The sequence below is a fragment of the Delphinapterus leucas genome, chromosome 13, assembly GCF_059928025.1.
Source record: "Delphinapterus leucas isolate spDelLeu-1000000601 "Yukka" chromosome 13, BTC_Dleu_Yukka2, whole genome shotgun sequence".
NCBI lineage: Eukaryota > Metazoa > Chordata > Mammalia > Artiodactyla > Monodontidae > Delphinapterus > Delphinapterus leucas.
This window is the reverse complement of record NC_143141.1, coordinates 45,903,435-46,191,792: the sequence shown is the minus strand read 5'-3', so window position 1 is coordinate 46,191,792 and position 288,358 is coordinate 45,903,435. Positions and strand designations below refer to the sequence as shown.

Below are 288,358 nucleotides of genomic sequence, written 5' to 3'. Positions count from 1 at the left end.
AACACCAGTATACAAAATGATACAAGGAAAAGTTACCACAGTAAAGAATTTCAGGTTTTTAAAGTAAGTTTTTCAGATATTTAGCATGTATCACTATCTTTCTAAAACTAGTTACTGCGTCACTGCCAGAAGACTGGCACTTATTAAATAAACAAGAACAGATGGCCACAATATATAAATAACTATCACCCAAGTCAAAGATGTCATGATTTTCTGAGGAACCAGGCAGAAGTGGGTCAAGAAATCTCAAAAACATAAATGGAATGATTCGCTTGCAAAACACATTAATGGTTATGTGATATGCTGTCAAAGGACATCAAAGTTTTTAAAAATTTTATACATATATATGTATAATGATTATTGTTACAATATTGATTATATATATATAATCAATAACGTATGTACCCTAGGACATGTCTCATGGAATCATCTCAACCACACAAGTTTATGAGTGATGTCCTACACTGATCTTTACAACTGCCCAGCTTAACACATGGTAGATCACTTAGAGGGGAAAATGCTTTTATTTATTAATTACACATATCCTGGGTTATAGACCCAGTCAAAGTGTATTAAGAATAATTTTGGTGTTCTTCCTACAAATAAATTATTTAGTAACTTGTAGTTCAACACAGATCCTACCAGAGCAGGCAACAAATATATCTCAATATACAAATGCATCTGTCACATGAGTTGTGTTCCTGTTCCATAATTCACACTCTTGTTCTGTACAGTCCTATATTGATGACATGATACAATTTTTCACTAGCATTGACAATCAAGTCAGAACCTGCTAGAATTTCAATAATGTAGGTCCCAAATGATACCATTCTCCTGACATTCTTGTATACTTTTTCTTCCTCTTCAGAGGTTTCTCTACATCTAGCATATTTTCTTATTCTATTAAGCTAGATCCTGTATAAGTGATCTAGTCACTTATAAGATCTAGATCTAATATAAGATCTAGATCTTATATTAGTGAACCTCCTGTTACTCTCTTCTGAAGGATATACTCTGACCCATCACAAACAAATAATCCCAGTGCCCAAGGGCATATTCAAATAAAGTCATAGGTGTTAAGTTCCCAGAACTAGATTTAAAATACTGTCATTTATATAAGGATATTCCATATTCAAAGTCTTATACTCAAACTATTTTAATTCACCAAGTTGACTTTAACTAACTTAATCTTGTTAGCACTTGGTCAAATCTCTGATGCCAAAATATCATGTAATTGGAGAGCTGGAACTAGGAAAATCTCCTTTTCACTACATAGTACTTTCCATCAATGTTTTCTTTCTGTTTTCATTAACTGATGCCATGTTTATTTAGTCGAACACTGCAGTGCATACTGTGTGCAGAACCTTTTTTGTTGTTTTTAGTTATCTGATTTTAAAGTTGAGGTATTACTTGCAGTATGGTACACATATCTTTAGTACATAGTTTGATGACTTTTTATACTTGTATACATATACTTGTGTAACCATCACCTGGATCAAGGTATAGAACATTTCCAGCGTCCCAGAAGGCTGTGTCCCTTCCCAGGCAATATTCCCACTGTTCTACCTAGTATCACCATTGTTTGTTTTACCTGTTCTTGAATTATTCTAATTTGTTGGATTTTACATGCTAGTAAGATTTTTTTTAACATCTTTATTGGAGTATAATTACTTTGCAATGGTGTGTTAGTTTCTGCTTCATGCTAGTAAGATTTTTAAGTGACACACTGATCAGAATAGGAAACATTCTTAGAAGGAAGGGAGGTTTGGATAGCATCAGTATGTGTACTGGTAATAATGAAGACCATATCAGTCTTTTTGCGTGAGGTGAGAGTCAGACCAAAATAGGAGAAAACCCAGTTGAGCCCGAAGGGATAGCTGTTAATGGGAAAAGAGGGTAGGTAGAACCTGAGCAAGAGACACAAAATAAGTACTCTGAAAGGTATGAGGAGAAAGAAATTACGATGTCATCGAATTTAACTTAAGAAAGAGCAACAAGCAGAAGGGGAGGTTGTTGAAATAAAACACAATAGAAAGAGCCAGTAGAATGAGGCTGGAAAGGGGGGCTGTGAATTTGTCCAGAAAGAATTCACTGGTGGCCTTACTGAGGACAGTCGTGGTAGAGTGTAATGACGGAAGTGAAATTGCAAAGTGCTAAGAAGGAGTTAGTGGAGAAGACATAGAAGTATTTGTTTTAAATGACACAAATCAAATCAACAAGTTGAGCTTTCTTAGGGAGGAAAAAAGATTAAATGATAGCTGGAAGCATTGTGGTGAACGGTTTCCTACAGAAATAGAAAAGCTGTGCTAAAACTTAAACAGCTAGAGAGAGAGAAATATAAAGGGACGGAGAAATTGCTGAATGGCAGAAAGGGAAGGGAAAAGCTTTGGCTCCCCACTCAGAAGGGAGGAAAAGAGGAGAACAAAAGTGACAGTTTTCAGCATTCTAGTGACAGCAATAGAGATGAAGGAAGTGAAAGAAAGGAGATGGCAACAGTGAAAGAGGAAATGTGCATTTTGATATAGTTTAAATTATTTATTATTATGTTAAACTATGATTTTTCAAAGTTAAGTTTCATTCTGATTCAACAAACATTCAACAAATATTTCACAAACACCAAGTGCCAGGCATTTTGCTACATTCATGTCCTCACCTGGGAGAAACATTGTTTACAAAGCAACACACACACACACACACACAGAAATTAACATAACTTTTATGTGAGTATTCCATGTATATGACTTCATTTGCATCTCAAAATAACCTTAAGAGATAGGGTAGATGTTAATCTATTCTACAGATGAGGAAATTGAAAATCAAAGAAATATGTGACTGTTTAATATTACAGAGTTAATTAAGACCCAGACCTAAGACTTCCGGGTGGGAGCTAGGGCCATCTCCCCTGAAACGTAAAAAGCCTGCAGTGGATTTGTCTGTGGATGTGTTTTTCTCACTTGTTCTCTGACCACTTGGACCTTGACTTAGAATTTAACAATACCTTCACCGACTTCCTTTTCTGAACTTCTTATCAGATGTGGTTGGATGCTGCGCTGCGGTCTGTTACCTTCCCGACAGAGGGATGTGTGACCATGACAGCTTCATGCAAATTATATTCAAGCTCCTCAGACTTTAGAAACCTCTTTGTTTTTTTTGTCTGCTTTGGGTCTTTGTTGCTGTGCGTGGGCTTTCTCTAGTTGCAGGGAGCGGGGGCTACTCTTCGTTGCGGTGCGCGGGCTTCTCATTGCAGTGGCTTCTCTTGTTGCAGAGCACAGGCTCTAGGCATGCGGGCTCAGTAGTTGTGGCACGTGGGCTGTAGAGCACAGGCTCAGTAGTTGTGGCGCACAGGCTTAGTTGCTCCGCAGCATGTGGGATCTCCCCAGACCAGGGCTTGAACCCATGTCCCCTACAATGGCAGGTGGATTCTTAACCACTGCATCACCAGGGAAGCCCAGACTTTAGAAACCTTAGGTTCAAAAAGTATGGGGAAGGAGTGAGCACAATATATATATTTTTAATTTATGAAGAGGATGATCCAGAAACTGAGAGTATTGCATATTTACTTCACCACCTCTATTGCCAGTTTTGCCCTGTTTATAAGGAAGAAAAGAGAATTTGCTTTATCTCTTATGTGATTTGTTGAACTTGGTGTTGCTTACTTTTGTCTTGGTTGTAAATAACTATTTACATATAGGCTCATTTTAAGAGTTTGTCACAACATTCTTTATGATGGATTTGCCTCCCCTTTGCCCATTGTCCCATGCCTACATATGAACTCCAACAATTGATGAGACATTTTCTTTTTGATTCATTAGTCCAGGAATGAACTGGATAGTTCTAGTAATGAAGAAAGGGAAATTGTTTTGAATCTATCCCAAGAAATATGGCAATGATTATCACATTTGAAGGAAATATTAGAATTGCTGTTATATATTAAAAAATATTGTCTTGCGTCTTAAGGAAGTTACTGTAGTTCCTGTAGTTCATCTTTCATACATAGTCATTTGTTTATTTTCACACTGTTTGTGTGATGTAGGAAGGTTGAATGTGATCCTCATTTATAGGTAAAGAAAATGGTATATGAGGAGTGACTTGTTGACAGCCACACTAACAGATGAAGACATTTCCAAGAGACCCAGAGTGAGCAGAAGGAGAAAAAAAAGTAGAGGAAAAAATGTCTTCTGAATGTAAATTCTATTATTTGTGCATTACAAAAAAAAGTACAGTGGACTAGTATCACTGCCATAATCTGAATTTGTTTATAAGTAAAAGGATTCTTCAGAGAGACTGGATGGAAATCTATGATCATGAGGACAATAATAGAAGATAACACTACATAAGATAATGTGAATTCAGGTCTTTCCTTGCAGGACCTTTCATTTTATATTCTCACATACTTCCCCCATCCTATCTTCATGCCATTCCATCACTCCAACGCTTGTTTCAGTGTTCAGAACACAGTGGTTCCTCAGTGAAATTCACCTGTCTGACTATATTTGTATTCCTGCCATATTCTTTTTACTCCTTACTAATATAAGAGCTTCAGGTCATGGACTTCCATTCTCTTGGCCAGACATTATTGGGATTTTCAACACTAGAGTGGAAATAATTATGCAATACATATTTTTACCCAAAGCTACTAGAAATCTTGAACCATTGAAGAAAGTAACTAATAAGATGTCTTTAGTCATTCACTATATTCCCAATGAGCTCTAAATAGTAAAGAGAGTCTTTAGCATGGATAGAAAGGTAAATGTAACTTAATCCAACCCCTTCAGTTTAAAGATGAAGGAATGAAACTCTAGATAGGTTAAATGACCTAGTCAAGGCTATTCAATTTTTAATGGAATTTCTTTTAATGATATCAGTGTATATCATTTTTTAAAGATGTAATTGACATATAATACTGTGTAAGTTTAAGGTGTACAATATATTGATTTGATATATGTATATATTACAATATGATTACCACCATAGCTTTAGCTAGCATCTTCATTATGTCACAGAATAATCATTTCTTTTTTGTGGTGAGATTTATGATCTAGTCTTTTAGAAATTTTGAAGCATATGACACAGTATTGTTAACTATAATCACAATGCTTAGATTGTGATCTAAATGCCTTAGATCTCCAGAGCTTATTCATCTTCCAACTGCAGGTTTATATCCTATGACCAACATCTCCCCAGTTCCCCCAACCACCAGCCCCTGGCACCCACAATTCTACTCTCTGTTTCTACAAGTTCAGCTTTTTTTTTACAGTCCACATATAAGTGATATCATACAGTATCTTTATCTTTCTCTGTCTGACTTATCTCACTTAGCATAATGCCCTCGAAGTCCATTCATGTTATTGCAAATGGCAGGATCTCCTTCTTTCTCATCAAAGTCATTCAATTAGTAACAGAATTAATTCAAGAAATTGTTTCTTGACTTCTACCAGTCTAGTGTTTTTTTTTCATTCTATTAAACAGAATCTTTAATATGTCATAATTCTTTTTTCTTGAGCTAAGTTACATTTTTGAGGAAAGTTTTTTAAACTTTCAAAAGTAAACACATTAAATGTATGAGGTCTATCTCTCGTCTTCTCGGTAGTGCTATTGAATTCAGAATAACAATACGATGACGATGATGATTATAGGTTCAATTTCCTGGTCACAGTCTGAGTATCTCTAGGCCAACTTATGCATATTAAAATCATGGACTTGATGGAACTTGACATGTGATTCTCAAGGTATAAGTGTGAGCTCATCATCACTAGTGGGGAAGAAAAGACAAGACACTGCCTGCTGAAAGTGTCATTAATTTTCGGCACAAAGTTCAGCATATGTAAAGACTGAATCTCACAGAGAAAAGAAATCACGCATTGTCTGTGTTTAGAACTTACATAGATTATTGGAAATGTTAAATTAACCTGATCCTTCCCCCCACCTAATTATAAAGCATGGAGAGGGCAGACTATCAAAAATGTGTTTTAGAACATATCTACCAAGACTCGGTCCTGGGGTAAGGAATATAGTCTATAAGGATTGAAGAAGAACATCTCATGGTCTAAAATGGGACAGCAAATATTAGGAGTAAAAATGAAAATTCTTGTCTCAACTCTGTCCCCTGCACAGAGTAAACTTCACTAATATTAACTGAAGAAGATTATATCTCAGAACCATCTTGTAGCATTAAGTACCCCATAATATAATTTTTGACAGCATGTGTAAAAATGAGGCATATTATAAGAGGCCTGTATATCCAAATAATTTTAGAATATGAAGATATTATAAATACGAAGTTTCTACATTGGGTCAAAATACCTGAAGATATATGAATTCATCACTACCAACTCCCAGTAGTGATTGAAATGATAGCAAAATGTAAAAATAGGAATGAATCAGTAATCCATTCAAGACAACTTGATAGAAAAAAATACTATCATCATATTTGATGAACTTCTGGAAGATATAATGTAGATGGAATCTAATTGATAGTGAACACTAACAGTGCTGAAAAAGAAGAGATACACATAGAATAAAAAGTTAATTTTCCCACATAACTCAAGACTCCAAACCATAAAGGAATATCTCCTCTGCTAAAAGAAAAAATTTAAAGGTTACTATGAGAAAGAAGCAATCAGAATTCTTGGACATTAGAAATATTAGTATCATTTTTTTAAAATACATGTTAGAGAAGATGGTGATGTGGGAATACGCTGAGTTAGCATCTCCCCACAGCTAGGGCACCTGCTGGCTGCTGGTGGGGGACCCTGATGCCCAAGAACATGAGAGAAATCCCCAAGTGAACCGGTAGGACGTGGAGGGACTGAGACGGGAGGAGAAGTGGAGGTCAGAAAGGATCAGTGCTCCTGAGGCTGGGGAGATCAGGAGAGGCAGGTGGGAAGGGCCTTCTGGGAGGAGCAGGAGAGGGGTGGAGGGTGATTGCCCCACCCACTCGAGCCCAGGAAGCCTGCTGGACTCCCAGGTAAGGTCCCCTGACCTCTGAGACCAGGGGTGGGGGACAGGCCTGGGCCTCTTCTGTTCCTTGAGCCTAAGCCCCACCTCCCACAGCCCCCATGGCCTTTTCCAGCCCTGTAGGTTCTGAGCATTGGCCCCACCCACTGCCCAAACCTCATTCTTGCTTAGGCCCCGCCCTCCACAGCCAAGGCCTCCCCCCCCCTTTTTTTTTTTCTTTTTCCTCCTCTTTCTTACTACTGTGGTACTGTTATACCTTCCGGTTGTTGTTTCATCTATATTTTTATTTTTATATTCTATCTAACATGTCTGTTAGTTTCCTAGTCTAATTTTATTTTTTACTTTGTTATTGTTCTTTTTTTTTTTTTCAACTCCATGCGGCTTGCAGGATCTTGGTTCATGAGCCAGGGGTCAGGCCGAAGCTCCTGTGGTGGGAGCTCTGAGTCCGAACCATTGGACTAACAGAGGAACTCAGACCCCAGGGAATATTCATTGGAGTGAGGTCTCACGGACGTCCTCATCTCAGCGCTAAGACCTAGCTCTACCCAACAGTCTACAAGCTCCAGTGTTGGAAGCCTCAGGCCAAACAACCAATAAGACAGGAACACAATCCACCTCATAAAAAAAAAAAAATGAGATGGCAAAAAAATATGTCATAGATGAAGGAGCAAGGTAAAAACCTACAAGACCAAATAAATGAAGAGGATATAGGCAGTCTACCTGAAAAAGAATTCAGAGTAATGATAGTAAAGATGATCCAGAATCTGGGAAATAGAATGGAGGCACGGATTGAGAAAATACAAGAAATGTTTAACAAAGGTCTAGAAGAACTAAAGAACAAACAAACAGAGACGAACAACACAATAATTGAAATGAAAAATACACTAGAAGGAATCAATAACAGAATAATGGAGGCAGAAGAACGAATAAGTGAGCTGGAAGACAAAATGGTGGAAATAACTGCTGAGGATCAGAATAAAGAAAAAAGAATGAATAGAATTGAAGACAATCTCAGAAACCTCTGGGACAACACTAAATGCACCAACATTCGAATTATAGGGGTCCCAGAAGAAGAAGAGAAAAAGAAAGGGTCTGAGAAAATATTTGAAGAGATTATAGTGGAAAACCTCCCTAACATGGGAAAGGAAATAGTCACCCAAGTCCAGGAAGCATAGAGAGTCCCATACAGGATAAACCCTAGGAAAAACACACCAAGACACATATTAATCAAACTAACAAAAATTAAATTCAAAGAAAAAATATTAAAAACAGCAAGGGAAAAGCAAAAAATAACATACAAAGGAATCCCCATAAGGTTATCAGTTGATTTTTCAGCAGAAACTCTGCAGGCCAGAAGGGAGTGGCAGTATATACTTATAGTGATGAAAGAGAAAAACCTGCAACTAAGATTACTCTACCCAGCAAGGATCTCATTCAGATTTGACAGAGAAATCAAAAGCTTTTCAGACAAGCAAAAGCTAAGAGAATTCAGCACCACCAAACCAGCTTTACAACAAATGCTAAAGAAACTTCTCTAGGCGGGAAACACAAGAGAAGAAAAAAACCCACAAATACAAACCCAAAACAATTAAGAAAATGGTAATAGGAACATACATATTGATAATAATCTTGAATGTAAATTGCTTTAATGCCTCAACCAAAGGACACACAGTGTCCAGGATACAAAAACAAGACCCATATATATGCTGTCTACAAGAGAACCACTTCAGACCTAGGGACACATACAGACTGAAAGTGAAGGGATGGAAAAAGATATTCCATGCAAATGGAAATCTAAAGAAAGCTGCAGTAGCAATACTCATATCAGATAAAATAGACTTTAAAATAAAGACTGTTACAAGAGATAAGGAGGGACACTACATAATGATCAAGGGATCAATCCAAGACGAAGATATAACAATTATAAGTGTTTATGCACCCAACAGAGGAGCACCTCAGTACATAAGGCAAATGCTAACAACCATGAAAGGAGAAATTGACAGTACCACAATAATAGTAGGGGACTTTAACACACCACTTACACCAATGGACATATCATCCAAAGAGAAAATAAATAAGGAAACACAAGCTTTAAATGACACAATAGACCAGATAGATTTAAATGATATTTATAGAACATTCCACCCGAAAGCAAAGTAATACACTTTCTTCTCAAGTGGGCATGGAACATTCTGCGTGAAAGATCATATTTGGGTCACAAATCAAGCCTTGGAAAATTTAAGAAAATTGAAATCGTATCACGCATCTTTTCTGACCACAGTGCTATGAGACTGGAAATCAACTGCAGGAGAAAAGCAATAAAAACTACAAATACATGGAGGCTAAACAGTGCACTACTAAATAACCAAGAGATCACTGAAGAAATCAAAGAAGAAATTAAAAAATACATAGAAACAAATGACAACGAAAACACAATGACCCAAAACCTATGGGACACAGCAAAAACAGTTCTAAGACCAACGTTTATAGCAATTCAATCTCACCTCAAGAAACAAGAAAAATCTCAAATAAACAATCTAACCCTACACTTAAAACAAGCAGAGAAAGAAGAACAAAGAAAACCCAAAGTCAATAGAAGGAAAGAAATCATAAAGATCAGAGCAGAAATAAATAGAAATGAAGAAAACAATAGCAAAGATCAATAAAAGTAAAAGCTGGTTCTTTGAAAAGATAAACAAAACTGATAAACCCATAGCCAGACTCATCAAGAAAAAGAGGGAGAGGATGCAAATCAGTAAAATTAGAAATGAAAAAGGAGAAATCACAATGGACAGTGCAGAAATACAAAGGATTATAAGAGACTACTACAAACAACCATATGCCAATAAAATGGAAAACCACGAAGAAATGGATAAATTCTTAGAAAGGTCCAATTTTCCAAGACTGAACCAGGAAGAATTAGAAAATATAAACAGACCTATCACAAGTAATGAAATTGAAACTATAATTAAAAATCTTCCAACAAAAGAAAGTCCAGGACCAGATGGCTTCACAGGGGAATTCTATCAAACATTTGGAGAAGAGCTAACACCAATCCTTCTCAAACTCTTCCAAACAATTGCAGAGGGAGAAACACTCCCAAATTCGTTCTATGAAGCCACCATCACCCTGATACCAAAACCAGAAAAAGACATCCCCCAAAAACAAAAATTACAGGCCAATATCACGGATGAACATAGATGCAAAAATCTTGAATAAAATGCTAGCGAACAGAATCCAACAACACATTAAAAGGATCATACACCATGACCAAGTGAGATTTATCCTAGGGATGCAAGGATTCTTTAATACACACAAATCAATCAATGTGATACACCACATTAACAAATTAAAGAATAAAAACCATATGATCATTTCAATAGATGCAGAAAAAGTTTCTGACAAAATTCAACACCCATTTATGATAAAAACTCTCCAGAAAATGGGCACAGAGGGAACCTACCTCAACATAATAAAGACCATATATGACAAACCCACAGCAAACATCATTCTCAATGGTGAAAAACTGAAAGCATTTCCTCTAAGATCAGGAACAAGACAAGGATGTCCACTCTCACCACTATTATTCAACATAGTTTTCGAAGTCCTAGTCATGGTAATCAGAGAAGAAAAAGAAATAAAAGGAATACAAATTGGAAAAGAAGAAGTAAAACTATCACTGTTTGCAGATGACACGATAGTGTACATAGAAAATGCTAAAGATTCCACCAGAAAACTACTAGAAGTAATCAATGTATTTGGTAAAGTTGTAGGATACAAAATTAATACACAAATTTCTGGCATTTGTATACACCAACAACTAAAAATCAGAAAGAGAAATTAAGGAAACAATCCCATTTACTATTGCAACAAAAAGAATAAAATACCTAAGAATAAACCTGCCTAAGGAGGCAAAAGACTTTTACTCAGAAAACTATAAAACACTGACAAAAGAAATCAAAGATGACCTAAACAGATGGAGAAATATACCATGTTCTTGGATTGGAAGAATCAATATTGTGAAAATGACTATACTACCCAAGGCAATCTACAGATTCAATGCAATCCCTCTCAAACTACCAATGGTATTCTTCACAGAATTAGAATAAAAAATTTTACAATTCATATGGAAACACGAAAGACCCCGAAGAGCTAAAGCAATCTTGAGAAAGAAAAACGGAGTTAGAGGAATCAAGCTCCCTGACTTCAAACTATACCACAAAGCTACAGTAATGAAGACAGTATGGTACTGGCACAGAAACAGAAATATAGATCAATGGTACAGGATAGAATGCCCAGAGATAAACCCATGCACATATGGTCACCTAATTTACAACAAAGGAGGCAAGAACATACAATGTAGAAAAGACAGCCTCTTCAAATAAATGGTGCTGGGAAAACTGGACAGCTACATGTAAAAGAATGAAATTAGAACAGTCCCTAACACCATACACAAAAATATACTCAAAACGGTTTAAAGTCGTAAATGTAAGACCAGACACTATAAAACTCTTATAGGAAAAACACTCTTTGACATAAACCACAGCAAGATCTTTTTTGACCCACCTCCTAGAGTAATGGAAAGAAAAAGAAAAATAAACAAATGGGACTTAATTAAACTTAAAAGCTTTTGCACAGCAAAGGAAACCACAAACAAGAAAAAATACAACCCTCAGAGTGGGAGAAAATATTTGCTAATGAAACAACGGACAAAGGATTAATTTCCAAAATATACGAAGAGCTCATGGAGCTTAATATCAAAAAAACAAAAAATCCAATTAAAAAATGGGCAGAAGACCTACATAGACATTTCACCAAGGAAGATATACATATGGCTGAGAGGCACATGAAAAGATGCTCAACATTACCAATTATTAAAGAAATGCAAATCAAAACTACAATGAGGTATCACCTCACACTAGTCAGAATGGCCATCATCAAAAAATCTAGAAACAATAAATGCTGGAAAGCGTGTGGTGAAAAGGGAACCCTCCTGCACTCTTGGTGGGAATGTAAATTGATACAACCACTATGGAAAACAGTATGGAGGTTCCTTAAAATACTAAAAATAGAGCTACCATATGACCCAGCAATCCCACTACTGGGCATATACCCTGAGAAAACCATAATTCAAAAAGAGACATGTACCACGATGTTCATTGCGACCCTATTTACAATAGCCAGGACATGGAAGCAACCTAAGTGTCCATCGACAGATGAATGGATAAACAAGATGTGGCACATATATACAATGGAATATTACTCAGCCATAAAAGGAAATGAAATTGAGTTATTTGTAGTGAGGTGGATGGACGTAGAGTCTGTCATACAGAGTGAAGTAAGTCAGAAAGAGAAAAACAAATACCGTATGCTAATGCATATATATGGAATCTAAAAAAAAAAAAATGGTATTGAGGAACCTAGTTGCAGGGCAGGAATATAGACATAGAGAATGGACTTGAGGACATGGGGTGGGAGGGGGAAGCTGGGGCGAAGTGAGAGTAGCATCGACATATATACACTTTGTAAAATAGGTAGCTAGTGGGAAGCAGCCACATAGCACAGGGAGATCAGCTCGGTGCTTTGTGACCACCTAGAGGGGTGGGATAGGGAGGATGGGAGGGAGGCTCAAGAGGGATTGGATATGGGGACTTATATATGCATATGGCTGATTCACCTTGGTGTACAACAGAAACTAACACAGTATTGTGAAGCAAATATACTCCAATAAAGATCTATTTTAAAAAAATAGAAATATTAGTATCATGATTTATAAACAAAAAACAATAGAGGGGCTGAATTGTTTACTAGTTATGCTAAAGAAAAAGGGTCTGGAATATCAAGTTGGATATTCCCGAAATGCAGGGCAAAAAGACAAAGATAAACTTATGAGAGACGAGTAAGAGAAAATACTTATCAAAAAAAATTTTTAGAAGCAGAGACATAAAGAAGTAAAGAAATGGTCAAGGAAAAGATAGAAGCACATTTCTCTGAACTTAAAAAAGACAGTTTGTCAAATAGAAAAGAGTCTATTGATTGCTCTGGAAGAATAAAAATGGAGTCATTAAAAATCTATGAACATCATTGGTAAACAAAAAATATCACAAATTCAGTAGAAAAAAAGTTACGTGCAAAGAATTAAAAAAAAAAAAAAAAAAAACCAGACTTTCAGGTGTCTTCTCAGTTACATACGGAAAATAGCAGAGCACTTGCCCAGAACTCCTGAGGGGAAAATTGCCAAACCCAAATATCTGCATTTAAAAAAAAAAAACTGCCATTCAAATATAAGGGCAAAGAATACGTTTTAAGGATAAATAAGCTTCAGATATTTTACTGTCTGTGCACCCTCTACAGTCCTCAAGAATGTTCTCCAGCTAAGTGAAAATTAAATTCTAGGAAATAGAAATCGAAGATATAAAAACTTGTGATGAACAAAGACACTGTGAAGCTAAGTGTTGATAATATGGTGGTGAATATAATTTATTAGATAAAGATTCAGAGACCAGATTAGGTATAATATTAAGAAAAGCCACTGGGAGAAAATTCAGTCTCATTTCAACACAATTGTTTGATGACGGAAAACGTGAGAGGAAAACATTAAATTACAATAAAGGCCCTATCTGGCTGAAAGGAAAGGCTACTAATGCTGATTATTTTCTGAGCCCTTATGGAAAATATGTGTCAATGTTTGTTAACATTTTGAATGCAGTCAGTTGTATCAGTTGGGAGAGGCTAGGCAATGTAGTGGTAAAAAGCAGGCCCAAGGGACTTCCCTGGTGGCGCAGTGGTTAAGAATCCGCCTGCCAATGCAGGGGACACGGGTTCGAGCCCTGGTCCGGGAAGATCCTACATGCTGCGGAGCAACTAAGCCCGTGAGCCACAACTACTGAGCCTGCATGCCACAACTACTGAAGTCCGCACGCCTAGAGCCCGTGCTCCGCAACAAGAGAAGCCACCGCAATGAGAAACCCGCACACCGAAACAAAGAATAGCCCCCGCTCGCCGTAACTAGAGAAAACCCGCATGCAGCAACAAAGACCCAATGCAGCCAAAAATAAATAAATAAATAATAAATAAATTAAAAAAAAAAAAAAAAGCAGGCCCATATTTCAGGAGCATAAGCATAATAATAGTCACCCAGGAACCCAGGCTGACATCATCCCTGAAGCCATCACGTCAAGATGAGACATCAGGGTTCACTGCTGCAGATGGAGAGGGCATGGAAGGAAAAAGAGAGAGAAGGACACCATGGGAAACCACATACTGGCTCCCAAATACTACAGCCCCTACGTAACAAATCAAGTCACAGCATCATGCTCACCTTCAAAAGGGCAAGGGGGTATAATGTCCCCTATTTACAGGAAGGAAATGTCGGTGACCACTGCTGACGTTTCCCACAATCACAGACTAGAAATTAAAGGCAGAACATCCAAAGCTCTATAAGAAATACAGTAAGTGAAATAAAATGTGATTAATTTGGTAAAAATGTAGAAAGAAAAAGGGATACAACAACAAAAATTGGAAAATATATGGTACGTTGTCAGAAATAACACCAAACATATCAACGATTATACTAATGTGAATGAGAGATATGCCCCCAACAAAAGACAATAATACTCAAATTGGTTATTAGCTAATTAAATAAAAGTCAGTGGAATTTTCCTCATGAGAGGTCCAGGTAAAATGACACCAGAACTTGAAAATAAATTGATGTGAAAAACAATAGAAGTATGCTAAGATAGAAAGAGAAAGAGAGGAAGGAAAAGGAAGGGGAGGAGGAAAAGGAAGAAAGCAGGAGTGGTAATATTTGACATTAGACACATTCGAATGTGTAGCAGAATGAACTAAAGGGAATCAAGATGATTCACATTGATGAGGGATAAACATCTACCAAGAATCTATAAAAGTTATGATATTTAATACACCATTCAGCAAATAATCAAACTATAGGAGGCAAAACAAGTAGAATTCGACATGACTAGAATGAAACAGAAGCTGACAGCTCAAAGACACACAACGAGTAATAATACAGAGGATCTGGATGACATAATCAACATGCTTGATATGTGTGTGTCTGAGTGGATATATGTAATATATTGTAATAATACTCAGGAAAATGTATAAACTTAACAAGTTTTCTTTTAGGAAAAGCGAAATGATAAAAAAGGAAAAAAAGACACAATATTGAAGAAATTTCAGTAGCTTCCCATTCCCAAAGAAGTGGAAGCTGGCAATATTGTTCAAGGATGCATTATGCTTTTATGACATGTCTTAACTTCAGTTTGTCAGTCAAAAAGATTGACAAGAGATTGACATGCCAATTCCATATATTTGCATATTCTCATTGTAATTTTTCTATTTTGAATATTTGGGGATGACTCTAGTTTAGTCAGTATAAGGGTTTTAAAAAATTATTTATTAATGTGTTACTCTTATTTAGGGGAAATCAATTAACAAGTCCATTAGCTTTTATATGTAGATATGTTTTCATTATTTTACTAGTCAATTAGTTTTACTGTATTCAGAAAACACAGAATTCGAGGTAATTATTATCATCACATTATTTTCTAAATTATAAATTGTACTTTAAAATCTAAGTTCAACACTCAGGCTACGTCACAAATGAAATGACAAGGCCAAAAATATAAATGCCTACAGGACAAGACAGGTGAGTGATGCAGGTGGTAAGGACTCTGGAAAACTGGAGGGCAGGCGTGTCATCTTGGAGGGGAAAGGCAACCACTTCAGGGCTCCAGCCAATTGTCATCATGTAGGAATTGTCACCATGTAGGAAGTCAGACCCATGCAGCCACATTTTCTAATATACTAGGAGAAGTGGGAATAGTTGGAAACCTGGCAGTTCTGGGTCTTTAGATAGACATGTTTATCTCCAGGCAATAACAGGCATGAGTTTACAATTAGTACAGAGAATACAGGATGGAAGGGCCACTGCAATAACCCTTTAACTAGTTAACCTGCCTGACATGTCATTCCTATTCATTCTCCACAGCTTAACGGAGTGATATTTTGAAAACTCAAATTTCATGAAGTCACTAGTATTTATAACCATGCAATGGCTTCCTACTACTGTAGGAGCAAAGACCAAAACCTTAATGTACCGCATGGTTTTCATGACCTGCACTCTAACTACTGACCCAGCCTTGTCTCTGACCTCTCTCCTTCTGGTCCAGTGTGCTCAAACTTACTGGCTCCTTTCAGTTTACCAGATATTTTCTCCTTTTCACATAATATTATTCCTAGAAGGTTCTAGTTGTCACCCTGTCCCTCTAATAATCCCCCAATTAATAGCCATTCACCCTTCAGATCACAGCCCAAACATCATTTCCTTAGAGAATTCTTCCTGGATATATTCTCATACTTGGTACCCCATTACATGCTCTCACACACCTGTGTAATTTTCCTTCCTAATCACTTACTACAATTTGAGTTTAATAATCTCTCCCACTAACCTGTGAGCATAAGGAGATAATGAATGTGTCTCTTTTGTTAATCATTATCAATGCAGTGCCTAGCACAGTGCCTAGTAAATAGTAAGCCTGTACTAAATAATTGATTAATGAAAGAGCAATTGAGCTGCAATGGGAATGCTATGGTGTTTACTAGCTTTTATAGATGATTTTGGCCTCTGTGTCTATAATGAAATAATCAAAGACAGAAGAGAATATTTAGAAGGCAAAAGTTAAAACGTCATTTGGATACAAGGACAAATATCCTTTTGGCAAGTTTCTTACCTTTGAGACGTTTTTATTAGCTGTTCCAAATAAGGGTTATAAACAAGGAAAATTTTTCTACAGAGTTGAATTTGGATTGATGTAGAAGTAACCTTAAGACTAAGAGTGTCATGTTTTCGCCATTAACAATAAATATATCATTCAGCATCTAACAATAGATTTTAAAAAGAAATGAACATCCTGTAGCATTAATGGCATTATTTGTCAAGAATCGTATTCATTTATTTTGCACTAAGCCTCCTTCCAGGATGCCCTAATGGACCATGAAGCAGTAAACATTTAGACTTGAATAAGCACTCTCCCCTCTATCTGACTCTTTAATTCCTTTATCCTTTTCCATGTTTGAGTCTGACACTTTATTCACTTTCTCATTTGAACACCTCCATCTATCAAGTCTGGGAAATCCATTCTTTCTCTTCCTCGAGGCCTGGATATGAAGAATCACACTTAATTCTACTTAGAGCCACATCTCAGAGGGTAAAACGTGGACTCTTTATGCTCTGGTTGGAAAAGGAAGCAGGCACTTCATGAATATCAGCGGCAATTTTCCAATGAGAAGAATATTCTTGATACCTTAGAAATGAAGCTTTAGCAAATTCTCCAGGTTTCACCAACTTGCTACTCCTTTATAAAAACAGTTTTAAAATCTTTGCTATTGTGTTATAGATTATGAACACTGATATTTCAAACATTAAAATGTCATTTGGTATCTTCTTTGTACATTGTTATCTTCAGCATGTAGCTCTAAGGCTTGTTATGTTTTAGAAAAACAAGATCATCGTGTATTCCATTCTGCTAAATAGTTTGAAAGCTTTCAAGTTGAATCCTTAGGAAGTTATTCTCCCTCTTAATAGACGACTTAGTAAAAGGAGGTAAAAAACAGAATAGGAAAACTGTCAGCGCTATTGATGGTCTTTAATTCATATCTGCAGGTTCCAGGTTAACGTTTGATGATAGCCCCTTATAACTGAAGGAAAACTAAAGTCATATTCTATTCAGAAGGCCTATACAGTGAGAAGGGGTTTACTGAACTCTTACTATCTCTTTCAAAGAATGATTGCAAAGAAAGATTGTCATTAGAATTTTCACTGGTACTTTGAAAATTCTTTTTCTTTTGTAAAAGATATATTTGAAGAATAAATAAGGTGTAGGTACCACACATTAATAAATAAGTAATCATCATATTTCAGGATTATACTACAGACACCAGCTTTTGATTTGCTTTTCCAGTGAAAGTGAAGGATTTGCATGCCCCACCCAGTGCTTTCTCAGAGCACAACTTACAACATATGCAAATCACCTGGATAGGAAAAGGCTATGATTAGTGACCATGCAGCCAAAGAGAGAACTCTGGAGGAATTAAATAAATGGTTTTGATCTCATTTTCACAACATTTATTCCAAAACCAAAATGTTGACCTCCAATGGAATGGACCATCTGCTTGCCTCTTAGCAACTGAAATAGTGAATTTAGCTCTGAATCATGCAGGGTCATTTTTTTCCAGTTACAAAATTGTGTATGCTAGGACTCTCCAGTACCAGAAACTGTTATCAACTCCTTTCCAACATCCAAATGAAATGGTCTCAACACTACTTGATGTTAATAAAAGAGAGAGGAAAACATCTGAAGCAGCAGAAAGCCATCAATGTCAAGTTCCCAGTCCATTCTACAGACAGACCAACAAAAGATTGAGCTCTTTCATCTCCCCCTTCATGCAATTATGTCTTCAGATGGAGAAGTTGTGGCAGCATGAATGTACTTTCATGGACATTGCCTGCCTCAGTGGGACAAACATCAGGCCTGCTCAGAACCCAGAAAGTTCCCAGGCACAGAGACATTGACAAACATCTGCCCTCTACTTCCGTGTAAGCAGGCTTATAATTCCACCTACCTCAGGTCCATGTTAGGCCCCTACTTGACTCTGTGCAATTATTACTTTATTACAAATTAATAAAACCATATTTTACTAAAAGAAGCTAAGGTAAACCCAGTTGACTGATTTTTTAATTTTCTTTTTACTGTCTTTGCACTTTGGTCTCTGGTTTAGGTGCAGAGACTGATTTTACTTTAGATGACTTATTTCTAAAATATGATGAAATCTTTTTGTCAGTTTAATTTTACTGCCTTTCAGAAACAGGAATCAAATGTTTACATTATATTCATCTGAGCTGGGACCAAAGGTTTCTGTGATAAATACCTAATACCATTTTTTACATTGAACTTCTGTTCCCAGTTCATTTCATAGCTACCACACATATATACATAATTATATTATATTGAAAGAATATTGGAAGGCAGATTCTTAAAAATGTTGTGTTCATTACTAAAAGTAATAACCGATTTCCCTTTCCCCTCATTTTGTTGCTTTTTGGTACTAGAATGCATTAAATTCCATTTGCATTTAATTCTATTGGTACACTATGTTTTGAGGGCTGAGTATTGATCCTGCATGATTAAGATAGTATTCAGAGACAAAAATAAAGAAAAAAGTGTATTTAATGGACAAACCACATCCTGCAGCTAGCTCAGAAGTGAATATCACTGGTCACAAAGGAAAATGAAACAGGAAATATAAAAGTCTTAGTAATACTAATACTTATGATTGGGAAAGGAGTCTTAGGCTCAGGACATACAGATGATAGATCAGTTATACCACCTTTTTATTCAAAGGACACCACACTTTATTATTTGACAATCTGCAAAGTTTAGCTGTAGTTTTGGAATCAATCATATTAATGTTGATATATATCTGGCTATGTGTAGCATATTTCTACCTAGAAATCTCTTATTCTTACATTCTATCTGCAAGGCCAAGTTTCAGAAATAGTTACCATCCATTCTTTTCTAAAGGAGCATTTCATTATGATTAAATTTTATTGTACCATTTAGAGAAAAAGTTTCTGAAATGCAGAAAGTAGAACAAACTTGGGTTTCCTACCTTTGAGTTCATACAATTAGTCCAGAAACCAGATCTTAAATGGCACAAGGCAATTTTCATAGTTTAAAGAGAGAAGACAGTAAATCTGGTTTATCATGTTCTTCTACTTCTTTCAGAAACATGTGAGGAAATGTGAGGACCACTGTGAATCGAACAATAATCATAAAATTAGGAACAAAGGAATCAGATGGAACAAAGCCTTTTTTTTTTCTTTTTTCTCCTTTCTTTTTTAGGATTCTAAATCACATACAAAACATTTGTTCTGCTCCAGCTCTTTGTGAACTAATTGGCTCTCCTGGAGGGATAGGTAATTGTACCTGACTACACAAGCTGTCCCGAAGCTCCCTTGGAAAGCTCCAGTAAGCTTCTAGTGTTAGCAGCCATCAAGGATCTCACAGGTCAGGCATCGGATCGATACAGCTAAAAGCAGCAGGGACTGTAATGTCGACAGCAGGTTTCAGAAGGCGCTGCAAGTGCCAGTGTGTTCCTCTTCATGCAGAAGCTCAAGACAGCTTAATTAACCCTTGGAAAATACAATTTATCCAGAGGCTCGGCAGGTCCCTACCAGGCCTTATTGGTGAACTGATAGGAGAGATACTATAGCTGGCAGTGCTGAATTCCCATTTCCCCCTTTAATGCTGTTTCAGTTAGGATGCAAAGAAAACATGATTTTCGGTAGATGTGTTCATCCCATCCTGAAGAGCATGTGATAGGAGGCCGCTTTAGAGGGGGGTTTGTTAGAACTCACGTGAGACTTCAGCAGGAGTGAGGCTGGGCCTGGGCATTGATCATCTGAGTCCTGGGGTGAGGCAGTGGGGTGTGTGTGCATGTATGTGGGTGTGTGTGAGTTATATGTGTGTGTGAGAGAGAAGTAGATGTGCGTGTAAATTAGATGTGTGAGGAGTGTATGTGTGTGTGTGTGTGTGTATGATCTGTGTGTGTGGGAGCAAAAGCATTTTTCACTTTTTCACTGATATAAATGCTTCTGTGACCTTATTTAAAGATATCCTCTTGTTCATCGTCTATTTTTCATGTCTATAATATCATATAACTAAGAATAAAACAGATCTGAAAATATTTTACATCCCCCCCCAAATATTTTATTTGGGAAGACAAAACACCTGCTGGGGTAACAAGAAAAAGAAGTTAATTTATCATTTTATTATACTCAAACCCTCACCTCCAGAGTTGTCCACCGTGCCATGGGTCTTTTCTCCTAGTACAGTTCTTCCATGCTAAGGCAAGTAGCCGAGGAGACATAAATGAAGTTAGCCAGATACAGAAAATATTTAAAGTTAGTGGGGCTTGAAGAATTGTGGCCACAGGTATGGTCTGGTGCGTTCATTTAAATTGATTGTATCTACTTGTATTCACATTCACATTCACATTAGCTACATTTTAAAAATTTGTATCATTTCAATTAATTGATATAAAAGTATTTTCCTAGGTTCATATCTACAGTCATTAGTAAGAGTTCATGGCGTTCAGGTTCCAGAACAGTGAACTCCTGCAAGGATACAGCACGGGTAGATGCTGTCTCCTTTCTGCTGGCTCATTTCCATTTATGATCAGAAGCCAAGTAGATTGAAGTGGAAGAAATAAAATTAAATACAGATTAAATGTGCATAGGATGGTGGTATATTTTAGACCAGGATCCAACCATGATCTCTTTAAAATAATTTATAACAAATGTAACACAGAGTAAGAACAATCATCTTCGATGACGATGAGGGTCCTGTACTCTTCACCCATCACCAGTCTATCTCCCAGAGCTGTAGCATGTAACCATTTCTGTTACTAGCTCTTCTATCAGCACCAGCATGCATTTATTCAACAAATGCATACTGAACAGTTACTGTGTGCCAGGTACCTTTTTAGACCCAGGTGAAAAGGCAACTGAAAGAAAGAAAGACAAAAGAGAGAAAGGAAGGACGAAACAGGGACTTACGTCAAAGAGTTTACTTAGTAATGTCAGTAGACTAAAGACAACCAAACAAAAACACATATATAATATCTCAGGGAGTGACTATAAAGAAACATTGAGCAGGAATATAAGAATATAAAAAGGTGAGTTTCTATCATTATCATTCCTTCTAGCACAGTCAGGTAACTTTTCTCAAAAAGGTAACATTTGAGGAAATTTTGAAAAAAAAGAGAGTAAAGTTCCATGTAGATATCTGGAGGAAAAGTTGTCTAGGCAAAGGTAGCATGTGCAAAGGCCCTGAGGTTTGAGCATGCTTGTCCTGACCACAGATGAGCAAGGAGGGTTTTGTAGTTGAAGCAAATTGTTCATGGGAGAAAAAAGCAGGACTTAAAGTCACAGATATAGTCAGGGGCCAGATCATGTAAGGCCTGATGGGTCTTTCCAAGGGTCACATAGCTAGTAAATGCAGAGTTGGGATTTGAACACAAGAATAACTGTCTGTTTCTAACCACCATACTGTATTGATCCCCTCAAACTGGAGTTTTGTTTTACACCTGATTTGCAGTCATCTATGCTGTCTCCCTTCTGGTTAATTAAGAGTTGACTTTAATTCTAAATTAGCAGACTTATTAACAGATCAACAACAATATCTCCACCTGAAAATAAACATCAGTGCTTTCTAGTTGTATATAAGGAGCAGTTGAGAGGCTTAATCAAGAATTACATATATGTCTTCCATAAGACTTCCAAAAGGCTGAATACAGACCCAATCCTTGACTAGTGACACTGAAAAGGACCTCAGAGATTAACCAGGCAACACTTTTCATCCCATAGTCAAGGAAAGAAAAGGCCTAGAGTGGTTAATAGTTTCCTTTTCAAATTCAGAAAAGTAAACCACCAGGGAGATGATCACTGATCTAGGAACTGTGATTTTCTACCTCAGTGTCTGGCACGGCCCCTTTTCACTCTCTCCTCCCTTTCTGACTAACTCTGCCTCAATCCTCTCCTCCAACTCCCATTTCTGATATCATCTTGGTCACATTATGAATTTTTTAAATTTCTTATGGCAGGATATAAGAAAAAGAGAATAAATGAAATCCCTAAACCTCATTTTCATTTTACTGTCCTTCAAAATATTTCACTGGAGCAGCTAGAAAACAAAAGGACAGTGTACACATGTGAATTTTACTTTCTTTCTAAGCCCTTGTGCTGTGAAGTTCAATAAAATGGCTGAAAAGTGAATGGGAGGGGGGAGCTGAGGCAGTAAGGGCTGAAGGCGTAGCACAGACTCACCCATCAGGTGACCTGTTTGCCGTGTTACGTGATTTTGAGCAAGTCACTTATGGATGCTAAGCCCTAGATTCCTCTTGTGCAAATTGAGAACTTGAATAGATAATCTCAAAGTCTCTGTCAGCCTTAAAGGTTTTAAATTCATGCCATCAAAGGACTAGCACCTCACTGTCACAACTTGTCCCCAAAAGCCACATACCATTCCTCTGCTGCTGAGATTTCTGTACATTTCATACAATCACCATTCAAATTGTGGCATGCACGCCTAATTAGCACTTTATTAAAGCTCAGCTCATGTTTCTGTAGTCCGTTTTTCAAGATGACTTAAAAGAGATCAGAATTTGTGTGCTATTCAGTCCCTCTCAAAAGCATATTTCTAAGATGTATTTAGGCAAGAGTGCTTTTCCAAAGCATAATTGTATCCTAATGTAAAAACTGCAAATATATTTCTTTTTCCATGTTTGGCAAATCCTTAAATGACCTCACATTTTAGCATCATTATGTAATACACAAAGGAAGATGCATTTTATGTGAACTTATACACATAAATAGGATTTTAAAAAATTCTTGACACATTACCGTATGCTGCATGCTTTTTATGGATCATGAAAGAACAGAAGACTAATATACTAACTGAAGTTTAAGAATTTCTCAACATTATCTGAATTTCTATGGCATCTACTCCATTTCATCACACATTCAAATGTCAGTACGTTAACAGGGTCCTCAAAGTATTTATATGTTGACTGCATTTGAACAAGATTTTTTTATATTTTCTTTTTACAACCAATCAATGCTAATATGTCTGAATCACAAAGATGAGAGAATGTCAGATTTATTGACAGATGTTGCATATTCACATTACAGTTATTACAATGTTTTTATGATCAAAGTGGAAATAACAATTAGCAAATACATCTGTTTGTTTAATGACATTCCCAAGATAGCTTTTGTGCTCTAAGAACTATTTGAAGTATCATGGTACCATCTAAAATAGCCACCCATATCTTTCTTCAGTTTTTACCTGGCTTCATATTACTTCATAAGCTTATTACTATCTGAAATTATGCTATAAATATATATCCATACTGTCTCTAGAATGTCAGTTCCCTGAATGCGGAAAGCTTGACTCTCATCACTGTACCTCCAGCACCTACTAAAGTGTTGAGCACATGGAAGATACAAAGTACATATTTGTTGAATAAATAACTAAACTTTGGACCATTTATATGTGTTTGTAAACATGTATACATAACATTAAATCGATACATTAGGCATATACCCATAGTATATTTTTTAACATTAAAATATCTCTAAGGCTGATAATTATACCAATATAATAAACACATAAAGATGAGATTGGATATTTGCAAAGTCATCTTAAAGAGACCGAAGGTCTCCATAGCTAAGGGTGAGACCTGGAGATATTTATTTGCCCAGGCTCATTCCAAAAAATATTTAATGGGGAAATAGCTGAATCTTTTATAATAACACATCCAAGAAAAATGGTAGATTAAGAAAACAGGAATAGAAGGCAGTAGAAATACAGAAAAATAGGAGCCAGAAATTTTAAAGTTGGTAAATGTGCCTGTCAGGAATGCATAGGAACCAGAGCACCTGGGGCACCACAGGCATAAAACAGGGTGATTCCTCAAGCCTCACTCACTACCATACACCTTTGCCCTGATTCCAACCTTACAGAGCAGTCCTTCGATTTTAAATTGGCTTCCTGATGAGGGGGCAGGGGCCTTCGCTGTTTAGCAAATACTAGCATTACCTTCTCCAGAAAGGGGATCTCTGATAATAAATTAATGAAGCGTATCTCTGATTTAGACATGACCTTTATTATTCTAAGCTCATCTCTGAGAGACTACCCCACCCTCAGTATATGACAACATCCATTTCATGAGATTCTAAGGCTGAGATCTAGACTCTGGACTGAGGTGATTCAACATAGAGGCCTGTCAGAACTGTGACCAGCCAGCCAGCTAGCTTTCACCTGGCCACACTCCTACTAGCAGACACGAATGGATTCATTAATTTAATTAGTGTAAAGTACGTTTCAATATATGCTCAAATAGATTCAAAACTTTTATCCCTATAGAGGCCTTCTGTTTTCCACTTCTTTTTTACTATTTCCAAGTTATTTTGAGCTAAGACAATGGACATACATTCAGCAGCATTAAAATCTCTGACAGAGAACAACCCTAGCCTCACAAAAGATGGCAAGGAGTAAACCTGTTACTACTCCATAGATACCAGCAAAACTTACTACATCAGAATAAGATAGTTTAGTACTCAGCGAGCAGAGGGTGTGTCATCATGGTATCACCGGTTCCCCTTGTCTCTCAAATCCCATGGGCATCACTGGGCCATATGAATGCTCTAACACAGTGGGTTGTGTTGCAGCTGAGGAAAATAAGGTCAGGGGCTCAGCATCTTTTGTAGCAAGCAGCAAACAAGCTGATAGTCACATTGTAATCACCTTGACCAACTTAGTTACCCAACACAACCATCTGTGGGATTTGCTCAGTATCACGTGACAGAGAGAAAAAGGAAGAAAGTATTAAAATAATAAATTGTATGGAGGAGAAAGTCTCACCCCCTAAAGACTGCCTTCTGGTTTGGTTCACTTGGCATATGTCCAGTTCCAAAATGAAAATTTTCCCCTCTAGACAATATTATTCTCTATGATTCATGGTAGCAACTCCCTTGGAATTCTCTAAGTTGCTTTGTTCGTTATCAAATTGAATAACTATAGAATGTAAATGTACAAAAAATTTTCAGAGAAAATAAGGCAAAGCAATCAAGGTTGAATAATTACTCCCAAATCTCAGAGACACCAAAGCAGCCTACTTGGAACTGCCGAAAATTTGAATCATCAGAGTATAGAGCAGACAAGAAAAGTACCCTCACTATGCTGAAGAAATGGATAAGACAATGTAAATCATGAAAGAAAAAAGAATTAAGGAAAAAGAATAAATGTAAACTATAAAAAATAGAAATAGGATGGAAGAAATCCAAACAAGTTGAGTTAAGTAATAAAGGTATAGGAGAAGAAAACACTTCTCGTCTAAAAACTTTCAAATCTAGAAACTGAGGAGGCTCACCATGAATCAAGAAAAATAAATGAAAGAGATACTTACCTAGACATATTCTGGTGAAATGCTTGATTCTTAGGCATAAAGCTAGATTCACTGAAGAGGAACACAGCTAAACTGCCAGGAGAAAATAAACCTTTGTGATGTTTTGAGAGGAAACAGTTATCATTCAAGATTTTATACCCAATCAAGCTGTTGTTATCATGTGAATGTCATCTTAAGATAAGCAATGTATCAGAAGGATATACCATTTTGTACCTTTTCACCAAAGAAAAAATTAAAAATTTGCTCCAGGTTATTATTCACTTTTAAAGTTTTACCAGGTAAAAATTTTACCAGTGGTGAAAATTTTACCACTAAAATTTAAAAGTGAATAATAAGGAAGAAATGGCAAGTTTGACTGCCAGTGAGTATTGCTATTGGTTAAAAATCTAGAGATAGTCCAAAACAATATTGTCCTATTGGAAAAACACTGAATTTATGGAATGCTAAAAGTGTTCTAGACTTTAAAATGGGTTCTATAGTTGAAAATTTGGGGGAAATGTTACCTAATACAACTTCCTAGAGAAAATTCACAATGCTTATGATTAGGTTAGTCTCCCTTAAGATGCCTTTAAATAAGGATATCAGTGTAATTGTGTTTACCTCTGCATTGTCAAGCTAGCCTTACCGTGGAAGAGTCCTTTTTGCAGAATACTTATTAATGTTTTATAAAACAAAGTGTTTTGGAGCTCACAAATTGGAAAATATTATCCTAAATAATTTGATAAATGTACCTAAAGATAAAACATAAAAGCACAAAATTTACGAAGAGATGCCTACTATAAAGGAAAAGAGGGAGCAATATGACAAAAATCAGGATAACAAAGAATGGGAGGAATCATGGTTAGGAAACTAACAAAGTAGAGAGAGCAACACACAACAGTCTTCGTCTTTTATTTGATGAAATCAAATTATTTTATTTCTGAGTTACAAATAAATGTATGTTTAACAATAGTTTCGAAAATTAAACACTTGAAAATTTAAATTTGCCTAATTACAGATCAAGGAGGACATAAATTATAAGTTCAGTACTATTTCATTCACATTATTAATTTTAAAAATAATGATTTAGGAAATCATGAGACTGAATATTATTTATATATCCAAACTTTTGGGATGAAGCTAAGACTGCATCAAAAGTAAATTCACATCTTATATACAACCTTTATTAAAGAAAGAGTAGAAACTAAATAAAGATTTGAAATTGCTACTATTTCAAGCATCTTTGCATATATGTTTATATGAGATTTTCTTCATTTTCCTTTTTTTATCATGTTAACTGCTTTTAATATTAAATTTATATCTGCATTATATTTCCTATATGCTCAAAGAAAAATCTATATTAAAAGAAGAATCTGTTCCTTGAAGATTAAAGCATTAATCCATAAAGCATTTGAGCCATGGTCTTTTACAATAAACCTCCAGCGTCCTGTTTAATTAAATAATTCTTTAATATCTATGTATATATTTTCATTGTTCATTTTTGTTTTACATTGATATTTCTTTTGCAACTATGTAATGTTTTCTATTTTAACAGAGAAAATTCATTTCAAAAATTCTGATTTTAGAGAAATACACAATATAGTCATATAATCAACATATTTTGGTATAAGTGTGTATATGTATACACACATACATATAGACATATAAATATATGTGCATATGTATGTCTATATATACATTTTATGTTCTTTTATCATATGTAATTGTTCTATCTTCCCTCCCACATAAACCTAATACTCTGGGTTTCACCACAGCATGTAGACTAGGATTATATTAAAAAAAAAAAAAAAAAAGGTAAAAGGTAAGGGGAAAATTGAAACATGTTCATACCAAGGAGTCAATGAGATTCTTTTACAGTGAAGCAGAAAGACCTCAGCACATGGACAGAAAACATTTTTGAAGCTGTAAGGCGGACAATGGGGCTACCAAGCTAAAGTGAGAGTGTTATGAGTGCAGAATAAGAGGAGAGATTTCTTAAACTGCTTAAGCATAGCCCCAGCTGACCCCAACAAAAGTAATCAACTCAAGGCTTTTGTTTTTATACCTTCCTCAGTTCTCCTGTTTTACATTTCATTTATTTTGTTTTGATATATGTTATTTCCTTTCTCTTGATTTTTTTTAGGACTCCTCAAAGTGCTTTTTCTAAATTCTTGAAATATAAGTTTAAGTAATATAATATTTTACTCTGTGCTCTCTTCCACTACCATTATTGAATTACTTTAAAACCAATCCCAGGCATTGGGTTATTTCATCTCTAAATGTTTCATAAGTCTCTTTTAATTAATAGATTTTTTCTTCCTCTTTGTTTCTCTTGCAATTTATTTGTTAAAGAGACTATAGATATTTCCACATTCTGTACTCTGCTGAATGCATCCCTGTGGTATCATTTACATGTTCCTTTATTCCATGTATTTTCTGTAGACTGGTGGTAACATATAGAGTCTTTGTGTTGGGGTCTCCAAGATGACCTTCAGGTTCAATGATTCACTAGACAAATTCACAGCACTCAGCATATAGTAATACTCATGGCTATGATTTATTACAGAAAAAGGATACAAAGAAAAGTCAACAAAGGGTAAATACACATGGGAACTCCAGGTGCAAGCTTGCAAGAGCCCTCTCCCAGTGAGGTCACATAGTACTCACTTAGCAACAAGTGACAACACACATAAAATGCCATACACTAGGGAAGCTCACTAGAAACTCAGTGTTCAAGGTTTTTATTGGGTGCTGGTCATGCAGGCACCTTCTGCCTGGCACATACCACAATTTGAGACTCCCAGAAAGAAAGGGTGTTAAACGTAAACCACATTGTTCAAACAGTCAAGGCACAGTGAGACATTCTTATCAGCGAATGGTGGTAACTCTCTTGAAATCCAAGCTTCCAGATACCAGTCAAGGACCAACCTTATAAGCAGGACTTTCTGAGGATAGAAGGTTTGGGCCTCCTATGTTAACTATTATCTATGCAGTCTTGATATGATTGTATCTTTTGAGTTTTTTGTTTGTTTGCTTGCTTTATAAATAGAATCTTCCTCCAGAAAGTTCATAATTCCTGCTTCTGTTCATTTTTTATGTTAGCATCCATTTATAATCAATACTTAAATCCATTATTTCATTTGGGATTTAAAAATTATGATATTCTAATTCTATCACTTATTTTCTCATTTATTAGCTGGAACAATTATATTAAGAGAAGACTTTTCCTAAAATAAGAAAGGCAGAGAGTTTATTTCACATAGAAAAGACAAAAGAATGCTTATATTGATTCCTTAGCAATCTCAAAGGCAACCAGTGAGATTTTTTTCTTTAATTATTATGATATACTCATGTATGTAAACATATTGCATATGTTCCACCTCCTTACAGTTATTCTTATTACTGCTTAAATTGAATTGTCTTTGGTCAATAAGAGATTCTTTGGGTTGGCTCTTGAGTCCTGTAGCTTTTTTTTGTTTTTTTTTTTTTTGTTTGTTTGTTTGCAGTACGTGGGCCTCTCACTGTTGCAGCCTCTCCTGTTGTGGAGCACAGGCTCTGAACGCGCAGGCTCAGCGGCCATGGCTCATGGGCCCAGCCGCTCTGTGGCATGTGGGATCTTCCTGGACTGGGGCACGAACCCACGTCCCCTGCATCGGCAGGCAGACTATCAACCACTGCGCCACCAGGGAAGCCCATGTCCTGTAGTTTTTTAATAATTACCTTGCTTTCCGTTTGGACACAGTGTTCCAGGATTGTCTTGTATTTTTCCTGCCTCAGACTTGTATTCAGACATTTCTTCAAGGAGGCTTGGCCTGTTTACTGGGAAATGATACTTAGAGACCATACTTTGGGCATGTGGGTGCTCATTACTATTGGGTTAGTCATTGTTTCTAGGCTATTCAGTAGACAAATCTAGGAAATATGTTTGTTTGCATTTTTGTTTTGTTTTAAGATAAAATACATATGACATCATATCAATATTTCTAACTCAAATGTAGAATTTGAGCCTTTAATCCCCTTAATCTTATATCTATTTCTCTTCTCTCTTATACCAAAACTTTTAGTTCCTAGTGACATTAATGTATTTTATCCTACTACACATATGTAATAGTTATAGAATAACAACACCAAGAGTAGATTACCAAAATCAGTTTAATTTTTTTCTGTTATTTTGGTTTTCACGATGTAACCCACTAAGAAAGTTCAGTTGATTCACTATATTTCAGTCTCTTGCATTAATTCTTTTCTGGGTGGTTATGCCACCAATTTACTACAGAGTTAGATTCATTTTTTTAATTTTTGTTTTTAACTGTTTGCAGGTTTTCATTTTGATTTGATTTTTTACATTTACATAAAATATGTTCAAAATTACAAAGTCAAATCTATAAAACAAGGTATATAACTTTTTAATCTTCAATATCTACGATCTTATTCCTTTTTCCTGTACTATAGATAGGCATACACAGTTTTCTCCAACTTATTTTTCTTTTTCATTTAAAAACATACACTGGGAATTATTCCATATGTGTATATAAAAATGTTCCTCATTTCTTTTTACAGCTACATATTTCCATTGTATGAATGTACAATAGTTCATATTCAATCAAACACCAATTGATGAGTATTTGGGTTCTTTCTAATTTTTGCTGCTATAAATAACTCTAGTAAATAGCCTTATGCATATATTGTTCATATTTTTCCAGAGTATCTTTGGGATAGATTCCTAGAAATGAACTTTCTGGGTCAAAGGGTAAATGCTTGTGTAGTTTTGTTGGATCTTGCCAAATTTTATTCCATGGGGATTGTATCACTTTTTATTATCATGAGCAATATATAAGAGTGCCTATTTTCTCACAGCCTTGCCAACTGTTGTCAAACTTTTGGATTTTTGCCAACCTGATAGAGGAGAAATAGTAACTCAGTGTAATTTTAATTGGCATTTCTCTTATTATGAATAAATTTGAACATCTTTTTCATATCTTTAAGGGCTAGCAAATATAAGTCAAAAGTATATAAAATGTATGATCTATTAACAAGTAAATGTATTTTAAATAAACAAGTGTTGATAAATAAGAAATACATCAATATAATATGTAATACAAGTATATCAAATTTAAATATATTTACTCAAAATAGGCTGAAAAGCATTTGCCCATATATCATTCAATACCCGTTCCTTAAGGGGTTTTTATAGGTTTTAAAATTTGAATTTCTATATAATGAATTCTGTTCACATATTTACTTCTCTTTTTACCTCTTACTAAAATAAAAGGAAGAGAAATATGAAATAATTGTCTTGTAGCACTGTAAAACTATGAATCGGCATCAAGGAAATAATAAATTTTAGGATTTTCTGGAAGACATCATGCAGATGTGATTAAAATTGCAAAGGAGTATGTATGCTAGTCCTAAGTGCTGAAAATTAAAGATAAAGAAAGGATAACTCACAGATAGTTTCTCATTTCTTGGCAAATATATATTCCTAAAAGTCACAGAGGAACCTCTCTATGTTCAGAATAGCTGCCGTCAATAGATAGTGGAGGAAAAGAAAAAAAAAAAAGAATTTTACAGGCTTCCCTGGTGGCACAGTGGTTGAGAGTCCGCTTGCCGATGCCGGAAACACGGGTTCGTGTCCCGGTCCGGGAGGATCCCACATGCCGCGGAGCGGCTGGGCCCGTGAGCCATGGCCGCTGAGCCTGCGCATCCGGAGCCTGTGCTCCGCAATGGGAGAGGCCACAACAGTGAGGGGCCTGCATACCGGAAAAAAAAAAAGCAAAACAGAATTTTACTATGAAAACCATTCTTCTTCTTCAAGGAAGAACCCATTTTAGTTTGGGGAAGGATTTATGGTGAAGAAACATTTAAGTACCTGAAACTATAGGATGAAAGGGAGGCACAGGAGCAAAGATGCCTGAACAAGGCATATGGGTGGGAGGTGAGGAGGTAGAAGTATTTCAGAAAATCAAAGTATCATATGCAAAGGCTCTGAGGAAAGAAGTAACTAAGTGTGTTCTATAGACTAAAAGAACACTGGGTAAGGTAACAGCAACAAGTTTATTCTAAGTCTGATAAAAAGACATAGAAGGGTATTATATTTATTTAAACCATATTTTCTGCTGTGAAGAAAATGTGATCAGAGAAAGGACTGATAGAGCTTTAATCATGAAGAAATATTTTATAATACCTTTCTCTCAGAAATTATCAGATCAAATAGATATATAAATTTAATTAATCATAAATGACTACCTTGATTAATATATTGATAATTCTGTAAGCAACTAACATAGAATACACATGCTTCTCAAATTTCCATGGGATTTTTTTTTTTTTTTGCTGTACGCGGGCCTCTCACTGTTGCGGCCTCTCCCGTTGCGGAGCACAGGCTCCGGACGCACAAGCTCAGCGGCCATGGCCCAAGGGCCCAGCCGCTCCACGGTATGTGGGATCCTCCCGGACCGGGGCACAGAACCCACGTCCCCTGCATCCGCAGGCAGACTCCCAACCACTGTGCCACCAGGGAAGCCCTCCATGGGATATTTTTAATCAATTTTCTATAACTTAAGACCTATAGCAAAATCCCATTAAGTTGAAAAAGCAGGTGCGTCATATTTTCTTCCTACATTTCAAAGGACAAGGAATTTAATAAAAAATGCAAATCAAATCTCTTGGAAATAGAAAAGAATTTCTTATAAAAATCAGCTAAAAGCACAGACTCTGTAGAACTCAAGGAAAAATGAGCATATCATATTAAATTATGTGGGATAAAGGCAAAATCACCTTAGAGAAAATTCATGGCTCTATATTCTTTATTATTAAATAATAATAATGAAAGTTTTTAAGTAAACAGTCATCTGTGAAACTAGAAAACAATAACAAAATGAACTAAAAAGTAGGTAAAGGACTTAATAAAGATAAAGGCAGAAAATAATGAATTGAAATCCACTCTGAAGATATAACAGTCAACTCTTACTTGATAAACAATGGCATCAAAATATACAAAGCAAAAGGTACTACACATACATGAAGAAACTAAAAAAATAAATACTTACAGTGAAGGAATTGAACATCCATCACATTTGAGAGATTAGGACTAAGACACTGATAAAGATATCTTAAATAATGTCATTTATCAGTTATACAAAATGTCATAAATTATAGAGAATATATGTTATTTGTATATTATATTCCTCAAATTATCTGCAAACTATGCTATCATATTTTAAGCCCAAACAACCTCTAACAATTTGAAAAGTAGAATTTGTACAAGCAATATTCTCTAATCACAATAAGAAAAATACACTGCTACCAAGAAATTAATAACAAAGTTACATATTTTTAAACCAAGGCATTCTCCATAAGATCAGTAGCTGAGCTGAATCTTTGACTCATTCCCAAAATTAACCATACTCCAAACACATAAAAGTGCTAAACAAAATCAGAGTGACAGTAAACTTCTTAGGAGCAATTGTAAGTGCAGAAAGATAATGAAGTAGTGCCTTTTGTGCTAAGATTTAAAAAAAAAAAAAAGGTCAAGTTAGGTTTTTATATACTCTGTATACTAGTTTTCTATTGCTGCCATAACAAGTTGCCACAACAAGTTGCCACAAACTTTGAGTCTTAAACCAATAGAAATTTACTATTTTGGCTCATGAAGCCCTTCCTGCATCTTTAAAGCCAGCAATATTGCACCTCGTTAACCTTTCTTTCATAGTTACTTGTTCATTTAACCACATTGTAAGGACTCGTTTGATTAGATTAAGTCCACCTGGATAATCCAGGACACTTTTCCTATGTCAAGATCTTGAGCCTTAATCACATCTGCAAAGTCCATTTTTCCACATAATATATTCATAAATGTCAGGGATTGGGACATTGACATCTTTGGAAAGCCATTATGCTGACCACCACACATGTTGCCAAACTATCATATAAGTATAAAGAAAATGAAAAAAAAATAGAAGAAAACTTTTAATAACATAGGATTCTAAATTGATGGTATTTGTCTCCTTTTAATACTTTCTGTCTTGGCATTTCTTGCAGCTACTGAAAAGTTTACTGTAAAGAGGGAAGTAGAAACAAGGTCCTACCATATAGCACAGGGAACTATATTCAATATCCTGTGATAAACCATAATGGAAAAGAATATGAAAAGAATGTATATATGTATAACTGAGTCACTTTTCTGTACATCAGTAATTAACACAACATTGTAATTCAGTTATACTTTAATAAAAATTAAATTAAATAAAAAAGAGGGAAGTAGAACCTGGAGAGGAGGGTATATGCAATGCTATACAAAAACATGTTGGTCATTCAAAAAAGTCTTGACTGAAATAATTATTATGATAATAACCATCATAATGAAAATTTGGAAGCTTAAACGCAGTGACACTAACTGTGATAATAATATTAAAGAAGAAAAAATTTGTAGAAAAAGTTAGTGTTCTAAAGTTCTGGTTGTCTGGAATATGTTAAATCCTATCTTCCTCCACTAGATGGTAGTCGAGGTAATAATCATTAGCCCCTTACTTCTCTGATCATAAGGTAATACAAAATCAGCCAAGCAAAGATAAAGTCATCTAATATAACAGCATGGATGGAGCTGGATTAATTAGGAGATGGGGAACTGAGGGATGTTAAAAATAAACTGAGGTCTATTTAAAATTTTAAGAGTTTATTGGAGCAAAACTCTACTCAAATGGGGCAGCCCCAAGTGGGAAGTTGGCTTGGAGCATTCCGCTGACAGGAGCTATAGGGGAAAGAGTATGGAGAAGTGTGGAAGCAGAGGAAATTATTTGATTGGCTGCAGCTTAAAGCCTAAGTGGCTGTTTGTGATTGGTCGTCCTTAGCGTTTAGATTTCTTCTGGAACCTTGAGGCATTTACGCCTTAGATTTTGGTTTGCTTACAAAGGCCTCCATAGGATTAGAGCCACCTCAGTCTAATAGCCTCCTTGTTTAATTAATTTAACAGGGAACATCAGAAGAGATCGCTGGGGTGGCCACGGGACTCCTGCTTGGATGGTCCTCTAAGGTAGGAGCTGGCAAACTTTTTCTTTAAAGGGCCAGGTTGTAAATATTATCCACACTGTCCATACTGTCTCGGGCACAACTATTCATTCTGTTGCTGTAGCACTAAAGCAACTAGAGACCAGGTGCCAGTGTATTATCTAAATGTGTTTTTCAGACCCTAATACTGTTGCAGGAAGGGGGACCCCTTCCAGGGCCCAAAGTGGGCTCTTGTTTAAAACTCAGAAATGAATTGTCTGAGGAGACACAAGTGCTGACAAAACAAGAGACCTTACTGGGAAGGGGCACCTGGGTAGAGAGCAGGACGGTAAGGGAACCCAGAAGAACTACTCTGCCTCATGGCTCACAGTCTTAGGTTTCGTGGTAATGGGGTTAGTTTCTGGGTTTCTCTGGCCAATCATTCTGACTCAGGGTCCTTCCTGGTGGCATACGCATCGCTCAACCAAGATGGATTTCAGCAAGAATGATTCTGGGAGGTCGTTAGGACATATGGACTAGCGTCTCCTCTCTCCTTTTGACCTTTCCCAAATTCTTCCGGTTGGTGGTAGCTTGTTAGTTCTGCGTTCCTTACCAAGACCTCCTGTTGTAAGTTAACTCATGCAGGTAGTTACTATCAGGCCTGGCCAGGGTGAGAGGTTTCGGTCAGTGGTTCCCCTAGCAATGCTAAAAGTGCAAATGAACGTAATTGTTCCATATGTATAGTTGAAGACTAGGGAGGACCCTCTAGGCTACATACCTATATACATAAAAGCAAGAACAACTTGATATCACAACCCAACAAAAAGAAAATTAAACAAATCTACAGTACAGCCCTATATATCACTGTAAATGCAAAACAAAGCAAAGCTTTCCTAAATAAAAAGCTAGCAAAGTGTTTTAAGTGTGTTACGAGAAAAATACTCAGTGACCAAGTAGGCCATTTCTAGAATACAAGAGTGGGAAATATGGTAATATAATTTATCTCTGCTAAGAAGAAGAGAATCATATAATTTTGTTGTTAAGCGCTAAAAGGCATTATATTAATAGTTAACTATGCCAAGCATTTTTTAAAGTTTGGTAAAACCTTCTTACTAAACTAGAAAAGGAAGGAAAGGATCCTTGTTTAACATAATAAAACTATCTCCACCCAATATACCCCATGAGAGACACACTGAATTAAATCCCTTTAATGTCAGGGAGAAAACAGATGGCTCAAGACAATATTTAATACTGTCCTTGAAGTTACAATCAATCCAACTAGAGGAGGACAATAATGACACATACATTTTGAAAAGAAGGAAATAATTTTATTTTTTTAGTTAATATAACTACTTGTCATAAAAACCCCAAGAAAAGCAACTAAGAAGTATTAATATTATTAAAAGGGATCATTATAAAATAAACATCTAAAATTCAATAGCTTTTTTACCTATCAACAAAAGCAAGTGGGAAGATATATTTGAAAGATTGCATTTTATTAAAAAATTTATTTATTTTATTTATTTTTGGCTGTGTTGGGTCTTTGTTGCTGCACACAGGCTTTCTCTGGTGTGGTGAGCAGTGGCTACTCTTCTGTGCAGTGTGTAGGCTTTCTTTGGTTGCGGTGTGTGGGCTTCCCATTGCGGTGGCTTCTCTTGTTGCGGAGCACGGGCTCTTGGTGCCCGTGTAGTAGTTGTGGCTCCAGGGTTGTAGAGTGCAGGCTCAGTAGTTGTGGCGCACGGGTTTAGTTGCTCCGCCGCATGTGAGATCTTCCTGGACCAGGGCTCGAACCCGTGTCCCCTTCATTGGCAGGTGGATTCTTAACCACTGCGCCACCAGGGAAGCCCTGAAAGTTTGCATTTTAAAGGCAGCAAAACGACATAGCATTTAGGAACAAACATTTTTAAAAGATAAAAATATATGGAACATACATAAAGAAAACTAAAACATTAAATATTTCACAAAATTAAAGTAATCAAAAAGTAATTTTAAAAGTCATTAAAAAGTCATCAAGTCATATGTTTGTTTGTTATCTTATGTTCTAATTTTCTGTACATTTGAAGCACATCATTAAAAAATCTCTTGCTGTATAGCTAGCTAGCTAGACAAAGACTGGGCAAAACTATACCTCTATAGAACACTTAATAACATAGAAATAGTATGAAAAATAAAGTAATATCTGCTTTATTACTTATATAATCAGGAAAAAACCCCAATAAATTTTCATTAGAAAATGTGTTAATGAGAAAAAGGTGATTTAGTCAGCCAGTAGTATTGGATCAATTGCTTGACTATTTTCAAAAAGTCAATTTAAAAATTTCACTTTATATCTCACTTTAAGATAAATTGTATATTCAACAAATTTTAAAATCTAGAGAGTGAAACTATCATGAAAGTTTTGAAGATATGTAAATACTTACCAGAAAGGAAAGGACTGTATAAGTTCGAATATGACAAAATAATCACAGAAAAAAAATGAACAAATTTGTAAAATTTGTAAAATATTTTAACTATAACATAACAAAAATAAAAATGGAAAAACCATGCAGTACACATAACAAAGGATTAATAACTTTGTTATATAAAGAAATTATACAATTGTTAATTAACTGTATAATTAATTAACTGCTTAATCCTTTATTAAAGGATTAATTAATTAACTGATTAATCCTGCTTAATCCTTTATTAAAGGCAACAAGTAGAAAATTCATAAAAATTGAGTCAACTAATAAATATATGAAAATGATCAACTCATTTTCAATTAAGCAAATGAAAATTTAAGTAGTAAAAATATAGTTTATTAAATTATCAAAGATCTCAAATACTAATATACTGTGTCAGCAATTGTATAATGAAGTTAATAATATCAATCATTTGAGAAAGACACATAAATTAGATATTTTCAGTTAGAAAGCTATTTGGATGTACAAATACAGAGTTTTAAGACTATTCAAACCTTAGAGCCAATAAATCCACTTTTGAGACGTAGCTGAGGCAGTACTCCTGAATGCAGAAAACACATAAAAAACATATATGTTTATTTCAGAGTTAGTTACAAAACACTAGAAGGAATCCAAATATCAACTAAAATCACAGTACCAGACAAACTGGCAGGACTTGAAATGTAGGCCTGATTTTTAAAAAGAAAAAAAAGTTGAAATTATATATCAAAACACAGTGTTGCCTCTTATCTAAATTCCAGTGTAGTAAAGAAGCATGTATTGACAGTGATTTATGCTGCAGTGATAGCAAATAGACATAGCAAATAAAAAAGGGGGACTTAATTACTCTTGGATTCCCCATCTTAATCCTGGAAGAATTGGTGGAAAGAGAAATGTAATTGATGTGTGACAGACCCCCAAATTGTCACATTTAAGAGTTAAATTTTGATTTGTATTTAAAAAGTTGGATTTCTGCAATTCAGTTATGTAACCCAGAAGGTTTGGGGTTAATGGAATTTTTATTAAGATATCCATACATTGCAGCCAGAATTTCTTTCTTTATGACATATTTCAAATATCCAGAAAAGGAGAGAGAGTAATATTACAAACATATAAACTCAGCACCTGGAATGAATAAACATATTTTGACACATTTTCTACTTATATTTTTAAAAGGAAATATTATGGGCACAGTTGGAATCCCATAATATTCTTCAATTTCGTTCCCCCTCCCCAGAGTCAACTACTATCCTGGTGTTGTTTTCTTTCCAAACGTGTTGTGATACTTTCCTATATATCTAGTATATCATATAACCATGAACTTTCAAAAGATTTTTAGATTTGGCTAATTAAGTTCCACAAAATAGAGTTTTAGAGGTCTTATTTAAATTATGTTGAATTTAGTGCTTACTTGGAGAAAAGCTAGCATTTTTCCATTTTTAATCTTTCCATTCATGGATATGTTCTACTTATTCATTCATCTGTCTCCTTTTATGTACTTTAAAATAATTTGGTATTCTTTTATAGTTTTCACCATAATAATAATAGATATTTTTATTACATTTAGTGTTGGGTCACTTTTGGGTTTCCTCTTATTATGAAACTGCTTTTTCTTAATAACATTTTCCAGTTGCCTTGTTACTGGTTCATGGTATAATTTTAATGTTTTCATAATTGGTCTTGTAAACAGTTACCTGGCTGATCTTTCTCACTAGTTTAACTGGTTTGTCTGTAGATCCTCTTAGATTTTGTCTTACTAGAAGTTATACCACATTTCTTTTTCTTCTATTTCACTGCTCAAAACCTCCAGTAAAACAGTGAATAGAAGAGGTAAAAATAGGCACATTAGTGAGAATTTAAGTTCAACAGCTATTACAGTGATTTTTTTTTTTTAAATCAGTGGTTTGAAGAAAATAGAATACTTCTCAGGACTGGTAAAGTGACTCCATGGTGTCAGAGACCAAGGTGGCTGTATCTGGTTGCTCTGCCATTTTTAGGATGTTGTCCTCATCCACATGGTCCAAGATGATTCATAGCTGTGTGTCCAGCTGAGTAGGCAAGAAAGCCGAGGTGTTAAAAATGGGATGTGCTCCCTTCCTTTAAAGATACACCCTAAAATTTATACACATTGCTTCCAAAACACTTCCAAAATGACAAAGTTATATCCAGTTATCAGAGAGGGTGGGCCATATAGGCAGCTATGGGCCCACTTTAAAAATCAGTGTTATATTACTGCAGAAGGAGAGAACAGATATTGGAGGCATCCTTGTTCTGTGGGTTTCAAAGAGACTGCTTCTAATATTTTACCTTCTTAATTATGTTTGAAGACATTATCTCCTACAACTAGTTATTTTAGTCTTCTTATCATGAGTAAACGCTCTGCTGAATCTGTTGAGATATCACATTTTTTACAACTTGCTAATGTGGGATATTTCATTAATAAATATAATGTTAATTATTTCTTGCATTCCTATAACACACCATACTTAGCCAAAGTAAATTATTTAAAAATATTCCCCGATTTGATTTGCAAGCATTTTGTTTATGATTTAGCTTCCATTTTGTCATTAATCTTTAATTTTATTTTTGTGTATTGCCTGTATCTGGTTTTGGTGTCAAGCTTATACTGATATCAAAGTAGGTTGGATAGCTTTGTCTCTTTTAATTTGTTTTCTGAAACTCTATGAGATAAGCATTACAGGTTCCTTGAAAGTTTAGCAAAATTCATAGAACAATTTCAGCTTGGTTCCTTTGGACCTAGGTGGTAGGAGGTGAGGACTTTTTTTTACCAATACAATTTCTTGTTTTCTGTTGTTCCTTAAGAAAAATTGGAATTTGTATTTTTTTCTAAAACATTCTCTATTTTAGGTTTTAAAATTTATTGGGCGTAAACTTGTTCTAGTATTTCCGTGTGCTTTTCTTCAATTCTATAAAACCTGTTTATGCTGCTTTTTCATTCTGTGCAATTTATTTGTACCTTCTCTCTTTTTTTGATCAATTTTGTCAGTATTTTTCTATTTTATTATTGTTTTAAGAAACCAATGATTTGTTTTTATTGCTAATTTATGTTGTTTTTTGCATAATTAATTTCTGGTTTTTTCTATTATTTCCGCTTTTTATTTGGAGAGAAGGGAAATTTAATTGTAGTCTAGCTTCTTGAAATAAACACAACTGAACCTTTCAATCTTCCTTATTTTCTAAAATATCTATTTAACATGATAAATTACCCTCCAGGTACATCACGCAAGTATAATACAGGGTGATTTTATTGTTGTTTGCTTCTAAATGTATTACAAGGTAAATTATAATAAGATGTTTAGCTTATGAATTATTTAGAAGTGTATTTTTTGGTTTGTTTTCAATCATAAGCTTTTGGATATCTCTTTATATTTGACTTGTAATTACATTGTATTAAGACTAGGCCATGTGATTCATATGGTATCATGTCTGTGGAAGTTACTGAGGCTTTTTAGTAGCCTAATATATTGCCAACATTTGTACTTTTTAATGTGCATTTGAATAGAGTGTACCTTCTTTTAGGGGGCAGTATCTATATATCTACCAGCTTGAAATTTTAATATTTTAAAATTCTTCTATACTTAAATTTTGTTAGATTTCTGTTATCTAACAGTTTCTTAGGTAGGAGTGTCAAAAATATCCTCTGTAACAGTGAAAACTCTTAGCAGACTTCTCAAAGTCAACATCATTTGTGACTAAACATATCATGTATCTCCTGATATGATGCACTGAGAAGAACACAAGATCATTTCTGTGATGTTCTTGCCAAAAATGTATAACCTCAATCTAATCATGAGAAAATACCAGACAAACCCAAATTGAGAGATATTCTACATATAATTGATCAGTATTCTTCAAAAATGTCAAGCAAATGAAAGACAAATAAAGACTGAAGAACTATCTTAGACTGGAGGAGACCAAGACAGAAAACTAAACGTACCATGGGATCTTTGATTGGATCCTGGACCAGAAAATGGACATTAGTGGGATAACTGAAAAAATTTGAATAAGATCTATATATTAGTTAATAGTATTTATCATTGCTAATTACCAGTTTGATCATCGTACTATGGTTAGGTAATGTGTAAACATTTGACGAAAACAGAGTATGTGGGAACTCTGTGAAATACTTTTGCAACTTTTTTAATATCTAGAATTACTTCAACGTAAAAAGTTTACAATCTTTTCACTACAATTATGGATTTTTGCTTTTTACCTCGTGATTATTTAGGGCTTTTCTTTATGTATCTTCAGATAGTATTGTTAACTAAATACAGAATATTGAGTTATATCTTTCAGGTGGATAATCACTGCATAAGTCTCTTTATTTTTATTCTATTCTGGTCTATATAGTCAGGATTCCATCAGGAAGGAAAAATCACACTATACAGAAAATTTTTTGCACAAATGTTGGAGGGTTGAAAGAATTTGAGGTCACTCAGAGATAATAACTGTGAGAAGCAGTTACCATCTCTAGAACTGAGGATGCAAAAGGGGAGGAATAGACTTCCTAGAACCTATAAGCTCAGAGAAGCTGCCCTGTGGAAATGTTGCTCAGACTGCTAATAAAGAGGCAGGACAAGACTGGTTCTGGGTGTGCCCAAAGGAGCAAAAATGAGAGGAAAGAATAGCAAGTTCCTCATCCTTTTCACTCTCTCTAGTGCCACCTATTGACCGAACTTAATGGAAACCAACTGGAAAAACAACTGGGAAATGTAGTTTGCTGAATCCCAGACTAGCATCACAGAGCAAAGTGTACAAGAGCAGATGTGGAATTAAGAGACAATAGACAAATACAGTACTTGATAAACCCATTAATGCTTTCCTTCAAACCTGGATTTCCCAATTTAAAATTATAACAACATCTTTCTTTTAATACTTGCCAGATATACCTTTATCTTTGTTTAAGAATTTTTTTTTATACCATCCAAATATATTTCTCTTTTAATAGGGAAGTTTATTTTATTAACATTTAATGTTATTGCTGATATATGTTCAATAATTTTTAACTTTACTTTCTGTCTTTTTATTTACCATATCTTTTATTAAATCCAACTTATATTTTTCTTCCTGCCTCCTATTAGATTTATCAAATTCTATTTATTCTTTAAATTTCCCTTCCTTGTCTGAAAAGTTTACCTTCTATTTCTATTATTTTAGTGGTCATCTTCCCCTCTTCTAAAATATATACTTATTCTAAGCCTACTAGAGACCTAAGTAGTCCATAGGTCTATCCATCTCTTAAATTATGCAAGAAACTTAGACTATTTTAGCTCCGTATACTTCCTCCCATTGTCCAAGTGATTGCTATTTTCTCCTTTTAAAATAATTCCTCAAATTAATCTTTAATTATTACAAATTAATATGTTTACAAATTTCTTTGATTATAATTTCTTCATACATGACATGTTTTTGTTCTAGATACAATTTCCTTCTTGTAATTGTTTTTTCTGCAAGAACGTGTGTATTACACATATTAATTCTATGTGAAAATGTATTTCATACTTAATCCTGGTTGACAATTTATCAGAGTTACAAATTCTAAGATGAAAAAGTTGTTTTATTTTTCTTGGTACTTTGATGTGCTAACATTTTGCATTAATTGGTCTAGGTATGTATTTTGTTTTTATTTTTCCTGCTCAGGACTCATTGGGCTTCAAAGCCCCCAAAGACTCATTTTTTATCACCTCTAGAGAATTATTGAATATTAGCTATTTGGATATTGCCATTCTATCTATTCTCCTTTTTTGTAATTCTTACTAGACATATATGCAAGTTTAACATTCTGTCCGCTATGTTTCAACTTCTATTTCATACTTCCCATATTTGACTTACATTTGTTATATTCTTGGTGATTTTTCTCCTATCTCCTATCTTCTAATTCACTAAGCTTTTTTTCACCTGTATTTAACTTGCTGTCTAACCTTTTAATTTCAATAACTATATTTTTAGTTTCCAGAATTTCTACTTGGCTGATTGTTAAGATTACCTATTTCAAATAAAGGGTCATAACTACAAATATTAAAAGATAATAAGGAAATATTATGAACAACTCTTCCTATAAATTTTACAACATAGATGAAATGGACAGATTATTTTTAAGACACAAATTGCCAAAGCTCACTCAAGAAGAAATGGAAAAACCAAAGATTATTATATCTATTAAAGGTATTAAATTTATAGTTACAAATCTTCTAACCAAGAAAACTCCATGCTCAGACGCCTCCACTGACAAATTCTACCAAACAAGTAAGAAATAAATAATATCAGTTCTACACAAACTCTTCCATTATATGGAAAAGGAGAGAAGATTTACTGTGAGGCCAGCCAAGTCATATAAATAGATTACAAAAAAAAAAAAAATGCAAACTAATGTTCTTTCTGAACCTAGATACAAATATCCTCAACAAAATACTAGCAAATTGAATCTAGCAATGAACAAAAAGGACAAAATATCATGACCAAATGAGACATCCCAGGAGTGCAAATCTGGTTAAACATTGTAAATCAATCATTGTAATTCACCATATCAATAGACTACAGATTTTTAAAAGATATTAACATCTCAATAGATGCGGAAAAAGAAATCGTTAAAATTCAACCACCAAAGTGATTCAATACAACAACAACAATAAACTCTTGCCAAACTCAGAATTGAAGAGAATTTCCTTATTTCCTTAATCTGATAAAGGATATCTACAAAAAATCTACAGCAAATATCATATGTACTAGTGAAACAATGAATGATTTCCCCCTAAGATCAGAAATAAAGTGAGGATATTCTACTTTCATCCCTCCTATTCAAAACCATATAGATGATCAGAGCTGACATTACAAATTACTGATGATGATGCAGAATAAGTAGAATCCCTCTTATGTTGCTGGTGGGAATGCAAATTATTACAGCCTCTTTGGAAGATGTTTGGAAGTTTCTTATGAAGTTAAGCATACGCTTATCATATGACCCAACAGCCCAACGCCTAGGTATTTATCTACGTGAAATGGCAATTTACATTCACACCAAAACCTATACATAAATATTTATAACATCTTTGTTCATAATTGCTAGACCTGGGAACAATTCATATGTTCCTCAACTAGAGAATGTACAAAAATAATGTGGCATCTCTATAAAATGGAATAATATTTAGTAATAAAAAGGAATGAACTCCTGATATATGCAACAACATGGATGAATCTCAGATTCATCATGTTAGGTGAAAGAAGCTACATTCAAAAGGCTATACATACTGTATAACTTCACTTGAATGACATTCTGGAAAAGCCAAAGCTACTGGGACAGAAAATGGATCAGTTGTTATCAGAGCCTGGGGTTGGGAGGAAGGATTGGCTATAAACGAGGGCATGGAAAACATTTGGAGGCAAAGGAGCTGTTTTATGTCTTGTTTATAGTGGTGCTGGTTGCACAGCTGTACATGTTTGCCAAAACAAAAATGCTCACTCTTCTTTCATACTGTCTTACCCAAGCTTTATGTTTTTCTTCTTTCTGTTGTGCCTTTTACATTTTTGACATATTTATATCAAAATCTCTTCATGTTGTTTATGATTTCTACCTCGAGATATTTTATTTCAGCAATGGCTCAACATTTTTCTTAATAATTTAACCTGTGGTTCTACCTCCTAATGTAGTCAATGTGAATTTGGACTCCAGAGTTATTCAAAGCACAGATTGGGATTTTGTATTCTAGCTCTTGACTTTTCCTACCTATGGCACTAGAAAATGCTGGTTTCTTATTGCTTCCAAGCCAGCAGATAGTCTGTTCCTATTCTCAGTTTCCTGAACATAGCAACTCTCTCTAGCTCAGTTTCAGCATCCCGATTTGCACAGATTTAATTTCTTATCACATGTCCACATAGTTATTAAAACACAGGCATCAAGGTCCTGAGATTCCCCCATGAGACATTCAACTTCAGTAACAGCTCACTATGCTACCTAATTTCAGTCTTTGTTTCTGGCAGCTAAGTTTTCCATTTCTTGGATTCACATTCAAATATGCTTTTAAATTATTTTTTTCCCTAACATACTCTGTGCTTGGATCCAGAAAGTGATTGGGTGGAATTTTGCATCACTTAAGGCTGCCATCTTGACTGAAAGTCTCTCAACAATATTCCCTAATTTACAATTCTGACATCACTTATTTTATTTTTTTTATATACACAAAAAGTGAGTTGGAACATTAAGTTAATTGTACATTTTGGAAAAGAAATGTTCACCTTGATTTTAGATATTTTATATTTTAATTACCTGTTATATGACCTGAATTTTCTACTAAATATTTCATGTTTTAGTAAAAGTTTTGTTGTTGTTTACATAGTAAGCATATATTATCTTTAATATATTAGTAATTCATTTAGGTAGATTCATGATTAAACCAATTAAACGGCACTGATTTAATCAACAAACAACTCAGACTTCTTTGTAACCCAGCCTCAGAGTTCAAGAAAACCTGAAAGCTGAGATGTATGAAGTATCCACATAATGAATACATTCTTATTTCTTTCAGAGAGTTCAGATTTGTAAATAAAATTATCCAATTTTAAATAGAAAGTAGTTTAAAAGAGTAGTTTTATCCCCTGTTTGTTTTTCTGTTTTAAGAAAAATATATTTCTGAAATAATTTATAAAGCTGCCAAAGGATAGATAAGTTAATAATACTGTGTAATGGATCACTAGATTTAGAACATCTAACTGGAAAAGCTGGAAATGAGAAGTTTAAAGTTCAAGGAGGTCTGAAATCTAACAAGCTTAATCAAAGGAAAAGATGTGAAATGTTCACAAAAAGGAGTCTGCAAAGCCACACACACAGAAAGACTCTGCCAGTGTGGGAAAAGAATGGCAACTTTTTCCTATTAAGAAAAAATAAAAATAGGTCACATTGTTGACCTTGGCCATCCTCTGGCATAGTCATGTCACAGTCATAACACAGAGCATCACATAAATGGCCAAGGGGCTTGCAACATGTGAGAACAATTTCTGAAAAGGGGGTAGGGAAATCAATTCATACTAATTTTAACATCTTCTTGTTTCTGCAAAGCCTCATCTTGATTTCTTGGTGAACTTTAACACTCTCAGACTCCTTGACCCAGTTCAGTTTTCATACAGTTCCCTTTAGACTACAAAAGAGATCACTGGACCATAGACAATGCAACAGATAAACACGACCTATCTTGTACTAAAAACGAGTATGTCATACTGAGCTGAAAGAAGAGAATTAGACAGGTAAATGTGGTCCAGATGATAGGACCAGATCACAGGCAGAAGTGCATTCAGATTTACCTTTCAAAGTGCATTCAGATTTACCTTTCAAAAGATTTACCTTTCAATTTTTATATACTCATCATCAAAAACTTCATTAGAAGACAGCTCTAAGTCTAAAATTAAACTTCACTCCAATATCACTGTCCAGTGTTGCTCACGCATCAACCAACCACTCAATCAAAGAAAAACACTCATGGGCTTCCCTGGTGGTGCAGTGGTTGAGAGTCCGCCTGCCGATGCAGGGGACATGGGTTCGTGACCCGGTCCGGGAAGATCCCACATGCTGCGCCCGTGAGCCATGGCCGCTGAGCCTGCGCGTCCGGAGCCTGTTGCTCCGCAACGGGAGAGGCCACAGCAGTGAGAGGCCCGCGTGCCGCAAAAAAAAAAGAAAAATACTCATTACATATAAACTTTTATCCGTATTTTACTGAGCACTATTGTGAAGATAAGAGATGTATAAGAATAGCTTACATTTCAATACTACTTTGTTATTTATAAATTACTTTGCTGTTAGCATGGGAAAAGGGTCACAATATCTAATACATTCCTCTCATTTTCTGATTATAACAAATACACAAACACACACACACACACCACAAATTAAACAAAAGAGAAGTCGAGAACACAAACCATATGTTAAGTGTATGAAGAGGGGAGAGTTGAAAAGAGGAATTTTATGAATTTTCCTGTCCATAGGGATGGATGGAAAAAAATACATGCTTGAATATCCCTAAATCCACTCCCTTAAACAGAACGACACAGATCACTTCCAAAAAGACTTTAATCTACCCCTATTCTCAGGCTCTAACATATAGATTCAGAGTCTGTATTTACCAGTAAACTGGTGAGCATTTGTCAACTGCAAGAAGCATACCTTCTGAGTTCGACAAATTTCACCCGCGCCTCTGTTTACACACCCATTTAGGTACTGAAGTTTTAAAATATTCACCATGGTTCTGTATTTTTTTTTTTTTTTTTGCGGTACGTGGGCCTCCCACTGTTGTGGCCTCTCCCGTTGCAGAGCACAGGCTCCAGATGCGCAGGTTCAGCGGCCATGGCTCACGGGCCCAGCCGCTCAGCGGCATGTGGGATCTTCCCGGACCAGGGCACAAACCCGTGTCCCCTGCATCGGCAGGCGTACTCTCAACCACTGCGCCACCAGGGAAGCCCGATTCTGTATTTTGATTGTAGAGGTAGTTACATGACTATATGCATTTGCCAAACATAGGACTACTCTTTTTAAAAAGGGTGAATTTTAATCTATGTAAATTATATCTCAGCAAAAAAAAAAAAAAAAAAAAGTTAAAATGTGTACAATATGATACAAAGTGATGGGAAGTTGGGGCACTGTTTTGTAGAACTTGGATATACTTACCTAAGAAGAAGCATTGCAAGTAAGTGTCATGCCGGATTGAGGCTAGCAGGCCCACAAAGTCTACGGGAAGCAGACTTTATTTATTCCATAGCATTTACCAAAGTAGCGCCCAGAGATGGTGAATAGACATAAATATAACATTTTCCTTGAAAATAAGTTTAACAAATTTTTTAAAAGAATGATTAACGGGCTTCTTTTTTTAAATTGAAGTATAGTTGATTTATAATGTTGTGTTAATTTCTGCTGTACAGCAAAGTGATTCGGTTATACATACATACATTCCTTTTTTAATATTCTTTTCTATTATGGTTTATCATAGGATATTGAATATAGTACCCTGTACTATACAGTAGGACCTTGTTGTTTATCCATTCTTTATATAATAGCTTACACCTGCTAACCCCAACCTCCCACTCCATCCCTTCCCCAAACCTCTCCCCCTTGGCAACCACAAGTCTGTTCTCTATGTTTGTGAATCTGTTTCTGATTCATAGATAAGTTCATTTGTGTCATATTTTAAATTCCACACATAAGTGATATCATATGGTATTTGTCTTTCTCTTTCTGACTTACTTCATTTAATATGGTAATCTCTAGTTGCATCCATGTTGCTGCAAATGCCATTATGTCATTCTTTTTTATGGCTGAGTAGTATTCCATTGTATATATGTACCACATCTTCTTTACCTGTTCATCTGTTGATGGATGTTTAGGTTGTTTCCATGTCTTGGCTATTGTGAATAGTGTTGCTATGAACATAGGGGTGCATGTAACTTTTTGAATTATAGTTTTGTTGGATATATGCCCAGGAATGGGATTGCTGGATCATATGGTTCTATTTTTGAGTTTTCTGAGGAACCTTCATACTGTTTTCCATAGTAGCTGTATCAACTCACATTCCCACCAACAGTGTAGGAGGGTTCCCTTTTCTCCACACCCTCCCCAGCATTTGTTATTTGTAGAGTTTTTAATGATGGCCATTCTGACCGGTGTGAGGTGGTACCTCGTTGTAGTTTTTAACAAACTTCTTTGGTACGGGACTTCAGGTGCTTCATGGTGCATTTCCAAAAGTGGGAAGTAGCACATTGTATTTCCCAAATTTATTTGACCGTTGAACACTTTTCTCCTAACACATAATATGAAATTTTCTGGCAATCAGATGGCAACCAGAGATTAATCTGATCCTCCAGAATGGTTAAGTCCCCGAAATTAAAACTGCTGTGCAGCACAGCCTGGTCTAGAGACCATAAAATACTGACTTTTGAATCATGGACAGATCTAGGTGCAAATTTTCTCAGAGCTAAAATACACAGTTAAGAGGACTAAAGATATAGCTGTGTGTAGGCATGTAGCACCTGTCTAGATGTCCCTGAGTGCAAGGATAGATAAACAAATACATATATAAATACATATTACATTAAAACACATAAATATGTAATATAAATATGTAAAAAATACTGAAAGTTAAGAAAAAAACTTGGAATAAAAGCATATTGCTGAAACTGCTTCCTAAGCAAAACTTAAAAATACCATGTTAAACATTTATTTGGTGTAGCAAAAATATCTAAAAGATAAGTTCTATGAAGCAGAAGCAGGGAGTCATGAGAGGGCCGTATTATGAGAGGGAACAGGACAAAGAAATGAAGCTGCTACAAAATAGTCAAAGAAACAAGTAACTTTTAAAAGTAACAACAGAATAAAAATCAATAATTGCACCAGGAGAACCCAAAATTGTCATTAGAGAAAACCAAACCAGTAAAATGAGGACAAACTCAAAAGGTTCTCCTAGTGTTAGAAGAAATGGATAATGAGAATACAATCCTAATGCATTGGAGTAGCTTCCAAAATTCATTACCAGCTGGCCTCTGCCTGACTCTTCATTTTATCACCATCTCAACCCTTCACTTAGCACAGCCCACACTTTAGCCTTAGGTAATTACTTACAACTCCTTGAATATGATGCTACTCTTTCATTACTCTAATTTAAAAGCATCAACTATGGAGTGAAAATGCCAACTCGAATTTCAATTCTTCCAATAACTAGCCTTACAATCTTGAAAAAATTACTTTACTTTTCTATGCCTCAGGTACTCCAACTGTAAAATAGGGATCATTCCTCAGCTTTTAATGTTTTTCCTCCTCTTTTCAAAATAGCTAAATCCTACTCTCTCTTTAAATCTCAACTCAGGGTTTACTGTCATTCCCTGGTCTTCTAGTCTATATTAGACATCTTAAAAGCATCTGTTTTTTTAAAACAAGGTCTGTGTCTTTTTTATTTTACCTTCTAGCATCTATAAGAGTGTACATTAAAAAACTCCAATAAATATTGATGGAAAGTGCAAATATATGAATAAATGAGAGGGTTAATGAAAATAGCTGAACAATGCTAAATTTCATTTAAAGAATAAGATATTAGTCTAGCTTAAGACAGTAAGAATTACTAGCTAAATAGAAGTTTATGAAGAGAAGATACTGGGTGTCCTGTAAAAGCATGTTTTTAATCAAAAGCTAATGGTCTTAGAGTTGTTCAGTGATTTCTAGGTTTGGATAGAAATTGTACTAGAAATCCCCTATATTCCATTGCAACTCTTAAATTTTGGGAGCCTCTGGTTTTTAACAGATAGTTTTATGGAGAAAATGAAATTTGAAATGAGCTTTAAAGAATGCGTTGCATTTGACTGTAAAAAGAGAAAGGGCATTCCGTATTAGGGAATAACATGTACCAAGGCAGGAATATTTCAGTTGTCTTACAGTGAAAGGGAAATGAATCAGTAAAGTTAAATACAAGAAATGATGAAAATTCCATAAGCTGCTAACAGAATTCACTACTGTTTATTTTCGATCACTATATTTTGACTACCTGGAGAGGAATCATAGCATGAGAGTTAAATTCATGTTCTCTGAAGCCAGTGTCTGCCTGTTTTCTGATCTCATTTCTGACACATAAATACTCTTGGACAAAGTTTTAAGACTCTCAGTTCCTCGATTTACTCATCTATAAAAAGGCTTCCGTACAATAAAAGTACTGACCTCACAAAGTGGTTCTAGTGGTTACATAATTTAATACATGCAAGTCACTAAGTGACTAGCACATTTAAATGCTCAATAAATATTATCATTTAATTTAAGACACCAGACATTCCCATGAAGTTTAGATATACGTCTTTCAACATTTAGAATAATTAAACTCAGTCTTTTCTAACTCGGAATTATAGTGACTCACTGCCACTTTAAGACAGGTTCCAGTACTAACAACACAATCCTATTTAGGGTAGCATGGTATTTAACATCATGAAGGTCAAAGGAGGCTAATTCCTCTGAGAACACCCCATTCATTCTCACTGATGGCATTCAAAAATCCCAAATACAGTTGCATTAGAATGAGATTGTGTTAATCAATGGGTTATCCTTGAAAGCAATAAATCCCTAGAAAAAGTGAGAAGGAAGGAAGGAAGGAAGGGAGGGATGCAGGGAAGGGTGGATGAGGAAAAAGAAAACAAAAAGAAAGAAGAGGAGTTTAGACTTTGTCCCTACTCAGCCTGGAAAAAAATGTAGCAGAAACTGTTTAAACACTCTAAAAACTTCTTTCTAAATCACACTGCACATGAGCCATTGGTTTTGTTTGTTGCCCTGCACCAGACTCATTCAAAGAAGTTACTGAAATATTAATCTGATCTGTGATTTGGAAAATGTCTCTCAATAAAAATATTCAAAAGCCTGACTGCTTCTCAGCTCTCAGATGAATTAAGATTTAACTCTGACATGAATTGAACCTCTCTCTGGGGATGCTTCTCTTTACGGGGGCTGAGATCACAGAGTTCATCCTTCTGGCACTAGCAGCTCTTTGATTTTTGTCAGGGAGGCCTGCCACTAGAGCGCAATGCATAGCAACGTGAGGGTTTGTCTCCCATGTTCCCTAATGAAAAGCTAGCCTGGAGAGTGGGGGTAGGTTGGAGGGTAAATTTCAAAGAGGGGAAAGGTCAGTTCTTGGTCAAAGTATGAAGAGCTTATGGAAGAAAGAAAACTTCGAAAATAAAGCATTAACATAAATTACTGAGCACAGGCTTTCAAGTTCTATAGAAAGAGATGAAGCAATGCTACCACGGTAAAGGCTCCCCTTTTTAAAGGATGTGTCCATCTTTGACCTCTTCTTATTGCTTCAGAAAATTATCAGAAATGTCGGTAGATGATTCTATCTGAGTTTCTTAAAGAAAACTTTACAGGCATTGAAATTTAAAGAGATCCCACCTCTTTAAATCAGAAAGGTGTTAAGGTCATGGTTCACTTTCTGGGAAGAAAATAAAATCTAACTTTCCCAGGAGAACAGCCTTTATTAATTGAGGGGGAAATGGTTAAGCTGACATAACATAACATAAACTGCATCAGTTCAAAGACATAGGGACATGAGTCAGTGTCAATCATGTGGTAAATTTAATAATCTATAAGTAAACTAGGTAATTATTTTCCCAAAGTATAGATTGGAGGGGGTGGGCTGTTTGAAGCAATAAAATAACTGGCCAGTTTTCTACTACTGTCCCACTAGGATGAGTGATAGAAGGACAGCAATACTGAAAAGGATCCAGAAACAAAAACTCAGCAGAAAGACTATGGCAAATACTTCAGTTTTTTGCAGGCAAGAAGTCAGGAGTAGTGGCTTTTGGCTCAGGACCCCTTTCGAAGACCCCCCCAAAGACCATTTGTATATGGATTACATATTTCAATATTTGCTCTTTTAGAAATTAAACCTGAAAAAGGTTTATATATTCATGTAAAAATAATAACAGTAAACTTATTCTGTTAACATAAATAAAATGTATTTTTACCAAAAATCTCTATGTTTTCCCAAACAAAGACAATTATTGAGAAGAGTGACATTATCTTACACTTTTGCAAATCTTTTAATATCTGGCTTAATGAAGACAGCTGAATTTTCTCTGCTTCTGTATTCCATCTGTTGTGAAATCTTAATTTTAATTAAAAATATCAAGAAAATCTGGTCTCACACAGAAACATAGTAGGAAAAGGAAGAAACATTTTAACAGCCTTTTCAGATAAATTTGGGTACTCTTCTCTGATACTACACTAATATCTGACAGGTGATAGCTTCTCAAAAGTTAGTTGCAGTATAGAATCTGAAACCACACCAATGGTCTTTCCATACTCTGTTACAGTGAAATGCATTGGTCACTAGGATATCTTGAATTGATCTTCCATCTATGCATGATTTGTAACATTATGCATTTGTCATTTGGAAAAAATAATAGTTTGCTGAGTTACATAGATGTTCTATTACAAAATATATTTTAAAAATCACATTCGTTGGGCTTCCCTGGTGGTGCGGTGGTTGAGAATCTGCCTGCTAATGCAGGGGACACGGGTTCGAGCCCTGGTCTGGGAGGATCCCACATGCTGTGGAGCAACTAGGCCCGTGAGCCACAACTACTGAGCCTGCACATCTGGAGCCTGTGCTCCGCAACAAGAGAGGCTGCAATAGTGAGAGGCCCGCGCACCGCGATGAAGAGTGGCCCCCCCGCTTGCCACAACTAGAGAAAGCCCTCGCACAGAAATGAAGACCCAACACAGCAAAAAAAAAAAACTAATAAATTAATAAACTCCTACCCCCAACATCTTCTTTAAAAAAAAAAATCACATTCATTAATATCATCACTAATCTCAGCAAGAAAAACATTTTAACTATGTAGGGATTTTACAAAAACTTAATTTTTGCCTGAAAGCTTAAATTTTATTCTTGGTGATAAATACTGTAAGTGGTTTCCTTAAAGTGATTGTTTCACTCCATTCATTATCAAGAAAATATTAGCAAGTCTACATAATCATAGTTTTTCTGTCAGTCATCCTTTCAAATAAAAATGTTTCATGGAAAAAAAGTGTCTAGTTCAGCTTACTTCTCAGATAATCACCTAAGTTCTTTTGCCCAAGACAGTTACTGTGTTCCAGTATGCAGCAAAAATGTTTTATGCATACTTCCTGCCTTGTCACACAGTATTAAAAAGACATGTACTCAAGATTTAATACAGTTATAAGTTTTATTTTTCATCAAGAACATTCTCTGTGAAATTGGCTTTTTGAAAAAACTGTGAGTCCAGTTTGGTACTACTGACTGGATTCATGCCAAGGCACCAGCAGTTTTATCCACCACCTTTGCTTTTGCATCAACAGTGCAAATGCCAATACAGAGAAACAATGTCTTAGTGTTATCATAAAATATTTTCTTCTATTATAGAAGTTTCAGGTATAGAGCATTGTAATTTGATATCCATGTACACTACACAATGATCACCAGCACAAGTCTAGTTGCCGTCCATCACCTTACAGCTGACCCCCTTCACGAATCTGGTCCACCCCCCGACCCCCTTCCTCTCTGGCAGCCATTAAACTTGTTCTGTGTATCTATGAGTTTGTTTTTGTTTTATTTGCTTGTTTGGTTGGTTTTTTAGGTGCTACATATGGGTGAAATCATAAGATATTTGTCATTCTCTGCTGACTTATTTCACTTAGCACAATGACCATCAAGGTCCATGTATGTTGTCCCAAATGAAAGATTTCATTATTTTTTATGGCTGAGTAGTATTCGTGTGTGTGTGTGTGTGTGTGTGCATGTGAGTGTGTGTGTGTGTATAGATGGACACTTAGGTTTTTTCCATATCTTGGCTATTATCTCACAAACCACCTAAAATGTTTTGTGGACTCTCAAAGGTCTATAAATCATACTTTGAAAACTGATGAAATAGAGAAAAGTTGGCTAAAGCCCAAGGAATAAACAAGTACTATGAGAGACTGTAATAAGAGCAGAGGGAAAAGCTCCTGACTTTTTGATTTTTATACTGATCAATTAGGGAGGGAATTTGGGGGACAATAGGTGTTCGTCATATCCTGAAAGAAGGTAAACATGCACAACTAACCTTTTTCAAAACATATGTCTTGAGTGGGAAGAAGGAGAACTGGCTACAGTTGATTGGATATAACTATCCACAAGGCCTAGGAAGAATTTCAGCCCAAATTAGAATAAGAAATCTCTGAACTCTAGGAAGAATGTCTTCCAAAAAAGAGAAATGCTAAGCAACAGACAGAATGAGGAACAAGCTAGTGATATGATAAAGATGGCTAATATGTTCCCTGTCTCAATAAGAAAGATGACTCCAGGTCTAAAAGAAACCCAAAAACTATACAAGAAAGCTTGATCCAGATAAGATGCAAACAAAGTATGGTACGATTTGAGCAATCGATGGAAGGAAAGAAGAGAGAATCCATTTTATTGATGCCAGGAAATTTTTCTTTTCAGTTGCTCAGAGATTTTGACTTTGGATTTGTAGAGAAGGAAATATTTGCATAGCTTATAATAATATAAATATTATTTACTCTATATATATAACTATATACAATTTTATGTTAGCTATATATATTTCAGTTAAATATATATGTTATTTATATATATATTTAGTTATATATATAACCAAAAGACAAATTACAGATTTCAATATGGTTATAGAACATGTAAATGTTATCAGTATTATAGATGGAGGGCAGAAGAGATGTAGAGAGAATGGTAGAAGCCCTAAGAATATCCTCAGTAATGGAGAATCGAGGGATGCAATTGACAGTTGACAGAATAAGAAAGTATTATTCAACACTATAAAGTTAAAGCTAAGAGATTTAGAAAACCATACAACTATCGCAAATAGGGAAAAGTAGGGGAGATAGGTTTTGTGAATGAACTAAATTTTCTTTGACAGTGCTGACTCAAGAGATAATGTTTAACTATGATAAATCCAAAAAGTAGGATATAAATTATATTATTTAGACAGCCTTAATATTAAAAATATTTGATAACTATTATGGCACTGACACATAATGATCAGACCAGAAGTCTATATATTCAGAATGGAGGTGTCTCAGTCAACCTCTGGGAGACACTGGGACACACTGGCTATATATCAACTCTGTTTTTTTTTGTTTGTTTGTTTGTTTTTATCAACTCTGTTTTGAAAACAGAATTAGGGAGGTAACAACTACAAGAAATAAAGATAAGAGCAGGCCAAAAGGTAGTCAGGGCTGAGGTAAGAAACTATTGCTTTTTATTAAAAGCCTTTCTGTGTTATTTTAATGTTTACTATATGCATGTATTACTTTGAAGAGAAATAATATATAAAAGGGATTTTTCACCCTATTAGTTGTTAGGACTATTTAAATATTGTGCTATCATTCTCCTTAAAGTCTATAAGCAATTGATGTCCAGTAGAAATAAATGTAATAAAATATTTCTTTGGTAAACATTTCCTTGGTTTAGTAGCAGACCTTTTAATGTGTCCTCATATATATTCTCAAGGATATATAATGGAATTACTTCAAGTTTTAATTTAGGAGATAATTCATAATTTTATTTCTTTCTCATGATGATGGGGAAGCAATGGACAGTTTCCTAAAGCATATAGCTTATCTCTAGGGCACATTCCTTTAAAAGTTATCAATGCTTTTAAATAGTAGGAGATCCTCCTTACCAAAATTAAAGATGATGTTGGGGATTTTATTTTACTTTAATGAATAGGCCCCAAAGACCTGTAACTTATATCTATATGGCACAGTTAACTATCCTTTCTGTTCTTTAGATCACCACAGAGAACAGGAGGCCTACAATAATTACTAGAAGATGTATTTCGAGGACATTGCTTTACTTTAATTTATGAGTAGTACAATTAGTCACAGATATTGTTGACTACAAGAAATAAGTCCACGAAAAATAGTCTCCCAAATAACTTAGAGCCTGTGCTAAGAATTATTTGCATGTTGGACTAATTCATTCTGAATGTATATGAAGTCAGTAAAGGAAATTATGTTAGCAGCATTTATCAAAACATAAAACTTACTTGCGACTTTCACATATGTTTCAAAACCTAGAATTTTGTAAACTTTTGTATACATTTATAGATATGAAATATTGTTTCTATTGTTGGATAGTTGTTACTTTACAGAGTATAGAGGTATGGGAAGTAGCAAGTCAAGGTACCAGAAAGCTTGGGTTCATCTGGAAGAGGACTTGACACAGAACAGATCTGAAGTTGCGGTCCATTTAAACCAACACCTCCATCTTGAGTCAACTTCCTCACTGTGTTATATAACAGTTTCTTTGTGTAGTAGTTTGGCTCTCCAGGGTCAAATAAAATAGCATTTCAGGCCACGTGGCATTCTTCTTTTGTATGTTTCACCATTCAAGTTGTAGTTCCTTCTTTACTTAAGTTTATTATTTAATTTTTATAGGTTGGATGCAATATAAATATAATATTTATACATACTTTAGTAATACATATCAAAAAAGAGTGGAATTTCTACATGTAGGCACATAATATAACTATTAGAAATGGAAACGAAGTCTTATTATAGTGAGCAGTATTGAATTATTCAAATCGAATAGCTTTCTGCCTGTACACGTAAGTCTACAACAGCCTAATCAACAACAAAGTAGAAAGTTAATAATTCAAAGCTTTGGTTATCTGTAATCAAATAGATGGACTTTTGAGGCTATAGAAATCATGTATACATAAATAAATAAAGTATATAAATATATAAAAAGTCTGAAAGAATATTACTAGAGGCCTGTATGTTATTTAAAGTACTGATTAAGTCTTGTGTCATATGTTAAAACCATGAGTTCTAGCAAACATCTGTAGGAAGATACCAAAATTAGTCTTAGAGTTAGTATACGTTTATTAGCTAAAGCAACAAGCTTACATATGTTGTATGTACTAAAGCGTTTTTATCCTGTAGTATAAAGTATTTGAAGCAGAGTTCTTAAGAGTCTTAGGACATAATAAATGAACGTGTATTAAAAACTGTTTTAAAGCACATTATTTCTACCTAAGAAAGCAAATTTAATGCACTAGCTTCTTCCTCATTCATTCAATTATTTATTCATCATTCATCTCATAAATATTTATTGAGCTTCCAGCTCTTACACTACTGTAGGAAAGGCAGAGGCATAAAGCATACAGCCATAATACTGTGTGATAAGTGCACTGGGTTATATACCAAGTTAGGCCACTCATGAGAACAAATAAGTTAATTACAAAAAGTCCCTCCAAAATGTTACTTCCAAAGTAACTGGGTTTAAAAATAAAAAGTTGCCTACATTAGGCTTCATTATACTATAAAAGAACTGGCAAGTGGAAAACTCTAGAATTATTATATTTACATTAAGGAAAATTAGGCAAGATGCCTATCTTCTTAACTTTATATTCATTTAATGGACACCCATTCTTCATCTTTTCTCTTCAGTTATAGAAATACATAAAAGGCATTATAACAGGTTCATTTTAATAAGAGAGAGGACAATCATACAGAAAATGACTAAATTATTCTCAGTTTAGGGTTTCACTGTTTATTTATTTATTTTTGCCTCAGGCTTTGGGGACATTAAGGCCATGTTATAAATCCTGGTCACTGCTTTTTCTAAAGAGCAAAAATGAGAGTTTATTAGCATCTCAGTGGTTGCCTCAATAATGACAAAACAGTTGCTCATTACTGCTCATTAGTTTCATATTAGATTCATTTGCAATAGCAATACATCTTCTATTCATACTCGATTGCAAAACACCCAATATGATTTGACACCTGCTGTACAATAGAATTCATTAGATAGTAATAATACAAATAGAAACTCAGGAGCTGGACTTCTATTTGCCTCTCTGATGACTCTGTATAGGAAAAGGCCTCTGAAATCATCTAGGCTAGAAAAAGATAAATATACACAGCAGATAATCAAGGTTTTCAAATACTGAATTCTCTGTTTTTCTGTCTACAACAATATTCTATACACACAATGCAATATTTTAACGAGTGGCATAATTTCCAAAATAATAAAGCACTTCCTACTACACAGATGAAATGAAATGTTCATCTAAATAACCATATTGAATAAAAAACAAGTCTGAGGTCTTTTTTTAACCTCAAGATAGACTAAATTTGTTTTCATACATTTCATATTTTTCATACATTTATGCCTTAATCCATGGGGATGACTCAGATTTCAAAATGTACCTAATCATTTCTTCTGATATTCAGTTGTTTGTTTACTTGAACTCCTTGTGGCTATTGCTACATGTCACTGCATATAATAAAAGAAGAGACTTTCAAATGTTATTCTTTTGTTTAGATTCATGTCACCTAAATCACCTAAATGCAACACACAAATTCAAAATGAAATGACTGCTCCTTCTTACCAGAAATGTTTTAGGGAAATCTAAAGTGCTTTGCTTCAGGTAAGAAAGTCAATTGTTAACTTCTGTTATATTTCCATAGAAAATAAAGAAAAAGCTACATTAACCAATTCCTAAAATATATGAGTCACAAGAGACCTTATTCTGTTCCGTTTCACAACCAGTTTTTAGGTATTCACAGTATCCCAGGAGTTATGAGGCCATGATACTCATACTTTTTGCAACCAGTATTTAACAACGTTTTTCCATTTCCATCAGATTATAAACTCCAAAGAATCTCAACAGTGATTGAATTCCTACCACATGTTGTAAGCATAGGACATGGTGGGAACCCAATAATATTTGTTGAATGAATTAATAAATGAATACTGTGAGAAATATAACAGAGGACAACAATATCTGCCCCTTAGTTGCCTATAATTCTGGTGGAAAAGTGAGTCTTAAGAGATAATTTTAAAGTAAAATAAATCAGTAATTTATAAGGTGTGAGAATGGGTAGTGGAAACCACACCTACTTTGAGAATACAGAAAAATGAGAAATCAACATAAGTTGATATTGCAGGGGAATTTTTTTGTTAGTTGGTTATATCTTCTTCCAAGCTCTGAAGGAGGAGCTGAATTTGGATAGGTGGAAGCTGGGAAGGAAATATTTTAGGGCAGGGAAGAGAACTGGCCTAAGTTTAGAAGTAGAAATGAATATATGAAATATTGATGATGTCTTAAATAGCTATTTTACAATATATTTAAAGTTTGTAAGTAAGATATTTTCACATATACACTACCTATTTTCAGACATCAGAATACAGTTGTCCCCCTTATTCAAGGTTTTGCTTTCCACAATTTTAGTTACCTGTTGTCAACCATGGTCTGAAAATATTAAATGGAAAATTTCAAAATAAACAATTCATAAGTCTTAAATTGCATGCCATTCTGAGTAACGTGATGAAATCCCACACTGTCCCACTGCATCCAGCCCAGGCTGTGAATCATACCTTTGTCCAGCCCAGCGTATTCCACCAGTTAGTCACTTAGTAGCTGCCTGGAGTATCAGATCAACTGTCAAAGTATTGCAGTGTTTGTGTTCAAGTCACCCGTATTTTACTAAATAATGGCCACAAAGTGCAAGAGTAGTGATACTGGCAATTTGGATATGCCAAAGAGAAGCCATAAAGTGCCTCCTTTAAGTGAAAAGGTGAAGGTTCTTGACTTAGTAGGGAAAGAAGAAATTGTATGCTGAGATCGCTAAGAACTACAGTTAAAAACGAATCTTCTAGGGAGGGTGGGAGGGAGACGCAAGAGGGAGGGGACATGGGGATAAATGTATACGTATAGCTGATTCACTTTATTATACTGTAGAAACTAACACAACAATATAAAGCAATTATACTCCAATAAAGATGTTAAAAAAAACCCAAAAGAACACAAAAAAACGAATCTTCTGTCCATGAAATTGTAAGAAGGAAAAAGAAATTTGTGTTAGTTTTGCTATAGCATCTCAAAATGCAAAAGTTATAGCCACAATGTATGATAAATGTCAAAGGCATTGAATTTGTAAAAGAAGATATTTTGAGAGAGAGACCACAATTCACATAACTCTTATCACAGTATATTGTCATAATTGTTCTATTTTATTGTTAGTTATTGTGTTAATCTCTTACTGTGCCTAATTTATAAATTAAACTTTATCATAGGTATGTATGTATAGAAAAAATATAGTATATTTTGGGCTCAGTACTATCTGTGGTTTCAGGCAACCACAGGGGTTCTTGGAACATACCCCCTGTGGATAAGGGGTTCTACTGTAGTGTTGTTTCAGTTGTTGAAACATGATTTACTTTGTACCCTGAAATAAATCTAGTAGAATCACAAAATAGGTGGTTTTCAAGCAGACCTGTAGGAAGAAAGCCAAGTCTAAGATGATGCAAGTAAACTCATGCCACTTAAATACAACTGCATTAGAGATTAAGTAAATTAGAATACAGAAAATGAGTTAATAATCATGGTACTAGTGTGTACAATACAATTTAGGTAAATGAACTCAAATTCCAACAGCTATATTCTCCAAGAATAATAGTTCTTATAACATTTTTACAATTTTACATAACAAATACACGTAAAATGAATTTTACAATAATTAAAGCCGTGAGTAAATGTTACTTCCTGTAAGAGATAATATAATTGTTTTATAATAAAAAGCAGTAGATCGCAGAAAAGCTCAGTAAAAAACAAAAACTACACAGAAATTCAACTTTATGATGACAAAATACAGACTGTGTATAAATACTAGTTATAAAACCTGACTGTCTAATACTATTTATATCTTGGGTCTTAATAATTACTGATTAGAAACTATATTTCAACATTTTTTCTTATCTGGCCTTTATACCACCTGTCTAATTCTTTTTATTTTTTAAAAATTCATACATATCTTTCAATATACTCTATTATTCTTTATAATATTAGTTAATGCCTAATATAGGGTTTTGAGATTCAGCAAATAAAAATATAGGATGCCCACTTGAATTTGAATATCAGATAAACAACAAATAATTTTCAACATAACTACAATTTGGTATAAGTACAACAACAATTTTATAGTGTAAGTATGTCCCAAATATTGCATGGGACATTCTTTTGCTAAAAATTATTTGTTGTTGGTCTGAAATTCAAATTTAGCTGAATGGCGTGTATTTTACCTAGTGATCTAGTCTAAAACAGTGCATCACGGGGACTTCCCTGGCGGTTCAGTGGTTAAGACTCCGCACTCTCAATGCTGGGGGGTGGGGTGGGGAGGATGGGGGGGATGGGTTCAATCCTTGGTCAGGGAACTAAGATCCTACATGCTGCACGGCACAGCCAGAAAAACTAAAACAAACAAAAAAACCCCAGTGCATCACATTATCAAAATCTATTGTTTCAGCAACCTTTTTTTCTTCTCATCAAATGTTGTCTTGTGGCCTATGATTTCAGCTATAGTTCTAATCTAGGCTAAATCAATGCAAGCGAGATTTATACATTTTTATTTGCTCAAAGTTATGTTACATAATAAATTGTTCACTTTAACTTGTTAGATCATATTACTAAGACCTTCTTGTAGATTAGATTTTTAGAGCTACCTTTATCTTTGCCCTGTATAGACCAGATATACAACATTCCTAATTCTATACTGTCATCTTTTACTCAAGTGAAAAGACATTTTCTCTCCATATTACTTTAAAGATTAAAAACTTTTGTAACTTAGAAGTGTATGTTTAATAGTCATAGAATCAAGTCTCTCTTTTCTTCCTGTTCATTTTCAATCTCTCTTTCTTTCTCTTTGTCTTTCTCTCTCTCTTTTTCTTACACACACACACACACACACACACACACACACATCTCCTGACCCACCACATACCTATGGGATTATAATAAACTTGAAATTATTTCAACTGTGATAGTGTTTGAAACCATAGAAGTATTAAGTTACTCTGTATATTATCTGAAGATGTGATATGATTTTTATAAGTTGTATGATTTAAAATGTTTTTTATTACTTAGTGGATCAATGGAAAAACGAGTTAATCTATTTCTTTTAAGATTTGCTAATGAACCCTTTACCAAGGACTTTTTTATTTGAATGGCAATTGACTATTTTCTAACTTGCAATTATAAAGATTTTAGCCTGTGAAACAAATCTGAAATAGTGAGTGACATTTGAAATAAGGAAGCTTGAACATGAGCTTCACAAACAACCAGAGAAATATATCCTTGGATAGCCATGTGTCATTTGTTTTGGATTTTATTAATAAAAAGACATTTTATTCCTTTATTATTCCTCAATAATTGTTGATTTTCTTTACTTTTGTGTTCTATCACAAAAATCTAATATTCAAAACAAAGAATAGAATTTTTTCTAACTTTTTTATATATGTGGTTGTATTGGGTTAAATTTTAATAGGCTCCATAAATAAAGCTTCTCTTAGCTAAACATTTATCTGGGTTCTTTCACTGAATCAGACAAATAAGACAAACATTTCACTTTGTGAAATATCAAAAATTCTCAAGTTGATCAGGGATTGTTGAGACATATACTAGTTTTTCCAGTCAAGGGGAAGACTGTTTTAAAACTGAATTAAGTAATAGCCTATCAAATTCTCAGCAGTCACAGTGAATGTAGAGACTTAAAGACTAGTTAGCTAGCCGTTATTCTAATTCCAGAGACCAGTTAGTTGGCCATGTAGCCTAATTTCACAGTTGAAAGGCAAAGAAATGCAAAAATATTCAGACATTAACATTCATGCAATGAAGAAAAGATTTGCAATTTTACTGTTTGTTTTGTTTACTGATTTACTGAAAATATTCATCAAGAATTGTCTAATATATTGTATTCTGTTTGATATGTCTTTATAATTAGGCAGGGCAGTCTGTAGGAATTTAGATGCAAAAACTATTTTGCCAGGGATACAGGCTTACATAGGGATTAATTTAATAACTGAAAAAAATCTAAGAAGATAAAGGTATTAACATATTAAAAATTACCAAAATGGATTGCTTTTCTTTAAAAATATGGATTCCTTTTCTTAAAAAAGTCATATAAGCTCATCATAGAAAATTTGAAAAATATAGAAAGAGCACAGATTAAAATTAAAATAATTTCTTACTTCAATGCTTTTTAGAGAGCTCTTACTTTTTGATACATTTGTTTCTAATTTTCTAATATTAATTTTTTTTACAAAATTGGGATCATATTGGCTGTTGTTTTTCATAATAAGATAATTAAATGTAAAAAGTCAGTAAGTGAAGTAAAGAGAAATTTAGACCTAACTGAATAAAAGTTAAGATGAAAAATAAATCTGGTGAAATGATATAAAAATTTATTAAGAAGAAAAAAAAATAAGACATATAAAAGAGGAATTAAAAAACATGGAAGAACAACTGAAAATGTCAGTAACAACATTCAAAAAGATAAGAGGTAAACATTCTTCCAGAGTTGTTGAAAACGTCAAAACTCAGATTGAGAACGCCAATCAATCTTAAACAGAATTAAAATTCTTAGTCACAATTATATATATCATAGGTAAACAAAAGAACAGCATATATAAAGAGAAGATTTCAAAATTATCTAGTGATGGTATTTTAAAACTTGATTAGAGAGTTCCATTTCCAATAATTGAGAACTTGGAAATTTTGACCAGTCTTCCTCTGAGAACAACTAGGAAAGTTGAACAAAAAGAAAATTTGTTTCAAATCTTCAGAAGCTAACAGACATTGAAAATTTATGCTAGAAAACTAAAAAGAAACTCAGAGGGTGGAGCCAGGCATTTGGGGCTGCTTTCCCCTTAAAAGTTTATGCTGAGGGAGGGTGGGAGGGAGGGAGATGCAAGAGGGAAGACATATGGGAACATATGTATATGTATAACTGATTCACTTTGTTATAAAGCAGAAACTAACACACCATTGTAAAGCAATTATACCCCAATAAAGATGTTAAAAAAAAAAAAAAAAGCTTATGCTGATTCTGGAAAAACTGATCCACCTGAGAAACTGAGCAGAGATTTCGTTGGACTTGTGAAGACATAGAGAAAAATTGGTATGTGTAATCTGCAAAAGTATGGAAGCTGGGGTATCTAGGGCATGGAAACTTTATTGGGCCACAAAAAAGGAGTAAGTGTGAATCAGACAGACCTTCCTTTGTAGAGACTGAAGCTCAATTTTGAATAAACCTAATATTTGATTGATTTAGGGTAATCCAGGATTATTGCTTGTTTCTACTAGCTTCCTACCAGAAGCAAATATAAATCATCTGTGGAAGATGGCAACATCAACCTATATCTCAAGTTATCTTAATATCTGTCACTCAATCAATAAAAAGCATATATATATGGAGAAACAAGGTAAGGTGACTTAAACCAAAAGAAACAATAGGTAGTAAAAGTAGACCTACAAGGAATCAGGATAATATAACTTTCAAAATAGAAAAATAGTCATGGTTAATATGCCCAAGGAAATAAAATAGACCAAGAATACTGGGAGAGAAGTAATAACAATAGTAGAGAATCAACTGTAAATTCTAACACTAAAAAGAAGATACATACATTGATATTGAGAATGGAATGCATAGCAGGAAAAGCACGTTAGACACAGCTAAAGAGAGGATTTGAGAACTGTATTCAAGTCAGAAGAAAATACTAAGAAATAAGCACAGAGAGACAAATGATGGAAATTATTGAAAAGTACAGAGGACACACAGGAAATACAACCAAAAAGATCTAATTTAGATGTAACTGGGATTCCAGAGAGACAGAAGAAAACAAGCAGGGTAGATGTCATATGTGAAAAGAGATTGGTTGAGACTTTTTAAAAAAAATGATGTACCATCAAACCAAACATTCTACAACTACCATGAACCCCAAACAGGAGGAATACAAAAAAGAAAAAACACTGTGGGACAGCAAATTAAAACTGCTCCAAAAGAAGACAAAATTTAAAAAGCATCCAGAGAATATATATTTTAAAAATATCTATCCAAACTAAAGAGGAAGTAAAGGTATTTTTAAACAAACAAAAACTTAGAAAATTCATCATTAGCAGATCCTTGCTAAATAAATATGGGTGATCTTCATGCAGAAAACAATAATCCTGAAAGGAAACTTAGCTGTGTAGGAAGGATTGAAGAGCAATAAAACTGTAATTACATGAGCAAATGTAAACACACACTGTATAAAACAAAAATAATAACAGATTATGAGATTTAAAAATATATATGAAATTAAATACATGACAATAGTAACAAATAATTCATGAAGGGATAAATGGTGATAAACTATTTTAAGATCTTTGCTATGTATGAAAAGTGGTTGGACTTTAACAAAACAAAGACATGTGTTATAACCTGTAACATAAAATCTAGAGAAGTAGTAAAAGGATATGTAACTACTAAGAATAATAGAAAGAAAATGAAATAATAAAAAATTCTCAATCATTAAAATAGAAAGCAAGAAAGACATAGAAGGCAAGAAAAAGAGTACGTATGGACCAAATAGGAAGCAAATAATAAGAAAATAGATACAAATACAATAATTACATTAAATGCCAATGAACTAAATGATCCAAAAAAGACAAAGGCTTTTTTGACTCAATTTGAAAAAACCTATAAATTACTTATAGGAGGCATCTAAAATATAAGAATACATAAAACTTAAAGGTAAACAGATGAAAAAGTTATCCATGGTTCACAACGGAGGCTGAGAAGTCCCATTATCTGCCAAAAGTTGGTGGTGTATTTCTGAGAACCGGAGGGCTAATGGTGTAATCCCAGTCAAGGGCAGGAGAGGACACCGGTCCCAGCTTAAACAGTCAGGCAGAGCTAGTGAACTCCCCTTCTTCCACTCCTTTGTTCTATTCAGGCCCTGAGTAGAACACACTGGAAGGACAATCTGCTTTACTTGGTCCACTCATTCAAATGCTACTCATATCCAGAAAAACCCTCACAGACACACTCAGAAATAATGTTTATTCTGGGTAATCTGTGTCCCAGTCAAGTTGACACAAAAAATTAACCATCATAGGGAATACTCTTGGGAACACCACCAGTGAGGGGAGTGAAGGAAGTCCCATTGTGCAGAAAAGTGGGCTTGTACTATAGTCACAGCAAAGCTTCTAGGACTAGTATGGTCCATGGAAGTTGTCCACATTGAGGAAAAGGGACAGGCCTTTGTGTCCCCACACAAACTGGTTATGTGATGTGGGCTGTCCCAAGAAGGGAGTAAGATCTTAGGTGAGATAGCATCCTCTGACTGAAGAATTCCTGGAGAAGGCCTCAGTTGTATCCATCATCAACCAAAAGTCCCAGCAACTGGTGAATCCAGTCCCTCTGTCCTGAAGGAAAGATACAGACAGTGTACCACAGCATCCATTACACCCAGTTCCCAGATTTTTCCTCTGGTAGATCTGACCTCTGAGAATTTTAGCTTTGAAGTTTATATAAAATTGACTGCATATGATCTCTAGCTCCCAGGATGGACTGTAAACCTGTCAACAGAATCCAACAAACCTCCTTGCCACCATATTTAGTTCTAGGATGGGCACATCACCAAATAGAATTACCTGACCAAGATAACTTCTTTGAGGTGACCAAAGTCACCACAGATGGTTGAATCAGAGCAAAGACCAAAACTGTCTTTCAATCTCTTTCTCGCAACATAAGCAAGGAAATATGTAGCCCTCTGAGCTTCTGGCAGCCACTGCTTCTGACTAGGGAAACTAGGCATGGAATGGCAGGCACTAAGGTACACAAGCTTTAATTAGTTAGCAGTAGGGGAGCTGGGCTCAGGATAAAGCTGACACCTCAGAAAGAAGTAGAGTTGTGGAAACAGCTCAGGGTCTGAGATGCCATTAGACTTCTGGATAAAAACAATATGGAAGACTCTCAGCGTGAAGACTGTTTCTGCACTTACATGAGCTAAATATTTCTCATACTGTTTAAGCCAGTTTGACCTGTTCTTTGGTCACTTGCAAAGTAAAGGGTTACTGAGACACCTGAACTGGAGACATCTATTTGTGTTCATTGCTAAAGTTTCTATTAATGTGTAACTATTTCTTTCTGTAAAAATACATTTTTTCAGCTTGTTCTTATAAACTTCTATAGAATCAAATATTTCATTGTTTTCATTTGTATTGTCCTCTATACTAGTGCCTATCTACACTTCTATATTGTACCCTATCAGTAAAAAAAGAAAAAATTGAGCTAACAGCTTACTAAGTAGGTTGAACTGTCAAAGTAGACTCCGGCTAGTAATAGGTATTATCCAAGATATAAGCAAACTTTACTAATGATTCAAAGGATACAGGCAAGAACTGTAGCGTTTCTTTGTAGAAGAGGCCAAATCCTTTAGCTACAGTTTTCAAAAATATCCCTTTCTCTGGCATTAGGATAATTTGGGTGAAGATAACAAATTCTGAACAATGGATATGGAAACTTCTTTCTCAAAGAAGCCATTTCAGTTTTGTGGTTCTTAAGTTTTATACTCAGTTGCACAGATAAAATATATCTATGGGGCTCCCCTGGTGGCGTCGTGGTTGAGAGTCTGCCTGCCGATGCAGGGGACATGAGTTCGTGCCCTGGTCTGGGAAGATCCCACATGCCGCGGAGCGGCTGGGCCCGTGAGCCGTGGCCGCTGAGCCTGCGCGTCCGGAGCCTGTGCTCCGCAACGGGAGAGGCCGCAATAGTGAGAGGCCCGCGTACCGCAAAAAAAAAAAAAAAAAAATCTCTAGCTCATATTTAAGTTCAACAATTCTCTTAAGTCTTTTGTCATGAGGTCACCAGTACAAAAGCTTTTCATAGTGACTTATCTCAAGTACTGGAAAAAAATATTTTGTGATTCAGGAAAATGCAATCTCTGAATCTTTTTACCTAGGCATGTAATACATTGTATAGGTACATATACACATTGCTATGTGCAAAAACAAAACTAAAAACCAACAAAAAACCTGCCAGTCTCTCAGGCTGTACCATGGAACCTTCTCTCCTCTTTTGTCTTTATACCACTTGTATTGAATGTCATCCATGACCATGTGCTGTATTAACAAAGGGAAGCCACCAGTGTAATCTGTACAGTAAGTATTAGTAAAGGTTGATTTCTTTCTTATTTTTAGTTTAAAAATAAGATAATTAATAGATCTACTATGTCTTCTTATACCTCAATTGATCACTTTTGTTTTCACATCACCTGTGACGTTCACACCTAGAATTGTATGCACATTTTATTTAATTCCTAATTTGATTTTCTGCAGTGTCAGTTTTGATCATTACTGCTCTTTGTATGCCATCTGATATTTCAGACTACTCCATTGTCATTTTATTCCTATAGCCCCTAATTTTATTGAAATTGTAAAGAGTACAACATAGATACTTACTAACTTTTTTCTCCTAAGTTGAGTAGTATTTACATATGCTTTGCCCATTGTGTTTAGGTCCATGTTGACTTATACTATATGAGATAATATTTTCATTGATTCCTCATGATGGTTTTTCTTCTGGATTACTCATTCTTTAACGGGGAACAACCAGCATATCCAGGCCTACACGTTGTAAGTTGACAATGTGAACACAGATTCCAAACTTTCTCCTACTCAGTGTCCACCAGGATGCTGCCAAAATTCTCCTCTCATACCTGGATCTGGAGAACAATAGATGTGTACTCCCAAATTTGTGGTTTCTAGCAAATGCTTATTTGGTGCAGCTGAGGCAGGGCTATTTTATTTAACTCCACTACCTGGTTCCTTTACAATGAGAGGCAGTCTGGTATATTGTTTAAAAGCATACTATCTCAAATCATATTGCGTGGGTTCAAACCCAGCTCTACAACCTATTACAGGTGTGATCTTGGGCAAATCACTTAACTTGTCTCTACCTTAGTTAGCATATCTCTAAAATAGAGATGATAATCTTTACCTCACAGTGTTGTTATAATTCTATGGCAAATAGTGTGACTGCTTATTAACTTATGTTTGGATCTATTTTTTACTAAAAATGCCGGATGAAAATAAAAATCTCTAGACAGTACTAATTCCCTATGTTTTTCCTATTTCTACTCTCACTTACAGCTGATTTAATATCCAGGCATTATGGAGTTCACCTGTCCCTATTCACCTCTGGTTAGTTTACATACTGTGACTTTTGGACACTCAATGGATAAGGGAATTTAGTGTGTTGGTCAATTTTGCTTGCCCCAACAGGGGAATAATCACCGCTCTTTGTGGTTGAACACAGGCCTCCATTTCCGCTATAGGGATAGGGAATAGAGGTACGCAGGGACTCTCACCCATCTCCTACCTGCCTGTCCGTGCAACACTCTCAGAGGCCCAGACATGAGTGGCATCCTTTCTCAATCTGATACTTTTACAAAATTAATACTTTCAGAGTTTGGCAATTCCGTGTATCCCTCCCACTCACAGAACTCCTTACCTTCTAATGTATTATGTGTATACTGTCTGCCTCTACCCTATCTAGAATGATATCTCCAAAAAGACAGGGAATTGTCTCTGTATGTTTACCTAAAACAGTGCCTGGCCCAGAATAGGCCCTCAAATAATATTTAACACATTATTCACTTTACCTTATAGTACAATTGTAACTCTACAAGTGTTCCTGTGTTTTCAGAGGCTTTTCAGTGGGGAACTCTATCAGCAAAGCTTAGCTGACCACCATAACTTGGAAGTCAAGTGCATTATTTTAAGAGCCAATCATCTGGACTTTCTCCAATGCATATCAGTTTTTAAAAAATATATATTTAACAGCCCAGGGCATCTTTTCTTTGGTAGTGTCAAAGAAGACAATTGAAGTCACTGAATTTGCATTAAGAGTAGCAACTTTCCCTCCAACAATAGCTGCCTTAGGGCAAGGGCAAACCTTCAGCACTGTTGGCTAGACAGGGATGAAAAACAGGCACTGCTCTACATATATCATCCAATGAAATTGGTTTTGGTTAGTAATACTCATGGCATTCCTTTTTTGGGTTTCTTCCAATTCTTTTCAGTTCTGAAGTTCTGCCTCTATTTATGATGATTCCAACTGCCAGTCAAAAAAGCTTCTATCCAAAGCTGCTAGCTGAGAAGATACTTGAACTGGAATTTCTATTAATAAGTATTGTAAACACTGATTTAGTGTCCTTTATCTAATAAGTCATATTAAATCATGGAAGAGATACACAAGTTGTGTCTGGTGTGCTTTTCCTCTTGATGGATTTTTTTCTTCCAAATCATAGTCCTTAAATTGCTAAGATGGTAAGAAATGTAATCATGGCATTTAATCCTACTGACATTGCATTTTTGGGTCCTGTTAATATACTGGGAGATTAAAACCAGTTCAACAAAATGAAACTGTAATAGTTGAAATCCTGGGGTTCTCATTGTTATGCCACAGATTCAAATTCATAATGTCATTTGCTATTACATAAATGCTATTATCTGAACTAAATATCACTTACTATACGGAGAGCAGTATCTGCATAGGTCATTTTCCAACAATTCTCTAATTCTCTGATACCAGCTGGGTGTCCTACAATTCATTTATATTCTGACACTAACTACCCAGAGCTAGCATCAGACTTCATAGATTGAAGGGCTCAGTCACATAAGACTGCACTCACTTCAGACACCAGTCACAGTTCCTGGGTCCTGCACTCTGTCAGACTTGACTAAAAGTCAGGAGCTCCCACAACCCACCCTCACCCTCAGCTTCAATAATTATTAGAACGATTCATTATTAGAACTCAGGAAATCATTGTACTTGGATTACTAGTTTATTATAAAGGGTACAAATCAGCCAAATGGATAAGATGTTCAGGGCATGGTATTAGGAGGAAGGAGCAGAGCTTTCATGCCTTCTCTAGGGAGTACCACACTCCCAGCACATTGATGCGTTTACCAACACAGAGCTCCCTGAATCTTGTTTGTGAGTTTTTTAAGGTCTTATTCTTTAGACCCATATGATTAAATCATTGGTCACTGGTGATTAAACTCTATTTCCAGCCACTCTCCCCTCCAATGAGTGTGGCCGGTCTCTCCCTTCAAACTATCTAAGGGGCCACCTTGAGTCACTTCATTAGCGTAAACTCATAGTGAAAAAAAGCTCATTATTATGAATAGCAAAAGACACTCCAGTCACTCAGAAATTCCAAGGGTTTTAGGAGCTCTGTGCCAGGAACCACAAATAAAAACCAATTTTTTTTTTGTTATACAGCACTGGGTAAATCATATTTACTGACAAAGGTATTTTCCATATTATATCTAAATAATACTAAATATTTTAACTACTATTATGTAACCAGGTACTTTGAATTTTTTTGAGTGAAAAAAATAAGATTTAAATCTTCCGGTGTGTTTTAAAGTAGCAAAAACTTTGTTAAACATTCCGGTATCTGAAAATTCAAACTATGCTAGGTTTTTAAATCATTACTAGGAGGAAGTAGGCTTATGGAGAAGAATAATATTTCAAAAAAAAAAGCAAAATTTTAACTTTAAATGTATTCCATTTTCTATTTTTAAAAATAAATTATTTTAATTCCAGTTTTAGATGAATAAAATTAAACCAAAAAAAAACAAGAAGCAAAAAAATAAAATTAGAGTCTCTGTTCTTTAAATGCCAACACATTTTAATGGTGAAATATGAAAATAGACATAATATAAAAATATCTTTAAATATTATAACCAAAGTTTGATCATCACCACAAGATAACCTGTATAAGTGTACTTGCGGAAGGCATTTATGTAACTTCCAGCCACATTTACTTGTATCTGTTCTTTACACATTTACTAAGGCCATCAAAAATGCATACTGAGAGAGCAGTGGCAGAATATTTACTCTAGATAATATATTTACATATTCTGGTTGCTAATACACTATGTGATGCTGAAAGAAATAAATAAGTTAAAATGTTCTTCCAGTGGTAACCTTGTAAAGAATTTAATTTCAATTATCTAAAAACTTCTGAATATGTAATTCCCTTCCTATAGTTTTAAAATAAGTAATACTTGCTAAAGAGTTTTGTAAAAAGAGACAGGTATAGTAACTTGCTTAATACAAACTGATTAAATTTCTCATATTATTTTTATATTGAACTGCAGTATTTTCTCAATTTACTCAAATTTTGCACATTATAGGTTAACCCTTTAATAATACTTTCGGAAGAAATATCACCTAGACAATAATGATATCACAATGTTTCTACTTTCTCATAGCAGGGATTTAATAACAGCTATTAGTAGCAGAGATAATTCTTTGCTAATTGGTTCATCAGTTTTTAAATTGATACATGTACTAAAAAATTTATGCACAAACTTGGGAAGGTACTATGTTATAATTTGCTCTAGCTAGTGTCCTTTTCTATCTTCCCAAAGAGATAAACCATCAAATCTATACAATGTACACTGGACAACAGCAGTGTAAATCATCAGCACTATATGGTCAAGAATAATTCCAATTAATACAATGTCATTTCTGCTACATTTAAGTACCTATTTCAATTCCTATTATGAGGTTTTCTTCAGTTATTGGTTCTCTGTTTACTCCTTTTTCTTTTTCTAGAATCAAGTCTGTGGGCTCTTGAGTTACATTGCCTAGGTCTACCACTTAACAAATCTTCGATCTTTGTGCAAGTTACTTAAATGTTCTGTGCCTCAGTTTCCTCATCTGTAAAATGGAGAGCATATTAGTATTCACCTTGTAATGTTGTTGTTGTGAGGATAACATCTCTTATTGCATGTAAAGGATAAAAAAACTCTGGCACATAATAAGAGTTTAACAAACATTAATTATTATTGATAGTATTTTAATCATCATATTCCTATAAATCTTCTAATTTACAGATTCTCCACAAAATTAAAATTGTGTTTTAATTTTGCATAGAGTTTGCATCTAAATGCAATCTTTTTAAAACTTTTAAATTGCTGCATTTGTATAGATACCACCTTTTCTAGACTCTTGTGGGGAACATAAACTAGAGGGTTTTGAAAATTTGCTCCTGTTTCTTGGAATGAATCTGTTTTATTTCCCCCAGAGGACATTTGCTTTATCTCCTCACAATAGTTTTCCTTCCCTGAACTATTAAATTTTCCATTTGCCTGGTTATTTTTCTGTTTGTTCAGCTTTACAGAGTGAGACACTTTCTCAGTTGGGGAAGTTGTTGCCGAATCAGTCAGCAGTTACGTAGATTTCATTTCTGCTTTAGTTACAGTTAAAGGAGAAAAGGAAATATCTTCATTTTCTATAGCTTTGTTTTGCTGGATCTGAGAGTCGCAAGTGCTGGCAGTGAGCGGTGCAGGAGTTTCCAAGGGAAGGACTCACATGACAGAACGTTCTCCGCTTTGGTAAGTGGGTTTTCTTTCACAGTTGAACACCCCCAAGTTAGCTGATCTCCTGCCCCTGCCTTCTCCACCTAATGTTATTAATCTCGCTGTTGGTCTGTTGTGACACTGCTCACTCAGCCAGTAGTTCTATTGGTGCCCTCTATTTGCCCTCCATTCACTACTGGAGCGGAGTCAATCCTCAGCCTCTGCTCAGAGATTGGATTATGTACAAGAGGTGTTAGGCAATCTTGTTTTCTTATTTCACAGGTGGACTTTTTTTTTGTTGTAAGTGCCTTATCACAGTCTAATTTTTATGGCTCTCCATCTGCTCCCATCTGCAATAGTTTTTGTAGGAACAGTCCTCTAATATGGGCCCCTTAATGGGCTTTTTTCCTGTTATGCAACACTGTTAATAATTTTTTTTAAATTTCTCCCATTATTTATATTTCTTTGATCAATTTCTTGGACCAGTGCTAAATATATGTGCACACATTACTATCCTGAAATGCAAATCTCCTATTTTCTCTTTTTTGGGGGGAGATCATTACTTTTCCAAAGTACTGATATTAGTGTATAACGAACCCAGATTTCAAGTATGGGATTAAATATGTAATACAGCTCCTTGAAAAAGTCAGTTACCTTATTTCTTGCTAATTATAGTAAAGGCACTTTCTTGGATTTGTTGTTGAATTTCTGTTAAAAAAATAAATGACCACAATAATGTGAATTTTTAAACAGCTACTTGATAATTATATGAAAATATTCATAGAATATGTTGCAACATAATAGAGACAACAAATCTGTAGAAGATAATCTCCCTTGAATATTAGAAAATATATTTTTAAAAACAAAAGCTTTAAATCCATTAAATTAAGTCCAGTTCTTCAATGAGAGGAAATTTTAACTTGGTTCATCTTACCTGTTAATTTTAAAAGATCTTTATTTTATGACTCATGTACGTGAGTGTTTTCCTCCTTTCTAAAATTCATGTTCATTTGCAGCAATTATTTGTTAAAGGCTTACGTTCCTAAAATTTATGTTTCAAAAGGAATGTTTTCATTTGTAAATATAGTGCAATATTGTAATGTTGAAGTATACTTTTTCAAATTACAGTACCCCTGAAGAAATTCTGATATGCCCTCCAGGCTACTTAATTATACATCTGACTTCTCCCTAATTCCTCTGAATAAAAATACTGGTCTAAAAAAAGATACTGATCTATGTGGAGAAACCACATTGAAATCTTTGTTTGGTTTATTTATTTATGTATTTATTTATTCATTTATTTATTTTTTAACATCTTTATTGGAGTATAATTGCTTTACCATGGTGTGTTCGTTTCTTTTTTTTTTTAACTTTATTTAATTTATATTTGATACAGCAGGTCCTTATTAGTCATCAATTTTATACACATCAGTGTATACATGTCAATCCCAATCGCGCAATTCATCACACCCCCACCCCCACCCCACGCCACTTTCCCCCTTGGTGTCCATATGTTTGTTCTCTACACCTGTGTCTCCATTTCTGCCCTGCAAACCAGTTCACCTGTACCATTTTTCTAGGTTCCAATTATATGCGTTAATATACGATATTTGTTATTCTCTTTCTGACTTACTTAACTCAGTATGACAGTCTCTAGATCCATCCATGTCTCTACAAATGACCCAATTTCATTCCTTTTTATGGCTGGGTAATATTCCATTGTACATATGTACGACATCTTCTTTATCCATTCGTCTGTCGATGGGCATTTAGGTTGCTTCCATGACCTGGCTATTGTAAATAGTGCTGCAATGAACATTGGGGTGCATGTGTTTTTTGAATTAAGGTTTTCTCTGGGTATATGCCCAGTAGTGGGATTGCTGGATCATATGGTAATTCTATTTTTAGTTTTTTAAGGAACCTCCATACTGTTCTCCATAGTGGCTGTATCAATTTACATTCCCACCAACAGTGCAGGAGGGTTCCCTTTTAGCCACACCCTCTCCAGCATTTGCTGTTTGTAGATTTTCTGATGATGCCCATTCTAACTGGTGTGAGGTGCTACCTCACTGTAGTTTTGATTTGCATTCCTCTAATAGTGATGTTGAGCAGCTTTTCATGTGCTTCTTGGCCATCTGTATGTCTTCTTTGGAGAAATGTCTATTTAGGTCTTCTGCCCATTTTTGGATTGGGTTGTTTGTTTTTTTAATATTGAGCTGCATGAGCTGTTTATATAATTTGGAGATTAATCCTTTGTCCATTGATTCGTTTGCAAATATTTTCTCCCATTCTGAGGGTTCTCTTTTCATCTTGTTTATGGTTTCCTTTGCTGTGCAAAAGCTTTGAAGTTTCATTAGGTCTCATTTGTTTATTTTTGTTTTTATTTCCATTACTCTAGGAGGTGGGTCAAAAAAGATCTTGCTGTGATTTATGTCAAACAGTGTTCTTCCTATGTTTTCCTCTAAGAGTTTTATAGTGTCTGGTCTTACATTTAGGTCTCTAATCCATTTTGAATTTATTTTTGTGTATGGTGTTAGGGAGTGTTCTAATTTCATTCTTTTACATGTAGTTGTCCAATTTTTCCAGCACCACTTATTGAAGAGACTCTCTTTTCTCCTTTGTATATCCTTGCCTCCTTTGTCATAGATTAGTTGACCATAGGTGCATGGGTTTATCTCTTGGCTTACTATCTTGTTCCATTGATCTATGTTTCTGTTTTTGTGCCAGTACAATATTGTCTTGATTACTGTAGCTTTGTAGTATAGCCTGAAGTCAGGCAGCCTGATTCCTCCAGCTCCGTTTTTTTCACTCAAGACTGCTTGGGCTATTCAGGGTCTTTTGTGTCTCCATACAAATTTTAAGATTTTTTGTTCTAGTTCCATAAAACGCCATTGCTAATTAGATAGGGATTGCATTGAATCTGTAGATTGCTTTGGGTAATATAGTCAGTTTCACAATATTGATTCTTCCAATCCAAGAACATGGTATATCTCTCCATCTGTTTGTATCATCTTTAATTTCTTTCATCAGTGTCTTATAGGTAGGTTTATTTCTAGGTATTTTATTCTTCTGGTTGCAGTGGTAAATGGGAGTGTTTCCTTAATTTCTCTTTCAGATTTTTCATCATTAGTGTACAGGAATGCAAGAGATTTCTCTGCATTAATTTTGTATCCTGCTACTTTACCAAATTCACTGATTAGCTCTAGTAGTTTTCTGGTGGCATCTTTAGGATTCTCTATGTATAGTATCATGTCATCTGCAAACAGTGACAGTGTTACTTCTTCTTTTCCAATTTGTATTCCTTTTATTTCTTTTTCTTCTCTGATTGCCGTGGCTAGGACTTCCAAAACTATGTTGAATAATAGTGGTGAGAGTGGACATCCTTGTCTTGTTCCTGATCTTAGAGGAAATGCTTTCAGTTTTTCACCATTGGGAATGAAGTTTGCTGTGGGTTTGTCATATATGGCCTTTATTATGTTGAGGTAGGTTCCCTCTATGCCCACTTTCTGGAGAGTTTTTATCATAAATAGGTGTTGAATTTTGTCAGAAACTTTTTCTGCATCTATTGAAATGATCATATGGTTTTTATTCTTCAATTTGTTAGTATGGTTTATCACACTGATTGATTTACGTATATTGAAGAATCCTTGCATCCCTGGGATAAATCCCACGTGATCATGGTGTATGATCCTTTTAACGTGTTGTTGGATTCTGTTTGCTAGTATTTTGTTGAGGATTTTTGCATCTATATTCATCAGTGATATTGTCTGTAATTTTTTTTTTTTTTGTAGTATCTTTGTCTAGTTTTAGTATCAGGGTGGTGGTGGCCTCATAGAATGAGTTTGGGAGTGTTCCTTCCTCCGCAATTTTTGGGTAGAGTTTGAGAAGGATGGGTGTTAGCTCATCTCTAAATGTTTGATAGAATTCACCTGTAAAGCCATCTGGTCCTGGACTTTTGTTTGTTGGACGATTTTTAATCACAGTTTCAATTTCATTACTTGTGATTGATCTGTTCATATTTTCTATTGCTTCCTGGTTCAGTCTTGGAAGGTTATACCTTTCTAAGAATTTGTTCATTTCTTCCAGGTTGTCCATTTTTTTGGCATAGAGCTGCTTGTAGTAGTCTCTTAGGATGCTTTGTATTTCTGCGGTGTCTGTGGTTACTTCTCCTTTTTCATTTCTAATTTTAATGATTTGAGTCCTCTCTGTCTTTTTCTTGATGAGCCTGGCTAAAGGTTTATCAATTTTGTTTATCTTCTCAAAGAACCAGCCTTTAGTTTTATTGATCTTTGCTATTGTTTCTTTGTTTTTATTTCTTTTATTTCTGCTCTGATCTTTATGATTTCTTTCCTTCTGCTAACTTTGGGTTTTGTTTGTTCTTCTTTCTCTAGTTCCTTTAGGTGTAAGGTTATATTGTTTATTTGAGATTTTTCTTGTTTCTTGGGGTAGGCTTGTATAGCTATAAACTGCCCTCCTAGAACTGCTTTTGCTGCATTCCATAGGTTTTGGATCATCGTTTTTTCACTGTCATTTGTCTCTAGGTATTTTTTGATTTCCTCTTTGATTTCTTCAGTGGTCTCTTGGTTATTTGGTAGCGTATTGTTTAGCCTCCATGTGTTTGTGTTTTTTATGTTTTTTTCCCTGTAATTCATTTCTAATCTCATAGTGTTGTGGTCAGAAAAGATGCTTGCTATGATTTCAGTTTTCTTAAATTTACTGAGGCTTGATCTGTGACCAAAATGTGATCTATCCTGGAGAATGTTCCATCCGCACTTGAGAAGAAAGTGTAATCTGCTGTTTTTGGATGGAATGTCCTATAAATATCAATTAAATCTATCTGGTCTATTGTATCACTTAAAGCTTCTGTTTCCTTATTTATTTTCATTTTGGATGATCTGTCCATTGGTGTAAGTGAGGTGTTAAAGTCCCCCACTATTATTGTGTTACTGTCGATTTCCTCTTTTATAGTTGTGAGCAGTTGCCTTATGTATTGAGGTGCTCCTATGTTGGGTGCATATGTATTTATAATTGTTATATCTTCTTGGATTGATCCCTTGATCATTAGGTAGTGTCCTTCCTTGTTTCTGGTAACATTTTTTATTTTAAAGCCTATTTTATCTGATATGAGTATTGCTACTCCAGCTTTCTTTTGATTTCTTTTTGCATGGAATATCTTTTTCCATCCCCTCACTTTCAGTCTGTATGTGTCCCTAGGTCTGAAGTGGGTCTCTTGTAGATAGCATATAGATGGGTCTTGTTTTTGTATCCATTCAGCCAGCCTGTGTCTTTTGTTTGGAGCATTTAATCTATTCACGTTTAAGGTAATTATTGATATGTATGTTCCTATGACCATTTTCTTAATTGTTTTGGGTTTGTTTTTGTAGGTCCTTTTTTTCTCTTGTGTTTCCCACTTAGAGAAGTTCTTTTAGCATTTGTTGTATAGCTGGTTTGGTGGTGCTGAATTCTCTTAGCTTTTGCTTGTCTGTAAAGCTTTTGATTTCTCCATGGAATCTGAATGGGATCTTTGCCAGGTAGAGTAATCTTGGCTATAGATTATTCCCTTTCATCACTTTAAGTATATCATGCCACTCCCTTCTGGCTTGTAGAGTTTCTGCTGAGAAATCAGCTGTTAACCTTATGGGAGTTCCCTTGTATGTTATTTGTCATTTTTCCCTTGCTGCTTTCAATAATTTTTCTTTGTCTTTAATTTTTGCCAATTTGATTACTATGTGTCTCGGCCTGTTTCTCCTTGGGTTTATCCTGTATGGGACTCTCTGTGCTTCCTGGACTTGGGTGGCTATTTCCTTTCCCATGTTAGGGATGTTTTCAACTATAATCTCTTCAAATATTTTCTTGGGTCCTTTCTCTCTCTTCTCCTTCTGGGACCACTATTATGCGAATGTTGTTGCGTTTAATGTTGTCCCAGAGGTCTCTTAAGGCTGTCTTCATTTCTTTTCATTCTTTTTTCTTTATTCTGTTCCGCAGCATTGAATTCCACCATTCTGTCTTCCAGGTCACTTATCCATTCTTCTGCCTCAGTTATTCTGCTATTGATTCCTTCTAGTGTAGTTTTCATTTCTGTTATTGTGTTGTTCATCTCTGTTTGTTCTTTAATTCTTCTAGGTCTTTGTTAAACATTTCTTGCATCCTCTTGATCTTTGCCTCCATTCTTTTTCCAGAAGTCCTGGATCATCTTCATTATCGTTATTCTGAATTCTTCTGGAAGGTTGTGTATCTCCACTTCATTTAGTTGTTTTTCTGGGGTTTTATCTTGTTCCTTCATCTGGTAGATAGCCCTCTGCCTTTTCATCTTGTCTATCTTTCTGTGAATGTGGTTTTTGTTCCACAGGCTGCAGGATTGTAGTTCTTCTTGCCCCTGCTATCTGCCCTCTCGTGGATGAGGCTATCTAAGAGGCTTGTGCAGGTTTCCTGATGGGAGGGTCTGGTGGTGGGTAGAGCTGACTGTTGCTCTGAAGGGCAGAGCTCAGTAAAACTTTAATCTGCTTGACTGCTGATGGGTGGGTCTGGGTTCCCTCCCTGTTGGTTGTTTGACCTGAGGCAACCCAATACTGGAGCATACCTGGGCTCTTTGGTGGGGCTAATGGCGGACTCTGGGTGGGCTCATACCAAGGAGGACTTCTCAGAACTTCTGCTGCCAGTGTCCTTGTCCCCATGGTGAGCCACATCCACTGCCCACCTCTGCAGGAGACCCTGCAACACTAGCAGGTAGGTCTGCTTCAGTCTCCTCTGGGGTCACTGCTCCTTCCCCTGGGTCCCGATGCGCACACTACTTTGTGTGTGCCCTCCAAGAGTGGACTCTCTGTTTCCCCCAATCCTGTCGAAGTCCTGCAATCAAATCCCACTAGCCTTCAAAGCCTAATTCTCTAGGAATTCCTCCTCCTGTTGCTGGATCCCCAGGCTAGGAACCTGACGTGGGTCTCAGAACCTGTAATCCAGTGGGTGGACTTCTATGGAATAAGTGTTCTCCAGTCTATGAGTCACCCACCCAGCAGTTATGGAACTTGATTTTACTGTGATTGCACCCGTCCTGCCATCTCATTGTGGCTTCTCCTTTGTGTTTGGATGTGGGGTATCTTTTTTGGTGAGTTCCAGTGTCTTCCTGTCGATGATTGTCCTGCAGCTAGTTGTGATTCTGGTGTTCTCACAAGAGGGAGTGAGAGCACGTCCTTCTACTCCGCCATCTTGGTTCTTAATCTGGTTTATTTATTTTTATAGTAGAGGTATGGTCTGACTAAGAATCAGACTCTGATTTTTCTTTTTAACTCTCCTCTATATGATCAAGGTATAGCTGACCACTTCCAAATATGAAGGTACAAATAACAGGTTCTCTCCATTCTGCTGGTTTTATTCCATCTGCCTGAAATGCTTCTCCAGCCCCAGGGCTTCAACACTACCTAGTCTACACCCTCATCTCATCCAACCTCTGCGTAACCATGGGTTATGTGCCCCCTTCTCTGGGAGTTTTCCTGAACCACCAAGCTTGGCTTATACTACCTGCATATGCTCATCAGTATTATAGTTCTTTTCACACAGTATTGAAAATACCACTCTAAATGCCTTTCCTCCCAAATAAATAAGCTTAGCAGGCAAGAACTATGCCTTCCTCAAATTTCTATTTACGGTACCAAGCATAGCATCTGCTCTCAAAAATATTTGTGGAACTAATTGCTAAATAATGTTAACATGTTAAACATTAGAATGATAAAGAGAAAATTTGAACACTGCTCTCACAGAGCTGGCAACACTAAGAATATCAGTACTAGTACTTTAAGTGTGGGGGTCCTATATGCTTTAAGACTAATTAATAAGTATCTCTGAGTTTATTTTGTAAAAATTTGGCAGTCATCATGTAAATGACAACATTATGTAATGTTGACATGAGCTAAAGTTTAGCCATGACTCATATTCATACCAGGTTTTCATAGCAAATGTGACAGAGAGAAATGAGACAATTATCCAGGAAATTGGGGTGTGTGATGGGAGTAGAAAGCTTTGACCTAAATGACAGTGAGTGTATAATTTAATTCAGCTTTGAATTTCAGTTATGACAGAAAAAGGGGTAGCCTTCCAGTTAATTCAGGATCTTTCAGGCTTCTTAGCCTCCTGGTTCTAGTGCAGTCTTTCCTTCTAAACAAGTGCTTTTCATCAACATGACCTTGGGATTCTGTTCATAAAGCTACATATCTGAGGAGGACGAGGGCTTCTAACAACTCCTCAGAAGCATACTAATCCCCTTAATGCTTAAAGAGTAAATATATATTATTTCAAAAAGAGAAAATTGAGTGTATTATACAAAATTATAGAGAAATAACTAGAGGAACTAGAAAAACTATATGCTTCAACTTTTTAAACAATTCAAACATTTAGAAGGAAAATACAAATATACATGCAAAACAAAGAAACACAGACCACTAGGGATGGATTAAAAAGAAGTATTAAAAATAAACCAAAAAAAGATGTTTAAAAGAAAAAGAATATGAATGAAATGGTTAACACAGAATCTGGCATATAAGCTCTCAACAAATAGTAAATATTAAAAATAAATAAATAAATAAACCAAAAAAGCATAAAGCAAGGTAACATCAACAAGAGTAAACATATCAAAACATGTGGAAGATCTATACACAGAAAATATTAAACTGTACTTAGGGACATTGTCTGAAATAGTAAAATACTGAATGCTAATTAAGTAGCAATCAACAAAGATCTGGTCAAATAAAGTGGGAGTACTTACAATCAAATACTACCTAGCCACTAAAAATTAAAAATGTTCTTTTTTCTTTGTACAGATATGGAGCTATTGCCAAGATATACTGTTAAGTGACAAAGCTAAGGTATAGATTATTGTGTAAAGTATACTACTATTTGGGTAAAATGCAGACAAATTACTGTCCTATGTAAACATATGCATATACAATAGAATCCAAATATATTACATATATGCTTAAATTTGAATCAAAAGCCTCATAGGAAATATTAGTTGCTTCTGGGAAGTAGTATTCGGGGTAAGAAAGAAACTTGCTTTTCATTGTATAATTTGTTGTACAACTGAAAGATGTGCATGAATTATCTTTTAAGTTTTTTTAAATAATAGGTAAAATCTCTGAAGTAATTCGAATACTTAGAGTTAAAAGGCACTGGTCTAGTATAAACCATTTAGACCTTAATAAAGCCACCGTGTAGCAGAGGTTCATAAACTTTCCTGTGCCAAATAGACCTCTTTGACAGTCCAGGAAAGCTTTTAGACTCACTCCTCATAAATCTTTGATGTTTTTTAAGTGGATGAAATAAAATAAAATACTTAGGATCATAAAGGAAATAAAATCTATTAAACTTAGTTATCAAAATATTTTTAAAACCTAGATCTGACAGTGGGTCAGACTTTTGTAATAGTGATGAACGTAAATGATATTTTGAGCTCTATTATGATATGAAAACATCTTCAATTTCTTTTGGTGGAAAAATCATAAATAATGCTAATACTACATAGTTTGTTATATAATTACAGTATATGCTAATTTCCAGTTAAAATTAGTGAAAATAAAGTTGTGATTTTTTTTTTCCTCCCTTCCAAGTTCACAGACCACTCCTAAGGTCTATCTAGGGATTCACTGAGTGTCTATGGGCTCCAAATTAAGAACATTTTCTTTATAAGATTTCTCTGGGCTTAAATTCTTTCAGATTAAAAAAAAAACACAGATCTTTGTCATGAGTGTTTCAGATGAGTAGCTAATGTGTTAACTGTAGAATTTTTCTTAATTCCCTCTTATAAATATGCTTGGGATATTAATTTTTTCTAAGATACCACAGTCAACAACTCAGTCAAAGATATTGTGACAATTTTGAGTTCATACTAACCTATGAAATGAAAAATACATCAATCAGTTACCCAGTAACTCCTTTCTATGTAGACATCTGTTATTATTGATTCTAGCCCTTTTTTTTTTTTTTTTTTTTTGGTAATTAAACTTCCTCACTTTTCTCCAGCCCACCCTAAAGTCAGTGAATTACAGCTTTTTACATTTTCTTAACTTTTTGCACAGGACTCAGCCTGTAACAGCTCCCATACCTCTCCACACCATGACAGATTTCTGCTAAAACCTACATCTTCATTTGATTTTATATAGCATCGCATTTTTTAGCCTCGGGTATATGATTGAAAGAAATTGCTCAAATTCCAATGCCCCTGCCTTTTAAACAATGCTTGCTTCTTCTTTTGTCTCAACAGTCAAAGCTGTTAATACTTTGAACCCTCTTTAAGTTGCAGAATGGCCACTTGAAAACCTTAATCAGTCAGAAAGTTGGTAAATTATACCTTCATGCTATCCATATTGAGTACCCATTACTCCTGGACATAGCACATTAACTGACTCATTAGCTATTTGAAACCATATGGAGTTGGGTTTGGGTGGGTCATTTTGATAATATCCTGAGGTGAGTTTCCTAATTATTGCAATTATGTGATCTCAATCATGAGGCCAAGCTCACAAAATAGTGTCAGTGCCTTTAGAATGAGTGTCAATGCACCCAGACAATGACTGAGATGAGCAACATGCTCTTTTGTTGTTATAAGTCCCTTGATACCCAAACAGTAATTAGTTGAAAACTTCTGAGAAATGCCAGAAACAGTCTTGAGAATCAAGTAAGCATGGAGTGTTACAGTGCTTGACAGTCATGAATAGATGGGCCAGAGCTGAAAGTGGGAAAATTTGAATATCTTACTGTTGATGCTTTTTAGACATTATGTTTCTAATATAAATTTTGAATAGTATTTTAAGCAACAGGCAGATTTTTTTTTTAAAAAAAGGAGTGAGAAAAGAGCAAATGTAAAAATTATGTTGTCTATGAGAAATTCTGTGATGATATCACAAAACAAATGTGGGAGTTTAGAAGTTCACATATTTGGGGGGATGGGGAACAAGAGTTGTTTTTTAAATAACTGAAAGTTTCATATTGTAAAATATACATGAAAGTTATCATTTTAAAGTGTACAGCTTTGTGGCATTAAGTGCATTCACAGTGTTCTTCAACCATCACCACCATCCATCTTCAGAACTTTTCATCTTGCAAAACTGAAACTGTACCCATTAAACAAGAAGTCCCCAGTCCCTCCTTCTCCTGGCCCCTGGTAACTACCAATCTACTTTCTGTTTCTATGAATTTGACTACTCTGGGTATTTCATATAAGTTTAATCATACAATACTTATCCTTTTGTAACTGGCCTGTGTCACTTAGCATATCTTTAATAGGTTCATCTCTGTTATAGCATGTATCAGAATTTCCCTCCTTTTTTAAGGATTAATAATATTCCTGTATGTTTATATGCATACATACACATACCATGTTGTTTATCCATTCATCTGTTGATGGACACTTGAGTTACTTCCACCTTTTAGCTATTGAAAATGAAACAGAGGAATTCCCTAAAGCTTACCAGTTCCTTTCATTTTTCTGGTTTCTTTACCTAACAGCCAAAGATAAACATTAGAAATCAAAAATTTCTGTTCTTAGGGCTCTAAGATATATATGAAAGGGTTAGCACAATCAGAGCTGCTGAAGTGGGTTATCCGGGGACAACAACTAAACACTATTGCAAGATCAATATGGAAGCTTTGGAAGGGAGTGGTCATGCTCAGGTTGATGTAAACAACCAAACTGTTGACATATGGAAGTTTTCTGGAAAAAGGAAAGAAGTCTGTAATCCCACAGCTGAATGATGAACAGATAACTAGCTAGGAAGAAATGGTTTAAATATTTAAAATCTAGAGATGGGGAGACACAGGAACAGCTTCTGAAATGAACCTATATTTAGGCTGGAAGTGTGGTCAGTGTGAGTAGGTCTCAGATTTGACAAGCACCACTCATACTTGTGAATAGCTTTAGAGTTCTGGACAGATATTTCCAATTTAAAGTTGAAATAACAGGCTTAGAAGTCAGAATAAATCGGGAATTAGTAGCAGTTTGTGTGTGTGTGTGTGTTTTATTTTTTCATTCTGTTAGAAGTATTAAAACACTTGACAGTAATATCTCTTGTTAGTTGGAATATAAATTCAGTGGATGTATGATGTTCAACAGTCGGTCCATGGAGAAGACACTCCCATTGGCTTTAACAGTTCTAAGGTTATTTTTGGTCAGAAAGAGAATCATGGCCTTCTTGATATTTTATTTTGGAATTGTTTGTTCTTCTAAAATTGAACCTGTCCAAATTTATTCCTAGCTAGCCTATCCACTGATCCTGTTGAAGCAAATCTATTACCTAAATAAGGGCCAAATACCTTAAAGACATTTTATTTCAAGGTTTTCATGCTCTCATAAAGACCTGACTCATAAAGTACTAAGCTCTTAAAGTGTTATGCAATATTTGAGTAAGAGTGCATGCTGAGGGTGCGAATTTAGTTGCTTAATGTGACAGCAACTTCCTGAGAAGGATCAATAATTTTGGAAATAAGGTTATCTATAGAACTTCAAAAATAAAGGAAAAAAACCTTCTCTAGAAACTAAATGTAAATGTGGGTGATGGACCTTGTTTTATCTGCCTAAGGGTTAGTTTGTGGAATAAAGGCAGAAGGACTGAGTGGTAAGGCTTCTCTCCTGGGCAAAGGACACCTCATTTGGCCACTATTTAATGGAGTCATTCTGTCCTTAATCCCATGTTACACTGAACATTGTATGAAGTATAGCAGAGCGGTTAACAGTACAGGTTCTGCAACTAGACTGTCTGGGTTCATATTCTGTCTCTGCTTCTTCCCTGCTGTGTGATTGTAAGCAAGTAACTAAACTGCTCAGATCCTCAGGTTTATCTACTATAAAATAGGGACAATAATATACATATTTCATTTTTGTTCTTTTTTTAACTGTTAAATGAGTTAATACCTAGAAAGCAATTAGAACAGGACCTGGGACATATTAATAGTTTAATATGTGGTAAGCCATGACTGTTGCTCTCACTGTGGTTTCCTTCTTTCTTTTGACTTTCTAACAAGAATTCAAAAACCAATTCTAGAGAAAGCCCAAATTGAGGAATCAGACAAAAGGAGAAAATCATAGGCTAATTTTTAAATTAAAATGTTTGCTATATCTCAACCATTTCTAAGTCTTTTATCTACCTCTATGTTCATTGCTCAGGGCTGTTAAGTGGATTCTGCTTATGCATACGTCATGGTTTATCTTCTTACCTGTCTCAGAGCTGAGGGACAGCCAGGAATGTTGGCATGAACTATTTTTTCAGGAACGGAATGATCTCTCTAGCTGGATTATGATCTCTCTAGCTGGATTAAAGATGCCCTTCTAGTTTGGAATGCTTTAACCTGGTGTTTTTCAAGGTTGGTTCTGTTTACCAGAGAAAGGATGCCAGTTGGGTGGCTTTTCTAGAAAAGGTAAGCTTCTGTTAGAGATACTCAAAAACCTTTCACCTGACCTTTGCAGATCACTGGTTTCTGTATTAGCTTTTCCAAGTTGTGCCTCCTTTATCTAATTTTTGCTCCCGTACTTCTAGTCCCTTATCATCTAATTTATAAGGTGTACAAAGCATTCATCAGTTTGTAATGCTCCCTGGATTTCAGCATAGATGACTACTCTTCATGCATTAAACAGTGTTCTGTAAAACTGTGTGTAAATGAAATAAAATGTGACTCTGCTGGAGGACTTTAATACTTCAACTATTTCAAGTCTTCCCTCTTTCAGTGTACTCTGTCTCGCTTCTTCCATGACATCATGGAGATGTGCCTAGCACATTTTCCCTTCTGAGAGAATCAGGGAAAATCTTGCCATTGCTGAGAATTATTGGAAAGTCTATTACCTAAGAGTGGGTGTTGCCAGTGAGACCAATGGCATGTGTGTGAAAGAGAAAAGGATGGGGAGAGAGGGTGGGGGACAGTTTAATATGTAATTTATGTAATTAATTTCTGTAGCATGAAAACATTTTATATATTTAGCTAAGGGAAGTTGAAATGACTCCTGAAGACAACAGCTCCACAACACTCTTCCTATAAATATGAAACCATGAAAAGTAGGTTTTCGAATAATTTGGAGGTCATGAATTGAGCCTGTCAGTATTGACATGTGTAGCGTTTTACAAGAGTGAATATGGCTCTGCATAATTTTTAGAATATATTGACCTTAATGGACTAAAGGGCCATTTAATAATTTTTCTTATAGGCTGGTGGCAAAAGGGAAATCTTTCTTTGTTGACTGCTGAAGAAATATGAATCTGCAAACTTTATTGAGTTTTAGCTAACCTATGGCTATATAGTTTTAAACTTCTATATAAAAAAGTAGCAATAAGTTAAATAATAGTACCATTTAATGCAAATTAAGGGTGCCCTTCCCTTTTTAATCTTTTCCCTTCCTAATCTTCTAGAACCTCTATCCCATTATATTCCAAATTTAAGGACACCCAGTGAGGTAGCAGAATGAGAAAAACCTCACTGGAGGCCAGTGAGAATCCAGGGTATCATGTAAAGACAGAACACCTCTCCATCCAAATCCATGAGCACAAATAAATCCCACAGTATTCAAACTACATCCAGGGAAAGGCAACAGGAATGGGTAGTGGTGAGACAACTTTTACAGAGTGAGAACAACAGCTGTGATGGATAGTATAACCTCTAAGATCACAGAATATAAATCCAAGGGAGTTGCTTAAACAACAGGGGACATGGTTTCCCCTGCTTAACAAAATTATGATTTTTGTTTGGGTCACACGTTTGTGGTAGTGAGGGAGGGAGTGGTGGAAAGAGTCTGAAAGGGATTGGTGGATTTGGTAGCCATCTGTGTAAATGGGGGCTCAGAGTTTAAGAAAACAGTCAATTGTAGAGTTAGTCAACTGTATAAATAAAAATTACTTTTTGTATATCCAATTCAATGTATATAAATAAATACTGAGTCTAACACAGGTAGAATGATTGACAGAATATTTGTAAGTGTTTTAGACTAGAAAAATAATACTGGCTCCATCTACGAAATTTATAAAAGTGTAAATATCCAACATGGGAGGTCAGAGAGGATAATAGGAATGGTTACATAAATAAAGAGAAAAAAATGCTGCCCTCTGAACAGAAATGTGCTTGTATTTCCATGATTAAATATTTTAAAACCGAAGTCTTAAAAGAAGAATTTGATTTGGTTAAATGACATAGTTCTAGTAAAATGTGACAGCACTGCAATATTCTTCTATCTGGTGGAGGAGCGAAATACCATGGCTGGGGCTTGCTTCAAATGAAGAATTGCCTGGTAAGGAAGACAGAGACTGTCTGTTGTTAAATAGAGCTCAAACAAGCTCTTAATCTACATCTTTAATCTAGATGGAGAATGTCTGACTACTGCACCTGGACTCACCAGCTATTTTTAGGATTCAGGAAATTGTTTTCATCTTGGACTTCTATTGATCCCAATTTAGTTCTTTGTACACCCAGAGAGAGGTGACACTTTGAGTGACAACCGGTAACATCATTTCCTGGTTTCGTCCATAGTTCCTGTTTACTATAGCTCTATAACAAGGGTTAGGAATATACAAAAAAGGAAGCAGTTTTTTCCAAAAAGTAACCCAATAGAATAGTTTCTGGGTTCTTGAAACTCTTGACAGTTACATTAAAACACTTAGCAATTTGATCTCTCTTGAAAAATACCTGTAGACTTTCTGGAAGATGAAACATCTAATTGCAGTTTAGTCATCCAGTAGCTCCAAAAAAGCTAGCTGAGAAGTCTATTTATAAATTCCTTTAAAAGCCTAAAGAGCTCTATGGAAGATGATTAACTGTTTTCTATTTCTATTACAAACCAAATTGAGGGGGAAAAATAAAAGACAAACCTCCGGCATGAAGTCATCTACATAATTTGCATCCCCAATTTTCTTCCACCTTCAATATCTATTACCTGTTTGGCCAACTTCCACCATTATTTTGTCTTAGACCAATTTCCTCACAGGCACCATTGGACTTAAACTCTCAGAGGTCTGATTTCCCTCTCTAATGTTGTTTAGATGGGAACTTTTTGCTTTGCATCAATTCAAGTAGAAACTGACGTTTACAAAAGAAACTTTTACTAACATTTAAGGGGAAAGTTAAGTGATTCTATACTAACCAAATGTAGACTTAACCAAGAGCTAGTAGTATGGCTGGCATAGTTTGCAAAATCTTCCCCTATTTTCTTTTCTTAGCCACAGTCTTTTCTCATGACCAGGTTAAATTATTCAGGTTGATAGGCTAAGGTATGCATAGGCTGCTTTCCTTGTCATATCGACGTCCTTAGGAGTTTTTGTTTGGTTTTGGTTTTGTATCAGAATGGCCCCTTTGGTTCCCGGCTTTGTTGAGCTTCTGGTCTACAGTTACCTTTGACTGTTGACTGTTATCTTTCACAGTCAATTGACTTTTCTTGAGTATCTGGATGAAGAAGGCACATTCCCGTCTGGCTGCTAACAATGCTTTCAGATGTTGTGAAAGAAACATCCCACACAGTACTTATCATTGTTGTTTGCCCTTTTTGAACATTATTTGAGCTCTAGAGTCATTGGTCTTGTTTTCTAGTCTAAACGCCTGAGTGATCAAACCTTCAGATGGTGCTAGCTCTCAGGCTGCGAGTCACCCCCCAGCCTGCAAATCATCCCAACAGGGGCAAACCATCCTCTCCATAACCTCTCTAAGCTCCTGACCCACAGAGCATGTGAGCTTAGTAAGAGAGCCGTTGTTTTATGCCACTAAGTTTGGAGTGTTTGTCACTTCAAATGGTAATTGAAACAATTGAGAATATAAATTTTGGAGTCCACAACATGTACATTGCATTAAAACCTTGGAACTAGATGGAATGAAAGATGATCAGTGTCTGTGCCCTGAATAGAGCCTGAGCTGAGACAGAGTAAGCAAAGTAGATTTAGAAGGAATAGCCAGTGGGCTAGAAGGAGCACCGGGAGAATGTTGGAAGAGACTTGGGATTGGAAGGGATGCATTTTTTGGTGATGGGACCAAGGGTATGATTGCCAGTTTCCTCCCTTCCTTCAGAGTAACTGACTTCAGTTGATTTGACTTCAACAATTGACTTCAGTAGGAGTGGAGAAAAAAAAATCACTGAAGTTGAGGGGTCAAATAAAGAAAACTTTAAAATACATTTTGAAATGATATTTAAAATACTTATTTAGACTTCAGTTCATCAGTGTTTACCACCAGTATCTTCCAACGGTAATTTCCATAATTTACATGCAATCCAGATGATAAATGGGTGCTTTCCAGTCTTTCAAGATCTAGACAAAATGAACTCAAGGTCGTTTCCTAAAATTTCTATGGACTTTTAGGGGCTTGCATTCTCATGGCTACGTCTGGTCTATTGCTTCTTCATGTGCCATTTCAGATTTGAGTTACATTTGCTCAGATGTGGACATGGACTCTTCAATTTACACACTCAAACACACTGAAGAAAAAATGGGAGGAAGGTAGAAGAGGAGTTGAAACCATAGCAACCAAAGCAACTTTTTTTTTTTTTTTTTTTTTTTGCGGTAAGCGGACCTCTCACTGTTGTGGCCTCTCCCGTTGTGGAGCACAGGCTCCGGACGCACAGGCTCAGCGGCCATGGCTCACGGGCCTAGCTGCTCCGCGGCATGTGGGATCTTCCCGGACCGGGGCACGAACCCGTGTCCCCTGCATTGGCAGGCAGACTCTCAACCACTGTGCCACCAGGGAAGCCCATCCAAAACAACTTTTGAGTGAAACAGTAGACATCATTCTTGAATGATCTTTTGTCAATCCTACAACCAATGTCTCCACAGTGATCTCTTACCTCATCCAACATCCAGCTTCATACCATCTCTCTGGTTTTTATGTTCTGTCTTGCTTCCTCCTCTCTTCCTCTTGGAAAAGTAAGAACTTCACATTTTTCTAAATTCTATAGAGCAATTTTCCCTTCAAGTTGTCCAGCAAATGAAATTCTCTTCCATTAGTGGTGGCATGTTTATGAATAGATAGAAAAGAAGCTCTCTTCTTACTTTTGACTTACTTTAATGTTTTATTTCCTCCAGGATTTTAGACACTGTATTCAAGTAGGTTTGCTAGTATATGTTCTGACTTTTACATGTTTGTAGATATCTCTATTTTTGTCATCATGCATAAGAATAACTTGATTGTGTTTAGCATTCTTAAGTCACAATCATTTTATTTACAGCTCTGTGGTCGATTCTTTTTCTTCTTTTATTTAGTGTCTTAGAGAAGATTCTTTGAGACCCATTTAATTTTGCTGGTAAGTAGATTTTTGTCCTGCTATATTATGGATATTTTCCCTTATCTCTGAAGCTTATTATCCTTTCTTTTGAATTCTAAGAGATTTTTATAAGTTTATCTTCTACATAACTAATGTTGCCTTTTCAGATGTAACAAATTGGGTTACTTTCATTTTTTTTTTTTTTTTTTGCGGTACGCGGGCCTCTCACTGTTGTGGCCTCTCCCGTTGTGGAGCACAGGCTCCGGACGCACAGGCTCAGCGGCCATGGCTCACGGGCCCAGCCGCTCCACGGCATGTGGGATCCTCCCGGACCGGGACACGAACCTGCGTCCCCTGCATCGGCAGGCGGACTCTCAACCACTGCACCGCCAGGGAAGCCCTACTTTCATCTTTTGATGAAAATAATTATGTTATTTGTTTTTTTCTCTTTGATCCAAGAGAATTTTTTTCTAGAATGCTTTGTGGTAGTCAGAATAACGGGACACCACCGCTGAACACCCACCAAAGATGTCCATGTTCTGATCCCTGGAAACTATGAATGCTACTTTACGTGACAAAAGATACTTTGCAGATGTGATTATGTTAAGGATCTTGAGAAGGGAGCATCATTCTGGATTATCTGGGTGAGCTCAGATAACGTATTATCAAGGGTCCTTATAAGAGAGATCAGGAGAGTAAGAGCCAGAGAGAAATATTGGAAGATGCTATACTGCTGGCTTTGAAGACAGAGCATGGGACCACAAGCCAAAGTGTGCAGGCAGCCTGTAGAAGCTAAAAAGTCAAGGAAATGGATTCTCCCTTACAGTGCCCAGGGGAACACACCCTACTGTCGTCTTGATTTTAGAACTTCTAACCTCCAGCTCTGTGAAAGAATAAATTTATATTGTTTAAGTCATAATTTTGTGGTAATGTGTTAAACAGTAATAGAAAATTAATGCATACTGTCATTAGTTTCATAGTAAAAAAGTCTTCTTTAATTTTATTTCACATATGAATCAAAAAATGTTAGAATGGTTTTCTGTTTATTGTAGGAATTTTATTTTTTATAAAAGGTATTTTTGATTTTTTTAAAAAGGAATGTAGTGTAAATTATAGGATTTTTCCTTAAGTATGGTAAGTTTTCTCAGTTTGGTCATCCACAGAGGGCTATCTATGCTTTCCTAGTCTTGTCTTATGGCTAAATCGAAATGGATATGATTTTCTCTCTAGTATCTCTCCAGTCTAGATCAAGTGATAAGTGGAAAAAGTTACAATCTAATAGTGTAACTCTGATGTCTTCCCAAATCTCAAGGTTTTTGAAATAACTCTTTCCTCTATCATAGAAATAAAGTAACTCAGGCTCCCATCTAATGCGAGTGAAGATAATGTAGTTGTTTCCCAAATAATTTCTGAAGTCTAAGTAAGTGCTTACAAATTTTAACAACCACTTGCCATTTCCCACTATGAATCATTTAGAGAATGATTACTCAGTAGCAAGAGTAATCTTAAAATGTAGATAGTATCATGTCACTCCCTTGTTTAAATCCTTCAGTGGTTCCTCATTTCACTTCAGGAAAGACAAAAATCTTTAAGCTCACAAACTTCAGTGTTATCTGTCCTGTGCCTACCTCGCCAGGATATCTGCTGCTGTCATCTCTCACCATCATCCTTTTGAGGCCTTAAATACATCAAGTTTCTTCCTACCGCAGGACTTTGCATAAATCCTTTCCTCCATGAAATGTTTTTCCTCCCCACCCCTTCTGCCTCCTAACAGCTCTTCATCCTTCAGATTTCATTTTAAGTGTCATTCCCTCAAAGGTTTCCCATGACCTTGCCTGCCAGTTAAAATTAGTTCCTCCTGTTACAGCTTCTAATAGAATCCTATAAATTTTCTCAGTGATTATTTAATGTCTGCCCCCTCTAAAAAGCTGTAAGTTTTAATATGGCAAAGACTATGTCTTTCGTTACAGTCTATCTCCAGAGCCAAGCTCAGGTAACATTTGAGTAAGTGAATGAATCTGAATTGCTGTTTCTGGCTTCTCCATGGTGATTTCTGGCCATTGCATTTCATCCTCTGTTCTATTTCATTAATCTGTCTTAGCTTCAGAGCATGACCATCACCTCTCATCTTTGTTTTTCAGTGCCCAAGTCTGTGCTAAATGAAGGCTCATGCCAGGTTGCAGGTTTGTTTTCATTTTTCAACTTCATTTATTCATTCAAAATATTTGCACGGGGCACTATTCTAAACATTTAGTGATTCTTTCTTGGTGTGGGGAACAAGATGCAATGTTGCCAGCTCATTGCTCTATGAGGCCTTGTGCTGCCCTTGATATGGTCCAAATGTTTTGGTCCATATATGTGAGGTTATGCTCCTGAGGATGCAATGCCTGGATTTCAAGTTTCACCCTAATACTTCTGAATTTCAGAGGGTGGTGGTATTAATTCGCCAGTGTTTTCTTTACTGCATTATGAATATATTACCCTTTTAAAAGAGGATGTTTGACATTGGCACTGCATGCCTTCCTTCAAAACAATTCTATGTATATCTATATTATTGATACTTTTAAAAGAAATGCATCAAGGTTTCTTGTATATGGCCAGTATTCATCTTTCCTTTCTGGTGCTAATGTGGAAATTTTTCCTCTTTCCCATTTAAAAAAATATTTTATTAGGCATTGCAATAGGAATATGAAAGCAGGGAGATAAAAGTCTGCCCTTGTTATTATCTTGCCCAAAAGCTGCCAGTGATTTCTTCACCAAACTATGATCTCCTTACCCTCTATCTTGTCTGTTGTCTATTTATCAGTTTATTTTTGTTATGGGTAGGAACTGCATTCTAGGAAATTACTATGTATATTAAAAACTCACGAGTATCCATATAGTGTGAAATATCCTGTACTAGATTGTCCCGATAGCCTCAGAGGAAGAATTTCATGACTCTAGTAACATTTGCGTTTCATAGTTGATTGAGTACCTTGTGAAATGAATGAGCACTGTCATGAATACTTCACTGTGTTGGATCACTCCACTATATTGGCATTTGAATGTTCATCACCACTATCAAATCAGTTCAGCATTACTAACTTCACTTCTAGTGAATGGATTTTTGTAGCCTTCTTCTCCATAACTTGGAAGAAGAGAAAAGAGAAAGCTCCACGAGGTATGAAAGAGTGCTAGAATTCATCCATTTTATAAGTGAATTCACGTGGCATCAGATGAAACCCAACCACATATATGTGCGAATATGAAACACTAAGGTGAGGATAACATTCAGACATAAAATGAGACCATTATTCTCAAATAGAGTTGTTCTTTTGAACGGTATTATTGGAGGATAATCTTGGAAAGAAGAACTTCTAAAGCTAGCTGTGGCTGTAATCCATTAGAATGACTTGATAAGACTGGCTTGTAAATATCCCCTTAAACATACTTGAATGAGAATAATTTTTCTCTTACGTGCTTGAGACAGCTAAATACAGCATGGTCTTTCCAGAAATGATACCAACACAATATATCATTAATTTTATCCAATTGTTTCCTGAAGTGGCCCCAATTATATGATTTTTTTTCATCTAATACAGTTCATTTACAGAAAGCGGAATATAAGCAACATTGTATTTTATTTTCCACTAAGAAAGGGAGTCTATTTGATATAATAATATTATTTTGGGCCCTTTATATTGAGAAAAAGAATATATATCTCGTTAAACTATAAAGTATCCACATTCAACTGGGTACCTAATTATTTTCCCTGAGGACTTTTTTTTCAAGAACAAATGTGATGAGGCAACGAGTATATCATTAGTTTCATTTTATAGAGATAATACTCATACATTTTTCTTTGTCACATCCTGAGAGAACATCCTGAGAGATGTTCTATTCCACATCACTTTCTATGTTTATACAGATAAAATTAATACAATATATGTATATGTGATGTGAAAATATCCAAGACAACGTAAAAATCAATTCTATTTATTTAATTCTATTCTATGCTTCTATTATAGAATTACTATAATCAAAAGAAGAATACGGTATTGACTGAGGAATAGACCTTTCACATACACACCCCGCTATATTCTGCGTGGCTATCACACATGAGCAGTTAGTGTCAGCCTCCTGCTCAAGCTTCCAGTGATCCTCCATTGTTTATAGTTCTGTCCAACAAAACTTTCTATGGTCCTGGAAATATTCTGTAACCTGTTTTATCCATTAGGGTAGCTACTAGCTACATGTGGCTATTGGGCATTTGAAACATGGCTCATGGAACTAAGGTACTGAATTTTTGTTTTTTTTGTTTTTTGTTTTTTTGCGGTACGCGGGCCTCTCACTGTTGTGGCCTCTCCCGTTGTGGAGCACAGGCTCCGGACGCGCAGGCTCAGCGGCCACGGCTCACGGGCCCAACCGCTCCGCGGCACGCGGGACCCTCCCGGACCGGAACACGAACCCGTGTCCCCTGCATCGGCAGGCTGACTCTCAACCACTGCATCACCGGGGAAGCCCGGTACTGAATTTTTAATTGTGCTTAATTTCAATTAATTGAAATGTAAATGGTCACAAGTGGTTTGTAGCTACTGTACTGGACAGCGCAGATCTGTAATGTCAAACCCAAACTCCTTATCAAGCATTTAAGATCCTCCATAATTTTATCTCAGATGACCTGAGATCAAGGCCTATAGGACCCTAGAATAAAAACTGAAAGATAGTGGTGCTGCAAACACAGCGAAGGAAAGCCTAAAAGCGTGGCCTACAGGACACATGGGAAGGAATACTGTTCTTACCTCTGCTTTGAATATATCATCAACTTTATTATTGAAAGCACAGCTTCTGCTTAAAAATCATTCAGCAAGTTTCCTTCCTCCTTTTCCAGTTCATCTTTTTGATTATTGCAGGCATGTTAGTTGGGGAGAAAGAGGATGTAAAGGGTGAATATAGTCTTATGATTAATTAACCTTTTATGATGCATGTATTAGGGGAATAGATACAGTAGGACTAGCACTGCTTTTGACTAACCAATTTTAGGTTTTACCACATTCAGTTGTTTGAGAGATAATTCAATACATTTTTACTTCCAATTGTTTAGCAGCGGGGCTCTACTGAATAAAATCTCTGGAAAATATTTTATGGAGTCGTTGACATATTGACAAAAGAAATATTTTTGGATCATTGTCTTTCATTTATATGGACAATCAAGAATTATGTCTTTTGGACAAACACGTTCACACTTTGTAAGGGTCTTGTATGTGAAGAATGCAAAGAGCATAGCTATTTGGTCTGATTGTTTATCTCATAGCTCTGAGATTCCATTCGTCTGAATAATATTATTTTCAAAATTTCTGTGTCAGTAACTGCTTAGCTCTCCAGGGATTGCGCATTCATGAGTGCAAATGGCCTCCTGATTTTTCTAAAACAAAACTAGCTTCTTTGGCAGGCAAAATGTTTCCAGTGAAGTGATCTCCTTTTCTCACATTAAATAACAAGGATTGGATTTTTCTAAATGTTTTGTCTATGCAACATCTTTAACACTTTAATTGATTTGAAATGATCTTGGCCTTGTAAAGTATGGTTAGGTTTTTCTTCTTTCTTTGAACCAGTGTAAGCATTTCTACAGCACCTGGTTCCTTGAAAAGCAGAACCCATGCCATACCTACAAGTTGGAACACCTCCAAGAAAGTCCTTTTGTTTGTGTGTGTTTGTGGTGAATCATTCATAGTCTGTGAGATCTATCAAAATAGTGTTGTCTGAAAACCTTGTTTTCCTATTTTTTTTCTTCTGATGACTCATACTTCAGTGCTTTCATGCCTAGATTCTTTTTTCTTTCTTGTTTCTCATCATGTTCATTCAGAAGATGTTCTTTCACTAGTTCCAAAATTTGTATTTCTATATTCTGTCAGTTTTCATCTTGAAACATACACACAGCAATATGCTCGGAATTATAAAATTCTGCATTAAATCCTAACACTTAAAAAACCCCTCATCTTCTCAATACAGGTTCACCTGCACTTCTGTTCTCATTTTTATTTAGTACAAATTTATTAACATTTAAATTTCATTAGCGCTTGAAACTCTATTTTATCTGTTAGGAAGGTTTTGGCTATGAGAAACATAAAAACCAATGTTAAGTGGCTTAAACAACAAGGGTACTTGATACTTCATGCATGAATATGAAAGGTATGGTGGCTTCAAGGTTAGCTGAATGAGTAATAATGGTCTCAAGGACTCAGGTTCTTCCTGTCTTTCTCTTCAGTCATTCTTTTCTTTTAAGTCAGTTTTATTGAAGCGTAACTTACAAAAAAAGTCATGAATTTTAAGTGTACAAGTAAATGAATTTTGACAAATGTATAATCATATAATCACTACCACAATCAAGAAATTAAACACCTCTATCATTCCAAAAAGTTCTGTTAGCCCCTTTGCAGTCAATCCCATCCTCCCAACCTAGGCCCTGCCAATTTCAATGGAATTATACAGCATGTACTCTTTTGCATCTTCTCTCCTTCACAAAGCATCATGTTTTTGAGATCCATCCAGGTTGCTGCTTATATCAATAGTTTGTTCCTTTTTACTGCTGAGTGACAGTCCATTGTGTAGGAGATATATTGCATACCACAATCTGTATACCCATTCACTAGTTGATGGGAATTTGAGTTGTTTCCAGTTGTTGACTATTACATAGGAAGTTGTTATAAATGTTCACATACAAGTCGTTGTGTAGATAGAGGTTTACGTTTGTCTTGAGTAAATACTTAGGAACATGAATGCTGGGTCATACGCTAACTATATGTTTAACATTACAAAAAACTGATTAACTGTTTTCCAAAATACCTGTACTATTTTGAATCCCTACTACCAGTGTAAGAGAGTTCCAGTTACTCCACATACTTACTAAAACTGGGTATCTTAGTGCTTTGTGAAGAGCAAAATTTTTAATTTTTATTAAGCTAATTTATCAGTTTCTTCATTTAGGTTTTCAGCTTCCCCCCCCCACCCCGGGGTACATTCTAATCACACAAATTCAAAGATTACAAAGATTTACCAAATCCAAGATCATAAAATCTTTCTCCCAGGTTTTCTTCCAAAAGTTTTATAGTTTTAACTCTTGTATTTAGATTTAGGTGTATGATCAATTTCAAGTTAATTTTTATGTGGGGTATAAATTAAGGGTTGAGGTTCTTTTCTTTTTTCCTCTCTTTCTTTCTTTCTATAATAGATGTGATAGATAGATAGATGATAGATAGATGTTCCAAGTGTTCTAACCTCATTTGTTGAATGTTCTGCAATTTCTAGTGTGTTAGATTTGTACTTTGTTCTATACTCATGGTCACAGATGACTGCAAAAATTCCAGGCATCACATTTGGAATGACATGCAGGAGAGACCATCTCTTCATAGAAGTGTACAGGAAACTTTTATTCATCTTTTATTACCTACACTTCATACATGCTTCCTGTCTAAATCAATCAGTGGAAAGGGGAATGGGACCACCATTATTCATTTATTCTTTTAACAAGAAAATGACATGTTTTCTATATGCATTCTAGGGGCTAGGAGTACAGTAGCGATGAGAAGAGTAAAAATTGTTGCCTGCTTTTATGGAGCATACAACTTACTGAAGAATACTATTTGCCTATTTTCAAAATAAATAAGTAACCGGTATAATATGTTGTTGTACAGTATTAAGCACTGAGAGGGAAAAAGGAAAAGGGGCTATGAAGTATTGTGGGTAGGTTGAAAGTTTAGATAGGATAGTTAGGAAAGGGCTCACGGAGTTGACTTTTGCATAGGAGACCTGAAGAAGGTGATAAAGTAGGCCATACAGATATCAGATTGAAGAGTGGTCTGGACAGAATGAAAAGTGCAATAGTCCTGAGAACAGCAAGGAGGCCGCAGTGGTTGCAGAAAGTAACAGGAAATGGGGGAGGTACAGAAACATGTAGATCATTGTAGGTAAGTCATTCTCAACCAGCAGCAATTTTGGCAAAATTTACAAATTTTGGTGATGTCTGGGGGACATTTTTGGTTGTCACAACCTGTAGTACTACAGAGGCCCAGGGTGTTGATAAATGACCTATAATGCACAGGAGAATCCACTTTTGACTATCCTCCCCTTTGTCAACAAGGAATTATCTGGCCCAAATGTCAGTAGTACCAAGGTTGAAAAACACTGTTTTAGGTCATAGTGAGGACTGGCTGACAATGACTGCATTAGAATGTCACTGAAGAGTTTTGAGCAGAGAAATGATCTAAAGCTTTTAAAAAGATCATGCGGTTGTTTGTTGTGAATAGACTGAAGGGGTAGAAGGGTTAGAAATACGATAGCTTTTAGGACGGTACTACCAGTATCCAGGAAAGACATGGTGGTTTGGACCAGAAAGATAGAAGTAGGAGTGGTAGGAAGTGATGGATTCTGGATATATTTTGAAGGCTGAGCTAACAGGATTTACGAACTGCTATGAACTAAATGTTTGTGTCCTCCTAAAATTTGTATGTTGAAACATAATCCCCAAGGTGATGGTATTTGGAGGCAGGAGCCTTCGGGATGTGACTGAGTCATGAACTTGGCCAGACTCAGGACTGTGAGGAATACATCTCTGTTGTTTATAAACCACCTAGTCTGTGGTATGCTATTATAGCAGTGGGAAAGGGCTATGATACTAACATACTAGGTATATATAGGTATGAAACAGAGGAGCCATGTATGACCCCTTAAGAGTAATCTGTTGTGCCTGGTGCTGTTGTTGCATCTTCCCAAAGATAGTAACCTGGGGACTGGGTAGAAACTTGAACCAATTTGGAATGGCACATTTAATGCCCATATAAACGTTTGGGCAGGCAAACAACAGCATCTGTTACGTATATATCTTATAGAAATAAGAATGGATGTTGTTAGATTAGTGAGTGACTATCTTAAAGGGCATGATTATTCTATGTATAGACTATTGAGTTTCTTTAAAAATGCTTTTTTATCCACATGAGAGATTTTTAAAAAGTGTCTTCTCATGCCATCTTTCATTTGGTGCCAGTTTGATAGATGTAGGAAGTATTAAAACCCTATTCCATCAAAGTCATTAAAGGATTTTGACTTCCAGTATTTACATCCCAAGCAATTACTGACTTCCCACATAAGATGTTGATGTATTGTTTAAGAATTGCTTTCTGAGCATTTGTTTTGCCTAACCTAAAATATTATAAGCTAACTATGAGTCCTTATTATATGTTAGAAAACTACTTATGTCTTTCACTTAATTATCATCACAATCTTATAACCAATAACCTGACAAACTCTACTTAGGCTTCTTGACCAAACTCTACTTAGACCCCCCTGAACTCTTCCTCAAATAGGCCTTGACTTTTGGACTTCCATGTTCTCTCTATACTGTCCAATTTTAGCAAACATCCTGCTAAGTTTTGCCAGAATCTCTCCATTCTCCATATCTAATCCAGTTCCTCATCCTCCACCACCCCCCCGTGATGTCTGATCACCTTGGCCTGTCTTCAGCAAGAATTCTGTTAGCACCATCTAACCAGAATCCTCTCCTCTCCCCTGATATTTCCTCTTAGTAATTTTCCATCCACTGACCCCCACCCAGGTCCTCGGCTATAAATTCCCGCTTTTCTTTGCTGTATTTGGAATTTAGCATAGCTCTTTCTGCTATTTCAAGAGTTTTGAATAGTCTTCCTTACCATTTTAAGAAATGTCGGAATAATTTTTTCTTTAACAAACCTTCTTAACCTGAATAACTAGAGTTATTTCCATTTCACAGATCAAAAAAAAAAAGAAAAAAAATGAAAGTTTTGTAAAGTAATTACGTTTAGTCAAGATTATCCAACTAGTAAATGGATCTTGAGCCAATATGCCTCTGAGAACTTAAACGCTGTGTTACAGGCCTTCCTGCTCACACAGGCTTCTTGCTCTAGAGGCCTGGCCAGTGTGACTGGCTGCCCGGGTAAATGCTCAGTAAGGACCGGCCTGTTGACTCGGAAACTCTTGGTACCGAGATCATGGTACAAGAGGCCTGAAATTCCTTCTACACAAATGCACACCAAACTGATCTGATGGTGTAGACCCGCCGCCGCCTCTTTGTCTCTGCGTCCCCCAGCGCTTACAGGCCGCCTTAAAGAGAACGCTGGCCGCGGCCTAGGCGAGGTTCCGTGGGCCCGGGGCCGCAGTCTCCGCCCAGAGCGAGCTGTGTCGGGCGCGCGCAACGCCGCGGGCCCAGGTGCAAGAAGTTAGTTTGGCCCCTTCCGCGGGCCGAGCCGGCTCCGGGCCCGCCTCCCCGCGGGATTGGAGGCCCGCGGCCCCGCCCGGCCCTGCTAGGCCGGCGGGAGGCGTTTCCCGGTCTGGCGGCGGGGACGCGGAGGGCCTGGTTAACCTCCTCTCGTCCCCGGGTCCTGGGGGTCGCGTCGGAACGCCATACTTCCGCGCCCCGCTCTCCGCCTGCCCGGCCCGCGTGGCGCCCCAGCCCGGGGTGGAGCTGCGGTCGGAGAGAGACGACGGGGCCTCCGGGCCGCGCCTCAGCCCCGGACGCGCAGCGGTCCCTGCTTTCGCGGTTGGTCCTGACTTTTTTCTAACTCAGTGCGTGAACCTCGCTCCCCTTCAACTCCCGTTCGCCCAGAGGCGGGGCGGAGGAGTGAGGCGGGGAAGGAGATTGGGTTTCTCTTTTTGTCGGTCTAGAGGGAGCTTGAGTCGGGAAGTGAGTCTCCAGACGCCGGCGAGCTTCGGGTGGTTCGGGCCGGCCGGGCGTGGGGGGTGTCTTGGGCCGCCGAGCAGGACAGGCGGGCGGTGGGCCGCGCTGCCCCGCCCCTGCCTCCGCTCTCACGGTCCTCCGCCATGGCCGCCCCCAAGCCCAGTCTTGGCTCGGGTTCAGGTCTCTGGGTAGTGGAAACTCGTGTTGAGCACTTTTCATCGCAGCCCTGGGAGGGGACCCCAAAGCAGCAGGGACGTCTGTGTCGGTACTGGCCTTGAGAGGAGGCTGGCGCTTCCTCCTGTGAACTTGAACTCCGCATCCATGCCCAGAATACGCATTGTATAGTAAGTCACCTTTCAGGTCTCAAGTTCTGATGCCGCAGAGTTGCCCCCAAACTGTGTTTGTCTTCTTTATACTGATTGAGAATTTATGCCCTGCTGAAAAGTTGTTCTCTGTAGACTTTAGGTTTTAAATCAGCAAATAAATGTTGGGCCTCAGTACATAAAGTACTGGTCAGTATATATAAAGTACTGGTTAAAACTTTTCCTGTTTTGGGCATTGTTCATTTAAATTCCTGGCTTCCCTTGTGTTCGCGTTAGGAGGAGGACAGGTGAATATTATTAAAGATTTCTGCTGTGTTCCTTTGCTCTACCTGGGGTGTTGCTGCTGAGTAAAAGGTAGGGCGTTGATTAAAGTTAAGTGAAGCAGGGAAAACCTACTAAAAGGAACAGAAACCTTCTCATTCTGAAGATGGATAGCGTATACAATGAAAACTTTACTTTCATTTCAAAAGCACTCACCAGTTTTAAAAAATTCTTTGGAAATACTTAGAAGATGGCAGTTACTTTCACAGTTAGTTTCAGGCCTATATGCTGTGTGTGTTTTTTCCGAAGAAATTTTCTCTTCCGACTCAAAAATCTCTGGTGAATTTCACTAACCTGTGTACAATTATAATTAATTGGGTAAAGTTGGATGGCTCTACTATGGAGTACATACTTTTTTTGTTTTGTTTGCGGTACGCGGGCCTCTCACTGCTGTGGCCTCTCCCGTTGCGGAGCACAGGCTCCGGACGCGCAGGCTCAGCGGCCATGGCTCACGGGCTTAGCCACTCCGCGGCATGTGGGATCTTCCCGGACTGGGGCACGAACCCGTGTCCCCAGCATCGGCAGGCGGACTCTCAACCACTGCGCCACCAAGGAAGCCCTGGAGTCCATACTTTTGTTGTTGGCAGTACTGTATTAATCTCTAAGACAGGGCAGTTTTCACTTTGGTGAGGGTGGAGAAGGGACAGGATATAGAGGAACAGAAAGAAGCTGAAAGAGTAATGTGCCAGCCCTAAAACTGCACAGTGGCCTAGTGCTCTGCTTAATTATACATCCATGAAAACCCAATGCTTTGCTCATTTAACAGATATTTACTGAGTACCTACTCTGTGTCAGTTGCTGGGCTTGGTAATGATGTACATTGCCGTCGTCCATGTTTTCCCAGTCAAAAGCTGTATTTTCTTTCCTAGTGACTGAAGACCTTCTCATCTTTGACACTTAGCATTCTTAGTGAAAGGAGTATTTTCATATATATGAAATTTATTTTCTCTTTGTAATTGGATATTGTTAACTCATTTCTTAAGGTGTATTCTGCACTGTTAATAGGTATTTTGACTGCCTAACTGAATTTCGGAAATGTTAAGTGAGGTTCAGCAGGTTTGTTTGTTTTTTTAACATCAGTGCCTCTTAGATTTCAATATTGTAATGTTGGTGAATCTCCAATTTGGATAAAATGTGTGGGCTTTCCTAAACCCAGTTGACTTCAGAATCCTAATTTCTGGGAACCTGGGAAAGTGCCCCATAGAAGACATTTTGAGAAATGTATTTTAACTGGAGTTTCCTTAGTTGTTGTTTTTATCTTTAATCACTATCTCACCCCTTCTGCCAACAGAAGTGATGCCACCAAGAAGAAAAGAGAAATACAGACTTCCTGTTCCACTTCCAGAAGGCAAGGTCCTGGATGATGTGGAAGGAAAACAGTGGGTGCTGGGCAAGATGATTGGCTCTGGAGGATTTGGTTTGATATATTTAGGTAAAGTATAAATCACCAAATATTCTGATATATGTGACTATACCTGTGACTTCTTAATAATATTTTGAGAATTGAAACTTTGAAATAAGATATAATCCATAAATGTACTTTTCTAAGTAGTATGAAGATAATGTTTAGTAGAATGTCTGGGTTCAAGACATGACTGACCCCAGTCCTTGTTGTCCATGTTTTTCTGAATGACTCTTAGAAGTCTTTTCAGAGCATAATTACACAGTCTGCCAGACAAAATGTTAATGTTCTTTTTCGAGAGTGTTTTCCTGGAAACATTGCTTTTTACAGCTCAGAGAATGCAACTGTATGAATACAAACACTTTCCATTTGTGAATCTTAATCATTAATATTTAAGTAGTACAAGGTTCTGGTCATTTCTTAACTAGGCCTCACTAGAGAACTGGGCCTTCATACCTCAAGGCATCTATTGCATGGAATGAATTAACTTCTCTCCTGTACATCTAGAATGGTACTAGTTACACGCCATCTTGGGATAATTGGTTTTTTTTTTGTTTGTTTGTTTTTGCGGTACGCGGGCCTCTCACTGTTGTGGCCTCTCCCATTGTGGAGCACAGGCTCCGTATGCGCAGGCTCAGCGGCCATGGCTCACGGGCCCAGCCGCTCCAAGGCATGTGGGATCCTCCCGGACCGGGGCACAAACCCGTGTCCCCTGCATCAGCAGGCGGACTCTCAACCACTGCGCCACCAGGGAAGCCCCTGTTTTTTTCTTTTAATTAATTAATTTTATTTACTATTTTTTATTTTTGGTTGCATTGGGTCTTTGTTGCTGTGTGCGGGCTTTCTCTAGTTGTGGCGAAGGGGGGCCACTCTTCGTTGCGGTGTGCAGGGTTCTCATTGCTGTGGCTTCTCGTTGTGGAGCATAGGCTCTAGGAGCGCGGGCTTCAGTAGTTGTGGCACTCGGGCTAATAGTTGTGGCTCGTGGGCTCTAGAGCGCAGGCTCAGTAGTTGTGGCGCACGGGCTTGGTTCCTCCGCGGCATGTGGGATCTTCCCAGACCAGGGCTTGAACCCGTGTCCCCTGCATTGGCAGGCAGATTCTTAACCACTGCGCCTCCAGGGAAGCCCCCATCTTGGGATAATTAAGAAATTAGACACTCTTAGTTTTTGTGTTCTTTGGTACAGGTAAGGAATCTGAGTTGAGTATACTTTTACACTACATTTTAAAATTACACTGACTTTAAAAGGATTATTCAGGGCTACCTTGCATGTGTAGTTTAATGATCAAGAAATATCCATTAGAAGATCAGATTTAATGAATAAAATAAGATAAATATTAGTGATTAAAAATATGCCCTCGGGCTTCCCTGGTGGTGCAGTGGTTGAGAGTCCGCCTGCTGATGCAGGGCACGCGGATTCATGCCCCGGTCCGGGAAGATCCCACATGCCGCTGAGCAGCTGGGCCCGTGAGCCATGGCCGCTGAGCCTGCGCGTCCGGGGCCTGTGCTCCGCAACAGGAGAGGCCACAACAGTAAGAGGCCCGCGTACCGCAAAAAAAAAAATGCCCTCAAGGAGCAGTTCTTCTAAATATATTGACTCATTATATGTGTGTCTGTAGGAATTTGAGAAGTTGGTAAAAGACCTTCATTGGAGGAATCTTGGGTTCCTCATTAAACATTTCAAAGTGTAGGGAAGGAAGGACTTTCCCTCTACCTTCTTAAGCTGGATACCTGGGTTTATGAAATAAACTGACAACAGGCAGATTAACAGGAGAAAAGGTATACAAATTTATTAATTTTTTTTAATGTTACATGCACAATAATATCAGGAAAAAAAAGTGAATAAATACCGTAAAACACGGTGAGATTTGAGAGCTTACATACCGTCTTAATAAGGGAAGGGGAGACGTGATACAGGCCACTTAAGGGACAGTAAATGATTTTTAGGAAAGATTAATAGCCCTTAGAAGAGTAGATGTGGGCTATGATAGTTTATAACAAAGTTTGGGAGTGGTGTCAACTTCTCATCTCTTCTGTGATGAGTCAGTCTTTCCTGGTTAATGAAGCGCTCCTGGAGGAAATTTAAAACAATGGAGTTTTTTTTTTTTTTGGAGGCTCTGTCTTTAGGCAAATAAAGGGAGTTCAGAGGAAGCCTCTCCCTACATTTGCTATTTTTCAAATGCCTTTAGTTCAAAATAATCCTTATGCCAAAGAGGCATATTTTAGGGTGGCATATTCTGCCGCCCTTGTCACACAAACATGTTTCATGGATCATGAAGGATAAAGCTTCTCTTCTGATAAAATTAAGATTGTAGTTTTGAACAAATGGATGAAATCCAGTTAATAAGTAACTTATTAATCACCTGAGTGTCTAATCTAGTTGGAAAGATAAGACCAACACAAAATTATTGTATGGGTTAAATAAAGAACAGCTTCCCCATTTAAAGGATTTGAACTTGCTTGAAAAATGCTATGATTCTAAGTACTAGATTGAGTGACACAGACAGCACTGTTCAATAGAAATGTAATACAAGCCATGTATGTAAAGTAAAATTTTCTAGGAGCCACATTAAAAAAAAAAGTAAAAAGAAACAAGTGAAATTTAATTAAATAGTATGTATTATTAAATACAATATATCTAAAGTATTATAATTCCAACATGTTATCAATATTAAAAAAAGGAAATATTTCACTTTTTTAAAGTCTTTAAAATCCAGGATTTGTCTAGTCATATTTCAGGGGCTCAATAGCTACGTGTAGGTAGTGGCTACCACATTAGATGGTGCAGATAAAGACCCTGAGAGTACTTGGGATCTACAGAGAATAGAATTCTTTGTAGAATAAGCGTTGGTTGAGACTCTGAATTAGTGAATTCTCTTGTATGGCAGAGTAAGGATCTCTAGTACATTGTCTTGACTCAAGGTCAGAGAAATGGAGTTGAATAAATTATTTCTGATGTGGCTGAGCTATAGCCTTGGATTGCACAGCTTATCAGTTATACTTTCAGTTTTCTAATGTTTGAATTATTTGAATAATTTCAAAGAACTACAGAAAAGCATTGATTGTGATGATCTTACTTGTTGTCTCTTTTTTAGATGTACATATTATATGTGTTATATGTATTTAAGTTTAAGTGCATGTTTAAACTTAAATTATATGTCTGTACACATATACATATATGTGTATACATACTCACTACTTGTGTGGTTCCTGTTGTGAAAAAGGAATTTATTTGCTTAGGCATGTGATTTATTTGTCCCTAGTTAAATACAGAAAAATCTTTGCTTCTTTCCGTCCAAGTACTGCACATATTTTTTTACTTATTTTTTTCTCAGTAAGATTTATTTTGCAACAATTTTCAAGGTTTCATATGTTATGAAATACCCCCTACTATCTGAATTTCAGAACCTGGATCCTGGAAATATAAGCAAGTGCACACGTTGGGGGAAGGACTTTAAAGAAATGTTTAGCTGTTTTGAGGAAAAGTCTCCATACTTCAGAATATATAATAAAGCTGTGTGTTCCAAGTGTTGTTATTGTTCTATCAAAAGTGGCATTCATAAATCATAAAATCAGCTCTTCAGTGAGTTGCCATCAGCAACAACTTCATTAAAATTAGCTTTTACTTATTTTCAAAGCTAAGCAAGTCCATATGAAATTATATCATGTTTTTGCATTTTACCATGGTTCTCATCACTTCCTGTATATAAATGAAGAAGTAGGTAAATTCAGGTTTCCTTTGTGTCCAGCTACATTCTTTTTAAGCATCATATTTGCCAGATATACTCTTTCAGCAGACACTTCATCAGCATTTGTTACCAAAGGCTGAGAAGAAGCTAACCGCTGTGTCTAACTCATTGTGTGTGTACTACTGTCCTCGAGCTTTGAGATCAGTATCCAAGGCCTTTCAGTAGTCAGCAAGAAGAAAAGGGGAAGGGGCAGAAATATTTTATATTTACTCTTGACTTGAAGAAATAATGTGCCTGTAGCATTAATAGAAATAGTAATAAGAAGGAAAAGAAAAGTCTGAATACAAGACAGAGTTCTTTCTTTGTATATGAAAAGAGAGGAGGGGAAAAGGGAGAATGGAAACCGGTTTAGGGGGTGGAAAAAATTGCTGTTATTTTGGGATCAAATAAGTGAAAAAAATTTCTAAAATTTCAGGAGAGAGAACTAAGAGTTTAAATTCTACTTTAGTGCTAGGTATAACATAGAACCAAACAAACTAAGGGAGAATTGCACAAATAAAAGCATGGGCTTTGGTGTTAGGCAAATTTGGGTTGAATTCTGACCTGACTAAGCCTTTTGCAAACTTGAGTGACTTTCACCTATCCACGAGTCTTTGTTTCTATTCTGTATGTTAGGGGTAATAATAATAGTGATGATTAAATAAGATAAGGTTTTTAAAGAACTTGGAACTCGATAAGCAGTTCAATCTAATTTATTTATTTATTTAGAATTTCCCATTCTCAGTGATAGTTGAACTCTAAATTCAGTGTCTGGTGCCGCAGGAGATTAGGATGGTGACAAAGACATCTACTGCAGGGTTTTTCCATTTGTCCTGCCATGGACTGTGATGGATTTAGCTACTAAATGTGGTAAAACTAAGAACATAAGAGAATGTCAGTGGAATGACATTTTACTTACCAACCTCTATCTATTTTTCCCACTAAAATTTACAATAGTAGCCATGATGACATAGTGAAAAGTTCTCATTTAAGCTGTCATCTTATATTTCAGATATGAAAGATAGCGTGTTTCAGAAATTAGTCAAAAATCTAGAAAAACAGGGCTTCCCTGGTGGTGCAGTGGGTGAGAGTCCGCCTGCCGATGCAGGGGACACGGGTTCGTGCCCCGGTCCGGGAAGATCCCACATGCCGCGGAGCGGCTAGGCCCGTGAGCCGTGGCCGCTGAGCCTGCGCATCCGGAGCCTGTGCTCCGCAACGGGAGAGGCCACAACAGTGAGAGGCCTGCGTACCAAAAAAAAAAAAAAAAATCTAGAAAAACAGAATTACAGGTAATAAACTTCAGCCAAATTCTTCATGTACTCATGAAGTCTTCTTATATTAGTACAAATGGAAGTGATTTATCTGTGTAAGTTTTAGTTTTTTGAATTTGAGCATAACCATGACGATTTAGCATCTTTGGAATATCAAGCACAGACTAGATGTTCAACGGTTGTTTGTCTGAGAGATGGAGATAGATTGGGCTGCTTAATCCACACAAGCCAGTTGCTTTATTCTCTTCCATAATTATAGATGTTACCCTTAACTCCAGCCTGTAACCTTAGAGATGTACTCTTAGTCACAAGAAAAACTGAGACAAATTAACTCTCGTGATGTCATCTAAAAAAATCTATATATGCTTTATTGACAATAAATCAGTAGCATTATCTTTTCTAAATAATATGTTATTATAACTAAAATTAGCTCTCTTGAAGCATTAAGATCAATCATTTTTTCATGGATAAATGTTTAGACTTCAGGTGACTGCCATGCATTTTTTGGGTAATCCTCTCAGATCAGCTCAATTTTTCTCTTTAGAAACAGAAGAAATCTTTTTTTTTGGCGGGGGGGTGGTAGGGCAGGGGGAAGAGGATAGGATGACTATGAGTTTTAGAAATTATCAAAGTTTAACACATATTTTATTGATGAAACAGACTTCTATTTATGAAGAAATAGAAAAGGTTATTTATACATGTATGGTTTTTACTTATTGTACTTTCTAGTGAGCTGGAATGGATTGATTTTTAAGGTATGCAGAGTAGTGTTCGGAGGAGCCTAATGATAATGCTAGCAACAAAGTAGAGTTACTGAAACATATATTGCTCATTGTATATTGCTGTGTTAAATGTTATTTTGGCAGTGTTTTATAGAGAAGGCTTTGAGATAAGCAGTTAGTCTTATCTGATACAGTGCTTACTAGGGACCAGAGTTGTTACTAGGAAATTTTGCAGATGATACTGTGTGGGTGAAAAGAAGAAGGAAATAAATATGAAATAAGGATAACTTTTACTAGAAACTATAGTATATAAGATAAATTAGTTCTCAGATGAAGGTGTAAGAGGTAATAGGTGATATTATCTCAACAGAGGAAGAGATCACTTGGGATTTTGTGAGTTTAATAAACTTGATGTACCTTTCACAAGAATATTTAAAGTCCCTAGAAGTTGTATTTTAATTTTGTATGTGCTGTCCATCGGCTATTAATTTTGAGTTTTAATAGAGTGTTCATTTACTTATCAGTTAAGAAATCTAAGTATCTGCAAAAGTTTGGATTCTTTGTATAAAAAGAGAGTGTTCTTCTAAGGCTTACTTAGCCTTTTCTTATCTCTTTCATTTTTGTAAGTGTCTGATCTTCTTTTTAACATATTTTATATTGTGGGTCTTCATTTTCAACATTTTTACTCTCAAACTCTTTTGCCTTAAGGGAAGATTTACAAACTGCTCTGTTCTTCAATGATTTATATATTATGTCTCTTTCACTGCACCTGTTACTATCTTATAACTTTACAGTGGTCAAGGTTTTTAAATTTGAAACCTGTTTGCTATAGGGAAATGTCTTCTTCATGAAATGAGTTCACCTCTATTGCCACACAATAAAAAAACTCCCAGCTTTTGGGAGCTTCTGGCTTCCTTATGAAATAAGGATAGACTTTTGCTTCTGAAGTGTTTTAGGGTTTTTTTTTTTCTTTAGATATGGAGGAAGAGTAGGAAGTATGGTCCTTCTTTTAAGAAACAGGAATATCTATGTTTATAAAATAAATGAAAAGAAAATTAAGAAACTCTAAAGCTCTAAATGGAAGAATTCACTAGAAATTAGCTATTTGGATGATAAAAATTTGTCCACCATCCACATTTAACAATGATTCAAAGTGTTTGTGGATCTTATACTGCTTACATAGTTTTGCAGTTAGTGGTCCTTCAGAAAGTTTGTCCCTTATAACTCCATTATGTGAACTGAATATGCTATGCAGTATTCTATGTGAAAGGGTATTTTAGGAGGAAAGACACAAAACTCAGCAATTATTTCAAGAAAATTGTTGAAGATTTCCATTGTTTCTTTTAAAGAGGTGGACTTCATTTAGTCAGGTAGACTTTTCTTTAACATCTCCAATCAAGTAATACTTGAGGAAAAAGGTTCCATAGAAAGACATCCATTGAAGGCCAGGAACATCTACAGATGCAATGTGATCTCAGGCAATGAAGCATGTGGCCCTTCATTGGCATTATATGATAACAGGAGGATCTTCTGGCAGAAGAGCTGACTTTTGCTGAGTTCTGCATGCTGCCCCTCCAAACCCATCTTTGATTGGCACCTATGCCCTATTGAAACTGGCATCACACCTTCTGAATGGGCACAGTGCCAGCCTAGCAGATGGATATGGGCAAAAGCATGCCAGAAACCCAGTATGTGCATCAAGTTTAAGTATCAGGGGCCCAAACTCCCATCCAGGGATATAAAAACTGCAGTCTGTTGAGAGCTTTTTGTGCTTAAGGTTAAAGGACATGCCATTTCTACTCCAGCTTCGAGGTTGATTAATTTCGAAAGTCAAACAGGAGCTCCTGTGGCTGTGTCAGGCAAAATTCTGTCTTTGGTGAATGAGAATTACTACTTCATGTAGGGAAGAGAAAGTATTGTAATGAAGTGTCCAATGAGAGTTAGTCTCCCGCAAGGGCCTCCAGCACTTAAGCAGCATGCATTCAGTGGAGATGAATATTTCTGTTCTCCAGCAGAGCCAGGTGCATTCAAAGCCAGATCTTCAACCTGCTGCAGTAAAGAACCCTAAATTTAGAAAGGGCAGGTAAAGTTTGGAACTCCTTGGTGGCAGCTCTCACCCTGAGCTGATGACACTTCACAAAAGTGTGTAAAGGAGATGAAGGAAAAACTAAATAAAAACCCTTCAGATTACTTCAGCCTGAAACAGACAGATCTTTAACAAACCAAGGGAAAAAGTTTAGTCCCTTCTCCTCAATGCAGAAATTCTTCTGAATTTTATATCAATAAAAAGTTAGTTTACCAAAATGTTAGAACCAACTTAATGCATAAGTAACAAAGCTTCCTATTCTAACATTTATTTCATTGCATGTCTATCATGTATATAAACTTCACTTCTTGAATAATGGATTTTGCATAAAATTGAGTTCTAAATATCATATTCCTTATGATCGTCTCACACCAGCTACAGAACTGGGCAAAAAAAAAAAAAAGGGCATCATTCCTTGTGATCACTCTAATCATATCCCCTAAATGCTCTTAAATTTACAGGAATGCCTGTAAGACCAGCTGTGGCCAAGAGAAGCTTTTTCATAATCACCTTAATAGCCATTGCTTTTTCTTTTCCACTGTGTAAACTTTATCTATGGAGCAGATTCCATGAGACCATTGTGAATACTTCAACGTATTCAAAACATATAACTGCCACAAATTAAACTACTAAAACTAAAGCTGGTGCATTGTAACTGCCAAGTAAAACTGGCACGTCCCTCTGTCAGACTGCGGGAGAGTATGCCATACAGTCCTCAGAAAACACAATTCATCCAGAAGCACTCTTGTCACTTGCTCTGATATTAAACCAGAGAAAGTGACATTAATTAAAGAAGTGACGTGAGCCAACAAAGGCAATGAAATTCTAAGCTTTGGCTCATGTGCAGACCTTACTCCGACTTGCTCTGCTTAGGTATCGTGGCCATTTCTGAAGAGGAGTGTGGCTACTTCCCTTCTCCTCCTCCTTTCATCTTTCCATTCTGAAACATCATTTTCAAGCAACTAAAATTTCATACCCAGGGTTGCACTAGCCAGTTGGTACACTGGTAGTCAATGCAGGGTTTCCCAAAATAGTCATGTGGTGGCATGTGATGCATTTACTGCACTTGGTAACTGCATGAGATGAACAACAACTAGAGACAGAAGAGAGTTCTTACTTACAAAAAGGCAAGCAACAGCATAATCGAGTAGGGTACCTAGATTCGGTAGACCGGGAGCTAGGGGAGTCTGTTGCTAGGATCGCTGGTGGAAACGAATGATGGCTGGTAGGCCTTATGAAAATTCTAACATGCTAACGAGCCAAGCAGGGGAGTAGCCACAACTTTTCTCACTCTCTCTTTGTTCCTTCCTGTAGTGTGCCCTTTCTCAGTGCTTATCTTGTTTCATATGATTGCCATTTGTATACTGTTTACCGTCCATCAACACTAGATTCTAAACTCCTTGCAGGTATTCTCTCAGAGTGCTTAGACAAGGCCTTGCATACAATAGCTTAAATAAAAATGGTTGGTTAAATTAACTCTAAAACTAGTCTGTTCAGGAAAAATAAGTTTCCCAACAATTAGGTTATCTGAGATGAAATTTTGTTCTCTATATACTATTAACATGCAGCATGTGTGTAAGGCACTGTCCTTTTAGATTTAGAGACATCGTTTTGTATATTTTGGGGAATTCGAGGGGAAAGAAGTTTCTGTTCATTCTCTTTCCAAGTATGTTTTTTAAATACAAGAAGCCATGTACTTAATCCATAGATTATAGGATTTATTGGGGAAAGTCTACTTTGCTAATGCTTAGTGCAGAGAGAGTTAAAAAAAAGGACATTATATTAAGACTAAATAGTTTTGTGTTTAGAATGAAACAATTCTACTGAGTAGCACTTAATTGAAGTAGACCTAACAGCAAGTATAAACTTTTGTGGAGGAAATAGGTGGGGTTTAATGTTAAATGGATTGACTTATAGGCGTGTAACATGCAAAAGAAATCCACTTTTCAAAGGATATAAAGACAACTTTAACAGAAAATAAATTATTGGAATTTCTTTTAATCCGAGTGAATGAAAGGTTTGATTAAGAGTTTTGTACATAGTCAGAAGCTTTTGTTATAGTTTCTGGGCATGGGTGTTTTATATTTGAGATCAGGAATTTTCTATGTATGTAATTAGTCGTGAGGTTTAATGTACATTTTTCATATCAGGCAGACAATGGCTTCAAAGAGACAGCAGCACTGCAAAGGAGCAAGAAAAGAAGGCCAAAGTTGACATACACAGAGGCAAAACAGTGTAGGAAAAATCAACACGTTTTGCAAAATCAATCATTGAAAATGTGTCAGTGTTCAGGAGACTGCCTTTAATTTGCAATCCAAGTGAAAAAGAGTATTTAAATATGAGAGGCAGTATTATTGAGCCCAGCATGCCTGCTACCACTTGTTTGACTAGCTCAGAATAGAACACTGAGAGGCAAGGGCTCAAAGTTAAATGAACATTTATACATTTTAAAATCAAATGAAAGATTCAGAGTATATTCATGAATTAAAATTTTTTTCAGAACCCTAAATTTAATCAGCTGGAATTACTTTTAAAGTGTCATTCTATTTAACTTTTGGGAATGATGAATTTGCCTTTTAATAGGGATGCTGTATTTTATCATGAAGATGAAACAAACCGTCTTTTGTTAATTATTCCCCAGAGACACTGACCATTTTTCTCTCCTATGCTTAGTGTGGAGTAAAGGCAGCTTCCCGCAAATTTATATCAAGCAAGAGCAATCAGAAGCTACAACATGTGTGAAAGAGGCTCATGGAGAGCATAGTGTCCATTGTAGGTGTTCTGAGTGCTACCTAATGAAGTTCTCAGAGGTAATGTTACCAAAGCCTCACTATGGAGGCTATGAACACGGGACATAGAACAGTAAAAAGGAATGAAAGCAAGAATCTCCGGTAAAGTGTAGCAGATGAGTCAAGTGTGTCTGGGGCATACTGCTAGGGATGGTTCTTGAAATCTTTTTTTAGGAAATCATCATCAACAACTGCTGCTAAAATCTTTTACTTAGTGTGTGCCATGCTCTGTGTTAAATGCTTTATATGCATTATTTCATTTAATCCTCTCAGCAGCTTGATAAGGGACTTATTGAGGCTTAAGAATGGTAAGCAATTTGTCTCTATGCTATAGTTTTAATAATTGCCTCCATCTACATTTGAACTCAGGTTTCTTTGCTCTCCTGATTGATGTCCTTTGTCAAAGAACACTTTGAATTTATTCCTAGCCAGAGAAAATAGTGGCACATGACATGCTTGTGACATGCTCATTTCTAAACTAACAGTGAAATATCTAATTGATAGTATTGGCAGCTAATGTAAGAAATATGTTAGTGATGATGCTGATAATGGTGTCATTTTCATTCAGACTGACGACGTGAGGTGCAGATCATCCGTGATACGTTTTTAATATTAAGTTCACAAAATCTTTGAAAGACCATCTGATATTTATAGCAAGTCTAGTGTTAAGAACTAGAAAAAATACATACACTAAAAAATGTACTATACCTAGATCAAACAATATTTTTATGAAAAAAAAGTAAGAATAGTCAACAGTGCATACAAACTGATGATAAAGATTTGGTAGGTTTTTCTGCTTTTTAAAAAATGAGTAAATTTATTTAGTTTATAGGGATTTTATGCATTTGTTTTAAGGCTAATAACCAACAGGAAGATCAGAAGAAGCCTCTAAATCCCTATGATACAGTTTTAATAAGCATCATGTAAAAATATTTTTACAGATATTATTTTCTTTTTTTTTTTTTTACATCTTTATTGGGGTATAATTGCTTTACAGTGGTGTGTTAGTTTCTGCTTTATAACAAAGTGAATCAGTTATACATATGTTCCCATATTTCTTCCCTCATGCGTCTCCCTCCCTCCCACCCTCCCTATCCCACCCCTCTAGGTGGTCACAAACCACCGAGCTGATCTCCCTGTGCTATGCGGCTGCTTCCCACTAGCTATCTACCTTACGTTTGGTAGTGTATATATGTTCATGCCTCTCTCTCACTTTGTCACAGCTCACCCTTCCCCCTCCCCATATCCTCAAGTCCGTTCTCCAGTAGGTCTGCGTCTTTATTCCTGTCTTACCCCTATGTCCTTCATGACATTTTTTTTGCTTAAATTCCATATATATGTGTTAGCATACGGTATTTGTCTTTCTCTTTCTGACTTACTTCACTCTGTATGACAGACTCTAGGTCTATCCACCTCATTAGAAATAGCTCAATTTTGTTTCTTTTTATGGCTGAGTAATATTCCATTGTATATATGTGCCACATCTTCTTTTTTTTAACATCTTTATTGGGGTATAATTGCTTTACAATGGTGTGTTCCTTTCTGCTTTATAACAAAGTGAATCAGTTATACATATACATATGTTCCCATATCTCTTCCCTCTTGCCTCTCCCTCCCTCCCACTCTCCCTATCCCACCCCTCCAGGCGGTCACAAAGCACCGAGCCGATATCCCTGTGCCATGCGGCTGCTTCCCACTAGCTATCTACCTTACGTTTGTCAGTGTGTATATGTCCATGACTCACTCTCGCCCTGTCACAGCTCACCCTTCCCCCTCCCCATATCCTCAAGTCCATTCTTCAGTAGGTCTGCGTCTTTATTCCTGTCTTACCCCTAGGTTCTTCATGACATTTTTTTTCTTAAATTCCATATATATGTGTTAGCATACGGTATTTGTCTTTTTCTTTCTGACTTACTTCACTCTATGACAGACTCTGGGTCTATCCACCTCATTACAAATAGCTCAATTTCGTTTCTTTTTATGGCTGAGTAATATTCCATTGTATACATGTGCCACATCTTCTTTATCCATTCATCCGATGATGGGCACTTAGGTTGTTTCCATCTCTGGGCTATTGTAAATAGAGCTGCAATGAACATTTTGGTACATGACTCTTTTTGAATTATGTTTTTCTCAGGGTATATGCCCAGTAGTGGGATTGCTGGCTCATATGGTAGTTCTATTTGTAGTTTTTTAAGGAACCTCCGTACTGTTCTCCATAGTGGCTGTACCAATTCACATTCCCACCAGCAGTGCAAGAGTGTTCCCTTTTCTCCACACCCTCTCCAGCATTTATTGTTTGTAGATTTTTTGATGATGGCCATTCTGACTGGTGTGAGATGATATCTCATTGTAGTTTTGATTTGCATTTCTCTAATGATTAATGATGTTGAGCATTCTTTCATGTGTTTGTTGGCAGTCTGTATATCTTCTTTGGAGAAATGTCTATTTCGGTGTTCTGCCCATTTTTGGACTGGGTTGTTTGTTTTTTTGTTATTGAGCTGCATGAGCTGCTTATAAATTTTGGAGATTAATCCTTTGTCAGTTGCTTCATTTGCAAATATTTTCTCCCATTCTGAGGGTTGTCTTGGTCTTGTTTATGGTTTCCTTTGCTGTGCAAAAGCTTTTAAGTTTGATTAGGTCCCATTTGTTTATTTTTGTTTTTATTTCCATTTCTCTAGGAGGTGGGTCAAAAAGGATCTTGCTGTGATTTATGTCATAGAGTGTTCTGCTCTAAGAGTTTTCCTGTGTTTCATATGTTTTCCTCTAAGAGTTTGATAGTTTCTGGCCTTACATTTAGGTCTTTAATCCATTTTGAGCTTATTTTTGTGTATGGTGTTAGGAAGTGATCTAATCTCATACTTTTACATGTACCTGTCCAGTTTTCCCAGCACTACTTATTGAAGAGGCTGTCCTTTCTCCACTGTACATTCCGGCCTCCTTTATCAAATATAAGGTGACCATAGGTGCGTGGGTGTATCTCTGGGCTTTCTATCCTGTTCCATTGATCTATCTTTCTGTTTTTGTGCCAGTACCATACTGTCTTGATTACTGTAGCTTTGTAGTATAGTATGAAGGCAGGGAGCCTGATTCCTCCAGCACCATTTTTCGTTCTCAAGATTGCTTTGGCTATTCGGGGTCTTTTGTGTTTCCATACAAATTGTGAAATTTTTGTTCTAGTTCTGTGAAAAATGCCAGTGGTAGTTTGATAGGGATTGCACTGAATCTCTAGATTGCTTTGGGTAGTAGAGTCATTTTCACAATGTTGATTCTTCCAATCCAAGAACGTGGTATATCTCTCCATCTATTTGTATCATCTTTAATTTCTTTCATCAGTGTCTTATAATTTTCTGCATACAGGTCTTTTGTCTCCTTAGGTAGGTATATTCCTAGATATTTTATTCTTTTTGGTGCAATGGTAAATGGGAGTGTTTTCTTGATTTCACTTTCAGATTTTTCATCATTAGTGTATAGGAATGCCAGAGATTTCTGTGCATTAATTTTGTATCCTGCTACTTTACCAAATTCATTGATTAGCTCTAGTAGTTTTCTGGTAGCATCTTTAGGATTCTCTATGTATAGTATCATGTCATCTGCAAACAGTGACAGCTTTACTTCTTCTTTTCTGATTTGGATTCCTTTTATTTCCTTTTATTCTCTGATTACTGTGGCTAAAACTTCCAAAACTATGTTGAATAAGAGTGGTGAGAGTGGGCAACCTTGTCTTGTTCCTGATCTTGGTGAAAATGCTTTCAGTTTTTCACCATTGAGGACGATTTTGGCTGTGGGTTTGTAATATATGGCCTTTATTATGTTGAGGTCAGTTCCCTCTATGCCTACTTTCTGGAGGGTTTTTATCATAAATGGGTGTTGAATTTTGTCAAAAGCTTTCTCTGCATCTATTGAGATGATCATATGGTTTTTCTTCTTCAGTTTGTTAATATGGTGTATCACGTTGATTGATTTGCGTGTATTGAAGAATCCTTGCATTCCTGGAATAAACCCCACTTGATCATGGTGTATGATCCTTTTAATGTGCTGTTGGATTCTGTTTGCTAGTATTTTGTTGAGGGTTTTTGCATCTCTGTTCATCAGTGTTATTGGCCTGTAGTTTTCTTTTTTTGTGACATCCTTGTCTGGTTTTGGTATCAGGGTGATGGTGGCCTCGTAGAATGAGTTTGGGAGTGTTCCTCCCTCTGCTATATTTTGGAAGAGTTTGAGAAGGATAGGTGTTAGCTCTTCTCTAAATGTTTGATAGAATTCGCATGTGAAGCCATCTGGTCCTGGGCTTTTGTTTGTTGGAAGATTTTTAAGCACAGTTTCAATTTCAGTGCTTGTGATTGGTCTGTTCATGTTTTCTATTTCTTCCTGATTCAGTCTTGACAGGTTGTGCATTTCTAAGAATTTTTCCATTTCTTCCAGGTTGTCCATTTTATTGGCATAGAGTTGCTTGTAGTAATCTCTCATGATCTTTTGTATTTCTGCAGTGTCAGTTGTTACTTCTTCTTTTTCATTTCTAATTCTATTGATTTGAGTCTTTTCCCTTTTTTTCTTGATGAGTCTGGCTAATGGTTTATCAATTTTGTTTATCTTCTCAAAGAACCAGCTTTTAGTTTTGTTGATCTTGCTATTGTTTCCTTCATTTCTTTTTCATTTATTTCTGATCTGATTTTTACGATTTCTTTCCTTCTGCTAACTTTGGGGTTTTTTTGTTCTTCTTTCTCTAATTGCTTTAGGTGTAAGGTTAGGTTCTTTATTCGAGATGTTTCCTGTTTCTTAAGGTAGGATTCTATTGCTATAAACTTCCCTCTTAGAACTGCTTTTGCTGCATCCCATAGGTTTTGGGTTGTCTTGTCTCCATTGTCATTTGTTTCTAGGTAGTTTTTGATTTCCTCTTTGATTTCTTCAGTGATCACTTCGTTATTAAGTAGTGTATTGTTTAGTCTCCATGTGTTTGTATTTTTTACAGATCTTTCCCTGTAATTGATATCTAGTCTCATAGTGTTGTGGTCGGAAAAGATACTTGATACAATTTCAATTTTCTTAAATTTACCGAGGCTTGATTTGTGACCCAAGATATGATCTATCCTGGAGAATGTTCCATGAGCACTTGAGAAAAATGTGTATTCTGTTGTTTTTGGATGGAATGTCCTATAAATATCTATTAAGTCCATCTTGTTTAATGTATCATTTAAAGCTTGTGTTTATTTATTTTCATTTTGGATGATCTGTCCATTGGTGAAAGTGGAGTGTTAAAGTCCCCTACCATGAATGTGTTACTGTCGATTTCCCCTTTTATGGCTGTTAGTATTTGCCTTATGTATTGAGGTGCTCCTATGTTGGGTGCATAAATATTTACAATTGTTATATCTTCCTCTTGGATCGATCCCTTGATCATTATGTAGTGTCCTTCTTTGTCTCTTCCAGTAGTCTTTATTTTAAAGTCTATTTTGTCTGATATGAGAATTGCTACTCCAGCTTTCTTTTGGTTTCCATTTGCGTGGAATATCTTTTTCCATCCCCTTACTTTCAGTCTGTATGTGTCTCTAGGTCTGAAGTGGGTCTCTTGTAGACAGCATATATATGGGTCTTGTTTTTGTATCCATTCAGCCAATCTGTGTCTTTTGGTGGGAGCATTTAGTCCATTTACATTTAAGGTAATTATCAACATGTATGTTCCTATTCCCATTTTCTTAATTGTTTTGAGTTCGTTATTGTAGGTCTTTTCCTTCTCTTGTGTTTCTTGCCTAGAGAAGTTCCTTTAGCATTTGTTGTAAAGCTGGTTTGGTGGTGCTGAACTCTCTCAGCTTTTGCTTGTCTATAAAGGTTTTAATTTCTCCATCAAATCTGAATGAGATCCTTTCTGGGTAGGGTAATCTAAGTTGCAGGTTTTTCTCCTTCATCACTTTAAATATGTCCAGCCAGTCTCTTCTGGTTTGCAGAGTTTCTGCTGAAAGATCAGCTGTTAACCTTATTGGGATTCCCTTGTGTGTTATTTGTTGTTTTTCCCTTGATGCTTTTAATATGTTTTCTTTGTATTTAATTTTTGACAGTTTGATTAATATGTGTCTTGGTGTATTTCTCCTTGGATTTATCCTGTATGGGACTCTCTGTGCTTCCTGGACTTGATTAACTATTTCCTTTCCCATATTAGGGAAGTTTTCAACTATAATCTCTTCAAATATTTTCTCAGTCCCTTTCTTTTTCTCTTCTTCTTCTGGAACCCCTATAATTCGAATGTTGGTGCATTTAATGTTGTCCCAGAAGTCTCTGAGACTGTCCTCAGTTCTTTTCATTGTTTTTTCTTTATTCTCCTCTGCAGTAGTTATTTCCACTATTTTATCTTCCAGGTCACTTATCCGTTTTTCTGCCTCAGTTATTCTGCTATTGATCCCATCTAGAGTATTTTTAATTTCATTTATTGTGTTGTTCATCATTGCTTGTTTCATCTTTAGTTCTTCTAGGTCCTTGTTAAATGTTTCTTGCATTTTCTCTATTCTTTTTCCAAGATTTTGGATCATCTTTACTATCATTATTCTGAATTCTTTTTCAGGTAGACTGCCTATTTCATCTTCATTTGTTAGGTCTGGTTGGTTTTTATCTTGCTCCTTCATCTGTTGAATTATTTTTGACCATGTCTTTTTTCATTGGATAATAATTTTTTAAATTAATTAATTAATTAATTTTTTGGCTGCATTGGGTCTTCGTTGCTGCACAGGCTTTCTCTAGTCATGGTGAGTGGGGCCTACTCTGTTCCTGTGCGTGGGCTTCTCATCGCAGTGGCTTGTCTTTGTTGCAGAGCATGGGCTCTAGGTTTGTGGGCTTCAGTAGTTGTGGCACGCAGCCTCAGTAGTTGTGGCTCGCGGGCTCTAGAGTGCAGGCTCCGTAGCTGTGGTGCACGAGCTTAATTGCTCTGCGGCATGTGGGATCTTCCCGGACCAGGGTTCGAACCCATGTCCCCGGCATTGGCAGGCGGATTTTTAACCCCTGCGCCACCAGTGAAATCCTGGATAGTAATTTAAAGATACAGTATTTAGAAAACTAGGTCTTTTTAAGAGTAAAATAAACAAAAATAAATACTTGGATAAGTGAAATGTTGATAAAGAATATGTTTCTTTATAGAATTTGTTCAGATGCCAAAATATTTTATATATAATAGAAGTATAGTTTTTGAAAAAGTATTCAGTTTTGCCAAGATATTATTACACAATAGTAATTTATTATGTACCTATAGATGATTTTATGAAAAAAATATAACATTTCATGAAGAGGCAAATCTTTAAGTGTTTTTAATGGAGATAGTTATTAGATATTGCAAAGCTAGTTTTTATGCTATGATACTTTTTTCTTGGGAGTATATACATAGCAAGGAAAAGAATGAACAAAATATATTACTTTAGAATACATGTTATTGAGTGCTTATGGTGATATACAGTTATTAATTTCAGTTTCTGGAGAATGTGAAGAAAAATGCTGTTCATTATACTTGATCTTGTTTTTATTAAAAGATCATGTGTTACAGTTCTAACGTATATCTCCAGTGTCATATGTGAGTATTACAATTGGGCCTGAGTATTAGTTATGTAAACCTTCTGTCTTATAAAGTGTTAGGAGGGTGGTAGAAGGAAAAGTAGTAAAACCCACTAAAAAATCTCCACACAATACACTTCAAAACAAATGAAAAGAAAGCAAAACGAAGTTGCGTACCTAATAGACCATTGTTGCTATGTGATGGAAAGGGGAAGAAAAACATTGTAAGACTTCTGTAGTATCAGAATTACTACTTCATCAGAAAGCTTTTGACCAAGTACAAATGTTCTGAAATTAACTAGTTTAATGTAAATGGAATGCATTATGGAATCTGTCTTAAAAATAAGAGGTTTTTATTCGGGGAAGGGCTTTTAAGTTCTTTCTGACCCTGAAAAATCTGTGAGATCCTGAAAGATGGTGAGAGATATTGAAACATGGATAGAGGTGTAAGGAAAGAATTGACCCAGCTGAGCAAAGAATTAGCTATACAACTAATGAGCAAGCAAAATAAATCTAAGACACAGAAAAATGATGTAAAGAGAACATCAAGAAGAAAAAGTAATGGTTCTGTTATCTTTTTATGTAGTATAGTTTTGGATAATAAGAACATTACATGAAAAGGTAAAGACTTTCAAAACAGAGACCATAATGAAAGATATAAGAAAGATTTCCCTTATTTGAAACCTAATTTCAGCATGAATATTAGCAAGTGTATCAAAAAGTGAGGGTGGAGCCAAAGTTCTTACATAGTAGCTTGTTAAGCTTGAAATGCAGAATGTATAATATCATTTCAGGGAGGGAGTTCAGGAACTACTTCAGCCCTTAATTCATAGACTAACAATAGAATAACTTCATAATAGCTAAGAGAAATATGGCTATCATTCCAGTACACTATCTGGCCAAACTCAATGCCTCTTAAGAGAGAAGGAAACATTTGAGGACTTAGGAAATCTGAAATCATTTTATAACAGATTACCACAAAGATAAAGTAGACTTGAAAGTATATAAGTGAAAAAGACTTCCAAGAAATAAATGAATTACAAAAAGATTTGATGACACAAAGTAAAAAGTTTAGTAAAAACTGGACTTACGAATATAATTTTATAATGCAATTCACATTTCTAAAGTAGATTAAAGAACTGTGGTTAGGAAATATAGGGTTAAGAGTTAAACGGAAAGGTTGGTACATATCAACTCTTCAAGCAAGCTCGAAATGTTTAGTTAATAATAATAATAATAATGAAAACATCTGAATTAGGGTATATCAGTGTGAAGAGTGTTTAAGAAATAGATAAATGGATTGAAAGGTAGTCTATTATAAGATAACATATGTAATATGTACCACAACCAGTAAGTAATCAGTGAAGGAGAGCAAAAAAGAATAACAGTAATATAAATGTACAGTGTCGTATTATAATTCAATTGCCAATTACTACATTAGATAAAAACTGTCTGAAATCCCCTATTAAAGAATGTCATTGACAAAAACCCCATAATCACTTGCCAAAAGAGAAATACCTAATACAATAAAATATAAAGACACTAAAAGATCAAGTTTTTTAATGCACGTGTAAGCAAAGAGTAAGATAAGCGTTTTTAAAATTGTTTTATATTCCGTAGTAAAAATTATTAAGTGAACTAAACAAGGACATTATGTAATGGCAAAAGGTTAATAAAGCCAAGTGAAAATGTAATCATAGAATTCAATATGACCAGAATGCTACTGTTCGTTTTTCTTAGAGAAGAAGGAAAATCTAGCAGGTGTTCAATAAGAACATGTTACAAATATAACTAGAGGTATTATAAACAGTCAGGAAATGACAAATCAATCACCAGTAGGTCTTCACACTGGTCTTTATGGAACCCAGGTATACAGGTGAAAGGAGTAGGGGCTGTGGTCACTCCACCCATGTTTCAACCTGAGCATTTCTGCTTTGATCTGTTCTTTGTATCAGGCTGCCAAGAAACATCCTGTTACTAAAACAGTTGAAGATAACTGGTTATGCTACAATAATTAATAAGCTACAGAGTTGAATAAGCAATTAATAAGAAATGATTTATATTTGGAGGGGACTTAACAGCATTATAGAGAATAAGACCTTTCTTCCCCAACTGTACAAGAACTCATTTTAAAAATTGTGCGTGGTGATTTATTAGTAGTAAATGTAAAGAAAAATCAGAATTTTTATATGTCATAGTCTTGGAACCCAAGCATGGAAATCAATACCAATATTGTCTTGCTTGTTTTGTTTATGACCTGCATTCTATCTCAAGTTTCTACGTATTCAAATAGTGTTTAATTTAAGTTCACCTCCCCCTTGAAGCCTACTGTTTTCCTTTTTGCATTTTCTGCCAAAGTTGTATATTGTGTGTTTGTTTTCAATAATATTTTTGCCTCTCTTTTGTCAGAGACAAAATTTTGGAGAATTGACATTTTTAATGTTGATTCTTCAATCCACAAATAGAGTATCTCTCTCCATTTCTTTAGGTCTTCGATTTCTTTCATCAGCATTTTGGCTTTTGGCATATTGGTCCTGTACATGTACTTTTAGGTATATATGTAAGTTTTTCTCTTTTTCTTTTTAAATTTTTGATGCTATTAAAAATGGTATTGCTTTTGTAATTTTGGTTTCCAATTGTACATTATTAGTATATAAAAATACAGTTGATTTTTGCTTGTTGACTATACGTCCTATCGTCTTGGTAAATTTACTTATTAGTCCTAGGATTTTTTTTTTCAGATTCTTTGGAATTTTCTATATAGATAATCTTGTCATCTTGTCATCTGCAAGTAGGGATCACTTTATTTCTTCCTTTCGAATCTGTGTACTTTTTGTTTCCTGACTCCTTGCACTGGCTAGGACTTCCAGCACTTTATTGAGTAGGAATGGTGAGAGTGGACGTCCTTGACTATTCCCAGTTTAAGGGAGAAAGCATTCAGCCCTCATCACTTAGTATAATGTTAGCTATAGGTTGTTTGTAGTATTGTTTTTCAAATTGAGGAAGCACTCCTTACTATACTGAGAGTTTTTATCCTGAATGGGTATCGAATTTTGTCAGATACTTTTTCTGCATCAATTGATAGGATCATTTGGTTTTTCTTTTTTAGATTCTTAATATGGTGGATGACATTGATTTCTTTTTTTTTTCTTTTGCATCAGCATTATGAGGGGAGGATATTGGTCTATAGTTTTCTTTTTCTTTCTTTCTTTTTTTTCCCCCCTACTGTCTTTGTTTGGCTTTGGTTTTGGTTTTAGGGTAATGCTGGTTTCATAAAATGAGTTGTGAATTATTCCCTCCTTTTTTGCTTTCTGGAAGTGAATATATAGAATTGATGTTACTTGTTTTTCATGTGTTTTGTAGAATTCTACAGTGAAGCCATCTGGGGTTAGAGATACCTTTTTCCAAAGGATGTTTGTTTGTTTGTTTGTTTAGAACTTGATTTCACCTGGGACTTGTTTGGTTATTTGCTTCATATCAGGTAACTTTTAGTAGTTTGTGAATTTTAAGCAATTGTTCCATTCCATCTAAGTTGTCAAATTTCTATGTATAGAGTTGTTCATAGTATTAGTTTATTATACTTTTAATGTTAGCAGTTTCTATAGTGATACTCCTTTTTCATTCCTTATATATGGATCATTTTTCTCTTTTTTTGCTTTTCTTTTTTGTCAGTCTTGACAATGGATTTGTAAATTTTATTGATCATTTCAAAGAAACAGCTCTTGGTTTTGTGGATTTACTGTATTTTTCTGTTTTCAATCTCACCAGTTTTTTTTTTCTTTTTTGTCTCCTTCCTTCCATTTGTTTTGGGTTTAGTTTGCCCTTTTTTCCCCCTAATTCCCTTAGGTGGAAACTTACTTATTTGAATCTTTCTTCTTTTGTAGTATAAGTGTTCAATGCTAAATTTGTTTCTAAGTCCTTCTCTGACAGAATCCCACAAATTCTGATATGTTTTAGTTGTCATATATTGCATCTATATTAACTTAAATTCCCCCAGACCATATTATAATTTTTGCTTTAACCATCAAACACATTTTAACTGAAGGAAAGCGTAATCCATTACATTTTCCCAATATTTACCATTTTTTTCTCTTCTTTTATTCCTGATAGCTCACATTTCCTTGTATGATTTTCTTTTCTTTTCTGAATATTTCTTTAGCAATTCTTATATAGCAGATCTGCTGGCTATGGCTACTCTTAGTTATTCTTCACTTGAGAATGTCTTTATTTAGCTTTAATTCCAGAAGGATATTTTTGCTGGATACTGGATTGACTGTTCTTTTCAGCACTTCAAACATGTTGTGACTCTTCCCTCTGGTCTTCAGGGTTTCTGATGAGAAATCCACAGTAATTTGAGTCATTTTACCCTGTAGTTAATTTATTTTTTACTCCAGCGCCTTCCAAGGTTTTTCTTTGTTTTCGCTTTCAGTAGTTTGATTATATATGTCTGGGCATTGATTTCTTTGAGTTTATCCCCATGGGGATTCACTGAACTGTAGGTTTATGTATATATAAAATTTGGGACATTTCAGCCATTATTTATCAAATATTTTTTCAGCACCACACTCTTACCTCTCTACCTCTGGAACTCCAATATCATGAGTGTTAAATGTTTTGTTATTGCCTACAGGATCCTGAGACTCTGTTCAATTTTTCCATACTCTATCTTGCTGTTTTTCAGGTTGGATACATTTTTATTGATCCATCCTAAAGTTCAGTGACTCTTTCATGTGTCATCTCTATAATCATACTGAGCCCAATCATGAATTAAAAAAATTTTTTTGTCATTGTATTTTTCATTTCCAAAAGTGTCATTTAACTTTTTCTTTGTATATTCTATGTCTTTGATGCATTGTCTGTCTTTCCATTTGTTCCAAAAGTGGAACATTTTTAAAATAGTTGCTTTGAAGGAACATTATTTATTTGCTGGAACATTTTTTAAATAGTTGCTTTGAAGTCCTTATCAGATAGTTCCAAAATCTGTATAATTTTGGCATTGATGTCTTGAATTAGTGTGGTGATTTTGTTATAATTTATTAACTAAAGTCCATAGTTTACAGTAGGGTTCACTTATATAGTACAGTTTTATGGGTTTTGACCAATGCATGATGTCATGTATCCACCGTTATAGTATCATACAGAGTAGTTTCACTGCCCTAAGTTTCTTCTGTGTACCACCTATTTATCCCTCTGCCCCCTGTTCCAGAATGGCATACAGTTGGAATCATACATTATGGAGTCATTTCAAACAGGCTTTTGTTTCCTTTGGGTATACCCAGAAGTGGAATTGCTAGATCACATGGTAGTTCTAGTTTTAATTTCCTGAAGAACCTCCATATTGTTTTCCATAGTGGTTATACCAGTTTATATTCCTACCAATAGTGTACAAAGCATTTCCTTTTCTCCACATCCTCACCAGCATTTGTTACTTCTTGTCTATTTGATAATAGCCCTGCTAACAGGTGTGAGGTAATATTCACTGTGGTTTAATTTGCATTTCCCTGATGATTGGTGATGGTGAGCACTGTTTCATGCACCTGTTGGCCATTTGAATGTCTTTGGAGAAAATCTATAAGAGGCTTTGGCCATTTTAAAATTCGGTTATTTGGTTTTTTTTTGCTATTGAGTTGTATGATCCTAGTAAGTATATTTTGATATTGGATATGTGGTTTGCAAATATTTTCTCTCATTCCATAGGTTGCCTTCTCATTTTGTTGACGGTTTCCTTTGCTGTGCAGAAATTTTTAGTTTTTTAGTTAGTCCTACTTATGTATTTTTGCTTTTATTGCTTCTGTTTTTGGTGTTAAATCCAAAACAGTCATTACCAAGACAGATATGAAGGATGTGTTTTCTTCTGGATCTTTTATGGTTTTAGGTCTTACACTCAAGTCTTTAAATCCATTCTGAGTTGATTTTTGTGTACAGTATAACATAAGGGTCCAGTTTAATTCTTTTGCATGTGGCTATCTAGTGTTCCCAGCACCATTTATTGAAGAGCCTGTCCTTTCTACATTGTATATTCTTGACTCCTTTGTCAAAAATTAATTGACCATGAATTATTTATGGACTCTCTATTCTGTACCATTGATTTACACTTCTGTTTTTATGCCAGAACCATACTGTTTTGATTATTATAGCTTTGTAATACAGTTTGAAATCAGAGAATGTGATGCCTCCAGCTTTGTTCTTCTTGCTCAGTATACTTTGCCTATTCAGGGTCTTTTGTGGTTGCATACAAATTTTAGGATTTTTAAGAAATTTCTGTGAAAAATGCCACTGGAATTTTGGTAGGTATTACACTGAATCTGTAGATTGCCCTGGGTAGTCTGAATGTTTTAACACTATTGATTCTTCTGATCCATGAGCACATAATATCTTCCCATTTATTGTGTCCTCTGCATTTCTTTCATCAATGTTTTCAGGTCTCTGGTGTACAGATCTTTCTCATCCTTGGTTAAATTTATTCCTAAGTAATGGGTTCTTTTTGATGGTACTATAAGTGGGATTGTTTTCTGAATTTTTCTTTCTGATACCTCATCATTAGTGTATGGAAACACAGTTGATTCTTGTATATTGATTTTGTATCCTGGAGTCTTAAGGATTTTCTCTATAGAATGTCATCTACAAACAGAGATAATTTTACATTCTTTCTTCCCAATTTGGATGCCTTTTATTTCTTTTTATTGCCTGATTTCTCTGGCTAGGATTTCCAGTACTATGTTGAATAAAAGTGGCGAGAGTGGGCATCCTTATCTTGTTCCTGATCTTAAAGGAAAAGCTTTCAGCTTTTCACTTTTGGGTGTGATGTTGGATGTGGGCTTCACATAATTAGCCTTTATTATGTTGAGGTATGTTCCTTCTTTACCCAGTTTTTGAGAGTTTTTTGATCATGACAGCATTTTGAATTTTGTCAAATGCTTTTTCCGCATCTATTGATATGATCATATGATTTTTATCCTTCATTTTGTTAATGTAGTTTATCACGTTAATTGATTTGCATATGTTGAACCATCTTTGCATCCGAAAATAAATCCCACTTGATTGTGGTATTTGATCCTTTAATGTACTGTTGAATTCAGTTTGCTAATTATTTGTTGAGTATTTTTGCATGTATCTTCATCAGGGATATTGGTCTGTAATTTTCTTTTCTAGTAGTGTCTTTGTCTTACTTGATCTTTTCAATTGTCTTTCTAGTCTCTATTTATTTCCATTCTGATCTTTATTTCCTTTTTCTAATTTTGAGCTTCCTTTTTTCTTTTTCTAGTTCCTTGATATGTAAAGTTAGAATATATGTTGGATTTTTCTTTTTTCTTACTGTAGGTGTTTATTGTTATAAAATTCCTTCTTAAAACTGTTTTTGCTGTAACCCATAAGTAGTGATATGTTGTGTTTCCATTTTCATTTGTCTCAAGTTATTTCTTGATTTTAAAAAATTTCTTTCAGGGCTTCCCTGGTGGCCCAGTGGTTGAGAGTCCACCTGTCAGTGCAGGGGACATGGGTTCGTGCCCCAGTCCGGGAAGATCCCACATGCTGCGGAGCGGCTGGGCCCGTGAGCCATGGCTGCTGAGCCTGTGTGTCCAGAGCCTGTGCTCCGCAACAGGAGAGGCCACAGCAGAGAGAGGCCCGCGTACCGCAAAAAAAAAAAAAAAAAAATTTCTTCTTTGAGCCATTGGTTGTTCAGGAGTGTATTGTTCAATCTCCACATACCTATGCATTTTCCAGGTTTTCTCTTGTAATCGATATCTAGTTTTGTACCATTGTGGTCAGAAAAGATACTTGATATGATTTCAGTTTCTTAAATTTGTTAGGACTTGTTTTGTCACCTAGCATGATCTATCCTAAAAAACGTTCCATGTGTGCTTGAGAAGAATGTATTCTGCTGCTTTTGATGGACTGTTCTGTATATATCTATTAGGTCCCTCTTATGTAACATGTAGTTTACATCCTTTATTTCCTCACTGATTTTCTAATCTGGATGATCTGTCCATTGTTGAAAGCAGTGTATTGAAGCCCTGTACTATTATTCTATTGCAGACTATTTCCCCCTTCAGATCTATTAATATTCGTTTTATATATTTAGGTGCACCTATCTTGGGTACATAGATATTTACAATTGTCATATCCTCTTGATGAACGGATCCCTTTATCATTATATAAGGATCCTCATTGTCTTTTATTTATCTTTTAAAATTAATTTTTATTGGAGTAGAGTTGCTTTACAATGTTGCATTAGTTTCTGCTGAACAGCAAAATGAATCAGCTATACGTATACATATATCCCCTCTTTTTTGGATTTCCTTCACATTTAGGTCACCACAGAGCATTGAGTAGAGTTCCCTGTGCTATACAGTAGGTTCTCATTAGTTATCTATTTTACACATAGTATCAATAGTGTATATATGTCAATCCCAGTCTCCCAGTTCCTTCCACACCCTCCCTTTCCCCCTTGGTATCCATACATTTGTTCTCCATATGTCTGTGTCTCTATTTCTGCTTTGCAAATAAGATCATCTATACCGTTTTTCTAGATTCCAAATATATGCATTAATACACGATATTTTTCTCTTTCTGACTTACTTCACTCTGTGTGATAATCTCTAGGTCCATCCACCTCATTACAAATAACTGAATTTCGTTCCTTTTTATGGCTGAGTAATATTCCATTGTATATATGTTCCACATCTTCTTTATTCATTCATCTGTCGATGGACACTTAGGTTGCTTCCATGTCCTGTCTATTGTAAATAGTGCTGCAGTGAACATTGGGGTGCATGTGTCTTTTTGAATTATGGTTTTCACTGGATATATGCCCAGTAGTGGGATTGCTGGGTCATGTCTCCTGTTACAGTTTTTGGTTTAAAGTATATTTTGTCTGAGATAAGTGTAGCTTCCCCTACTTTCTTTTGGTTTCCATTTACATAGGACATCTTTTTCCATCCCTTCACTTTCAATCTTGTGTGTCTTTGAAGCAGAAACCAACCTCTTTTAGATGTCATATAGTTGGGTCTTATTCTTTTTATCCACTTAACCACCCTGTCTTTTGGCAAATTTAGTTTATTTACATTTAAAGTAATTGTTGATAGGTGTGAACATACTGTTGCCATTTTGGTAATTGTTTTCTGGTTGATTTGTAGTTCCTTTGTTCCTTTCTTTTTCTCTTGCTCTCCTCCTTTATAATTTGATGATTTTTTCATAATGATGTGCATTGATTTCTTTATCACTTGTTTATCTAAAGTTTTTGTTTTGGGAATTACCGTAAAGCTTACATGAAGCATCTTATGCTTGTAGCAGGCTGTTTTAAGCTGATAACTTAACTTTGAGTAACAAAAAACTCTACATTTTTATGCTCCCCCTCCACACATTTTATGTTTTTGTTGTCAAAATTTACATGTTTTTGTCCCATGTATTCATTAACAAATTATAATATAGTTTTTTCTAATACTTTTGTTTTTTAACCTTTATACTAGAGTTGTAAATGGTTTACCCACTACAATATTAGCATATTCTGAATTTAACAGTATTTGCCACATAGTTTTATACTTTTATATATTTTCACTTTAATAATTGGCATCCTTTTGTTTCAGCTTAAGGACTCCCTTGTTTAGCTAGTTTCTGAATCTCTTTCAGAGGGAGTTGCTGGGTTTGTGGCTGTATATTCGGTGGAGGGAAGTGCAGGAGCCTACTGTCACCACTTTGGGTACTCCTCAGTTTTCTTAAAATGAAAATTTTAATGATATAAATTTCTTTCTAGTTGCTACTTTCATTCATTAAATTATTCATCAAAATTTTAAAGAATGCCCACTAGGCCTTATAATAGGTGCTTGGGATACATCTAAATAAAACAAACTATTCTGTCTTTGTGAGGCTTACATTCTATCAGAGAAAAACAAGCAGTAAATTTGCACTTTAACTACATCCTAACTAGATTCAATATAATATTTTCAATATTATATAGTCCTGTGTATTTTCTAATTTTCATTGTGATTTCTTCTTTGGCCTAGGGACCAGGGATTATGGTCACAGAATGTAGCCTTAATAATCCTTGTTCTTTGATATTTGATGAAACCTGCTTTCTCGGTAAAAATATGGGCAGTTAAAACAATGTTTTATGTTGGGCTAAAAAGAAAATATATTCTTCTGTTGTTTTTTATGTGGCCTTTAGATAAGCGCTGTTAATTCTATTGTTTTAATTTGTTTTTGCTTATATATTATGGAATTGTATTAAAATCTTCCATGATCTTTTTCACTCTGTCAGTTTTTTTTCTTGGAATTCTGCTTGTTTTGGACATATATTCTGAAGGCACATTATCAGATGCTTTCAAGTTCATAATTTTTGTCTTTCTGTTGAATCATTCCTTTTATGATTAGGGTGGACTAACTCTGTGTCTAATAATTCTTCTGTCCTGAGACTTACATACTTTTGAAAATATATATTCCAGCTTTCTTTCAGCTAATTTTGGCTAATTAGTTTATTTTTTATCTCTTTATTTTGTTTCTCTGCACCACTAGGTTTTAGTATACATTTATTTATTTATTTTTAACAACCTTACAGTTTCTGTCCTTAGAGGGTGAGCTTAGTCTATTCAAATTTATTATGATTACTTGCATCTTTTTTCAAATCAAAGATGTTATTGATTATAGCATACATCATTATTTTGTATATGTATGTTAAGTATACATTACATGCTTAAAAATTCATAATTACCCTCCTTGAATTTTTTTGTGTTTATGTAAGACCTGCTTTATATGTAATACCTAATACTGCTCATTAAACTATGACACGATACCTTTAAAATAATCTTACATATGGAACACAGTTGTTGCAGTCTGTGTAAGTCTTTGGTTGCCAGTGTCAGAAATTGAAACGAATTTAAGCAAAAGGGGGATTTATTGACTCTTGTAAGTGAGAAGTACAGGGCTTTTCTGGCTTTAGGTATGGGTAGCTCTAGGGCTTATGCAATGTCACTAGGATTCTTTCTCTCTCCCTGCCTTAACCCTGCTTTCCTCAGTTCTGGATTTTATTATCAGGCTTTATGTTCCATTTACCGAAGGAAAGTGATCACTGCTATTTCTAGGATTTTGGTGTCCTTAAAGCTTATGGTCTATCTTGTGTTATGCAGCATTTTAATGTCAAATGCTAGGGAAGACTTTTATACCTAGTTGGGGCACTTTGCTTTTTCTGAACTGGTTATGGTGGCCTGTGGGCTTGTACATTCCAAAGTGCTACGCTTGGTCATGTGCTCAACTCTGGAATGTAAGGGAGGATACACTGTGATAGGCACCCCTACTAGGTCTACATGGATAGTGGGAGGTTTGGTTCCTCAAAGGAACAACCAGATGAGGTTACCAATGAATAGAAAAGAGATGCTAGAGAGGCAAATATCATATAAATGTACAATGCATTCCTTATCAGGTCATCAGACTTCTCATCAGAAATTTAAATGAGGATGTGAGACTACTATACTTTCAACACTATCACTGTCTATGATTGATCTTTCTTCTCAACTTCTAATAGATCAGTCAGCTGTAACCTATCAGACTAGATCCCTTCCCCTCCATGGTCAAGTCCTATCAGCTCCACTTTCTGAAATTTCTGGAATCTGCTCATTCTTTTAATCTGCCATTGATACTCTAATCCAATCTATAGTTCTCTCTTCTCTAATCTATCAATATTAAATCCTTACTAATCTATCTGTATCTACTCTGGTTCCCTTTCAGTCTTTTCTCCACATTGTAGTGTAGTGATCTGTTCAAGATGTAAATCTCATTATGTGTTTCCTGTTCCTCAACTATACCTCAAACTTTTATTTATTTATTCTTTTTTTTTTTTTTTTTACTTTTTTTTTTTTGGGGGTACGCGGGCCTCTCACCGCCATGACCTCTCCTGCTGCAGAGCACAGGCTCTGGACGCGCAGGCTCAGCAGCCATGGCTCACGGACCCAGCCGCTCCGTGGCACGTGGGATCCTCCCGGACCGGGTCACGAACCCACGTCCCCCTGCATCGGCAGGTGGACTCCCAACCACTGGGCCACCAGGGAAGCCCTACCTCAAACTTTTAAAATCTTTCATGGAGAGAAATTCTTAGATAGATTTGCATCTGGCCCTTCATCACCTCTTCAGCTATTTTTGCACAAGCATTCCCTTTTGTATAATTAAATTGTACATTCTCATCATACTGTCCACCTCTCCTTTTAACACTTGTGATAATTACAGTTTTACATCCCATATGAGTATTTGATGAATGTCTGAATTCTCCACTAGACTATGAAAGCAGATACCTTGTCTTTGTCTGTTTTCTGTCATTATTTAATTTCACTACCTAGAATGTGAAGGATTCTATTTATTTATAGTAGGAAATAAATATTTATTTAATTAATTAACTGACCGATTGCTGTAAAGAGACCTCCATGGTCACTAGGACAATTTATTTGTTCAACATCCATCTCCAAGAGCTTTCTGGTCAATTGATTTTGGATTTACGCCCTCTAATATAATCTGACTTGGAAGTTTATAGAGAATATTGTGTAGCTATCAAATGACAAGTGTGGGGATGTTTCAAGTATCTGTCAACACATTCATGTGAAATCATATGAAAGGAAGATTCAGACTATAAAGTGGTAAAGATACACTGATTGAAATCAGCAAGGAGTAGAACATTGGACTGGTTGGATATCTTTTTTCCCCATTTGCAACATAATAAGTTATCTAATTGAAACCCTCATTTTCCTTTTGTGCTTTTCTGTTTCTTACATTTTGTCGGGTTTAAAGATGTATTTGCTGTTTTGGATACTTGCTTTGAGAAAAGAAGCAGGGAGTTTCTACTGCCTTCTATGTCAGGAAGCAAAAGACCATTGCCTAGAGTCAATATTGTACTGAGTAGACCAGGGTTAGGGCAGGACTATTTCTCTCCAGCCTTGGGTACCATAATGGTAAAAATAGTTTGCTATGGGGTGGAAGGACAGGCTTTTCTCATCCTTTCTTCTATACTAGGACTGGACCCCTTCTTCTTTTTATACTTTCTTTAGTTTTTTCCTTCCTAGGTATGGATAATCTACTCCCCCTGCGGTTCCCTTGGGACTGCTGCATAGGTGAAAATGAAATGACTATATGAATAAAGAGGAAAAGAAAAAATTAATGTAAATAATTTAGTTTCTTTTTTACTGTAAAGAGGTCTGGGTTCACAGTTTATATCTAATATCAACCAAAATTGAAGTATCAATACTTTCTTTGACTAATAGCATTGCTAACATCAAAGTTTTTGGAGATTGCTTAAGAAAATTGTACATGAGTTTGCTTAGCTGTGAAGTAGAATTTATATAGTTTAGTAAATTTATAACATACTTTTTACATCCATTAAGTGAATTAATAGAGAAAAGACAAGTTGATAGAGTTAGGAACAAAGGAAAAATGTTAGGAGTAGTAATGAGAGGACATAGCATTTTGGTATATATACTGAAAATATACCTGAAGAATTTGATCATAATCTAACTGACAGTTTTCAATACTAGTTTGACCTTTTTTCCCTTCACTTTCCTTTTTCTAAAAAAAAATTTTTTTATTGGAGTATAGCTGCCTTACAATGTTGTGTTAGTTTCTGCTGTACAGTGAAGTGAATCAGCTATATGTGTACATATATCCCCTCTTTTTTGGATTTCCTTCCCATTTTGGTCACCACAGAGCACTGAGTAGAATTCCCTGTGCTATATAGCAGGTTCTCATTAGTTATCTGTTTTATACCTAGTAGTGTATATATGTCAATTACAATCTTCCAGTTCATCCCACCTCCCCCTTTCCCCCTTGGTGACCATACATTTATTCTCTTGCTCTGTATCTCTATTTCTGCTTTGCAGATAGGTTCATCTGTACCATTTTTCTAGATTCCACACATATGCATTAATATATATTTGTTTTTCTCTTTCTGACTTACTTCACTCTGTATGACAGTCTCTAGGTCCATCCATGTCTCTACAAATGGCCCAGTTTTGTTCCTTTTTATGGCTGATAGTCCACTGTTTATATCTTCTCTATCCATTCATCTGTCGATGGGCACTTAGGATGCTTCCATGGCCTGGCTGTTGTAAATAGTGCTACAGCGAACATTGGAGTGCATGTGTCTTTTTGAATTATTGTTTTCTCTGGGTATATGCCCAGTCGTGGGATTGCTGGGTCATCTCGTAGTTCTGTCTTTAGTTTTTTAAGGAACCTCCATACTGTTCTCCATAGTGGCTGTGTCAATTTACATTCCCACCAACAGTGCAAGGTAGTTGCCTTTTCTCCAGACCCTTTCCAGCATTTATTGTTTGTAGATTTTTTGATGATGGCCATTCTTACCGTTGTGAGGTGATACCTCATTGTAGTTTTGATTTGTATTTCTCTAATACTTAGTGATTTTGAGCATCTTTTCATGTGTTTGTTGGCCATCTGTATGTTTTCTTTGGAGAAATGTCTATTTAGGTCTTTCACCCATTTTTTGATTGGGTTTTTTGTTTTTTTGATATTGAACTGCATGAGCTGTTTATATATTTTGGAGATTAATCCCTTCTCAGTTGCTTCATTTGCAAATATTTTCTCCCACTGTGAGGGTTGTCTTTTCATCTTGTTTATGGTTTCCTTTGCTGTGCAAAAGCTTTTAAGTTTCATTAGGTCCCATTTGTTTATTTTTGTTTTTATTTTCATTGCTCTAGGAGGTGGGTCAAAAAAGATCTTGTTGTGATTTGTGATAGAGTGTTCTTCTTATGTTTACCTCTAAGAGTTTTATAGTGTCCATTCTTTCATTTAGGTCTCTAATCCATTTTGAGTTTATTTTTGCGTATTGTGTTGATTTCATTCTTTTACAGGTAGCTGTCCAGTTTTCCCAGCGTCACTTATTGAAGAGACTCTCTTTTCTCCATTGTATATCCTTGTCTCCTTTGTTGTAGATTAGTTGAACATAGGTGCATGGGTTTATCTTCAGGCTTCCTATTCTGTTCCATTGATCTGTATTTCTTTCTTTGTGCCAGTACCATACTGTCGATTACTGTAGCTTTGTAGTATAGTCTGAAGTCAGGGAGTCTGATTCCTCCAGCTCCGTTTTTCTATCTCAAGATTGCTTTGGATATTTGGGGTCTTCTGTGTTTCCATACAACTTGTACTATTTTTTTGTTTTAATTCTGTGAAAAATGCCATTGGTAATTTGATAGGGATTGCATTGAATCTGTAGATTGCCTTGGGTAGTATAGTCATTTTCACAATATTGATTCTTCCAATCCAAGAACATGGTATATCTCTCCATTTGTTTATGTCATCTTTGATTTCTTTCATCAGTGTCTTATAGTTTTCTGAGTACAGGTCTTTTACCACCTTATGTAGGTTTATTCATAGGTATTTTATTCTTTTTGTTGCTGTGGTAAATGGGAGTGTTTCCTTAATTTCTCTTTCTGATCTTCCATTGTTAGTGTACAGGAAGGAATGCAAGAGATTTTTGTGTATTAATTTTGTATTCTGCAACTTTACCACCAAATTAATTGATTAGCTTTAGTAGCTTTCTGGTGGCATCTTTAGGATTTTCTATGTATAGTATCATGTCATCTGCAAACAGTGACAGTTTTACTTCTTCTTTTCCAATTTGTATTCCTTTTATTTCTTTTTCTTCTCTGATTGCCGTGGCTAGGACTTCCAAAACTATGTTGAATAATAGTGGCGAGAGTGGACATCCTTGTCTTGTTCCTGATCATAGAGGAAATGCTTTCAGTTTTTCATTGAGAATGATGTTTGCTGTGGATTTGTTGTATATGGCCTTTATTATGTTGAGGTAGGTTCCCTCTATGCCCACTTTCTGGAGAGTTTTTATCATAAATGGGTGTTGAATTTTGTTGAAAGCTTTTTCTGCATCTATTGAGATGATCATATAGTTTTCTTTAATTCGTTAATATGGTGTATCACGTTGATTAATTTGTGCATATTGAAGAACCCTTGCCTCTCTGGGATAAATCCCACTTGATCATGGTGTGTGATCCTTTTAATGTGTTGTTGGATTCTGTTTGCTAGTATTTTGTTGAGGACTTTTGTGTCCATGTTCATCAGTGATATTGGTCTGTAATTTTATTTTTTTGTGATATGTTTGTCTGGTTTTGGTATCAGGGTGATGGTGGCCTCGTAGAATGAGCATGGGAGTGTTCCTTTGCAGTTTTTTGGAAGAGTTTGAGAAGGATGGGTGTTAGCTCTTCTCTAAATGTTTGATAGAATTCACCTGTGAAGCCATCTGGTCCTGGACTTTTGTTTGTTGGAAGATTTTTTATTGCACTTTCAATTTCATTTCTTGTGATTGGTCTGTTTATATTTTCTATTTCTTCCTGGTTCAGTCTTATAAGTTTGTATCTTTCTAAGAATTTGTTCATTTCTTCCAGGTTGTCCATTTTATTGGCATAGAGTTGCTTGTAGTAGTCTCTTAGGATGCTTTGTATTTCTGCAGTGTCAGTTGTAATTTCTCCTTTTTCATTACTAACTTCATTGATTTGAGTCCTCTCCCTTTTTTTCTTGATGAGTCTCGCTAAAGGTTTACCAATTTTGTTTATCTTCTCAAAGAATCAGCTTTTATTTTCGTTGATTTATGCTATTGTTTTCTTCATTTCTATTTCATTTATTTCTGCTCTGATCTTTATGATTTCTTTCCTCTACTAACTTTGGGTTTTGTTTGTTCTTCTTTGTCTAGTTGCTTAGGTATAAGGTTAGGTTGTTTATTTGAGATTTTTCTTGTTTCTTGAGGTAGGAATGTGTTGTTATAAACTTCCCTCTTAGAACTGCTTTTGCTGCATCCCATAGGTTTTGGGTTGTTGTGTTTTCATTGCCCTTTGTTTCCATGTATTTTTTGATTTCCTCTTCAATGTCTTCAGTGATCTTTTGGTTATTTAGCAGTGTATTGTCTAGCCTCCATGTGGTTGTGTTTTTTCCAGTTTTTTTTTTCCTGTAATTGATTTCTAATCTCATAGCGTTGTAGCATTGTGGTTGGAAGAGATGCTCGATATGATTTAAATTTTCTTAAATTTACTGAGGCTTGATTTGTGACCCAAGAAGTGATCTGTCCTGGAGAGTGTTCCATGTGTGCTTGAGAAGAAAGTGTATTCTGCTGCTTCGGGTGGAATGTCCTATAAATATCAATTATGTCTATCTGATGTATTGTGTCAATTAAAGCTGTGTTTCCTTATTAGTTTTCTGTCTCGATGATCTGTCCATTGGTGTAAATGGGGTGTTAACGTTCCCCACTATTATTGTGTTACTGTCGATTTCCCCTTTTATGGCTGTTAGGATTTTCCTATGTATTGAGGTGCTCCTATGTTGGGTGCATAAATATTTACAATTATTATAGCTTCTTCTTGGATTGATCCCTGGATCATTGTGTGGTGTCCTTCCTTGTCTCTTGTAACAGTCTTTATTTTAAAGTCTAATTTATCTGATATGAGTATTCCTACTCCAGCTTTCTTTTGATTTCTTTTTGCATGGAATATCTTTTTCCATCCCTTCACTTTCAGTCTGTATGTGTCCCTAGGTCTGAAGTGGGTCTCTTGCAGACAGCATATATATGGGTCTTGTTTTTGTATCCATTCAGCCAGCCTGTGTCTTTTGGTTGGAGCATTTAATCCATTTACATTTAAGGTAGTTATTGATATGTATGTTCCTGTTACCATTTTCTTAATTGTTTTGCGTTTGTTTTTGTAGGTCTTTTTCTTCTCTTGTGTTTCCTGCCTAGAGAAGTTCCTTTAGCATTTGCTATAAAGCTAGTTTGGTGGTGCTGAATTCTCCTAGCTTTTGCTTAACTGTAAAGCTTTTGATTTCTCCATCAGCCTGAATGAGATCCTTGCTGGGTAGAGTAATCTTGGTTGTAGGTGTTTCCCTTTTAGCACTTTAAATATATCCTGCCCCTCCCTCCTGGTCTCCAGAGTTTCTGCTGATAAATCAGCTGATAACCCTATGGGGATTCCCTTGTATGTTCTTTGTTGCTTTTCCCTTGCTGCTTTTAATATTTTTTCTTTGAATTTAATTTTTGTTAGTTTGATTAATAGGTATCTTGGCATGTTTCTCCTTGGGTTCATCCTGTATGGGACTCTCTGTGCTTCCCGGACTTGGGTGGCTATTTCCTTTTGCATGTTAGGGAAGTTTTTGACTCTTCAAATAGTTTCTCAGACCCTTTCTCTTTCTCTTCTTCTTCTGGGACCCCTATAATTTGAATGTTGGTGTGTTTAATGTTGTCTGCAAGGTCTCTTAGAGAGTCCTCATTTCTTTTCATTCTTTTATCTTTATTCTGCTCCTTAGCAAATATTTCCACCATTCTATCATCCAGCTCACTTATCTGTTCTTCTACCTCAGTTATTCTGCTATTGGTTCCTTCTAGTGTAGTTTTCATTTCAGTTATTGTGTTGTTCATCTCTGTTTGTTTGTTCTTTAGTTCTTCTAGGTCCTTGTTAAACATTTCTTGTATTTTCTCGATCCTTGCCTCCATTCTATTTCCCAGATTTTGGATCATCTTTACTATCATTACTCTGAATTCTTTTTTAGGGAGCTTGCCTATTTCCTCTTCATTTATTTTGTCTTATAGGTTTTTACCTTGCTCCTTCATCTGTAACATTTTTTTTTGTCATCTCATTTTTTTTGATGAGTATCGCTGTGTTCCTGTCTTGCTGGTTGTTTGGCCTGAGATGTCCAGCACTGGAGTTTGCAGGCAGTTGTGTGGTGCCAGGTCTTGGTACCGAGATGAGGAACTCTGGGAGAGCTCACACTGATTAATATTCTCTGGGGCCTGAAGTTCTCTGTTAGTCCAGCAGCTTGAACTTGGCGCTCCCATCACAGGAGCTCAGGTCAGACCCCTGGCCTGGTCATACAGGGGCACCTCCCATCCCCTTAGGTGTCAGTGGTCCCCCACTAGCGCCCAATAGTTGCTCTGTGAGAATTGCTCTGATGCATACTTGTGTACTTGTGAGGAGATGTGAACTCCACATTCTTCTACTCCATCATCTTGACTCCGTTCCTCCTGGGTCATCCTGGAGAAGACGGATTGAAGCCAGGAGAAAGCTAGAGCATGGGAGACCTGTCAGAGGCTTGTTCGATGAAATCGGGTAAAGGATGGCGACATTCTGTACCCGGGCTTTACCCATGGTGGGGCAGTGGGCACCTTGGGCAGCCAAGGTGCGCTTCCACCTCTCACTGTTGATTATCCTTCCTGTAAGCACCTGGACATTCCTGCAAAATCGGCTCCTCAGACCAGCCAGATAGCTTCCATCAGCTCTTTCAAAGCTGGGGGAGGAACAGGTTGTGCAGGCTTTGGGTTCAGCTTGGCTAGTCTATCCCAAAAGGAATAGCATGTGTTTTGGGGAACACAAAGGGATGATTTTCTCTTTCACAGTTATGACACTATGGTTATAAGGGACTTCATATATCTTCTACAATAGCAAAGAGAGGAACACACTGTTTTCTTTCATTTCCAATATGCTAATTGGTACAAACTGCTCTCAAAGGTATCTGTATGCCAAACCGAGAGATTCTATCTGCATATTCCACTGAAGATTAAGTAGCCTGCTACAGATCTTTATTTCTTTGATGGTTGTTGAGCTGCGCCCCACTGGCCTACAAGGCCTCTACTTGCCCAGCTTCAAGACTGAAGATAGAGCTCGGAGTTAGTGACAGAGACATTAGTGTTTAATGGGTGGGGGAGCATACATGTCTGAATCAAGGTCCTGGAGCAACACCCCACGGTTTGTGGTGGACAGTGGACAGGACGTTGTGGCTGACTTTGCTGGGGGGATGGAGGGAATCCTTTCAGTTTCCTTTAAACATCATCCTGACAAACACTTAACACAGTGCCTTGCCTATTCCTAGCTTCTTGATAAATAAATATTGGTTAGTTGAATGAATAAAGGAATAAATGAATGAAGAGTTAAATAGTTGAATGACAACGTTCTAGACCTTCACAATATGAATAAATATACGTGTCAACTTCTCTTATTAAGATTTGAATACAAAGTAATCTTTTAATAATTCAGATAATGTAGATGAAATTATTGATTGATTTAAGAATTTGAACAGTGGAATTTTCTTAAGTTGGATTACTGTATCTAAAATGCAAATGGTAAGTAATAAAATGAAGTAAGATAACTTGAAATTGAAATGATCTTATGTTATGAGATACCTACTCTTTAATTTAGGAATAGTTGATTGCTAGGCTCAGGAGATGATTTTTTAAAGACTTTATTCTCTTTCTAACTTGATTTATTTTAGAATTTTGCCAAGTAGAAGTTGTTTTGAACTTTCTACGTAAAATGAATCAGTGTTCACTTCTGAATTATCATAGATTTTAATTTAGCAAAATTCAATCAATGGATTATACTATATATCATTTATTGGGTTTAATGCTATATATCCAGAAAATAGGTTCCCCTACATTTGGATCTATGTGATTGATATAATCTGTTGGTTTCCGTGTTTGAATATTTGAGTATGGTTTGTGGTAAAGAGTGTGGGCTGTCGTGTCACACTTGAGTTTCAATCCCCAATCTGCTGCTACTTAGTGAACAAATTATTCAACTTGTTAAACCTTAGAAGCATCTTGTATAAAATGGAGGTGATACCTACCATAAGAGGTTCTTAGTCCAGTGTCTGGGATATAGTAGGCATTCAGTAATTGGGAACAACTATTGTTTTCCTCATTCTCTTTTGTTCTGCAGCTTTCCCCATAAATAACCCAGATAAAGATGCAAGGCATGTAATAAAAGTGGTAAGTATTGCTCTTAAATTTGTGTTTCACATATATTTGACATTTTTATTTTGTGCTTTATTCATTTCATTTTTGTAAAAATGTTTCTCACCTTAGTTTTCTTAATTTTAATTAACAATACATCTAATATTATATATTTTCACATTATTAAAATGTGAAGACTGGAGAATTTTGTTCTTCTGCATTGACATTTATCATCCTTGTATCTTATCTAGCTCTCTATCTTCTGCCTTTCTTTTCCTCTCTGCTCTAGATGATAAAGTCCTTAAAGGCAGGAATGAGGTTTTATTTTTGTTTGTATCCCCTGTGGCTAGTACTATGAACAAAATACTGTAGACACTCAGTAAAGATTCATGTATGAATGAACCACCAGGGTAGTTTGCAGTGTATCCACCCTGTTATACATGTTAGTACACATTGAGTGTCTGTGTACGTGTACAGTTCTCAGTGTTTTTAGTAAGTTCTTTCCATAAGAAGACTACTTTCTCATGTCTAAGACTGTGTAGAGATAGCATTACAAAATGTTAAAAATGAGGTTCTTTGTTTATTTAGTGCTTTTCTGAGATTTTTGTGATTCAGGTACTATTATATATTACATATGTATACTCATTTTCACAGTTGAAATACCAATTCCATCTTTAAAATTTTTTTCTAATAAAGTTAACTGTTCTTTTCTTTTATAGGAATATCAAGAAAATGGCCCATTATTTTCAGAACTTAAATTTTATCAAAGAGCGGCCAAAAGAGACTGTAGTAAGTAAAATTAGCAAAGTAAGCTACTTCCATATATATGTTTGCTAAAGTGGCTGTTAATATTTTTGTCTTTTTCTGGCCTTATGGAAAATTCTTTTCAATTAGGAATTTTTATTGTAAAATGATACAGTTAACTGTTATATAAAAACAAGACAGATGGTATACAAATCTTGATATTATATACATAATTGGTTACATATTTCAAGTAAAAGTTATTTCTTTTACTTTACATAAAATGCTGGATTGTTGACCTAAGCTACCAAGGGTTCTCTAGGTATAAAAGATAGTAAAATGAAATTGTTTCTTTCACAAAAAACCATTTGGATAAAAAGGATATAAGGAAAAGACAATAAAATGGGCAGTAGATTATAAAGAAAAGGAATGACCATAGAATAGATTCGGCCATAGTGTATGGAAATGATTAAACATTAAGATGATTTAGAAAATAAGTTAAAAATGTTAAATATTTGTATGTTGAGTAATTAATTGGAGCTGGATATCAGATGTAAGAACTACCAGTTAGAGGATTGGAATATGAAATAAATATGAGCAGAGCTAAGAAGAAAAAAAGCATGTTATAAATACTGTATGATATAGATGGACTAGTAAAGCTTAAAGGAAATTGATATGAGTATAATTAAGGTCCTTTACATTATGTTTAGGAAAGAGAATGATGAGTCTAACCTCAATAATTAACTTTGTTTTCTTTAACGAAACCTTCTGAGCATTAAGACTGTAGTCGTTACTAACTGCTTAAACTATGTCACAGTGACAAACAGAATCCATTAGACTTCATTGCTTATCAGTAGAGCTGTCTTAAACATTAAGCATATATGGTAGAGAAGTGAAAAATTAAATAAGCTGCCTGATTAAGTGGATTTGATTTTTTTAAACAAAATTTAATCAAAACAGTTTCAGTACAACAGTTTCAGAGTAAGATGATTTTTCTGCCCAACTTTTATTTATTTATTTTGACTACTGTGGCTTTAGACTTTTAGTAATATGGAAGAAAAAGCTGTCTTTCTACTGATCCTTTGGTGGTTAACATATTTTATAGTTAAAAATGTAACAAACATGTAAGGGAATTAATTTTTTTTAATGAATAGAAACATTTGTGTAAATGATATCAATGCATTTTATGACTATGCTATTTTTGTTTCTGTTTTTTATTGCATATTTTATTTTTTATATTAAAAAAATTTTTTTTGGAGTATAGTGGATTTACAATGTTGTGTTAGTTTCTGCTATACAGCAAAGTGAATCATATATACATATATATATTATATATATATATCCACTCTTTTTTAGATTCTTTTCCCATATAGGTCATTACAGAGTATTGAGTAGAGTGACTATGACTATTTTTGTTTTGGTTATAACTGATTTAAAATTTTAAAATGTTAGAAATCCGTGTATGTTTTTATGTTAATTATAATGATAAATAGAATTTGCAACTATTAGCTAGATATATTTGATTTTTAAAAAATGTTTTTAGGAAGGTCTAATTTCTGTTTAAGTTAGCTAAATAAGTTTAAGCATCTATGCAAAAGTAAGAAATACCTTTCTAAAAAAGTATACCTTTTTTCCTGTGAAATTTGTCTTTGCAGTCAAAAAATGGATAGAACTCAAACAGCTTGATTATTTAGGAATTCCTCAGTTTTATGGATCTGGTATTGCTGAATTCAAGGGAAAAAGGTAAAATGGAATTATTATAATCAAATATTGTCCTGTAACTATTTCTCATGTGGTCTATTAGTTATTTGTTGCTATATAACTAATGACCTAAAATGTGGTGGCTTATAATGACAAACTAATATTATCTTAGTTTCTGTGGGTCAGTTATCTATGTATAAATGGCTTCCCTAGATGGTTCTTGCTCAGGACTTCTCATGAGGATATAGTCAGATGTCTTTTGGGCTGTAGTCTTCTCAAGGCTCGACTGGGGAAGGATCTGCTTTCAAAATCACTCATGTGGCTATTGGCAGGCCTAAGAGGATCAGCTTTTAAATTCTCTCACGTGATTGTTGGCAGGCCTCACTTCCTCACCATGTAGGTCTCTCCAGAGGGTGCCTGAGTGTCATAAAGGCATGGCAGCTGGCTTGCAGTAATTGAAAGAGAGAGAGAAGGAGAAAGAGCACACACAAGAGCATGCATCCAAAACGAAAGTCACAGTCCTTTTATAACCTAATTGTAGACGTGATAGCCCATCATTTCTATTGTATTCTCTTTGCTAGAAACAAGTCATTAAGTCTACCCCATAGTCAAGAGAGGAGATCTAATTAAGCTCCATCTATTGAGAGGCACAACCAAAAATTTGTAGAAATGTTTTTAAACTCACCAAACATGGCTAGTCATCACATATAAATAATTAATAGTAGTGATTTTTTTAAAAATGTCATTTGTTAGGTACCCATTTTGTTCTTTCAGTAGCCTTTTAAGATAGGTGATAATATTTCTTTTCCTAGGTGAGAAGATAGGCTCAGAGGTCAGTGCTTTGCCTAAATGGTCTTTAAATGCTATAATTTTTTTAAAAAAATGAACAAACAGTAATCTTGAAACAAAGTAAAGGGCTACCTATAGGGGAGTGAATGGCTGAGTAAACCATGGTACATCTATATCATGTAATACTATGCACCCCATTAAAGGAATCAATTAAAGCTCTACCAGTTGATTTGGAAGGATTTCAATGAGATATTATTGAAAAAAGTATGATGCAGAAAAGTTCATATAATTAGATTGCATTTTTGTCAAAAAAATACAAAAATTCCTGTATGTATTTGTGTGTGTGTATACATAGATAGATATAGAATCGGGGCAGATATGAAGGGAAGAAAAGGGGCGGGGAGAGGTCCCAAACAGAAAAGAAAAAGAAGACATACATTTAGGAAAACACATGTTTATAAATGTATAGAGAAAGTAAATATGATTTTATAAGGTCAAGAAACAAATAGAAATAAAATCTTCTGTATGGAAAAATAATTGCTCAAGGCCATATGGCAAGAAGGTGATGGAGTCAAAACGAATTAAGTTCAAGACTAATTTAGAAAGACTTCTCTTTTCGTGTTCTAAGACAGTGTGAGTGGTTCAGCACAGAATGCTCTTCTACTCAAAAACTAACTGCAAAGTAAATACTTAGTATGTTTCTGCAAAAGAACGGCAATATAACGTACATTCATTCTCTAATGGTTCAGATTGCATCATTCTTTATTGTTAAGTTGGGGGTATTTTTCCATTGTTTCAAATTCATAAATAGACAGTTTCAGCATTGCTATTTTAACATCTCCTTTTGACTTCTCCTTCTTATAGTTACAGATTTATGGTAATGGAAAGACTGGGAATAGATTTGCAGAAGATCTCAGACCAGAATGGTACTTTCAAAAAGTCAACTGTCCTGCAGCTAGGTATCCGAATGGTAAGAAAGAATGACTTATTTCCCATGCTCCATTTTCAGATTATTTACTTGTTACAACATACAAATTGTTGCCCTTTGTGGAATTATCAGAGAATGAAGGATTATTGCCCTAGAAATGTCAGTTATTGAGCATAGATACTATTTTGGTGAAATTGATAACAGTGGGCTCTGTAAGTGACAGAATGTGCTGTGTTTGGCACTACAAACTCAATTAGGCTTTGGTTCTACAGTCTGATTTTTTTTTTTTCTCACAGCTTTGTTTTACATATCAGAACAAGCTTGCATTGCTATAAGAATAACCTCTCTTTTGTCAGTTACATTTATAACAATGCAAAGTATGGCAAAATATATTATTTTCCATACTACACATGTGGTGGTAAGGGGGTGCTATAACGTTTTTATTATGAGTTTGGGATGGTGGCAGTAATTAGTGTGGCAATGAATAATATATACTTTGCCAAATAAGAAGCAATGAAATCTTAATAGCACCCATGCACACATTTTGTTTATACCACGTATTCGTCTTATCTTGTTTGTGTTTGGTTTGCCTAAGCTCCATTTTATTTTTTCCACTTTAGATAGAATGCGACTACTCATGCCAGGTTGGGATGTGGCAAACAGAACTCATTAATTTTCCCATCCATCCTCTAGCCAGCCAACAAATGTTTATTGAGCACTAGGCATAGGTAACATGTAAGTCTCAAGGGTTTCAGAGATGAAGTGTAGGTGTTTTCTGTTACTCTACAGAGGGAGAATGCCTTTCTCTGTAATCCTGGACGTGGGATTTTGTTCTGGGAGCCCCAAAAACTTATTTATAATTATTGCTTGGGCGAGGGATTGTTGAGTGGGCGTCATGATTATTTCACTTTAGGTCTCTGATTTTATCATAATTTTCCTCTTTGCACAGTGTGATTTGGGCACCGTGCTGTCAGGAGCATAGGCATTGTTGAGTCTTGGCTTCCTCTCCATCAGAGGTGCATTTAAAACACTTGATATTTGAGGATCCTTTTATTCACCTTTTTCCCAGGATGAGCGACCAGCACATGTGATAATTTTAGAATAGATAAATGCATAATTGTGAAATACATCATTTTGTCATTGTTAATGTGAAAAAAATACATGTTATTCTCTATTCACAATGTTCAGGTTGATCTGGAGTTCTAAATAGACATCAGTATAACCTTATATATTTCTTTTCACAGTTGGATGTACTGGAATATATACATGAAAATGAATATGTTCATGCTGACATAAAAGCAGCGAATCTACTTTTGGGTTACAGAAATCCACATCAGGTAAATACAGTATTAAGCTTTTGCCTTCAGTAAGGATCTTCAAAGTACCATACTGAGACCTTCAATAAACAAACTCCTAACAGGCAAAAGTTTGCAAATGAGGACTTAACATAATGAGTGTTGTAATTTATCCTGTCTTATCTAATTTAATGCACTAACCTGATAAATGATTAGGATGAAGAAGCTGGGACTGGGGGCGGGGGGTAAATAATTTATTAATGGACATATAGTGGCTGAGCAGGGATTTGAACTTCTGAGCAAATATAAGCAAAAACCATCAAAATGCAATGAGAGAAGGAATGGATTTATGCAGAGGAAAAAAAAAAAGGCTGTCACCTTAGTTCTTCTTCCATGTATAAACAATTAAGTTTTAAACAGAGCAGCATTGCCGATACAACTTTTGTGATGATGGAAATATCCTGTATGTTACTGTCCAGTATGGGAGCCATTAGCCACACGTGGCTGTTAAGCACTGGCAATGTGGGTAGTACAATACCAAATGCTGGTGAAGATGTGGAGCAACAGGAACTCTCATTCATTGCTGGTGCCATGGCCACTGTGGAAGACAGTTTGGCAGTTTCTTACAAAACTGAACGTACTCTAACATATGATCTGGTAGTTAAATTCCTTGGCATTTACCCAAAGGAGTGGAAAACTTATATCCACAGAAGTACCTACACACAGATGTTTATAGCAGATTTATTCATAGTTGCCAAAACTTGAATAAAGATGTCCTTTAATAGTTAAATAAACTGTGGTTCATCTGGACAATGCAATAGTACTCTACATTAAAAAGAAATGAGCACAGGCTTCCCTGGTGGTGCAGTGGTTGAGGGTCCGCCTGCCGATGCAGGGGACACAGGATCGTGCCCCAGTTTGGGAAGATCCCACATGCCGCGGAGCGGCTGGGCCCGTGACCCATGGCTGCTGAGCCTGCGCGTCCAGAGCCTGTGCTCCGCAACGGGAGAGGCCGCAACAGTGAGAGGCCCACATACCACAAAAGAGAAAAAAAAAAAGCCATAGAATATTTAACACCACAAGCGGACCCTAACGTAAACTGTAGACTTTTGGTGATAATGACGTATCGGTGTAGGTTCATCCGTTGTAACAGATGTAATACCGTGGTGTGGGATGTTGGTTGTGTGCGAGGCTATATTTGGGAGGAGGGGAGAGTGGTGTATGAGAACTTACTGTACCTTTCACTCAGTTTTACCTAAATTGCTCTACATTTAGTAAAATTGAATTTGAAACTGCTCTAAAAAATAGTCTTAAATAATGAGACTAGTGTGACCGAAGAACTGAATTTTAAATTTAACTTGATTCTAATTAGCAATTTTTTTCATCTTGTTTTTTCATCTTGATTTCTTCCCCAGCTTTATTGAGGTTTAGTTGACAAAAATTGCATATGTCTAGGTTGTACAACATGATTTATTTAAGGTATACAAAGTGATGATTTATTATACTATATATTGTGAAGTGATTAATCAAGTTAACACATTGATCACATAGTTACCTTCTGTTCTGTTTTGTGGTGAGAACACTTAAGACCTACTCTTAGCAAATTTGAAGTTTACAGCATTATTAACTATAGTCACCATGTTGGACATTAGATCCCCAGAACTTACTCATCTTCTAACTAAAAGTTTGTACCCTTTGACCAGCATCTCCCCATTTCTTCCACACCCCAGCCCCTGGTACCACTGTTCTATACTCTGATTTATAAGTTTCACTTTTGTATATGCCACATATAACTGAGATCATACAATATTTGTCTTTCAGTGTGTCTTGGTTTATTTCACTCAGCATGATATCCTCTAGCATAATGCCCTCTAGGTTCACCCATGTTGTTGCAAGTGGCATATTTCTTTCTTTTTTATGACTGAATAATACTCCATGGCATATATATACCACATTTTCTTTATCCATTTATCCATCAGCAGACACTAAGGTCATTTATGTATCTTGGCTGTTTTTAATAATGCTGCAGTAACATGGGAATACAGATATCTCTTCAAGATAATGATTTCTTTTCCTTTAGACATATACCCAGAAGTGGATTGCTGGATCATATGGTAGTTCAATTTTTAATGTTTTTTTTTTTTTGAGGAACCTCCATACAGTTTTCTATAATGACTGTACCAATTTACATTCCCACCAACAGTGTACAAGGGCTCCCTTTTCTCCCATACCCTCAACAACACTTGTTATCTCTGATAGCCATTCTAACAGGCATGAGGTGTTGTCTCATTGTGGTATTAATTTTTCATTTCCCTGATGATTAATAATGTTGAGCACGTTTTCATATACTAGTTGGCCATTTGTATGTCTTCTTTGGAAAAGTGTCTCTTTAGGTTCTTTGCCCATTTTTGAATTGGGTTATTTTGTCTTGCGAGTGAGTTATATGAGTTCTTATGTATTTTAGATATTAACTCCTTATCAGATATGTAGTATGCAAGTATTTTCCCCCATCCCATAGGTTGCCTTTTCATTCTGTTGATGGTTTCCTTGGTTGTGTAGAATCATTTTAGTTTGATGTAGTCCTACTTGTTTATTTTTGTTTTTGTTACCTATGCTTTTGGTTTCAATTGCAAAAAATCATTGCCAAGGCCGGTTCTCAAGTATTAGAAGAATTAACATTATTAAAATGTCTGTACTACCCAAAGCAATCAATGGATTCAATGGAATTCCTACCAAAATTCCAATGGCATTTTTCACAGAAATAAAAAACCAATCCTAAAATGTGTATGGAACCACAAAAGACCATGAATAGCCAAAGCAATCTTGAGAAAGAACAAAGCTGGAGGCATTACACATCCTGAATCAAACTATATTACAATGCTATAGTAATCAAAGCAGTATGCTATTGGCATAAAAACAGACATAGCCCAATGGAACAGAATAGAGAGCCATGCATATACGATCAACTAATTTTTGACAGGGGTGCCAAGAATATTCAAAGGGGCAAAGATAGTTCATCAATAAATGGTGGTGGGAAAATGGGGTATATGCATGCAAAAGAATGAAATTGGACTCTTATACCATACACAAAAATGAACTCAAAATGGATTAAAGACTTAAATGTAAGACCTGAAACCATACAACTAGAAGAAACCTAGGAAAAAAGCTTAATTTTCGGCTTCCCTGGTGGCGCAGTGGTTGACAATCTGCCTGCCAATGCAGGGGACACGGGTTCGAGTCCTGGTCTGGGAGGATCCCACATGCCGCAGAGCAACTAGGCCCGTGAGCCACAACTACTGAGCCTGCGCGTCTGGAGCCTGTGCTCTGCAACAAGAGAGGCCGCGATAGTGAGAGGCCCACGCACCGTGGTGAAGAGTGGCCCCCGCTTGCCACAACTAGAGAAAGCCCTCACACAGAAACGAAGACCCAACACAGCAAAAATAAATAAATTAATTAATAAACTCCTACCCCCAATATCTTCTTTAAAAAAAAAACAACTTAATTTTAATTGGTTTACATTTACAAAACCACATGTGGCTAGTAGCCACTGTATCAACAGAGATTTAAAGAGTTAAAAAATTGAGTCTATAACTAATTAGAAAACATTTAGCTGAATATTTAACTGAACTGTACATGAGGAAAGAAATTTCTGGATAAAAATACCCCCAAAATCGTAGAAAATATTGTGAAATTTCAAATTTTAAGATATCTGTATATTAAAAAAATTGAAAAATGAAAGGCAAGTGAAAATCTGGGAAGTATATTTATGACAAATATTTTAGGATATATAACCAGCTTTAAGAAAATTAATAAGAAGAACACCAAGTAATTTCTTAAAATAATGATTTAAAAGAATGAGCAGAAAAGAAATACGACTACCTGAGAAATAAATGAAAAAAAGTTCCCCATCACTAAAAACTAAGAGATATGCAGATCAAAACAGTGAGGCAACATTTTAAAAGAACTTATCAAATAGGAAAAGTCTGAAATAATAATCTGATGATATTGAGGCTGATGAGGGTGCAGACACTTGTAGAATGCCAGTGGGAATGTAAATTAAATGGGAGTAGTAGAAGAAATTAAGTTAATGGAAGGGCAATTTGGAAATATATATTAAAAGCCTTTAAAAGTCTGCATACTTTTTTAAGGTTAGGTTTATTGAAGTATAATTTACAAACAGTAAAATTCATCCTTTTAAATGTATAGTTTGATGTGTTTTGACACATGTATATCATATAACCACTACTGTAATCAAGACAGAGCATTTCTATCATCCTCAGAAATTCTGTCAGTCAGTCCCCTTTTCTCACCCTGAGGAAATGATTTCTGCCCCTATTTTTTTTTTTTTTTGCATTTTTAGGGATGTCATATAAATGGAATTATAGCTTTTTACTCTTTGTGTCTGGCTTCCTTTACTTAGCATAATATTTCTGAGATTTATCCATGCTGTAGTTCGTTAGTAGTTCATTCCTCTTTAATGATAGGTAGTAGTCTATTGGAAACTACTGCAGTTTCTTTATCTATTTACCTCTGGATAGATGTTTGTGTTGTTTCCAGTTTTTGACCATTATGAATGAAGATGTATAAACATTCATGTACAGGTTTTTGTATAGGTATATATTTTAACTTCTTCCGGGTAAATAGCTAGGAGTGGAATTTCCAGATTGTGTGGAAGTGTATGTTTAACTTTAAAAGAAACAGCCACACTGTTTTCCAGACTGATTGTACCATTATACCTTCCCATCAGCAACGTGGATAATTCCAGTTGCCCCATATCTTGCCACCACTTGGTTTCATTAGTTTTAAACATTTAAGCCATTATAGTAGATGTGTGGTTATATCCAGTAGTAGGTTTTTTAAGTTATTGTTTTATTTATCCCACATGAAGTGGGAGCATAAATCCAGGTGTTGTATTCCCTCATTGCTGTAAGTAAAAAGGACCAGTTTTTAAAATTTATTTATTTATTTATTGTGAATTGTCTGCTCATGTCTTTTGCCCATTTTTCTAATATTTTTTTATTCCTTGATTTTGAAGAGTTCTTTAGATATGAATTATATTAGCCATTAATCTATTACGTATTTTGCAGATATTTCCTCCCAATTTGGCTTTTCTTCTTTGATTATACTTGTGTTGTTTTATTGTCATGTAGAAGATAAATTTAAAAATTTTTAATGTGGTCAAATTTATCAATCTTTCATTTACTATGGATATTGAGTCATGGTTAGTAACCTTGTTCTACAGACAGGTGTATATGAATTTTATTATATGATTTCATTCTTTACATTTAAATCTCTTTTTCACTTAGAGATTATTCTTTTACATGACAGGAGGTATCAACCAAATTTTATCTTTTCCTAAATGATTTTCCAAGTTTTCAACAATATTTATTAAAAATAAAAAACTTTGCTTCAGTGATATTATTGCCACCTTTATTATATACTAAATTTCCGTACATACTTGAATCTATTCATGTACTTTCCATTGAATCCTTCTGGTTTGACTGTCTATTTATGCTTCATCGCCATACTAGTGCATTAATTTCTGAGGCTTTGTAGTGTATTTTAATATCTGGTAGGGCTGGTAGTGCCTCGTAGATTTCCTTTTTCAGTGAAATTCTAGCTATTCATATTTTTCTATATTTTGTTTTGTAGCATTTTCATTGGAATTTTGTTAAATTAATTTAGGGAAAACCTGACATCTTTATGATTATAGATATTCTATTCAACAACAGGGAGTGTTTTTGAATTTCACCAGTTTTTACTTTTGTATCTTCTGAGGTATTTTAAAGCTTTCCTCATATTAGTTTTACACATTTCTTGTTACACTTATTCCTAAATATTAAACCATTTTTGTTTGTACTGTCAGTGCAGTTTTAGTCTACCATTTTATCTTGTAAGTGATTATTGTTTGTGTATATGAAAGTTATTGATTTTTATGCATTCATTTTATATCCTGTTAATTTACTGAATTTGGGGTAGTTTTAGTAATGATTCTCCAGGGTTTCCTTAGGAAACTGTATATCATATACAAGGAGATAATAGGTTTCCTTCTTTTCCACTTCTTATATTTCTGATTTGTTTTCCCTAATATGCATCCAGTATATAGTAAGTTGTAGTGAAGTTCGTGACCATCCTTTCCTCTTCTTGATCTTATTGGAAATGCCTAAAGTAGTACCCCACTAAATGTGATTGATACTGGCTTTAGGACTAAGGCATATCTGCGTATATGTGTATGTGAGTGTGTGTGTGTCTTTATAGTTATATTAAGGAAATAATCACCAGTTCCTCTGTTCTTGAATGGATGTTTTGTTTGTATGGAATGGGTATTGAATTTTGTCCAGTGAATGTTTAGCATGTACGGAAATTACCACGTTTTTCTCAGGTCAGTTAATATGGTATAATATATTGCTGTGCTTCTAATATTGAACCAGCTGTACTTTCCAGGAATAAATCTCACTTTGTTATGGTATATTATTTACCTAATATGGTACTGAAGTGTGTTCAGTAATATTTTATGTAGTATTTTCTTATTGGTATTTATAAGTGATATTGGCCTGTAATTATCTGGTTTTGTACTATTTTTTTTATCAGATTCAGGTATCAACATTCAACTTGCTTCATAAAAAGAATTTGAGGTTTACTTTCATTTTCTGTGTTCCAGAACTATTTCTATATTGGCACCATTTTTTTTTTTTTTTGAATGTGAAATTCTCTGGTTCTGCTGAGGACATTCCTTGTAACTCTCAATTTTTTCCCATGGAAATTGATTGTTAAGCTCTTTAATCTCTAGTTGGGTCAATTTTAGTAGTTAGCAGTTTTGTCTAGTTTCTCAAATTTATTTGGTGGTCTGCATTGTACTCTCTTAGGACTTTTAAATTTCTTCCCCTTCAATGATTGTTTCCTTCTAGTTATTTTTTTTTATTTTTGCTTTTTCTTCTTTTTTTTTTTTTACCTTGATGAAAGTAGCTCGTTTGTCCATTATGTTAATTTTTCAGCAAACTTGGATTTTGATTTATTAATGAGATATATTGTTTTTTCTTTTCTATTTCATTAATTTCTGATTTTGCCTTTGTTATATCTTTTCTTGTGCTCTTTTAATTTGACCCTTTTGTTCTTTTTTCTTGATCTTCAATTTGGGATCTAATTCATTTACATTCATTTAAAAAGTTTTTACTTCTGTAGGTGTTTAAGGCCATGATTTTTCCTCTGGTCACTGCTTTATATTCTACTTCATGGATTTTGATATGTAGTGTTTTTATTATCTTTATTTTTTAGAATGTTTGTATTTCTTCATCAAAAAGCAGTGCAGTAGAAGGTTAAAAGTTTTCATGTAGAAAGACCTCTTAAAAAATTTTGGTTATTAAAATCTAGACTTGTGACAAGATGGTCAGAGTATTGTTTATAATAATTTTATTTGGAATGCACTGAAGCTTTTATCATGACTTAGAAGAGGATCAGTTTTTGTCAGTCTTCCATGTTTTCTTGAGGAAAATATAGTCTCTATTTTCATAGTGTAAAGTTTAATATCTTTCCAGAAGATCTACCTTATTGACTATATTATTTATGTCTTCTATATCTTCATTTAGTTTTTGTCCACTTGATCTATTTTGTACTGAGAGTGGTATTTAAGCCTTCAATGGTTAATGTGTTTCTCTTGGTCTCCTTGATTCTGCTGTAGTTTCTGTTTTATAAAGATCATTGCTGTGCCATTTGGTAAATATTCATAATTATGTTTGTTGTGTTTTTTATGTGTTTTCTTTGATCTTATATTCTTTTAAGTTTTTTTGTGGAGGAGGAGTCTGTTTATGAAAGTTTATATTTTTGTTGTAGTGATAATCTTGGTATTTACACCTTTTAAAGATGCTTTGAGCCCACTCTTCTGTGTTTAACTTTTTAGTACTACTATGATAGTCTTTTGTGGTATTTTTTTTTTTACCACAACTTTAATAAGTTCACTATCAGTGAGTTTATTTTACTTTCCTCCTTTCCTTACTGTTGTCTTGAAGTTGTACTACTTTGTCAGAATATATATCATTTGTATGTTCTTCATTTATCCCTAGCCTTGTCTTTTTTTTTTTTTATTTGGTTGCACCGGGTCTTAGTTGTGGCACGCATGTGGGATCTAGTTCCCCGGCCAGGGATCGAACCCAGGCCCCCTGCATTGGGAGCATGGAGTCTTAACCACTGTGCCACCAGGGAAGTCCCTAGCCTTGTCTTTTTAGTGTTGGAGATAATTATATTAAATGCTCACACTTCTGTCCTTTTGCCAAAGTTACTCATCTTTTGATTGTTTGAAACTAATCTTCTAGTAGATTGTTCAAGAAGTACCCATGGGTATAGCATTCCCTTGCATGTATAAAACGTTTGCAATAGCATTGATGCCTGAAGGATAGCTTGGATGGATTTTAAATATTTAGTTCATACTTTTTTTCCTTGAATTTCTTGGAAAGGCTGATCTATTTTTGCCTTGATTGCAGTTTGCTTTTAATAAGTCTGCTGCCAGTTTAATACTTACTATTGTATGTTATTTGTCCTTTTTGCCATGATCTCTTTAGGATTTTTTCCTTTATTAATAGTGTCTAATCATTTTACCAGGATATGTTTTAGAGTAGATCATTGTGTATCAGTTTTCCCAGATATCTGATGGGGCCCTTTTGATATATAAAATAAGCCTTTTATTTCCAGAAAGTTTTCTTGGTTTATTGTTTTAAAACGTTAGTTCTCTCTTCATGTGTGTTTTGAATTTAAACTATGGAGAAAGGAACTTCAGCAGTAAGCTATTTAATGAACAAAAAAAAATAAGTGGGAAAAAAAAGATGCAAAATTAGAGAGGGAAGATGTTGTTGAATATTTGGCAAGAGAAAAAGGCAAGAAAAGTTGACATTTGTACAGCCTTTGTCAAAGCAATAGGGTTGTTAGGATTGAGGTAAAATTGGGAAGTAGAGTCAAAGAAGTATTGGATAAAAACAGCAGCCTTCTTAGTTACGGTGGAATGGAAAAGTTCTGACAAGGATGATAATCAAAAGTCATGTCCTGGGGCTTCCCTGGTGGCGCAGTGGTTGAGAGTCCGCCTAACGATGCAGGGGACGTGGGTTCGTGCCCCAGTCCAGGAAGATCCCACATGCCGCGGCAGAGCGGCTGGGCCCGTGAGCCATGGCTTCTGAGCCTGCGCATCCGGAGCCTGTGCTCCGGAACGGGAGAGGCCACAACAGTGAGAGGCCTGCGTACCTCAAAAAAAAAAAAGTCATGTCCTGGATAGCCAATTGGGGACACAATTGATGTTCTCGAATGTTTTTATTTTGTTGGGTTTTTGGGGAAAAATTTCCCAAAATAATATTCATAGTGGGATCAAGCAATGTTTTTCTTTAAAAATAGCCCCATTGGGCTTCCCTGGTGGTGCAGTGGTTGAGAGTCCGCCTGCCGATGCAGGGGACATGGGTTCTTGCCCCGGTCCGGGAAGATCCCACAGCCGCGGAGCACTGGGCCCGTGAGCCATGGCCGCTGAGCCTGCGTGCCCGGAGCCTGTGCTCCACAATGGGAGAGGCCACAACAGTGAGAGGCCTGTGTAACGCAAAAAAAAAAAAAAAAAAAAAAATAGCCCCATTGAGAGTCCGAATGGCCTATTGTAGATTATTTTGATTCTTCTCATCACTTTCCCTGTATTTTAATAGCATTTTGGCCATTTCTTGATAATTCATCTGATACTATCCAAATATAGAATTTTGAAGATTCTTGAAGTGTACACCCTTTACCTTCTTTCTTTCATGATTTTCAACATTTTTATTGAAAGAAAAACAATCCCAACTTCATCTGTGGAAAAATCTCATTTTAAAAAAATCTGGGATTTTTTAGGTACTTCTTTACATCATCTCTGTTTTAGTAAGATATTTTTAAAAATCTTTATTTTAGACAAAAGATTAAAGAAAATGCTTTAGTGCTAATATTGTACTTTGTACAAGAAATAGAAATCAAGTGTACTGGTTTGGTTTAAAAATTCTTTAAATTAAAATAGTATTACCAGAAATGATACTGAGTGATGGTTTTGCCAGTGAGTAGTACCATTCATTTGGCTGCATCTCCCAGTGTCACTAGTGAAGGAAGTTGAAGCACTTTAACTAAAATCAGTGTTTGTACCCATCTTTTTATTTATGGAAGGCCACCCCTTTGTTGATCAGAAGCATGTTGTTTTTTCACACAAAGCCTACATCCCTGCTCTTACCTGCAGCCTTTCTTGATGATTCTGATCTGCACTGATATCTGTTTCTAATTTCCTTTAGCTTCTAATGTGTATTTTACACACATGAGCACTCAAGTTTCACTTGTGTTGTCTTATATTCTGAACTAGAAAGAACTCCTTGAGACTTATAGGAAGGTATACTTCTCTTCCTTCTTTTGTATTCCTCACAGAACCTAGGTTAGTGTTCCTTTTGTAATAACCCTTCAAGAAATACTTTACTGACTTCTCAGGACATGAGGCCAATACCTCTCACTTAGTACCAGGACTAAGTGGTACTTGATTGTTCAGCTCCTTGACCCCATCATGCGCCGTGTGTTTCTGCCCCAAAGCTCCTGCTAAGTCGAAGGTGATGGCCCTCAGAGATAGAGAAGAACAGTTCTTCATGTCAACATCTGGAGTGATAAGTATACCATTGGAAACCTCTGATTTTTACAAACACGTGTTTGATTACTGGGACTTGTGCTAGACTGGAAGTCAGGAAACCAGGTTCTGGTCCCAGCTCTGACACTGAACAGAATTACAGTTTTCAGAAAATCGTTTAACCTATGTGGACTTTGGCTATTTACTGTATAAAATGTGGGACTCTAAGTGATCTCAAAAGTTCCTTCTTGCTGGAAAAGTCTGTGATTCTCTGAAAACATGTTTTCCAAGTACTTAATGCTTATTGCTGAAAGTAATGTTTCTTATACTGTTTCCAAAGTGTCTTGATTATTGTTGCATAGCTAAAGAAGTTAAAAAGTTTAAATTTAGAAAAAAAAATTAATGATCTGGGAGCAGGAATTGTAGCACCTGACCTGTATCTGGTGGCAAAATACTCACTTTCAGATTCCCTAGGATATCCATAGGGTAGGGTCATAAGCCTCCTTAAAGCTGCTTGTTCACTGTTTGCTAGAAGGAATTCTAACATAATCCATTTATCAATCACAGTTACTTGTAAGATGGAGTGTGAATTTGTGTTTGTAAGAATTTTGCATGGTATGTGCAGATAATATGGTTACCATTTAGAGAGAGTATTTCCTTTGTCGAACATATATAGTCCTGGTAACATACCTCTGTATCTTATTATTTCCAGAGTAGCATTATATGGTCTTAGCTTGATGATACCATAATATTGCTAGATGGTACAGGTGGCAAGGCTACTTTCAAATATTTTGATATCATATGTATAGGGTTATACTGTAGATTAAATAACATGGTGGTGTTTACAGTCACTTAAAGTGTATAATAACATTCATGTTATTTTCTTTCTTCCTAGTGAGGTTCTGCTATATTTTTTCAGTTGAGTAAAAAGACTTTGAAAATTGTTCCTATGATTTTAGTTGTTTGAACTTTTTTTTTTTTTTTTTTTGCGGTACGCGGGCCTCTCACTGTTGTGGCCTCTCCCGTTGCGGAGCACAGGTTCCGGACGCGCAGGCTCAGCGGCCATGGCCCACAGGCTTAGTTGCCCTGCGGCATGTGGGATATTCCCGGACCAGGGCACGAACCCGTGTCCCCTGCATTGACAGGCAGATTCTTAACCACTGCACCACCAGGGAAGTCCAAGAATTCAATATTTTTGAGTCTTGGCATGAATATCAGTGTATTTTGGCCATATATGAGCTTTGGACACAAGGATAAGGAAAGAAAAAGGAAAGGGGGAAAAATAAGAACAGAAAGCACTTTTATTTTGCCTAGGGCCCCTCCAGGCAAATTGGTCAAATTGGTCAAATTGGTCAGTATGTCTCACAAGATTTGTTCTTACACATAGGCTCTCCAAGCAGTTAGTTCCTGAACAGTCTGCTTGTATCTTCTGGAGCTAAATGTCCTTGTTCTGAATCAGAAAGAAAATATAAAAAGAGGGGTTTTTACCTTCTCCTAATACCAGGCAAAAAGTTGGTTAGAAGAAGCTTGAGACTCTTTGCATGACTTTGTATTGTGTTGGCGATTCAGTGTAGAATCGTGAAGGGTGTGAACTCTGGAATCAGACTCCTCAGGTTTGAGTTCTGGCTTTATCTCTTCTTAGTTCTGTATTCTTAGCCACAGTATTTTACCTCTCTGTGCTTCAATTTCTCTCTCTAAAAATAAGGATAATAGTACCCCACTCAAAGAGGGATTGTAAGGATCAGATGATTTAGACACGTGAAAGACTTAGACCAACATCAGGCGCATAGTAAGCCCTCAGTAAGTAAGAGCTAGAAAAACTTTTTTTTTTTTTTTTTTGTGGTACGCGGGCCTCTCACTGTTGTGGCCTCTCCCGTTGCGGAGCACAGGCTCCGGACACGCAGGTCCAGCGGCCATGGCTCACGGGCCCAGCCGCTCCACGGCACGTGGGATCTTCCCGGACTGGACACGAACCCATGTCCCCTGCATCGGCAGGCGGACTCTCAACCACTGCTCCACCAGGGAAGCCCTAGAAAAACATTTTTTTAAATTATTTTTTAAGCTTATGACAAAAGAACCCCTTATCTTATTTTTGCTCCCCCAGAATTGTTTAGATTTATGAAAAAGGACATTTGGTGTTCTGGTTAGATGTTAAGAAAATGGTAATGAATTGATTTAATAAGTGTAGTTCTCCCAGGTGGGTAGTTTGATGATAGGTCCCTTAAAAGTTGTAAGGAACAGAATGTTCAGGGTCTGTTTTCTATAAAAGGGAAAAAGAATTCACATTTTAGGAACGTATATGCTGTGTAAGTACAGGATGGTCTGTTTAACAAATCACCTGTCCCCAAGAATATAGTTCCCAAGAGAGTTAATGCTGTTGAAAAATTAGTGTTTGTTCATAATCAATACATGTTTGTTGATGCCTACAGGGTCCCACTGGTCATATTATTTAAATTTCTGAAGATCAGATGTATATATGACCAAACAATTGTTTATGACCAAAATATTTGAGCATCCTAATTCACAAAGGGCTATATATGTTGTTGTTGTTTTTTCCAGTTAATATGGGAGAGTGGCATTTCTGAATTCTGAGTCAACACATTGAGCTGTATAAATTGGTTGGATTAAGAGGTATGCCTGTTGTGGGACTGTTAAAAAACTATGGACCCCCAAGGGGATGTGCATGTAAGAATGGCTTGATTGCTGGCAACCTCAACACTGTCTTTGAAATCAATAGAATTTATAGTTAATGTAGAGCAAGGAGATGCTTTTGAATGTTAGATAGCTGTGTTTTATGTAGACACAGCTTACATGTAGTGAAACTTTTTATAATGTATCTGACGGTCAAATTATATCAGCTAACATTTTGTATCTGCTGTTAACAGATAGACCAAGCTCTGATAATGCTTGCCAGCATATTGCAAAGTCTTAAGCTCAGATTTGATTTAGGCAAAGAGGAAGCCTGTGAATTGGATGCAATTCAGATTATCCTCTTCCATTGCCTATTTATTTTGTTAAAGGACAGACACAAGTGAAGCACTTTCATATCATCTTGGAAATGAGAAAGAGAAGGTATTGTAGGTTTCTTTATATAATCTTTGAGAACTTGTGTCAAAAGGAAAAATTGGAAATTGACTGTAATTGGAAAAGTTTTGTTTTGTAGGTGAAGGTATTTTTAGTAAAGAAGCAATTGCTAGCCTATGTATCATTGAGGGAATTTCCCCCCAAAGCCTGGAAAGAATAGTAAGTCAGAGCCCAGCTGTCTTGGATTAAATAGGCTTTCACATATTGCTAGAAGAACCAGTTTGAAATAGAAGGGCAGGTCGTAGGGTCAAAATGCTAGTATCATTAGGAATACTGCTAAATATAACTCAGTATTTTGTTATGAATGTTTGAATTTATGGCGCCATTTAAGGGAGTCATAGACTTGGGTCTGATGGAGCAGTAGATGGAGTGAAGAGATAGTCATACGGCACAGCTTTCTGCTTTTTCTTCATATGATGACTTCATGGATGTGTCTTTAAATCTCTCACTCTCAATGAGTATTGAATATAAAGGGAAAGAAGGATAAAATTCCAGTAGGTAGTTGTGAGATCTAGGAGGAAAAAAAAACCCCCACATATAAAGCACATGTAAAACAATATATAAGATCAAACTGTATTTTTGAAAAATATATCTTCATGTTTATTCTAATAAACATCCTGTTTGAAAAGTAACCTGGCAGCTTTTAAAAGTCATATTTTGTCTAGGCTGAATAGTGATAATGCACATGTGTCATCTGTGGCATTGTGTTACTGGCAAAAAGAAGGTAGGGAAGTTGAGGAGAAACAAAAAAAGTACTGTATAATAAAAGAATAAAAAGCACATATTTATATCAAAATGTAGTAGCAGCCATGAGGCTACATATAGGTTTTTAGTAGATATGAATGACTTTTGTGAACATAAACATGCTGCTTATTCATTCCATGCTTCATTCCCCTTTTGGCATGTAGTGATTTCCATTAGTCAATAAGCATTTAGTTTATTGTGAAGATTTTCACATTATGGTATCTTGTTGAAAGAATAGGAAAATATTATGTGCTATTCAAATAAGATAAATGCTGGCTTTTTTTTTTTTACATAAAAGCTTTTAAAGTTGCTGAATAAGTCTATATATTTTTCCTAGAGTTTTAAAAGTGTTTTCTAAATTGCCACTAAACACAGTCACGAATAGTGACTATCTCCCTCCATTGTATAATTTCCATCAGTCTCTGATGAGAGTTTAAGACACATTTCTTGCTACAACAGGGTGTGCTAATTAAAAGGGTTTAATTGTATAAAATAGTCTAAATTATGATAAGGTGATTAGATTTTACAACAGGAAAATTTTAAGTTCTTGAAAAGTGAATCACATCTTGGGGTGTATGTGCATCTCTTCTCTAATGTGAATCTGCAAAGTGGCGGTAAAGGAGTAATGTGATTTAGTGGGTGGTCGCGTCTCAGTGGGCAATGACATCTGTCCAGATTAGCATCTTTTTTCTCTTCCAGCTCCATAATCTCTTGCAGCCCTTCTCCAGCTCACATTTTCCTGTCCAACATATCAAGTGTTGAGAAATGCTTCCATGTGAGCCATTCTGGCTGTTTGATACTTAGTTGCTGATTGATTGAGGAACAGAAAGGCAGCAGATTTGACTCTTGATGGGAAGAAGGTCCTTTATTTTTTCCATCAACTATGAGTCTATCACTCAGTTCTGCATAAACTGAGAGAACCAGGAACTGGTTGGATTAGGGTGTTAGCCATCAATCAACCAGTTTGCTTTTGGTACAGAAATGAGTAAATCATTTTCTTTCCAAATCTTCTCTTCTTCCTCCTATTCTCTTTTTGTCTATTCATTGAATCCTCATATACCCAGCTAGCCACATTGTTTTCAGTTATCTTTGATTCTGTCTCTGAACCCTCTTATGGCTCTGTTCTTTGTCTCCCTTCTTTGTTCACCAGTGCCCTAGTCCAGCCTCCCACTGTCTCTTGCCTGGACTAATGTCATATTCTCCTAAATGGACTCTCTGCTTTCATTTCCCCATTATGATGCTGCCAGTGCTGATAATATTATTCCTTGCCAAAAACCTTTGGTGACTTCTTTTTGCATACAAAAATTGTGTCCCAGCTTCTTAGCATGGTTTTCAAAGCTTCCTGTAAACTCACGCTAACCAGTTTTTTTTCTGGCTTGTGTTTCCAATAACCTCTTCACTCCCAGCACATACTGACCCAGCCCTGGTTTTCCTTGTTTTATCTCTTCTTCCCTATCTCCATTTGTGGAAATCTTAGATATTTTTCAAGGCCCAAATCAATATCATTTTGTTCTTTGAGTTACCCAATTAGGAAGTAACCTCCCCCTACTCTAAAATATTATTACATTTAAATCTGTTATACTTTTGTTGGAGTAGATGTTACCTCTAGATGTGCTTGTGTCATCTCTCCTTCCTCTGTGTGGGACGTATGGAAAAATCTCAGTCTTCTGGTCAGGCTGATTTAGGTTTGGATCTCAGCCTTGCCAGTTACTATAAGTTTAGTTGTTGTGCACAGAGCACCTAAACTCACTCATTGTGTTTTCTCATCCTCAAGGTATCTTAAAATAACTTGCTCTTAGTGTCATGAGGGTTAAATAATTTAACTTCTGTAAAGCACATAATGCCTTCGCATAGCAAGTATTCAATAATACACATTCATTTTTGTTTTTCTTTCCTTTTTAGAATGTATGATTCTTGATATTTTATCATGCTTGGCGTCTGTTGAAAGGAATTTACTTCTATTTGTCCAATTATTACCATCAAGTCAAATCAGTGAAATTTTATTTAAGCCTATACTGTGCAGAAGACCTCAGAGTAGGTGCTGTCATGGATACAAAAATGTATATATCATTATTCTGGCCCCTTGTCCCATAGGATTTTACAGCCTATAAATGTGGATCCAAGGCATAAATAAAAGCTAAATACTTTGTACATTTTTAAAAGGTAAATCCATCTGAATACAAATGAAAACCCAATGAATTGCCTTGAGGTTAAAAGGATCTACGTACCAGAATAGAATTCAGGTATGAGTGGTGGATCTCGGAAGTGTGAGATGTGAATCCAGGAGGTGTGCTAGGAAGTGGAGAAGAGCACTTGGGGTATCCGTGGAGGGGTGCTGAATTGAAGACAAAGGCCCTTCCAGTGCAATTCACTGCAAAGAAGAGTTGTCCCAGGGTGACCTTTAATCATTCCTTTCACCCATCCATTTGGAAAAACAAAGTGGTGTAAGACCTTACAAGCATCAGAAAGCAACGAGAGGGAAGTAAAGGTTTAATTAAATGCATAACTTGAGAATGTGGCATATATGGTTGCAAATCTGGCTAGGTAAAATAGGAAGTTGATTTTTGAGGCAGATCTGTTTGGCATAGGAAAGTTGTGATTTTTATGGTCATCAAAGGCTAATTTGTTTTTCATCTTTATTAGTTTAGTGCTTCAAATTAAGGCTATGGTTTACTGACTACCTGGGTCAGATTTGTTTTTCAGAGAGGCAGATGCTGAGACAGCATTAAGAGTGCAAGGGCTTTATTGAGGGAAGGGAGTAGAGTACTTATATAATAGAAAGACAAAAGGAGAGGAAACAGGTTTGAACAAGGAAAGCTTTCCGAATAGGATGTTGCAATGACACCTGTGAAAGGAAAGGAGACGAGAAGGATTGGGCAGGGAGAGCTCAGACTATGATACAGTTCTGAGAAAGTCTCAGCCAACCCATTAGGGAGCACCAGAGCAAAAGGGTTCCATTAGAAGAGTCTCCAATTGGGTAGAAATAGCCACACAGCATTCCCACCATGATCATTCTTTAGTAGGAACTGCCTGGGAGGAGTGTCACCTTGGCTCACATGCTGTGGCGGTTCCTAATGGCCCTGCCTCTGGAAGTTGTCAGATTATTGCCCTCCTCACAGGTGAAAGGCCATTTCTTTCTTTTTTTTTTTTTTAACATCTTTATTGGGGTATAATTGCTTTACAATGGTGTGTTAGTTTCTGCTTTATAACAAAGTGAATCAGTTATACATATACATATGTTCCCATATCTCTTCCCTCTTGCATCTCCCTCCCTCCCACCCTCCCTATCCCACCCCTCCAGGCAGTCACAAAGCACCGAGCTGATATCCCTGTGCTATGCGGCTGCTTCCCACTAGCTATCTACCTTACATTTGTTAGTGTATATATGTTCATGCCTCTCTCTCGCTTTGTCACAGCTCACCCTTCCCCCTCCCCATATCCTCAAGTCTGTTCTCCAGTAGGTCTGCGTCTTTATTCCTGTCTTACCCCTATGTCCTTCATGACATTTTTTTTCTTAAATTCCATATATATGTGTTAGCATACGTTATTTGTCTTTCTCTTTCTGACTTACTTCACTCTATATGACAGACTCTAGGTCTATCCACCTCATTAGAAATAGCTCAATTTTGTTTCTTTTTATGGCTGAGTAATATTCCATTGTATATATGTGCCACATCTTCTTTATCCATTCATCCGATGATGGGCACTTAGGTTGTTTCCCTCTCCGGGCTATTGTAAATAGAGCTGCAATGAACATTTTGGTACATGACTCTTTTTGAATTTTGGTTTTCTCAGGGTATATGCCCAGTAGTGGGATTGCTGGCTCATATGGTAGTTCTATTTGTAGTTTTTTAAGGAACCTCCACACTGTTCTCCATAGTGGCTGAACCAATTCGCATTCCCACCAGCAGTGCAAGAGTGTTCCCTTTTCTCCACACCCTCTCCAGCATTTATGGTTTCTAGATTTTTTGATGATGGCCATTCTGACTGGTGTGAGATGATATCTCATTGTAGTTTTGATTTGCATTTCTCTAATGATTAATGATGTTGAGCATTCTTTCATGTGTTTGTTGGCAGTCTGTATATCTTCTTTGGAGAAATGTCTGTTTAGGTCTTCTGCCCATTTTTGGATTGGGTTGTTTGTTTTTTTGTTATTGAGCTGCATGAGCTGCTTGTAAATTTTGGAGATTAATCCTTTGTCAGTTGCTTCATTTGCAAATATTTTCTCCCATTCTGAGGGTTGTCTTTTGGTCTTGTTTATGGTTTCCTTTGCTTTGCAAAAGCTTTGAAGTTTCATTAGGTCCCATTTGTTTAGGCCATTTCTTTCTTGATGGGATTGTACCTCAGTGGCTACTACACTACCTTTTCAATAATAAAGTATTAAAATTGAAAGTCCTTGAAAGCATTAGTGAAGATTAGGTGTTTTTTGAGGGGGAGGGGACAGCTGAGAAATTCACTAAAACAATAAAATCTTTTGTAGAAGCTGAACTTAGTGACTGACTGTTGGCTGACTTGCATTATTTGGGTGTATCACATTATTTTTCATCTGTTAAATGTGTATAATGACACATCTCCCCTACCTACCTCACAGAGTTGTAAAAAACCAAACAAAACTAAACCATAGTACATATCTAAGAGGGATGAGAGAAAAATGAGAGTAGCATGTGGAAATGTGAGAGGCAGTACAGTATGATCGAAAGATCTATGATTAAAGTAAAGAGAAGTGGTCAAGGCTGTTCTTCTATTCATGGAGAAAGGAAATGGTTACTAAATTCAGAAAAGTTGCATAAGAAGAAAATCATTTAAAATGCATTAGGGATCTAGATATTTAAATTTTCCTAGGTCTAGTCTTATTATAATACAAATAATAACCCCCTACCTGATCTTGATGATCTTGAGTTTCCTACTATAGGCTTGTCTAAAACTAGGGTTATTATATGTATTTATCCTTAAAGTGAAAACTGTTAATGAGTTGTTATTTTTTATTTCACAGAAAAAAGGTGATAATATAAAAAAAGTTAACTGAGACTAAGTCTTAGCTCAAGGACATACAAAAAACAGGACCTAGACTGCAAACCCTACTGTAGATTGGGTTTTCTGCTTAAACTTATTTTTGACTTCAACAAAATTTCAGAAATGGACAGAACCACAAATTCTATACTGTATTAAAAAAAAATAGACAACACCAACAGTGAAAAGTCTAATATCAAGAACAAGACAAATATGCCCACTCTCACCATTTTTATTCAATATAGTACTGGAAGTCCTAGCCAGAGTAATTAGGCAAGAAAAAGAGATAAAAGACATCTAAATTGGAAAGGAAGAAGTAAAATGGTCCCTGTCAATGACATTATATAGAGAAAACCCTGAAGACTCCACAAAAAAATTGTTCAAATAAATGAATTCAGTAAAGGTGCAGGATACAAAATCAATTGACAAAAATCAGTTGCATTTCTATACCCTAACAACGAGCTATTGGAAAGAGAAATTAAAACAATTCCATTTACAATAGCATCAAAAAGAATAAAATATTTAGCAATAAATTTAGCCAAGAACTTGAAAGGTCTGTACACTAAACTCCACAAAACACTGATGAAAGAAATTCAAGAAGACACAAATAAATGGCAAGATACTCCATGCTCATGGATTAGAAGAATATTGTTAAACTGTCCATACTACCCAAAGCAATCTAAAGATTCAGTTCAGTCCCTTTCAAAATTCCAATGGCATTTTTCACAGAAGTAGAAAAACAATCCAAAAATTTCTGTGAACCATAAAGGGCCCCAAGTAGCCAAAGCAATCCTGCAAAGAACAAAACCACCAGAGGCATCACACTTTTTGATTTCAAACTATATTACAAAGCTATAGTAATCAAAACAGTATGTTACTGACATAAAAAAAGACACAGACCAATTGAGCAGATTAGAGACCCTGGAAATAAACTCACACATATATGGTCAATTTTTGACAAAGGAGCCAAGAATATACATGGGGCAAGATTAGTCTCTTAAATAAATGGTGTTGGGAAAACTGGACATCCACATGGCAAAGAATAAAATTGGACACCCCTTTGTCTTACACCTTACACAAAAATTAACTGAAAATGGATTAAAGCCTTGAACATAAAGCTTGAAACCATAAAGCTCCTAGAAGAAAACATAGGCAGTATGCTTTTTGCCATTGGTCTTAGCAGTGTCTTTCTACATATGTCTCCTCAGGCAAGGGGAACAAAGCAAAAATAAACAAGTGGGATGACATCAAACTTAAAAGCTTCTGCACAGCGAGGAAACCATCAACAAAATGAAAAGACAACCTACTGAATGGGATAAGATATTTGCAAATTATATATTCGATAAAGGGCTAGTATCCAAAATATATAAAGAAGTCATACTACCCAATTAGCAAAACAAAATAAGACAATTTAAAAATTGAGCAGAGGACCTGAACATTTTTCCAAAGAAGAAATCCAGATGGCTGACAGGTACATTAAAAGGTGTTCGACATCACTAATTATAAAGGAAATGCAAATCAAAACCATAATGAGATATCAACTCACACCTGTGAACAAGGCTTTTATCAAAAAGACAAAAAATAATAATTGCTGTGAGGTTGTGGAGAAAAGGGAACGCTTGGTTACTGTTGGTGGAAATGTAAACTGGTACAGCTACTATGGAAAACAACATGGAGGTTGCTCAAAAAATTAAAAATAGAACTACCATATGATCCATCAGTCTAACTTCTTGGTATATTTCCACAGGGAACAAAATCATTATCTCAAAGAGATCTGTACTCCCGTGTTCACTGCAGCATTATTCAAATTAGTTAGTGTATTCTGAGTCAAATGGTTAGTGCATGTTTCCTTTACTATATTGTTAGCTTCTTGTCTTTATATTAAATGTAGATCCTGCATTGCCCTTCAAAGTTGGAGTGACGCAGCACTGCCTTGAGGCCCATAGCTCAGTGATGACCAAGAGGGCCTTAAAGTTCTCCTCAGCTTGACTAAACTTTAGACAGGTTTCCTCCTGACCGTAAGCTCCTGTCCTCCCTTTTCTTACAGCATTTACTTAAGAAACTTTGAAATTATAAATTCTTTCTCTGCTTCTTTGAGATGTGAATCTTCTCCCAGCCTCTTGCCAGTTTTACAACCCAGGAATGTCTTTCTCAAGGACCTCCAGGACCTGGGAGTCATCCCTTTAAAATGTAATAAAAAGTGTTCTCCTATCTCTACAGTCTTTGAGGTGGGGATAGGAGTCTAAGCACCAATTAGCAAACGTGGATAACCCAGTCATGTTGACCTGTATCCCCTTAGTGTTCTCCAGTACTCTTCACTAGCTCAGCCTCAGCTCTTAAAAACTTTCCCAACTTTTGTTTCAGTGGAGTTGAGATCAGTCACTCTTCGCTATTACAGTAGTCTTGAGTACTTTCTTATCTGTTTAACTTGTCTAGTGCCTTTGAGTTTGGTTGTGATTGAGATGAGGATTCTGGAGTCAGACTCTGGCTCCATTTTACTACACAAGTCACAATGTCACTGACTGAGCTTCAGTTTGCTTACAAGTAAAATGGAGATAATGGTACCTTCCTACAGGATATCTGTTCATCGGGTCGATGAACATTAAGCTCTTATCATGCTCTCTGGTATCGATACATATGAGGCATAATCCATATTTTAGCCATAAAACATCCATAAATTTTAGGTCTTTTTTTTTTTTGGTTAATCTACATGAAAAACATCTTGATAGTTTTTTTAATAGTAAACTGTTGTAGTGTATTTAAAATATGTTTCCGTTTGCTATCAATATGTATATTCTCAGGATATCTACTTTGCAAAGTGAAGTCTATTTAGTTTTCAAAATAAATAAAGATAAAAATGCATCATAAATAGTGAAAGCAAGCAACCAGTTATACATCTGATCCTGAAGTGCAATTACTTTGGGCAGTTACTCCTGAGGCCATCTTGAGAAATAGCATCTGTGAGTGAGAGACAAAACTGAAATATCATGTTTTCAGACATTCCAGCAAGCTATGTTCTCCAACAAGTGAAGGAAGCTGTGCTGTTTATATTTTGAAATTCAAAATATCTCCTACTTAGGCTATCCTGAAACCAAAAAATTAAACTAAAATTTAATTTTCTTTTAATAGATATCTTTTAAAATACCAGTTGTAATACTCTATTGTCTTAAAGCTGCATCATGAAATGTTGCCTTATTCTCTAAATTTTAAAGAAACACACGTGAAACAACACATTTTAAAAGTTTAAACTGCTTTCTTTTCCAGGGGGTGGGGGGAGGAGCATGGTAACATATAACAGGGAAGTACAATATTCTGACTACATGTCAGAATAAATGTCTATTCGTAACTGTTCCCGATTCGGTGTATGCTCTATCTGTAAAACTACTTCTCCCCTCCCTTCTCTCTCTCCAAAAGTAATCTGAGAAAAATTCACTTGAATTGCTATCTGACTTTTAACAATCTATATTCTGTTTGGAAACCCAGCTTGCAATTCTGACTGACTTACAAAGATAACAGTGATGATATGGATCCGTCTGAAAGGCCAAAAGTACTGCATTGATGTTCCATTCTTAAATACGGACAACATGATGGTTTTTTTTTTTTTTTTTTAAGAGTCATTACCTCTTACAGTCTGTTCATTATTTTTATACCTCTTGTTAATGGACACTCCTGTAACATTAGGTTAAGATTTTTAGATTGTTTGCTCTCATCTCCCCTCCCTGCTTGAAACAGTTTTGTTTACAGGAAGGGGTTACAAAAAAGGCAGAGCCTCATACGCTGTATGAATACAGATAAAAAGACATATTGTGGTTTATGACGTCTACATGCCCACCTGGAGGGAAGGGAATTTAAGAGCAAAATAAAAAGACTGAAAATCTAAGTCAACTCAGAAACAAGACTTGCCTATGATGAAGACAGGATTTAAGTTAGAAAGTTCATTGTTATGGCCCCCAGTTGTATATATTTTATCCTAAGGCACCATTTGGTTTAATCAAATGTAGATCTGAGGCTCTCTTAACCTATCAATTTCTTAAGACTTAATTATAAAGGTTATATTTTCAGAGGACAAAAACATTATTCATTTGTCTGTTCATGTCTTCCAGGTTTATCTTGCAGATTATGGACTTTCCTACAGATATTGTCCCAATGGGAACCACAAACAGTATCAGGAAAATCCTAGAAAAAGCCATAATGGGACAATAGAGTTTACCAGCTTGGATGCTCACAAGGGAGTAGGTAGGTTTCTTTTTTTCTTATTTTTATTTCAGAGGAATAATTAGAACAAAGAGCCTTAAGGCTCCATGAAATGACCTTTGCATAGTCAGCTTGAAGAATGAGAACATTGGTGAGATGTTTATCAAAAGTAGTGAGTTCCTGTATGCCAATGAATATTCTAACAGAGGGAGGAGATACAGACTTCGACAAGTGAAGAAGGAATAAAAGGTGTCAAGTAAGCAAAACTTGATGCTCATTTGGGACAGGAAAGTACTAGTTTGTTTAGGTTAAACTTGGAGGTCAGCAACTGAATTTTTATGCTGTAGTGACAATTACAGATTTGGTACAGGTACACATGTGAAGAATTATTCCTGTTTTTCATTGTGCCCTTATCAGAGCTTTAGAAGATACCATCTCAGCAATAAGGAAATCTTTTCTGAATCTATGAAGTGTTAACTTGTGGAAATCTCTCCTAGTCGCCTTTCATATATCTTACTTATTTAAACTCACTTTGATGGTATTGGAAACACATTTGCAGGTAAATTACATACATAGTCCTTTTATTGGACATTGATTGTACTGCCTTGCATTCCAAGGGAGACTTAATTCAACAATTCCCTAATTAGTTAAAGTCATAACCTATGTCTTGTATTCATTTACCATTAATTAAACCTTAGCTGTTTATTACACTGCAGTCTAAATCCAATAGCCGACCCAGAAAGCCATGGAGAAGGAAGTAGGAGGTCAATATTGAAAATATATGGTGCGGAGTCCCACTGATGGTTGCTTTGTTCACAATCAATATGGTCAATGCAACTGTACTTTCTTAGTTGCTCTGTCAGCAAGACAAAAAGTCAATTCTAATGTTATGCTAGTAAAAAAAAAATGGTGATTATTGAAAAACTTTGTCTTTCAAAATTATATTCTTCATAAACTTTGTTTATAAAAGTATTTTCAAATATGCTAAACCATACAAATAATTTTTAAACTGCTTTGAAAGGATCACATTTTCACTAAAAGGCAGTTAGACATTTGCACTTGTTAATGGCTGTTGAACTGTTACCCTAAACTGATACTTTCTAACGAGTTTTAGTTGGTGCAAACAACTGTATATTATTGCCTTTTCTATTAAAAGGACCATTGACCACGTAATGTAGAGGGTCTTGATCATTTTCCAGAGCAATTAAAACCCACAGTAGTTTAACGTAGGCCAATGAGAAAGTAAAACAAATGTGTCGATTGTATACCTTCTTCCTTTCAAGAAGAATCATAGGTTAAATTTTCTGGAATAGAAATTACCTTTTATACTCCTTATCAAAATAAGTGAAATCACTACATTTTTTTCCCAAGGATAGTTTGGTTAGAAAAGTAGTGATTTGCCAGATATATTAGTATGAAAGAATATTTAGAAACCTGAGAGTACTTTTTGATAGTGGTATAACTGGAAATTCATCATACAGATTCTTAAGCTTTGGTCCAATTATGTTAATGATGATATTAACTTATGGTTGGGCCACTTAGTTCAACCCATAGCTCTAATACTGATCCTATTAGATTCTGACTATTAAAAAAACATCTAGGGGCTTCCCTGGTGGCGCAGTGGTTGGAGAGTCCGCCTGCCGATGCCGGGGACACGGGTTCATGCCCCGGTCTGGGAAGATCCCACATGCCGCAGAGCAGCTGGGCCCGTGAGCCATGGCCGCTGAGCCTGCACGTCTGGAGCCTGTGCTCCGCAACAGGAGAGGCCACAACAGTGAGAGGCCCGCGTACCGCAAAAAAAAAAAAAAAAAAAACATTTAGGAAGCCACTGTGATTGTGGAATGGGAAAGTCGAGTTGTCGTATGTTGGTCTGGTCAGTGTTTGGACTGTGGTAATTCTGGAAGTCCTCCTCAGTTATTCCATAGTTTAGGGCAGTATTTTCATTATGCCGTCTTCATGAAAGATTTGAACAAAATTTTATTCCATAGTGCATTTAAGTTTTTTGCTCCCTAAATAATAATATATGTTGATGAGTTGGGTAGATTTCACAGTGCTAGGTCTTTGGAGAGAAGATTGAACTGAGAATGATGGGGAAAAGATATCTCTTTGGGAAGACTACTCAGGGGAGAGCCTACATTACGTATTTTTGGTATTTGAAAGTGATGAGCTGGAGTGAGTATTCATTTTTATCATGGGTTTCACAAGATTTCTATAAAAATTAGATTCCCTTAATGCATTTAAAATAGAATGTACACTAAACTTTTCACCATATCTGTATTTACGTGTAGATATACATATATATGCATATATATACACATATATGCATGTATATACACATACATGTATAGATACATAGATGTAGACGTACACACATAAATATATATATATATATTTGCTGAAATTTTAACGTGCAGTTTTAGTCTAGCATAAAAAAAGAAAGGTTTGGTGTCCTCAAATATTTGAATACTATTCATTCCTCATGTTTTACATTTAATTTTCCAAAATAAAACATTTCACTTTAGGATTTTAGTAGAAATGAAGTAATCATTTAGTCATATCTAGAAACTAGAATTAAACAAGGCCATAAATCCTTGTAGGTAAATGCAGAATGTCAGATTCTTAAATATTCATGTGTTTACTTTCAGTACACACTATGTAGTTTAATCTCAGAAAAATCTTTTCTGTACCAGTCCAGCTATAAGCTCAAATAAATACTGAGGAAGATAATGCAAAGGAAAGCATAAAGAGTAAAACAAGTTATCACTAGGAAATATAACCTCTAGTTATCAAAGCATTTGTTATGTTTTAGGTTTATCTGTGCTCGATCAGGCCCTGGGAAATATTCAGCCTTCAATGTAAAAGTGACTTACAGATTAGCAACTTAACAGATATATTGTTAACCTGATCAAACTATCTGGTCTCCACTACCTTTGTAGTGGTTATTCAGAAACAGAAGCTACCTCTCCTGTTTCTGTGGATTAGTTGGGTTTTTATAATGAAGGCGCTTGTATAAGGTACCCGTCAGCAGTTTCACCTAAGCATTTTCTAGTTCAACTGTGTAAAAGGAGGGTAGCTTGTACTGTTATAAGCCAAAAAATATCAATAGAGATATATAGAGGTGAATGGACAGATGGATGAATGGATAACTATTCTTGAACTATTGTGCGTCTGTGTATCTCTATTTTTTTAATTGCAGTTATTCTTCCAAACTCAGTTCTCATATATGACCTAAAAGTGTTTTCTGAGAGGCTGAAGTGCTTCATTTAGTGTAAAATTAGAGTCATATATTTTGGGCTTATCTCATCTGTTATTAATTTTTTATTCTTCATAAAAACCAACATGTATAAACATTGACATATTTTGGGCTTGTTGCCTGATAATTACAGATAATTATATCTGTGTCAAATATACTATTTTAAAATTTGTTACATTCTTAGTAATGTTAAAAAGCAATATTTGGATCAATGTGTGGTATAGATTTTTGTAGATTTTTCTGCTCACTGAGGCATGCAGTCAATACCTAATTTCTCTAGAGATATACTGCATTTAACATACTGAGCTTTTTTAAATACTTCAGACTTGTGCACTGAGTGTATAATACCTGTTTTAATTTGACATCATTGATGACCATAAAATATGATATCTAAATTACATTTTAAATGTTCATTTGTTTATATAATATGTTCAGTATCAAGGAAGGAAATATATTACATACTTTTAAAAATTTTTGCCAATTGCTACAGCATATAAAATCCAAGTCTTGTGTTATTTCTTGCACGGCTTCATTTCACTCTAATCTAGCACTCCAGCTTACAAAATATATGTGAAATAAACTGAGAATGTGTTTTCATGCTACCAAACTTGGGGAAATGACATGGTTTATACAATATTTATCTTCTTAAACAATAATTCAGAAAAGGGAACCCATTTTTCAATTATAAGGTATTAAGGTAAACCAAGTTATTGATATGCTCTATTGAATCTATTAGTAGTCAGAAAAACACAATGTTGATTTTTATTTTTAAGTAAATTTCACTGCTATAAATAGTCTTTGGTTGATGTATAAATAAATTTTAATGAAGACACTATTCTTTCTGTATGACATAACCCAATTTTGACATTTAGACATGACTTTCAAAGTCTTGGCATAGGTCTTAAACTATTTGGTTGAGTTAAGAATACACATTGGTCAAATGTACGATACCTTTGCTCTGTTGAATAACTTTTCCTAAGCCTCACACGTGTTTCATAAAAAACTAAGGCTTAGAATTTAAAAGGTACTGAAGAAATAAAAGCGACCTGGGTTTATTATTTTATTTGAAATGTGACACATTGTATTCTACTTTCCTAATATCCTTTTTGAAATTGCAATAAATTGTGGCCACCATAAAATTTCCTAGCTCTTTATACATCTGAATTGACAAACTACTGAATAACATAGGTTACTAGTTAGAAAAATAAGAATAAACTTTAAATTTATTCTGCAGATACTCACCATTCACTTCTCAGGTGAACGTCTTACTCAGATGTTTTCTGCTTTTTTATTGTAATTTCTGAGTATATAAACTAGTATTTTGAGCATTTAGACCCTGTCTGCTTAAGGCAAAAGTTTTCAAGTTCACTTTATTATTTCCTAGCAAATCTTGTTTTTCTTCCTACTTGATAATGTTACTCTATGTAAGAAAAAAACTCAACAGGAAACACTTTAGGCAAATAATCAGAGCCATTTTGGGATTAACACTGATACTTTTCTTTTTCTCCCAGTTCTTTCATTCCATTTGGTGAATTGCACCCAGATAATTTTACTCCAGTTTGTCATTAGAATAAGGACCAGTCCTCCAATGTGATTTCTTTGTTCAAGTTCTCATTTCAGCTTGGAAGGACCGTTTAACACTTTATAAATTAATGTTTTAATTAAACATTCTTCTTCATCAGAATGAAGTAGTTTTACAGAAATAGTGTCATGTAAGGATAGTTGCATGAAAAATTTTGTTAGTGTTACAGCTTAGACCTCAGGATCTGCTGCTTATTTCTTCCTTGCCAATGCAACTGTCTTTGGTCAGTATGTCTTTTGGCGTTTTAAGTTAAAATGCCTGCTTCAAATACTTCCCTAACTGTAGAAGGGTATATGTTATGTTGTCTAAATGGTGCAAAACTAACAATGGAGGCAAAGTAATTGGTAGATTGAGTGGAGTGTTGGCTCTGGATTCTGAAAGACTTGGATTTCAATACAGAGCTCTGTGACTTTTTGCTGTGTGATACTGAGCAAGTTATTTAACCTCTCTGAGCCTCTATTTTCTTATTTGTCAACAGGGTTAATGATACCTCATATTGTTAGGATGATTAAATAAGATGATATAAAAGCAGTAGAGTGTCTGGCACGGTAGCAGCTTCATAAATCACATTGATCGTTTTTATTTTAATTATGTATTCTAGTGTCAGCTGTTTCTGGAATCTGCTTTCTAGTGAAATCGAATTCAAGTCCCACCCCACCTGTGCCTTTTTTTTTTCTTTTTGGTTAGTCTTGGCAATACTTTGTCATTTAGAAATGTTGAGCAACTGAGAACACCACAGGCTTTCAGTGAAAAGATTCATTTACATTGTTCCATATTAATAAGCGAAATAAAAATTAGATGCTAAATTATATTTAGAAAGTGACAAGAGAATATTGATAACTAAATCTTCCTATATTTCTAAGCAGAAGTACCATAAGTAAAAGTGTGACTTTAGGAAATCTACATGAAAATATGCTGCTAATGATTATGTTAACTATCAAATGCAACTGAAAAACCTTATGTATTACAATAAATTATACAGAAATACAAATTATACAAAACCGAAATAATCCATAATATATGTTTCAACTTTCAAATTAAAAAATATTTTCATTGTTAAACGTTAATTAGTAGTCTTCCTCAACTATGATCAATTCTTTTTTTTAATTTTCAGCATTTTATTTGTTTTCAAATATACAGGAAATAGTAGAATAATATAGTAAATATCCAAATATTCAATTCCTAGATTCAACAGTTATCATTATCATATCATCTATATTTTTGATGATGTACTTTATTTAAACTTAAAGATATATGATCAGTTCATTGTTAATTACATACACACTCATAGATGCTAATATTGTCATCCAAAATATTTTAATTAATTTAACCAGTGTTAAAATTACTCTTCTGTATGTAGTAGATGGAGAAAAGACATAATCGCTTGTACAGTCTTAGAGTTTAACTTCTCAAAAACACATCACACTTTGCAGTTTGTTTCCCTGAGAGGGAATTTCAGGGAAAGGTGTGTACTTGGAAACATTTTTAATCCTTTCATCTCTCTGTTTAATGGTGGGAAAGAGTGACTATAGAATTTTTTTTTTTTAACATTACATGTATGTCTGCAGAACTTATTGGAAACAGTGAGTGGTAAAACATTTACCCAACAATAAATATTAATGTATATATGCAGTAAAAGAAAATAAAAGTTTGAAAAATGTGGTGCTGTATTTTAATTAGGTAAAACTGAACTATGATACTGAAGTAAGTTAACTCTCGAAGGGCTATTTCAAATGAAGACCAGTTTATGAAAGATTGGCTTCAGAAATCTAAATGACTTGTCATTACTTACAGCTTCATATCAATTAATCCCTCAGTTGGGGGGTTGGGGGAAGTGGCTGGGAAGGTTCATTCCATTTTAATTCTGATTGTTTTTCCTCAGAGGGCCTCTTGTGTGTAGCCTATATCGTCCAAACAGGTGCCAGAATATAATTTTTTGAAAATTAGAGGATGTGAATTTTTTTAAGTGGTGGTAATCAGGAATTGCCATAATGGAAAAGGGATTTGTGAACACATCTGTACAAATGGAACCATTCCATTATTAATGGGAGATTTATTACTGAAGAAATCACTACAAAGCAGTGTGGTAGAGATTGTGTTTTTATTTTAATAGGGGAGCCAAGTCTTGCATTAGGACATTGTTGAAGCTTGTGCAGAAAGTAAACAGTACCCATGGGACTGTCGCATTCTGCTTGATTGAAGGGCCTTTAATAAATCCGGTACTCTAATAGCAGTTAAGATAGAGTATGTGTAAGAGCTAATCTCGTCTTCTGCTTTTATAGTAATTTATGTATGGTGACCAAAAGTAGTTATGATGTGCTAGCAGCATTGTTCTTTGTAGATGACTTTTTAAAGTAAACTAAGTTTACTGAGTGACTTTTCAGAATGTATGTAATGAAAGGTAATAAAACCAGGATACCTGTTTACGGCGGGTTTAACAGCCGTGTATTGCACTTAGGAGATTTTACATCCCTACACAGATGAACATTCAAGTAATGGTAGAAGTGTGAGCCAGGCTATTGTTTTATAACAATTTGGAATGGTTATAAAAATGAGTTTATTTTGTGGGATTTTGTTAATGTTTTAATCATTATTTCAGTAATATTTGTTATATTTGACATGTTTCTTAGATTTTTTTGTCCTTCTTTTGAAATCAGTTACTTTAAGAAAAACACAGAAAATTATCATGAAATTAGTCTATGGCACTAGTCTGTAGTTTTATATAAATGATATTTACAGTGGCCTCAAAATGTTCTTTTACTGTATTTTTTTATGAAAAGCCATCTTATATTAGATTATGGAAACCTCTCTTTGGCTTTAAAATTTACTTCCCACCACCTGCACCCCACCCCTCATGCACATTATTTCTTTACCTGTATATTTTTTATTCAGGAGATTTGATCAGAAGTTCGCTTTAGCACTGCTTATATCTAAAATGATATTTGTAAAATTTTAGATCCGTGTACCCAAAACAGCAGGCGTATTTATCCTGTGCTTTTTCATTTAATTGAAAAATCTTAAGAAAGACCCGTTTTTTAATAGTGTACACTAGATGGCAGTTTTGTCATATTTTCCGATTTCCAGTGCTGCTAGTATGAGTGGAACAGGAAAGGCCATCAGTGTTTAGTCTGCACTTGAAGGGTCTCTGCATGACCAATGCAGACCCCATGGACTTCCTGGAACATGTGTTAGCAATTTAGCTGCAGACATTTATTTCTTTGTTTTACTGCTTGGCTCTTTGAGAAAGTGTTGGTGCCAGGTTATGGGTTGTCTGGATCATGTCAGAGGCCATGGAGATCAAGTTCATGTGACAGGCCAGACTAAGGAAGGATGAAGTTGGAGGAGGTGAGGAAACTGACCCTTACTTTCAACAGCAAGAAGTCACTGCCTTTCTGTGGACCGGGGCCAAACGCCTGGGCGTTTAAGCTTTACTCCAGCTGAACAAACAAAACACATCGCCCATTTGGCTTTTTCATATTTCATCAGTGGTAGTTCATTCAGTGATTTCTCTATTTCTCAAAAATGACTTATCCCTCATCTTTCTCTCTTAATGCTTATTCCTATAGCCCTGTCCAGACGAAGTGACCTTGAAATCCTCGGCTACTGCCTGCTGCGGTGGTTATGTGGGAGACTGCCCTGGGAGCAGAACCTGGAGGACCCTGTGGCTGTCCAGACAGCTAAAACAAAGTACAGATTTTCAAGTATTCCGTTATGTACAGCACCAGGTCTGAAGGGATACATTAAAGCGAGTTAATATCTCAGAGAAGACTGCCATTCAACCTGTTCATTCATTCAACCTATTCATTCCATAAGATAGCCAAAGCAAATTTCTTAAATTTGAAAAATATTTTTAAAAACCCAAACAGCTTACAGACATAAAATCCATTAAGCTAACACCTATGAGATCATATGTATGAGAGTTGTAATACAAAATAAAAAGTGAAATATTTGTTCCTTCACACGGTGTTTTCCAAAACTTAGATTCTAGGTGGTGGTATTTTCAAGGAAGAGTATTTTCAGATTAGCATTGTATAAGTATATGGAGTTAGTGTGAGCTTGGTGTGATTGATATTAACTGTGCAAAGCAACAAAGTGAAATGGGACAAACAGGGCTTATATTTTTCAAGTGAGAGCAACATACATTGTTTTTAATCCTGTTATTGGGGGGAGTGTATGTTTTGTTTCTTAAGGAAGAAACAAACAGAATTTGTATATGAGGTGTTTATGTAAGAGATCATTTTGCAGCCACATAAACATTTTAATATTCCACATTCAACTTTTATCACCTAAACTCTATTAGGGTGAGAATTAGGTTAGACTGAGAATAGAGTGGGTTACTATTTTACTGTTTTTCTCACTGATCAGGCCTAACAGAAAGTCAATTGCATGTAGCACAGCATAGCCAGTTTTTCATTATGCACCAAGATATTCTCAACAGTAGTTATCCACAGATATAATATCGCAATTGGAAAAAGCAGCTGTATTTTAATAGGGCAAGTCACAACAGAAGTTTAAAAAGGGTAGCTAGCTGATCCATAGAAATCAGTCTTTCTAATTCAGTGTGGCATCAGTTCTTAATAGAGAGGAAAGCTAGCCTGCAGATACAAAATAATGCAGATTACATTTGTAAATACTGACATATATTGTATGAAATATTTCTCCACTTGGAATCTTGAGCGTCCTAGTCCCTCTCCCAAAACTAACACATTTATATGTCAGTATTAGAACTGTCTCATCAGTTACTTATTGAGGTCACTGATGCGTCCATATAACCCTCAGGTAACTAAACGTTTTTCAATATATGGGTCAAGTCAAAGGACAGTAATGGGCATATATAAAGGCTTGGTTTCCAATTTTCTACCTCAGTTTACCTAATTTGAATAAAATACTTTATTTAAAAGACTAACATTTTAATTCCAATGATCCTATATGTGTTTTTCTTTTAATAAGACTTACTAGTATTATTTTAGTCTTTTATCAATATGCATATATAGATGCCTTCATTGTATATGTCTCTAATGAATATATCTACATGTATATATTTGAATATAATAGGATATTACATAAATAATAAAATATAATGCTAATAAACATAATCTCCATTTGTATTTTGGGGCCCCTTGCATATATTAATATATTCATTTTGACCTGATTACTAATATAAACCTATTGACCAATAAAGCTAATATTGTATTATGAAGTTTATAATTAAGACGTATGTATAATTAAGATACGTACATATATATATCTTATATATATATGACATGTTCAAACTTTTTAAATAATACATAATCATAATTTATTCAACTTGCTGAGAAGGCATAACGCTGAATTTCCCCATAAGGGCAGGCTTGTATATTTAACCATAATACTGTATCCCATATGCCCTTTATTTTCCTAACATAGGGTAATATTAGATCAGTGCATGTATTGTTGCAATTCTGCCTATGCCTGAGTTTGTGAATCAAACATTCATATCAGTAATTTTAGTCGAATGTTTATATATTTGTGGCTGAAGCAACTTAAGAGATTTGTACTTGTTCAGTCTAAAACACTGGAAAGTGTTAGAATAATGGGGTTTTTGTTTTGTTTTTTGGATATTTCTTGTTAACCTGTTTAATCATGGCATAGCATAAAGCAACTGCCCAATTGAGAACAATATACATAAAATATTAAATAATTTGCCCCTCCCCAGTGCTGAGTACCTGAGGAAAAATATCCTGAAAATCCAGATAACATTTTTCTATGTATTTTTTTCTTAAGGTTTTTTTTTTTTTTAAAAATCACGTATCCCTACTTCTACATTTCTACACGTACAGACCTTGTATTAAAGCCTTTATACTGTAGTTCTACATTTAGTTTCTAGGTGATTGATATAAAATCGATCAGTGAGATTTGAGGGATCTCCCCCATCCACTTACCCTCTTACCCATTACAGGTGGGTGAAAAAAAAAAAAGTATGGAAAGTCACATTACTGGTGACCCACAGAGTTTTGTTTTCTAATCAAAACAGTAAATCACAGGATTGCAAACAAATTCACTGTGTGTTACTCTGTTTTGTTTTAGTCTGTTGGATGAGCTGCCTGAGTCGGTGCTTAAATGGGCTCCTTCCGGAAGCAGTTGCTGTAAGTCAGGTGATAACTTCTGCCTTCTCCTATATGATTTACAGCTCACCACATTTGTCACTCTTGTTTTGTAGCTTTTGCTGCACCCAGTCCCATTCCCATAGTGATGGGAAGAAACTCTCCAGGGTTACAGATACGTTGCTAGAGAAGAGATTGTTTAGATCCTCTTTTCATCAGGACACAAGAATGCTGCAAGAACATACGCAGGCAGCGTTCTGGGCTCTGCTGATGGCATTGCTTTCTTTTAGATGTATATTTTGGGAATCATGCACAGGTTTAATGGTCAACTGTATGTGGTATCTCTAGAGTGGACTTTCTGTTTTTGTTCCTATGTGTGTTGCTGAAAGAAGAGAAAGTTGATCTAAGGAAAGACTACTTTCAATTAATAATTTAAAAAACCAAACCATTAAACACTTGAATGCTGTTTAGACTTGGGTTATAGTCTGACTCAACGTCCAGAAAAAAATTTTTGGATTGGCAAGGCATATGACCTTGGGATTCGGAGTATATTTCAGTGAACAGGTTTCTCTTTCACGTTAGTATAGACCATTTCGGAATTCTTTAATTGGTAGTACTATCAGTAAAAATAGTAAGGCAATTCAGAATTACCCAAGTGCTGCATGGCACATTGTTCAGCACCGAGTTAACCACCGAGTTAGACTGCCTCACAGAGCAGAGCCTGCTTCTGCTGTCCGGCTTGCTTTCTCTCCGAGACGATAGGCAGAGTGAATCTTGATCTCTGTTTCTACCGGGCAACTTCGAAGTTAGCTTTTAGCTGACTTATGAAAGTAAATATGTACGCTGAGTGTCTAGATAAGGTCAAATAGTATCAGTTTCCACATGAGAGTTTAAAAGTAGAGTTAAATCATCTTAAACTTATACTTACAGCCCTTCTTTGACCAGAAACCAAAATTTTCATTTCCTTAGGAAATGAACAGACCAGTTCTGTTTTCCCACCTCCATTTCCCAAATCCCATAAGTCTGCCCAGTATGAGTGTTCTGCTTCCCACCCTCTGTTGTCTCTTTCCTTCTGATGGAGGGAGGCAAACGGGAGAGTAGTATTCTCATTTTGGGGGATGGGTTGAAAGATGAAAACTTTTCATTTATGTAACTGCACTGAGTAACTCAGTCAATATGCCAGTATTCCTTTTTGGCTAATATTCTTATTGGCATTTTTACCAAGTCACACAGCTTTCATTTTACTCAACAGGACAGCAAAAAGAGAGATGAGGAGATGTTAAAAATTTTTTTTAATTGTATATCTCTTTTCTTGTCTCTCATGCACAAAAGGTAACTGTTCAGTTTAGGATTAGGAAAGAAAGCCCATGTGCCCTGGATTGTACACAGTAAATGCTTACGGACCAGTGTATATTCTGGGACACTGCTATTGCTAAATATAATATTTGAGTGGTACAAGAAATGGTGGGAGGAGTGCCAGGCTCCTCTTTTTCAGTACAAACCATTTGTTTGGGTCTATACTATTCTTTTATAAAATGCAGATTTCTATTTCTAAGGCACAAAACGTTGAAACCTTATGATTAACTGAAGGTCTCTCAAGTTAGTTGGTTATGCTTAGGAGAGTGGGTATTGCTAGCATGAGAATTAATCCGATTTACAGAAGGTTTATTACTAAGACATTTTATGAAATAAAACAGCTGAGAAGTTTGCAACACGCATGTCCAATTCAGTGTAATAATATCAATAATAGTTTCAGAAGTTTCTATCTCTTGAGATGATAGTAATGATACTTAATATTTCACTAGCTTAAAAAGCAGATGATCCAAGAATATCATAATTTCATACTACTCAAAGCATGTGTTTCATAACTCTGGAAGTATGCTAGTAACTTAAAAGGTGCACTTAATATAATAAATCCAGATCTTGAAAGGCTAACATTTAAACCAGTACTATATCACAATCATCTAAGCGTCAGGTTTATCATAATATATTCATAACAGAGGTGGCTCTTTCCTTTTTCTCCCTCTCCTACCTCACTGGTACCTCATTTTTTCAAACCCCAGACCCATGAAGGCTTTGCAGCACAGCTACTATCAGCTGGTGGAGTGCCAGGAGTCTTCCATTGTCTTCTAACAGTGAATTATGAAGAGTGTCCCCAACATATTCAGCTCTCTTCTTCATCTGGGATATTCTGGTTAATAGAATTATAATATATAGCAAACTGGGGTTACCAATCTTGAACAAAGAAAAACAGAATATTCATATTAAAATGGTAGTGGATGTAATTTAATCTTTTTTCTTTTGGATCATCTCTTCAAGAATTGGATGCCCCCACAAAGGGCTTCTGGAAACATGAGTTATAAATGTGATGAAGCTGCAGCACTTCCTAGTTACAGAGATCTGGTCGAGCGAGTGCTAGATAACAGAATTTGACATCTTATACATTAGAGAGGAAAAAAGAAGGTTGCAGAATTGCCACAGTATCCAAAAAACAAAAAAACTCTGGAGCCAAGAGTTTTCATTTTCGCCACAATAGCCTTATGTTCCTGGAAAATAGTTGTGGACAATACAGTGCAAAATGGTCACTCTCTGACTTTCCTTGGGGGGGTTGGGGGGAGAGATAATGACTATTCCTTTTGGAATTTTTCCCTGTAGGGAGTGAAACCCAGTGTCTCTGCAGTTCCCCACTTGAAAGGAGGTAGGCCTGGAAGGGAGCAAAGATTTAGGAAGTCAGTTCTGCCAAGCCATGAAGCTTCCCCAATTTCCCCACCATAGGATATAAACAACTTAGTGAGAAAGTAAGAGGTACTTGTGTCTGGGTCAGTAATAAGTTTTTGAAGAGGAAAGGCTTGAAAAACTAGTTTATGGAGTATAAACATCTCTGTTAACAAATGAAAATATGCCAGTTTTTAAACAGTGTATGGTATTATCACTTATATCTCACATTGAACCTCCACCTGAAACAAAAATGCAAACTCCATTTGTTGTAAAGTGGTTATATTTCCAATTTTTGGTTACTGACTCTACTTGTACTGTATTTAAAAGTTTGTAGTTCATAACTTTTTTTGTGGGGAGGTTACTGTACCATTCTAGGGAAGAGAAAAATTAAAAGGTGGCAACTTCTCATCCTTGTGCTCTAAATCAGAAAGGCTATGCCATGATTACACTGGGCTAGCTAGGTATGCAGGACTTGAGCGAGGTTCGGCAAATTCTAGTCAGTCACGGCTAAAACTGTAGAATTCAAGGTCATTTCTAAATGAACTGTTGTAATCTCAAAATCAAAGCCTTAATTACAATTTGCAATGATTTCTTCCTTTAAAGTAAGGACGTTTATAGTATTTTTTGTTTGTTTTTGTTTGGTTTTTTTTGTTTATAGTATTTTTAACTGAATTTTTAAAACTTCAAAAAACTTATTTTTAACTGAATTTTTAAAATTTCAGAAAAAAAGTGTGAAGCATGGCTGGTTCTGTTATATTATTCATGTATTTCTTAATAGTTACAACCTATAAATCAAAATCACTAACTATAATTTTAAAAATTTGCTTCTTTTGATGAGTGAATTGTAAACATATCAACAAAGATATGTTTAAAAAAAACTGGTTTCTCCCATCTTATCCAATCTGTAGGTCACTAGATTTCAGTCATTTTTGGATATCATTTAAAGAGTACTTTCCTGTTGAACTGTTCATTCTTAGTTTCTTTGAGGGGGGTGTATGTGTGTGTGCGCACTTGCTTGTATAAGAGAAAAACAACAGATTTTGAGAATATTGGAGTTTTGAAATTTTTTTCCCATTATGAATGACATATTAAAAAAATTTAACACTTCACAGGTGAAATAGCCCAGTATTTGGTATGTGCTCATAATTTAGCATATGATGAAAAGCCAAACTATCAAATGCTCAAGAAAATTCTGAACCCAAGTGGAATACCTTTAGGACCACTGGAATTTTCCCCTAAAGGAGAGAGCTTAAATGTGCGTCCTCCAAATAATCAAAAGGTAAGTAACAGTCCCTTGAATCCAGTGATGACCTTCTGTGAAGCTTATGTACCAAATGAAGTTGTTTTAGGTGTCAAAATGAGTCTGACAGTCCTGTTTCTTACTTATATCTAATTCTTATATCCCCTGAGCTCTTAGAAATTTTACTGAAGGTTCCTTTGACTTGTTGTCTTTAAGAGAAAAATAGTAGGATCTGTGGCCTGTTGTGTATTATTAAAGAAATAAAGCAGTCACTGATGTCATAGAGATAGGACTAGGATAAGATATTGAAGGCGAATCCAGCTTTATTCATGGAAACCTTTTTTTGCTGCTTTTCTTCAGATTTTCTTTAGTCATCCCTGTTTTTGCTTACCCTTGGCCATAATTTGGTGGTGGTAATAATATTCTTAAATTTTACCGGAATATTTGTATGTGCTGATATTTCAATCTATAGAAACAATTCGTTTTTGCAAAAAGTTATTTTTTAAAGTTACACCTTCCACTTTATCTTCCAACTGACTCCCTCACAGCAACATTTTTAAAAAAAATTAGAACTGGAAACAACACAAAAGAATTAGAACTTGGAACATTTTTTAAGAAGGTGGGAGAAGCCTGAGACTGCTATCAGCAACATTACTGGACAGGCAACTAAATGTCTAATCCTGCCTTGACACTGCCCATGTGCCAAAAAAAATGGAGGGCTTTGTTTCCTGATGCATGTACATTAAGGTAGGGTCAGGATGTCATTCATTTTTAATATTTCTTGTGAACTTTGGATCATCACAAGTATTCATGAGCCAAGAATGCAGGATGCAAACTAATGTGACTGATAGGCTGCTAGATGAATGGTGAGTCAAGTATCAGTGCACAGATGGTTCTGATTTGCTGAATTTTGTAGCTGCTGCAACTGAAGACATAAAATATCCTTCTAGTCATAAATTAGCTCTTTGGAAGCAAAACCTTGGCACCAGAGCTTTACAACCTTCAATTAGTAGGGAAAGAAGTATTTGAATGACTGTGGTATTGACATCTGTAGGCCTGCATAGTAATCATTCCTAATAGAAGAGAATATCTGTTTGAGGAGGTTTTGCATGGCTAATTAACTACCAGTGAGAATATGTAATTTTTTCATGATCTCCTGATTGTCACCTTTCTCTCATGATACAATTACATTTTATTGTAGCAAGTGCCTCACAAACCAATTGTCAGCACTATTTACGTATTGCAGAAGGCAGAACAAAAGTTCATGTTTAATAAAAAGCCACTGCATTTTGATCTTGGTAATTACTGAGACTTATTTTAACAGTTTTATTGACTTTTGTGTTTTTACCACTTCTGCAACAAAACAAAGAGCCATTTCCTTGACATAGTATTTCCCTTGCAGTAACAGCCAGCACTTAATCTACACTAATTTAAGTAGATTTTTTCCTTTTTTGTAGTTTTTCAGTTTCATAAACTTAATTGAAATATAAAAGAAGCCATTTAAAAAACTGATAGCTATATCCTCTGATATAAAATTCTAATTATTACCCACCAGAATTTTCAGTTTCATCAAATTCAAAGGATGTTTGTTGTGAAACCATTTTTATATGCAGAGATAGAACATAAAACATTTTTTTCCAGTGAGCCTCAATCAGAAATATTCTATTCTTCCCTTTTGATTAGAGCACTTTGATTATGAGTAAAAAGAAAACACTAAGAATAATATGCATTCTTAAGACTTTAGCTAATTTCTGTTAACAGTATGATCAGCCTCAGTATATAGACATTAAGATGAATCGGGGATATATTTCATAGCAGATCAATATTTACTGAATAATGACTTTATTTCTGTAGTATTTTGAGTACACTAATATATTTGATAATTATATAGGTTCACCATATGTGACCACACCTTAAATTTTTTATTTTTAAATTAAGTTGACAGATTTTGAAATACTGCAAAAACCAAACTTGAAAATGATCAAAAGCACAGTATGATAATGTAAACTGTCCTGAACTCAGTTTTCCTAAATGATCAAGGATAGTTTCCACAGTTGATTGCTTCCATAACAAAAATCATTTTTAAGTCCAGAATGAATATCAATCACATGGCCCCAAATTTCTCTCTTTTTAGACAGAATCCCCTCATTAGTAGCTAAAGATATTTCTTGTTACTCTATACATGGATCTAATTATTTAACAAAATAAATAATGAACTCTGGACTTGTAATTTTTGGATAAAGATACTTAAAAAGAAGTCAGTGGACCAGGAAACATATATAGTTAGATAAATAAAATGTTTCTATGATTCAGTATTCAAAGGAAAGTTATGAATGTTTAATTTTTTAAGTGTTATTTCCCTCAGTATAAGTGGTTTGTGCCTTTTAAATTTAGTAGCTATAACAAAAATATGTTTTGGTTATTATAAAATAGCAGATCACCATAAGAATCTCAGCAAACTTATAGCATCTTTTTGCAAAAAAAGCCCAGAGGGATTTATCCAATACTGGGTTTTACTAGGCATCATAAACTGTTCCCTATAAGCTGAACCACCTTCTTGAAGTCCTCAAATACTGTTACTGGAGTTAAATTGGAAATGAACTTTTTGTCAAGGTAGTAGAGATGTTGATATTTTTTCCTGAAAAGCAAATCTTTTGGGACATTTGCCTTAATCAAAATGATACTATGTATAGCTGATATTACTCTCTAGTAGTTCTGAAGGCTCTGGCATTGTCATATTAGAAGAATCTTATCATCAGGGCTACCTCAGTCTATTTATGCCATCCATTGGGACGTAATGTCCAAAATTCACTGAAGGAAACCATATTCAGTAAGAATGCTTATTGAGGTGAGCTAAAGCTCCAGAATTCCTGGATGAGAATGCTAAAGCCAAGCTAGAAACCAGCATTACAGGAGGCCTCAATTCAACCCTTGAATAAGCCATTTCCTCAAGAGCCAGTAGTGGATCCTTTTATCAGTTTACCAATATCTCCCTCCTTATTCTGATGCGTGAATCCATTTTGTAATTTTATACACACCTGAGCACAGTGAGCCACTCATCCTTCCTGAACACTTTACTAAGGCAGAGGAGTAGCTGTAGGTCATAGTTAAAATGTTCAAGCTATCCTACATTTCAGACAAGAAAAAGTTTGTTTCTTCATTCACCCGGAATCTGAGGTTCGTATAGCAAATTCAGGGGTGAATAGATTATTACTGGTAGTAGTAATCTTTGTATTGAACTTAAAAGCTTACAGAATTCTTACTTGAGCTTTAATTCTCAAAATAATTCTATTAAAGTTGTCTTCATATTTCTTTTCTGTATGAGAAAAAGAATATAAATTCTTAAGTATAAGCACATTTTTGCTTACTGAATTTTAGGAGTCCAAAAGTATTCCTTATTTTGTAGAACAGTATGAAGTGCCAGTGAAGAATTAAATAAAAATTACCTTATTTGAATAGCCACTTTCTGGAAAGTGACACACATTTGGATAGTATCCTTCTCTTTGATTATGTGGGATACCCAGAGTGTCTTCTATATTTACTTTTTTATCTTTGAGAAAGTTTTACTCTGTTCACAATTAAGGGTTAGACTTCATGATCCCACTTCACTCTTACCATTTTAAAAGTTTCCCTAGAAATAGAAATTTTCCATAAATTGGACATCGTTTTGTTTATTAGCTAGAAGTGCTCATGGCAGCACAACTTAACCATCCAGCCAACTGACAGCAAATCCAGGAGGCATTGTCTCTTCCAGGAGGCCTCAGAGAGGACTGAATATATTAGACCGAATTTTGTTTGTACATCAGAGGCTCCCAGACCAAAAACTGTTATACCTAAAGTGCCTAGCATATAGGAGGCACTAAAATTCTCAGTATCTCAACTAATCCTTTCTGTCACAGAACACATTTCATGATGATTGGCAAGCCAGTGTTTTATTAAGATAGAACTATGTACAGCAGCCTTGGGAAACACTTTGTTTCACACTAGTGGTATGATGGGCATTTATTACCAAGATAACTTCAATGGAAAACTGGCTCAGAAGGTGGTTACACATGAATTTTCCTAGGAGTTGGGGAGAGCTGAGTGGTAGAAATAAAGAACCCCTGAGTGACCAGAAAGCAATTCCAATTTTCAGGTTACTGAGAAGCAATGGCTTTGCTATCCTTTGAGAAGCTGGAATCCAGGAGGAGGGGTGAGTAAAGAATGGTGTTGTGACAGCTTAAACCTAGCCACAAAACACCAGCATATTTTAAAGGGAAGGAGTGAACACACTTGGCAATAGAAGCTAAAAGTTGAGATCTCGACTACAAATTAAGGCTCTGCTTGCTCAGCCAATGTAATTCATTCTCTAGTTTGGCACTGGCTACTCCATTATTTACCCTTGTACTGCTCCTATCTTCTGCCCCCCATTTAACCCATGAAAAAAGGTGATGGCACTTTCAGCTGCTGTAAACATGAAGCTGCTGAACAAATACTTCACATAAGGATCTTCACTGTGGCTTTCAATCTTCCAACTGTATTGTGGGATCTGCCCTGTGTCTACTTCAAGGTTATTGAGAGTCAGTCATCCCCTAGATAACAGCATGGTGTGAAAAAGAAACCTTAGAGACAGCAAGCTTGTTGTAGAATTTAACCTCTGATACTGGTACACAGTATTAGATGACATGGACTGTTATTCATGTGCTCAAAGGTTAAATTACCTGCATAAAAAAGTAAGCAACATCACAAGCTCCTTTCGTATGTTCACATTAATTAGGCTCACTTCAATGATAGAAAACTAAGATTCTAATTAATAAGAATTTAAACTAAAGAGATGTCCTGGATCCACTCCCAGCAAAGGTTAATAATGAATTCATGTGCAGTTTTCATATGTGACAGTTTTCTGTAAAAATGCTGTTTTCAATAAGCAAATTATCTATAGAGATAATTTCTAAAGAGTGCACGACAGTGACACTAATTTTTATTGGTCTTGTCCTATTGAGGAGAAGAGGCCTGAATCTTGCCAACTACTGTACTTTTCTGTAATTTCCATTTGTTGGTTTCCTCTTTATTTCTTCCTTTTTTCAAAGCTTGGCAAGTATAAAAGTTTCAAGAATCTGGACATGAATGCATTTTTTTTTTTACAAGTGTCAGAAGTTTTCCTTACATATTATTACTTACTCTGTATCAATAGGTTGATTCACGAAAGGCTGCAACAAAGCAAGTCAATCAGACGCAAAATAGGTTACTAGAAAAAAAAGGCCACAGTGAGAAAAGTGCTGAGTCCTGTGCAACGTGGAGAAAAGTGCAAGAGGAGGAGAAGCTGACTGGGTTGTTCAACAGTGAAACAGCACAGGTGAGAGGCGTTCTGTTGTTGTTGTTTCCCTTAATATTATATTAGAATATGCCCTTTGGGAATAAAGACTTTTATTTTCTCCTGAGGGCCAAGGTTGTACAGTTTTGTTAAATGAGAAAGGACAGAAAATATCCTATCCGGTGGATAAAATCAAAGCAGCCAAAACCGGTTATCATAGAAACAGAATGACAGTGAGCACACTTGCGTGCAGATCTGATTTCTTTCTTTAGCCCGAGAATCTGACGAAGTGCACTTGAATTTGTTATGCCGTCTACCATCCATGAGGGACTCACCGTATTCCATACTGTTACGTTGGCTCCTCCAGTCTAACTCATAAACAGATGTGAGAGGGTCCCTGTCACTGTGGTTGTATTTCAAAATGACGGACTTTTATATCATCCGATCATTTGTTTGGTTAGTGACTCACCTTTAGCAGATGCGTCATTCAAGCAACAGCAAAAGTCTTTCCTAATTTAACCTTTTTTGACAAGCAGAAGCATACAAGGTATTTATATCTGCAGTGAAAAAAAATTTTTCTCAAAATGGCTAACATTTTATATGATTTCAACATCATTTTCCAAATGGTTTCAGGTAGTTTACAATATGGAACAAGATAATGCCCCCATCTTCTATCTCCCCCCATGCACCCCCCTAAAAAAAAAACAATTGGTTAATCAGGCAGCTGGGATGTTAATCATTAAACTGAACACTGAATTTAGCTCTGAACTTCCTGGCAGCCAAGGCAAAAATTAGAAGCCTACAAGTTAGGCATTTCTCATCTAACTAGCAAGCATACAAGTTTATCTAGAGAGAAAAATGCTTTTTCTTTTAGTATTAATAGGAATCTCTTGCATTTATTCTGTTATAAAACCACAGTAGCATCATTTCCTTTTTATTTTATTTTCAAATTGATACAAAGGAATCTACTTCAAGAGGACACATTTTATAGTTCCCATTTATAAAATTGAAGACAAATATTGCTTGTTGACAAAATTTAGATATTCTTGAGTGCTCTTTTTCAACCCTCCATTGTATAACTACATCATAATTTGCATATCCATTCTCCTATTAGTGGGTACCTGGGCTGCCCGTGTCTCAAGCCACCATGAATATAGTCGCTCTGAATATTCAGACACAAGTCCTTTTATGGATATGTTTTGTTTGTCCTGAGAAGTGGAATTGCTGGGTCATGGGGCAGATGTATGTTCAACATTATAAAAAGCTGACAAATACTTCCCACTTTATACTCCCATCAGTAACGTATGTGAGTTCCAGTCATTCCACCTCCTCCCCACCATTTGGTGTTTGTCGGTCTTAATTTTAGTCAACGTGTGTATATTAGTATCTCGTGGTGATTCCAGTTATCTTTATCTGATGACCAATAACTGTGAGCACCTTTTCCTGTGCTGACTGCCCATTCATATACCTTCTTTTGTGAAGTGTCTTTTCAAGTTTTATCCATTTTTATTTGAATGATTGTCTTTCTATTATTAACTTGTAGGAATTCTCTATATATTCCACATATAAGTCTCCTGTCCAATGTCTGTATTGTGGATATGTTCTCCTAGTGTGCAGCCTGCCCATTCATTTACTTAACAGTGTCTTTGATGAGCAGGAAGTATTTGTTTTTATTTGAAATTCAGTTTATCAATTTATTATTTTTTTCTGTAAAGAAATCTTTGCCTATCTCAAGGTCACAAAGTTATTTTGCTATATATTTTTTTAGAAGGCTTATAGTTTTAGCTTTCATATTTGGGTCTATGAGCCATCTCAAATCAGTTGGGTATGGTGTGAGATAGGGGTTGAGGTTCCTTCCATATTGAAAGCCAGTTACCCCAATACCATTTCTTAAAAAGATTTGATTTACAGCAAGTTCTGAAATTAGGTAGTTTAAGTCCTTCAACCCCTTTCTTTTCTTCAAAGATGCCATGGCCATTTTAGTTCCTGGTCCCCTCCATAAAATTTAAGAATCACCTTGTCAGTTCCCACTAAACAGCACAATGGGATTTTAATTGGGACTACACTAAATCTAAAGATCAGTTTAAAGGGAAATGAAATCCCAACAACATTGAGTTCTCCAGTGCATGAACCTGAGACTGTTTGTTTCTTTGAACAATGTTTTGTAGTTTTTAGTGTAGATATCCTATACATCTTCTATTAAAAGTATTTCTCAATATTTTGGTTTTTAATCCTATTGTATATGTCATTTTTTCAAAAATTTTATATTCCAGTTATTTGTTCCTGGTATATAGAAATAAAATTGATTTTGTATATTGACCTTGTGTCTTGGGATCTTCCTAAAATTCACTGATTAGTTCTAGTAGTTCTTTTGTATTCTTAGGATTTTCTACATCATCAATCATGTTGTCTGTAAACAGAGTATTCTTCCTTTCCAACATGTATGCCTTTGATTTATTCCTTTCATGTCTTATTACACCTGCTGGGACCTCTAATACTATACTGACAATATAGTAATGAGTGGGCATCCTTGTTCCTAATCTTAGGGGGGAAAGCATTCATTCTTTCACCATTAAGTATGATGTTAGCTGTAGGTTTTTCCTAAATACACTTTATCAGGCTGAGGAAATTTCGTTGTATTTATAGTTTGTTGAAGAATAAATTTTAGTCATGAATGGGTATTGTTTTGGGGGATGTGTCGAGATGATCATATGATTTTTCACCTTTACTAGTATAATGAATTGCATTGATTTTTGAATGTTAACATTTTATTTCTGGAATAAATTCCATTTAGTCATGATGTGTTGTCATACTGAATTCAATTTGCTATTTCTCCGTTATGGATTTTTATATTTACATTGTTGAGAGATAGTGGTTGGTAAATTTTCTTTTCTCTCAATATCCTTGTATGGTTCTGTTTTCCAGTCATTAGATGTTACATTAGAGGGAAGTGTCTATTTTCAGAAAATGTCTCAGTAAGATTTGCCTTTCATAAAAATGACAGTTTAGAAAGAAAACTATCTAGGACTAGAGTTTTGTTGTAGTAAAATTTCAAATTATGAATTTACTCTCTATCACAGATAATAGTGATTATTAGATTTTCTTTTTCTTCTTGTGTCAGTTTTGGTAATTTGATCTTTCAAGGAATTTGTCCATTTCATTTAACTTGTCAAATTTGTCAGCACTGTGTAGTTCATGATATTCTCGTTATACTTTTAATGTCTTCTTTATCCATTCCTGATAATGGTAACTTTATTCATTTTGCTTTATAGTGACACTGTCTCCCCAGTCCTAAACCATGGAAAGCATTGGTCTTTTCTGCATCACTATAGTTTTGTCATTTTGAGCATGTCAGTATAAATCAGATTATACGCTATGTAACTTGTTGAGATTGGCTTTCTTTCACCGTAACACCCGTGAGATCCATGCAAATTTTGCATCTATTGATAGTTCATTCCTTTTTATTGCTAGGTAGTATTCTGAGGTATGGATGTAGTGTTGAAGAACATATGAGTTTCTTCCAGTTTTTTGCCTTTCACCATTTAGTATGACGTTAGCTGTAGATTTTTGGTAGATGTTCTTTATCAAGTTGAAGTTCCCCTCCATTTCTAGTGTATTGAGAGTTATTATGAATGGGTGTTGAATATTGTCAAATGCTTTTTTATATCTATTAATATGACCATATGATTTTTCACCTTTATACTGTTACCATGGTGGATGACACTGATTGATATGTGAATATTGAAACACTCATATTCCTTGAGTCAACCCCACTTGGTCATGGCGTATTATTCTTTTCATTTGTCATTGGGTTCAGTTTGTTAGTATTTTGTTGATGACTTTTACATCTCTAATGAAGACTGTTGGTCTGTAGTTTTCTTTTTATTTTATTGTCTTTTTCTGGTTTTGGAATCAGGTAATGCTTCATAAAATGAGTTGAGACATCTTCTAATTTCTGGAAGAGATTGAATAGAATTAGTGTTTCTTTTTAAATGTTTTAGAGAATTCTCCAGTGAAACCGTCTGGGCCTAGAGATTTCTTTTCCTTTTTTAACTATGAATTCAAGTTCTTTACTAAGACTATTCAGATTATCTATTTCAAGAGTGGACAGACTTTCCTATAAAGAGCCAGACAGTAAATATTTAGGTTTTACAAGTCATATAGTCTCTCTTTTGTTCAACTATGCATTGTAGTGCAAAAGCATCATATACAATAGGTAAACAAATGAGTATAGCTGAGTTCCAGCAGAACACTTATGGCAGTGAAATTTGAATTCCATGTAATTTTCAGGTGTCACAAAGTATTTTTTCCAGCCATTTAAAAATGTAAAAACCATTCTTAGGTGGCAGGTTCTACAAAACAGGTGTTGAGCTGGATTTGGCCTGCAGACCACAGTTTACCACCCCCTAATCTATTTCATCTTGAGTTATTTTTGATAATTTGTGCTTTTCTAAGAATTGGTCTGTTTTGTCCAAGCTGTTATATTTTTATTTGTAGAACTGTTCATAGTATTCCTTTATTTAAATTCTCTAAATGGGATTGAAGCCTATAGTAATATTTCTTTCCAAGTATCAGTAGTTTTCTCTCTTTTTTGGTCAGGTTTATCAATTTTATTGGTCACAGAGCCAGCTTTTGTTTGAGTTTTCTCTATTTTTGTTTTGTCAGTTCCATTGATTTCTGCTCTTATTTTTATTTCCTTCATTCTGCTATGTATTTATTTTCTCTTTTTCTAGTTGCTTGAGGTAGAAACAAGCCTCAGTTATTGAATTGAGACTTCTTTTTTAATATAAGTATTTAGTATTAGAGATTTTCCTTCTAACACTGTGTTAGCCATGTCCCATATATTTTGATACGTTTTCATCTTCATTCAGTTCAATATATTTTTAAGTTTCCCTTGGGTCTCTGACCCATTCCGGAGTTTTTAAAATTTTTCAAATGTTTGAAGATTCTCCTGTTATTTCTTTCCTTCAGCTTGATTTAGGTGTATTTTCCTTTTCTTTTTCTATTTCAGGTGGAAGATTAGGCTACTGATTTGAAACCTCTGTTTTTTCTAATATAAGCATTGAATGCTATAATGACCTACTAAGTCCCATTTTAACTGCATCCCGTAAATCCTTATATATTGTATTTTAATTTTGTACTTTCCCATGAGACTTCTTTTGATGTCTTGGTTATTAGAAGTGTGTTGTCTAATTTCCAAATGTTTAAAGATTTTCTATTACTGATTTCTAATTTATATTATTATCTGAGAACATGCTTTGTATAATTTTGTATTTGTTAAGGTTTATTACATAACCCCCAGGATACGGTCTATCTTGGTGAATATTCCAATTGCGATCGAAAAGAACATGTACTCTTCTGTTTTGGGGTGGAATGCTCTATAAATATCAGTTAGATCCCATTGGTTTGTGTGATCTAACCTTGCTGTTTTCATCTAGTAGTTCTCTGTTAATTACTAAGACTGATGTCTTCTAGTAAGGAGGATTGTGAGCTGCTGCCCCTTTGCTGTCCCTTGCTTAATGCAAGGCAATGGTGGTCAGTAGGGCTATGTACCAGTAAAACTTTACTCACAAACAGGCAGCTAGCCAATGAGCCACAGTTTTCCAACCCTAGCCAGACTGTCTCTCCCAATCACAGCTCTCAGTAAACTGAAGACGGCTGGTGGTTAAATCCTTTGATGAGTGCCTTCCCATTTGACATCATTTGTTGCTTAAAGAGAGGTAAGGTATTTAGGTTGCACAAGAGATGATTCTATCTTGAAATTTTAGTAGTTTGACTTCTGTTCTTACCTAGACGGGGATTAACTAGATCATCCACTTCTACATGTAACTTATATGTAAATGCAGTTTAGGTTAGCTTGCTTGTGGCTCTCAGCCTTTAGAAATATGATTTGATGGTGTATTTCTTTTTCTTTGTGCAAGAACAATGCTTTATGGGCCTATTGGAGTAACCATTAACTCATTTTGCCTTTAGTGAATTAAGCTGACAAAACTTTAGGAAAATTGCATTCATGTGACTTTGTTAGCTCTCAGGCAGTAAAGAGTAGTTTATAGTTATCTCAATAATTTATTTCTTTTTAATGGAAAAGCTAAAGAGCCTTCAAGACATCTCTTCTGACACAGTGAAACTGAAATTTGTATAAACTGCTTGATTCCTTTTTGCTTAGGAGTTTAGGGTGAGCATCTTTTCTTAGATAAGCTTCCGGACAAATAAAGATTTTTACCAGCTGTCTTCTCGAGGTCTGTTATGGGAAGATGTCAGTCAATCTCTGGTGCTCTGGCAGGAGGCTACAGGGGGCAGGCCACTAACTAAGGCCAGTCTGTGGGTGCACAGCACTTGCACCACCATCATCTTGCTCCAGTACTTCTAGTATCTTTAATTATTACCGACCAAAAGTCCTTCTAATTATTACTGTCTTATCCCCATAAGATTAAGCCTGTTTCTTTTTCTTGCCAAAAAATTCATTTTTTCATATTCTATCCTATTTTTAGATGATAAATTATTTAAGAAATAGCCTACTTCTTGGTTTAAAAGAACCAATCAATCAAATTAACCAGATTTGGTCGTTTGATGCTGGTAAGTACTTTATAAACACTTAAAATCAAGAACCTAAAAATAACTTCTCAGGAAAAATAAAAAGCACACAAAAACTTGATCTTGTGTAACAAATTTTATTTAGCATTCTTATAGAGTACACAAAATAAACACCTGGATAACTCAAACCTAACAAACATATGTATTTTCTCATAGGAAAGCACAAGGAGAAGACAAAAACACTGTGAGTCTCAAGAATTTCTGAATGGAGTAAAAAGTTCTCCACAAAAATCCAGCTGTATACAGTTCCCTAATTCATTTTATGAACCCCATCAAGATTTTACCAGTCCAGATATGTTCAACAAGTCAAGCTCTCCATCTTGCTACACGTACACTTCTACAACTGGTATGGAGGTCACAGAATTAGATAGTTCTACAGGATTTTGGCTTACAATTTCCCAGTTTACTCTTAGTGAAGAGATAAAGGCAGATGTATATTATTATGGCTTCACCATTCTTCTTCTTTTGATATTAGTATGTCTTGCTTTATATTTTCTCTAAAGATATCAAATAAAATCCTTTTGCTAATTTAAGTTTCCAGTTCTTCACAGAAATGTTGCATTCTTATTTCAGGCTTTTCTCCCAGACATTTTCAAGGTAAGTGGCTTATAAAAAGAGGAATGCTTTATATTAGAGATGGTGTAATGACAGAGTTTTGAAAATACTTTTTAAGGTTCAGATCACCTAGGAAATCTAGAAAAGGGGTTAACTTTTTTTTGATCAAAGGAGAAATCTGAAAATTAATAGGGACAATTTATCTTAGAAAATTTTTTTAAATACATAGATGTTTCCAAAAATTTTATATACGCTGATATACTATACAGCTATCTTCTAAAATATATTACTAAAAGCTAGGCACATTTTATGAAATGTGATTAATAATTTGCTTACCTTACTACAATATGGACATTCACCAAATATGACGTTAAAACTCTGTCTACTAGTCAGTAGTCCTCTCAACCACTGAAGATTTTAAAAAGAGAAGAAAGGGAGCAGTGTCAACATGATTACATATTACAGGTACTCCAAATAAATTTTTCTTTTTGAGTGCATTATATTTTTATGCCAGATGGTTTGCCTTCTTAATTTTCTTTTGCAAGAGTAAGAGGAACATCTCCTGAGCCAATACCAAACTACTAAAATGCTGAATAACAAGGGGAAACCAGTATGGATTTCAAGGTCTATACCACTGATTTATATGCAAATTATAGGCCCCTTTAAGAATCTGATAAAAAGTATGCACCTTCTCTACCCCAAAACAGATGTACACAAAAATAACTCCATGGGGTTCACAGACCCTCCCTAAATCCATTAATCACAAATTAAGAACTCCTGCTATAAAAGATATCCTAGGCTCTTTAAAATTTAGGTCTTAATTCTGATCTTAATCACCAATAGTAGGGTTAATTCTCAATCCATTAATTACAAGCAGGAGGCAATCCATTTTTAAAAATTAAATGAATTTTCATTATTACAAAAGAAAGCACATGTTCCCTTAAGAGTATCTCTATAATTAGACCTAGTATTTTATGATTTTATATAAGGTAAATTAACATCTCTACCTAAATTCTCCACTGTTAAACTGCCACTAGCACCAGCTGCTATCTCTGATCACAAAAATCAGGAGGTAATACCAAAGGAAGTTTTTAAAAACTGAAAGCTGCAAGTCATTTTGTATATAGATGCACATACGGTTAGTCATATGTCCATTGTGCCCTAAGATGAGTGCTAGAGAGCAAGTGACTGCAGACAGGAAGGAAAGCAGACTTCTCATGTATACAGTAAATAAAGTGTCATTGACTTAAGAGTGTTGTGAGTTATTTAGATCATAAAATGCATTCTTCTCAATATCGAAAGTAGGATTATTACATTTATTCTATACTTAAATATAGCCTGAAAAAGTAATAGGTACTCTACAGTACTAGCTCCCTTTCACCTTATTGCCACCATTACTCCTACTCGGATGAGTTTACAGAGTTTGCATTGTGGTTACATGAGATATTTACAGAAAGATTCCAATGTTTCATCAGTTTAATTTGTTACGCATCAATAAACAGTCCATGAGTATATGCTAGATACATTTTCCCACTTCTTGGATACTTTAGGACATTTATAAATTCATTAGTAACCACGAAGAAATAAAATACACATTTGGAATGAACTGTTAAAGGAACTGTTAAAGGCAATAAAAGATCACTATTGATTTTAGATTGTTTAGATTTCAAATATGCATATTTCCTATGCTGTTAGTCTTACTGATATTTTTATTTTTACCTCATATAAACATATTTGATGGAAAGGCTGTCCACACTGTGAATTATCACACACTTGATCAGGAATTGCACCGTCAAGTTGATAGGCATAACAAATTCCACAATCCATAGAAAAATCCTTCAAGAGAAAAGAAATATTGGGGGATGGGGTGGTGGGAAAAAAGAAATATTTATAAGAATACACAAGGTGAAATTAAAAAGTGAATAATATGGTATTAGATACTATTAAATTTTTATAAAGGTAACTATATTGCTGTTACAGAAAATACAGTCACATCACTATTTAACACCTTAGAAAAGCTATCTGTAAGAGACAGCTGCCTTTTTCATCCAATAAATAATATACATATACCAAAAAGCAGATTCTACTTTTGGCTCACAAGATGTTTTGGGCTTAAGTAATATTCCCACTGTGTACATCAGTATAATGCCACTGCAGTATGCAAAGACAGGAACTGACATTAGCTGGTGATTATACTAAACTTCAAAATTCTGCAACTAAAGGAAAAAGACAAAAACATCCCCACCACTTTAGTAGTCTACATTCTTAGCAGCTTTGTCAAAAATCAATTCTTAGTTTATTTTTGCAGTGTAGTAGTGTCTATTCAATTTTGAAAAACTATGCTGCCAACCTTCACAAACACTTGTTTCAAGCTAATTAGAACTTTATTTCAGTCATCCATAAGCAGATAGTATAGAAAATCCAAACATCTCATTAGCTACATTGGACCTTTCCCCTATTTTTAATAATAAAGATGTCATTAATCACTTTACTGCTACAATGACCATGAAAAAAGTACACTTATAACCACCAATCAAAGGTTAACAAGTTCTTTGATGCAACTGCCACTTGCAGTTCAGAAGTCCATTATAATATTCTTCCAATTCCTTCCCTTTCAGCCTCATTTTTCTCTGGTGCCTAAAAGAACATTTGACTCTCATTATACAACACTATTTGGAATATCAAAGCACTGATAAGACTTACAGATTTTTCCAGGATAGCACGAGCTGGAAAATCAATTTCTAAAACGTCTTTCAAATTTTGTAACAGGCTATTTTCTGGATCCCTGAAAACATGAAAAAAACCTGTTATTAAATTTGTAAAATCGTAGAAAAGTAACAATTATATTGCAAAGATACCTACCACAAATGTATGTTTCTGCTCAGCCTAATTCCCAGGGGTTTTACCACTTCAAATATTTAAAAAAAAAAAAAAAAAAGTTTAATAATTTAGGGTTTGCTGCTGTCATTTTGTAAAGTCACATTTGGCACAGAATTTGTCTCTTTTTATTGAGCTATAATTGATAACACTGTATTACAGATTTAGGTGTACAACATAGTGATTTGGTATATGTATATATTGCAAAACGACTACAAGTTTAGTTAACATCTATCATGCAGTTACAAAGATTTTTACTCTTGATGAAAACTTTTAAGATCTAATCTATTAGCAACTTTGAAATATACATAATATTTGTTAATTACAGGATTTGTTTCCTAAGCACGTGATTAGAAAATCTAAATCATATATATTATATATTAAAACACAGAAGTACACAGTTCACAATGAGACATTTTCATTTAAGATGTTTACCATTAATATATTAGAATATTTAATTACAATTAATATTTAATTATAATATGTAATTACAATTAATTATTTGTCTACAGTGGTAGACAAATATTTTATAATTCTGTTAAAAATATTTAAACCTGAGATCTCATACCATGGTCAGCTCCAAGAAAACAGCACTCAGGAAGCATAGTAGGATGCCTGGGGTCTACTTCTATATTTATCGAAGCATTATTCCCTAGAATAAAAGAATATTAAAGCTTTTAGAAGTAGAACAGATAATGAAACAAAAAATAAAGGAGTATTTGTCTGGGTACTTATTTCATTGTATACCCAAGGAAAGATTAACTAATTGTATTATATATATAGTTTTTTATAAAGGTAAATATACTACTAATTTATAATTTAACAAAAAGAAGTAATTTGAAAATTTTGATCATGACTAAAGATTTGGGGATCCCAAGTTTCAAAAAACAGAGCCAATCCATAAGTTAATATGATTAATTTAGATACGAATTCTGCTCAGAATTGCATTAAAGTTTGAATAAAAATTTTCTATGGAATGATAAAAACCTTTAATATATAAAAATTACAAGTCACAAGTTTAAGAAATAATCTAAATGATATCGTAATATTCTTGAAAAGTAATAGAACAAACATAAAAGACTAAAAATACAATAAATGGTAAAAATAAATGTTTAAGATTTGAGTTTTATAAAAACATTTTCTGAAATCTTTATCTCCCTGTGAAGCTTTCCTGGATAAGTTAACAAAGGGGTCAATTCATATTAAATTTTTGGAAACTGTTCATTTAATAACAAAAACAACTAACAGTTTACAGAATCTAAGGAAAAGCTATTTCTACTTGGCACTAAATTCTTTTATAAATTTTAACTGTACTAGAGTATGTACAAATTTCAGAAATTTTATTGTTTTTGAAGGTACACAGTGTGGTTGTTTAAGCTTAATTTGGGTTTCATTTTTATGGTAAAAATGTCTTGATAAATTCTATACACTATAGAATAATCCTCTGGCTCAGGTTGGCAACAATATAAATACAATTATTACAGATCTAGCAAAAAGAGGTAATCAAGTAAAATAAAAAAGTAAGTCCAGGTAATTCAATAAGAAAAACAAAATTACAAAAAGTTAATTTATAATTTCATTGGTTAATGCATTTTTTACATGAACACATATTCCATGTTAGCCTTTATGTCACCTAATGGCTCCAGAAAGTACTTTCACTTAACAACAATGATTGTATTAACTAGTCTTTTGATTAATTTGCTGAAAACCTGGTCCTAAAAGGGCAAATCAATGCCTGAAGAAAAAAAAGGAGCTAAAAGGTAAATATAGGGAGAGTGAATAAATACCAGGTTGTTTATGCTGAACAATGAGAAGTATATTTAATCATAACCTAAGAGAAATAATTATTTTAATGGGGCCATTAAGATAATAAATTACTGCACTTCTTTGAAGAAAACATTTTAGTATCTACTTGTTCACAAATATACCATAACTTGGTTAATTATTCCAAATTAAATACTGTTAAGACTTTTTCAAACTTGATAAGTAACAGTACTGTCTGTAGAATTGCTGCGCAATTATACTTTCCTCTTCTCATAGTAACATGTCACTTTTCCCCCCAGATAATCTATTATGCCTGGGTAGAAACTAATTCGGATATGATTCACATCAAAATATCAAAATATCCTTCATAACTATATAGTATTTACTGTGAACTCAAATATACTTTAAAACATCTAAAATCTTGAGAGGTTGAGCTTTAAAATTGACTTCATGTATTGCTTGGTCATAATGAGAATACATAAAACAATCATCTCATAGTAAAGAGAATATGGTAATATTTCCAGGATGATATTTATGGTTATTCCACATCTTATTAATTTCATATATTTATAGTAAATTAAATACTTAAAATATATTCAATTATTATTTTGTAAAGCTTTCTTTTTACTCTTCAATGGCATGCATGACCCACTTCAGGTTCTTTTACCCTCCTCTATATTTCTGTCAGAAAATACTTCCAAACTTGTTCGTACTTGTCTAGTTTCACGAATGAAGACTTCATTATTTCTAACACAGTTCTTTTCCTAAGTAATGGAAGTTCTGAAAAATCTACTCCACAATTTCTGTGCTAATTGAAAGCTAATTAAATACTATCTCTGAATGCTACTTCCATGGATTAGATCATCACCTTTTGTAATGAAACACCTCAGTACTTGCCCTTTCTACTTGAAATATTTACATTTAAATACATAGTAATAAAAGAAATCATAGTTCATCTCCCAAAGTTTTAATAGTTGACTTCATACAAAAAAAGTCATCTAAGAGTCCAATGTCATCTTAGATTCATTTTCCTAAGTAATACAAAATACAATCAAACATCTTTTTAAAAAAACCTCCTTAATCCTTTTTTACTCTACCCAATGCAATTCTGCGTGCTGTAGCACTCCTTGTAGGTTTTTCCGGCTCAAGTACCCAAGTCTTCTCATCAATTTCATCCATAACATCCCAGAATGCCTTCAGTGATTCCAGTGCTGCCAAAAACTGACTATGAATGCTTATTAAGGAGCTCTGTGAAAAGACAGACGAAAGCTGAATAAGCTGTATGACACTATCAATAGTGGACTTTCTTTCACTTAGGATACAACTCAATTTACAAGTTTTAAGCTCTGTTTCATTTCAGCTAAAACTAGACTCTAGTAAACAACAGTCAACTCTCCCTGCTTCACATCTCTTCACCACTACTAGTATTAACAGAATTCTTTTTCGATTGTCACTGGACCGTGCACTTATCAAGAAAGAACTGCTTTTTACAAACCATATTTATTATGATGCATTTTGTACTATATGTATGGAAAGGTATACCTTGTATTAATTACTATTATTAACGTATACAATATACATTTAGCATAGTGTCTACAATTTTAGTATGAAAATATTTTTATTTTCGCTCAGTTATCAAGTTAAATGCAGTGCTATTTGTAATTTGATTAAATTACTTTTATACACTGTTAATAAATAACTTTGCAGACTTAATTAGACAAAGAGTATGAAAAGGTTTTACACACTTTTAAAGAATTCAACAAATTACAAACAGGATTTCTTTTGATGTTAAATTTTTAGCCAATCTCTGAATTCAGTATTTCAGGCATTAATCCTTTATGGGAATTAAATACATTTTCACTAAATGACAAGAACTAAAGCCATCGATTTTAAAAATCAATTCATAAAGTCAAGAGTTTCTTATAAAATAATGTGGTATGGTTAAAAGATACAACCATTTACTAAATATTTTAGTCAAAACTAAAACAGTTTTAAAAAGAATTAAGGATTTTTTTTTTTTTTTTTTTTTTTTGCAGTACGCGGGCCTCTCACTGTTGTGGCCTCTCCCGTTGCGGAGCACAGGCTCCAGACCCGCAGGCTCAGCGGCTGTGGCTCAAGGGCCCAGCCGCTCCGCGACATGTGGGATCTTCCCGGACCGGGGCACGAACCCGTGTCCCCTGCATCGGCAGATGGACTCTCAACCACTGCGCCACCAGGGAAGCCCAAGAACTAAGGATTTTATTTACTGTTTCAAATAAGCAAAACATATAAAAAAGTCACTGAAAAACTGCTGGCTCGTATCAAATGTATTCATCCAAAATAACTGATACAAGCCAACAATTCAAGAATATGATACACCCTGAGTAAGATGAAAAGAAAGAACTCACGTCCTTAAACATGTATTTTGTACTTATGTACTTAAGGAAAACCCATTTCATCTCATCACTTGAGTAAGGGTGTACACGTAGATGGATTCATAGCTCAGATTCACCAAAGCAGTTTCAACTCTTCTTCTACACACAGAAAAAAGTTAAGAGTAGGAACTACAGCTTAGTGAGTAAAAATAACCTTTTATTACTAGTATATTGAGGGTAGAATATTCTCTTCTAGTATACCATACTTATCCACAAGTTTAGATGCCAGAATCCAGAAATCAGAAAACTAAATACCCAAGTGTTTCTTTTTTGTTTAACTGTGAGCTGCACTTTATTTCCTCTTTCACTGAATGCACCACCATTCTTTACATACCCAAATAAGAAAGCAGCTTTGGTCCTTGTAGATTTCCTCTGATACCTAATAAATTCTGTAAGTTAACATAAGACTTAAGTCCATATCTAACATATTTCTTGATAACTCTATTAATCCTAGTATTATTATATATTATTAAAATAATCCCCTATTCTTATTTCCATATTCAGACTTGCCATCCTTGCCTTAAACAACCTTCCGGCAGAGTACCCTATTTAAAATATAAACCTGAACAGATCAGTCCCTCTCTTAAAACCATTCAAACCAACATTCTAACTGGATTTTTTTCCCCTCTAGTCATATTCCCCTAAAGCCCATTATTTACATTGTGATTAAGCTGATTTTTGTATTCTGGAAACCTGATACTATAATTTCCTGGTTTACAACAAACTGTTTTAAGTGCAGTTCTTCTCCAAGTGATGTTTTGTCTTTGTGATACTACCACGTAATAAAAGCAACACAAGTTTCAAGAGCTGTTCAATAAATATTTGTTTAATTGAACTATTTGACATAAGAAAATAATCACTGATAACCACCATTCTATTTGGTCACCATTATTTACAAGTACCTTGCAAATTATGTTTTATGTTATCGTTAGTGATTAAAACCACAGTTCTTTATCGTGGCTTACAATTAATATTGTTTAATATGTATACATAGATATGTTTACATAAAGTAAATTGAAATACTTTCTGTGGGTTTATTTACTACTCCAAGCTTCAGTAACCACGTTCCCTATGATCATTCCCAAATTTTTTTAAGCCAGATGGAGAACTCCAAACCTACTCAGCCATTTCTATATAGATAACATCTATATGGCTGTCTAAGATGCACACCATAATTGGATGGTTCCAAACGGATCTCATCATCTTCCCAAAGAAAAATTTCCTTCCCGCTGTTTTTTTTTATTAGTGAAAGGGGCTACTACTTGCCCTATTGCCCAAGCCAGGAATCTAAGCATAGATTTAAGTAGATTACTAAAACAACCTTCTAACTGAATTTTCTTCCTTTAGACATAGCCCCCTATTATAACTAAATTGACTTTTGTACTATGTAAGTCTAATACAGTAATTTCTTTGCTTACAATAAAAGTCATTCATCACTAGATGCAAACATTATAAACCAACTGGTGGACAGTATGTTGGCATTTTTAACAGCTTTATTGAGGTATAATTGATATACAAAGAACTGCACATATTTAATGCGCAAGTTGAGTTTGGGCATATGCATATACCCATAATACCATCACCATAATCAAGGTAATAGATATAGCCAACACTTAACAAGGGATCTCTAACATGAGATCCCTAAAAACACTTAACATGAGATCTACCCTCTCAACAAATTGTTAAGTGCACACTACGGCATTGTTAACTGTATTGTACAACAGATCTCTAGAACTTATTCATCTAGCACTCTGTACCCACTGAATACCAACTCCTCATTTCACCCACCCGCCAGCCACTGGCAACCACTACTGTATTCTCTGTATCTATGAGTTTGACTTAGATATTTCATATAAGTAGAATCATGGCAGTATTTGTCCTTTTGTGACTAGTTTATTTCACTTAGCAGAATATCCTCCAGGTTCATCCATATTGTTGCAAATGGCAGGATTTTCTTCTTTTTTAAAGCTGTCTTGTATATACCATATTTTCTTTGCCCATTCATCTGTTTATGACAGATAAACAGATGGACAGTTGGATTTTTTCATATCTTTGCTATTATGAGTAACAGTACAATGAACATGGGAGTGCAGGTATCTCTTCAAGACTCTGATTTCAGTTCTTTTGGAATATACCCAGAAGTGGGATTGCTGGATCATATGGTTGTTATATTTTTTACTTTTTTGAGGCCGTTCCATACTGTTTTCCATAGTTGCTACACCATTTTACTCTCTCACCAACAGTGTATAAGGGTTCCAATTCTTCCACATCCTTGCCAATACTGGCTACTTTGTGGGAGTGTTTGTTGGTTTGTTTTGTTTTTGATAATAGCCATCCTAACAGATCAAAACTATGACATGATACCATGTTTTAGTTTTGATTTTTATTTCCCTGATAATTAATGATGTTCAGCATCTTTTTATATACTGGCTGGCCATTGGTATGTCTTCTTTGGAGAAATGTATGTTCAAGTTCTTTGCTCATTTTTTAATCAGGTGGTTTTTTTGCTGTTGTGTTGCAGGAGTTCCTTGTATATTTTGGATATTAACCCTTTATCAGATAGTTTGCAAATATTTTCTCTCATTTCATAGGCTGCTTTTTTCATTTTGTTGATTGTTTCCTTTACTGTGCAGAAGCCTTTTAAAGGTATGATGTAGTTCCACTTGTCTATTTTTGCTTTGTTGCCTGTACTTTCAGTGTCATATTTAAGAGATCACTGCCAAAACCAATATGAAGAAGCTTTTCCCCTATGTTTTCATTTAGTAGTTTTACAGTTTCAGGTCTCATGTTCAAGTTTTTAATTAGTTTTGAGTTGATTTTTGTATACAGTATGAGGTAGGCGTCTAATTTCACTTTTTTGCATATGGATATCCAATTTTCCCAACACTGTTTGTTCAAGAGACAACTCTTTTTAAAAATCAGTATAGTAGTGTCCCTCTCCTTTCTCTCTCTCCATCTATATCTATACTTTAAAATCTATAATTACCTATTTCATTGAAAATCCAAGGAAAAGTTAACCAAAAAAAGTCATAAAATGCTGTCACATGGTATCTTTCACTTGAAAGTAAGTTCCCCCAAACACATTGTCCATTTCTTGTATGCTTGAATGTAAATAAAATCCTAAACATAGCTCTGCTTAAAATGCTAACTCTGTATTTTAAACAGAAAAGGTAGGTTTTTTAAAAAAAAAAAATGACAACAAAATAAAAACAAAAAACCCATGAAACAACCACCCTGAAACTAGAAGTCAGTTGATAATTACAGAAAAAGTGAATTTCAAATCCTAAAAGTCATCATTAGTCTCCCAAGGCAACAGAAATAAAAGCAAAAATAAACAAATGGGACCTAATCGAACTTACAAGCTTTTGTACAGCAAAGGAAGGAAACCATAAAAAAAAACAAAAAGACAACCTACAGAGTCAGGGAAAATATTTGCAAGTGATTTGACCAACAAGGACTTAATTTCCAAAATATACAAACAGCTCATATAACTCAATATCAAAAAATCAACAATGCAATCAAAAAATGGGCAGAAGACCTAAATAGATATTTTTCCAAAGAAGACATACAGATGGGCAACATGAAAAGATGCTCAACATCGCTAATTATTAGGGAAATGCAAGTCAAAACTACAATGAGGTATCACCTCACACCAGTCAGAATGGCCATGATTAAAAAATTGACAAACAATAAATGCCAGAGAGGGTGTGGAGAAAAGGGGACCCTCCCACACTGTTGGTGGGAATGTAAATTGGTGCAGCCACTACGGAAAACAGTATGGAGTTTCCTCATAAAACTAAAAATAGATTTGCCATATGATCCTGCAATCCCACTCCTGGGATTATATATCTGGAGAAAACTATAATTCGAAAAGATACATGCACCCCAATGTTCATTACAGCATGTTTTACAGTAGTCAAGACACGGACACCACATTAATGTCCATTGACAGATGAATGGATAAAGATGTGGTATAATATACAATGGAATACTACTCAGCCATAAAAAAGAATGAAATAATGCCATTTGCAGCAACATGGATGGACCTACAGATTACCATACTAAGTGAGGAATGTCAGAAAAAGAAAGACAAATACCAAATAATATCACTTATATGTGGGACCTAAAATATGACACAAATGAACTTATCTATGAAACAGACTCACAGACATAGAGAATAGACGTGATTGCCAAGGGGGAAGCGGGGTGGGAGAGGGATGGATTGGGAGTTTGGGATTAGCGGATGCAAACTATTATGCATAGAATGGATAAACAACAAGGTCCTACTATATAGCACAGGGAGCTATATTCAATATCCTGTGATAAACCATAATGGAAAAGAATATGAAAAAGAATGTATATATCTGCTGTACTGCAGAAATTAACACAACATTGTAAATTAGCTATGCTTCAAAAAAAGAAATTTTTTAAAAAGTCATAATCAAATTTTACACAGTATTTTTATGTTCCAAATAAAGAAAGTCTGAAAAAGTGAAAAGTGAGACACAAACATTTCTCTTAGCAATTTTAATGAAGTGGACATTAAAACTATTCTATCAATAAGCCTCTGAAAAAAAATTTTTCTACAACTGCTTATTTTGTCTGTTAAATCATTCACAAACTCTTAATTTTCAATTGATTACCCTACTGAAAATGGGGGAAAAAAGTCTAAATGTTAACAGTGCAATTAAATATTCTATATACATCACCATAAATGCCAAGGAAGTACCCTATAATATGACCAAATTTGATATCAAAGTTCAGTAAGTATTTTGCAAGGAGAAAAGTTCTCTAAAAAAATTTTTTTTTCAAAAATAAAAATTGCCAAGTCCTCATTTTTTAATATGAGCAGTCTCACATCACACCAAAACTACTGTGCAACTGCCTTAAGCTTTCTTTCTTTAGAGGGTGGGGGGGAGACAATATGCAATGTAAAATAAAATGTGAATCAAATGAAAAACTCTGATAAAAGGTGAGAAAGTTAATATTAAGAGGTAACATTAAAATACAAAATGTTGGGCTTCCCTGGTGGCACAGTGGTTGAGAGTCCGCCTGCCGATGCAGGGGACGCAGGTTCATGCCCCGGTCCGGGAGGATCCCACATGCCGCGGAGCGGCTGGGCCCTTGGGCCATGGCCGCTGAGCCTGCGCATCCGGAGCCTGTGCTCCGCAACGGGAGAGGCCACAACAGTGAGAGGCCCGCATACCGCAAAAAAAAAAAAAAAAAAAAAAAAATACAAAATGTTGGTAAGGATGTAAATCAACATGAACTCTCACATTCTGTGGGTGAGTGTATAAAATGGCACAACCATTTTTGAAAAGATTTGGCGATTTCTTTAAAAACTAAATATATCCTTACTTGTAACTTAGCTGTCCATAAAAAGACTTATGTAAGGATGTTCATAGTTTATTCATAAATGTCAAAAATTGGTATAAGTCCAGATGTCCATCAATAGGAGAAATGATAAACTCTAGTATATTCATGCAATGGAATACTACTCAGGAATAAAAAGAAAAAACTACTAATACATGTCACAACATGGAAATTTCAAAACTATGTTGAGTGAAAGAAGCCTACGTACATAAAGAGTACATACTATATGCTTCTGTTGATATGAAGTCTGGAACAGGCATAGCTAAGGTATGGTTGGAAAAAAAACAATGGATATTTACTGGGAAGAGAGAGGAGACTGAATGATGGTAATGTTCTGCATCTTGAGTATGGACTGCACCAGTATATTCATTTACTGAAACTTATGATACACTTAGGATTTATGCATTTTATTCCAAATTTTACAAAGAACTGAACTCTAGTTTATGCATATTGAAGTATTTGGGGGAAAGATCTGATACATGCAAATTACTTTGAAAGGCCTCAAAAATCGGATTTATGGACGGAAAGAGGTACAAATGGAAAATAAGTGTTAAAGCAAGTACAGTATATGTTAACTATAGAATCTGGGTGGTGTATATATGAATATTCACCATAAACCTTTTCAATGTTTCTGTATGTTTGAAATTTTATAATAAAATATTGGGAGGAATTATATAACTTATATGAGTTATTTATTATAACTAAAAGTTAATTAAAACTATTTTTTCTGGATTAGGTTACAGACTAATTTTTTTCAAATATTTAACAACTGATCTCTTTACATAAATCTTTAAATCTATATATTTAAAACTATCTCTAAAACAAAACATAAATATGCCTTCTGAGAAAATCGGCTCACTGTATGTGGCAAGTTATAATCTTTGAAATGTCTGTAATAGGTGTTCTTAATCAGAGTATCATAAGGTTGGGTTAAAAAAATGCATTTTATATTCTCTAAGTAAAATTTAGCATTTCACTCAACTATGGACATAGATAACAAACCACACAAATGGTATCACTACCTGTAACTTTCTCTACAATAAAAATCACACTGCAATCACTTAGAGAACTTAAACACTAATATCTACATTCCATTCTCAGCCATTCCTTTTTAATTGATCTTGTTACAATACAGCCTTAGCACTAGGAATTTCAAAAGTTCCCCCAAGTGATTCTACTGTGCAAAGTTGAGAACCACAGGTGGAACAATGAACAACAGCCATCCCTGTTATAGTGTAAATGTTACCAGACATATTTCTAAAAGATTCAAGCTCATGAGGGAAAAGAAAGGCATCCTTATGAACATTTACGTGATAACTTTAATTTCACTCTTTTTTCACTGTTGATGTTTAATATTTTATTTATTTTTGCAACCAATTTTGGGATTTAGGGAAGCATACAATGAATTTGTAAAAATGGAACACAGTTTATAAAATTAGACTTATGGAGAAAAGTTTTAACTTTAACTTAAAATAGTCAATTTGTAGCCATATACAACAACTATCTGGGTCAAGAATCAAAGAATGCATGTCCTCATTTATAGTATACCAAGTTACACAAAACTAAGTAATACTACAAAATGAATTATGTCTTAATACAATTCAATACAGCAAATGTGTATAATGTGTAGGTGTTATGCTCTACAGTAAATACTGATTGATACAAGATACAATAGAGTATGTTAGTTAAGATCATAGACTTGTAGTCAAATATTTAGTCTCATTCCTAGTTCCACTACTTAAAACTAGTTGCATCTTTCTCAGCAAATTACTTAATCTCACTTAGCTTCTGCAATATGGAAATACTGTTAATCCTTACAAGATTTGAGTGAGATGATGGATATAAAATGCTAAGTGCTCAGGATACAGTATATGCTTAAAATTGATAGCCACTATAATTAAAAGACATATGGTCCCTGACCTAGAGAAATTCTATCAAATCAAAAAATATTTGTACCATGTTAGACAAAGGATTAACACCCTTAATATAAAAAGTTACTGAAAATCAATTTAAAAAATACATATGTATTTTTAAAAATAGGCGATTAAAGACAGTTTCCTAGAGAAAAAATTCACATAGTCACATAAAAAATACTCAACTTCATAAGTTTAGACATTATTTCTAATTGCAAAATTTCAGGTAAGAGAAAGAGAAGAGATGAGCAAAGCCTCAGAGTTAGAAGATGGTGAGAATAATGAGGTATACGGGATGGGCGTCTGCTTTCCCAGAGTAACTTTTCCTTTAATAACTGAGGTAGCTCAATTCCATGGTATGGCTTCTTTCTTCCAGCACTCCCATTACTAGTTACTGCTTTATTACAGAACATCACTGAAGAGGTGAGCATTCTATAGGTCCTATGGGACCATGGTACATGCCCTTAATCCATTCCAGAATAATCAAGAGTGGTTTTGTTCAATTATAATTCAGCACCAATGATTTTGTTCCAAGGCTTCACTAGTCCCTGGGTAGTGTGGTTTTAAAAACAACCCACTTTATATAAAAATTTTTATTTCCTTCTTTGTACTTTTCCATACTTCCTACAATAACATATAGTATTTGTATAATCATAAAGGAGCACATGTAGAACTAGAAATAAATGGTCTGTCAGCTATCCTTTCATTTCATGAATGTGTATAGTGAAAAACATACTAAACTCAATTCAATGAAACTAATATTTCAACCATGTGTCAGGACTATGTTAGGAACTCCAATACAAAGATAAAAGAACCCAGTACACAGAGAGGTCACCATTCTAATCTTGATAACAAAGTATCTGATATCAAGACACACCCAGCCTCTTAAAGACTTAATATTACATCTATAAATGTGACTGTGTGGTAGATAACTTCTAAGGTGACTTCCAGCTCTAAAAGTCAAGAACTCTAAATATAACTTTGAAAATCCATGAAGTAGGTGATTCTGTCCACTTAAAAGTAGGTATACTTCCTTTCAAGATGCCAATTACTATAACATACTCCCATTTATTTCCAAATCGTGTTTATAAACATATTTTCTCATTCAAATTATATATAAATTATAAATAACTTATATGATTCACTGCAGAACAATCATTTCCTCTTTAATCAAAAGAACTTTTATACCAGAATCAAAATATCTGGATTACACTTCATATCCCCATGTATTTAAGGGGAGAAGTCAAACATGCATTATACAACTACTGTTTTTTTCCTAAAATATAGGGACAAAATTTCAGTCTTCTAAAACTTCTGAGTTTGGGAATAGGTTTGAAACCACAAATTTCTAGCAGGTATAGAAAAGCAACTACACAGCTCAAATATGATGAAGATCCAAAAATTACACCCGGAACACTGCAACTGGTCAATTCATTAATCAAAGGAAAATGTCAACCTTTTTAGCACATATACATAATTTAAAGAAATAAAATAGAGGAAAAAAAAACTGTAGAAGGAAGACAAAAGAAATTATCAGCAAAACCAAAAAAATAAAAAATTTAAAACCCCAAAAGCAGGGGTTTCCCTGGTGGCACAGTGGTTAAGAATCCACCTGCCAACGCAGGAGATACGGGTTCAAGCCCTGGTCCGGGAAGATCCCACATGCCGTGAAGCAACTAAGCCCATGCGCCACAACGACTGAGCCTGTGCTCTAGAGCCCACGAGCCACAACTACTGAAGCCCACACGCCTAGAGCCCATGCTCTGCAACAAGAGAAGCCACCGCAATGAGAAGCCCGCGCACCGCAACAGAGAGTAGCTCCCACTTGCCGCAACTAGAGAAAGCCCACACGCAGCAACAAAGACCCAATGCAGCTAAAAATAATTAAATAAATTAAACAAAAAACAAACACAGAAAAGGCTTAGTGTCCCAAAAGCAATAAACTATCCTACAGAGAAGAAAAGTATCCCAGTAACCAAGATAACAATGTAGGAGCCTCTCACCTAAGCCTTGCTTTCGAAGGGAGAGGATGTGATGCTAAACCACCCCTTGTCCTTAAAGCGCCAAAAAAAAATTTTTAAAAAGGAGAAACACTGAGAAAGTTAGAAAACATAAAACAAGGAGAAAAGAGTATATTCTATATTCCACTCTACCTACTCCAAAGATTTGCAGCATACCATGTTGAAGGCATAACAACCACAACATTCATTATTTTATCTATATATCTGTCTATTTTTATGTGGGGTAAGGCAATCACTAAAAAAAAAGGCACAGACTAACCACCAGACATTGGAAAACTGTATCTGTAACATTCCATGCACTGGGAGCACAAGAGCTAGGTTTAACAGGGAAGATATTCCTGATACGGAGTCCAATCTTCCCGTGTGAAAAGCAAAGGTCAGAAGATTAAAAAGAATGTATTAATCTTGAGGGAAAAAAAACAGACATCTCGACATGATTTGAAAAGAGCAGGCATAAAGATATTAATAAGAGATCAATTTAATATTAGGTTCACCTAAGGCATTTAATGAAATTCTCTGCACTGAAATCAGGATACCTGGACTGTTCTGTATATAGGCTTCTCGGTGAGAAGATCTGTATGTGAGATCCCTGTGTTGATGCACTGAAAATTTCTGAATAATCACAATGCTGAACAGTCTATTTGGTATGATAGATTTGGCATTTAAACCTTTAGATCATTGAACCATTAGAAAGTTCATCTGGTCAAATGTCACCAAATCATGACCTTTCCAAAAATATTACAAGGCATATTCTATCTCCTGACTAGTTTTATATTACTGAAACACAGTCTATTTTGGAAATGCTTGCCAATTTTTATTGCTGGCAAGTGTGATGAATCAAGTACCCCAATATTTGACCAGAGGAAGGTCAAGTTGGTTATTCTTGTTTATGTTTAATAAATAAACCATCAGAAAACTAGGTTATATCAGTATTCTATAGAAATCTTGAAGGGTATCACATTTTCTCATGACACATAGCCAATAAATAGAGAAGGAGATGAAAATGTTCTTATTAACTCCATGGCTAGAGGATATATATTTCGTGAAAGAAATCGGTGCTCTGGTTTCCACTGTCACCATCCACTGATGAATTGCTTATATGCTTAAGTCTAAACTCGTTTCAAAACATGCTAGTCCCGATTACTGAAATGTTAATAATTTTTTTTATATTCGACAAAGAAACTGGGTAACAAGTACAAGCTAAGAAGTTAGTGGCTGTGGCCCATTATTATATAGAAGTTGCATAAAATTTTTCAAATGGTGGTGACAAGCCAAAGGAAGCTGATAGCAACTGTAAAGAAAGTTCTGTAGGGGTAAGGACATCATTTGAGAGAAGACTAGTACACTCTTTGAATTATAAATAGAGTTTTAAAAAGGCCCGTCAAGTTATATTGCTTAGAAGGTCACATATAGCTCTGCAAAGGTTTTGTTCAGTCTTGAAAAACAAATCAAACAAGCAAAAGGCAACCATCAGGATTTTTTTAAGGAAGGTAAATTTCTGTGCCGTAAGTATAACTGATATATTTGGACCCTTGTCCTACGTCATCTTTATTTGTAGCTATAACGTTAAGTGATACATGCAATGATAATTTGAGCTTGGGATCTCCCCCAAAAAGCAAAGCCTGAGGCCAGGGCTTGTGTACAGATAGGTTATTGGAAGTAATCTCAGGGATTGAGAGGGAGTAGGGACTGGAAACAGTATAAGCGAGCAGAGAAAGCTAAAATAAGGGTGTACTTTCAAGATGGTTACTGTGGTCAATGGCAGCTCCGTGAGAAGTTCTAGAGAAAGCTCCTCAGAATTGCCACCCAAGAAACAGAACTCAGGAGCATTTATTCACTGTCTTCTATTCCTGACTGGTCAAGTTGCCCTAGGAGGGTTATGAATTCTCTCACATTTCCAGATCTGCATACATATGTATCCCTAATGGCTCCCATAAACATCACTGGTCCTAGCATTAGAAGAGCTGTGGGGCAAAGAAAGAGATAAGTGGTAGAGCTTAGGTGAGGTGTTTTGTCAAGATACACAATCATGAAACAAACTGAAGCAATATGGCTGAGTAAAAAGTGGATGCAAAGGAAGTGAAGTAAGGAGCAAGAATTATCTGATTCCTAAGCCATTTGCCAAACAGGGAAGTAACATATGGTCAATTCTCCAAGAGTTAAATAAACCTATTTTGAAAAAACTTTCCTCATGAAATTAACTTATATAAAGCTTTAATAGTAATAAAAGGGATATATTTGAAATACCCAAAATATATATCTATATAAAATATTCTGCCTATTTTGTGTTGTTGTCTTATTATTGAGCTTTCAGAGCTCTTTATATATATTCTAAGCACAAGTCCATTATCAGATACATAATTTGCAAATATTTTCTCCTAGTCTATACCTTGTCTTTTCACTCTTTTAACAGTATTTTTCAAGAGCAAAAAGTTTTAATTTTGATTAAGTCCAATTTCTCAACTTGTTCTTATAAGGATCTTGTTTTCTGTATTGTGTTAAGAAATCTTTGCCTATCCCAAAGTCACAAAGCTTTTCCTTGTTTTTTCCAGAAGTCTCATTGTTTTAGGTTTTACATTAAGTTTATGATTCATTTTGAGTTAATTTTTACATATGGATTGAAGTTCATCTGTTTTGTATATATATATAGCAAATTATTTGTCCCATTTATTGAAAAGACTGTCTTTCTTCCACTGAATTATCTTTGCACCTTCACTGGAAACAGCTGTATGCATACACAGTTATATGGGTATACTTCTAAATTCTCTATTCCAGTGATCTTTTTTTCATACTTTATATTAATACTACATTGCCTTGATAGATAGGTTTGTCTTAAAGGTAAATTTATAAGTCTTGAAATCAGGTGGTAGTAGTCCTCCAATTTTGTTCTTTTTCAGTTTTTTGGACTATTCTAAGTTCTCTGCATTTCCATATGAATTTTAGAATCATTTTGTCAATTAAAAAATCTACTGGGATTTTGATTGAGATTGCATTGAATCTATAGATCAGTTTGGAGAGAACTAACAAGTTAACAATACTGAGTCTTCTAACTCATGAATATAGTTTATCCCTCCATTAATTTAGGTCTTTACACAAAAGATTTGTAGATGCTTCACCAAAGAAGATATATGATGACAAGCATTTAATACGTTCAACATCACTGGTCATTAAGGAAACGCAAATTAAAATCAAAATGAGCTACCACTACACACCTGTTAGAATGGCTAAAATGAAAATGACTGGACATACCAAACGTCAGTAAGGATGCAGAGAAACCAGAAGCCTCAAACACTATTGTTAGGAATGTAAAAGAGCACAACCGCTTAAAAAAAAACTGTTCAGCAGTTTCTTAAAAAGTTAAATACACACCACCTAGATGATCTAGCCATTCTAACCCTAGGTATTTGCCAAAGAGAAATGAAAGCATATCTTCATATAATGACATTCATATAATGTTCACAGTAGCTTTATCTGTAACAGCCCCATCCTGGAAACAACCCATCTGTCCATCAACAGGTAAATGAACAATATATGGTTACGTTCATACAAAGGAGTACTACTCAGCCTAAAAACAACGAAATATTATTACATGCTACAACATTGATAAGTCTCTAATTTTGCTGAGGAAAGAAACCTGACATAGAAAAGTATATAGAACTATATAAAACTCTAGAAAGGATAGCAGCAGTTGCCTGGGGATCAGGAGGAAGGACACGAGGAACAGAAGGGAGAGATTAAAAAGGCGAAGCGGGAAACTTGGTTGTTGTGGAAATGTTTATTATCTTGATTGTGGGGTTGATCTCACGGGTGTAAACATTTGTCAATGCTCACCAGATCATACGCTTTAAACATGTTTAGTATATTGTATATCAATTATACCTCAAAAAAGCTGTTTAAAAAAACACTCATTCTCATTTCTGGACAGTAATTAATCTATACATTAGTACCTTCTTTGCAGTAGATTTCTCAACATTTAGGACCTAAAAAATTTACAAAACAGCTATATTTCTAAGAGCAAAGACAAAAGCAGAAGAGTACTGTTCATAAACCCACCACTTAGATAATAAAAGCTTATCACTTTTATATGTATATATTGGGCAAGGAAGGAGAAAGGATATACATGGGAACAAAGATGTTAGCTATTCCCCCATAACTGTTATTAGATTATGTTAAACTAGGAAAGCACTTAAGCAGAAAAGTGTGAACACTGCCAATCTCAAAATGTAACGCCTATTATCTTTAAAAGCATTTTGTTACTTTTATAATACCTGAAGTGATATAATAATGTCAGTCACTTAACCAGATCTTAGAGTATAATATCTTCATCTTAAGTACTATTATTTCCAGTATTTTAATAATTTTCTCACAGTCCCAGAATGTGATCTTTTGTGCTCTGATGACACTTAAATTAATAGCATAATTTTCTGGTACTTGCAACAGTTGCTTTCCATTCTGATTTTTTTATACTTTCCTATAATATGCGCACATAAATCCTCTAATAATCATTTTTGTCTTTTTCTCTGAGGGATTCAAAAGGCTTGATTCAAATATCAAGAGATTAAACTTCTAAAGAAATTTAATTTTAACATTAATTGCAATATTCCCAATCAAATATCTTTAAAGAGATAAATCTCTTAAATATTCAGTTCATTTGATCTCATTTGCAAGCTTCATTAATTTTCTCAACTCTTTCTGTAGGTGTAACTAAATCTATTAAATCAAATGCTATTCTCTGTCACACAATCCATAAAGAATGCATCACCTCTTCTTACAGTTTATTTTTACTATAACTGACCACTGATGATTTAAAAGATTTGCTACTATTCTTAAGTCATGTGGAAAGTATATATGCCCACAAAGTTAAATGAAACACATTCACTCCATGCGTAGCCATTACAGAATGACTGCAGCAACTCTCTTAATAAAAAAGATAAGGAAGAGAGAGAGGGAGGGAGAAGTAAATAAATGTCTGTCAAGTGTATGTTGAAAATGAGTAAGCACTTCCAACATGGTCCTAAGCTATCCTATATTATAGATCATTAAAAAAAAAAAAAGAAAAAATGTCAGGCCAATTAGGTGAGGATTCTGGGTAGATGACTGAGTAGGAAGCACCAGGAATCTGTCTCCCCACCTAGACAATAAATGCACTGACAGAAACTATTTTGGAACTCTTGAGTCTACAGAAGGCTTGCAACTTTGGTTAATTTCAGCTCTTAGCTACCCATCACCCTGCCCCACAGCTCCCTGACAGGCAGCCCTGCACACACTTCAGGAGCACCCCCACACACAGCTTATAGGAGCCAGGGTGGGAGAAAAGGAGCTGTCTTCCAAATATCAGGTATCTGTGCTCTGATGACTGATTGCTGCTTCTAATCTCAGAGGAATACACAAATAGGCAGTTGGATATTGCTGCTGTACTTCCTCCCACTGTTTCAAGTCCTTCCCTCTCCTGCAGAGGTGACCTGCAGCAGACTTAGGGAACCACTGACCCTCCCCCCCCTTCATTTTTCTCTTTTTCCCCTTTTGAGTGTCAGACTTTAAAGACTAGAACATTCAAAAGCAGCTCAATGAGTGAAGAAGCAACTGGGATGAGTGAGATAGGTGAGGAAAATTAAGAGGTACAAACTTCCAATTACAAAATAAATGAGTTATGGGGGTGAAATGTACAGCATGGGGAATACAGTCAATAATACTGTAATATCTTTATATGTTGACAGATCGTAAACTAGACTTATAATGGTGGTGATTTTGAAATGTATAGAAATATCGAATCACTATATTGTGCACTAGAAACTAACAAAGTGTTGCAGGTCAATTATACTTCAAACAAGCTCATAGAAAAAGAGATCATATATATTTGTGGTTACTAGAGGGGAGGGGTGGGGGGAGGAGGGATTGGGTGAAGGTGGTCAAAAGGTACAAACTTCCAGTTACAAGAAAAATGAGTGCTAGGGATGTAATGTACATGACTGATATAATTAACACTGTTGCATGTTATATATGAAGTTGTTTAAGAGTAAATCCTAAGAGTTCTCACCACGAGAAAAAATATCTTTTGCTTTTTCTTTTAATTTGTATCTATATGAGATGGACAGTCACTAAACTTATTGTGGTATTCATTTCATGATGCATATAAGTCAAATCAATATGCTGCAGAGCTCACAGTGCAGTATACCAACTGTATCTCAATAAAACTGGGGAAAAAAAGGCAACTGCCTTTATAGGAAAATTTTGGAAGTCACTCTGCATGCCCAGGGAAAGGCTCAAAAAAGACCAGAAAAGACCCTAAGAGTACACCTCAAGCTGATCCTTGATGCAGAGACAGCCTGCAACAATCAAGAACACAAAAACATAGACAAAAAAAAAGGGAAATTTTGATCTTTCCTCTGGAGAGAGGGGAGGATCCAACTTCTAAAGTTACCACATTATATGACTAAAATTTCCAGTTTTCAACAACAACAACAAAATCACAGGGCACTAAAAACAAAACAAAGTGTAGCCCTGATTCAAAGGAAAAAAATTAACAGGTTCCAAACATAGACCTGAGAGTATCTCTACTAGACAGAGAATTTGAAACAACTGATACATAACCTTTAAAGTAAGATGTAGAGCAAGTCAAGAAACCAATGTATGAACAAAATGGAAATAACAACAAAGAGAGAGAAGACTTTCAAAAAAGAACATAAAAAGAAATTCTGGAGCCAAAAATTACAATAACTAAAATGAAAAATTCACTAAGAGAATCCAAAGGTGAATTTGAACAGGCAAAAAAATCTGTGAACATGAAGATAGGACGTTAGTTATTATGGCTGAGAAGCAGGAAGAAAAAAGATTGAAGAAAAGTGCATGAGTCTAAGGGAACTGTATGACACCATCAAGTTGACCAATATATGGATTGTGGGGTCCCAAAAGAAGAACGAAAATGGCAGAGAGCATATTTCTATAATGGCTGACAAATTCCCAAATTCGCTGAAATACATAAATATACACATCCAAGAAGCTCAATGAACTCTAAGACGAACTCAAAGAGATCCACACCAAGGCACATTATAATCAAGCTTTCAAAAGACAAAGACAAAAAGAGAATCTTGAAAGAAGTTGAGAAGTGACTCATCACACACAAGGGAACCTCAAAAACTATTAGCAGATTTCTCATCAGAAACTTTGATGACCAGAAAACTGTGGGCTGATATATTCAAACTGCTAAAGGAAAAAAAAAATGTCAACCAAAAATCCTATAGCTGGCAAAATTATCCTTCATCAGTGTAGGAGAAATGAAGACATTCCCAGACAAACAAAAGAAGTCTGCTACCATTAGACCTGCCCTGCAAAAAATGTTAAAGAAAGTCCTGTAGGTTGAAATAAAAGGACACTAGACAGTAGCATGAAGCCCTATGAAGAAATAAAGATCTCAATAAAGGTAAATACATGGAGCAATTATAAAAGCTAGCACTATTATAAAAATGGTTTTTAACTCCACTCCTTGTTTTCGACATGATTTAAGAGACTAAGGTATTTTTTAAAACTAAGAATTATTCAACTCAATGCCAGTGTTACAGTAACTTTGGTTTGTAACTTCACATTTTGTTTTCTACATAACTTAAGAAACAAAGGCATTTAAAAGAATTATTAGTTTACGGTTTGGTGCATACACTGTGTAAATATATAACTTTGTGACAACAACAACTGAGAAGGGTAGGTACAGAGCTGTAAAGGACCAGAGTTTGTATGTTATTGAAGTTAAGCTGGTATAAATTAGAAGGTTATAACTTCAGGATGTTAAATGTAATTCTGATGGCAACCACAGAGAAAACAGCTATAGAATATATACAAAAATAAATAACAAAGGAATTTAAACGTTTAACTCCAAAAAAATCAACTGAACTCTAAATAAAGCAGTAATGCAGAAAATAAGGGACAAAATAACTATAAGGCATATAGAAACAGTAGCAAAATGACAGATTAAGTCCCTCCTTATCAGTAATAACTATAAATGTAAATAGGCTAAACTCTCTAATCAAAAGACAGAGATTGGCAGGATGGATAAAAACACATGATCCAACTATATGCTGTCTACAAGAATATCACTTTAGATCCACAGACACAAACAGGCTTAAAGTGAAAGAATGGAAAAAGATATTCCATGCAAATAATCACCAAAAGAGAGCAGGAGTAGCTATACTAGTATCAGACAAAATAGACTTAAAATCAAAATAGGTTACAAGAGACAAAGAAGGACATAATATATTAATAAAAGGTTCAATACAGCAAGAAGATATAACAATTATAAGCATTTATGCGGCTAACAACAGACTATCAAAACATGAAACAAAAATTAATAGTACTGAAGAGAAATAGTTGTATAATATAATAATATTTGGGAGACATCAATACCCCACTCCCAATAACAGACAGAAAATAAGGAAACAGAGGACTTGAACAACACAACAAACCAACAAGATCTAATAGACGTATATTGAACACTCTACACAGTAACAAAAGAGTACACATATTTCCCAAATGCACATGGAATATTTTCCAGGACACATCATGTTTTAGGCTACAAAATACATACAAAATAAATTTTAAAAGATAGATATCATATAAAGTATCTTTTCCCACCACAACAGGATGTAGTTAGAAATCAATAAAAGAAAGAAAACTGGAAAAGCCACAAATTTGTGGAAATTGAACAACATACTCTTAAACAATCAATGGATCAAACAAGAAATCACAGTGTAATTAGAAAATACTTAGAGACAAAAAAGAAAACACAGCATACAAAAACTTACAGAATGCAGCAAAAGTACTAAAGAGGCTGTTTATAGCTATAAATGCAGACATTAAAAAACAAGAAAAATCTCACCATCAACAACTTAACTTTACAACTAAAGGACCAAACTAAACCCAAAGCCAGCAGAAGGAAATAAAGATTAGAGAAGAGATAAGTAAGGTAGAGAATAGAAAGACAATAGAGAAAATCAATGAAACCAAAGGATGATTCTTTGAAAAGTTCAACAAGTTGACAAATTTTAAATAAATGGGACTAAGAAAAAAAGAGAATTCAAACTACCAAAATCGGTTATTAAAGTGGGGACATTATAACCATTTACAAAAACAAGAAGAATTGTAAGAGAGAACTATGAAAAACTGTATGTATGGCAACAAATTGGATAACCTAGATGAAATGAACAAATTCCTAGAGACACAAAACCTTCCAAGACTAAACCATAAATAAATAGAAAATCTGAACAGAATAATAAGGAGTAAGGAGACTGAATCACTAATCAAAAGATCTCGACAGAAAAAGTCCTGGAAGTGTCACTGGTGAATTATACCAAACATTTTAAAGAAGAACTAACACCAATCCTTCTCAAACTTTTCCAAAAAATTGAAGAGGGCAAAATACTTCCTAATTCATTTCATGAGGCCATCTTTACCCTGATACTAAAACCCCAAGAAAACTTAAAAACCATGATCCCTTATGAATATTGATTTAAAAATCCTCAACAAAATACTAGCAAACCAAATTTAGCAGCATATTAAAAAGATTACAGGGCTTCCCTGGTGGCGCAGTGGTTAAGAGTCCACCTGCCAATGCAGGGGACACGGGTTCGTGCCCCGGTCTGGGAAGATCCCACATGCCGCAGAGCGGCTGGGCCTGTGAGCCATGGCCGCTGAGCCTGCACGTCCAGAGCCTGTGCTCCGCAACAGGAGAGGCCACAACAGTGAGAGGCCCGCGTACCACACACACACAAAAAAAAGATTACACACTGAGTTCAGGCGGGATTTATTCCTGGAATGCAAGGATGGCTCAACATATGCAAATCAATAAAATGTAATACACTATCCTAACAGAATGAAGAAATCCATATGATCATCTCAACTGACACAGAAAAAGCATTTGACAATATTTAACACCCTCTCATGATAAAAACACTCAACAAACTAGGATCAAAGAAAGTTACTGCAACATAATAAAAGCCATATTATGAAAAACTGCAGCAAACGTCACACTCAATGTTGAAAGACTGAAAGCTTTTCCTTTAAGATCAGGAACAAGGCAAGGATACCGACTTTCATCACTTCTATTCAACACAATACTGGAAGTTCTAGCCAGATCAATTAGGCAAGAAAAAGAAATTAAAAGCATCCAAACTAGAAAGGAAGAAGTAAAATTATCCCTGCTTGCAGATGATATAATGTTACAGGTAAAAAACCTATATTCCCCCCCTCAAAATTGTCAGAACTAAGAAATTAATTCAGTAAAGTGGCCACTTTGACCACCAGCAAAGTCAATACACAAAAATTAGTTGCATTCTGAACAGCAACAATGAACAATCCAAAAAGGAAATTAAGAAAACAATTTCATTTACAATAACATCAAAAAGAATAAAATACTTAGAAATTAACCAAGAAGGTTAAGGACTTATAAAATGAAAACAAAAAAACACTCCTGAAAAAAATTAAAGAAGACATCAAAAAAAGGAATCGCAAACCAGATTCGTGAACTGAAAGACAATGCAATCGTTTTCAACATCCCAATGATATCTTTTTGGGCAGAAACAGAAAATCCTATCTTAAAATTCATATAGAATCTTAAGAGACCCTGTATAGCCATACAATCTTCAAAAAGAACAACAAAGCTGGAGGAAAAAAGTGGAAAGGACAAAGTGGAAATCACATTTTCTGATTTCAAAACTTACTACAAAGCTACAGTAGTCAAAACAGTGTGGTACTAGCATATGACAGTCTATATATAGACAAATGGAACAGAATAGAGAGCCTAGAAATAAACCCTCATATACATGATCAAATGATTTTTGACAAGGTTACCAAGACTATTCAATGAGAAAAGAAAAATCTTTTCAACAAATGGTGCTAGGAAAACTGGCTATCAATATACAAAGTAATTAAGCTGGCTCCTTATCTAACACTGTATATAAAAAGTAACTTAAAATGGATCAAAGACCTAGACGTAAGAGCTGTAAGTATAACACTCTCAGAAAAAAACACAGGGCAAAAAAGCTTCGTGACATTGGATTGGGCAATGACTTCTTCAATAAAGCACCGAAGGCACTGGCAACAATAGAAAAAATAAGTTGGACTTCATGAAAATTAAAAAATTTTGTGCATCAGGGGACTTCCCTGGTGGCAGAGTGGTTAAGAATCAGCCTGCCAATGCAGGGGACACGGGTTCAATCCCTCGTCTGGGAAGATCCCACATGCCGCGGAGCAGCTAAGCCCGTGCACCACAGCTACTGAGCCTGCACTCTAGAGCCTGTGAGCCACAACTACTGAAGCCCGCGCACCTAGAGCCCATGTTCCGCAACAAAGAGAAGCCACCGCAATGAGAAACCCCTGCACCGCAACAAAGAGTAGCCCCTGCTTGCTGCAACTAGAGAAAGCCTGCACACAGCAGTAAAGGCCCAAAGCAGCCAAAAATAAATAAATTTATTAAAAAAAAAAATGTGTGCATCAGAAGACAATAGCAACAGAGTAAAAAAGCAACACAAGGAATGGGAGAAAATATTTGCAAATCATATATCTGATAAGGAATTAATGCCTAGAATACATAGAGAACTCTTAAAACTCAACAACAAAAATAATCTAATTTAAAAATGGGCAAAGGAACAGAATAAAACATTTATCCAAAGAAGATATACAAACGGTCAATAAGTACGTGAAAAGATATTCAGTATCACTTAAGGAAATGCAAGTCAAAACTATAATAAATACTATTTCATTCACACCCATTAACAGAAAGTAAGTTTTTGGGAGGATGTGGAGAAACTGGAACTGTTGTGCACTGTTGGTGGGAATGTAAAATGGTACAGCAGCTCTGGAAAACAGTATGGCAGTTTCTCAAAAAATTAAAAACAGAATCACCATATGATCCAGCAACTGAAAGTGGGGACTCAAAGAGCTATAATGCACATCAATGTTCACTGCAGCACTACTCCCAAGAGCTAAAATGTGGAAGCAATTCAAGTCCATCAATGGAGGAACAGATAAACAAAATGTGGTATATACATGCAATGGCTTATTTTCAGTCTCAAAAAGGAAGAAAACTCTGACATATGCTACAACTTGTATGAACCTTGAGGGTATTATGCTAAGTGAAGTAAGCCAGTCAAAAAAGACAAATACTGGGCTTCCCTGGTGGCGCAGTGGTTGAGGGTCCGCCTGCCGATGCAGGGGACACGGGTTCGTGCCCCGGTCCGGGAAGATCCCACATGCCGTGGAGTGGCTGGGCCTGTGAGCCATGGCCGCTGAGCCTGCGCGTCCGGAGCCTGCGCGTCCGGAGCCTGTGCTCCGCAGCGGGAGAGGCCGCAGCAGTGAGAGGCCCACGTACCGCAAAAAAAAAAAAAAACCCACAAATACTGTATGATTCCACTTATGTGTGGTACTTAGAATAGTCAAAACCAGAGAGTCGGAAAGTAGAATGGTGGTTACTAGAGGCTGATGGAAGAGGAGAATAGGGAATTATTGTTTAATGGGTACAGTATTTCAGTTTTACAAGATTTGAAAAGAGTTCTGGAGATGGATGGTGGTAATGGTAGCAACAACATTATGAATGTATTCATACCACTGAACTGCACCTTTAAAAATGATTAAGATAGTAAATTTTGTGTATCTTACCACAATTTAAAAAAATAATAACGTAAGATGCTAAGAATGCCAGGAGAGGGCTTAGATATTGTGGCAATTTGACCCGACTGATAAACAAACTCCTGTGGTTGTTTATCCATTCTTCTTTATCTCTCAGATGTTAACTCTGAGAAAAATCATGTCTTGCACATTGCTACTTAAGACCCTTAGTATTTGGTTCAAGTACACTTCTAATATGCTATGTTAATCGTTTAATACAAAATAAACTTCCTTTATTTTGTATTAAAATAAAGTTTTACGTAATTAAAAAAAATCAAGCCAATCAGTAAAAAACAAACTCATCTTCTAGCTTTTTGTTCCAGGTAAGTCATACCAAAAAAGGGTGCTACTCCTACCTCATCAAAAAAGTTGACTCTATCTAATTTTTATTACTAAATAAAAAAATAAAATAAAATTATTACACTAAAAACAAAAAAATAAGGAAATAAATGGTCACAAGTGTCTTTGCTTTCAGATAAGGTCAAGACTAATGACAGAATATGTGTGTTGCTAGCTACCAATGTTACCTTCACAGCCAGAGCCAGGGAACTACCTACCAGCAGTGACATCGTTTAAAAAAAACATTGTCCCATTGCTTCTGCTATCTACCACCTCCAAAATTCTGGTTTGCTTCATTATATCCATCTGCCAAATTAGTTTGGCTTCTAATATTCAACTTTTTTAGCACAAAAAGAGGGTAAAAGTAAGTATATTTCATAGCTGAAAGTATTACTCAGTGATTCTAGCAGATCATATTTGACTTAACATGTCTTTCAGATCTGAATTATCATTTGTCTTCAATCTACTAGATCTTTATTTTCAATATGGGCATCTATTTTTTCCAAAAGGATGGTTTAAAACACACACACACACACACACACACACACAAGTATACCAATACTCACATATTTTAAACTATCCCTTGGATTAAAAAAAAATACAAATAGACACAGTGCATGCACATCAATTTGCCAGACAGGGTCCCTGACAGGGACAAAACATAAGGTAGAGAATGTTAACAAGCTGTGTTTGTGTTGAAGAAAAATTGCTTTACTGGTATTAGCTAAGACAATCTTTTTTACCCAAAAGTATTTAAAATATAAATCACAACATTAGGAAGCCATTTGGAGACTGATATTTATATATTTTCTTTTACGTGGGACACCTGCTATATAAGAATATTTTATTGGTTTCCTCCAAACTATAGTCCAAACAATATTTCTCTCAACACCTCTCATCTATGTTACTTATGGTACGATGTATGTAGAGTCATCTACCACAACCAGATAGCCTGGTGAGACTAACAGTCATTTTGCATTTATCATCCCTATTTCATTTTTCAACACCAGAATACTTCTTGATTGTTGCATATAAATGGAAACATTGTCTTTAGAGTACATGTAGTTCAACATACAAAGAGAGAGATACCAATTACGTGTTGTTATATATAAATGTGGGTGTGTTTATATATACAATTACACAATATAATACAAATGTATATTGAGAGGTATCATTTCTTTGCCCATATTAAGTCTTGCTATTTTAAAAGCTAACCAATTTGCAAATTGTGTTACCTCCCTATATCACTTTGTACACCTATACAGCACTTTACAATTCAAAAGCACTACCAAATAACTCAATTTACTCTTACAAAGTCATGCTATCTATGACTTAAATATTCCTTCCCTCTTTTTATGAAGTTAAATGATTTACCCAAGGTCATGCACTGTAGGGATAAAGCTAGAATTTAACCCAGACTTTAAGACTCTGTGTTCTCTTTTTACTATGTTACAAGTGATCCAGCAGAATTAGCTCTGAAGCCTACCATGAATGTCTGCAACAAAGTCAGATCTATTAACATCAGCAAGTAAATTACTTAATGTACCTTAAATTGGTACTGAAATCATCTGATAAAAAAACCTGTTCCATACTAATAGTCTCATTGGGTCTTTAAATTCATGGAAGAATTTTACCATACCATAAAAGTATCTCATGTGCTCACAAAGCACATATCTCAAATCTTCTAACTTTGATAACCTTAGCGATCAACTGAAATTATACTGATCTTCCTTTATCTGACAAGTAACTGACTGTATGAGATTCAAAGCTATATCTCCAACTGCCCACTAAACACATTTATTTAGACATACCATATGCATGCCAAACTCATCAAATCCCAAACTGAATCTGCCTCTAAACCTCTTCTTACTGCATTCTCTACCTCACTTGGCAGTACTACAATCTATCTAATCTAGTTACCCCCAATAGAAGCAGTGGCAGTAATCCATGGGATCTCATGCCCAATCCATCACCAAGTTCTATCAATATAATCTGTGGAATTTTCCCAAACAATCCCCTTTCATCCTTCCCTGCAACCATTAACCTAGAACAGACCCTAATTACTGCCTGCATGGGTAAGTACACAGCTGCCCCTCAGTCTTCTTCACTATAGTCTTGCCATTCTCATTTAGAACCTTTCTCTACACGAATAGAGTGACCTATTAAAAAAAAACTTGTTTTGCTGAAAACTAATCTACAGAGGTGCTCTGAGAGGAAGGAAATAAAAAGTCATGCCAGAGATTTATAGTACATCTTGGCATACCAAGAAAGATGAGAAATCCTAAATCAAGAAATAGCAGAACTTAAATCTAGAATAAGTGTATTAGATCAGAGTCCTTTCTCCACCTTAATCCTATTAATAGCCTAAAACAAAACAAAAAAACACTTTGAGAAATGCTATTATAAAACAAAAATTGTGACCATGCCACCTTTCTTCCTTGTAACCCCATCACTTTGGGATAAAGTCCAAGACCATCAGAACTGGTGTAGCAGACCCTGCCTAACTCTAAGCAAAAGCTCCAGTCTTATCTCTGACTACAGAGTTCCAAACGATGTGTAATGCATGTATTATCTCCTACAGTGTTATGCCTTTGTCCTTTGCCTACAGCAGCTCTCTCCTAAAGTATCATGTGTCCTCCCAAGCCTAATTTCTCACTTCTCAAGACTCACTGAACTCAAGAAACACTTTATCCAGAAAACTTGCTTGACCACATCAGGTTAAATTATGTACCTCTTCTCCATCTTATCAAAGTGGCTCACCACACACATCACTCAACACATTTTACTGAAATTATCTTTTTAAGTACCTCTCTCCTTATCAGACTGAAAAGTTACTCCTGAAAGCCTACCCTAGGATGTTAGAACCTGGTTAACTCACCTTCAATTCCTTAGGATCCAGCTCAGTACACATCTTCCTCAACTTATGATGGGGTTATGTCCAGTTAAATGGTTGAAAATGCATTTAATACACCAAACCTATGGAACATCATAGCTTAGCGGAGCCTACCTTAAACACACTCAGAACACTTACATTAGCCTACAGTTGGGCAAAATCATCTAACACAAGCCTATTTTATAATAAAGTGTTGACTATCTCATGTAATTTATTCAATACTGTGAAAGTGAAAACAGAATCACTGTATGGGTACAGAATGGTTCTAAGTGTATCGGTTGTTTACCCTTGTGACAGAGTGGCTGACGGGGAGCTGTGGCTGGCTGCTGCTGTCCTGCATCGCAGAGCATCATTTGGCCTATCGCCAACCAGGAAAAAGATCAAAATTCAAAATAAGGTTTCTACTGAATGTGTATCACTTTTGCACCATTGTAAAGTTGAAAAATGCTAAGTCAAATTAGGTCAGGGACCATCTGTAGATATTAAATGTCTGTTGCATTTAAACTATTTCCCACTGAAAAAAATGTTGCTTCTTGATTTTGTTTATGTACTTTTTCAAGGTAACCTGAAAAGAGAAGAAAGACTTGACCATGACAGAATCACAATTTCATCTAATGAAGCACTAAAAATAGGATATAACTTCCCTACTAGATCTTCGTGAGTCAGCTCTCTTACTTATCTTACCTAAGTTCTATGAATGTCCAAAGAACCCCAAACTTCCCACACTAATCCCCTCCAAATTATACAAGATGGCAGGAAAATAAGTCAGAGGATTTATTTCTTTCATCACTTGGCTCTAGTTCGAAATGTCGAACCCCATTCACAGTTAGCATACTTATTTAAAACTTTTAATACTGCACTTTAGCTAGCAGCCCATGGGTGAAAGCAATGAAAAGGATTTTAACATTATGTTCACAACTAGTTTATACATTAGAATTCAAATAAAGTAAAAACTACACATTTAAAATTAGGCAGAAAGAGGGTTACAGCTACTTGGTAAAGAAGGTGGATTGAACACACAGATCTAATTTTACCCCACCCCCAAACTTACTATATTGTTGTTGTTTTTTCCTTTAAGGCATAATCTCACAAAAGCAAGGAGAACTAAAGAGGCAATAAAACCAAATTTTGGAAGCAGGAAAACAAAGGAATTGCTATTATGAGCACAGATGCAAAAGAAACAGAATGTGGAAATATATATACTGGAAATTGTATATGTGTATACGAACATATATATGTGTGTGTATCTACTGACCAATCAATTGATTGATCAACATATAGACTTAAAATACTCCATAACCTAACTGGGTTTATTTCAAGAGGGCAAGATTTATTTAACATTAGGAAATCGAACAATATAATTCACCACATGAACAGAATAAAGGAGAAAAACCATCTGATTATCTAACATATAGAGAATATACTTGAAAAAATTCGACTTTCATTTATAACAAAACTCTTAGCAAACCAGAAACAGAAATAAATTCTATTAATTATTGGTAAAGGATTTCAGTACAAGAACTATAGAGCAAAAATCTACCTAATGATGAAAACAAAGTCTTCCCTTTGAGATCAGGAACAAAACATGAATGCTTGTGTTTACTATTCACGTTTCACAGTTTATTAGATATCCTAGCCAGAACAGTAAGGCAAAAAAAAGAAAGAAAGAAAGAAAGAAAGGCGTAAAGATGGCAAAGGAGGAAATAAAACTATCACTTACAAATGATATGATTATGTTCATAGAAAATTCAATGAAACTACTGATTATTAGATAAAGAGTTTAACAAAGCCACTGGATAAAAAATCATCTAAAAAATCTACTTGTAGACATCAGCAAGAAACAATAAAACTGAAAATTACTGCTACACAGAACTAAGAATGGCCAAAATTTAAAAGTCTGAAAACACCATGGGGTAGCTAGGATATCGCTGTTTGCCCCTCAACTCCAAGTCTACTCTATCTGCCTTGTGATAATGGAGGTTCACGCTGTAAGCGCGTCTCCTTTACAGCTGCGTGGTGTTCAGCCCTATCCGTAGAGGATGCCACAGAGTTAACTGTTACTAATTCAGACTGCTGTTTCCTGCCCAACAGTGCTGCTCCACTCTCGCCTCAAGGGAGCGTTTTCCGCTTGCTCAGTGACTTCTAGGCAGAAGGCTGGAAGAGTCTTCTCCAAGAAATCTGACCAATTAATCAAAAAGACCTAAAATACTGACACTTGGGGTTCCCCATTATGAGATCTACTCAGGTGACTCTACAATGAAGTTCACAGTTGACAGGCCCACTCGCACTCAGAGCTTTCAAATAGCTTTTAATAGCTGACTTTTAATCACGAGCAGGTAACCAAAGATGATAAGCCTAGAAAAAGAGCAACTCAAGGAAATAGAAACTACTCAGATGGAAAAAAAGACATATTATTAGTATCTCTGGGGACAAGAGAAGATTTATCAATTAAGTAAACTCTTAGAAATGAACATGATAGATAGTATAAGTAAAAAAAACTCAACAGGAAGGCTATTAGGAAAAGCTGATGAAATTTACCAGAAAGTAAAGCTAATAGAAAACCCGGCATAGATGATTAAGAGCAGATTTAGACAACCGATGGAAAACTGTGGGTTGAATGAGTTTTAAGTACACAGAAAACTAAGGAAATGAAAAAGACAACTGTTAACTCTAGGTGGTAACAAAAACTGGGGCAACAAAGGAAAAATAATAATTAACTACATGGCTTATCTCTGCATAGTATACATATATGTTCAAAATAATAATGTAAACACTGAATATTGACATAATCAAAATTACAAGATAACTATCTGGGAAGGATAGGAAGTATACGTGTGTATGGAGTGGGGAAAGGTAGAAGAAACAGTAAATTCCCCATTATCTACAGTGGAAAGTTAACAGATAATGCCTAAACCAAACCAACGAACAAAAGGTAGTATAATTACAAGAGCATGTAATGATAGAAATTATAACACCAAAAGGATCAACTAACAATTAAAAGTAGTTGACCCTGGAGAGGGAGAAAAAGGTGAGAAGGAGGCTAGGACATGCCATTTTGTCTAAAAAGAAAACAAACAAACAACAAAAACCCCTGTAAACCTAATTCTTTATGTTCATATACAACTTTTATTAAAGTATAACCTTAAAAAAATTAATAGCTTGCCCACATTATAAAAATAAACCAGAAAATATGATTTTTAAAAAAAGATCACATTCACAATAGCAAAAAAAACTTCATACTTAGGAATAAACTCAACAAAAATGTACAAGATGTGGATTAAGAAACTACTGCTACTTAACTGGGGGACCTAAATAAATGTAGAGATAAGCAGTGCCTAGACTGTGAACACATCAGTTCTTAACTGGATGGATAAATGTAAACCCAATTATAACTAAAAACTACATTATTCTAAGGATTACCTGGAATAATAAATGCACAGCTTTATCAACAATGTTTCAAAAAATATTTTGCTAAGTGGTTAGCATAGGTTCAGAACTATTATCCAGTGAGATCCCAATGCCAAATGAAGACATTAAGGGTGATTTTATATTTTCTTAATTTTGTTTATTTGTATTTTCTCTCTTTTTTAAAATCAATGTAGGAGTACTTTTAAAATAAATTATGTTATTTTAAAAAAAAAGAAAGGCAGTTAATAGGTTACTGAGTCCAATAGGTCAGACCATATCACACAGATCTACCATATCACATAATCTCAATAGTGAACTAAGTTTCTTTGTTTTGATTCCGTTGATGTCTTTTTATCCATACCATTATAGCAATAATAAGATGGCCAAGAAGGCAAAAGTATATTTAATTAACCAATTTAAGGATGAACAAAAATTCAGTACTATGAGTTCTCCAACAAGGACAGCAGAGAGAAAAATGGAAAGAAAGATACTCCGGTAGGTCAAAAAAGGAGAACTTCCTCAGGATCCACACAGTGTGATATTGAGAGTTTTCTTCCCCTAGGATTGTTTGTTTTAAACCAAATTTATTTTAAGATCTCTGTGAAAGAGAAAAAGTTTATTATTTCCATATACATATGAACTGAGGCAAAGAGCAGTCATGTGACTTGTTTGAAATTATACAATTAAGTCAATGGCTGAACTGTAAACAGAACCTAGGGATACCCAACTGCTAGTCTGATGCTCTAACTAATGGATCATGCTCCCTGCTATGTAATAGGACTGTTTCCTTTAATTACAATTTCTTCATTCACCATCAGATTATCAGCCAGAGGCTTTATCATTGGTTTTGCTCTTCTTGTATTCATGGCATTACTCCAAGAATATGAGATTTACATGATAAAAAATATAAAGACCACTGTTTATGTATCATACCAAATCTGAAAATTCCAACCAGTGTGATGCAGACAGTTCACAAGCCTGCACTTAATGGCATATTTATAGGTAAAACTGCAATTTTAGCATCCATTTTGGGCTGGTCAGTGACCTGGAGAAAATTAGTTTTGTTTTTATAGAATCACTAATGTCAGTGCACTTAAAATCTTACATTAGAGCATTCTATGGTCTCATCAGTCAACAATATTCACAAATATGACCTATATATAGAAGTCGAAAGGGTAGCAGATTTTAGAGCATTTGGGATGTTGGGAAGTAGAATAAGATAAAAATCATGACATGCTCTTACATTCTATGCTGAAATCTATAAACAAAATTGACTGGGTAAACAAGTAAGTATCTGAGAAGAGGTGTGCAGTCACTTGTCTTTGAGAAGCACTTTGTGTTTCTTTGGCACATATCACAGCAGCAGTAGTAGCAGCAGCCTTGCCCTTGGTGCTGATTTCTTACTACTCTAAATGCCTCCTCTGAGCCAGAATACACTGGCTGTTGCTGATCATGCTGTGAGACACCTGCACTGGCTACTAGGCTTGTCATGACGCACAAAACCCTACCATCTTCAGCTTGACATTGTGCAAGTTATAATTATTCATCCAAATGAATATGTCAGAGCAGCAGCAGCAGACCTCTCATCAGAGCAAAAGAAAAATACATCAAAACATTATCAACCCAGCAGGAAGACAGGGACCATAAGGAAAATTACCCATTTTTAATATGGATGCCACAAAGCCATGCCTATTATTTTACAAAAAGAAAGGAAAATAAAGATCTTCCAAGTTTAAAGTCCAGAAACACTGAATCCAAAGAGGAAATGTACAAAAAGCAGACAAGGAGTTTTTTAAAATCAATTATCTGAAAGCTATTTACAATCTTTTAAATATAAGTTTGCTATTAGACTACAATAGTAACATTTATTTCGCTTAAGAACCACATCTGTTTAAAAATTGTTTAAAAAGAAAAAAGACGGGAACTCCTACAAGCAGAATTGTGTCCAATAGGTCAATGATAAAAGATACACAGCAAAGAAGTTTGATGTTGCTTCATATTTCCAAAATGTAAACTAACATTGCCAACACTTTTATCATATCTAAAAAGACTCAAGAGTTCATACTTGCTGGCAGTATCACCAAAATGCTTACGATGTACAGCTAGACTCTAACAAGAGGCAAATAGTATATTTTGAAATTTTTCTGAATTTTAGTGGTTTATGTAAAAGAAAAACTGAAATCACCCCAGACCGCCACAAATGAAGATATATCCAAATTCTGTGAGCATATATAAAATAGGCAAGTGTAAATACAATTCCTATCTCATACTTAAATGTGAAAAAAAGTGTAACTTTTATAACAGACTTTAGGAGAATATCTTTTCAGAACAAGATATGGAAGATTTTCTCATTCAATACACAAAAAGCAGAAATCACGAAGAAGAGAATGATAAATGTGACCACACTGAAACGTTAAACTTCTGATTGAAAAAATATATCATATACAAAGTTAAAAAACATGCCACAGGGAGAAGACACTTATATCCCATATAACCAATAAATAACTAGTATTCAAAATATATAAGAAATGCTTATAATAAAACACAAAAATTTAAGTAGGCAAAGATAAACACAATAATAATGAGTATCAGTTTTTGATAAGAATTAAGGTCACACTAAAATCAGACTAAGACTTAGAAAGGATTTGGGAAAGTAGGAATTACTATGCATTGCTGGGTAGGAGTATAAAGTTATGCAACTGATTTTAGAAGATAACTTGGCAATATTTTGTAATCTCAAAGAGATGCATTCCCTACAATACAGCATTTTCACCTTTAGGCATAAACCACACTAAAAGTCTCACATGTGTAAAAGGAAACACAGAAGGATGTTCACTGCAGCACTGTTTAAGAAAGAAATTGCGAACAACCATATAAGTAGGGCAATGAATAAATTAACTGATGGATTCATATAATGAAATGATATAAAGCATTTAAAATGATATAAGATCATGGGTAAATCTCAGAAACAATGTTGTATAAGAAAGGTCAGACTGCAAAAATATTATAGAATGTGGCATAAACAAATGTAGCAAAAAAGTATGCATGGATAGCATACACACCAATTCCAGACAAGTGGTTTACCTCTAGAAAGGGAAAGAAGGAAAGAAAGAGGAAAGGAGAGAAGCAAAAGAGGGGTAAAGTTTTAGGTCCCAGAACATTTTATTTCTGAGAGACAGAGAGAGAGATATCTGAAGCAAATGTGACAAAATATTAAACATGTCAAATTTCACTTGTGGTTAAAATGGTGTCCAAATTTTTATCTGTACTATACTAAGAATTTTAGTATTTCTTTTAATTTAAAAAAAGAATTTATGACATTCCAGTTACTACTAATTAATTCTGTATTCTTAAAACTAATACAAAATAGAAAACTTGACGTATGACCCAATTAAATCTAAATCTGAATTTGAATTAATATTATAAACACTTATTCCATACTTATATGTGCAAGGCACTGAGCTGGTGTTAAGTAGGGATAGAAAATTTAGAAGAAATTGCCCTCTAAGATTTTCTAGTGTTAGAGTCACAAACTAGTTTTGCTAAATGGCAGGATAAGGTAAGTGCTAAACAGTCTTTTTGTGGAGATGCAAACTTTTTCACAGATTAAAGTCTGGGGAAAACTTTTATGATCTAAATTTAAAAAACTAGGAAACTCATCAAAAACATATTCCCAAGGTTGAACCTTGGGATTTTAATAAATATTAAATTATAATTTAGAGATAGCATATCTGGAAAGAGTAATACGATCTAGGTACAATGTTATATCATGACCTCACATAATACATAAAGATAAAGTTTATAGAGCCAAATAGAAAATGTATATTCATGTTTTTTAAAAAGTATGCAATTTATGTATAATTCCAATTCTTTAAAAAACAATCAAAACAGTATTTCTTATACATTTATAACATATATCAGAATATCAAAAGCAAATCACAGGGTTTTTCCTCCCCTTTATTTTGCTGTGTTTTCTTGATTTCCATTGGAAGGAGGGAGACTTTTGTTTTTAAAGAAGAAAACAAGAAAAATATTTTTAAAATATATATGGTATGATTAAAATTTGACCCTTCACAAGACCATTTAAATCCTGTTAGGCTTTTTTTTTTTTTAAACTAACTTCATATACAAGACAATTATTACTTTACTCTATATAATTTAAAATGTAAGTATAAATTTTCACTTGAACCTACCAAAACTTCATAACAAAAATAAGGGTAGTCTCTATTTAGAGAACATTTGTAAAACGTCACTAGGAATTTTTGTTTCGCTTTGCATAAGAACAGAAAGTTTCTCTTCATTTTGGTATCAATTTACTTGGTGAGACAAGGACTATGCCTGTCATCATTAGACTGTTCTTTGAATCTAACCACCATTCTGCCAGATCTTTAAAAATCACACATGTGAATGTTGATGATGGAGCTGTTGATAATCATACCATATTTTAGCCACATAATGGTACAATTTACAATGCATTCCTAAATACATTAACTTGTTAAATATCAGCAATGTATTGAGAAATTGACAGGAGTAGAAGAATCTCCTATATTCTTTACTCAAAGTAAGAATGTTCCAAAGCACTTACAAAAACAATATGGTCTAAGTTCAAGGATGAACTAAGGACAAACACTTTAAAACAATAAAAACGGAATAGAAATGGCAGGGTTTATATTTTCAGTCATAACTCATTCTCTGAAAAAGATTCTCTGATATTATGTCTGAAAAATGTCACCCAATTTTTAACCTACTGCTCACTGCTTTTATAAAGAGTTCCTTAGGATTTAAATTTAAAGTAAAATTTCTGTCAATAAAGCTTCTTCAAGTTTAACACTCTCAAAGTCCTGTTTATAAATAAATGCTTAAAGAAAACTGAAAAAAATCACTTGTAATCTATAATGGCCACTTATAAGTAAACAGAACGTGCTTTTTAGCTACTTAAAATAAATTTAAGAATTTACCTGTGGTGTCCAGGAAACAGAAAACGAAACAGGAAAATCCACAATACAATCTGGTGATTCTGCAGGGTACTATAAAAAATCATAAAGTTAGGTCATTTTTGCTTCAGTGTGACAATTTCACATAAAATATTTTCGAAAAACTGAATATATTAGAAAAAGTATTATAAATGCAAATGTATTATATATCAATATTTCCATTCTATTATTATAGAGATATTAAGAGCTGATTAACAGTCAAGTTAAGCTCAAAAGGTACAAAGTTTGGTGATTTGGGGGTGCCAAACCAACCGGTTTTGAAAAAAAGAGTAATGAATTAAGTCAGTGTCAGGTCAGCTGCTAATGTGATTTGAGAGGTAAACCACACTGAATCTCAGTTTCTTTATCTTTAAAGTGAGAGATCAAAATGGTTGATATTTAATTTCCTTTCAGTCTAAAATTTAACCTCAAATAGCCTCAGTCACTTGTTAAAAGAGGCAATATTTGTTAAAAGAATCAAGAAATGCACAAAAATGAACACATATAATTATCAATTAAAGAAGTATCTTCCACAAAAAAGCATTTAATTTTAGCAGAAGATAAATAAAAAGAAACAATGAAATGTCTCTGGCTTATTAAGGGAAAACAAAATAATAGTTTTAAGAAAAATCTTTTCATGGTTGATAAATAGAAAATTAATTACTCAATAGTTTTATACAAAAAGTAATAGTCATAGGACTAACTAGGTTTCTAAGTTAAGAAAGACAAAAGGTAGTTTTTCTTAAAATCAATTTTGTTATTAGAGAATTGTACTACATGATTTCTCCAAGATTCAGTCTGGATTCCTGAAAGTCACACATAATTTTTAAAGTGCTCATTTCTTTCCAATACAAAGCTAAATTTACTAACATGAAAATTAGTTTTAGGGAAACTCCTTTCTCTCATTTGACAAAATGTTTAAAATAAGTTTTAGACTTTCACTTTTTTCAACCTCTTATTTTTAACTACTTTGTTGCATAGCAAAAGGGCACAAAAAATTATCACTATAGTATTTGTCACAAACATCAGCCCATTTGAAATCAATGCTTTGAAAAGAATTAACATTTATTTACAATGACAGTCTGGTTAAAAATAAACCTATCAATGTATACTCTGACTAATGGTATCTAGCTATGCAGAAGTGATAACACAAAGGTAAATATACAGGAAACCATATAGAAATTTAACAGTGCTCTAATTTAGAGGAAAAAAAGAAAGAAAGGTCTGGCTGGGATTACAGAAGAAGCCCTATTCCAGACAATTCAAACTATTAGATGATGTATGTCAGATTATAACTGCTGCAATCACTGGAAAAACTATTTGTACACTATTTTTTTATAAGGCATGTGATTATCTCAAAGTAAATGCAGGCAGAGATGTTAGCTTTCTCTGGTTTCTAGTGCTGCTAACTAACTTGTGACCTTGGATAAGTCATTTAACTTCTCTGGCTGTTTTATATGTAAAAATGATGGAACTCAACTAAAAGCACTGTAAAATCTCTTTTCCCTCTAAAAAATGTTAATGTTCTGCAAAAATAATAATGCACACTTAAAACCTCCTTGGGTCAAAAATGGAATATTTAGGTCACCTTGAGTTGCTGCTATCTATCATCTACTGAGCTGACAATGAACAATATCAACTCTCTAACTTAAACAATCATCAACCCAGTTAAGAGTATGAACTTAATGTTTACTGTATACAGAGTAGATAAACCAAGTAAAGTGTCTTAACTTTGGAAGTCATTAAGTACATACGGCACATTATGTTAAAAGAGAATATGATCCTACATTCAAATAGGGCTCAGGGTAGTAAATGGCACATATGTACTGATAAAGAAAGAGATCCACAGGGAGTTAAACAAAAAGCAGGTTATAATAAATATAATATGATGCCACATATCTGAGATAACATTCAAATATATATTTTAGGTGTAATTACGCAAACATACAAATATGTATATAATAAATGAGACTGATCCATATGTTTGTGGCTTTACTGTCTATTATGAGTTAAATGTATATATATTGTGTTAATTATATTCACTTCCAAGATCAATTCTGTTTATATAATATACTAGATGCTACATAACTGTATTGAACCTAAAAAGCACAAATTTATACACTTCTGGATGATTTAACATGAATTACGCAGTAGCATCCTAGATACTCATTTTTGGAGTTGTTTGTATTGTAGTACTAACTACAACATTGATAACTGAATATTGTAAAATGACTGTCAAAATTCAGATTATTTTTCAACAGTAAGTTATAGGTATATACAAAGCCACTAGAGACAAACTGCCAAAAGCTTCACTTTAGAAAACCAGGTGACAAGAACAACAAAAGCTCCACCTAAAGAAACTAATTGAAAAATAGAGTAATTTATAATTTTTCATTAATATAGTTTTTCAAGTCTCAGTTGAAACAATTCAATCAAATCAATAACTGTAAGAGAAAATAATTATTATATAATATTAAGTATATATTTTTGTCACAAACAATATTTTTTAGACTCTATAGTATACTTTTCTATGGAAAAATTTAACCCAACCCGAACTGTGACTGGACGCCCCCCAGCAAAAGAATACATACAAATTGTGGCAGATTACAAAAACAGCCATCAGAGACAGAGTGCCCAGCCTCTGAAACATATCTGTGATTCGTTTTTCAAGTAGTTCTGATCTTGGCCAAAGCTAAGGAAGCCCTAGGCTACTTCTTTTTTAAAGGAAAGACAAAAATTTCATCTCATGGTTTAGGATGAACTGTAAATACTGCATAAAAATACACCTATAAAAATGACAAAATTCAACTGTTTCTCATTGTATTTCTTTTTGATTTATATACTTACTTTTAATGGGGGATGTCTAGAAAAAATTGGTATTGTTTTCTTTGTGGGTTTTTGGAGACAGTGAGGTAGAGTGGCAGAATTGGGAGAGTATGTATTCAAGAATCAAGACAAATGCATTTCTTTACTACGTATCAAAAAATATCAGATAAAAGAAATAGAGGTTTGTGTATTTACAAAAATAAGCATGTTGTAAGGTTTGTCAAAAAAGAGCCTGACCCTTTAAAATTCAGTTTGGATTAAGATTTTGCATTATGTACTCTTAACACATAAGTTTTAGCTTTCACTGTTTTTAACTGGCAATCCCAAATATTCCTAAGAAAGAAATGACCACATCTAAAAGACAACTTTAGTCTCTATGAAAACCAAACTAAACGGACAAATAAAGACTCTAATAAATCATACCAACACAAGATTCATTTACTTTCAGCCTGTCTTTTTTTTCTTTTTTTTTTTAAACGCAAATTTTTTTCTTACTAACTCAAATAAAGCTTTCTCTTCTCTCTTGCCAGGGCATCCATAATAGTGCTCACAGCTATCGATGCTGCAAAAACTGACACTTGAAAATATCCTCTAGAGAAATATTAAAAGTGTCACCTTATCTACCTTGAAAAGTTATAAGAAAAAGCAGACAGAATAGACCATACTAGTGGCTCCACATCCTCCCTCTCAATACTACCAATAATGTCATTAATCAGAATTAATAATAAAATCTTGTAGGTGTAGTGATAGGCAATGTAGACTTAAATCATTATCTCTTAGTAGAAAAGATTGCAAAAATGAGGCTTTAAAGAAAAAGAATCGGGACAGGATGTATTTTAAATTTTTCATTTTGGTCTTCATAGCAGCAAACCAACTTTTATCAATGTACAAAATATAAACAAATAAAACTTTGAAGAAAATGACAGAACCCTTGCCACTGGCAGTATATGACTCTGGAAGGATAAAGGCAGATTTCTCCTTGATCTTAAAAAAACACACCTTTAAAAATTAAAAAAGAAAATAAAAACTTTTTCATTTTCATTTAATAAAAATATTCATGTAACTTATTTTACAAAGAAGATTTCTATCCCACTAATTTTTTCTCAAAACTTATCACATATAAATCTCGAAATTATACATAAACATTCTGTGTGTAAGAAAGAGAATGAGTCATTTCTCAATTTGTCTGATATAGAGGCACTATAAGATACCAACTTTTCTGTGTCACCCAGTACAGCTTTATATATTATTCTCTCATGAAAAGCTTAAATGCCAGGCACATTTTTAAAAAGGACGAACACAACTGATCTTTTCATCACTACAATCTCATGAAAAAGAGTTGATTGACGACTCCTAGGGACAATTAAAAAAAAGTTAGATGACCTGGTTTTCTCAAAGTCTAATGTTTCCCCAGTGATTACTAAGTAAATGATTAATAACCTGAACTTGCTTATTCCACTTATTTCTCAAAATTCACAATCTATAATTAAAAAATAAAGACGAAACAGCTATGTTTTGTGCCAATAAAATTAGTGAGTAGTTATAGACCACTAGCCTGTAAGGCTAGAAGTAAATAGAAGTATATAACCTTTGCAAAATTTTTAAACAGAGAAGTAAAAAAAATTTCAGCCAAGACAACAGAAAAAAGTATGCATATGTGTGTGCCTGTGTTTGAGGGGTCGGGGGAAGTCAGAAATAAGAACAACAAAGGTAATTCACAGTAGGAGTTGAAGACAAAAGACTTTCTTCAGTAGAACTTTACTTGGAATAGTGGACACTTCCAACTCTTTTCTACATAGGATGTTACAAAAATAACATTATGGTACTTTGAGGCTGCCAAACCTTATTTGTAGTATTTCTTTACTGTAAAGTCTATATTTTGATCAAATTTGAATTAAAACAGTGACATGAAATTATAGCTAGGCTTTGGGAAACTTAGTGAATAAATTTTTTGAGGGGTTCCCAAATAATTTTTTTATTTGGTCGTGTCACACAGCATGTGGGATCTAGATTCCTGACCAGGGATCAATTCTGCACCCCCTGCTTTGGAAGCACAGAGTCTTAACCATTGGACTGCCAGGGAAGTCCCCCAAAATAAATTTTAAGTGTCATATATATATTTTTAGAAGCAACCAGCACTCGTTTACGTTGAAAACATTCACAGGGTTCATTTCCCAAAGTATTTCCTGGCCACAGTAACAGTTTAACGAAGCACATACCTTCGCCTTCAACTTGACAGTGATGAGATGCTCTCTACCAGAAGCATCTTCGGCTTTTAACTTGATGGTACTAAAGCAAGTATCCACATACACAAGCCTGGTGAGTAGAAGAGAATAAAAAACGATCACAATAGAGAGGGTGGGGCTGGGGGGAGGGTGAGGTTGGAGGATGGTAGGATTTGAAATGAAAATATTTGCTATATTCCTATTAATCCATTACAAAAACTAATCAGAGGAATTTGTGTATGCTATCCCATTATGCTGCTATAGATTTACTGCCGTTAATACACCAGCCCAGTGCTTAATGCAGTCATAGATCTCTGGATTATTTACAATGTGTGTCAAGGCTCATGCTGTGGTCAGTGAGCACTATGTTTCGGTTTTCCATCACTGGAACCTTTGGCACACACAGCATGTTCCTGTCAGACTCTACTTATGTACACATTAAACTTCCTGTCAAACTCTTTGATCCATTTCTGTAGTTTCATACAATATGAGACTTTTATGTTTCCTTTATTTGTTTTTCTCCTCAATGAACTTCTCCTTTATTATAAATAATGTTACTGTACAAAAGCCTGGCTAGTATTAGTTCACATACTCAAACTGATCCTCTAAGGAAAATGCTGTATAAGCACAGGTACAGCCTGGTCTCCTAACAATAAATTTTCTTTTTGTGCAATATATAGCTTCTGACACTTAACCTGGGCATGTATTCAAGATGACTAATATTTTAAACACATACCACAAGCACAATTGTTTTGGCTTTAAGTTGCTCTAAATGCATGAATTTTTTACAATGGAAACCAATACCCTTTGAAATATATCATTCTGTAAAAATATGGTCTCTTGAGAAGCATAAGCTACTGCCAAAAAGGTTCAAATTTAGCAGTATATTTACTAGTGAACTGGGCATGTGGATATTTTTTTGACATTTTTACAATACCATTCTCTTGTAACGATAAAAAGTAGCCTAACAGTATTGCACAACTTATCACCCAGACTGATGGTAAAACCTGTTAGGGTTCAAAACTAACATTAGCCTCCTAACCTAGGAAACATTTTTTTAACAACACTATACGCTGTTTAGTCACTGGCCAGATATAATGGTAAAATGGGTCCGTTTCAAGAAGTTCTGGGCAATGAAGTTGTGGAACACTATTTGTAATGAAAAACAGATCTAAATCTGAAGATACATATCTTCAATAATAGAATAAAAAGTAAAACAGAACAATCTTTATCAACAGAAAAATTTTTTTATCATAATCTATAAAAAGTCTAGAGTCTGAGAAAACAAAATTATTCTAGAAATATTTACATAAAAATGTCAATGACTCTATATAGTTAATCATTATTTTCTTTCAGCTTTATTTGTAAATGTCTCATATCCCCCTCCCCTCAAAAATTTACAACATGAGACTTTATCACAAGTTTTATCAGTATGACTCTTAAGGGTTAGATACATGGGCATCTGACTCTTTGAAAACATCAACACTTCAGATTCAAGATGTTGAGATGAGCATATGCATTTATATCCTCTCTCTACTCACACACAGAAAAAAGGAATTTTTAAAAGATATGCATAATCCCACAGTTATAAAAAGCACAAGAAGGAATAGCATCAATCAAAGCAAATTTTCAACAAACTTTATAAAGATGTCAAGTGGTCAAAAGAGCACTGAGTAACGAAAGAGATTAGAGGAGAGAGAAAGAGGGCTCCAGGAGGGAGACAGCTGGCAAAAAAAGAAAGTCTACAGAACAGAGGGTATTACTTATATGTGGGAAGAAATTAAGGAAATTTTTAAAAAATACGAGAAACAAAAATGGGAAGAGAAAATTTTAAACAAAATCATAAACAATAAAGCTATGTTAAAAGTGGTAATTGCTCTACCATTAGCTTTTCAGTGAAAAATATTTATGTAGTCATAAAAAGTTAAACTGCTTACTAATTACAATTTTTAGAATTCAGCAATAGACAAAGCTAGCAGACTTAATTATAGTTACAGAAACTAATGTAAATATATTTGATCATTGCAATTTAAAACAGAGACAACAAAAATTGAGAAGGAGAAAGAGGAGGAGGGAAGATAAGAAACATTAAATTTTGTAATTGCTAATTTGAGAGTAAGAGATACCATCTTTAATTGAACAGACATGAAAGAAGTTTAAGAAATATTAAAGCAAATAGAAGAATAAAAGAATAGTGATGAAGGGAGAGAGAAGGCAGTATATAAACTAAATCCATTTGTATTACAGTAGTTAATCAGTATGTAATTCTGATCAATCAAGCAACGCTGAATATAGGCATATTTTTTTAGAAATACAGAAGTTACTTGTAAACATGAACATTTTAGAGTGTTTGTCTCAAAGTGTAAGACCAGGGATGGGATATGGTATGGAAAAAGCCTGCTGCTTTTCATTATAAGCCCTAAATAGTTTAGAAGCATGATGAATATATACAGAGAGAGAGAGCAAGAAGGAATAGGGAGAGAGAAGGAACAACTAAACCACCAACTAGTACTTTTCATACTTCTCATTGCTGCTTGGCATCAACATGTTCAAAATCATTATGGAACATCTATAAAATAAGACAGAAATAAACTAAAGTTCTAGTCTTTTGTTTGCAATCACACAAAGTTTAAGATGTAGAAATAATACATTAGAGAAGAACAGGCTTATGCTCAAAATACTGCCCTGCAGTCAAAAGGATCATAAGGTTAATTTTGTTAAGCTTTAAGACAAAATTCAAACTTTTAAAAATTTATAATTTCAGGTTAATCTAAGCATGGTCATTTAAAATTAAACATTTTACCCATGTTGATTCCTGTCTACTTTGTTTGGGGAAGAAGGAGAAAATTAATTGTGATTATTATCACGTTTAGTACATGTGACTGAGATTGGCAAATGTGCTCTAGTATTTATTCTCAGCTTCTACCTTTTGGTAATAGGATCCCAGCTACTGTAGCACTCCACCTAAACCACGTTTTAGCTGGGTACACTCTATCCAGCTAGCAATCCTTCCACTGTCCTTGGGTATCAGCGTATCACTAAATTTTGGCCAATGTACTGCAAGCAGAAGTGATATGTGCACCTTTTGGATCATTTATAAGAAAATCATGGCTACCCCGCCCCCAATCCCTCCCATTCTCCCTTCCTGTAGAGTGGAACTTAGGCCAATATGACCCAGCAAAGACCATGCCAACAAGAACAACCTCTTAGTGCAGCTCTGACCAACAGAACTTTCTGCGATGATGGAGGTATTCTATATCTGCACCATCCAAAACAGTAGCCACTCATCATATGTAGCTACGGAGGACTTAAAATGTAACTAGTATGAATACTAAATTTTTAATTTGAGTTAATTTAAATGTAAGTATCAATAGTCACATGTGGCTAGTAGCTACTATGCTGAACAGTGCAACCAGTGGATGGTTGAAAAGCAAAAGAAACCTGGGCTCTTGGATGACCCTGTGAAACAAAGCCACCAACTCACTCTTGACCACCTGCCTACCTGTGAACTGTTAAATGAGAGACGAATAAAATTCTATTTTGTTTGAAACACTGCGGATTTGGAGTTCTCTTTGTTAACAGCAGCTCAGCCGGTACCTTAACTAGATAATCAATATTTGTATCTATTCACGACAGAAAGGAATATCTTAATGTTTGGTCTACAGAAGAGATATTAAAGGGGAAGAAAACAGCAATAAGCTCTTACAAGTAATATTAAAATCAGTTTGTCTTAAAAAAAAAAAGGCTATTTCAAATGTTCTCTTTTATTGGTAAGTTGGATATCTCAATTTAAACAACATGAAATAAATAATTTCTACTCATTTATTAAAATAATACATTTGGGCAACTTTCATTATTAGAAAGCTCAAATTTTTGAAAAGTTATAAACACATTTAAAACTTATAAGTTTAGGTATTTACTACTTAGCTAGACATATTCCAAAACTGACTAAGAAATTATAAAAACATAAATATAAAAATCTAAAGAAATAAAACACTATACTTTTTTTGCACTTTACTTTGCATTTATCATTTGCTGCATTTCTTTATAAGTTACTGCTTGCAATAACTAAAATGGCACTAAACTTAGAGTTAAGGGTTTTTTTTAATTTTATTTATTTATTGGCTGCATTGGGTCTTCGTTGCTGCACACTGGCTTTCTCTACCTGTGGTGAGCGGGGGCTACTCTTCGTTGTGGGGCGTGGGCTTCTCATTGCGGTGGCTTCTCTTGTTGCAGAGCATGTGGGATCTTCCTGGACCAGGGCTCAAACCCGTGTCCCCTGCATTGGCAGGCGGATTCTCAACCACTGCACCACCAGGGAAGCCCAAGAGTTAAGTTTTTTAAACATTTGAAAGGGATATTAATACTTAAGCTTCAGAGAGGGTTTTGTTCTTCTTAATAGGTGAATGTTATCAGTATAGAAAAACAGAATGAATGTGCTTTATACCTCTTGAAATACTGTACTTACTTTGACCAAAAGCTTAAGTTATACAGTTTTTTTCATTAAATATCTAGATGCATTTATGTACCAATAACATCAAAAGGCAGACTGAAGACCTTCATGTTTTAATAAAGCACCAAAGTTTCCATTTCCACTCTCAACTTTAAGCATTAACTACTTCAAAAAACAACCTCCCTAGTTAACATTTTTCCTCCCTGTGTCTTCTGTACACCAGTCTATCCTGCCTTCCATTAACTAGATTAATCTTCCTAAATATCTTTTTAATCATATCAACCACTTGCTCAAAAATACTCAGTGAGTCCCCATCACCTGCATATAAAGAATCCTTAGCCTAACAGTCAAGACCTTTCAGTCCGGCCCTAATATTAATCCTCTTATGTGAGCAACTGATCCACTCTGAAGTCCAAAAATGAACTGCACATTTCCATCACTACAAAGTTGCCTCCCCCATTCCTACCCTTTTAAGGCTTTCTATATTTCTCCCAAGCTTTCCCAATATCTACTTCCTCTCAGAGCTTCCTAAATTATCCGTAGCGCAAAAGAACTTCACCTTTCTCTAAACTCTCATACTGCTCCTTTTCGTGTTAAGTTTTGCCTCCCAATCAAATAAGCTTTTTTTTTAATAAGCAATATGAAAGTTTTATTTTTCTATGTATGTGTCAATGCTCTATGTATTATATGAACATAAACAAGCTGCTGTCAGACTGGTTCATATTTACTGATTCGCACCTAAGTTTTAAACAACTAAATGCAAATTCTGTTTAACTAGATACTCTAAGCATATTACCAATGTTTAGAAGGACAATTTTTTCACTATCATATAATTTGCATTCAGTGATTTGGATATATGTATGAGGTAAAAGCACTCTATTTATAAAGGTCATTTAGAATGAAATTCATACTTTTAACATCTATACTCTTATGCATTATACAACAAAATTATCATTATGATTATAAATAAATCATAACACTAATTATATGTTGTAAAACTCATATATAGTCGGACCTTTTGGTGAACTAGTATCTCAACAACTTTATATTTACTTTACACAAGGAATTATTTGAGTCACATAACTTATGTTTCTTTTCAACCCTTATTACTAAGCATCATTGGTTGCATTTAAAAAATGAAGAGTATGTGGCTCTGAGAGGTTATGTGACTTGCCCAAGGTCACACAGCTGATAAGCCAGAATTAAAGCCCTTGTCTCATTACTGGAATTAATTTAGTATTAACAAGTATCTCCATTTCTCCCAATATGTTATGTAATTCTTTGAAATGCACTGAGAAATTATAGAGGATATCGCCATCAATGAATTAAGTCCATTTCAAAAATATTGGACTTAATTAAAAATCGAATTTAATACATGTTGACAATCTTTCAGCAGCACAACAAATTTAGTAAAACTCAGCTCTTTCGCAAAATAAATTTAAAAGGCCAAATAGTTTAATTCTACTCTCTCTAAGCGATAAATAATATGCTACATTAAAAAGGACAAAACCATCAGGTCACTACCCCCTGTTTGAATCATTGAAGCTCTGAATTATCTAGGACCATGTGATTACTAAAACAAACATAAGACATCCTATAAATAAAGTGACTATGCATTTCTTTTGAACTGGGACACTTTTGAGGCTAAAAGGGGCCAAGATAAAAGGCATAAGTTAGGACTATCCTAGGTAAAGTGGGATATAAATCAGCCATTCTATAAAGCAAACAAAGCTTTCAATTTCAGGACATTCTTAATACCAAACAGAAAATCCTATTAAACCCCAAGAATTCTGTTTAATTCTTACTGTTTTAATGAGCCATTCTGTAACATAACACAAGCAGAAGTTAATAGAAACCCATCAAGACACTTTTTTGCATCATCCACCTTTCTGAGCCAGTATAACACCCAAAATCATCCACAACTTCATCTTACCCTTAGGACAACTTGCTGTTTTTAGTGTGTTTTTAAAGAAGTTGAAACAAGTATAGAAATTACAATAATAGCAATCAAACTTAAGATCAGCTACTAATTCTCAATGTCATTTCTATTAAAAAAAAAAGGTATACGAATATAGAGGAAAAAGGAAAGATTTCAATCATATTTTAAACATTTCCTTTTTTCTAACTTAATTTTTTATAAAGCTTGATATTATAGAACTGATTAGATATGTCAAGTATGTAATTTAAAAACACAGCAAGGTTTTCCTTACCTTAAAAAAAAAATCCTTTTATTATCAGATTTTACTATTCCACTAACAAATCTACAAGATTATTATTTAGAGTGTAAGTAAAATATAGATATTTTATTTGGTCTAGGAATCATGAAGATTCTGAAAATCCATTTAAATCAATTTGTCATGCAAATCATTATGTGTGTCATTTTAAAAGATGTTTTAAATTAAGAAGCTAGACAGCTGCTCAGGCATCACCTCACAAAGTAACAATTCTAGCATGGGGACAGCACAGTTCAGGTCTCATTTGTAGCTCTGAGGGTCCTGAAACCCAGTATTATCAGTGTGCCAAGTATACCAGGCCCGATTTAAGAATTAAGTCACAAAAATAAAACTGAAAGGAGATGTTCTTACTTCGCCAGTGCTGGATAAATACGGACAAAATCATACTATTTGGCTTCTCACAATCAATCCATGCAGACAACTTCTCTTCTGCTAACACACTGTTTATTTGTAAAGACTATGAAACTAATGATTAGGTAACAGCAGGTATATTCTAATTCAATCATGCATCCTAGTCACTATAATTAAACTATGAGCTTTCATAAATCTAAGCAACAGATTTCAAAACTAATGGCCAATTTTATCCGTGGTGCAATAGTCACACTTTGAGGCTGAAAACTAATAAAAACTATGTCCAAGTACTTGAGGGAACTTTACTAAAGGCTCCATACCAGAGCTATCCCCACAGCACAACTCCAGGGAGCCATCATTCACGCCAAAGCCTGAGCACTGTTATGCAGCCAGCCTTGGCAATGTACACTCATCTTATATACAAAGCTGGGGATGAAAATATGTATCTTGAAACTTATTCTGAGAATTAAACAAGAACTCTATAAAGTAGCTAGCAGGAACTTAAAAATGGAAGTTCCTATATATAATAATCTAAGGAGGAGACAAACATTTATATTATGATGAATGCTATGGTAGAGGCATTCATATCCTTACCTTTGGCTTTCATCTATTATCTAAGTTAGAGACCTGTTCCTTTTCTCCACTATCAGAACAATGTATATAAAGCAAAGCAATGTCAGTACTTCCTATTTATCTATGAAAACATTTATTCCATAAAATATTTTATATACCTGCACTATTTCTCTTATAACTTTGTTGCTAACAGCTCTCAAAAATCCTATAAATATATACCATAGTACCTATCTGAGTTAGAATTAAGTACTACTGGGATCCATCTATTTAAATTCTGACTCTTCCACTTGCTTGTGTATCTTCACTGCCTTACATTATAGGCATTCAATAAATAATAGGTGGAAAAAAATGAACAATTCAAAAATCTGATATTTGCATACTCAATGCTTCAACTGATTTTCATTACTGGAGTTCTCCCAATAATGTCACATCTGCGTAGAAAACTGCCTCAAACTGACTATATCAAAATAACAGAAATAAAACTAGAAGAACATTTCTTCTTCCCTTTCCAAACCCTTCCTCCGTTCCTAACTATCCTCTAAACACTGAGATCTTAACATTTAAGCATCAGAAAATAAGTCAAAATAATTTTTCTCTTTTCTATCACTTTAAATCCAAAGAATGATCAGGTCCATAACATCAACGCCTCAAGAATCTTCATAACTTCAGCAGAATTGTTAGGAGTACATCTCAATTCATTACTTGTCTTCTGTCTCTCCCCTCCATTGTTTTGCTAAATTTTCTAAAAAAGGTTTCATCCATCCCAAATCCTATTCAGGAATGATACCTTATCAAATAAAATGTAATTTCATGAATACGCATTAACCGGTCCTCAATATCACCATAATAGTACATTTAAAATTATATGTAACATCCATTTCTGGCTAAAATGGAGTACCTTACTGAAGACCAAAACTTCCACTGAGAACAACTAAAGTAGCCTGATGAAAGGGAAAAGAAAAAAAAAAGTTTGAAGATGTCAAAAAATTGCTAAAGCAACCAGGACTTGAAGGACCAAGGTCCTGAAGAAGGGGGAACAGAGGAGATGTAAGCCAACACTTCAGCCATTTTTCCTTCAGGGTATTTAGCAATTCTGGGCATAGGGCAAGAAAAGGAGGATCTGGGTAAATGGCGCAGGCAGAGAGCTACTAGTAAGTGGCAAACAAAAAACAAAAAAATCAAACCAAAAAAACCAACAACAAAAAAACAAAACAAAAACCCTAACAGCATTTCTGGCAATCTCTTGAGGATAGAGAAATAAAAATAACAGACTTAAAGGGCCAGAATCTGGTGAAAAGGTAGGGTCAGAGACTGCAGCCATATATTCTGGCAATTTTCCATCAAAACTTTTAATAAACTGCAAGGGATAAGAGGATAAAAAGCCAAGCAGTAAGCCAATGAAAAACAAAGGATAATATTTAGAAATCTCATAATACTGAGGAGAAATTTATTAGAATTTAGAACCCACCAGTAGGAAAAAGTCCCAGTGAACATCCCTAAGCTCTCAGTGGGAACCCTTGGAGGGTTACCGGTCAAAGCAAAGTAAACAAGAGGTATATGAAGCACTGCCCAAAATGAAACCCAGACTCTAATGGGCTAAAGGTAAACTAGCCTAATGAAGACAAAGATTAGAGTTTAGGATCTACCAAGGGAGAAATCCAAATGAGCACACTTGGCTCTTGCTTGAAAGCTCTGGAGGGTTATGGCCTGGGAGAGGGAGAGGAGCAGTAAGAACCCTGCAAAAATGACAACCCACCCTGAACCATTTCAGTCTCTATGGCAACCTGCCCCCACTTTATTTTCCTAGCAAAGAAAAAAGTAAACCCTTTGTAGAAGAAAATATCATCTGGAGCTTCCAAACTTTTTAATACACGATTTCCAACACTCAACAAATATTATTAGGCATAGCACTGCAGCCTGAATGGCCAAGGGCAAGTACAGAAGAACAGCCAAGACAGTGAAAAAAGGTGCATTAACTAGAATGCCTACAATTAAGCCAGTTTCCTCATTTCTCCCCTTTTGCCGTTTTGTATTTTTTGTTGTTTTGGTTTTTTTCCTCCCAAAGAAAAAGCAATCATGTTATTGAGAAGAGACACAGAGATTTAAGGTTTTACATTTTTTTTTGTTATACAGTATTCAATTTTGTATTGATTCAATTGTGAAAATAAAGAAAAACCCTTACTCTCTGCTGTTAAAAAAAGTCTAGGCCTTGGTACTCACCCAACAAAGTTGAAAAATAACGTCCACATGAAAATCCTGCACATAGATGTTTACAGCAGCTTTATTCATAACTGCCAAAATTTGGAAGCAACCAAGATGTCCTTCAGTAGGTGAATAAACTGTGGTTCACCCAGACAATGAACTATTACTCAGTGCTAAAAACAAATGAGCTAATGAGCCATGAAAAGACTGAGGGGAAATTTAAATACGTATTACTAAGTGAAACAAGCCAATCTGAAAAGGCTTCATAATGTATGATTCCAGCCATATGATATTCTGGAAAAGGCAAAACTATGGAGACAGTAAAACGAACAGTGGTTGCCAAGGGTCAGGGGAGAGGGAGGGATGAATAGGTAGAGCACAAAGCATTTTTAGGGCAATGAAACTACTTTGTACAATATTATAATGACAGATACACGTCTTTATACATTTGTCCAAAACCATAAAATGTACATCACTAAGAGTAAATCCTAATATAAACTATGGTTTTGGGGTGATAACAATGGTGATAACAATGTGTCAATGTAGGCTCATCTATTGTAACAAATGTACCACTCCGATGGGGGATGCTGATAACGGTGGAGTCTATGCGTGTATTTGGGGGCAGAAAGTACATGGGCAATCTCTGTACCCTCCTAATTTTGCAATGACCCTAAAACCACTCTAAAAAAATTAAGCCTATTAACAAAAATTAATAAAAGCACTAGGAATGCCAAGATCCAGGACTATATGACAGAAAACCACAAGAAAAAAATAAAAAAATAAAGAGACTCAAGGGGATCTAGATTATGGGAGTAGGTAGAAAAATTTTAAAACAACCATAAAAAAAAAACAGAGAAAAAGATGGAGAATTTCAACAGAGCATTAAAATCTAGTAGAGTTATACTAATATCTAACAAAGTAGACATTAAGGTAAGAAATATTGCTAGATACAAAAAGAAACATTTAATGATGAGGGAAAATCCACAAGGAAGATACAGCAATTATAAATGTGTATGCACTCTAAATTAAAAACAGAACTTCAATATGATCCAGCAATTCCACTTGTGGGTGTATGTCCGAAGGAAACAAAATCACAATGTCAAAGACATATCTGCACACCCATGTTCACTACAGCATTATTTACAATAGCCAAAACATGGAAACAACCCAAGTGTCTACTGACAGATGAACAAATAAAATGTCGTGTATATATATATATATATATATATATATATATATATATACAGTGGAATACTTTTCAGCCATAAAAAAGGACATCCTGCCATTTGCAACAACCTGGATGACCTATAATGGGCATTATGCTAAGTGAAATAAGTCAGACAGAAAAAGACAAATACTGTATGATCTCACTTATAATGTGGCATCTAAAAACATACCCTAAAAAACTGAATTCATAGGGCTCCCCTGGTGGCGCAGTGGTTGAGAGTCCGCCTGCCAATGCAGGGGACACGGGTTCGTGCCCCAGTCCGGGAGGATCCCACATGCCGCGGAGCGGCTGGGCCCGTGAGCCACGGCCTCTGAGCCTGCGCGTCTGGAGCCTGTGCTCCGCAACGGGAGAGGCCACAACAGTGAGAGGCCCGCGTACCGCAAAACAAACAAACAAAAAACTGAATTCATAAATACAGAGAAAAGATTGGGGGTTGCCAGAGATGGGTGTGGAGGGTGGGTGAAATGAGTGAAAGAGGTCAACAGGCACAAACTTCCGGTTAGAAAATAATTAGTGGGAGTGTAATGTACAGCATGGTGACTACAGCTAATAATATTGAACAGCTGACGTGAACAACATGGCAGTTAGGTGCATCAACCCCCAACACAGTCGAAAATCCACCTAAAACTTCACAGTTGACCCTCCATATCTGCAGTTCCACATCCACACATTAAACCAACAGCAGATCGGATAGTACTGTAGTACATTTATTGAAAAAAAATCTGCATGTAAGACCCCGTGACGCTCAAGGGTCAACTGGATTGTATATGTGAAAGCTGCTAAGAGAATAAATCTTCAACATTCTCATCACAAGAAAAAAATATGTAACTGTGTACTTATGCATGTTAACTAGACTTCTTGTGGTGATTATTTCATAATACATACATATATTGAATCAGTATGTTGTACATCTGAAACTAATATAATGTTCTGTGTCAATTTTATCTCAATAAACAAACATTAAAGGGAATTCTTTAGTCAGGAGGAAAATTACTCTAGACAGGAAAGAAATGCAGTAAGGAAGGAATGAAGAACACTGGGAGAAATAATTGTGTGTGTATAAAAATACTGACTTTAAAAACAACGTTTGTCAAATTTAAATATAGAATTAAAATGCATTATAACAACAACACAACAAAGGGGAGAAAATGCATTCAAGAGTTTTAGATGCTCGCAATATAAGAAAATTGGTAAAGATAACAATGTATATTTTGCTATGTGTATGTTGTAATCTCTGAGGTAACCTCTAAAATCATAAAAAAAAACCTAACAAGTTAATAGAAAGAAAAATATAATAAAAATTGTGATTAATTCAAATAAAGGCAGATGAAGAAAAAAACACAAAATACATGAGACAAATATAGAAAACATACAGCAAGATAATAGACATAAAACTAAATATATTGGGTGATGTCAGTGAAAATGGCAGTCAGAAGTTCCTAAAATTCTCCCCTCCATATAATAGCAACAAAAAAACTATCAGAAAAAAAGGCAAATATGTGAGGTGATGAATGTTAATTAATACAATTGTGGCAATCCTTTCACAATGTATAGGTATATCAAATCATCACACTTTAAGTATGTAAAAATTTTGTCAATTATATCTCACTAAAACTAAAAGAAAAAAAATAACGTTATATGTTCAGTGAAAATATGGTAACATCTTAATTTACTGTGTACATAAAAATGTTATTTTTTTCCAAATTATATTTAGAATGCTACCTTGTAGGTCAATTTTTTAATGATGATATACCTTTAATTCACAGCCACAATAAGCATCAGATACTCTAACTACATGACACTTTTGACTAAAAACAGTGCAAAATAAATTGCTAAAACTGCACATATCTTAAACTGAAATGCATAAGAGAAAGGCATTTCTAAAACATTTTAAAATGGACATACTTATCCCAACCAAGAGTTCCTATCTCTTCAATAAGGCTTGAGTAGAACTGGGGAGGAGGAGGTAGTACATACAGCTCTTTTTTATTCTTTAAAGCAACTTCCTGTTTAAAAGAAAAAACTTGAATCAGCTTCGGAATGCTACACAATGAATTATTAGTACCTGATTACGAAACACAATTCTGTAATCTTTGCGCCTAACTAAAGTATCCATTATTTTTATGGAAAATCCAGCTGAATGATTCCCCTTCTCATAAAAAAAGACATGAAAAGGGTAAAGGACTGTACTGAAGGTCATGTAAAACTGTCAATTATTACACCATACAAACTTAAGACTCTCATGTTCTCCTAGACTATTATGTCTATCAGAGATGAAAAAAATTCACACACACACACACACACACACACACACACACAAACTCCTCATTCTCAAGGCTTCACTATTTTTCTACTCCTGTTGATATAAAGAAACATGTACCTTTAAAGAAAAGCCTGAACTCTGTATATTGCCTAGACTGATACATCTGCACACCTCTGTGAATCACATTCTTACAAAAACCCTTCATTATCACAATAAATATATACCTGTTAATTTCTTTCACTGACTTACATGCTGTATTACTCCCAGACCAGCTAAGTGTTTTGTCATCTATCTGGCTAGATCACAGCTCCTTTCCCTGCTAAGCCCACATATGATATCTTTAAGATGGTTTATGTTCCCCCACACAAAACTAAAATTTACATTTTTACAAGCAATACAAGTATCACTAGAGTTGCTGAGGCTGAAAATTACCAGTTATTTCAAAGGTGCTAACCTAGACAGATACCTTATTTGGAAAGTAAAAATAAATGTATCTATACAGATGTTCACATGGTCTGGATTATCAAAAGGTTATTATAAAAAGAAATAATAAAACCAGAAATTAATTAATAAAAACCAATAAAGAAATTAAAAACCAGATATAATAAATAACAAAACCAGATGGGAAGAAGTATAAAAATTATAAATACTTCTGGTAACCCTAATAATAAGTTTAAATTTTTATTTGTTTAAGTATATACTTAGTAGTCCTTATCCTTTTTTTTTTTAAGGAAGGATAGGAGACAATTAAATTGAGGTAGCACTAGAAAGAATAGATTTTTACAAAATAGCGTTTCAAAATCAGGACTGTTTACTGAAACTACTTTAATAAGAGTTCTGAATCTGCTTTAGGATAAAAACAAGCAAACAAACCAAACTGTGAAAGCAGGTTTGTAAAGCCCAGAACGTCAATGTGAATTAGAAGGGAAGCTCCCACAAGACAAAAAGTACACTGCTTTTTTATAAACTAAATACCTAATGCTGTATATAGATAGCCTGATGGTCCACAGAAATAAATTTGTACTATTAAGATTATCCTGTTACTAATACTACTACTAATGTCAATATTGTTCCTGGACTTATAGATGTAATAGCTATACAGTATTTATTTGCAAATTTTTTTAATTCAAAAATATTAATTACTACTATTCACGTATACTGAAGGTTAAAATAAACTTGGATAATAATAAAAATGTACTTTAATCTAGGTATATGACATTTGTAAACTCTGCCTTCTACCTTGGGTCAGACAAGTTATTCCTATTTTAGAACTGTAACAGAGAAAAGGGCAAAGGCAGAGAAGCAAAGTGTTCTTTGTGCACAAGGAAGCAAAGGTACATAGTAGAAAGAACACAGGCTTTACAAACAGGTTTTAATTCCTAATTTTAAACATTTCCAAGTTTTGAGGCCTTAGGCACTCAGTGACTCAGCCATAAAAAAGGAATAAAATAATTCACCCTGTTGAGTTCTTTTAAAACAACTGTTCAGAGCTTCCCTGGTGGCGCAGTGGTTTAGAGTCCGCCTGCCGATGCAGGGGACGCGGGTTCGTGCCCCAGTCCCGGAAGATCCCACATGCCGCAGAGCGGCTGGGCCCGTGAGCCATGGCCACTGAGCCTGTGCGTCCAGAGCCTGTGCTCCACAACAGGAGAGGCCACAACAGTGGGAGGCCCACGTACCGCAAAAAAACAACTGTTCATTTATCAGATATGTACAAGCTCCTACTATACGCCCAGTTATTACTAGGAAACTCCATGAGAGATTTAACAAAATTTCCTGAAATAAGATCAACACCTACTGATTTCATTTGGGCAACATTCTCAATACTTTCACCAGTGATTATATTAAATGAACCCTATTACTAACAATACAACCCAATAAACTACAAATTCTTACATTTTTAGGTACAGTGCCATAAATGTGCAATAGTATCACCAACTCTGTCCACAATTTCTTCAGAAAGCTAAAGTATAGGATCTCATTTTACTCAGAAATGCAATAACAAATGTACTAAATAGAATATTGTGAATTGGAGATCAATCTCCAATTATTTTAAACTAATGAGTATTTCTTCAAAATTAAATGACCGATAGAGCTTAAAGTTAGCTTCAGTAGTAATGAGCCACAGTATATACAGTTTTTACTCTGGTTCCCTTACTCCAGGGATCCCCAACCCCCAGGCCGCTGACTGGTCTGAGGCCTGTTAGGAACAGGGCCACACAGCAGGAGGTGATGCACAGCAGGAGGCGAGTGGCGGGGGAAGTGAGCAAGGCTTCATCTGCGGCTCCCCATGGCTCGCATTACCGCCTGAACCATCCCCCCAACTCCCCCACCCCCCAGCTTCATGGAAAAATTGCCCTCCACAAGACCACTCCCTGGTGCCAAAAAGGTTGGGGATCACTACCTTCGTCCTATTTGTACAGGTTATCAAAATTATGATAAAAAGACAAAAGGAGGAACTTTTCAAACTTGTTCAATGTCAAGGAGGTGTAAACCAAAATAACGCTTCACTTCTTCACCTTACATTTTTTAAGGTTATCCTGTTGTGGCCTTTGATGAAATTGATAATGAATGTTGATAATCCTTATTAATTAGGGTTTACAAATTAGTTAGTCAAAATTTAAACTTTAGAATCTGATTTTTTTTTATACTCTTTATTTTGATCCCAAACTTTTCACCAAAGCTCCACCTCAGCGGGTTGTTATGAGGATTAAAAAAAGGACTCAAGACGAATCTAGCAAGTAAATAAGCTCTGAATATGTGGCGGCTGCTCCTAACAATAAGAAGGCCTCAAAAAAGAACCACAAAGAAATATCAAACTGCTTTCAGTTGTCAGTAGCTATATATTGGTATTGTAATTTTGTAAAACAAATATAAAGAAATATTTTATAGATATGGGAAAAGCATAAGTAAAACATACAAGTAAAAACATAATAAAATGACTATGTTAATATTTGAAATGAAAATTTTCAGATTAAAAAGAGATATAAGCATAAAGTCAAAGAAGTAAAATCCCTATGCCAAATTTGAAATGAAAATTTTGAAATGAACTCATGATTCTTTTCTTTCTAAAAAGCATTTTTTTCAGGCTTTGTCCACTGAAAAGGCCTAGAATTAATACCAATGAACACTCCAGTTTTGAGACTGTGGCATTCAAATACCATTTCCTACAAAAAAAACCATAGCTCTTCGGAAAAATAGGATGACAATGAAACTGGGGCAAATGGTGTCATAAAGCAAAGCTTGGGTTGTGTTAAAAGAACTCAGGAGCCAACATGAAGGGGCTTACACTGACCAAAAATGGTACAGTTTAAGCACTGAATAATGACTGCAATGGACTAAAGTTAATAAAATATTTAAAAACTCACAGGTTCATAATAATATTTTTAAAAAAGCATTAGTTTCGAGTTGCTAGGCACCAACTGATTATTCTAAAAATTGACTTTTTAAAAAAAGGAAAAAGAAACAAGCATTTATCCTATCTCTCCAGTATAAGCTATGCCACAAATTAACCAAATAACTGATGAAGGGAAATTCTTCTCTGTAAAAGATTTTCAGCTAATAAATATAGATGATGGATTTTTAAAAATCACCATTTGCAATCCCTAATGAAAAAGTGGATGTAGTCAATGGCTGTCATTGGAAGCTAAAATCAGTAGGTGATAGGCTGATGGGAAACTTTATGTTAGATGGATCTAAACCTATTGATCAATCTTAACTCCTCTAAACGAGGAACTATCAGACACCATGTACCTCCTGATGCAGGGTGAGAAGTACAGAGCGCAAAGTATTCTTACCAGAGCAAATGAACCCAATTCTGTGGAGACCCTTAGATCTAACTGCCAGATTACAAAAAAGGTAGAAGAATATGTTAAAAGACGCCATGAATATCTAATAAACCAAATCCAGAATGCAGGAAATTTTATAGGACACATAATCTGGCTTTTCAATGAGTAGATGGCACGAGAAGAAGAAAAAGAAAATGGTGAGGGAAGAGGAGACGCTGCTATAGGAAGTAATTAAGAAACTTAAGAGACATATCAACTAAATATAATGTGTGGACTGTGTTTGCCTACTGATACAAACAGAGCAGCTATAAAGAATTAGCACTAACTTTATTGGCATTATAACAGCATATTTTAAAACAGACAAAAAAACTCTTAAGTGTTAGACGTATAATCTGACATATTATGGAGAAATGGATACAACATCCAGGGTTTCTTTTAAAGTGCTCCAGTCCCTTTCTCCTAAAAGAGCAGGGGAAAAAATATGATTGGCAAAACTTTGAAGTTAGGTCATGGGCCCGTGGGTATTTCCTGTAGTCTTCCCTCTTCTGTTAATCAAGTATTTTATGTATAGTTAACTGAATAATCAATTATCATATGTAACTGTATATATGGAATGAAGCCTAACAAATTTTTCAGAAATCTGTAGTTGTATACAAAATTATTTATACATTGCATTATATCTTTATGTGTGACTTTTTAATCTCTCTGTAGATGTGACATTCTCTAACAGACCAGAAGTACATTTTATTTCTTCACCACCTGTGCAAGACTAGTGTCAAGTGTGCCCAGTTTAGGATACAATCAAATTGGTTCTTACACATAGTTCTACTCCTACTCCTTTACTTTCAGAAAAGTACCATCTGTATTTATGCACAGAGTAAAATAAGACATTAATGATTGGGAGTTGAGAAGTTTTAAGTTCTAATCATTTGGTTTTTAAAGGAATTACAAAAACATTCAAGATTTACAGCATATGGTGACAGTGTTAGGAAACAAATTCTTACCAAAACCATCTTCAACTCCACTAAAAAGCTCATTAGATCAGGAGAGTGCTGCATTCTCTAGATCAAAACAACATTTCCAATTAATTTCATGTGTACAATGAATATTCCACGTGCTGAAATGGAAATAAAATCCAAGTCCATGTGAATATGGAAAAAAAAAGTATTAGCTATATCTACATCTTAAAAGTATAAGAATTAAAGTATTGGCCATCAACCCTATTATTCCTACCAATTTCATTCTGAAAGAGTAATTAAAGCCCTCAAATCTATTTTGGTGAGATATACTGAATTATGTAAGAATGTCACTTAAAATCTCACACATTCCTCTATTTCTTCAGCACTGACTACTGTCAAGTTTAGCAATCTAGCAAACCACAGCACTACTTACCAAAAAAAAAAAGTATGAATGGAGTGTTAAGAGGAGCATAAAATATAAAAATCAGGAAATCTATACAATTAAAAGAATCTAGTCAGAGCAATAAATTAACAACTAATCAATAAAACTGCCTATTTTAATTTTTTTCCTTTACCTTAATAAAGACTACCTATAATTGTTAATTTTGTCCTTTCACAACTAACCCGTATTAATTCAAAAAGAGTCAATCTTTCAATAAGGTAGAACAGTTACAATAAAATGGCAAAAAGGAAATAACTTCTGAAGTATAATGAATTAAAGTGTCATGGCTCCATTTCCTAGAAATCTTTGATTTTTAAAAGAAAATTATTATAGAATTAAAGAAAGCAAAAAAAATTCTCATTTAAAATTGCTTTCTTAGACAAATCTCTACATCATTTCTCTGCTTGAAATCAAAATGTTATTTTTGTTACTTTTTCTGATGCACTGCACCACCACCACACAGTTCTGAAGTGGATATGTAAATTTCTGTCTTTACATGAGAAAAATAATAATCGAAGATATTTCAACAATACATGAGACATATGATTCACATCTTAACACAGCTTTGTGTGGGCACATGTTTGTAGAACAAGTCTTTGACTTTCCCTTCTTCTATACAATATTTCCCCTGTAGGTTACTAGAGAGGAATAATAAATTATACCAAAGTGTGCAAACTACAGCTCAGAGGCTAAATCCAGCCCAATAGCTGTTTTTGTAAACAGAGTCGTAATGAAATGCAACCACACCTATTCATTCACCTCTTGTCGAGGCTGCTTTTGGTGCTACAAGGGCACAGTAGAGTAGTTATGCTGGAGGTCTTAAGGGTCCACAAAACCTGAAAAATTTACTATCCAGTTCTTCACAGAAAAAAATTGCTGACCCCCCCAACCCATATTTACTAAAGTTAAAAATGATACAAGGAAAGAATAGTAACGTTCAACTGGACTTTGGAATAAAACAAAGACTGAAACTAATACTGGGTTCTACATGACCAACTGGAGGGCAGGTAGGAGATCAGTAATTGGAACTTTTTCTAGGAATTCTCTTGGCAAATTGGTGGAGAAAAACTGTTATAGAATTTATTATTATTATTAGTCTTCATTAACAGTTTTTCTTCAAGCTATTTAGATATTTCATTAGATTCATTTCTTAAACTTTAGTATACAATATAGTCTCAGCGGATGGGGAAGGGGTGGTGAAGAGAAAACAGAGGGAAATAATTTAAACATCCCCTTAAAAATCTGCTGTAATTATACTGCCAGCAGCGACAGCCTACATTCTACAAATCAAATAGTTTATTTCCTATATTTCTTTGTGGTTCAGTACTGCTTTGAGAGTAACTGTCATTGTCAGTTTCATAGATAATAACCTGCTTTAAGAGAGAAAGTATAGGAAATCAGGAAAAACACACAACTGAATAAAGCATTAAAAGAAAGGCACTTCTACTTCCATTTATTTTCCTACAAGAGGCATTTCATTATTTTCAGTTCCTTCAGTAATTGATTAGAGAAAAACAAAAATCTTTGAAGGAATTTTCAGGTAGAGGAACCTAAACATTAAGAATAACTGAACTGGGATGGAGAGGTGGATGGTGGGTGAAGGATGTCAAAAGTACAAACTTACAGTTATAAAATTTTTTAAAAATAAAGAATAACTAAATAAATCCTGCCTATATCTCACCTATGCCGCCTTTACATCTACTCTCATTACATATGCATGCATGATCCTAAGTGATTTCCACTTCACCTTTTCTGTTGCTAATCTTGAACTACAATCGCATTTTGCCACAGATATCCTTCAACTCCCAAATGGGTCCTGGGATTTTTTGGTACCACCACTATTCAGGTGGATAGGGTGTATGCATTTGAAGACCCTAAAGTCTCAAGGATGGAAATAAAGTTTCAACACAAATGCTAGCCGGAGATGTGCTGAGGATTCTGAGACAGGAAACATTTTATATAAAATATGGATCCTTAAAATATTTGCTAGATAGAGGTGAAACCTACAGAATTCAGCAACTACTAAACCAGTTGTAACACTCTGCAAAATAGGTCTTTAAAATAGAGTATATTTAGTAACTTCTTACCCTCGCTTAAAACAAACCTTTTAGAGGACTTACCTGTTGCACTACATGATGATATCCATTAAGTATTGCTTTCAGCTGCCAACTACATAGTAATCTAAAATTTTAATGGAACATGGTTTATTCATTGTTCAGAATTAAAAGGAAAAACTTATTTGTATGCTAACTCAAACATGTACATACATAGAAAAGAATGACATAAAGATAATGCTGACAAGTTAATAAAATTTTTATCACGGGTACTGTTGAAAATCATGTCTTCCAACTGTCGGTACTAATTTTATTCAAAATATAAATAACTGCAATCAGCAAACAACATGCAAACAAAACAGTACTTTTTAAAAAAAATTTTAACATATCCAAAGCAAAGTTTTCTTGAATTGGATTCTTCTCCAAGAGAGGTTAAATAAAAACAACAGTTTTGATCATAATAAACAGAACTTGTATTTGCGAAAGCATATGTAGCAATCTATTCTTCTTTCAATTCCAGATTAAGGACATACTTTTAATTGTGTAAGTAGTGATAAGTTAATGTTCATCTATCTACTGGCTCACCTCAGTTGCACTCTCAATGTTACTAGGTAAGTAACTCTTCTAGGAATTGCTTTTACTTACCTAGAAGTAGAAAGCCCCTCAGAGTTTTCCCAACCATGATCTTTTCAAACCATCATGACCCTCCATTCTTGGTCTGCTAACCCTCATTTCCACTGCTATCTCCTATCATAGAGGCAGAGTAGTTCATTCAACAGCCCACGGGAAACCCCTTCATCAAATGTGCTTTCCACCCCTTCCCACCAATTCATTTGCATCAATTCACTAATTATCCCTTTACTGTGGTATCCTTATTTTCTGCTAGTTTTTTTTTCCTCCGTAATATTAACTTGTTCAAGCAAATCTTATTTTTTTAAAAAACCACATAATTATAACTCCTCCTTGACTACACACCCTTCTCTGGCCACTCCTGTTCTTCAAAGTAGTTTATACTGTTTACATTTCCTTTCTGCCCACTTACCCACTCCCAAAACCCCAATAAAAGCTGGCTTCAACCACTACATGAAACCTATGCAATCTAACCTGATCCCTTTGCAACAGTCAGCACTGTTAACCATTCCCCTTCTAAGCCTCTCTTTCTTTGGCTTCAGAGACAACTGTTGAAGTTTTCCTGTTACTACTCTGGTCAATCCTTTGTCTTCTTCCAAGGTCCTCTTTATTTACCAGTCCTTTAAACACTGCTATACCCTCAAGATTCTGTCACTGGCTTTCTCTTCTCACTCTATCCATGCAGGCACTAGAAAGTCTATCCATACTCATGGCCCCAAATCCTACGCCTACTGTGACTTCTACATACGTCTCCATTCCAAGTTTCATGCTCAAGTTCCACACCAAACCACTACTACCTACTAAAAATCTCCTCTTGATATTTAACATCTGATATGTCTTAAAACAACTCCTCTTCTACTTCTCCCATCTGTGATCTCTTCTCTAGCTTAGTGATCCGAGTTAGGAACTTGAAAAGAATCCTCCACTCCTCTTTCTGTCTTACCTGCCAGTTCTAACCAGTCACAAAATCCTGTCAGTTCTACTGTAACTGTCTCTGGATTCTTCCTCCCTTCCTACCCTCAGATATTCTGGAGCAGAAAAGAGATTTTAGGTGCTACCTAAATCCTAAATTTCTAATCTTGTCTCTTGACATTCCTTGAAGGGCTGTCCATACCAACAGCCCATGTTGACACCTAATTTCTATCAGGACCGAACTGGGGGTCTTCCCACGACTGAACATACACATAATTAACATCAATCAAAAGCTGGAAACAAAGTTTTCTAATTCTTTTGTATTCTCCAAATATTCTCACTTGCTGTTCACTGCTTTAACTAAAAAATAAATAAATTAGAGAATGTGTTACCATTGAAAAACACTTCAACACCAGGGAAAATCATTTACAAAGCACACTGATTTGGAAAAATCAGAAATGCTTCTGGTTAACTGATTAATAAGCATTTTAGGCAGAACTCTGATGACTAGAATCAGCTTATACCAGATTAACGACTGCTCATCCCACCAAGATGCATGTACAGTATATAACAAAACACCACATCACCTTGCATTCCTCAGTTGTAAATCTTTGGGCAGCAATATTTTAAGATGGAAATCTCTTCCCTGTGGGAAACATTAAGAAGGTTCATTCAAAAAAGAAGATTCATTTCATCTTTCACTTAAAGAGAAGTCAAACAGAATCACATAAAAAAGGCAATATTTTCCTTTATTTTCTAAAAGGTATCAACTTTATCCAAATACTTGCTAAAATATAAGCAACAGAATAGTGCATTTGAGGGAAAATAACTCAAAAATGTCTGTCAGAAACTTTGTGATTGCTGGGTAATCAAAACACTAAGATAGGATTTTGTTTTTAAAGAAAAATTTACTCACATAAATAAGAAATACTAAGAAATTGTTAATGTAGACATAAAGAAGAAATTTAAACGTTATTTCTTAGGAAATAAAGAAAAAGGAAATTCCTTCAAATTGCTTTGAATACGGAAGAGAAAATCATAATGTAAAGTAATATATAATAATTATAGGCTTCATATTTGTAATTTTCCAGAGTTCAATAAAGAGAAAATATATTTAAATAATCTAAATATATAGACAGAAATATTTTCATAAATCAGAGTATGTTTAATTCTCCCACACTCGCAGAACTTTAATAAAGCCCCTAAAATATTAAGTTATTTTAATTTAAATATTCATTAACTATACATTTGAAAAGACCAAATTTTACTCAAGAATCTTTCCAAGGAAAGAAGGACAGTTCTCTGAGAAATATATTCAGTTTTACTTTCTTGAGAAAGTGAATGGGTAAGCAGCTTAAACTTTGTACCTTAAATAGGATAAGACACATGAAGTCTGAGCAAAGGTAAGCAGAAAAAGACAAACAGAAATATAATCTTTTACTCCAACAGTATAAAATGAAAAAGAGTAATAAAATTCTTGAAAAACAATTACCACGAGAATTTTAGCAGTCTCCCTCAAAGCAGTTTCAAAAATAGAGGAACACAATTAAATGTACCCCATAACCTTTACTTTCATGGTAATGTTGCAGTTCTGACTTTCATTACATTCAAATGTCCTTTAAAAAAATGAAACAAAATGTACTACTGACCTTTTCAAAAGGTCAAGTAACAATAATTCACTATTTCATTAAAGCGCTAAAAGGTATTATGTAGTAACTTTAACCTAACTTTACAGACATCCCACACATAGGTGTAAGAACAATCTGGAATTCAAAATTTACATGAAAAATAGTAAAACTACTCTACTGATCTGTTATGTGAAAGAATAAAATTCCAAAGTCCCTTATTTGCAAAATCCAACCATTTTAAAAGGGCAAATGCCATGTCACATGCCATAATACTTTTCTGATTCAAGAAAATGTCCAAAATTATCTTTTTTTAGTCAAACCATAGAAAAAATGTTAATTGCTCTCATGAAGCAGATTTTCCAGACTTACAGGGAACAAAAGTACTGACAGTTGCCTAAATCTGAATCTCTCCACATATCATTCCAAAAAACTATATACATCAAAATTAAGAACAAACAGAACCACAAAAATCCCATGTCTTCGGCAGAATCAGAAGAAAGAGAATACCATAAACTTCAAAATTACCTCTAAGAAGAAAAATTTAAACCACTTTCCAGTGTCTTCCACCCTGGGGCTCCAGTGGTTTCCACCCTGGGGCCCCCACATCAAGTCCTTTTAGAGAGCTAGGGGATTCAGAAAAAAAAAAAAAAATGCATGGAAGACAGAAGAGGGGACTGGACTATGTGCAAATAATAATAAACACTTCTGGTAAATCAGAGCACTAATTACAGGGAGGGGACTTATTATCAACGCAAAAGTCAAGGATCTCATCTTGGATAAGAAATGTAGAAGAAGATGGTAAAAGAGATATCCTTTGGAAACTGGGTGTTAGGAGGAAAAAGTACCAACTATGGTAGACTTAGGATCTTCTGTAACAAAATAAAAACACTCAACTCCTCCTTCAACACTACCAAAAAAACTCATCCATAAAGTAAACTGCACTTTGCAGACAAACGAGGGTATTCTTGAATGAGGAATTTAATAAACTATTGCAATCGTTCACAGACACAAAGATAATGTCTCCATCAATACTAAGCTACTGGGACTTCCCTGGTGGCACAGTGGTTAAGAATCCACCTGCCACTGCAGGGGACACGGGTTCGATCCTAGTCTGGGAAGATGCCACATGCCGCGGAGCAACTAAGCCCGTGCGCCACAACTACTGAGCCTGCGTTCTAGAGCCCGCGAGCCACAATTACTGAGCCCATGTGCCACAACTCCTGAAACAAAGATAAAAAGGAGTAGAGATTTCTCATACATAATAATGTAAGACAGCGAAGCAACATTGCTAAAGCACTAAAATAAAAACAGTCAACCTAGAACTTTATACCCAGTGAAAGTATCTTTCAAAAGGCCAAATCAACAATTTTTTGAGACAGAAAACAACTGAAAGAATTCATCACTAGCAGACATGCACTACAAGAAATGTTAAAGGAAGAACTTCAGGAAGAAAGTAAATGAAACAAGGTGAAAAATCTGGATATACAAGAGTATCAGAAACAGTAAATATACAGGTAAATATAAAAGACCTTTTTTCTTAGTTTTAAAAATCTCTTTAAAGGATAACTGACTGTGCCAAAGCTCGAACAACTTGAGCAACAAATAAAGTAGCATTGGAATATAACTCAAAATGTAAAATATCCATACGTCCATACTGATATGATTGAATTAATGGAGAAATGAATCTCCCATACAGAACTCCAGATAAATTAAGTTGACCCTTGAGCAACATGGGTTTGAACTGTGCAGTTCCACTTATACATGGATTTATTTTTTTTTTACAATAAATACATACTGTAGTACTATACAATCTGCAGTTGGCTGAATCCACAGATGCAGAACCATGGATACAGAGAGCGGACTGTAAAGTGATATGTCGATTTTCGAGCACATGAGGGTTGGCACCCCAACCCTTGCATTGTTCAAGGGTCAACTGTACATAGATACTCCACCTGAAAGAGGGGGAGCATAATTCCCCACTCCTTAGTGAGGGCTGCGCATAGTGACTTCCTTCCAAAGAGTACAGTATGGAAAGGGGGGAAAAAAGAGTAACTTCCCAGTAGAGAAACCTGACAAACCCAACTTCAGCCAAGTGATCAAGGTTAATATCAACAGTCATAAATCATATTGACAATGTGTACCCTTAATATGATGTGATGAAATGGAACTTAAACTCTGTGATGTTCCTCTCAAAAACACATAACCCCAGCCTATTCATGAGAAATACATCAGACAAATTCTAGTAGAGTAGTATCCTACAATATACTTGACTAGTATTCCTCAATGAAGCAGGTCATTTCATAATCATAAAGAAGTCAGAGTCAGCAAAAACAAGGAAACCATGACAGCTAAGAGAAGCCTAAAGAGACATAATAACATGGTATCTTGGATGGGAACCCAAAACAGAAAAAAAGTTATTAGGTAAAAGCAAGGAAATATGAATAAAGTACAGACCTGGGTTAATAATAATGTACCAATATTGGTTCATTCAGTGTAACAATGTACCATACTAATATGTTAATAATAGGACAAACTGCGTTTGTGTGGGGAAGGAGATGGTACATGGGAACTCTCCTTACCATCTGTTCAATTCTTCTGTAACTCTACACTGTTCTTAAAAAATAAAAGTCTATTAATTAAAAAAAAAAAGCTAATCAGCTGCTTAAAAGAGAATTAATACTGTATTGGGAAGGTTATAAGATAAACAGAAATAAAATATATGGCAACAACAGCACAAAACCAGGAGATTAGAAATACAAGTAAACTACTGTAAGATTCTTACACCATAAGGGAAGAGGTATACTTGAAAGTAGATTATGGTAAATTAAAGATGCATATTGTAAACCCTAGAGCAAACACCAGAAAAGAGAGACAAAATATAGCAACTACTTAAGAAAAAAAAAAAGCAGGTAATAAGCTGACAGAGGAGATAAAACAAAATTATAAAACTCAATTAATGTAAAATGCAGAAAACAGGGAAAATATAAAAAATAAATAAAAGAACACATAGAACACATACAAAACAAACAGCTAGATACTAGATTTAAGCCCAACCATATCAACAGTCACATTAAATGTAAAGGGTTAATTAAACAACCCCCAAGTAAAAAGCAATGACTTATCAGATTGGATAAAAAAGCAAGGCCCAGAAGAAATCCACTTTAAATATGAAGACACAAGTAAGCATAAAATAAAGAATGGAATAAGATAAACCATGCCACACTAATCAAAAAAAAAAAAGCTGGAGTCACTACATTAGTATCAAAAAATATAAATGCCAAGATTCCAAAGATTATTACCAAGGATAAAAAGGATCATTTCAGAATCATAAAGGAGTCAGTTCAGCAAGAGTGCTTACAATCCTAAAAGTTTATGTACCTAAAGAACTTCAAAATATATGAAGGAAGAACTGACAGAAATGAAAGTAGAAATTGAAAAAAAAAAATTATAAAGTAGCCCCCCCTTATCCACAGTCTCACTTTCTACAGTTTCAGTCATTTGTGGTCAACTGAAAATATTAGATGAAAAATTCCAGAAACAAACAATTTTTAAGTCATAAATTGGGCATCATTCTGAGTAGTATGATGGAATCGCACGCTGCTACACTCCATCCCACCCAGGATGTGAATCACTCTGTCCAGGGTATCGGCCTGTTAGTCACTTAATAGCTGTCTCGGTTATAAGATCCACTGTCCTACTATCTGAGTGCTTGTATTCAAGTAACCCTTCTTTTAGTTAATAATGACCCCAAAACGCAAGAGTAGTGACACCGGCAATTTAGATATTCTTTTACTGTGCCTAATTTATAAACTAACTTTATCATAGGTATGAATATATAGGAAAAAACATAGTACATATAGGATTTGGTACTATCCACAGTTTCAGGCATCTACTGGGGCCTTGGAATAATATATCCCCTGCAGATAAAGGGGGACTAATGTACGTGGAAATTTCAACACCCGCTTTCATTAACTGAACAAATAGACAGAAAATCAGTAAGTATATAGAAAACTTGAATTGTGTTATGAACCAATTTGACCTGACATTTATAGAACACTCTACCCAAGAGCAGCATAATATACATTCTTTTCAAGTATGCACAGAACATTTACCAAAATAGACCATACTCTAGGCCATAAAATAAGTTCCAATAAATTTAAAAGAATTCAAATCATACGAATTATACTGGGACTAAATTATAAAACAATATCAAAAAGATATCTGGAAAATCCTCAAATATTAAGAGATATATTGTTCTTCTAAGTAACCTATAGGTCAAAGAAAATATTAATAAGTATTTTGAACTGAAAAAAAAAAAAGAAAATATACCAAAATTTGTGTGATACAGCTAAAGCAATGTTTGAAAGAAAACATATAGCACTGAACATCTACATTATAAAAGAAAAAGGTCTCATTATCAATGACCTAATCTCCCACTCAAACAAATTAGGAAATTTAAGATCAGGAATCAATGAAACAGAAACAGAAAAAATAATAGAGAAAAATCAATGAAATCAAAGTAAGTTCTCTGAAGAGATCAATAAACTTATAGGTCTCTATCCAGATGCATCAGGGAAAAAAAAGACACAAAATACCAATATCAGGAATGGGCATAGGAGATATCTATAAAATATATTCATAATTTCTTTGATACTTCTACCTTTAAGTGTTGGTACCTCATCTCCTTTTGAATATGGACTGGATTTGAGACTTGCCTCTAATAAACGGCATAAAACAGAAGTAAATGTGTAACTTTAGAGGCTGGGGGAGAAAAAGCACTGTGCAGCTTTCTGCTTGATCTCTGTTTTATCACTTACTCAGGGAAAGCTAGCTGCCAAGCTGTAATGACAGTCAAACAACACTATGGAGGTCCATGTGGTGAGGAACTGAGGACTCTAGCAGAAGTAAAAACCTGAGGCCTGAAGTCAATAGCTATGTGAATGAGCAATCTTGGCAGCAAATTTTCCAGCTCTAGTCAAGTCTTTAGATAAGAGACATCCTGGCCAACAGCTTCACTGCAAGTTCAGGAGAAACACTTATCCAGGATCATCCAGCTAAGTCACATCCAAATTCCTGATCCATAAAAAAGGTGAGATAATGAATGTTTGTTGTTTTAAGCCACTAAGGTGTGGAATACAGCAAAAGGTAACCAATATAGGGAGCATCATTACAGATCCTAGGGCCATTAAAAGGATAATAAGAGAATAATTAAAAACAACTTTTAAACCAATAAATTCAAAAACTCAGATGAAATGAAAAGTCCTTGAAGGAAACTGACTACCAAAGCTCACTCAAGAGAAAAGAAAGAACCCAATAATAGAGAAAACACTTATTCACACAGATCACTAACAAATAAATAAAATTTAAAATTAAAGGATCAATTAAGTTACAAAGAGTTGAAGTTTTATAAACATCACTGTCTAATCATGATGCAATAAAACTAGAAATGACAAAATTAAAATGAAACAAGACCTTCCATGAGCAAAAATTTTAATCTTCTATTAAATAACTCCCAGGTGCAGGGGAGCTACAAATTAAAATTAAGTTCTAAAAAATGATGATAAAACACTACATGTCAGTATTTACAAGACACTTTTAAAACAGTGCTGATAGGAAAATGCAAATCGTTAAAAACATATCAATAAAAATGTGCTCTCACTGGCCAAATCTGGGACAATTTAAACATCAAATAGGGAAGTTAGGATTATAATCCATTAGATAAATTATTTTTTAAATCCATGAGCCTGATATAAATGGTAAAGGGAAAGCCACTCTTTATCACAAAATGCCAATTAACAAATATAGAAGAAATGACAGAGTTAGAAAATCATCATTGGCAAACCTCAATTAACTGATTCAAACAAGAGTCAATGGCTGCTACAACAGGGTGGGGGAGGAGGGGGTTTGATGCCTCACAGTAGCTTCCTATAAGTACTTAATAATTACAATAGGAAAATCTGGCAGATGCTCCCTTAAACAGGTGATCAGAGATAACATCATCAATAATGACACCTGCTGACATCTCGCTCCCTAAAAAGGATACAATATTCTTTCTGTGGCGTATCTGTCAAAATTGCATAAGCTGAATTTAATGATGAAGAAACATCAGACAAATCTAAATTGAGGGACATTCTACCTAATGACCAACATGTACTCAAAAAATGTCAAGTTCATGAAAAACGAAGAAAGACTAAGGAACTATTCCAGATTAAAGAGACACGACAACTAAATGTAATGTGAGATTTTACATCAGATGGTTAGGGGCTGGGAAGAGGTATAAAAAATGTATAATTGCAACATTAACAAAATGTGAATTTGGACTCCAGATTAGGTAATGGTATTATATGATGATTAAATTTCCTGATTTTGACAATTGTGGTTATGTATGGGTATGTCCTTGTTCTCATGAAATATACACTTAAGTATTCAGGAATAAAGGAACACTATGTCTGCAACTTAATCTGAAACCGTTCAAGGAAATAATGTGTGTACACATCCACCCACATACACAGACTCAGAATAATAAATCAAAAGGGGCAAATGTAAAATGGTGAACCCCCTTAAAGAGTATACTCAAATTCTTCCTACATCCTTGCTATTTTTCTATAAATTTGAAATTATATACAAGACACATTTTTAGACAAAACCAGCTCCACCAAAACAAAACAATGTTAAATAAAATCTTTAGGTTAGGATTTCAACAAGCTGCTTAAAGCAAGTACAAATGAGAATTGTAGCTATAGCCAGGATAAAATAATTTCATCTAATCTGAATTTTGATGGCTACACATATTTTCTAAGAGGCTTTACCAGATACAGACATAAAATACAAAATACTTTCCTTAAAATGCCTAAAATTAGGTACAACATGGTTCTGATAAAAATGGAACTTAGTATCATCTCTTCAATTTTTCTAAATGCTGTGAAAGTTTCCAACGAGGTAATTCAAGATCAATACTTCCAATTGGGGAAGGAAAACGTGAATTAACTTTATTCCAGAAGTAACAATGACGTTTAACCTCTACTTTCTGCGAGAGTCACAATGAATCCGAAAACAAATGAAGAAGTCCAAGTCTATGGTCTTTAACCTTTCCTTAATCAGTGTATTAGGATTAGTTCTACACTTAATATTCCTAGGGGTAGGTAAAATTTTCATCTAACATGTGAATTTAATAATTCACTCAATATTTTTGAGAGATTACTATGTGTCTTGAGGAAACTTCAAAACACATGTTAATTCCTAGAATATGGCCCCTATTCTCAAAAAGTAAGTGCGCTGTTCAGGGAGAGGACACAATGTTGAATGTAATGGCCAGGAAGCAAAGTCTATACTCAAAATTCTCACCTAAGGTAGCTTGATGCAGTGTAGAGAAGGAAAACCCAGGAGTGGAATCAGATAGCCTGAGTTTAAGGGAGTCCGTTGCGATCATGGACAAGTAACAATCTCTCCACTTTCCCATGCCTTGATTTACTCAACTATAAAACGAGAATAAAGACTTTTTTAAAAAATTTCCTGCCTCTGAGGCCTGAGGATTAAGTGAGATATTGTACTTGGAAAGCGCTTTGTAAACTTCAAAGCTCTACACGTGTTTACTATGGGTAATGAACTCCACAGGAGAGGCCACTTGGAATCAGCAAAGGTAATTAATTCGGTTGTCAAGATTTCCTACAAAACATCGCCAAGTGATGAGACCCGGTAACCAGGACTTGGCAGAGAGCCAAAATCAGGTTTTCCTCCAAAACGTTCTTTCTGCAGGAAACACGAATATAATGAGGGAGCGCAGACTCCCCTCTGAATGGCCTCCAACCTTCGTGGGGGTGGGGCATGTTAGAATAAAGACAAGCAAAAAACTGACCAATTAAAACAAAAGTTCAAACGTGGGACAGACACAGTTAAGAGCGAGGCAAAACTCTGCGAGTGGCGGGGACGAGGGGGCGTGGCCCTTCGCCCCGTCCTCTCCCCGCCCGGGCGCGTACGCGGGCCTGCCAGCGTCCTGTCCCGGGCAGCGACCCCAGCCCAGGCGTGGAGGCGACAGCCAGGAACGGGTTTCCAGCAACGGCCCACGGTTCTCAAACTTCTAGTCTCCTATGAGTCCTTACTGGCCGCCCCTCTCAATCCCCACAAACTCGAGCCCCTAACCCCTCCGGTCACAGACTTCAGGGCCGGGGCTGCGCCGCCAGAAGGAGGCTCTCCTAGCGAAAGAGCAACACCCGGGCGAGTACCTGAGCTGAAATGAATCCTTCATACACGGTTTTCGCCTGGTTCTGGGGTAGAAGCAGTGGGAACTGGCGCAGCAAGCTTGCTTCCGTCTCCGCCATGGCTCTCGGTCCGCGGAGACGCACCAGCGGCCGCCGGGCCCCGCACATGCGCAGTCCTGCCTGCGCCTAGGGCGTAGAGAGGCGGAAACCCGTGCCATTGGCGGGAAGAAACTTCGAGGCTTCCGCGGGCAGAAATGAAGGTCTGAGGCTACTCGGGACACCTGAGCTCAGGGTCAGCCAGAATAGATGCCGCTTGGCGGGAGGCAGAATTGGCGCCAACTGGAGGCAGGAGGAAAGCTTGTTTTTAGGTTCACAGGTCTGACCGAACAAGCTCATACTAGCCTTGATTGTCCCAAGAACCCTTTTGGATATGTATATTAAACCAGACTCAAGTCAACACCAGACTTAGTTCTGCTGCACTGCACTCACAAATATCCAAGGCAAAACAAGAGGGAAAATTGCTGATGGACTTAATGAACCGAAGTTAATTTTTCTTTAACAACACTTCCTGAACATATTTCTAACTGAGGAATGGTAATTATCCATTCCCTTTTACTAAGGGGTGGTTAAATAAAGAACTTAATATTTACTGCACAGTTACTTGATTCCAATCATACTCAGTGCATTACATTTTTGAACCCAAGTATTTGCAAAACATCATTATAAGGGGCTGCAGGCTGTGCAAAAATGAGTAAGACATACACCCTACCATTTTTATTGCCCTCAGAATGGGGTTAGACTTCTTGAAGATTCTTTAAGTTTGACAAGAATTATAAGAGTATTCTGGATGCTTAGGGAAAAACAAAAATGTTGCCTCAGTGGTTAAATATAAATTACAATAATGCAGGGCTTCCCTGGTGGCGCAGTGGTTGAGAGTCCACCTGCCGATGCAGGAAACACAGGTTCATGCCCCGGTCCGGGAGGATCCCACATGCCGTGGAGCCTGCGCGTCCGGAGCCTGTGCTCCGCAACGGGAGAGGCCCGCGTACCGCAAAAAAAAAAAAAAAAAAAAATTACAATAATGCAGTGGTTTTCAGAATGTGATCCTGGAACCATTAGCATCACCTGGGAACTTTAAGAAAGGCAAATTTTCACTCATCTGTCTCAGACCAAGGGAATCCCAAATTCTGGGAGTGAGGCCCAACCATCTGTGCTACAACAGCCCTCCAGGTGTTAACGATGCAGGGGCTAAAGTTTGAGAACCTCCTCAGAGGCATGACATACCATCCACTCAATTATGCAATTCATTTATTAAGGGTGACAGGCTACGTGTTTTGTGATGGGCATAAAGTCAAGGTTGTACAACAATAGGACCAACACAAAGATTATTAGGACATACAGTCACTGCCCTCAAGGACTTTATAACTTTTCTGCAACTTAAGACATTTGCTGTTTCCAGTATTTCAAACTTCCCACCACTATATTCCCCACGGAACCTCTACCCTTCCTTCAAAGAGCTTCTCAATGGCTAGCTTTTTTTGGAAAACTTTCTTATCTGCTGAAAATTATTGCTCTCCCTAATCACTTGGTACAGTGTTGGTATTCATTAACTATTTACTAAAATAAATATCCACTAGTCCTATAGGCAAATTACAAATAGGTATTACAAGAATTCAGAGGAATGAAGGAATTTTTCACAAGATATTTGAATTGGTTTCCATTTACAATATCATAATAGACTGTATAGCACTATTATAGACTTTATAGGATTTATTTAAATTATAATACAACAGGGCTTCCCTGGTGGCGCAGCGGTTGAGAATCTGCCAGCTAGTGCAGGGGACACGGGTTCGAGCACTGGTCTGGGAGGATCCCACATGCCGCGGAGCAACTGGGCCCGTGAGCCACAACTACTGAACCTGCGCATCTGGAGCCTGTGCTCCGCAACAGGAGAGGCCGCGATAGTGAGAGGCCTGCGCACCACGATGAAGAGTGGCCCCCACTTGCCACCACTAGAGAAAGCCCTCGCACAGAAACGAAGAGCCAACACAGCAAAAATGAATTAATAAATTAATAAACTCCTACCCCCAACATCTTCTAAAAAAATAATACAACGACATGTGTAAAGTGCTTCCACATTTTATTTTATTTAGTTTTTATGGCAGTGTTCTTTAGGTATGTATTTTTATAATGTCTATTTTGTATGCAATTAAATTGAGATTCAGGGATATTAAATAAGTTGCTCAAGGTAGTGACTTAGTGACTTGTACAATGAAGATTAAACTCAAGTCTTCTAAATTTTAGATTCAATAATCTTTCCAATAAATCATGGCAGAGATGGACTTCCCATCATGAAACTCAGAAGTTAATCTAAAGTTGTTAATGACTCATGCTAAAAGTAGGGTTTCAAGAATTTGATTTTGATAGTTTGATATTAGATTTACCAAAATAATATATTTCTTCTGAATATAATCATAACATTTTCTACCTATTTCACATATTGTGAGGAAAGAGGCTAAGAACATTTTGCCCAATAGGTTCCTCAGGAGCTAAAGTTTTTCCATGAAAGCAACCTTGGCAATTTTATATTCCAGCATCCTCATTACATACATTAGGGAAATGAAGTCCAAAAGACTTACTGTCCTAATTTACTACACTGAGCTTTTGGTTAACAGCCTAAATGTCTTTGGCTTCCTGATATCATATATTCAAAAAGGACTTTCTGGACTTATAAGCTTCTGGAGACTTCCTAAATATCAGTTGAGTCTTCCATGAATAGACATGCACCCTTGTCCAGACAAGCCATCTTTATTACACTCACTCCCCCTACCATCGATACACTGGACTGTGTAGTTAACAGCCAAACAGTTGGTTTCTTGCCTCTGAATCCTCATAACTAACTTAAAGATTTAGAAATTTTCACAAAATTTATTGCTAGATATCATCTTGGTCCCTAAGGAAAAGATATTCAAATTCAACTACTGATTCATGGTAGTTGAATTTGTAATTGAGCATTCCACATTGATAAAGTCTGTAATAAGGAAACCAACCATCAAAGAGCAAGGAGAGATATCATATAAGGTCTTCTTAATTCAATGAGTCAATCATTCTCCTCAGATGTTCAAGACTGAGTGATGGATCTCACTGTCATCAACTCATATGTGGTATGCTGGGACCACTGTTTACATGTAGCCCAGTCTAAGACAGCCACTCTCAAATTCACAGAGAATACTCAATATGTTTAAAACTCAGAAAGCCAATGAACTGTTACCACCATCAGCATTGTTTTAATTTTGGAATTACTCTGACACAGCCTCACAAAAGTTCAAGCTCTTCAAGGCATCCTTGGCATGACTTATTTTATATATTCTGCTGCAAAAATTAGTAGTATTTAAATGCTAATTCTTAAGGGAGAACTATACGTTCTAACATGGAAAAATCTCAAAACATTTTCATGAATGAAAAACACAAGTTCCAGAATGGTATGTTTACTAATATACCATTTATGTTTAAATAAAGAAATAAACTTTAAATATTGTAAATGGAAAATAAACTACTAGCAGTAGTTACTTTTGGGGTGGAAGATAGGAGACAAGGAATGGGGGTAATGGCCTGAGGAGACTTTCACCTTATCTGTTATGTTAAAAAAAAATTTAAGGAGATTATTAGCCTTAAAATTTTAAATACTTATACCATTCCAATTAGCATCTATCACTATGTTATTGCCTAAATTTTCAGCTTTGTCCCAGGTGTTTCTTCTCCCAGTTCCCATCAGTATGGAAGAAAATAGGAGGCCAGGCATTAACATTAATGAGAATAATAAGGGAAAGGTTGCTTGAGAGTATTGAAAAAATATGGGAAGAATGTTGGGAAATGCCAACATTAAGGAATAATGGAGTAGAAACAGCCATTTAAGAGTCCTCTAGGTTGATGGCAAAGATGGTGGAGTAGAAAGATCCTGAGCTCATATCCTCCCGTGGGCACACAAAAATTACAACTATTTACAGAGCAATTATCTATAAGAACAATGTGAAGACTAGCAGAAAAGATTTTCCACAACTAAAGTTGTAAAGAAGGAACCACAATAAGACAAGTAGGAGGGATATATCCATGTGTCAGTACACACACTCCTGAGTAGATATCAACCACAAATGGGAAGATAATCACAAATGCAGAGGTTCTCTGCAAGGAACAAGGGGTCCAAGCCCCACATTGAGCTCCCCAGCCCAGGGGTCCTGCACAGGGAAGATGAAACCCCAGAACGTCTGGCATTGAAAGCCAGCAGGGCATGAATATTAAAGCGCCAGAGGTGTGTAGGAAACAGAGACTCTGCTCTTAAAGGGTGCACACAAAATCTCACATGCTGTAAGTTCCCACACAGAGACAGTAATTTGAAAGAATCCTGGTCAGACCCATTTGCTAACCTTGGAGAGCCTCTCAGAGAGAGGCAACTGGGACTTGCTCTGGGGACAATGATGCTGGTGGCAGCCATTTGGGGGAACATGTTCTACCACAAGGATGCTGGTGTTGGCAAGCACCACCTTGGAGTCCTCCCTCTAGCCTGTTAGTGCAGGAGCTTATGCATCCACCAGTGGGCCAGCACCAGTCCTCACACCCCCTGGGCCAAGCAGTTCGCAGTGTAGAGACCCAGCCCTGACCACCAGTGGGCCAGCAGCTACCACACAAGGCAGGCACTGGCAGCCAAGCAGGCCTAAGCCCGGCCCCGCTTACCATTGTGCCCACGGTAGTCATCCCCATCACAACAGAGGGGTCCACACAGCCCACATAGGGGGCACCTCTGGAACATATAGCTCTGGTAAACAGAGGGGAGTGAGATTTTGGGCCCCATAAAACATCTCTGACATAAGTCCATTTCTCCAAGAGCAGGAGAAATAAACACAGAAATTTGGGTAAAATGAGGAGAGATAGGAATATGTTTTAAACAAAGAAACGAGACAAAACCTCAGAAGAAGAACTAAGTGAAGTGGAGATAAGCCATCTACCCAATAAGTTCAAGGGAATGATTATAAAGATGCTCAATGAACTGGGGAGAAGATTAAACAAAAAGTTAGAAAATATAAAGAGGAACTAAACAGAGCTGAAGAATATAGCAGCTGAAATTAAAAAATACACTAGAAGGACTCAACAGTAGATTAGATGATACAAAGGAATGGATCAGTCAGTGAACTAGAAGATAGAGTGGTGGAAATCACCCCAGCTGAACAGAGAAAAGAAAAAAAGAATTTTAAAAAATGAGTATAGGGCTTCCCTGGTGGCACAGTGGTTGAGTCCACCTGCCAATGCAGGGGACACGGATTCGTGCCCTGGTCCGGGAAGATCCCACGTGCCGCGGAGCAGCTGGTCCCATGAGCCATGGCCACTGAGCCTGTGCGTCCAGAGCCTGTGCTCCGCGACAGGAGAGGCCACAACAGTGAGAGGTCCGCTACAGCAAAAAAAAAAAATGAGTATAGTTTAAGAGACCTCTGGGATTGTTGCAATCTATAGATTCAATGCAATCCCTATCAAATATACCAATGGCATTTTTCACAGAACTAGAACAAATAATTTTAAAATTTGTATGGAAACATAAAAGACCCTGAATAGCCAAAACAATCTTGAGAAAGAAGAACAAATCTGGAGGTATAATGCTCCCTGATTTCAAACTGTACTACAAAGCTACAGTAATCAAAACAGTATAGTGCTGGCACAAGACAGACACATAGATCAATGGAACAGAATAGACAGCCTGAAATAAACTCACACACATATGGTCAATTAATCCATGACAAAGGAGGCAAGAAAATGCAGTGGGGAAAAGACAGCCTCTTCAATAAATGGTGTTGGGAAAACTAGACAGCTGCATGAAAAAGTATCAAACTGTACTACTCTCTCACACCATGCACAGAAATAAATTCAAAATGGATTAAAGACTTAAATGTGAGACCTGAAGCTATAAAACTCCTAGAGGAAAATACAAACTCTTTGACACTGGTCTTAGCAACATTTTTTTGATATGTCTCCTCAGGCAAGGGAAACAAAAGCAAAAATAAACAAATGGGACTACATCAAACTAAAAAGGTTTTGCACAGTAAAAAACACTATCAACAAAATTATTAGGCCACCCAGTGAATGGGAGAAGGTATTTGCAAACAATACAACAAATAAGGGCTTAACATCCAAAATATACAAAGAACTCATGCAACTCAACATCAAAAAAGCAAACAACCCAATTAAAAAATGGGCAGAGGACCTGAACTGACCTTTTCCCAAAGAAAACAAACAGATGGCCAACAGACCATGAAATAATACTCAATATCGCTAATCATCAGGGAAATGCATATCAAGATTACAATGAGGTATCACCTCACACCTGTCAGAATGGCTATTATAAAAAGGACAGCAAATAACAATTGTTGATGAGGATGTGGAGAAAAGGGTACCCTGGTGCACTCTTAGTAGGAAAGTAAATTGGCATAGCCACTATGGAAAGCAGAATGGAGAAACAGAATTTTTAAATTTAAAAATTTTAAATTTAAAAACAGAATTTTTAAAATTAAAAATATAACTACCATACGATTTAGCAGTTCCACTACTAGGTATTCCCCCCCGCCCACACACACACGCACAAAACCCAAAACACTAATTTGAAAAGATACATGCATCACTATGTTCACTATTGTTTATAATAGTTAAGATATGGAAGCAACTTAAGTGTCCATTGATAGATGAATGGATAAAGAAGATGTATATATACACAATGGAATATTATCGAGTCATAAAAAACAATGAAATCTTGCCATCTGTAACAACATGGAAGGACCTTGAGGGTATTATTCTAAGTGAAACAAGTTAGAGAATGACAAATACCATATGATTCATGTGTGAAATCTAAAAAGCAACAATAAAGAAACAGAAAGAAACTTACAGATACAGAGAAGAAACTGGTGGTTGCCAGAGGGGAGGAGTGTGGGGAAATTGATGAAATAGGTGAAGGGGATTAAGAGGTACAAATTCCAGTCATGAAATAAATAAGTTATGGGGATGTAATGTATAGCATAGGGATTATAGTCAACAATATTGTAATAACTTTGTGTGGGTAGAGATGGTTGCTAGACTTATTGTGGTGATCATTTCATAATGTATAAATGTCGAGCCACTGTGTTATACACCTGAAACTAATATAATATTGTGTGTCAACTATACTTTATTAAAATAAAAAGGAAACTGGAAAAAATATAAACTTCAGCTTAACGAATTAAAAAAAAAAGACTAAGGCATGGTCAGCAGTCTGGAATGCTACACAAAGACTGAAGAAGTTGAGAATTATGGGGAGGCCTTTGGATTAGAAAAAGTACTGATAAACTTTAAAGAGCAGTTTGCTCTTGCCTATTTTTCTATCCAAACATGCAGAAGCAGTTCATAAATGGTGATGTAGTGAATAATTTTGGCATTGCTTTTAAGTGTAAAGCTTTGAGAAGACCATGTTCATGATAAATAAACCATAAAGACTTCATTATGTGACCAGAGTTTGGTAGGTGATATACGGCAGGGGTATCCTAGCTCCTACAACCCTATCCGAACTCTCTGGAAGCAAATTCCCTTGTTAGGTAGGTTTGCCCAATAAGGAGTCTAGATCCATGGACGGTCCAGAATAATAATTTCCGCTTCAATCCAGGCAGTAAAGTTGAGGAGCAATGACACTCACAACCCAACCTCAGGTCAAAAAAGAAGCATTGAAGGGCTAAATCTGCTAAAAGTGTTAATGGGTTACAGGGGTGGGATAGAATCAGGAAAAAATTTATGAGGTCATCATCTAAAGAAGGATAGGAAGTAAATGGATTATTCAAAAAAAGTCTCTGAAGACTCCTGAATTCCTGTGAAAAAAGGAGAATCCAGGTTGTTAGACAACCCTCTTCTTCAGCAAAGTACAATGAGAGCCTCTTCTTTGGAAACATTTTCCCCACACCAAAGCCACTGATAGAGAGATTAACAGCTCATATATTTTGGTGAACAACTGGAAGAAATGTCCTCAAATAGCTAACACCTAACAAAGATTGCAACTCAGGTAATGAGTGTTGCAGTTAAGGCTGGGAGAATAGATGAGAACTACTCACAGGGGGTGCAAACTTAGGCCACAGAGTCGAGGCTGTGGAAGGAAGAGACTAATAAATACGTAGGGCTAGGAAAGCGTAGTTGTTAAGAGGAGAATGAAGGGTGCAGAAAGAAAACCTGAAGGGAAAAATGACTGTTTATTTCAAAATTTGACCTACAGCTAGTCAACCCCATTTACCCTAAGAAACTGAAAGGAAAGCAATAGAAAAGTGCATACACAGAGAAGATAAAAAAGCTCTCACTTTTATTCTGGAAAACTGAAGCTGAGGAATAAAAGCGGGTGAGAGAGAACAGTTGTAATCTTACCAGTTCTCAATTATGGGTTTCTGATCCTGCTTTGAACCATCATAATCATGTTAAACTATTAGAATACACAGGTGTCCAGGTTGTATCCTCGACTAGTGTTTCTTAAAGTGTGGTCCTTGGACCAGCAGCATTGGCATCACCTGGGAACATGTCGCCCCAGACCTGCCCGAATCTCTTAATTTGGGGAGACGAGCTCAACAATCCATGTTTTAACAAGCATATGATTAACAAGTCTATGTTTTAACAAGGGATTCTGATACAAGCTAAAGTTTGAAACCATTACCTTAGACTTAGTAAGTCTACATTTTTACATGTGATTCCATTGTGCAGCCAGTTGAAGTCATTGCACTAATAAAATGGATAATTGTTCAGACAGATGTTTTACAGTTCCAGGCTCAGTTAGCTGGCCACATATTTAAGGCTCAGAGGATATTAGCTAAAGGAATAAACATAGTTTATTAGTGTCAAGCCTATATTTAAATGACCCTCAATACAGAGATCATTTTAATTATAAAAAGAGAAATATATATTTTTAAAGCTGAAAGATTAATCCCAATTGGGTCTGATACTAGGGAGCTGAAATTTTCTTGCCTTTTCTCTCATAGTCCCAAGATCATTGCTGGAGCTCTAGCCATCGTCAGATGGAAGGGCAATGATAGCTTTCCCAGAGGCTCATTTGAACAAGTCTTATGTCAGATTGGCCATGCCATATGCAAAAGGTCTGGGAAATGTAGTTTTTCGGCTAAATACATTGCCTAGAATTCTGTTAGAATAAAGAAGAGAATGGTTGAGATGGGCCATTTTCCATTTCTGCAGCATTGTGAACCCTCATCCCCCAACAACAAAAAAGATTTGAACCTTATTGGTATCGCATTATTAATGAAATGCATACTTTATATGACAAATTTTCAGACTAAAGATCTGTTATAAATATGTGTACTTCCAAAGATATAATAGTATGTTTTCCTGTATCTTCTATTTTTTCATGATAATATTTCCTTTCAAAGAATACTAAAATTAATTTATATTTTATTGGCTAACTGAATATTATCTATAAAAGTATTAAGGATTAGAAATCAGATGAATAGGTAACATTCATCTGGAATATAACTGGAATAAAGAACCAGTTTCGCATTTTGGAAATTTGTGTGTGATTTATATAGTAATGAGATATGCTACAAATAGAATGAGGAAGCCATGAAATTATAAGTATATTTTCCATCAGAAAATATCTTTCAGCTTTGAAAAATAAATCATATATGGTGTGGTTTATGCCATTCCTTTAAAGAATCCTTTGCTGATAGGATAGAATTTATTAAAATTGTAATTTGGTTTCTATTTAATGTTGCTTGTTTTATCAATAGACAAAGCAAGTAAAATAACATGAATTGTCTATAATGTGAACATAGCTGATTTTATAAAATTTTGAGAAATAACTAAATAAAAATAAATTAAAATCACTCTAAAATTCAGAAGTGATTTTATACATTTCATTTCAAAATAAAACCATTTCAAATATCTTAATAAGAAATATTAACACTCTTTATTCTTCAAAATCTTAATTATATAACATCAATGTTAGCAGGTCTATGGGAAAACAGATATAATCATCCATTGCTGTTAGTTATGTGTAATTTGTAAAATGTTTCTAAAAAGCAATCTACTTATACATAGCAGGAACCATAAAAGTTATTTTCTTTTGAGAAAGTACCACTTATGGGAGTATATCCCAAAAAGTAATTTTAAAAAGTTTATAGAACCAAGAGATGACCTAATGTCCAGTAAGTTGGAAATAGTCAAGTTATATAACATGATAAAATGTCTAAAAGCCATTAAAATTACAGAGATACGTATGTATGTGTGTATATAATATTGGTGTATAAAAAGTGTATATGAAATCCCAGTATATGAAAAGAGCAAATCAATGTCAAGAGAAAGAGAAGAAACTTGCATAATTAGTTAATATTTTAAAGGTAAAGCATTCTTTATTTTTCTTTGTAAAGCCAGTTACTTAACAGTACCACGAATTTTTAAAAAGAAGGCATTAACAAAGATT

The 288,358-nt window shown here is 35.3% G+C and overlaps 2 protein-coding genes across 16 annotated transcripts; one reads left to right on the top strand and one right to left on the bottom strand.

The window, feature by feature from the left end:
- The first annotated feature begins 102,595 nt into the window (after positions 1 to 102,595).
- VRK2 (VRK serine/threonine kinase 2) lies at positions 102,596 to 200,268 on the top strand. 8 transcript variants are annotated; one of them, XM_089923150.1, is made up of 15 exons: positions 102,596 to 102,880; positions 104,954 to 105,094; positions 125,676 to 125,747; positions 143,881 to 143,930; positions 144,614 to 144,683; positions 146,291 to 146,378; positions 147,990 to 148,095; positions 149,298 to 149,390; positions 172,887 to 173,019; positions 181,379 to 181,499; positions 183,879 to 183,937; positions 187,726 to 187,892; positions 191,989 to 192,045; positions 193,027 to 193,188; positions 199,897 to 200,268. In XM_089923150.1, the coding sequence occupies exons 2-15, from the start codon at positions 104,959 to 104,961 to the stop codon at positions 200,239 to 200,241; spliced, it is 1,659 nt and encodes a 552-aa protein (XP_089779276.1). In that variant the 5' UTR covers positions 102,596 to 102,880; positions 104,954 to 104,958; the 3' UTR covers positions 200,242 to 200,268. The 8 variants fall into 8 exon arrangements, with proteins under 8 accessions (XP_089779276.1, XP_089779274.1, XP_089779280.1 ...); XM_089923148.1 differs by having other exon boundaries at positions 102,597 to 102,880; positions 183,879 to 183,946; XM_089923149.1 differs by lacking the exon at positions 102,596 to 102,880 and adding an exon at positions 102,951 to 103,362 and having other exon boundaries at positions 183,879 to 183,946.
- FANCL (FA complementation group L) lies at positions 199,798 to 278,066 on the bottom strand. 8 transcript variants are annotated; one of them, XM_089923156.1, is made up of 15 exons: positions 277,909 to 278,062; positions 268,646 to 268,704; positions 266,583 to 266,643; positions 264,066 to 264,122; positions 258,919 to 259,019; positions 248,494 to 248,541; positions 245,967 to 246,063; positions 240,907 to 240,975; positions 206,034 to 206,184; positions 203,741 to 203,824; positions 203,158 to 203,203; positions 202,999 to 203,080; positions 202,015 to 202,131; positions 200,632 to 200,703; positions 199,798 to 200,345 (listed from the first exon to the last, which is right to left on the bottom strand). In XM_089923156.1, the coding sequence occupies exons 1-15, from the start codon at positions 278,050 to 278,052 to the stop codon at positions 200,310 to 200,312; spliced, it is 1,224 nt and encodes a 407-aa protein (XP_089779282.1). In that variant the 5' UTR covers positions 278,053 to 278,062; the 3' UTR covers positions 199,798 to 200,309. The 8 variants fall into 8 exon arrangements, with proteins under 8 accessions (XP_089779282.1, XP_089779281.1, XP_022453044.1 ...); XM_089923155.1 differs by having other exon boundaries at positions 199,798 to 200,703; positions 277,909 to 278,065; XM_022597336.2 differs by lacking the exon at positions 248,494 to 248,541 and having other exon boundaries at positions 277,909 to 278,059.
- Positions 278,067 to 288,358: the final 10,292 nt, after the last annotated feature.

What these genes read in the sequence shown, in the direction of transcription:
- VRK2 (XM_089923148.1), top strand. Translation starts at nt 104,959, where the DNA reads ATGCCACCAAGAAGAAAAGAGAAATACAGACTTCCTGTTCCACTTCCA. An exon ending in GCTGAATTCAAGGGAAAAAG is followed by an intron (nt 146,379 to 147,989) that starts GTAAAATGGAAT and finishes TCCTTCTTATAG; the next exon opens with TTACAGATTTATGGTAATGG. An exon ending in GTCCAGACAGCTAAAACAAA is followed by an intron (nt 181,500 to 183,878) that starts GTACAGATTTTC and finishes GTTTTGTTTTAG; the next exon opens with TCTGTTGGATGAGCTGCCTG.
- FANCL (XM_089923155.1), bottom strand. Translation starts at nt 278,052, where the DNA reads ATGTGCGGGGCCCGGCGGCCGCTGGTGCGTCTCCGCGGACCGAGAGCC. An exon ending in CTGTCAAGTTGAAGGCGAAG is followed by an intron (nt 240,976 to 245,966) that starts GTATGTGCTTCG and finishes GATTTTTTATAG; the next exon opens with TACCCTGCAGAATCACCAGA. An exon ending in GTGCTATCCTGGAAAAATCT is followed by an intron (nt 202,132 to 202,998) that starts GTAAGTCTTATC and finishes TTTCTCTTGAAG; the next exon opens with GATTTTTCTATGGATTGTGG.